The sequence below is a fragment of the Pelecanus crispus genome, chromosome 6, assembly GCF_030463565.1.
Source record: "Pelecanus crispus isolate bPelCri1 chromosome 6, bPelCri1.pri, whole genome shotgun sequence".
NCBI classification, from domain to species: domain Eukaryota; kingdom Metazoa; phylum Chordata; class Aves; order Pelecaniformes; family Pelecanidae; genus Pelecanus; species Pelecanus crispus.
This window is the reverse complement of record NC_134648.1, coordinates 16182015-16467841: the sequence shown is the minus strand read 5'-3', so window position 1 is coordinate 16467841 and position 285827 is coordinate 16182015. Positions and strand designations below refer to the sequence as shown.

The window sequence follows — 285827 nt, the reverse complement described above, 5'->3', positions numbered from 1 at the left end:
ATACTTGCTGCACTGTGGCAAATTAGGTATGGTATCACAGGCAGAATTAGCCAATGACACTATATAATAAAGTGCCATTCCCTTATCTGTATCCTCTTCCATATCCTTTAGCTACTCTTGAGTATATTTCTCAAGCAAAGGGCCATTGCTATTTAAAACTTAATATTATATATATATTTGGAAAACAAGTCATTGTCTTAACATTAATACTGGGTTTGCAAATGCTTCAATACTGCCTGAGCGCTGCTCTTAATTAAGATGAGCACTGTATTTCTCCATGGCCTGGTGTGTCACCGCTTCATTGCGGAAGGATGACTGTGGGACCTGAAAAGGTTTGCTGACAGGTGATTTCTCTGACACCTTGGAAGATGAGAAGTGACATTCCTTACCTGTTCTGCACACCCACACTTGGGTGCATAAGCCTGGTCCTGACAGAGTTCCTGATACATTTGGTAGAATTACTCTGATGGGTGAGTGAGGAGTATCCATAAAGACAGGGTTTGTAATGAGGCCAGAACTGTGCGGTACGCTGATTAGCTGTGCTCCTCCTTGAAGTTTCTCAGTGAACAGTGCATACACGAACACACACTATGTTTTTTTTCTCCCATGCACACAAGCTCTGCGTCAAGTTGTTCAAGTGAGTTGTGACACGTATTAATACTGTTGGCTTCTTTCTGCTGGCGGCTGATTACTGCAGTCCTATCTGAAAAATTTTCCACCAAACTTGGAGATCATTTTTGTTAAAACAATATCCATTTTTGTCTTTCTACTCATGAATTATAAACAGCAAAGGCAAGCAATAAATCTCTTTGAATAATGTGCCAGTATTCTACTCTTACATAACTGTCATTCCTAAGTAGAAGATGCTTATTTACCAATTAAAGCATCTTGGCAAGGATTTCAGGCATTTTAAATTAATTCTGCTGCTTCCAAAACATCCATTAGATAAAATCTGCTGAATTTGAATCATTGACCCTTAACCTGAAAACCAGTTTTATAAATGTCCTCCAGGAAACACGTTGTGCACTTCCCCTATGAAAACTACAAAAAAGTGTATACCAAAATACAAGGATTAAGGGCCAGAGCCATCACACAAATAGACTTGGACAGGGATCTGGAAACTACCTCACTGAATGTACTTGACAGGATAATTTTTTCTCAGCATTATACACTGTGTGACTACAAATAAATGTATGACATAAGGAATTGTTCCATTTTTTTTAATAGTAGAATATTTCTGTTGACTTGCAATGCTTAGAGAAGAACTGTGAAGTTGTGTTACTGATGAACATAGGGTTACTACAAGAAGCTTCAGGCAATGAGCTCATACCAGAAAGGATTTATCAGATTTTGCTGGTGAGGGCTTGGATCTTCCTTGGAACTGCAGGAATTTGGGCAGCTGGGAGAAGATCCTATAGCCTCTTTCTTAGCAGCCTGCCAAAGAAGTCACTGTGGAAGTCTCTCGCTCTAGGATTCCTACTGGTAGTGCTGGTTTTGTTTGTTCGTTTTAATTCTTCGATGCGATTCAAGTGAGTAGTCAATATGAAGTTTTATCATCCTCTGTCTGAGGATGTCTGATTAAGCATGACTTTCTGTGATTGGGATTTTAAATACCAGATGTCTTCCCAATTACCTCAATTACCTTTACCCAAGGAATGATTGCTATTTCCAGGTACGCATCCTGTTGCCCACAGTTTCTCCCTCAGGTTTTTCTGGCATCGTTCTTACATTAATAGCCCTTACCAAAGCATACTGTAGACTAACAACTATCCCACGGTACCTCCTGAGTATATTGCAGCACTGCCACAGTTTCTGCGTGCATTTTCTAACTCTTCCACTTCCACTCCATTTTAGGAATGTCAGAAGCTTCATTTTATTTTAAAGCCTTCAAATGACAGAGATTGTGCATAGCACATAGAACACATCCTATCCAAAAAACATTTCTTATTTCTTCTCTGATTATATAAACCATCTGTAAAAGGAAGTTATATGAAAAAATGGGTAAAAAGTTGTCAGAAATTATTTACAGTAAAACAAGTAGTGAAATGTGTTAAATTATTTCTGTTCTTTAGTTCTGTGTTCTAATAGCTCTCTGGATATAATTTATTTGAAAAAAAAAAAGGGGGTAAATATGAAAAATCTTTTATGACTTTCAAATGTATGCCCTGTCATGTCATTTTGTAGACAATGTTGCCTAAATTGTGTGGGACATACCTAAGTTTCTGTGCCAAGATCTGTAGTAGTATTTTGGCTTCTAGTGCCTAAATTCCCATTTACTGAAACAGGACCTGGGTCCTAAGAAATTAACCCAAGAGAAGATTTTACTTGCACTTGAAACTATTGTCAGTCTTTTTTGATTGCAGAGCAGAATTTTCTTCTTATGTTTGAATGTTAGATATGTAACTTGTATATATAGTCGTCTGAAGTTATGGTATAGATTTTGAGAGCCATATGCAGACCTTCCACATGCTGAAAACACATGCAAGCTGTTGCATAACAGTGAAACAATGAAAACATAACCATGGCTTATTTTTCTCTTTACTCTCATTACTAACACTGATATCCCTTTTCTCCCTGAAAGAAATCCACAATGAAATATTAATAGCAACGTACTCTTGAATAAACGTCTGCAGATGTAAGCAATAGCTATTCAAGCTTGAATAAACACTCAAAACAAGAAGAGTGAGTATTAATAATAAAGTTCAAAATTACCAAGAAAAGGCATTGTGAGACTAATCTAGGAAATTATACTGAAATTTCAGAAGGTATATTTTTGAGGAGGTAATACAATATTTTGCTTTTTTTAGGAGTAAAAAAAGAACCTGTCTCCCTCTGCTGGTTTTCAGAGGAAAAAAAAAGTTTATAGAGAAAAAAATCACAGCTGAAAATTTGATACAAATTACCAGATGTTCCAGAGTTAGGACTTAAACTTGTTGCCTTTAAAAACATAGTAGTCACCTTGAGGACATTAGAACAACCTGTCTTGATTAGCTGAGGATTGGTAGATTTCTGTAGTAGTTACTCTGTTTAAGCTAATAGTTTCTCAGTGTATTTTAACATGATTTCTTTATATGGACATCTCTAAGAAAATACAACGTAAGATGAATTTAAACTGTTTAGCCTGTAATTCAAACATCACCAAATCTTGTAGCTATCCTGAAGAGCAGCCTAATATTGGAGTTGTAAATGTAGATGCGTAATTTTCCTTTCCTGTATAGTCTGAGTTAGTGTACTTTATAATTCAAATGAAGCCTTTTTCTGTCAAATAGGAGTTTCTAAACTGCTCCATAAATACAAGTCACAAGCCGTAAGGCTTTTGAAGGCCACACAGCACTGAGCATAGCTCACCAGTTATGACAACTGGCTGCACCAGGGGAGGTTTAGGTTGGAAATTAGGAAAAATTTCTTTACGGAAAGGGTGGTCAAGAATTGGAACAGGCTGCCCAGAGAGGTGGTGGAGTCACCATCCCTGGAAGTGTTCAAAAAACGGGTAGATGTGGCACTTTGGGACATGGTTTAGTCTAGTCTACCCTTAATTGGTTTAGTGTGGACTTGGTAGTGTGGGTTAATGGTTGGACTGGATGATCTTAAAGGTCTTTTCCAACCTAAACGATTCTATGATTCTATGACAACTGCATGAGGTTTCTTTGAATTGGGCTTGGGACTGCGCTGTTGAGGCTGGCTGCTCCGGGATGGGTGCCTGCACCTGGGCAAAACCAGCGTTACCTGCCCTGCCGAGCCGTGAGCCCCCGCAGTGCCGTTCCCCCAGACCGCTCCATGAAGCTGTGAGACGCCCACACGTGGTCTGTGCCAAGGAGAGCCTATCAGCGGGACGGGAACTTTGTGTTGCAGTCCCCACCCTGATGAACAAATGTTTGGGAATTTCCATGGAACAGACGTGCTACACAAAGTAGATATCATGTTCTGGTACATGTGTCGTGGTATCTGCAAAGAGGTTTTTGTCCGTGGTACGATATGCTCCATCTTCCTATTTCCAGAGGAAACACGTTTGGCCTTTAATAGTCCATGTGCTTCTACTAACAATTTCTCATTCACAAAAGGGGGTACTCTGACAATAGACATCAAGTTCATTCCTTCCAAGTAGTTAAAGGCAAGTAGCAATTCCAGCAGTTAAATTAAAAGTGTTCATCTGTTAAATTTGGAGAGCTTACATAAATGCATTTTAGGCTGCGAGGAAAATTTTGGTTTTAAAGTGATTTGCAGGGGGGGAAGGGTGTTGGTTTTTTTTTTTTTTCATGTGTTATCTTCACCAAAACACATTTGTTATGCTTTGTTACGTGTAGCCGTCCTTTTGATCTGGGTATACATCAAGCTTCCTTGTATCCTAAGTATTGTTTCAAAAGGCGTCTGTCAGCTACAGTTTGTCATATTTCCAGTTAATACCAGTGTCAGTATAATTAATTACACAAGTTGATTTGATTTTTGCATGTGTTGTGTTGGAACTCTTTTGTGAAGTTTGAGTATCGGGGTAGTGAGCACAGCACACGCTTTCTCCAAACATTTGACCAAATTCTCTCATGTTTATTCTGCCTTGTAGTATACAATTTCAGTTTTAATAAAAATGTTACTTAATGGAATTGTATGGATTTTTACTGCTTGTCTGTCTGCAACACACCTTTTTTTTTTTTTTTTTTTTTAAACAAGACATAGCTTTACCAAGTGTCTCCTGCAAACTCTCAGGGCAACTGCGGCATTTGGCAAATGTATCAGACAACATATATAGTAGCAAGGTAGCGAGACTGCTGAGACACACACCTTGTGCAGTGTATTTACATGGACATATTAATAACTTCCTGTATAAGAAATACTTTAAAACTGACGTAATGTTTTCATGTGGGAATGTGTAACTTGTAATTATCCATACATAAGCCAGTCTGCAGGCTATGTCATTGTTCCCTTCATTGACTCACCTATCTAAGGGATCGTGTCATTTTACCTAGAAGCTGGGCTTCCAATGCCAAGCAGTTACTGCTCTTGAGGCAGAACTATTTTGGCTGCCAAGCTATGGAGACTGCTACATGGCATCTGATATACAAATACCATTTCTAAACCTGGCTGCCACTGCTTCTAGAGCGAACCTGATAATTGGTATATATTTAATGTGAATGTAGCTGAGAAACTGTGAAAGCAGAGGCAAAAGTACCGGTGTTGGAGTTGCTCTTCAGTGTAAGGGTTGAAAGCCAAGGAAGGGCTACCATATACAGTTTGTAATTTAGTGTGATAAAAGTAAATCAGTACCTATTTAACATAAAGTGGAATTTGGGTTTTATGCAGTCCTTCGTAACCTAGAATATTTTGCAAAAATGAGATACTGCTAAAATGCATTATTATCGATTCAAATAATAAATTTAAATAAATTTAAATAACATTTACAGCTATTAAAATACATGCAAAATAGCAGGAAAATTTCCTGACAAGAAGGAAATAATTTCTAAGGAAAGTCACAGGAGGTTCTTACAGTTATCATGGGACTGGTAGACAGGCTTGATAGTCTAAAATTCTGCACTAATCCCTAGAATGAACCAAGTCATCTTTCCTATCTCAGCTTTTATGATTCATATTTGACCTGGTCATATTGTCATATATTATGTAACGTGATGGAGGTTAGTCAGTCAAATAGTCATTGGTCTTGTTGAAATTGTTGGATTGGTAGCCTAAGCAGATTAATGCTCTTTTGGTTAGTGATGGATGAAACATAGAAAAATGGTTGTCCCAGGACTAAACCCTGCGGCTGGTGACTCGGGGGTGTAATCCCGAGCAGTTTAATGTGACCCGTGTGTGAGGGAGAAAGCAGCACAGCACAAACACTGTGGGAACTGGTTTGCACCAGGAGGTGCTGGTCTGGTAGGATCCCAGTAAGAAAGGCATTTCGACTCTACGTGTAAAGTATCGTTTAAACTGCTGCTTATTAGAGCCAGCACTATAAAGAAAGAGATGATACCATAGATAATCCTACACCCCTATAGATGCTGGGAATCTGCAGTTGTGCAGCATGGAACGGGCACAGCATGCTCTGCAGACCCCATCTGTAGAAAAGGGTTTCCCATTTCAGTCATTATGGGATTTTCTTACAAGCAAACAATTCTATCCATCATTTCTACTGCCAAACAGAAAGGATGTTCACATGGGAACCTCTTGCTGCACTTTTAGATAAAGGCAAGGATGCCGCAGGTGGTGTAATCGCTGGTACCAAGTGGGAGCTGCCTGCAGACTCCTGTTAGAAGGAGCCGCAAAGTTCAGCCTGCGGCCAGGGGATACGCACAGCACAACACAGGTCTGAAGGCCAGGCTGTACAGGCAGCACAGCACAGGCCTCCGTCTAATTGTTATGTGGGTCACTAACTCCTCCACATACAGTGGTCTCATGGCCAGGATCACTACAGGAGCCCAGCAGCAGAGGTGGCCAGGAGACATGACTGTCAGGACAAAGAAATCTAAAATACAATCCAAAAAGGTGTATTTGGACAGACCACTGTCAGAAAGAAACCTGGACCCTGAGAGCAAAGTAGATGTATTCTACTGATGCTCTGTGCTGTGCTCCAGAATTGGAACAGAATTGGCTTACTGATTGTAAATACTGGAACGGTGTTAGGAAGGATCGATTTCTCCTCTTAATAACCGACAACCTGAAACATTCTTGATGGCTTTCGATCACAAGGGTACTAAGAACTCTGGTAATTTTCTAAATCCATGTAATTAAAGCGCCACACCTATGATGCTTGTACAGGAACATGCTTTGTGTCAGCCTTCCAAGTCTCTGTTTTGCTCTTGTTGAAGTCACCTGCAAGGGCTTTCATTGACCTTAATGGTGCTAGGTCAAGATTTATCCGATAGAAAATGCTTAGATTCTAAAATGGTGGGGGTTATATATAATCATACAGAAAATGTCACTGCTGGCAATATATTTATGACTTATTAATTTATTATCGTAGCTTCTAAACTGACACTTTTTCATGTGTCTTCCATGCTTCATTAAGCGTTTTGTGTTTTTTGGAACTTCAGTGCGCTAAAAGGGCTGAATAAAATACCAACAGGCATAAACTGAGTTCTTTGATTATTTTAAGTAGTATGCCCTGAATGGACGGAATATAAAAGTACTCTCTCTGGAATTCTTTCGCATCTACATTAAAAATCGTATTGTTACTTTTAAATTCTCTGATGATTCTATGAAATGCCCGTTAGAACTTCTAATTTGATCTTATGAAAGGCCCATTGTCTGAACTTTGTATAAAATCCCACATGCAATACTTTTGAGCATACTCAAAGCATTATATTCTTTTGAAGCTATTGTGAAGGTCAAACCAAAATACTGTCTTTTTGAGGCGTGTTGGTACGTCAGGAAGGCTGAAGTTGAGAACCAGGGATCTGCCGGGGCCAACGAAGTTGGCTTCTGAAGTTAAATTAAGCAAAAAAAAATTCCGTTTAGTGGAACACGTTGTTCCAAACCGCTGGAGCCGTCAGCTGGCAAGTGACGAAAGAAGTTCTTTCTACAACGAAAGGCCGTGTGCTGCGGAGCAGCCTCGCTTCACGAGCGTCACTTCTCGACCTCTTCCTGCGATGCGTTTTCTGCTCCCGGCGGGCGCGGGCAGCGCAGAGGAAGTTCGTTCCGGCTGCGGCTCAGCTCCGGCCTCCCCGAGGGACGTTTTCGGGGCGTTGTGCAAGTTTCCAGTCAAGCCGAGGGTTCTTCGGAAGATCGGCCGATAAGGGCAGGAAATGACGGAGAGTCACCTCAGAGCCTCCCAGCCCCCGCGGCCGCAGGGGCCCGGCTGCCACAGCGGCGACGGCCACAGCCGGGCCCCCGCCGGCCGCTAACGGCCCGTTTCCCCGGCGGGGGTGGGCCGCCGCTGCCGGCCGGGCTCCGCAGCGTGCCGTGCCGTGCCGTGCCGTGCCGTGCCGTGCCCGAGCGGAGCAGGCGCGGGGGCCAGGTGAGGCGGCGGCCAGGCGGGCGCCCGGGGCAGGGTCCGGTGAGGCGGCCGGCGCCGCGCCGCGCCCCGCCCCGCCCCTCCCTCCATCTCCTCAGGGCTGGGCCCCGCCCCCTGCCGCGCGCCAGCGCTGCGGGCCGGGGCCGGAAGTGAGCGCACGGCGGCGGCGGTTAAGCGGCGGGAGGGGGCTGCCTGCAGCCTGGCGCGCGCGGTCCCGGCGGCGGGAGGGAAGAAGGGAAATGGCCGCGGGGCGGCGGCGCTGCGAGGTAGGCGCGGGGAGCCCGCCGCTGGACGTCGGGACGGGGATGCGGCTCTGCTCCCTCCCCCCGGTCCCGTCCCGTCCCTCCCCGCCGCTGTCCTTTTGCTCCCCACCCGCCCCCCCCTTCCGCCGCTTCGCCCTCTCCTCCCTCAGGGGTCGCGGCGCCGCGCCGCCTCCCGCGGCCTCCGGGCGCTCCGCGCTGCCGGCTCGGCCTCGGCGCGGCCCCGGGCCCGGGCCCGGGGGCGGGCGGTGCTCCCCGCGCTGCCGGGGCGGCACCTGCGAGCGGCGGGGCCCGGGCTCGGGCCGCGGTGGCCGGTGGGCAGCGGGGCCGGGGTCAGCGTCCCCGCCGCTTCGTGTCTGCCCGGGCTCCTGCGAGCCGGGAGGCGGCGGCGAAGGCGCTGCCTGCTGAAAGTACTTCGTTGGCTGGCTGCCTTCTCCGAAGCGCTGGAGCGGTGCTGCTTCTGACACGAAACGGTAACTCCGAGACGTGCGGAGGAGCTGCCTGCGCTTCCTAGCGCTCCGGCTTTGAGGTGCTGCTTGTACCTGAGGGTAAAGTCTCCGGGCTGGCAGGTAGCTGTCACCTGGCGCTGAGCAGGAGGCGCTTGGGAAGGCTTCAGGCAGCGGGAGCGCTCGCCCTGGTTTTGGGGGGACACCTTGGCTGTCGCTGCAGAGACCCACCGGGTTTACATTCCCTTGTTACTCATCTTCTTGTTGGCTCTTTGAGTGGGTTAACTAACTTCGGGTTGGTGCGTTACCGTGGTTCCAGAGAAGTTTGCTGCAGTTTACAAAGCTGATCCTTAAACAGCTCTGCTGTTTCCTACGGGAGCTTTTCAGATAGTAATACATGGAAGCATATAACTGGCTTACTGTTCACAACTTGATCAAGTTTTTTATTGCGCTGATGCAGAATAATAAAAGTCTGTCTATGCTGTAGAATGTTATAAAACTATTTGGAAGGTGTTTGGGCATCTCTACTCGGGTAGTTAAAGCAGATAGCGCTAATGTTCCTTTCCTCTCTTCTCTGTCCTCCCCACCATCTAGACACTCTCTATATTTTTGATTGAATTGGATATGTAGTTTAAATCTTTGTTAGCACAAATAACCTCCCACTAACAGCTATGCTGTTGTTGGAGAAAGGGAACACGGTGGTAAGATGCACTCAAAAAAAAAAAGAGCTTGGAAGAAAACATTCTGATGCTCTTCCTCGTCATTGTATTACTTATTGCAGATGTGGTCCTAGAGCATAGTGCAGTTAAGCTGATTTGGGGCAGGGGGGAGATGCAGTGGTTTTAAACAACAACCTTGCATGCTTAATGCAAATATGTTTCTGAAGGGAACTGAAAAGTCAAGAAAAGAAGTGTAATGTTTGTGAAAGATATTGTGCAATACATACTTAGAATATAAACTGTGTTCAAGAGTAGTAGTGGTGCATGATTTATGAAGAATCCAAAGGGGAAGCAGAAATGGGGCAGGGGAATGAAGTCTGACAGATGAAAGTATTTTGTTAGTTGGTTTTGTTAGCTTTGAAGGCAGTTGCGTCCCCCAACACTGAGAGTGGGCTTCGAAAAAACTTTCTTGATGTATCTGGGAGGAAGAGAATTTGTTTAAATTGGGCTCGCTTACTGCAATTGGGGGGGGGGGGGGGGGACAGTGGTGTGAAAGTGACTATAATGCCCACCAAGTTAATTTTTTTTTAAACTGAAAGGAAGTTGAAACAAAATTAATAAGAATAAATGGACAGTGAAAGAAAGTTGCATAAAAGATAAAGGCAGTGGGAGAAACAAACCAAACAGTAATACACTGTTTAGTCCCATCTTCTTAAATGTTGTGCTGTATTTGAACAGTCTTTTACATAAAGATGCTTGTTCATAAAAAATACATTAGAGGTCTCAAGAAAGATTTAAAATTCTGATTGACTTAATAAAATAGATTTGTCCTACTTAATTACAATGTGATAGTAATCCTGACTTAGAAATTTGAGGTTTCTCTTTCCTTTTTGGAGTATTGTTGTCATCATTAAGAACTCGAACATAAAGGTTCATCGGTACAGATAATCAGTGTATATAAAGATAAATTGATGATTTAGTTATTTTTATCTCTTTTTGAGTAGCTCTCTGTGTAGCAACAAATAAAATTGAATGCCTTAAATGGGAAATGATGCATTTCAAAATGTCAAGCAAAAAAAAAAATCTTTTCTGAATTTGTGTTCCTCTGTTTCTTACTTCTCAAACTAGGTTAACTTGAAACTGCAGATACTTCTTATCCAGTGCTGCTATTATATCTGCTATCTAGCTGAAGAAACTTGAATTAAAATGTTGCTTAACAAATCAAAGTGCTGAGGTGATGTTGTTTGGATTTTTTGTTGTTGTTGTTGTGTTAGGCTTTGATGTGGGACCAAAACCAGACCAGTACAGGGCTATCTAGAAAAATGAATGCTAGATTTGAATTTGATTAGAGCAAGTTTGCATGTTGTTTGTCTTTAAACTCTTGAACAATCTTAAGGCTGTCTTATGGAAGCTTTAAAAATTGCAATAAATTAACATTGATAGATAGGACAGCATAAGCATAATGCTAACATGAGTAGAATTCATAAAATACAGTATGTGTTTTAAGGTCTGCCTTAACGACATTTGGATAATGATCTTCCTTTTTTTATTTTAGAAGTATTGCCACTTAGTATCTGCAGTTAGTGCAGAAATTACTCTGGTATTTATTTATTTTTAGACTAGTACAACAGACTAAAAAATGAGAGTATAGCACAATTATAAATTGTTTGCTTTGTGGAAGTGTAACTGTAAACATATTCCTCTATTTTAAGTAGAAGGCGTGGATGTGTAATTACTTACGAGAACCAGTGTTCAGTTTTTATCAGCAGTCATCAATAACATCAGTCATCTAATATATGATTCATCCAGGCCCTTTGTACACGACAAGGTTGCTGTGATGTCATTTTTTTTCAGAAGAATGCAGAAGTTGTTTCCAGACTGGACAAGTAAATGAAGGATGAAATGTTTCAAAGCATGCCAGTAATGACAAACCTCACAATCTATTAAAGATTTAGAATAAAATGTTTTCCTCAAAGCTCACATTAAAAAAAGTTATGAGAAATATTACTTTGATCTATATGTTAGTAGAAATGCAACCTGAAATTATTTACTTGGAGTAAGTTTAGTTTGTTCCAAGTGGTGGTCACTTCAGAGTGCTTCATTGAAGAAATTGAAGTAGAGACGGTATGTCTGCATATTTCATGTAACTTGTAATTTTCAGGTGTGTGGCATTAAAGCTGTAAACAAAACATCACTTACAAATAACCAACCATAACTGGAAACTTGCAGTAGGTAGTGTATGAGGACCTCATGGTATTTGTGTTAAGAGTATGTCACTAGTTCAGATCTAGACATTGGTTACTGTGTGATGACCTAGATGAAATAATTTGGTCCATATAGAGTTTGTGGCTTGTAGTTTTCAATATTGTAGTTGATGTTAGTAGTTATAGGAGACATATCAAGAACAGGTTGTTGGTAACTGATATGGTCTTCTACTTAGATTGTAGGCACAGCAGAAAAGCGGAGCGTGGTGACAGTGCTGAGTTATAAGGTGAGTGCTGAAAGTTTACAGGAGTTCAGCACGCAGATGGACAAATTCTTGGATGGAAAAAATCCATTGGGGTCTTAGTATTAGAGAATTTACCTCAGGATTCAGGAAGTCCTTGAGTGGCAAATTAGTGGAGACTACAAGACTATTTTGAGGAAGTGTCATTACATGCTTGCTTTGGTTTAGCTTTTTTCCATTTGCATTTCTGCAGCCACCTTCTGAGACAAGTTAAGGATGAGATGAACCTTTGGTCTGACTGAGTATAGCAATCCTGTTCAGTTTTCTACCAGTGTACTGTTTAAAAAAAAAAAAGGTACATGTGACCAGTGCATTTGTTCTGTCAATTAATAATCAACAATTCTGCTTAATACTTTCATAAATATTAGGTTTGTGACTAAGAAGCATCTGCTAGTTATAACTGAAACTGTGCAAGTTTCCTGCCTGAGGGGAAGCTCATCTGCTGAAGCATGTAGTAGAAGTAATTTGGCTACTGAAGCAGAATTGTATTTGGTTAGACTGGCAGGTTGATACTAATGTGGTGATATAGAGTTAAATCTGGGGCGGAGCTCTGGTGACATGGTTTTCTCTCCCTACACTACTAATGTTTTTGATTATGTTTTGTTGAAGGTGTATGCTGTGCACTGCTGCACAGGAAATGGAATAGGATCTTTGTGGGGGAGGGCTGTTTTCATCTCCCTGTGTTAATAGCCACTGTACATTGCATCATGAACTTCCTGCATTTTGCTGTGTTTTGAATGCTTTGTGACATTAGGAGGATATTTGCAGGGCTTACTTCAGGCATATAACTTAAGAAAATTTGGGGTTTTACTGTGGTCCTCTGTCTATGCTGTAGAATGTTGTAAAACTATTTGGAAGGTGTTTGGGCATCTCTACTCAGGTAGTTAAAGCAGACAGCACTAATGTTCCTTTCCTCTCTTCTCTGTCCTCCCCACCATCTAGACACTCTCTATATTTTTGATTGAATTGGATATGTAGTTCAAAATGTTGTCTATCTTCTGCTTAGTACCACTGGTATTTGGATTGGTGGAAATACTAGTATAGATAGGTGCTCTGGGTAATTTGTGATGCTCTACTGTGATCGGGCCTGCACTGCATGAAAAACTAAAACTTTGCCTGCAATATTGCTGTCTGGATGAAGCCCTGAGAACCCTTGTCACCTTCTTATAGCTGATCCTGCTTTGAGCAGGTAATGGAACTAGAGACCCCCTGAAGCCCCTTCCAGTCTTAATTGTTCCAGGAAAGTGGTATGCCAGAGTAAAATTGTTATGCAAACCATGGATTACTGAGCAAATTATTCAGCTGGGGAATCAAAATATTTGGGGCAATGGCATTACTTAAAAAAACCCAAACCCTAAAACAGTAGCTACTGTTGATTCTGTGTGGAATGTTTTGTATTGCACAAGTGTTTTCAAGTACCCTTTGAAAAGAGGGATTGGTCGAAAAGGGTGTGAATCATCAGGGTGATGTGGAGAAAAGCAAAACTTTAGAGGTGGTTGAAAAGCAAGAGAACCAGTAACAAGTTTTTAAAAGCAGACCTCTGAAACAGAAGGAGTGGATATGAAAGCATTAAGGAGAAACATTGCAACAGAACTAAAATTCTTAGCCTTTGTCAAACAATGCTGGTAATAGGCTTGGCTGTAAGGCATGGAAAAAAAAATCTTGGCCAAGTGCATCAGAATGTAATAGCCTGGGATGCCATTAGTTTCATGATTTCTTTTTGCGGTATCTGCATCCAGAAAATACTGGGCAGGAACAGAATTGCAGGTATGCTGTTAGAGATCTGCGAACAAAATAGGGAGAAATATGGAGATGCAGAAGTTGGTGAGTACTTCTACAGCTGATGAAACTGATGTCAAGTTTCCTGTTGATTTGTCTCTTTGGCTGATTGGCTTTAAGGACTTCTTGCCGTGATTTGAGCATTTATAAAGCCTATCCTGGTAATAAATCTGTGGTGTCCAATAATATGAGCTCGTGCTCCTGTTTTCTTCTAGCTGTGACACTTCTTGGTGGTGTCGGGTTGCTTGTTTTTATGGAAGTTGTGGAATTTCATTATCTTTAAGACCCCTATCTTTTCAACAGACTTAAATGAAGTGGTGATTGGGTTCAAAATTTGAGGGGAGGAGTATAATAGCACAAATATGCTGAAGAAGCTTGTACATACTGTACATACTTGTACATACTGTACCAAATCTGCGTGTATCCACATATACCAGTGGAGTGCCTTGCAGTTCCTAACGGTGCAAACCACTGCTTGTTCAAGAAGGGGAAGAGTACTTTGTGACAGTGAAAAACATATGAACTGTAGGTAGCTGTAGTTGCCTACGCTAAGGTTTGGCTGGAACATCACGACGGATGCTTCCACCCTTTGTCTCTCTTGGAACACTGATCAAAAAAATCAAGGTTCTACAGTTAACACTGATCAAAAAAATCAAGGTTCTACGGTTACAAAGTATGCCATATCTAGTAACAGTCTTCTGCACAGTGTCATGGATGAAAATTGATTTAAGTAGAAGAGTTCATAAGTGGTTTTATAATCACTGAAACAGCCGAGGCTGGATTTTTGAAGGGAGTTGTTGCCAATATTGAAAGACCTTGAAGCATTCCTGGAGACTTCCTGTTCTAGTACTGGAAACACCCTATTCTTTCCTAGCTCTCAAGATCAGAGGTGTTGTGATGAAATTGTACTTTTTAGATGTAAATGCATTTTCAAAATGAAAGTTAAGAGATGCAGTTGCTGGTCTCAGTACAGCTGCTTTAGGTATTTACAAGCTGAATGATTTGAGCAAAACAGAAATGAGTTTGTGCCCAATTAAAAAGTGTACCTGTATTTAAGCTAGTGAAATTGTCTGTGAAGATTCTGTAGATGTCACCGGCAAGGAAATGGATTCAATCTTTTGGTTAACTGTGTTATTGTCATCGGTAAGGGGGTGCTTTCTAATTTTGCTAAGATGGCTGGATTAAATAAACTAGTAAATTTTTAGTGGAAGGACAGATAGAACTATATATCTGAAACACTAGCCTTTCAGGACTACTTATGTACACATTATTGAAAAACTTCTAATTTAAATCTAACAGTATTTTAAAAAAATATTGGACTTGAAGTCATGTCGTGAGTATCTGTTCTGTTGTTTCTCAGTTTGTAGCAATCTGAATGCATCTGGCAGAGAGGGCTTTTGAACATCAAAGTTCTTGTGTTTTTTCTTGCTAAGGAGTTTTCCTGCTGTGGCAAATGTCTTGCTATGAATTCCTTTCCACATGATCAGTACTTTCCATAGTATATTACTGCTGTCTTATTTTGCTAAGTTTTCCTTGTTATGCCATAAAACTGCTACCGTCTCTGGTATGCAGGCAAGATTTGTTAATTCTTAAGTTAGCTGTCATTCAATGTTAGGGAAATAGCTCAAATCCTTTTTTTAATCAATAGCAAAATAACCATGGAGTTACTGTGAAAATTACACTTGTTTTGAGGAAGCACTGGCTACTGTATGTCAGGGCATTACTTTATAAGGAATGCAGGAAATGGTCTGACTTGTTATCATTGCTTCTGTATTTAGTGCTTGGACTCTAGGGAATTTATGTCCACTGATCTGTGATAACTATAAAGTATTTCTTAAGAATGAACTGCCAAATAATATGTTCTGTGCTTGTTTAGTACTAGAACCAATTATAAATAGAATGTTAAAAGCCTTGGGTTTTTTGAAAAGAAAACTGTTTTGCAACTCTTAAGTAGAGAAGAATGTTAACATGTACATGAGCAGATGGTGAGATTACCTCTGCTTAAGGTAACAGGATTTATCTTTAATAAAGTAATCCTGTACTCATTTAAGATAGGAAACTAATTTAGATTTTGGGAGTCTTTGTCTTGGTAGAGATGTAATATCCTGTACTGATTCTCCTGAAGTTTCTCACCAGAAACCTATAAATTCCTCATTAGAAAAAAACTTTATGGCTCAGTTTTCTGTATTTGCTAGAGTAGTGCATATGTAAATAGACTTTGTTTTTTATGTAAGCCTCTGTAAGTGAAAACCTGATTTGAAATTAATTTCCTTTCCATGTAGAGGTTTTGATCTGAAGGAGATGGTCAGACATCTTCCTGTTTCTTGCTTCTTGATATTAATGAAGTTTTGTTGCTGCATATTTTTTTTAAGACCATTTTACTGCTTTGAAATAATGAATAATGAGCAATACTCAATTAAATAAAATTACACAGCAATACACAGCTACTTGACTGAGCAAATGAACTTTCAACTCTAAACACATTTACTCAAAATTGGCACCAAGGAAGCATTGCTCTTAGGGAAACTCTGCTAGACTGGAGCCAGAGAAAGGGTCTGCAGACTCGTATCTGGTCGAATATTTAAAGAAAATATTGCTTAAAGTTAACGAAGTCTCACTGCAAGAGACAGGTTACCTTTCATCAAGGCTGTAGATAAATCGGGTGTTTGAGATTTTTAGACCTGCTCTTTATCGAAGCAGACAGTATTGGTGAGTTACTGCTAGGGCAGTGTAAGTATGGTGACTTTGTGTAAAGTATGAATGTGTCCTTTTAATTTCGAATTTAGGGGAGAAATAAGTGGTGTAGGGGACTGTTTTATCACTTCCAAATTTCTGTTATAATCTAGTCAGTTGATTCTAGTTTTCCTTTTTTTTTTTTTTTTAAAAAAAAAAAACAAGCACATTTGATCCATTCTTTAAGTGTTTGGAAAGAGAGTTGTACTTTTGAAGGTGGACAGATTGACAGTTGAAAACTGATTATTACTGTTACTTAAAATACTGTGCAGCAGTTGAGATGAGAACAGTCCTGACTCTTTAAGGTTTACTTCTAGGTCTTCTGATGACTTCTGGTTGTTGCAAAGCTCTTGTGAATTCGTTTGGTATGGTCAGTAATGGTTCAGGTATCTGTGTTTTCTGTTTCTGGGATTTGAATTGAAACACATTCTTCTGAGCATTTGGGAGGAGTTCCCTGCCGATAGATGGTCCAAATGGAATTTGCCCTTCTCTTTGCAAATGTTGGAGAAGTTTAAATTCTGCTTGCTCTCTGCCTTTGAACTTAGATGGCTACAAAGTCAGAAGTTCAAAGTGAAGCTAAACTTCCATGAAAATGTTGCTTGATGCGGTGTGGTTAGCATTTAAAAGAGGGTCTGTCTTTATTTTAATCATCCTTATGCCTAGGGAGCTTTTCTGATGTGTTATCATGTGAATTTACTGCTTATAACTGGCATGCAGGATACAGTTTTGCTAAAACTATTGCAATTTTATCAGATTTTTTAGTTGTTTTTTTACTTCAAACTGTCTGAAAACTGCAGTCTGCTTACAAAACTTGACAAATTTATACACCGATTTGGTTTTAGAAGCTTCCCAAGGATAGGACTTAAATACAGTGATCAAATGAAGTGTATGTATGCTGATGAGACTGTCTTATAAAAAATAAAATTCAACTTTTCAGATAATCACTAATAATTTTCTTCTGTCTTGAATACTAGAAGTCACTGGATTTGTCAGTGCAAGTGTGCAGTCATACACTGACAGAAATGCAGCACTGTAATGTGAAATTGTAAAATAAACAAGCAATTACTGAGTGATTGGGGTTCACTAGATGTTACGAATGAATGTACCGCAGTAGCTGTGCACCATGTTTCTGAGTGCTAAGGAATGTATGTTTATCTGCAGTCGTGACTTGGTGGAACAGTGACTTCTTGTGAGTAGGAGACTGCTTGGCGAGTATGGAGATCAAAGCTGTCAATTGCAGCAGAAAAATAAAGCTTCATACTTTTTTAAGGAGCCAGAGCTGTTATATGTAGCTACTTTGAAGGCCATGTAATCTTGATATTTTTTCCTTAAGAAAAATCACTTGCTGCTCTAAATATCAAGCAGCACCAGAATGCATTGATAATCTTCAAAGTTGTAGCCCAAACAGTTCTGAATAGTCTCAGAAAATATGATCAAGTTTTAGTTTTTCTAATAAAATTCAGGAAGAAAAATCCTGCTGCTATTTAAAATCCTTAGTCAGCAGCAAGACTGTGAAAGCTGCACTTAGCTCATGCTGCTGCTGCTTCTTGGAAAAGCCAAGTAGGAATTATTGAGAGGATTTAATAAGTCAGGGTGTTCTTGCATCTGAAAATTTGACATGGCAATTTTAACCAGCTGTAAGTTAATAAAGAGATTAATGCCTGCTTGGGTATCTAGGCAGTTTGAGCAGATGGTGTAAAGTATACTGGACTTCTTGTTAGGATTTTATCTGTGGCTAGTAGTCTTGGACCACGTACAAAATATTCAGTATATCTTTAGGAGAAGGTTTAGAATGACTGTCCTGCTAACAGGAGGGTAGTAACCAAAAGGCACTGAAGGCTACAGCTGTGCTGTAAATGGGACCAGAGAACTGCACTTGCTATAAAGGAACCCAGCAGAAAAGTTTGGGGTTTGTTTTTGGTTTTTTTTATCAATTCTCCGATTGGGTTCAATGCACAGCTGTACAAATAGGCAGTAGATAGGACAGGACTTCTTTCTAATGGCAATAGTAGTGGCTTTAATGAATGTCAAACTCTGCAGCTTAATATATTGTGTGGAAAAGGATCTGGTGTCGTCTTTTTCCTGTAGACTTCATCTGTGTTGCATATCATTGTCTCGTGGAATGGATACATACTAGTAACTGCCAAAGCTCCCCCTTAAGACTTTATTCCCCAGGACTTTAGTTGTGTGGCTTTCAGGGTTTTATAACTTTGTTAGTCTGTCACTGTTTCAGTCTTTCTGAAGACACCCTCTTTCATTTAAATCTTGTCTTGGTACCTGTAACATCAGTTCTGGTTTAATTTTGCTTTGTGAGGGGTTTCACCTGAACGTGTTTTCAGACTTAGCTGAAATGTAGAGTCTCTTATAAAGATGTCTGTCCTTTACAATATAAGCCACTGAAATGAAGTAGATAAAACAAAAGCTTGGCCAGAGTCTTAAAGAATTTAAAGAATCTGTTAGAAATCTGTTAAGAATCTTGCTGTCTCTGTGGCGAGTCCACAGAAGTACAGTCAGTTTGTTTAAAGCACATATCTCTGGTCTGATTCAAGGAAGAAAAAAATCTAATGGGTATGAATAGCAAGGGAACATAAAGACAGACTTTTTGAGTTATATGTGTTATTTGCTGCAGAGAACTCTCTTAGTTTGTAATTGTTGCATGACTTAAACCCATGATGATTTACATCTAAAGGCTCATCTAGTTCTGTGAAACTGTGTTTTAATGAGGATTGCTGTTTATGTAACTCTCCTAGCAGAAACTCGTTATTCATGATTTTTATCTTGCTACTTGATATGCATACTAGCTGTTGCTGGAAGACATCTTATCTCCTGGACTCAACTCTAACCTGTCTGTGTATAAAAGCTGTAGAATAAAGTAGAAAGAATATTGAAAAAGTACATAGTTCTTGTGGTAATCTCCTGTACGATGATTTTAAGAAAGTGTCATAGATACTGTGGTGAATATGGCAAGTTGTATAATAGTACTGAACACAAGATCGGAACTGGAGAAATGTAAGATGTCGTTTTCCTGGTAGTGGCCTTAAGCAAAAGTGACCTTTCAGAGTTTCTTCCCTTACATAGTAGTGAGTGACGTTTCCTTTAAGGGGCTGTTAAAGGGATTACTTAATGAGAAGCTGTACTTAAATAGCTTATTTTGCTTGTCCAAGAAATAGCATTTCATAAGCGTTATTTCTCTTGTGAAGAGGGTGAAGTACAATGATATTTTTCCAAAGGAAGGGAAGGTCCTTCAGCATCGTTACGATGATCATAATTATGGTACAGCAGTTTGACTGACCTGTATTTTTTTTAATATATTGAAGTAAACTGGAAGTCCTCTTGATAATGTGCTTTATCAATGCTGATATTTGTGTAGTCTTTAGAACGATTTCTGCTTCTGAGATTGAACCTGGCTAAGTGTGCAGAATTGTTCAAATCTGAAAACAGTTAGATACTTGAAGGTACCTTTTCTGTGTCTTAGGTTTAATAATGCAAAAAGAAACCAAGTACTTACTCTACCTACTGGTAAGTACTAGTAAGAAAAATAAATGGATCTCACATAATTGAAAGACTATGAATTTAATTGTGTGGCTTCGCTTTTTAAGTTTGACTCAAAAAAAAAAAAAATTGGTTTCTTATGATTTTAATGTCCTGGGTTTCTGAAGGACATGTGCAGCCTTGTCAGTTGGTGATGTATGACTTAGTAGTTCTCCACATATGATTTCTTTTATGCATTTAATGTTTCATTTCCTTTTCAGATCTGCTAAATCTATTCCAAAGCCAAGGGCGGACAACCAGTGCAAAGGAAGTGTTGCTTCTTTTTAAATGGACATCTGCTCTTGCGGGATGGCCCAGATATCCAGTAGCAATGGATTTAAACAGCGCTCCTCACCTTCTTTGGCAGCCGCCAGGTCAAAAGATGTGGACAAAGAAGAGGCGTTGCAGATGGAAGCTGAGGCATTAGCTAAGATGCAGAAAGAAAGAGGTGTGGCTGGTAATAAACAAACTTTTAATTCTTTAAGCAGCACCAGACAAAAAGCACAGGCTCATAGCAAACAGGACCATGATCTCATGGTGTTTCCAGAGTCTGATGCCAAGAGCATGGAAGATAAACTAAGTACCATTGACATAGAGAAGCTTACTCATGCTGAACTAGAGAAACTGCTGCTAGATGACAGTTTTGAATCTAGTAAAGTACGTACGTTACCAGTGAGTCCTATTTTGAGCCCATCTGTGTCTTCGCAATTTTACCTTGGACCTATGGGTCAGAGAAGACAGTGGATGTCTGGGATACCAGCACCTGTGACATGCCCTTTACCTCCTATTTACCCCTCAGCTTCTTACACGAAACAGACTGGTGTATTTCAAAATGGATTCCATCCAAACATGTCCTCCTGTTACTCTAGAGAACCTATTTATCTTGGTCTTCCAAGGCAGTCGCAATACATTTCATACCCATTGGCAGCTACTACACCTTTCCATCCACAAGGAAGCCTACCTATATATCCTCCAGTACTTACACCAGAAATGGCGAAAGTATTTGACAAAATTGCAAGCACTTCAGAATTTCTGAAAAATGGGAAGTCAAGCACGGATTTAGAAGTGACTGCTATAAAGTCTGCAGTTTCTGACTTACCAGCCTCAGAAAGCTGCAGTGATGTTAGTAAATTTGATTGGTTAGATTTGGATCCCCTAAGTAAACCAAAAGTGGATAGTGTGGAGACTTTAAATAAGGCAGAGAATGATGGAGAGAGGGCTTCAGGTATGACTGCTGAAGATCCATGGGATGCTGTGCTGTTAGAAGAAAAGCTGTTAGTAACTTGTCATCTGGAAAGAAAAGTTAATGGGAAATCTGGAGCAACAGTTACAAGGAGCCAGTCCTTAAACATGCGAACAACTCAACTTGCAAAGTTACAGGGCCAAACATCACAGGTATGTAATCAGTATTTTTAAAATGCAGTATAATAGTAAAGATTAGTCGCAGTATTTAAAGGCACTTTAAGGTCTGGATTTGTTTGTTAAATATTACTTGGCTTGAGCGGTGTCCAAATGATGTGATGTTACTGGCGTATGTATGTATTGTATTGGTGATATTCAGAAAATCGAACAGTACTACTAAACTAAATCCCGAAGTAACTCTGGCCTTGTGTAATCTTTCCACATTTACTGAGGAAATTGTTGTTTTTCAACACACTTCAAAAAGAAATGGAAATAATCTTTAGAACAAGTATTTAAATCATATTGATAACTATTTAAATTAATGAGCAATTCACATGATACTACAAAATAAAAAGATGGTGAGTTAGGCACTGAAAGCTTTATTTGAGCACACTTATCTCAGACTTTGAAAATACAATTTTTTTGCCTTCTATATGAACATGTCAGCTTTTTAAAAAAAAAAAAAAATCGGGTAGAATAGAAAGGTGGCATATTCAAAACTCTTCTCTGCTCTCCCAGTATTGCTTGCAGTCTTTCACAGGACCACTATAATTCCCTTTTGTAGGTGGAAATCTTTTCTTCCGTGCAGGAATGCTAGAGAGATTGTAACCAAACCTTTTGTTTATACTGTCCTGGAAGGTGGGATGCCCATTGGGTCAGAAACCCTGTACTTCTGTTCTGGAAGGAGGAAAACCATCTTTGTGTGATGTTACTTTTATCAGGCAGGGCAAAAGGGTGATTTCTGCTCTGGGATCAGGATCACTTTCATCAAAATTTCAAGACAAGGATGGCAACAGAGGCTTTAGTTATGACAGTCATCTTCTTGGACACAGAGCACATGCAGTTTGTATCAAAACTAAACAGTACAGCAGATGATCAATACTGTAGCAATCTCATCTGGTTAATTATGCCCCCATAAGTGCATTCTACCCTTTTCCAAGTCCAGTAAATGACTGTAGATTATTTAACTTTTCCTATCTTTTAAAATTCGTTCTGTGATAATCCCATCTTAAAACAAGACATTATGTTTTAAAATATTAGTCACCTCACTAGAAAGGGAATATGAATACTATTGTATCTTAATTTTTTGGGAGAGAGAGTACAGAGGCTGAAGGAGAGGTCTTCAGGGGAGAAGTCAACACCCTGGCAAGGGTGATAATGGCAGGAAAAATCATACTTGTAGAAACTGGTTAGAGGCAGGGGAGTAAAAGATTTGTTTGCCTTGGAGACTTTGGGTTGCAGCTGTTTTGAATCTTATGTATTGTCTTTCTAGGTGTTTTTAATCGGCTAGGGACATGCCATGAAAAACAACTGTTATCAGTCAAGGCTATTTTCCAAATTGCTCCTTAATTCTTCTCTCTCCCCTGCAAACCCTGGGAGGTTTTTTCCTCAGAAAAAGGAATAGACTTTGGCTTAAAGGGCTAGATTTCCACTGAAGTGAAATTTTTGGCCCCCCATTTGAAGGATTTCCTGTTTTTTGTGGGCTAGTTGTTAGTATTCTGGCAAAAGTTTAATAGAAGGCCAATGGAGAAGGACCAAAAAAAACCCCTAAACAAAAAAAAAAAAAAACCCTTTACCTCTTCTTAAGGGATTGCATTTTTAACATTACATGTGTGAAGATCTTGGGTCTAACTTAATTTTATTTTTTCCACTTGCTGTTGAGCTGTGATGTGTGAGCTCAGTTATTTCCTAGTATTTGAAGAGGCATGTAAATTTGGGGTCTACAGCAGTTTGCTTCTTCAGTTTGTCATGTTATCTAGTGATGTGTTTGTCGGTTTTCTGGTGATGTTTGGTTGGTTGTAATGTAACTGTTGACTGGAATAGCTAGGCTATATTGGATCAGTGCTTCTGAGGTGTTGTCTGGAGGAAGTAATATTTGACTGTTGCTGAATGAAATCAGTTTTTATAAATCCCAGAGGTTTTTTCAAGAATGCAGTATTTAAAAGGGTCTTTCCTGTTCATTAGGTCTGATCCCATGCTGTTTGCAGATCACGTGTTAACTGATTCATGAAATGCTCAAGCTCTGCCTTCATATGTGACATTTTCCTCCTACTACTTTTGATTTAAAGGCTGTTCTAGACCCTCACTGTCCTCATCAGTCATCTGATTTTCAGCAGAAATGCATTCATAACTAGCTCTTAGCAAATGTTCTTAACAGGATGGAACAGCAGGTATTTAAGATAAAGAACCTTTCTGATATTCACCTCAGCATGTTATAAAGAGACAGTGACTTTCTGTCAGCTTTCATTGCAAGCTCTGTGTGATAGCTTCTCTTTCCTGTCACTTAATTTTGAAGATGGCTTATGAGAATTTGTGTTCTCTGAGAGCACAGTGTATCATGTGCCTTGTACAGTGGCATGAATAAACCCTCATGACAGCTAGGGGCATCCTGCTTGATTCATTTTTATTGCATTTGCTTTTTTTATGATGGCATCACAACAACACATACTGATCCTGTAGTCAATTAATATATCTGATTTTCTTAAGCCACCATCTTTTTCAAACAAATTCTTAGTCTACTATAGACTTCTGCAGTGAATGCCCAATTGAAGGTTTGAGATTTACATTCCACTTGTGTTCTTCCAGTCTGTGGTTAACTAGTTTTGGCATAATACTCCAGTTCTAAAATGTATTATAAAGTTAGCTGATGATACAAGACTGTAAATTATCAGCAGGTGTGTTTCTGCTGCTTGTGCTAAGTTGCTAAAGAAGATAATAAATAAATCTAAAAATGAGTCTCCCAAACGGATATCTTTTCAATGTAACCTGTGGCTTTTGCTTTATCTTTTGCCCATCCCATGCTGCTACTTTATTTTCTAGTTTAAATAATTTTCCATCTAGTATAGTAGGAAGCAGAGTTATTTAGCCTCAAATATTTTTGGCAGCTCTCTTGTATTTTATCCCATTTACGTCCAGGTATGTATTTCCTTCAAAGTACATTCTGAAGTCTTGCATCCTAACCAGTCTGGATCATTTTTTCCCCTGATTAACTCATCGTCTCACTGCTCCTTAAAGCTATTAGTAAAAATTTCTAGTCATATATTTTGATTCTATCACATTTAATCCCTTGAATCAATAGATTGCTTTGAGTTTTGCTTCATATTTGATGAATATCTATATATTCAGTATTCCACTTTTAAATACTTCAGTGTTGGTTGCTCTCCTTTCTGAAAGCAGAGGAAAAATCATCATTTTGTCCTATTTTAAGTGTTGTCTTCTCCACGAGCTGAAGTCTTGTGGCTTTATATACTCATGGGATTTAATTTAACTTGACTTTTGGTAATTTACTGGGTTTTGGGTTTGTTTTTTATTGTTAAGAGTAATTGTATTTGCAGACCACTTCTATTTTTGCCGGCTGTGCTGATATGAACCATTTATCTACTTTGGCCTGAAGTTCTTTCTTACAAGTTATTTCCTGTTTGACTGACAGCTTTTGCACCTCCTGGATTTGCTCATCTGGAAGTCAAAGAAATTCAAATCCTTCTTGTTACTCAAAACCTTCATCATCTGAGTCCAGTGGATTTTAAGTAGATTTCTTAGTTTATCAGAGCTTGTCCTCCTGAAGTTATCTTCTACATGTGATCAAAACTTAATATTGAAATTCAACTAAAAAAGCAAGGAGGTATTCAGTGTGCTTAATTTTCTGCCAGCAGGTAATTTCCAGCAATACATTATTTGAATTAACATTAGGTTTCTCTGCTTAGCCAAACGTGACCCTGAGGTCAACTATGGGTAACCAAAGAAACTTTTTTTCTTTGCTCATTACATTAGAATTTATTGTTTACCCTCTTTAAGCTTATATGTGTAGAAATGCCTTGTTCCCTTAACTTCTTTGAATTTAACAGTGGAATAACCTGCAAATTTTGCTGTAAATAACTAAAAAATGTCACATAGTGGCATGAAGTGGCAATGGTGCATCACTGGTGTGACTTTATTTTAAGTAATCCCCATGTGTATTGCTTTTATACTCTGGTTAGAGTTGCAAAGTGCTTTCAGTGCTTATTTGTAGTATTACTTAACTTCTTTCAAAAGAGTTCTTAATTGGAGAAAATTTAATGTTTGTACAGCTAGCTTCTTGATTTGAAATGATTGAGTATTGTGTTGCGTGTAGACTAGCTGTTAGTTGAGTCTTTATCAAAGGTGTTTACCTTTCACTTGGTATGTTAACTTCCTGGTTCCTTGTATGATTTTGTTTGTTTTGTTACTGTGTAATTGCTTGAATACATGTACTAGATACAATTGTACAGGTTTGTCAGCAGGTCTTGCGCAGTGGCCTGGAAGTATTTTTATGTGATAGAACTTGTCTGGGATGTTAGAATGGAAGTACCTTTTTAAACTTAAGGTATTACACATACTCCTGAATCTCATTCCAGGTTTTGTGACTTTACAGCTTCCTGCTCTAATTGCTTCCCATGGTATGGCTAATCCCCAATTATATAGAATTTATCCTTCTGAACTGATCGATGTTCATGAAACCAATATTTTAGCTGAAATAACTAGGTTTAAATGCAATTCAAGTGGCAATTACGGGTTGCATATATTATCCCTTCTAAGTTTGTTATACTGCTTAAACAAGTTAATTTGAGCAAAAAAAGTTCTAAAAGGAAAAGACCTCACAGTCCCTAGCTTTGCATGTTACAGATTTGACCCCTTTTCTGAGACAGTCTAATTTGACTATATTGTCTGACATGCTCTAATGAAATTAGATGCTCAGCTAACTTTGTCAGCTAATAATAAATAACCTACATACTAGTCAAGTAGTTACTCACTATTCCAAGTATGAATAAATTGTGATGATTTTCAGAAAAACTGTAGTGCAGTCTGGTCTTTTGGTCGTGTCCCGTCCGTGTCCTGTCCCCGTCCCCCCATGTCCCCACCCCCACCCCCCCACCCCATCCCGGACTTCTCAGTGGATTAAATGTTTCTATAAGCGTTGTAAAAGCTCTGGATGTAAAATGTAACTGGTCAGAAGGCTTTACCCTCTGTGTGCAATGAGCCTAGGTTAGACATGAGCAAACTCTTCAAGATCAATTTATTCCAGGGAGTATCTGGCTGGAGTTTCATGAGTGCTGCAGGCTGGTGGTGGCTGTGAGACCACAGGTGACTGAGTTCCACCTCTTGTTCCAGCTGCTCTCTGCTGTTTGCTTACACTAACGTTTGTACGGCTGTATTGTGAATTAGATCAGAAACAGATATGGATTAAAAACTGCTGCAGTTTTGTTTGGATTTTTTTTTTTAAAGTTTATTAGATTTTTGTTGTTTGAAATTGCAGTTCTCTTCTTAGCAATTGTTTTTTAGAATGGATACTTCAAAGATTGTGGTTTACATTTTTGGGAGCTGGCAGGTGCATATGGCATAAGGGATTAAAATAGCAGTAATGTGATACCATGAGATTAGTTTTGAGTTTAATGTTCTGAATGCTACTTCCTTCCAGTGCACAATTTATCTTTTCCTGCTTTGTAGGACAAGGTAGCCATGGGCAGAACTGATTTGTAATGGTTCTTTCTGGGACTGTACTGAAGGCTGAATTGCAGAAGTGGAGGACAAAAACATTTGTCTGTCTTCCTCCTCTGGTTCAGCAAAATCTAGCCAAATTCTAATGCAGCAGCTCACTGCTGAGAGCTCAGGAACTGTTATGCTTACAACTTCATCTTAACTGAGAATGATGCTGTCAACTGAATTGCCTTCTGTAAAGGAGACACTGGTCCAGTGATCTTTACTTTTCAACTTAGTAATGATATACATTTTATAGAAGTGACATAAAACTAATAGTAAACCTTAGATTCCTGAAAATCTATCATCTACACATGGCTTTGGCTATAGGAATATGTTTGCAGCTATTTAAATATTGTATTATCTTTGAGTTGCAGAAAGACAATGGGACCACTGGCATGCTGACAGAAAATGTGCTTCTCCAAGAAATTGAAGGGCAGAATCAAGAACTGTCAGCTTTTTCTCAAGCAGTTACGAAGTAAGAAATTACTGAACACAAATTAGCTTTCAGAAGGAAAAAAAAAAGCTAAATAACTCATTTTCAGTTAGGTTGACAGGGCCAGTCCTATGTTTTTTGCTTGATGGGTAGATTTCAATATGTGTCCTTTTTCCCTTTACTTATCCCAGTTTTTCCTGGTTTTGTCTTGTTTTTTCAAGAATGCAACAGAATTGTTAAGGTGTTCATTAGTAAGGTTTTTGAATTATCATATCTCCTCTTTATTCTTTTGGTCCTATGACTTTCTTCTCACTCTTTTTTTTTATAATACTTTTTTAATCTTCAAACTATTTTTCTGTATTTCCATATATCTGTATCTCCTGTATATTTTTAATACAATTTCTTTTGAAAGAATTTGAAGACTTTTTTTCTTAGTTGGTGCACCTCACTAAATCCTGTCACTCAGCGGCTTTCTAACCGTTTTCTAATGGCTTGCTTTGCTCTCATTTTTATTGCTTCCACAACTGGAAATCCATAACAAATAAAACCTTCAAACTTGTTCCTGCTTTGATCAGGTGGTGAAGTTTCTTAAAGGGCATACCAAAGAAGATGGGACTTGATAATCCAGAATGCTCCTTCTATATTTTTTTCATTTGTTTACTGCCACAATTAATGAGATTATTCTCTTTTTTTGCTTTCTTCCTAGAGAAGACAAACTAGGAGTCTTGCTTTTTTTTCCTCTCAAGATCAAAATCCAAGAACTAATGGGGGAAATAGAGATCTTTATCTGAGGGATAACAGCTGCTTCTTAAAACAGGAATGTTTATGAAATGAAAAGCAAACTCCGTAAAACCAGTGAGAAGTCCTATACTGGTGAAGCTTACTGCTGAATAAGAAAAAACTCACATAAAATAGGCTTATTGCAACAGTTACTAGTTAAATCTAATTGTTGCACTTTCTTTCAAGACCCAGTGCTTAAAATGCTGATGGAGTTTTGACTGGACAACTCTTTCTAGAGGGGTTCCTTCCCCCCTATCCCATTCATGCTATTGTCAGAAATCAAGATGATTAAATAGATGACCATTATAGATGAGTCCTGTTCTTAATCTCCTATAATATTACTTTAATGTTGGCAGAAGGTTAAGGTTAAATTATTTTATCTATGTTAAATAGCGGAAGATACAAAGCAGCTATCAAAGTACTGTCTATACATTACTAGGTGAATGTTTTATGCCATTTGTGTCTTAAAGAAAAGCCTTTCCCTTAATTTAGGCCTCTTAACTTCTACAACTTGGAATAACTACCTTCTGCATAATACCTAAGTTCAGATTAGACTTCCAGAAATTAAAACATGTAACATTTTGTGATGTTTTGTACATAAAAGAAATTACCCTTTTTTTAAACAAAGGCATTTAGTAAATGCCATGGATTAGCTGTTTTAAAACTGTTGTAGAGCTTTGCTTCTACAGAAGCTGGATATGTCCTATAAGTATTGAGGTATTAAATATTTTAAGCTATATGGAAAACCTGCCTAATTATAAGCTAGGGTTTTTTTTTCCCTTCTGACTACTACTTGTATAATGATTGTGGGCAGTGTCTGTTGAGAGTAGAAAAATTAAATGGTGTTTTGTATATACAATTTAGGTAACGAAAAAGGTAGCCTTTACTGTTCTGGCTTGTGATTATTACTGTGGTTTTTTTTCTTTACTCTTATTTATCCATTGCAATTTTTCATAAACCTTCTCTACTTTCAGATTGAGGACCAAGTTTCCTTATGGTAATCAGCAAACAAATCCAGGCTTTGTGCTGAGTCCAATCATGCTGCAAAGAAATATAAGTGGGGAGAGTGCCAGTATCAAGGTTTCTATAGAAATCGAAGAATTCCAGCAACCAGTAACTTTTACATGTGATGGTATGTTTCTGCTTTTTAAATTGGAGTTTGCTTGTAAGTCTTAGAATGGTGGGTTAAGACTGTACACTCTAAGCCAATTGCTTTCAGTTTTTGTAATCACTGGGTCTCGGGTGCATGCATTGCTTGTGGGAAATGTGGAAAAGATAACTGAAGAAAGAACCTAATTCTGGGTCAGTACCTCCATCGGAAAATATTTAGAAGCTGAAAAAGTGAAACTTTTTTTTTCTAAAGGGAAAGCCAAGCAAACCAGAAGCACTACTCTATCTAGGGCTGGGAATGTTAAAACAGTTTTTCAAGAGTTTGACCTACTTTATGGTAATTGAGGAGATGATGACGCCAGGACTGAGATTCTTAGCTTTTAATTTAATTTTTTATTTTGACACTCTAACATGTGTTTAGATAGCCTGCAAGAGTTTATTTAAAAATTCAGATAAATTGCTTTTGGGAAATAAGAATAAACACTGAAATTATCTATTATTTGACTTCAGTATATGCTTATGAACCCAAACGTTAAAATAATAGTGTCATGATGTGCCACAACTGTCTGGTCCAGTTTTATGGATAACCAGGAATATTAGTTTGGGGTGGAACTCTTAGGTTTGCCTTGTTCTTGTACATAAATTCATATTCTCTGTGCGGTCAAGACCGTACAACGTGTTTGTATTAAAGGCTGTAACTCTGGGTGCTGTCAACTTCTGGCAGTTCTTGGTGATAAAATAACTGATAATAAATTACCTCAGGAGCAACTTAGTTTTTTAGCCTCTATACTGCTGTAGTCTCTTAGCCCTTGTGAGGGTTCCCATTCGCAGACCGTGTCACCTGGTAGTGGATCTATGCTGCGGTGTTTTTTTTATCGTCTGGTTCTCTGTGACAGTGTAGATGCTTTAGAGTTGGTTGCTCTCAAAAGATATGAAGTTGCTCTATTACTCACTGAAATTAGCTGCTCTATTGGAAAACAAGCTCTCAGTGCATAAGTGTTTTCATTCTATATTAATTTGCTGGGCCTTATAGTTATTCTGCTGTGATCTAATACTCTTTTGTTAAGAAATGGGGTGGACTGTAAGCGTAGCCTAGGAAGGGTTTCTGCTCTTAATCCTTAAAATTACAGTTTCCTAATATTATAGGCTTAATTCTTCCTATAAAAGGCCTTGGTAGCGTAACTAAGATGTTACAGCTTCAGCCCTTTATTTCTAGAAGTTTTGTGAATACCTTGGAATGTTTTGCATTCTAGTCCCACATATCTTATTCTTTGTGCTTTCTGCTCTCTTCCTGATGCTGAAACTAATCGCAGTTAAACTACTTGTCTTCCACAGTTAGTGAAAGATGGGTATCTGTAGCTCATATGTGGCTAGTAATAGGTGTATTTATTCTCTTCCTTTAATTCCTTCTGTTCTTGGTCAAAATTGTTGCATACTTCAGCATCCTAATGCTAGAACTACTTTAATATGGCTCTGCTCAGAAGGAATTGCAGCCTTCCAGTGGTCTGACAACACAATGTGCAGAAAGGACCCAGGAGGGAAAGATTAACTTTAGAGCTTATTTGGGTATATCTATTTATTTTGCATTTGTTTATTGGACTTTACATGGAAGTACAAGTCTACCTGAGCAATCATTGCTTGTCAGCAAGAAATTAATGTTTTTCAATAAGATGAAGGGCAGGAAAAAGATGGTAACATTATCTTTGCATTACTCCACTAGGCTTTGCAGGACTGGCAGACCTTTGCCAATGCAGCCTGTGACTATAGCCTATAAACTATTACTACATCTTTTTTCTCTATCAGCCACCACATTCTCTGCTGAAGGTAGTACAGCAGTTTCATTCTAGGTAAATAAGTCTTAATAATGAGTTAAATAGTGTTTCTGGATTCATACTTGTTACCATTCTTTGTTCTTGAATTCCACATACTCATTCTTCTTATGCTATCAAATACCTCTGTGTCTGTAATAATGACTTATCTGTTAATGAGATGAAGCACTTGTGTTATCTTGTGGAAAATAACGTTGTGGCATTAACTCTCTGTATCCACCATAGCAATAACATTTCTTTCTTTAAAAAAAAAAAAAAGGGGGGGGGGGGGGGGAAATTAGGAAAGTCCCTGGAGGCGGGGGAAAACCACTTTGAAGGTACTGATGAAAAAAATAAATTCTCATACAGTGGGTTTTTTACAGAATTGAGGCACTTAGTGACATTGTTTGCAGCTGATTTAAAGGAGAAGATCAGAAACTAGGTAGGGGAGGGGTAGAGAGCATTTTGTACTTAAAACATTTGTGGTGTTAAAATGTATCTATGTATTTTTTTGTCAGTAACAGCTGGTGGCTGTGGGGGAATGGATTTTGGGTTTGACTGGGATTATTTTGCTCTGTAGTTGCTGGATGGAAGAGTAAGACTGTTTTCAAAAAAAAAAAAAAAGGCATTTGGAGCCTGATGTGAAAGTACTGGTAGTTAAGAGTTGCTTTTTGCAAAGGCTTGGTGATGCTTCCGAGATCTGATCTGTACAATGTGGAAACTGCCCTAGACAAATGGAAAGGAAAAAGGACTTTCAGTAGGATTTGCCTCTGCTACAGCTGATACTCACTTCCTCAAAAGCAGAACAAATAGGGAAGTTCCATCTCCAACGCTTCAGATAATGATTTTTAAACTTTAAGCAGCTCTGGGATCACTTGCCTATTTGAAGTCCTTGCTAAATAAGACAAATTTATAATAAAAAAAAATGCTATCCTTATATAAAAGCACCTGGAAAACAGACTGCAGACTGGTTTTGTACTTTTGGTCAAGTGACTACACTGTATCCTAATTTAAAAAGGATTTATTGATTTCTTAAACTACAGGCAGGTTTTATAAGATGCCTTTCTTTGCAGGGGAAAAAAAGTGAAGATCTCAAACTATGAAATTTAGGAGATTATAGAAGCATAAGAGTCTTTCCTACAAGTATAAAAATAAATTTTATTAAATAACTACAATTTGTGAGTGAACAATGCTTAATATCACTTGCTATAGATTTATATTTAACTTTCAGATGTAATTTCTTTAAACAGTGAGTTCCCCTGTTGAGCTTATAATAATGCAGGCACTTTGCTGGGTGCATGATGATTTGAATGAAGTGGACATTGGCAGCTATATCCTGAAAGTCTGTGGCCAAGAAGAAGTTTTACAGAAGTAAGCAAACTCTTTTTAATTAATATTTAACTTCACTCTTTTTTTTTATGGTACACTTACTGGAAAGTATGTCTTTAACGATTAAATGTGTGAAAGCAGAAATCTTAAACGTAGAAAAACACTTTGCACAAAGATCAGAAGTCTTTAGAATTGCTCTGGGACACAGCAAAGTAAGGTTCTCAACAGCTTCCTAGAAATCCGTTCTAATCTGCCATCAGTTGTGTTGAACACAAACAGTTTTTTTAGATGCAGGTTTCTAGAGCATTTCTGTAGATGTATATTGTAGTTTTCAGCTGTTCTTCAAATCCCAGCAGCCACGAAAAAAAATCTGCTGATGATTTCTAATAATCTGAAATAATCTATGGGGTGGTTTGTTTGGGTTTTTTCTTCAAAACTCATGGTTTACAAATCCCCGTTAGTTTTCTGGGTTAGAATATTTGGTTTCATTGTTGGCCACAGTAGTTAAGAGCTTTAGCAAAAGTATAGGTATCTGTAATAGTATCCTAAAATTTCTGCAGAAGTAAAAATCAGATCAAGAAGTATGGTGTGGAGGTTGATTCACAATTTCCTTATGAGCTAACAGGTTGCCTTAAATATTCTATGTGAGTTTTTTTTTTGAAAAGCACTGCGTATTTTTGGTGTAACTATAGCTTTCTTTTGTTTAACAGTAAACACTGCGTAGGAAGTCATGAATATATTCAGAACTGTCGGAAGTGGGATACAGAAATCAAACTGCAGCTCTTGACCCATAGTGTAATATGTAAAGATCTGGCACGAACAGTAAGTACCTCCTAAACTGCAGCAGCAATATAAATCGTCAAGAGGTTGGGAGTTTGCATCAGAGTTGATGGATCTGAGATGTAACCTTTTTGTGTGATTAACAAATTAGTATGTCTCCTTGGTGTTGGGAATTATATTCTGTTATACTAAGAGGAAATGAAATACATACTGAACTTTTGCAAGGCAAATAAAATAAATATGGATAATCTCTCTTACTAGACCAAGTACTATAGCTGGAAAAAGTATGCAAGCATTTGGACTACACTTGAGGCCTGAAAGAGAAGCAACAAATTTCAGAGTTAAATAAAAGTTGAGAACAGTTTTTAAGTTTAACTAGACATGTATCAGACTATCAAAGAGGAAGGGAGGAATATTTGATATCTGCATAGTTAGGCACTTGATTGCTGCTTCTTCCTTCTTCCCCCTGTCCCAATGTATGCATGTTTCATAGGCTAATAATTAGTTATTTCTTTTCCCCTTTGAAGAGATCACCTTATCTTTCCCCTTCTACTCCACAGGTATTAGTAATAAAACTTCTAAAACAGTATTACAAATTATAGAAAGGTGAAAAATGGACTTAATATCTAATATTTTATTGCAGGAAGATGATGACAGAACGCCCATACATCTAACCAAACACCTCTATAAAGTAGAAAAGCCTTTCAGAGAACCTGTTGTAAGGTAATGTTGTGTGGTTATTGTAGTAATCAAGCCCACTGCTGAATTTCTGACCAAGGTTATGTTATGTTGTGTTCAATAATTACTATTTCTTGCAGGTCTTCTATTGAAGAGCTTCTTGATGTGTATCACAAGCAAGTTAATATCGCTCTTAAAAATGAGGTAAGGGCATAGCAAATTATTGCTGAACAGAAGTAGCATGAGAAAGTTTACTAATGAGATAGTTGGAAGAAAGACTTGCGGGTGTTCTTGGGGAAACTGAAATCTGAATAATCTGTCAAAGGTAAATTTGGAATGATGGATTTTTAGATTGCTTTTCCTCTTTTTCCTAGCTTTTCTTGCAAACTAATTATTACCCAATTGTCACAACTAGAAATTTATCTTACAAATCCTGGGGTGCAAAATAACCTTCTCCTCAAAAATGATGGAAGAGATTAATTTAGGGGAATAGGGAAAAAGTCTGAATTCTGAGTATGTCAGTTGTTGTCAGCCATGAATGATATATCGGTAACGGATAAAAACCTTCACAAAAGTGAGCAGTAATAGTTGTGTACAATGGGAGTTATAACTGAAGCATGTTTGGAATGTACAAGTAAGTTCTATGCAAAGTGTAGCAACATCTTATTCTGCAGTATTGGATTAATTCAAAATACTGTCAAAACCATTGTCTATTCCTGTGTATGATAGGTAGCTTAAAACAGCTTGCATGTGGAGTAGTTTGGAGTAATTTCCCAAATGCAAAAGCTAGCTGAAGATAACCTGTTTTACTAATTTCTTAGAGGAGAAGCTTAGTTTAACTCCTGAGAGTAATGTAACTTGGAGACTTAAATTCTTAAACGTTAGATAACTGTGTTTCTTAAACAGTTTTGATAAGAACAGTCTTGAAATGAATTACTTACAGTACTTCTCATTTCCACTATGTTTGCCTCTCCAGGAATGCAGGTCTGAACAAGCTGACATCCACTGTTTATATATTCCCTCAATGTTGTTTAGTTCTCTTGAATTTCATGTTCTCAAGGGTAGCTTTGAACACAGTCTTTTTGTAGAAGAGTGAGATGTTACTGCTCCTTGATATGGTGGTGGTTTTGTTGCTTTGTTCTTGCAGCTGCTTTAGCTTGCTTATTTAACTGTGGTTTCACAGGCTGAGGTGAGGAATGCAAAACATCTTAATTCAGACTTACGTTCTACTCTTTCTACAGTCTTTTTGAGGATGGGAGATGTAGCTTGTAGGTGATGATGATTAGGTCCAAATATCAGCAGTTGTTGCATTTGAAATTTTTTACTTCCTGAAGTGAATTTGTGTACATATTCCATAGCTGAAGCTTGCTAATCAAAGTGAAACAGAGTAAAGTAATCCATAAATAACTTGTTTGTAGCCTTTGATTTCACATCAGGGGACACTTTAAAAGTTAGCTATTGTCTTTTTATTTAGATTAATTTGAGAGCCTGTAAGGAAAATAGCAGTGGAAATTTTGCTTTTCATGTGCCAGAACACATCTTCAGAGTGTTAGCTTTGAAAGTATGGCTTAAATATTTACAATGTCTTCTGACTTCTATGGTTATTTTCTTACCAGGACAAAGTTAATTGTTGCCAGATAACTCCCAATCCCCAAACTTCTTGATTCAAATGGCTTCTTTGCCAACCATTTGTAGGAAGGTCATGAGAATATGTCAAGGGTTGGGGGGGTTAGGAATCAGTTTACATCTTACCAAGAGGATATTACACTAATCTCTGTTATTTAGTGCTCATAAGTGATTGTGAAAGAAACCTATACATTAAGCCTTTAAAAAGTAAACAGTTATTTTGAAACAAATTCTACAAAGCAAACTTGCCCTCTACAGCTACCTGAAAGGAGGTTGTAGTGAGGTGGATATTGGTCTCTTCTCCTAAGTAGTTAGCGATAGAACAAGAGGAACTGGGCTCAAGCTGTGCCAGGGGAGGTTTAGATTGGATATTAGGGAAAAATTTCTTCACGGAAAGGGTAGTCAAGCATTGGAACAGGCTGCCCAGAGAGGTGGTGGAGTCACCATCCCTGGAAGCGTTCAAAAAAACGGGTAGATGTGGCACTTTGGGACATGGTTTAGTCTAGTCTGCCCTTGATTGGTTTAGTGTGGACTTGGTAGTGTAGGTTAATGGTTGGACTGGATGATCTTAAAGGTCTTTTCCAACCTAAATGATTCTATGATTCTGTGAAATGTTTTCACTTCATACATGTGTTCTTTAAAATTGGATGAAGACTTTGCTTATATTAAAAAACAAAACCCAAGAAACCTAGGATTATTTAGATTTAAATTAAGTGACTTTTCTTCTATTTGAAGAGACGAAAGGGAATATTAGGAGCATCTCAACTTTGTCTTAAGCAGCCTACCAGCATTTTCATTCTCTGATAAGAAGCTGATCTGTTCCTTTCAAAAAAGATTCCTGTTAAGTATACAATCCTCCTTCCTTTCCTTCTCCAAGATGACAGTTTCCAATTGCTTCATCTGGAAGAACCTTTTAAGTTAAACAATACGTAAGGCAAAAATTGCAGCAAACTGTTTTCAGAAGTGCATTAAAGAGAAGTAAAAAAGATAAAGTTCCATTATGGAAGCTATACTGAGGCTTTTGTTTAATCAAATTTTTACACTGCAGTTTAATGTAATTGAGATATGTATCTCATAATCAAATTTTCTTGGCAATTCATTCTTTAAAAAAAAAATTAAAGCAATACTGGTTTTCACAATTGTGATCAGATCAATCTGTTCTTTCATACATTCCTTATTAGAACCAGCATAAAGCAGTAGATCACGTAATTAAGATTGTCAGAAAAATCTGTTATACATTGGATTGTGTGGAGACTCCCGCAATAACAGAATCGGTAAAGAAGCTAAGGAGAGCTGTTAATCTTCCAAGGACTAAAAATGCCGAGGTAAACTTTCACACTATAAATTGCATTCTGAGGTATGCTTTTTAACACTGATAAATACTATTTCATAAGTTTTGGTAGTTGCAAATACCAGCAACAATTCAGTCAGGGTTATGGGTTTTTTAATTATTTTACCTGATATCTTCCATTTATTTTGCTGTTAATGCATTAGTCGCTTGCTCTTGGAAGCCTTTCCTGTTCTAAGTAGTGACTCTTTTAAAACTAGTTTTAGAATACTGTTTTCTGGTTCTGTAACTATGGACTTGTGTCACAGTAGATGCTACTAAATCTGACTGAAGGGAAGCTGACAGCTAGCTTATGCAGTCTAAAATCAATGCAATTATGCTAAAAGGAGGAATTCACATCATGCATTTTCTGTGTAGTATTTATGTGAAAAGCAATAGCATCTTAAAACTCTAACAGTTTGTGCTCCCGCATTCCTGAGCATATGGACAAAAATAAAAATCTCTTAAATAGCACAGATTTTGATGATAAAACTGCCTTACAATGAACAGGTTACTTGAGCAGAGTTGGTCTCAAGTCATGTTGTCAAAAACAGCCATTAAATGTAGAAGCATGCAAATAAAAAAGCTAAATAGTCTTGTAATGCCGTTTCTGTTGTCCTGCTGCCTTATTAGAGTGGCGATTCATGTGCTGTTCTATTTCCTTTTGGCTTCATCAATTCAATGATATATTTGTAATACTGAGCAGAAGTCTTGCAAAATGCATGGACCAAATATAGTTGTCACAACAACTAAAATTCTTGCAGGGAAATGCAGAAGACATATTAAGAAAACTTAGTGAAATACAGGGTGTCAAATATTTCTTCAGTGTTTGCTTTTTGATAGGAGAAAGATGTAGAAATAATTAGATTACAGTGTTAAAATAACTTCTAAAAATAATGCTATCCCAGTACAATTTGAAACAGGTACCTTTTTTAATCGGTAAACCCCTGCAATTCTCTTGTGATGAACATTACTGTTTAAGCCAATGTGTGTGAAGGCGTATAGGATTGCTTTCAGAAACAAAATATCTGTAAAGATTGGAGCCAGTGGCATCTAAACCTTATGTAAGATATTGGGGTTTTTAATTTTTTTTTTAAAGTAGTTAAAACAGTAGATTGTCAAGTAGAAAATCACATGTATAGTGGTGTTTCAAGTTTGGCATGCTGTCATCCAAAAGTACTTGGACTACTTGACAAGTATGATGGAAACATACAGCAGTTTTTCTGAAAGGGGAAAATGATGTGATTTTTATATCCCCTTCCCCCCCCCCCCCCCCCCCCCCCCAAGTTTCTACATGTTTTTTTATAAGAATGTGAAGGTTTTTGGTAGCTAAAACTTCATGTTGACAAGATGGTCCATTAATACACTAAAAGTATAAGGAGAGCTTTCATTCTTCTGCAGCAGTTGTAGCAAGCTTCTTAGACTTCGAAGTATTAGGAATTCACTGGGTTTTGTTTTTAAATAACAACTTAGTTTTCATTAAAAGTTTTAGTTTTATTAGAAGTTGAATTTGGCATGGAAACCCTTCCTTATTAGAAGGGAGTAAATTGCCATGATTTGTTTGTTACCTTCTGGCTTCAACAGTGTCCTTGTTGAGACTAGACATTGCTGTAATACTGTATCATGTTTAGACTTCCAGTTTAGCAGACCCAGAAGCAAACACAGCAGATACTATGAAGTGATAGTACTTGCTGTTCAGTTTTCTCAGTTATTTAATGTTTTTTTTATTCAGTAAACTTATAGTAACTCTGCCTGCAAAAGATACCGTAACAAATGCCACAAACAAAACAGCTGTTCAGACTTAAATTACTGGGTAATAGAGCTAACAGCTTCTGCTTTCATCCATAACAGCCCTGACTGAATCTTAACTCTACTCAAGAGAAGTTAGAGTATCCTGAGCAATAATCCAATGTACTGTGTCTTTTAAGAGTTCATAAGGGTGTAAAAGTAGTTGTGACTTGACAAAACATGAGCTTTTGAACTTGATGAATTGTTGCTGCATGATATGGAAATTGTGATGCTGTCAGTTAACTCTTGAGGAACTTGTAAAAAGATGTGTTAAATAAACCCAAATATGCACCTAATTCAGATGTTTCATAATTTCTGTATAAGATACTTAAAAGCAATTGAAAATTAATATGGGTTTCTTGGTATTGAAATTTGCTCTAACTTTACTGTGTAGGTATCCTTAAAATGCGGTGATGATGCTAGCAAGAGCTCATGTGGTGAGTAAAGTTCTTCGGTTTTATTAAAAACTGCATTCAGGTGGCTGTTTTAGGAAGATATGCATTAAAGGTGAATTATAATTTAGGTTCACTGCAGCCTGAAAACCCTCTGAAAATGAGTATAGACCAGTTAACAAGAGCAGTTGAGGCTCTCCTGCGACTCCACATGAATTCATGTAGCAGTTCTGCACCACTTTCTCCAAAAGATAGTAAGAGTACTAAGGAAGCATGGACTGCCACAGAACATCTCCAGTTCACAATATTTGCTGCACATGGAATTTCTCCTAGTTGGGTATCAAAGTGAGTAATTTATTAACTGTAAAATTCATCTGTGTATAGATTTTTGTTGTTGTTGTTTAATTTACTTTCTTTTCCTTGTCCAGTTATGAAAAATACTACTTGATTTGTTCTCTGACCCATAATGGAAAAGATCTATTTAAACCTGTTCAGTCCAAGAAGGTTGGCACATACAAGAACTTCTTCTACTTGATTAAATGGGATGAACTGTAAGTGACTTTAGCATGTTAAAACTCAATAAATATATTTTAGCTAGCTGCGGAATACAGTCATTCAAGGAACTCTTGCTTCTGACTCCATGTGAAGTGTTGAAAGAACAATGTGTGAGACTTACTGACCAAAATCAGAAATATTTTTCCAAATGGTATTTCACGATTCATTTTAAAAGTGGGAATGGAAATGCTGGACAAGTGTCCTGTGCTAATGTGTTTGTAGCATACAATTATAAGGAGTTGAAAGGTCATAGCATTCCTTGTAGTGGGGAAAGCTTGTGCTGCTTAAAGAAGGATGAATAAAGCTTGCTTATAAGCAGTACTCAAATTATGTAAATGGAGATGAAAAGGAACTCACTTGCATTAATGCTGAATCATTTTTTGTTCCAAATACATTGTCACAACAACTTTGTATCTGAATTTAAACATCTAATTTAGGATTATTTCTATAAGGAGAGCAGCTGCATAAGTGCTTAAGAGTATCTGTCTATAGCTGATGAGAATGTCTGGTTTGAACTACTAAACTTCAGTTTTTCTTTATGGGGCAGGGGAAGAATGTAGAAAGGAAGAAGGAAGGGCATGCAGAGAAGAAATAAGGAGAAATAAGGCAGGTGATACCTGATAACTGACAGGGGAAAATATTTTTTTCATTATCCATGCACAGCTTACTCTTTTTCCACTTAATAGTTATCAGGCAGCCTGTCATAACTGGAGCTTCAGCTGAGCTCCATGTTCCCCTTAAAAGGTCAGAGATTGACCCTGAGGAATATCCTGAAAGTCTACAGTGACAGATTGTATCAGACCAGGTATGAGAGCTTCAGGTTCTAGAATACCTGCCTTCAGAGAGTACTCCAACTACCTTTTCTCCCTGATGATGCAAGGGATTAATTGTCAATCATTTGCTAACAAGTACTAGTGTATTACAGTGAAACATGTGTTAGATTGCTTATAAGCTGCTTAATATTGTTGTAGAGTTTTATAGTATAACTGGCTTAGTAACACACTGTGATAACTTTTATAATGATATTCTGGCATGTTACAGAAAATAAAACTTAAAGAACATTTTAAGCAATAAAAACAGTGTAAACAAAAGCCTGAGTTTGAATTACTCAGTGAGGTGTATACTCCTCATCTGCTTTCTTTATGGGTGCTGATTTCGTACCATTTGAATTTAGCTTTCAGTAGTTCTTAATAAATTCTTTCATTTGGATGGGAAACTGTTGACAGCTGACTCTAAATCTGAGAGATTAGGAGGTGGCTAACATGGAATTGCGTGTGTCCTTGTAGTGAGCGCAGTGGGAAGACTGGTTATGCTGGACAGTGTGGTTCTTTGTAAAGAATGTGATTTAATAGACAAAGATTAAAAAGGGTTGTCCCAAATCCAGCTACAGTGCAGAAGTGTAATGTAGCAGGTTTTGCAAACTATTGGTATGGGAGATAAAGTGGAGTGAAATATAATTGTACGGAAATGTAACGCTTGTTCTTCAATGTTAATTAACTTTTTGAAAGCAAGAGGCATCAACGGGTTATATGGATAAGCCTGTAACTAATAACTCTGTCCTGACTGACTTATTTTTCATACTTTTATTTTACAGAATAATTTTCCCCATCCAGATTTCACAGCTGCCTTTGGAATCAGTCTTATGTCTGACTTTGTTTGGAATCCTAAATCAAAGTAGTGGGAGTTCTCCTGACTCAAACAAGCAGAGAAAGGGCCCAGAAATTTTGGGTCAGGTTTCTCTACCTCTTTTTGATTTTAGGCGGTAAGTATTCAAAATATGGGTAAGATTATGAATATGACTTACTCTATATAAAGCTTACTCCACTCCCATAACTAGAGAAACTGCTTCTCTGCCACTGAATGTAGTAGGCCATGATGAAGGTAAGAATCATAAACTATATTGTTATGGAAATAATACCTTCAATTAAATAGAGTACAAAACATGGTCCTGTGTTTTATTTCTATCTAACTGGCTGAAAAAACTTAACCTGCTGGAGAAAGTTGAATCTTGTTTGGATGAAAGCGCTTTTATTTGCAGGAAATCTTCATAGTAATGTGGGTCAAAAGAAGTCACGTTAGTACCAACTGTTTGTAAGTATGCAGCAGTTGAGTGTGTAAGCATAACTCAAGCTGTCCTTTGAGGAATCCACTGACATTCAAGTGTTGCCCTGTAAGTCCTATGCAGTTAAAGTATCTGCAGGTGTTGCTGTCTACTGAATTGCTAGCCTCCTTCTACTGAAGGAGTATGGTCTTGGTAGGTGCATTTCATGAGTTCTAATATCTGATTAGAAGATCTGAAAATACATTATATGGACTAGAGACAGTTCAGTCAGTATTCACATATATTTTAGCAGATGAAGTCTAAACAGCCCGTTCTCAGCTGATTCATGAGCCATGGTGATAGAGGTTGCAACTTGTAAAACAAAGTGTTTGCAGGAAGCCTTGGATTCAGCGGGAGTAGTGTCTAGTGCAATACAAAACATAATCCTGACAGCAGATAAACAATGTGCTATGCTTCCGTCATCTTACTGGGAAAGAACCACTTTTTGCCTTAAAACTGTCTCAAGATAGGAAAGAATAGCTCTTATCTTCACCCAGTCCTGTTTGTAGAGCAAAATATGGTGATGGCTTAAATTTTTAGAAATAAAAGACCTTTAATTTAAGGTCTGAAGAATTTCTAAGTACTGTTATTCTTTAGAGGCATCTTTGCCTTGGCTGCAAAATATTCAGTGATGCATGTTTCATAAGTTTACATATGCAAGAGCCAAACTGGAGAATTTGGGATATATTGATTTTTTTTTTCTTTAATCGTTTTAAAAATTCCTAAATCTGATTATAGGGTGGTAATATATAAGCCAGCAAGATAATCAAAATACTGTTTTAAAATTTAGATAGATTTTAAAATACAGGTGTATTTTCATAGGTAGGAAAAAAGCCATTTTTTCTGTCAACCTGTTGCTGAGTAACAGAAATCCCAGGATATTCTGAAATTATTCCTTTTGTTTTGGAGCTGGATTTATTTTAAAAAATTAAAATAAAGGGATAATTACCAACTGTGTTAAACTTACGACATATTTCTACTTTGAACTGGCCTTCCTTCAAGTACAGCTGATGGATCCTGTTATATCTTTTTCACTAAGAATGAAAAGCCTGCTGTAACTTTCCTCAGTTAAGTGTTCCTGGATTTGTTCAAGCTGACTTGTCCTTGAAACTTTCATTACGAAGTGTATTCCAAAACTCTTATCACTTTGGGAGCTATTCAGTGAAACATTAACCAATAGACTTGAATCACGGATGCCAGAATTAGGCATGATGTTGCAGAAGTGATCACACCATTGCAAAATAGCTTCATGATTTACGCTTAAGCCTTCCTATTTATATGTGCTTCTGACTTCTAGGTTTTACTGGAAGCTTAAGTTGTTTACTTGTCAACTAAGGCTGCAGAAAGACAACCAACTCTTTCCTGGACCATTACTTCTATGTATTGCTTATGTCTGTTCAATGTGGCTTGCATCCTCTTGTTCTAGATACAGCTCTACTTGTTCCACTTGACCTTTTGTATGGTGACAATTCCAACAGCTTGGGGGTGCTTAAGAGTTTAGGCTTTTCTGCATTGCAAAGATGGCCCACAGCTGCTTTCAGTCACCACTGAAACTTCAATTTCTTTTCATAAATGATGCTTATTTCAGCCTTTTGTTTAAATGCTGCATTTCAGTCTCCTATCTAAATGCCACATTTCACAGTATTTGATTGAAAGCACAGCTTTTTTTATTTGAATTGCAAATTTATGTTGTCTTTATGCTGCATGGTGTTCTTATAGTACATAGTTTGGGGAGAAAACTATTTTCTGTTTATGCAGAGCACTATAACAGGATGTGTTAGCACCAGGGTTTACTGAATGGTTTGTATATGGCAGCTGTAGAGATGCTAGTGGTCTAATCTACTTGCAGTCTACATAAATTAAATCCAGACCTAGGTAACTAAAGATACTAGCCAAATATTCCGGTTACAGTTGAGAATTGCATCAATAGCAGGCGGGAGTTAAAACTTGTAGCTAACTAAAATATAAGAAGAATAAAAGGTCATATATATGTTTTAGAAGAATCCATAGTCGAGTTAAAATCCCTTCAGATGAAGTGCGTGTGGAGTGCCTTAAAATATCTTTACTTGTGAATGAGACAGAAGGCTGTGGCAAGTATATTAAACTAGAGAATTATTAAAAAGAACAAGCTGTTCATTTATGCTTTAGTGGCATGATTTAGTAATTTTAATTGGTGTCATAAGCTCCCAGTTAATGAATATTTACATATAAAGAACTGTTCTTTCTTTGAAACACATATAAACCCCGAAACATCTTTCAAAATATACTGAAGGCTTGGCCTGCAAGCAGTCTTTTGAGACTATTTTGATTTTTAAAGACTGATAGCCGTTTTCTGTGCCTAACACTCAGCACTTAACTGATTTATGAAGTATCCTCAGTTATGCCTTACGACACTTGGAAACAGTATTAATATTGGGAATAAACTGGCAAATACAAATGTTATCTGATACGCGCTTGCAGAATCTAGTAATGTGGAAAGTCCAGGCAACTGGCAATGTCTGTAATATTCATATGCCTATGGGTTTTTGCTGAGAGGGTAAGGAGGTGCATGTGTTCAGTTTATTCCTCAGATGCAAAAGTATTTTCTCCCTTAAGAAATAGGGAGCACTTAAATTAACTGGGTCAGCTGTGTCAGCACTGAACTTTTTCCTCTGCCTTTTCTACCCAGAAGTTGTGTGCAGCGTTTTCAAGGACTTAAAATGCAGAAGACATCCAGTGAAAGAAATAAATTCATATGACACTTGATGATCATAATTCCCTGTTTTAAGCTCTGAACTGTATTGGCTAGTACAGTTTGATTTCCTGGGTTCTTTTCTGAACATCAATGTTGAAATACTCATCGTAAGATATTTTATCTCCGCAGTAGAAACACATACTCAGTTGAACTATTCTCCTATACCACACTAATACTTTGGAATTGTTTCCTTGTAGTGACCATGGGTCTTCTCCAGATAGTATTTTAATAACTAATATCTTGTTGAAGTAAACAGACTGTGACACTAATACCTGTACATGCTTTTTTCCTCAGATTGTTAACTTGTGGGACAAAGCTCTTGCAACTCTGGACCTCATCACATCCACATCATGCATCAGGGATGGCCAGTAAGAAAGGAAATACGGAAAGAATAGTATTCCAGGTTATACATAATTCTGACTTGATCTGACTATGTTTTGTTTTAATACTGTGACTTGTAACTCTTACATGAGTGGTAGTAGATCAATTAATGTTTTGGGGAGAGTGTAAATATTGCTAAGTCATATTTGAAAGCCAATATAGAATAGTGATTACTAAACATTAAGGGCAAAGAATGGAAAGCTGCTGTAAGTGTATACAAGTCAATTACTGAATTGCTGTCTTGAAGTAAGAAATGGGAGATGCCTTGGTGGTACATGCTATCAGTACTGGGAGAGAACATCTTTGAAAAGCAATCTGTAGAAATGTATGCTGACACGTGAACTGTCTAGACCCAAACAACAGCAATTCCAGTTTCTTTACAGAACATAAGCACCTCTCATTCAGAGTCCAAATTTGTCTTGGAAGAGAAGGCACCTTATTAGGCATGGCTTAGCAGTCCCAAAACATGGTTGGTACTGTTCTTAAGGACTTGCATCATCCCCCCACCCCCCCTTTTTTTTTTTTTGTTTAGATTGACTTCCCATCCCATGCTTTTGATATTGAATATAAAATTCCTCAAGCTGCAAAGACTACTGTGTATCATTCCATAGAAACATTAGAAAAACCATTGAGAGAACGTCTCCTTGCCATTCTCTCGAAGGATAATGCTATTGGGTATGTTCATCTTTTTCTAGCTGTGGTCTCTTTGTATGTGACAATTTGTGGCTAGGGTATCGAATGCTTATTTACTCTTAAATTTCTTTAACGAGGTTCTAGTATATTTTGAAGACCTGTGGAGACTTAAACAAGAGATTGAATTAAACTTGCGAAATAATGGTGCTGACTTAATGAACTTACTTGTGCTTTCCATGGCTGGTGTCATAATATTCTACTGTTACAAGATTGCCACCCTTTTGGCTGCCTGTTATGTATGCCTATTCCTGCCTGGCAGCTGTTCATTTACAGGGAGCAGTGGCAGTTTCAGCAGTGGCTGTCTGTATGCCATGGAAGCTTCTCTGGCAGGCTTTCCTACTCATCTGCATCAAACTAATGTTAACATTTTGGTTTATTTCAGATTATACTAAAACTTATTTTTGTCCTGGCCAAATTATAACTTTGAACAACTGTTTCTGTAATGTTTGAGGCTTTATTTTGCTTCTCATTTTGACTTTTGTGGAGGAAATAGCTGTTTTAATTTCATTCCATTTTATGTGTTAAATTATCTGTATGTGTACAATGACCAGTAGCATTGGGGTTATTCAAGTGGTGGTCTGTAATGCGCATTATAAACTGAAATGCTTTTGTCTGCAGGCTATCAAAAGAAGACAAAGAATTTTTGTGGGACAAGAGACACTATTGTCATAGTCATACTAGTAGCCTACCAAAAATATTGTTTAGTGCCCCTCACTGGGACTGGGCAAGTCTTCCAGAAATATATTCATTACTTCAGCAGTGGCCTCCTTTATCACCCTTAGCTGCACTGGAACTACTTGATTCAAAGTAAGAAAAACAACGTAGATAAGTTCTCTGTGTTGTGCATTAAATAACTTTTCTTCAGCAGAAGATTCTGAATGGCATTCTTGTGGAAAATATTGCTGAATTTCTTGTAGCAAAAGCTAGATGTTTTTAAAATTTTGAAGAACACGTGCTTGCTTTTTATTCATGTAGGCTTAACCAAGTCATGTAGTGAAAGACTAGCAATAGCAGTTAGGATTCTGGAATCTAATTTGCAACCGGAGAGCAAGCTATACAGCCAAGCTATCAAGACTGAAGTTTTGAGGGATTAGTATGCTTGTCCTAAATATACATTTGTGTTTGCATTTTAGGTAATGAAGGGCCTCAAACTTGCAGGTCCTTTATTGAGCTATTAAAGACAAGACTTTATATATTTATATAGGTTCTTTTTTATCTAGCTGGTCTCAAAAAAAAAAAAAATCCTACATGAACAGAATAAACTTAATGTGGACTTGTGGTGACTTTCTAGGTTTGCCGATCAGGAAGTACGAAATACAGCTGTGAACTGGATAGAGACATTAAGTGATGATGAGTTAACAGATTTCCTCCCTCAATTTGTGCAGGTAAGACTTTCTGTCTACACTGAAGTTTGAATTTATTTGCTCTTGAAAATCCAAAGGAATTGCTGGTTACTCGTAGCAGAAGTGCAGTTGCATACCTCTATACTTAATAACCTTAATGCATGGTATGGAAAACAATTTGAGTAAGTAATTGCTCTGTGACTGTCCTATGGATTTGTGGTGATTCTGTCTGTGCATTAGTCAGAAAATATTAGTCATCATCTAGAATTAAATCCAGACCTGATTTATTTCGTTTCCTTTGTGTTTAGGCATTGAAGTATGAAACCTACCTTGACAGTGCTCTTGTGAAATTTCTTTTGGCTCGGGCACTGGGAAGCATTCGAATAGCGCACTACCTGTATTGGTAAGATGTGCTTTGTTCCATTGTTCACATAATGTTTACTATTAGATTAATACTTCTAGGAAAAAAAATTCTTTCTTAATATCGTAGTTCATAACAATGAATGTTATGAATGGAGAGTATACAAAATGCAGATCCTGATTTTTTCATGAAAAAACAGACAGTGCCTCTATGAGGCACAGACTTACTGCCTTTTTTATCCTGTATATCAGTAACTTTGCATATATACAGAACTGATTCATTAAAATATTTTAATGTCGTAGTATTGCATTGTTTGCAGTATTTTCCTTAGGAAAATTTAACTTAAATCCTTTTATTTCAGGCTTCTTAAGGATACACTGTATGATACAAAGTTTGGTGTAAGGTATGAACAAATTCTTGGAGCTTTTCTTTCAGTCTGTGGAAAAAGGCTGAGGGAAGAGCTGGAGAAGCAGACCAGACTAGTGCAGCTTTTTGGAATGGTAGCAGAAAGAGTAAAGCAAACAAGTGGATCTGCTCGGCAGGTGTGTATATATTTTTAATATTCTTTAGGAATATTAGACTGTGTATATCCTCAGAACTATCCACTCAGTTGCCTTTTTAATCTAAGTTCAATAAAATGTTATATATAATGTATAGGAAGATCTAGGAATCTATTCCTCTGCATTTAACAAGTTAATGGCTTAATGAAGTTGACGTTTTTGTCAAATTTGTTGTCATCTGGCATAGATTGTGTGAGGTGATAGGGTAAGAAAGTAGGATGGTTTCTGTGTACAATAAACTGGAATTGGATTTAAACCTATTACTGCTGAAGAATGATCCCATTATGCAAAAGAGTGGAATACCTGTTTATATGCTAATAATATGAACTTACAGTTTGATAGTGAGATTCCATCATCTGGTTCAGTCAGAAAAAAAAAAAAAAAAAAAACTAACCCACAAAAAAACGCCAAAACTACAAACAACCCCCGCCCCCAAACTTGTATGATATTAGTGTTGTACTGCTAGGCTTATGTATTTTTAATAGCTAAAACAGCAGTTATAATTTCTAGCATTCCTTTGACACTGAGGAGTTAAAACATTGGCTTCAGGATAACTTTGTGCAGATGTTTTCTGTAGATGCTCCAGTTAGGAAAATGCCAGCTGAATTTTTTTATTTTGTCTGCAGGCTGCCTTGCAAAATGGTATGGAACGTGTGCAGTTATTTTTCTTGAAGAACAAATGCCGTTTGCCTCTGAATCCCAGTCTTGTGGCAAAAGAGTTAAATATTAAGGTACTGCACATTCAGAGTTTCAAAACCTTTTTGTAAAAATTACATATAGGCAAAGCTTTTACAAATAGAAAAAAAATGAGGTGCTTGAAAGCTCTTTACACTGGGGGGGAGGGTTTTAATTAAAAATTCTGATTGAACAAGGCAGTGAGATTAGCTGAGCAAAGATAAAATTTTTGCAAATACTTGTGTAAAACCGATGGAGGTACTTGTATTTAAAAAAAAAAACAAACAAACCAAACAAACCCACAAACTTGCTATTTCTTCAGAGCCTGTCTTTTGAGACCAGCAATCCTGGTTATAGTAAAGCAGGGGACTATTCAAAGTTCATGGAAAAAGTCCTGTTTGCAGTAGTAATCAAAAGAGAAAATTGAGTAAGGCTATAAAGTTAAAACAATGAGTAGATGCTGTGAAATAGGTGAAACTACCTGTTACTGGTTGTGTCCGAGTGGCACTGAATCCAGGGAGGCAGACAGTAGCTTTATTTTACTGTGAAGGTCCAGCAAGTAATAATGTAGGAGAAGTAGGTAAATTACTTTTCCAGAACTCTGCAAGGTTTGACAATATCTGCTCAACCGCAGTCTTGGTTAGGTTCTCAGTCATGCATGATGATATAAAGGTCTGTGAACACTGGGTTTAATCCTGTGTGGAGAGACACTTCGTCTTGCTTTCCTTCTCTACTGTAACTATTAAATCCTGAGTGTGTACTTGAAAGCAGATAAATGAGAAAATACTGTGAAATGTACAAATCCCCATTTTTTTATAGTATCTTCTACGTTTCAAAAAAAGCTGCTGATAAAATATTTGTCCATGTTTTATTCACTCTTCCCTTCAAAATGTATAAAACATCGCTGTGCAGCACTACTGGCTTTTGTACAAGAATTCAACAAATAACAGCCAAAGGGCTCTTTATTCAAAGGAAGCACGTATTTGCCACAGTCGCAATGTTAAATGTCTGAATAGACACATTGTTTGTCAAACCTGCTTGTTGTTGGAATATCTTGTTTTCTGCGCTAGCAGGAATACTTCTTTTTGAGTATTGACACTAAATCTACTTGTAGGCCTGTTCTTTCTTCAGCTCCAATGCAGTACCACTGAAAGTTGCACTGATAAATGCAGACCCTCTGGGAGAAGAAATTAACGTGATGTTTAAGGTAGGCCTTAAATGTGTAGTGGAGAAAAAAAGTTGAATGATAATTACTATTTGACTTGTATCAATTAACTTTAGCATAGGCCAATAAGCTTATTTTGTGAGTTTGCTCCTATGTATCTAGAAACCAACATCTGTAACAGTTGTAAAATGTGAAAGTAAGTCCATGTGAAAGCTTAAATGTAGCCTATTTCTCTTTTTAAGAGCATAGCTGTAAGAAAGTAGCATAATGCATCGCTTCCTAGAAATGTAAAGCAATTAAAATCTGTGAAGTTTAGTTTTGCTGAAAGCATATTATGTCTCTAGTTAACTTTTTATTTTTCCATTTAAGGTTGGAGAAGATCTGAGACAAGATATGTTGGCTTTACAAATGATTAAGATTATGGATAAGATCTGGCTGCAGGAGGGACTGGATCTACGGATGGTTATCTTCAAGTGTCTCTCAACTGGAAAAGACCGAGGTGCAAAACTAGATGCTGCCTATAGTCTTTTGCTCCCCCACTTCAACTTCTTGCCACACTGACAGCGAAAAATTTACGTACAGAAGCAGGCCCAAGAAACAGTGGAAGGCCAGAAGCCTTCCATGCAAGGAACTTCAGTGATCAAGAGTATAGCAAGTTAAATTGTTCTGAATTTCTTGATGGCTGAGTTGCATTTAAATGTGTTTCTTCTCTTGAGTCCTTCTGTGTTCTGTTGTCAATGAACAGTGGTGCAAACAAGTAAATATTAATAATGATAAAAGCTAAGGCTTCTTTTGATGCCCTTACTGCAACACAAGAAAATAACGGTGCCATAGCAATTGTGATTCTGAAAGTTTAGTTATGGTTAAAGAAAGTACTCAAGTCAAAACTGAAATTCTAAAGTATTAGCAGTCTGTTGCAGTTGAGTCAGGGAGTATCATTCATGTACTGAAACGTGCAAAAAGAAGAAAAATTTTAAACCTACGCACTATCCCCCAGAATCAGTGTCATATGCTGGTAAAAGTTGCTTGGGAATATGAGGCTGTCTTTTAGGTTTGAAACTAGGTCACAGAACTTGTAAGTTTGAGTGTAAATACTGCCCTGCACCTTGAACATGCTTTTTGCTAGTTTTCGCTAATTCTCTAGAGCTAGCCAATGGGAACCACAAGATCTTAAGAGGATAAACAATAACTTAAATATTTCTTCCATCAGATGCTAGAACAGCATGATGAAAACGCTTAATACATGAAAACATTGGAAATTTAGGTTGGCAAAACTAAGCAAAAAGCTTCTATTTATGTAAGACTTGTTTTTTAGAGAAACAGATGGCTTTTCTTCCTACTTTGAATGATGTATACTATGAACATTGCATAGTGTGTTACATTTTTTTGTTGCTACTAACATTAGTATTCCTAAAGTACTTGTAAAGTACTTTTTCCTAAAGTGAAAAAGAAAAATGGATGTAAATTACAGATTTGCCTTTAGTAGCTCTTGCCAAGATAGAATTACAATTCTGTTAATCAAATAAATGTTTTCCTTTTATGATCTAGCTGTACAAATATTTTTAATAAATGCTATCTCTAAAATAAGGCCACATGTAAAGCCTACTGCCTTATTTCTGGAGCAAGTCTGGTCTGTTTCAACACTTGATGGCAATTAAAGTTACTAGACTACTTAAGTGTCAGTGTATGAGGAATGTCAGCATCAAAATATTTTGCTGTTATTGCTTATAGACCAATACTAGTTTACATAATAGAGAATAATAATTCAAAGTATAATTTATATGTGCAGTCTAGCAACCGTAACTAATGGTAGTAAAGTAAGCCTAACTTGGATTGCTACATGTGTGTCATGGTATGCTTTGTAATATAGTCTGCAGAAATGCTTAGTAGACTAATAGGACTATTTTTACACCTAACTGGGTTTGAAAGAAGCTAGTCTAAGGTTATAAAATCTATCGTTGTCAAAGTTTCTACTGAATAATGAAAATACAGTATAACTTAACGAGACGGTTAAATACACTTTATTATATTTTTATATAAAGGCATGGTAGAGCTTGTTCCCGCTTCAGATACACTTAGGAAAATTCAAGTGGAATATGGAGTGACAGGTTCTTTTAAAGACAAGCCTCTGGCAGAATGGTTGCGAAAGTATAATCCTACAGAGGAGGAATATGAAAAGGTAACTTTTTTCAGTGTTGTTCCTTTTTTCAAGATGTTTTAAAAGGGATAAATACCATCTTATGAAAGAATGAAATTCTTACTCCAGATCTTCCATTGAAACTTTTGGTTTCTATCTTTGGGAAACTTAATTTATTTCCTATAGTTGAAAAAGAGCAAATGAACATCCCTTATATAACTAAGGAGCCAGATGGATTCTCAGGATTCACATCAGGAGTTTTTATTGGATATTTTAAAAAAATGTACTTCAAATTTAAGATTGGGAGGGATGGTGGCTGCTCTTAATTGTAGTTTAGGAGCAGTGGCCTCTTCTCATACAAGCACATGGGATTCAAAAAAAATGTTTTCTTTTGGCTACAATGCTGTTACAACACATTAGAGAAGTAAGTCTTGTACCCTTTTCTCTGCTAACATACTTATTTCTCTTTGTGATTTGTCTTCAACTCTTCTCTTCCATTTACTTCAAAACAACTGTTTTTGCTGGCAAGTGTGATATCTAAAGATTTTTGCAAAGCTATCTGTTTAAAGAACACTATTTTCCAAAACAGCAAATTTTAGGGCCTGTCTTGTCTGACTTGGATTTTACCCTTTTCAAGATTAACTGTTGAATGCATGAATGCTGTTTTTCCACTGATATTTGATCTCAATTCACTTTTTTTCTCTCCCTCCCAGGCTTCAGAAAACTTCATTTACTCTTGTGCAGGATGCTGTGTAGCTACTTACGTATTGGGAATTTGTGACCGCCACAATGATAACATAATGCTCCGAAACACAGGGCATATGTTTCACATTGACTTTGGAAAATTTTTGGGTCATGCGCAAATGTTTGGTAGCTTTAAAAGGTATTTTCTGTAGTTAAGCAATGTAGAGAATGAGGTGATTTTTAATGTATTTTTATAAGCATTACAATCCTGTTATCTGCTGTTCTCATTACGAAGCCAGTATCTTCCAATTTAACCACGGAGTTTCCAGAATGCATTCAGACCTACCTGTATAGGATTGATTTTGAAAAGGCTTCAGCTTCCTATTTTCATATTCTGATTTCTGGAACTGTTTTAAGTCAAAGCACATAGGCATAGCTTTCAAATAAAATTACTGTTCTAGCTACTGTTAGATTGAAATAAATTATGTTTAGGAGACCAGATTCCTTAACTTCAGTGCTTCCAAAGTGCATTCGTTCCTTAAGAACTCTGTGCTACACACACTTGGCAAATCTCAATGGGAATTTGTTTGCAATAGTTAATGAAAGCTAAGTATTTTTGTACAGGAGAAGATTAATATAACTTGATATTTGGGAGCCTTGCATCTAACACAAATCTTGGTGTCATACTTTTCCAGGAATATTTTATAAAACTGTAGTATAGTTTCACCTTTTTAGCTATATTCATGCAATTATGTATTGTGTGCTTGTTAGGTAAACTTTATCAACGAATGAGAAATTGAGTGCAAAAACCTTTGTCATCTGAATATCTGAGTGTGAAACAAATGAGAACAGACTCTGGCTCAAAAAAACAGTAGTGAATGTCAGCATTATAGAAAAGAGTTAACAGCAAGTTTGTATTTACTACTTCTCTGTGTAGGGGAAAATAGTCTATATCCAGCATAGAGGAGTTATGTTTTAGTCAGGTGATAATATAGTCATTACATTTGTTTTAGTGCGTTATGGCTTCCCGAAATGAGGGATGGAAGGCATTGTAAGGTGACCTGGCCTCCAAGTGTTGCTCCAGGAGATCTGCTGTAGGACTAGTACCATGTGAATGTGCTGGGAATTTAAGATAGCACTAAACAGCTGAACCCAACCCAAAAAAGTAAAATGGCATTAATGAATTATTTAATATCATTACCTCAGGGTGGGGATGGAGGGGAGGAGGAAGCACATGACAAAGTGGATAGACCTTATAATTAACTTGCGAATTCTGTGCTTTTTGAACAGGGATCGAGCTCCTTTTGTGCTAACATCGGATATGGCTTATGTCATTAATGGTGGTGAAAAACCCACTATCCGCTTTCAGTTGTTTGTGGATCTCTGTTGTCAAGCTTACAATTTGATAAGAAAACATGCAAACCTCTTCCTTAACCTGCTTTCATTGGTAATGATTTTATTAAATTAAATTGAAACTTGATAGATCTCTCATGTTGGATTGTATTAAATGCTATGCTTTTATGCTGCAGAAACTCTTAATGCATGCTTTTAAAAGCCAGAAACATCAGAAGTACTTTTCAGGAAGGTTTTATTCAGATTTTTCTTTTAAGCTTTTTTTACTACCTACCCATTTCCTGAGAATTTAAAACTAAGATGATACCATAAATTACACTGTACAGTGTTATAACTACTTTTAACTCAGCAGAAATGGTGAAGGGAATAACTACGGATTGTAAGTAATTGTTGGCTATCGCTGTTAGCATTTAGCAAGTTAGTGCAGCTTCAAATGAATTTGATGGTCTAAGAGTTTTAATCACTTCAACGTAAAATTGTATTGGTTTAATTGCATTAATATTGTAAATTCCCACAGATGCTTTCCTCTGGGTTACCAGAACTAAGTGGTGTTCAGGACTTGAAGTATGTCCAGGATGCTCTCCAGCCCCAAACAACAGATGCAGAAGCTACCATTTTCTTTACAAGGTACTGGATAAGTGAAAACTAAAATAGCTACCAGCATCACCCTCTTAATGGGAGCTTTCTGCTATGAAAAAATATACTAAGGATGTTCACAAACATGTCTGTAGAAGTTGAATAGTTACACTGTACAATCATAAAATGTCAATTAATCAGTGAACTACATAAATTAGATCAGTTTCTTGTAGGATTAATGCTTGGGCTAAAATACTTTGCCTTTAAGAGTAGCCTCGTGCAAACATTTTTTTGAAATGCTCAGAGCAGATAATTCTGTTCGGCTGTTTGAGACTTGCATTTTGAATGCATCCTGAATTGCTTAATAGCAGTGTATATGATGGAACCTTGAAATGCATGTAAAAAGTTCTTTCTTTCAAGAACTGCTTTTGCACACTGGGGAGGGAAGGATGCACTCCAGTGTAGCAAGTAGGGGGAGTGTATATAGTGTAACTGAGTTGTTGCTATGGGTTACAAAATGTCTTATTGTACTTCATTTTAAATATATGAGGGAAACTGCAGTAGTATGCATGTAACTTTTTTTACCAACTCTGGAAAGGCTTCACTTCTTGCATAACGACCTATTCCAAAGTTTGGGTACTGAATCTTCTATTAAATGCTGATATGATGCTATTTATGTAGCCCATTGATCACTTTTAGTTTAAAAACTGTTTCTCTGTAAGAAACTGGTTTTTTTCTTAGACTTAAGCATGATTTATTGACAGAACTACTTTTGTGCATTCTGTCATGTGCTCTAGTATTTGACATTATTTTTTCTTTTCTAGGTTGATAGAATCCAGTCTGGGAAGTGTTGCCACAAAGTTTAATTTCTTCATTCACAATTTGGCTCAGCTGCGTTTCTCAGGTCTACCTTCTAATGATGAACCCATCCTCTCATTTTCTGCTAAAACATATTCTCTTAAACAAGATGGCCGAATCAAACAAGTGTCTGTATTTACATATCAGAAGAGATACAACCCAGATAAGCATTATGTAAGTATGTGGAATCTGTTTCCACTCAGTGAAGATACTGTGCATTTTCTTCCAACAAGGTTCATTCTCCTTCTTGCCATAAGTTCAGTACTTAATCACAGAGAATTAGTCCAGGGGAAGCTTGCCTTTTTTAGCCTTAAGTAGCTAGCTTTGAGGTAGACAACTAGGTTCTCTTTATTGACAGAGATTTAATAAATACAGCTATAGATACTTACTCAGTTGAGCAATAATGTCAGATTTGGGACGAGCTGTAGAGTTTTCTGTAGTCTGACTGCATTGACTATAATGAGAGCCTAGAAACCCACACCAATGTTGACACACAAAACTAAGCCTCACTGTGGATGACTTGAAAGAAAAACAAAATCCATAATTGAAATCTAGATGGGAATGGGTCTGCTTGCTTGCTTCCTGGAGAACAACAGAGTTGTATTGGCTCTGGCTGGGATGGAGTTATCTTTCTTCATAGCAGCCCATACGGTGCTGTGTTTTAGATGTTTAATTAAAACTGTTGATAACACACCATTGGTTTGGCTGTTGCTGAACAGTGCTTGTGCAGCATCAAGGCTTTCTCTTTTTCTTCCACTTTGCCCCTGCCTGCCTGCAGTGAGTAGGCTGTGGGTGGGCAAGGAGCTGGGAAGGGACACAGGAGGGACAGCTGACCCAAACCGGCCAAAGAGATACTCCATAGCATATAATGTCAGGTTCAGCAATAAAAACTGGGGGTAGGGGAAGAAAGCGGGGGTAGGAGGGTGTTGTCTTCAAAGGTGGCCGTTGCTTGGGGACTGGCTGGGCATGCTTGTGGGGGGTGGTGAGAGATTGTCTTTGCATCACCTCCCCTCCTAAGGACTGTGTTTATCTCAACCCACGGGTCATTTTCGCTTGTGCTCTTATTCTCTCCCCTGTCCCATTGGTGTGGGGGTGGGAGTGAGCAAGCATCTGTGTGGGTGCTTAGCTGCTGGTCAGGGTAAACCAACCATAGGAGTGCTGGAGTACAGACTGGTAATTTTAGCATCCAATAATATTCTTCAAAATGAAGACACTTCTTGAAAAGGATCTAGAAGGAAGCAGAAAGGACAGAAGCAGTGTTGGTGGAGATGATTTTAAAAAAATGGGGATTTGAGTCATGTTTATGTGCTTATGTAGCTGCCTTCTGTGAAATGGCTCCTTCCTGAATAGGAGTCGTTAAGTCAAAGACTTCTGGGTTTTGTTCTGACCTTCCATTAAAGTTGTATTTGTTCCTCCTAAGTAAAAGCATCGTTTCCTGTATTAACGCACCTACACTCCTAGTCAATCTTACTAGAGGCAGCAAGCATTACAATTTGCCCTCAGGATTTTGATAGATCTGGGTTACACTTTAAGACTTGTGTTAATATTTGTATTGCTATGCAGATGTGCCACCATCTTCAATTTTTTTTTTTACTTCTGTACTGCTGTTTATTGACCTAGAACAGTCAGCTCAAGTTACGCTTTCCTCAAGTTGTTTAAAAAGTGAGCTATATTAATTTATGCAAATGTACATCTCTTTCCAAGTTGCATTTGCTGTAAATGTCTTAATCTGGTAAGACACCAGCTAGGGAAGCTAGAACAAAGCTGAATAACGCTAGAGGTGAAGAGCTTTGGACTGAATTGCTATATTATAAACGTATTTGAGCACTCCTATCTAAGCCAAAACAGCCTCTTATCTTCCAGGAAACTGTTAAGATGATGTAGTTTCCTTCTGTCTAGATTTTTAAACCTCTTCCTAGTTGCACATTTTATTTAAATACACATTTAACTCATCTGCCCATAAAATGAGTCCACTGAATTGAAACTTCTGTGCAGTTTCTCAACCTTCATTTCCCTTCCATAATAATGTGAATAACTGCATCCTGGGACTGTACCCCCAGTATTTTTAAAAATTCCTTTTGTATAATGCAGTACACTTACTTCTGCCCACCAAATTATTACTTTAAAAGTGCAGTCCTTTAGAATCTGGAAAGAATGAGAACAAAAAAAATTAGGCATTTGTTTCCTCCATAGTCTGTACCTGAAAAGTTTTGTGGTAGTTCTGGTCCCCCATATACATCTCTAGATGTAATCCTGCACTGATGTGTTAAAAGTTCATACACCTGCTATATGGTATGAACTTACAATGAGGCTCAAAAGGGAGAATGTGGACAGCTTAGCCTTAACTACTTTTATCCCACTGTCAGATGTGGGTCTATGTTATGGGAAGATCATGTGACGTTACTTTGCATTACGGTAGGGGTATTACAACTCCAGTGTAAAATGCAAATGCTGTTACTGGGATATGTATGCAGGAGAAGGATTACCATAGTGGAAAGAGTTAAGAAAATTATATTGTTAAGTCAGTTCTATAATATTGTTACTACTTTTATCTTTTGGTTTTTTGTGTTTTGGGCAGATCTATGTAGTGAGAGTTTTGAGAGAAGGGCAAGTTGAGCCAACATTCGTCTTCCGAACATTTGATGAGTTCCAGGAGCTCCACAACAAACTTGGCATTCTCTTTCCTCTTTGGAAGTTACCAGGGTATGTTCCTAACTCACTCATCACTATTGTAACAGAAGCAACAAAACTGCTCCCAGCTGAGTGGAGGAAGAAATAGCTTGAAATGGAGACAAAACTGCTGAGGGGCAAACTAGACTTCAAAGTTGGCATAAGGGAGAACACTGTCTTGAAGTTTTAAGGAGGAGAGCAAGAGGAGCAACTCAGTGTCTTTAGTCTGTGTGTCGTATCACTTAACAACTACCTATAAATGTTTCCTTGCCTTTCTATAATGTCATTACCTATTAGTGTGCTGTGTTTCCACCCATGATTGACATCAAAAAAGGATGTCAGTGCTTAAGGATGCAAATGACAATGAAATCTAACTGTACTTCAGAGAAATTAACTGAAAACTCTATCTTGTTCTTCCCTTGTAGCTTTCCTAATAAGATGGTTTTGGGAAGAACACATATAAAAGATGTAGCAGCTAAAAGAAAAGTGGAGCTCAACAGCTACATACAGAGTCTGATGAACAGTTCTTCAGAGGTGGCAGAAGTGAGTTCAAATAACTTAAGCAAATCCAATGCAAGTTTTCAGATTTTGGTGCTTGTTAACACTTAAACTAATACGTAATGTTTCTTCCAAATTTAGTGTGATCTTGTTTATACTTTTTTCCATCCATTACTTCGTGATGATAAAGTGGAAGGAATAGATGGAATAGCCAGACCTACAGGTAGGTAATGTTTTTGGGGAGTGTTTATAAATTGGGTGACTATAGTATGATACCTTTACAATGTGATTTTTTTTTGTTTAAATCTCTTTTAATTAACTGTAGTTTTCCCTCATTGAAAACTTTGCATTACTGTCTTTCCAAATGTGCCTGCATACAGTTTCAAGGAAATAAAAACATATCAAAAATTGCAACAATACATGTGATGACTGGGGCTTGCTTATGGCTTGACTAAACTATTCAAGTTTTTACTCTAAACCTCCAAGTTGGTTCTTACAGGAGAATGCAAAAAATCTTTAAAACCTATGGCCTTGCCCTCTTATTAGAGAACTAGAAATAAAATCAGAAACTGAACTTGGTCTAAGGCTTGTACTTTTCTCCTATATACAGTTAGTGTAGTACTGATGGAAAATGTAAAAATATTAGAGGAAATAATTGTATATTTTTTCAGATGCCAGTCCATCAAGTCCTACCTCAGGCAAAGTGGGAGGAGAAGTGAAGCTATCCATATCATATAGAAATAGCACTCTATTTATCATGGTGATGCACATTAAAGACCTGGTAAGTAGGGATACTGAGCTATCTGCCAAAAACTGTTTAAATTTTGTTAATTACCTTCTTGACTTAGGTTGATGCAGGAATGGTGGAACTATCTCTCTACCTCCAAATTTTCCAACTGCCAACTTAACTGCTGCTTTTGGCTAGCTTGATTGCAAAGTCTAGATACTTGAAAATAAGTATTCAAATAGGTGTGCACTAACTAGTTTTGTAACTTGTCTTGGTTTTGGATTGTAGGTTACAGAAGACGGTGCAGACCCAAATCCCTATGTAAAAACATACTTACTTCCAGATACACACAAAACATCCAAACGTAAAACCAAAATCTCCCGGAAGACAAGAAATCCAACTTTCAATGAAATGGCAAGTTAAAATTTATGTAGTAACTCCCTATGGTTTGCTATTGTCTCTTTTTCTAAGCAGTAATTAAAATACTGTCTAAAAAAATCTGTGAAGATATATAAATGGAAAAGGAACTTGTTTGAAAAACTTTGTGCCCTGGTTGGTGTGGTTTGTTTTTTTTTTTAAAAAAAAAAAAAACAAACCCAAAAAAACCAAAGCAACTGAGTAGGTAAATGTACTATTTTAAGTAAGCAGAAATTTCTCAGACTGACTCTGAGAAGTTAGTTGATGGTGAGAAGGAAAGGAATCTTAAAGCTAGAGATCCCCCTGCCCTGGATTCACTGATTCATAATGCAGAGAAGAATGAATTCAGAAGTGTTGGCATGTAAACAGTACTTCATCTAAAAACACTGGTCCTTTTAAACACTTAGGATTGGGAGCACAAAATAAAATACGGTCGTACCTTGGCCCATCCTCTGAGAAACAGACATAATGAATGGTCATAAATGTGCAGTTAAGACATCCATCCACTGATGGCTAGGCAGTCAGAAGAAAGGGCAATCTGTGCAACTTCATTTGAATAACCAAAAAATTCTTTCTTCTTCCCTTCTAGCTTGTGTACAGTGGATATAGCATGGAGACTCTGAAACAGAGAGAACTTCAGTTAAGTGTGCTCAGTGCAGAATCGTTACGCGAGAACTTTTTCTTGGGTGGAGTTACACTCTCACTAAAGGACTTCAACTTGAGCAAGGAGACTGTAAACTGGTATCGCCTAACTGCTGTACCCTATCTGTGAAATTATTTCTACACCTGAGTAAGACCAGAACAATTGTTTTCACTTGTGCTTTGTGCATCTTCCTACTTGAAGATAACTTGTACATCTTAAAATAAGAGACTCTGCATTCCAACAGATATGTTGGACCAACATTCATGTAGCCTAATTTGGAGCATTTCTAGAAAACCTGGTTTATCTTTGTGATGTTATCAAAGCATCACTGTAAATGTTTGAGTTGCGGGTAAAAGAAGGGTTTTTCAAACCATCCATGGAAGTGAGATGAACAGTTTGACCATGCTGGTTGGTTAAACCATAACTTAATCATGAGGCCTGTGGATATAGTGCATTTTTGCTTTTAATTTTTGTTACCTGTGTTGTCATCCATGGCACAATGCTGGAGAACATCAAAGAAATGACACATTTTGAGGATTACATTCCCACTACTAACTAGATATCACAGAAGCAGCGACAGGTAAAATTTTGGTAGCTTCCATATGCCTGTAGAAATGAAGGTTGAAGGGCTGGAAAAATTTCTTAGCGTTGCATTTAATCCCAGATTCATGCTTGTCTAATACTTATTGGAGTGAGTGCCAATAATGGAAGTTGTAAATAATGGTGCCTTATAATTCAAATGCTTCTCTTTTACCTCATTTCTGGTATTGAAATATGTATACCTGTTAACTTTCAGCTCCTGAAAAAGGGGAAACGTTCATGTATTCGATAACTTGCAGGTCCTATTGGAAGTCTTTTCCTAAGATGTGTTCTGTATAAATAACTTCACTTATACTGATCTTCATGGTTAGTGCAACTTATAATTTTTTTTTTCTACCCATCTTCTACCTATGATCTCCAAAAAAAATGATCAAAGACTGGCTGAATGTGGTGCCGCAGGAAATGTGCCCAGCTTTTCAGTGTTTTGAAATATCTTAATTTCTAGCACTTTTAAATACTGCAGTGCATAAATGTGGAACAGATACAAACACTAAATCCAAAGTGACATTTGCACCTAACTCACCTGTACCTTCAGGTAAAGGATGGCCTCTAGTTAAGAAGCACAACTGCTGGATGCATTGCAGGCCAGATATGAGTTGCATTAACAGAGCTGTGAGAGAGGAACTTGGTCACTTTTTTTTAACAGTTCACAGCAATACTGTTTCTTACTCCCAGTAAGAATTAATTCCACTGAAAATACTTCATTCCAAGGAATGTTGGATTTCAACTATGTTGTGACAGTGGAATACAAATGTGACTTACTGTTTCCTGTTAATACCCCTGGTTACTTAATTAGGTGTTTCTGCACTACAGGTGTAGCCTTTTTACTCACCTTACTCGGTACTTAGGATGGTCAAGTTCTGCCTAAACAAAGCTATAGGGTTAAGTTGGACACTTTAGTACTAAATCTTGAAGCAAGACAGACTATCACCACTGACTATGACTAGAGAGAAATTTTAAAGTAAAAATGCAACTATGAACAAAGTTATAATATGGGGAAAGCCTTCTATATACCTAACACTAAAAAGCTATTTCATAACCTGATTTTCCTTCCCCTGCTACTGACCAATCTCCCTTCAGTACAGAAGAGAGAAGTAAACTTGAATCTCCTGGTGCCTAAAATATTCAAGGTCCAATTTTGTAGGAATTCTTATAATTAAAAAGCTAAGAATATCTTGAATGTTAGAAACTGGGTTGCTACTAATAGGCGCTAACAAATCCCAGTTTTATTAGGCATCTTCTGTGTATTTTTCATTTAGTATATAGCCTGTAAATAATAAACTATATAACTAACTAGATATATTTCCTGCTCACTTGATGCTTTTGAGACTTACTCCATTCCATCATTAGAATTGCAAGTCACTTAAACACAGGAAAGTAGACTACTGTTTTTGTGAAACGTTCCATTGTGAAATAAAATGAAAGCAATATGTACTGCCTTTTTTGCAGTTTGCTAATAAAGCACAGTGTCTTACAGCACAAAATACAAATAAACTAAAATCATTTAAAAAATGATTTGCAGTTTTAACAGTTGTCTGGACTCTGAAAAAAATGTATAGTACTGTATTACTGTTAGCACTCGTCCTGACTTCTGATTTAATCTTCTTCATGGCTTAACTCATTTTGTGCCTTTACCTTCCTTTTCAAAATAGTCACTGGTTGAAGCTTTTTATGGTCATGGGTTTTGTCTATGGGATCTGGCCTTGGCCTCTGCTCACATGTAGAGGAACACCACCAAACTTGCACCCCTTTGCACTATTCTCAATTAAGAAAAAAGCCATTGTTGCAATAAGACTTTAATGTATTAATAAAAAAAAGTGGAAGAGGAAAATACTAAATTGGGGTGGAATTTACCAGTATGCTAAGTAGCTTGAAAACATTGTTTTAACAGCTTTTTATATCTTGTTTAATGAAAAAATCTTTTATGCAACGTATGACCTACAGCCAGAAACATAATTGTCTATACAGACCTTGTTTTGGTATTTCAGAGTAACAGCTTGTGCTAAAACCTCTTCCTTTTCTCTACTAACCTAGAACTTTGCACTGAAATTTTTATTACTGCCTTTTTACGATCTCCAGCTCCCCGTCTCTGGAAGCACGTGCGGTCTTTGGTAGAAGTTCTTTTCTCTATTTTTTACAACTAGGGTTGTGCAGAAACAGGCGAGGGCTCTTCGCTCAGGCAGCCTTCCCTCCCCTGCGCTCCTTACCCGGACACTGTGACTGAGGTAGTGCTAAAGGTGATGAAAGCCAGCGAGAGCAATTAGTTTGCCTCCCTTTGTCTATATATCTGTAAGAACCAAATACTTTAAACGAGCTCGTTAATAAAGATGTACGATATTGCCCTCCGTCGTGCCCCTACTCGACGGGTTAAATGTGACTCTGTAACCCTCCTGTAAGTACATTAAACACTATTCTGGGGAAAAAAAAAAAAATAAGCCTGCTGGTCTCCGTTGGGGCCTGGGGGAGGGGGGGGGTGGGGGTCGCGGCCCGCCGCCGGTAACCGCCCTCACGGCGGGGCGGGGCCTCCGCTGGCGGCATGCGCAGCCCCGGCGCCACTGATTGGCTGGCGTGCCGGGCGCGGGGCGGGGCCGAGCGCGGGGCGGCCGTTTCCTGCGGAAGTGGGGCGGGAAGGGCCGCTGCCTCGCGCCGCTCCTTCTTTTCTGCCGCCGCCATCATGGGTCGCATGCACGCTCCCGGGTAAGCGGCCGGGGCGGGGGTGTGGGGCCGGCTTGGGGCTGCTGCGGGTGCTAAAAGGGCGCCGCGGACGGGTGGGGGAGCGGAAAGGCTGCTAGGGGAGCGAAGCGGCGTGCGTGGGGATGGGCGGCGGAGGGCAGGCTAGTGGCTGTGAGGTATGGCGGCAGGGTGGGGAGGGGCTCGGGCCGGTGCTGAGGTGCGGGTTCCCTTGGCCGGCCCCGGGCAGGGGCGTGCTTGTCGTGCCCGGGCTCCTGTTCCCCGTCTCGTCCCGGCGCGGCCTGTACCGGTGGCGCCGCTGTCTGCAGGCGAGGAGGGAGGCCGCAGGCCTCGGCCCTGCAGGCTGCCTACGGCCCTGCAGGAAGCGCTTGTAGTTGGCCGCCTTGTCGTGGGTTTAGGGCGGCAGACTAGCTTGCCCGGCTCCGCACAGCGTGTGATCTGCTTCTTCCCCACAGAAAGGGCTTGTCCCAGTCAGCCTTGCCCTACAGACGCAGCGTGCCCACGGTAAGTAACTCCCCCGCCCCGTGCGCACTCGGGCAGGCCCGGGCGGCTGCCTTGCGGTGGTCAGCGCGGGGTCCGGTGCCCGGAGTGCGGCCTAGCGGTGCCCAGGAAGCGAAACAAAACGAAGAGACCTGTAATATTTTGTGTCATCGCTTTTAAATTATGGCCTGATAAAACGGTACCTTAGCCTATGGCGTTCCTCTTTGTACCTTCCTTTATTTAAGTGTTACTTCCATTGGTTTTAGGCTGTATGCTGATAATTCCTTGAGATTAAATTGCTCTCTTCATGCTCGAGTTTGGCCTTTGCCATTGTGGAATAAACCGACTGTTTTCTAAGCTATTTACAGCAGTAATGTGCAGGTCAGAGCAGTAACTTAAATAACGTCAGTGTGCCTTTAGTTCATTTAGAGTACTTCCACTCAAAAGGCTTACCTGTCAGCTAAAGGAGCAGCTGCTTAATCTGTGTTGCTTTGCAACACCATGTCTTGGAGGATCTATTTGTTGACAGAAAGATCCATTTGTGGTACATATGGAAAAGCATGTACTGAAAAATAGTTGAACAGAAACATGGAATTAAAGCACAAAACATGAAAATAAAGAGATACAATTTAAAGTAAGATAATGTGAAGCTGCTTGATATACTGCTGGTGGTTAAACGGTTTAATAATGATTAGGATGCTTAAATGCTATACTTGTTTTAAAAAATCTTGTGGGTTTTTTGCTTAGTCTTATTTGTATTCAGTTTTGAATTGTAATCTATGGAGCACTTCCAAATATTTTTGTTGTGCTTTTCTATTTCATAATGTTACAATATTAAAAAGAAAAAAAAAATCAGCTTGTTGAAAGAGCGAGGATTACCTACCTTGTTGGTGTCTTCCCCTTACTAATCACAGAAGCAATGGCTCTATCAGCACAGTTTAACATAGAAGTAATAGAAAAGGTACAGTCCTATCTGAGTAGATCTATTTGTTTCATTTTTTTAATTAATTTGTGTACTTAAAGTCTGATTTTCCACTAATCTCTGTAGGTGCTTTATTAAGGGATGGCTAAATGATTCTTAATTCTGTGTTTTTGTCAAAGGCCCAATTAAGGAGTTCCTTCCCAACAGCAGTGATTTTTTTTTTTCCTCTGTAAATTTGTATTCATGCTTCCGGTGTGGCAGTTAAAGTAAACTGAGGATAAAGCAGCTGCTTGGAGGCTACATGGGGCGTTTTAAACAGAGACTTTCTTCCTTCACCTCTGCCTTCCCCCATATTTCACTAGCGCTATAGGTTCATAATATGTAAAAAAGTTTCTATATAATTAGAAGTACAATTTCAGTTCTGGATTGTTTTTTCAAGCATTGCAAAGCATCTATTTCTACCATTTGTAGAAAACTTTAATATAGCTAGCCTATGCTTCTTTATTAAGCAGTGTTCATGAGTTGTTTTTTTTCCCTAATTTTCTTTAGTGGCTGAAACTTACTTCTGATGATGTAAAGGAACAGATCTACAAGCTGGCTAAAAAAGGCCTGACTCCCTCACAAATTGGTAAGGTTTATTAGTAACTCCTGAATGGAGACAAAAACATTTTTGTGCCTGTAATAGTGTAATTGTTCCTTCAACCTATGTTAAATAACATGCTAAGGAAATACAGGTTTTCTGATGTACCTATGTATTCACTATGTGGATATCATTATAAAATGTAATATCTCTCATTCTTGCAGGAACTATATTTGGTGAGGTAGTTGACAGTTTGGTTTTCTTTTTTTTCCCCTAAGCAGAAAATGTGAAGTATCTACTTAATCTTCTAACCTGTCCTTAGGAATGGCCACTAACAGATGGTATAGGGAAGTTTAGTCTACCCACTTTCTTGGAGAAAAACTTGGCATCTCATCTCAAGTATCTGCAGCCCTATGTTTAGGAGCTTACTGAGCCAGGCACTGTAGCTGCACTAGTTCTCAGTAGTTTGGACCCCTCTAGAGCTCTTCTTAAGTGTATGCATGCTACAACTTCATATGGTCATGAGCTGTGCAGTGTAGTTATGTGAATGATTTGTGGTTTGGGTTTTTTTGGTATTCCGTTTCTTATTTTTAATCCTGAGAGTATTAATGATCTCTATGGTACAGTACATTTTTTTTTTTTTTTTTAGAGTAAAAGATGTCTATGACATCTTTGTTAACCATAGAGAAAAGGGTGATTGAATACCTGGCTTTAATGAGTCCTGTTGAAAAATTCCCAATAATATTGTAGCACTTAATGTGTTACCTGCCTGAATGTGATGGGTGGGTTAGTTGTCTGTTAAGTGCTATCTGCTAAAGTGTTTCAGCTTCTGTAAGTTGTATTTTGCTCACTCATTGCCTACCATTTGTTCACAGTTTCTACCAGAAAGGTTTTTAATTTAGGGAAGACCTTTTTTGGATATCTTGTAACTGTAAGGTTGGTTTCACAAGATTTGTTTGTGTAAGGTTTTCCTTTTCAGTGTGAGATGTAAATGTTTGTTTCAGGTGTGATCCTGAGGGATTCCCATGGTGTTGCCCAGGTTCGCTTTGTTACTGGCAACAAAATTTTGAGAATCCTTAAATCGAAGGGACTGGCCCCAGACCTTCCAGAGGATCTTTATCACTTGATTAAGAAAGCTGTTGCTGTTCGCAAACATCTTGAGAGAAACAGAAAGGTGAGTGCTAATTCTTGAGAGAAACAGAAAGGTGAGTGCTAATTTAAGTAGATGACTCTGTTTTTTTCAAATAATACAGTAGTTTGTTTACAGCTTGACAAAGCAAAGACTCTTAGTGTACTTCCCGTTAGCCACCCCCTTTGAGTAAATGCAGGAGTTTGGGGAAGCATTTTGACAAAGGAGAATGGCCTTTGCCTGTGAAAAGGATCTTAAAAGCATTGCTTAAACAATATATTTCTGGTCCTGTTCTGATTTTGCTCGATTCTTCAGACTTTGGTAATGGGAATGTGGAGTTTGTAGCAGTAGCTGTGGATTTTTTCCTTTATTAAAGCTCATCGGAATTGTACGTCACTGAGAAGTCAAAGCAGTGCTTGGTTGTCATGTAACTTTCTTTTCAAGGATAAAGATGCCAAGTTCCGCCTGATTCTGATTGAAAGCAGAATCCATAGGTTGGCTCGCTACTACAAAACTAAGAGAGTGCTGCCGCCCAATTGGAAGTAGTAAGTCTTCTCTTATGTTTCTATTTTCACTGAGGTCTTGCAGGTTCTGTAAACAATATGCTGGGGCTGTTATTCAGTGTGCATTGTGATCAGGCATATAGATAAACCAGGCAGCAAAGAATAGGTATATTCATAAATATTAACTGATAAATTAATGGAACTTATTGCTGGGTAAAATGACTATCACAACACGTGGAAAAAACAATTGTCTTAATGAGTGAAGTCATTACTGCTATAAAAAATTTTAAACGGGTAGTGATTAAACTCACAACTGGTGGTTAAAGCTTTGAACTGAAGCAGTATTTTTGGCAAATAGTTTGAAAAACTGCATTTGCATTTAATATTTCTCTCTCTTTCTCTTTTCTCTCTTTTTAGTGAATCATCGACAGCTTCTGCCCTGGTCGCATAAGAGCTGGCTATGACTTGCTGAAAGAATAAATTTTCATTAACTAAGTTCGTGTTGTCTCTAAGTGGTGGTGTCTTACAAACTTTTGCGCCTTTCAGGAAGCTGCATGTAAATGGGCAGTTTTGAAGGTGAAGCAGACATGTGGCCATGTTTCCATACTGCTATCTTACAGTGTCAAATCTGGGTAGCAGTTGTTGCTGTTCTAGACTAGCTGTACGGTTTGTGTCTGCTTAAACTGGATTTTTGATCTGATAGCCTCAAGTTAGAAAAGCGACCTAGTCATTCACAGCAAATGTATTTTATTCATGTGGGGCTGTGCCTCTGTGTGTCCTGCAGGAAGAACTGGGGAAGGAAACAATGACAGAAGGAAGAATTGGAAATTTAGAAAATGCAGAGAGGATTAAGCAGGTGGGAGGGGGGAGGGAAGGGAAACAAAATGGGAGAGGTTGATGGAATCATTGCAGGTAATGTGGATCTGCTTCTTGTGCAGAAAGCTTAAGCAGACCTCAGCCAGTTCCTGAATGTAACTAACTGTTGCTGTCATTTGTAAGTAATTTTAAGAATAATCTTTGAGATTTGGGTAAGTGCAGACAACAGTTTAGCTCTCAGATGTTACGTGTTTACTGAAGTAGTTTTCCCTAAACCCAAAGGGCAGTGGCTGTTGCGTAGTCACTGTTGCTGAGGTTGGCCTCCAGGTTCTAAATTGCTTTGACCTTAGGAGTCATGTTTCTGCTGGAGAAATGTAGAGAACAGACTGACAGCTTTTTCCTTTTTTTGGAGAAAATTATAAATGGAGTTATTCTGAGATGTTGTGACTTGCTTCTAAGTCTTGGTGCATTACTTAACTTTTGCAATATTAAAAAGTTAAGTAAATTTAAACAGGCCTTAACATTTTTGTAAAGTGTAGTAGCTACTTGCTGGATCCAGCTAGTGGATCTAGCTGCCAGTGGAACCTGGTAACTTCTGGATTTAATTTTGCAGAAAGACAGGATTTGTCTGCCCTGATTATGAAGCTAAATATAGACTTGTGATTAAGACAGTTTTAAAAGAAAAGCGCTGCACTCCAGTTGAACTTTAAAGTGCTACTGTCTGGTCCATCTTAAAAGTTAAATTACCAGCCTCCATAGCTGTCAAAATACTCGCTTTCGTTTCTGAAAAGCTTCTGGTGATTACTTGCCAGGCTCTCACAATGATAATTTAATGCTGTGGGATATAGACGCAATAAACCATTTTCATGATATATGTAAAAAAAAAAAAAAAAAAAAAAAAATGGTTGCTGTGAGTCTTTGGGGTCAGAGGTATATTGCCAATTGAAAAGCACACTGACACTTCCACTACTTGTTGTTCTGAAATAGCTATATGTATATAATGAAAGTACCAGCAGATGGCACTTTGAAACATTAGTGTTTTTTAAAAAGTTATATATTGCAAATAGTGCCACCTAGAGATGAAGTGTCAAGGCTGATGGTCCAAGCCAGTGAACAGATGATGTATTTGGAATTGTAATACTGCTATATACGTGGTGCCAACTGGTACAATGGTTTTAAGCACAGTCGTGTTGAAGCTTACACAGTTCTTGTATTTCTTGCTGCTGGGATGTTTCAGTGTGAACACGAGCTGTACCGTGTCTTTTCCGGCGCTGGTTTGCTCGAGGGGCTGGAAGCAGTCTGTGCTGTACTCTGTGGCGTTTCGCCCATCCAGTGGCGCCGAAAGCGGCTGACCTTGCCAGGAGAAGAGGGAAGGGCGGGGGTGGTTGCAGCGATGGGGTCTGTCCCACAGGAATGGAGGAGCGGGGGAGCGGCATGTCAATACTTGCCTTGCGGTGTACTGTCGGGAACTAAATTACTCGGGGGCAGATCCTGGGCTTGCAGAAAGGTGGGATCCAGCTGTTGAAGGTACTCCTGAGAATAGGGAAGGGGAGTGGTACGCCGTATTTACTGCCTGTAGATCTTGGCAATCTCTTGTCAAAGAACGGTAATAGTACTGTGATTGTACTGTTATGCACGTATATTTCTACTACTTACATTGCTAAAGATTCTGTATTTCCAGTAAATCATACAGGCTAGGTTAAGTAAGCTGTCCGTTTGCATTGAGGTTGTCGGTCCCGTACGTCTCCGATGACCAGAAGAGGTACACCAGCAGTGGAACTCGCCTGCCCCGGGGCGTGCAGGTTGTCTGGCTCAGCAGCTGGTGTGCCGCGGGGCAGCGGGTGCCTGGCCCGCTGTGGGAGCGGCGAGCCAAGGCCCCGGCAAGGGGTAAGTCCTCCCGGGGGAGAAGCACGGTACCGAGCGCGCATTTGGAGGATGCGGTCCCACGGCGTGCATCTGAAGAGAGGAGCGTGGGACCAGGAGGAACGTGGTCCTGCGGAAGCATCGGCAAGTTTACTGTTTGGGGCTGTGGTAAAGGACTGTGCCTGGGTGAGAGTGAAACTCTCTCAGACGGTCTCCGAAGTCTCCTACCGCATTGCCGAGCTCCAGGACTGCTCCAGGCAGCTCAGGATTTGTTATCCAGCTGCCCAGCTACAACGCAGGTCGTGGCTGCCCGGGACAGTGGAGTCTTTCCTGCTGCTCTGGGTAAAGGTACCAACTTCCCTTTGGAGAGATGCGATAATGGGAATAAATCGAGATACGCAAATAGTTGCCCAAAGTTAATTCTTTATAAGAACCAGCACAAACCGTCTCTGCCCCGTGGTTGCCTCCAGGCTCCACCCTGGCTTCCCTCTCCCCCACAGCCTGGGCTGTGCTGCAGGCTTTGGGCCCCACTGCCCCCTTGATTTTTCCCGTCGCAATGTCTCATCTCTTTTGGGTTTCTTTTGCCCTGGCTTAACCTTCAGAAGCCACGTTCCTGGTTTTCCCTCATTCCCAGCAGCCTTTTCTGAATGTCCAGTATTGCTCTTCTCCTCTTGCAGTATTTTTTGTTCTCCCAGCAGGTACAAATCTGTGGGATGATTATTTTTTTTTCCCCCCACCCCCATCTCAGTGTGAGCTTTTTCCTGTGTCGTGCCAGGGCACGCATCAGAAAGGAGCTCACAGCCGCCCCCGCTTCCAGCGCTCGGCCCCTCTGGTGCGGTGGAGCCCTCCCTTCCTTCAGAGAGGTGCAGCCACGGGGCCTCCGGCGAGCCGCGGTACGCGGGGGGCCCCTCAGCAGCCTCGCGGTGCTTCGCTGCTCCGTACCGGGCTTGTTGGCGTGGCGAGTTTGGTTCCCAAAAGCCTCCTGCTAGGCGTCAGCCCCTGCCAGCTCTGCAAGCTCTTCCAGGGCTGTGGGGTGTACGGCAGGGGCTGCCGCCCTTTGGTGGATAAACGACCGCTTTTGAGGCTGGCTGCCGAGGCCCCTCTCCTCTTGCCGAGGCCCCGGTGGCCGGGGCTGGCCGCCATTTCCTGGGAAGGCTTGGCGTCGCGCTGTTTTGGGAAGAGCGGTGACGCTTGCAGTCACTGCTGGCTCGCTGAAGGTGCTAAGGAGGGAACGGGTTTCCTTCAGGTCTGAAGCACCAAGCTCGCCATCGGACGCGGCGCAGGAAGGAGGCACAAGGGCCTTCTCTGGGCTGCAGGGTTTCTTCCTAATCCGCCTGTTTTCTCGGGAGCATGAAGCTCTTCCCTCTCTTGCCTCCCTTTTGCCTTGGCCTGCACCTTTCTTTCTCCCCTCCCCCTGCTGAGTTTCTGTGCCTTAAGTGTTGACCCTGACACTTCTGGCTGTGTGAGTTCCTGCTAAGGAAATTAATTTTCTTTTTTTCCCCCCTTCCTCCTTTTCCCCCCTCCTTCCTCCTTTTCCCCCCCCCTCTCCCCCCCCTCTCCCCCCCCTTTCCCCCCCCTTTTCCCCCCCCTTTTCCCCCCCCTTTCCCCCCCCTTTTCCCCCCCTTTTTCCCCCCCTTTTTCCCTCCCTTTTTCCCTCCTTTTTTCCCTCCTTTTTTTTGCAAATCAGTCAAGCCAATTTTCTTTCTTTCTTTAGGTGACATGAGTTTAGCTTACCCTGATTTGAGTCAGCTGGTGCAGCATTCAAATGTATGAATGTGACTTCGTGTTTTCTTCACTTCTGCAGTTCATCCTGGAATGGTGAGTTCAGAAAGGTGAGTCTTTATTCTTATGGTTATATCAATAGGTGATTGATGCTATGCACAGTTTTCTACCTTTGTTTTTAGGAAAGAGTTTGAGAGGTGACTGTTAAATATGGGAAAGATTAACCCTGACAGGGATTTAAGGGAAAGCTTTGATTTAGGCATGTCCAGAGGGCACTTTGAGCGCCAGGTAGCCCTTCATTCTGAAGGATTTTGTGGTGTGTGACTGGTTCCTTCATGGAGGCAAATAAACCATCTTTTTACCTCTGTGAATTTTTCTAATCGACAGTTCCTGTTTGCAAGTACTTCTGTGAAAAATAAGAAACTTCTGGTAATTTATTTCAAGTAAGGAAACTTAAATACCAATTATTCTGCTGGTAAGTCATTACCACTGCTGAAAACCATGAATTTCTCTAGCTGAAAGAGTCAGCCAAAAAGAGTCAACCAAGCCATAACAATCAGAAAAGGCAGGAAATTATTTGGGTTTATAAATGTACGGCTGCAAGTATAAGCTCTTCTGCTTTTTCTGGAAAACAGCTTCTAAAGCGTGTCTTCAGTTGTATTTTTCTGCCGGTAAGCTTTTTACGGTTTTCAACTCAAAATCATTGCACGCAAGTTAATCTCAAATAGCAAAATGTGAATGAAACACGTACTCTGATTTTTCGGAGCAAAGGTTTGAGCGTCACTTTCTTCCACTGTTTTCAGTGTCACTTACAGATCGTGAAAAACAACGTAGTTAAAAAGCACTGCACGTGTTTCTCCGGACTCAAGGGCCGGTTCCTTTCCCCATTCCCATTTAAATGAAGAGCAGCAGGGCCTGCTGAATTCACCACGGGCAGGTTTGGTATTCCCGTAGCTCCGGGATAGCTGGTGCTTCTGGCTTAGGCCAATGCTGCTTCACGTCCACGCAGTCGTTTTGTTTCCTTTTCAATGCTGGGATCAAACCAGCGAAAAAATGTGCGCTGTTGCTGGGCAGGCCCTTCAATAACTCTGCCCGATTTGCATGACAAGGCGGCGGCGTGCCCTGGTAACCTCCCTGCGCCCGCACATACCCTGGCAACACGAAACGGCTCGGCAAGCCTCGCCGCGCAAACGCGGTGCCTGCGAATGTCCTCTTCTTGCTTCCCAAGGGTTTCTGGACATGCTTGCGGTTGGATAAATGAAGGCTTCCCTCTTTCCTCTCCACCCCCTCCTGCTTTTGGGGTCAATTTTACTTCTGGTTAGAAATCTATAACCCTCGTAATGAACGGCGTTGCTGACTAGTGTGAGTTCTTTCCTGTCACCGCAGGATTTATTAAAGACATTAACCACCGCAGATGCAGTAACTTGAGCTGAATCAATATAAAAGGTTAATGTTAATGGCATAGCAATATGGATTGGCTGTAAGGATAAACGGTAGGGTTGTCCTACAGGGCTTGGTCACTGGAGAAGTGCTGGCAGTAGTTTCTGGAGGCCAGCTCGGCGCTTAGGACAAAAGGCAGCGAAGCACAGCCTGTTACATCAACCCCCGAGCCTGAGATACTGTGTGGCAAGTAATTACGTTTTCTGTGCCTGAGGCAAGAGGTGTACCTACATTAAAACACCACCTGAGTTTTTTAGGGAGTGCTGGTTTTACAGGCTAATATTTTATTCCCTTTGAGGCTGCTCACTCAAGACCCCTTTTCAGGTCAGAATTCTCCTTCTTCAGAGCCAGGAAGGGGCTTTCAAGTTTAGTGCAGCTGTCAGGGATCAATCTCTTTTACAGCTCCTTCAAGTTCTTTATGATGCAGATGAATAATTTCCGTAGATCCTGAGCCCTGTGTTATGCCAGAGTGGGAAGAGGGTGGCTGGCGTTTTGAACTGTAGAAGCTGTTGACTGACTGGGTGAAATAACCAGTGACAGGCATTAAAAATTAACCAGGTTAAACGAACCTGGGAAGGATCCAAATCTCAGAGGATCGGTTCTGATGGCGAAGGCGTTTGAGATTTCCAAGAAAGGGGGTGGAAACACCTCACAGTATAGTGTATGATAATGGACACTGGGGCACACCAAAAGCTGTTGTCAAATACAGGCTGTAGAAGACCTTGTTTCTTTGTGAGTTTTTTTCTGTTGGTTTTTTTGTTGTTGTTATTGTCGGTTTTATGGAAAAACCATAACATCTTCCTTTTCCTTAAAATAAAATCCATCCCATCTTGCTCAGCTCTGCTGGCCTTGGCAAAACTGGGACTATAAATTGATAAATTTCACAAACTGCTGATATAGTAATACCTATCTTTTGTGCTGGGTGTTCCATTTACAGCTCAAACTCATGCTGCAGATACCTCCTTAGACTTCAGTAGTTATTCCTGATAACTTTCTTCAGCAGTAGAATCAGGTCTGGATTCTCTTTTGGTTTAGTAGTCTGCAATTAAGCCATACTATCTGGAAAGCAATACAAGAATAATATTAAAAAACAGTATTTAGCTCATTTCAATTAAGCTAGGATCTTACAAACATCCATAGTTAACAAATAAAGCCCTCACTAACGAATAACATTCCTGTGATGTGCAGGGAGGTGACTCACTGTGTCAGTGGCCCCAGATTCCAAGTACTATTACACTTGTGAGTGTTGTGTAATGACCTGGGAATAGGCAGTTGCTGGAGAAATTGTTTAGTTTTTTGGAATTCACCAAACGTGAGCGTTGCAACTTTGATGCTACAGGAACACTGTTTCACTGATGCCTAGCTCTCACATAGTACTTTTGACCCATAAATCTCAGTGGTTTGTGTGAGACTAGAGTAGGCTATCCCCCACCCTTTCCCAGGAGACAGAGGCATAAAGCAGTGAAATAGCTTGCCTGGGGCAGTAGGAGAGCTAGGCATGGAGCTCTGATGTCCTAAATCCCAGCCCCATGTCCTACCTGTGAGCCTGTAATACAGTTACACTTTAAACAAAGATGGATGTTTATATGTAAATGGCATACATGGGGAGTGGTGTCAAGCTGAGCATGGAGGCATTTGAGGACGCAGACCATGGCACTTACTCCTGGCACAGGATACCATAGCGTGACTTTAGAGGACAACGGTGGGCAGTTACGATAATCCCTTTTTGCGCTGATGTACGTGCAAGATTGAGAGTGGAGGGAACAATTCCCCAGCCTCCTCCTGTCCAGAGTGGGGACTGGGCTGGACCTTTCTTCCTTCCTCGATAGAGCACCAGGGAAGCAGAGCCAGACTTTACCTTGGAGCTTTGTCTACCTGACTGTGCTCTTGTGCAGCACGTAACTCTATACTCCTACCAGCTCGGAGCAGATCATGATGTGGTTTATCTTGTCTTTCTGTGTATGGCAACTTTGGATATAGCAAAGGAGGATATAAAAAGCAGGAAAAGTTAGGAGCTTGGCCATGTACAGTTGAGATGCTGCCACTTCTCAGTTTTGAAACTTCTTGACATACAAGTTCTGTGGTAAAATACTGTGCAATAATCTTCTCGATTTAGCTGCCTAACATACAGGATTCCCCTTAAAGCATAGGTAAAGCCTAGGTTTCAGTGATCTCTGGAAATTGTGTCTTCCCCTCTTAGCAAACATCGGTACCTTCTGCAGCTGTGTAATAAAATTCTGAGGGTCACAAATTGGTCTAGTAAGAAATTCTATTTCAGATAAGGATTCCTGTCAGCTTGCTTCTGGTCTGATCCAAAGATGAAACTAATAGGGTCGAATCCCAGCAGTTTAATGAAACAATGTTATTTAAGCAAAGCAATCACGTCCTGCTGCAGTGTTGTTTGGTATTAAACAGCAATTACATTTGTCTCCCCAACAAAATTGAAAAGCTCATCTGAAAGCAACTGTAATCGGAAATGTCATACTGCAGATACCGATGATAGATAGGGTTTAACAAAACACAGGCTTTGGCTTCAGTTCATCACAATGATGGATTATCCCATGGCACAGAGCAGTTTAGTACTGTTTATGTAGTTTGCAGTTTAGGTTGGGAGTATTGCTTTCACTGTCACATACATGCTCATATTTTTCTTTTTTGCTCTAGTGTGCCATGTGATCAACAACCATGTTAAACTTAGTCTGTAGCGAAGGTCAAGTGAAATGGCATTTGGGATGATGAACCTGAGGTTTACCCGATGGTACTTGCTGTAACAGCACGAATATTGAACTCCAGTCTGAGCTTTTTGCAATGTCTCACTCTGTGGAAGCACAAGAAACTAAGCAGCAGTTTCAGAAAGCTGCAGTGGTAGTGGTGAGGGTCGTGCAAGACTCAACACTGACCATAAAGCAGATGTGCTGAAGTACTGATTGGGGGGGTGTTTACATGGACTTTAGAGGTGCACGGCTGGATTTGGTTCAGCTGCCTGCACGGGAGCTTTTGCAGGAGATACTTTGTGGATTGCGCTAAGCTCCATCTCCTGGACTCACGCAAATTTGCAAGAATTTTTGCATGTGCGTCAGCCTGTCTTAAAATGCAGAACGTTTATTAGTCAGAATACCCCAAGTCATAAGCCTTCCTCAATGCATCCTGACTTTTAATCCTTAAACATTTGAGTTAAAAAGATGTTAGCAGTGAAAGAACGCAAGCCCTGTTAGCATCAGACTACAGAGTAGGTACAAGGACCTGATGTGTATAAAAGTCTTAAATATTAGTCTTAATATTTCTTCTCATATGAGCTGGGAGGTAGTAGGAAATTCCCTCTTGCTATGTATGTATTAATTTTATATTTTCAAAGATGGGAAGATACGGCCACTGTGAAGAAGTGTTAGGTGTACTGTTGTCCTGGAGGTCTTCAGCGTTAGCATCACTCCACATTTTTATGTCCACAAAAAAAGTGACAGACTGTGGGTTAGATTGTGCTGAGTATTTCAAGCAGTGGCTTTTTTTCTGCTCCCTAGTCCCTGAGTACTCCTGCACTTATTTAAAGTGCAGAGACTCATCAGGGAGTACGTTAAAAGCACCTGGAGTCCTGATGTGCATTATTTGGAGCTTTCTCTGATCTGTGCCAGATAGATAGCTGGCGTAGCCTGAGTGCCGTCTCTTCCATCACTTCCCTTCCAAGCCAACGTATCCTGGTGATCTGCTAAAGACACCACATGCCCAGGCTAAAAGTCTTTGTCAGAAGTAGTGGTGCCTGGCTCCATATTACCTCTCCCCAGAGGACACAAAAGGTGGCCCATCTGATTACTGCACTTCCCATGTCTGGTGGGCACACACTGACCCCTGCACCATTCCTACACGCAGCATCCTCTTTAAATGCAGTTTCACTTGCTGGAGTCTCTTCAAGATGCAACTTAAGAGCCTGCTTAAACAGAAACCTTCCACCCATTCAAGTTGCAGGCATTTATACTTCTCATTGCCAGAAGTTTGCTCTCCTTTCGAACAAGAAACTGCTACCATTTTGATGCAGGACGCAGCGAATTGCAGCCATCTCTCTCTATGGAGGAGGAAGGGGAACAGATTTGCCACCTAGTTTTTTTGCCTCAGTTTCCCAAGCAGGGGAACGGGCTGCCTTCCAGCTATCTGCATTCAGGCTGGCTCCTGGTGATGGGAACCTTCCCCAGCTCCATGGCTTGAGAAGAGCCAGACTTCATACGTGTTGATGTAGGCTTCAACTTGCTCTAGGGGTGAAGATCATGTGAAGAAGAATGTCTCTGTATCTGTGCACTTTGGGTACGTTCCCTGTCCATCAGGTGGAGGGCTGTTTTCTGTTGACCGAGCCTCTTCCCCCCTCCTGCCGCTGACATCTTTGACACCCTCATTTGTTATCACCCTGCGAGTAGGACGCAAAGTTCTCTCATTAGCTATGTAGGATGCAGTTTACTATTTGAGCAGTGTTGGTGTATTAGCCTGCTACTGCTGCAAGTGCAATCCAGTCCATGGTTACTCTTGCAGCTCAGTCTGCAGACGCTAGATCTGACGTAAGGAAAGAGGCAGTGAAGGAGTGGGAGGCAGAAGAGGATCCCTTTTGGTGCACAGCTATCTGTTAAATGCTCTTTACTGTCATGCTGACTGCAGAGTTCAGCTTTGCCTGACAGCTGGCTCGAGGCAGCACAGGAGTGGGTGGGTGTGTAGGTCACACACCTTGCTCTGTGCTGGAGGCGGCTTGACACGTCAGCAGGCTTTCACTCCACGCTCAGCTGGTGTCATCAACCCAACAAATCTGGGTAACTATGTGTCACATGAATTCTTGTGGTCCTAGTAGCAGGAGGCTGCTGCCACCAATGCCTTTTCTGGGAGACTCTCTTCCCATCCCTGCTATGTGACCCACACAGGTCTGTGATAAAAAGGGGAAAAACCAACAGAAAGGAGCTGTGGTCCAGAGACATTGCCCTAGTGTGCCCTGTGTGGCATGCGGGCCACAGCCCAGCCAGCCCTGTGAGGGGCAAGTCAATACCCAGAAAATGAGGATAATTAGTTTTATATGTAGCAGTGTCATATTTCCTCTCAGAGGGACCCCAAAGCAGTTTGGGGTTTTCTCAGTAGAGTGGTTTTTTGCCTTTATGACTGTTCAAATGTTTCCTCCCTCAGTCTTGATTTACTCCAAGTGCTTTTCTTGTGTTAGAGGTAGCTCTGCCTCTTTACCCTTCAGGGTAATTGAGCAGTCATTGGTTTTGCTCTTATTTTTGCCCTCCTCTTTGTCTTTCAAATGTCTACCAAGCCACTGTCATCTTTAAAATTAATTTTAAAAAAAACCCATAGTTGTTTTATAGTTCAAACTTGCTACAAAAGCACAATCCAAATTGCACTGTACTCTATGGAGAATTATGAGTGTGTTAGGTAGGGATGCAGTTTCTGTTCTTAATAAAATAACTCTAGTAACAAAGACATCTTTCTTTGAAGTAGCTTCCTTCAATTACTCCCTTTTTTTTTTTTCCTTCGTTGATGTTAATAATTCAGTACGTGGAAGCGAAGCCTTGAAAGGGAAATAAATGCTCTGTGTCCTCACCAATAAGATGGACGTTTTTGAGTTTAAATTCCCTTGATAAAATGCAGTCCATGGTTTGTTGTTGGGCTGTGGTGCGGCCTCAATAACTCTGGAGCATTAAGTGCAGCTAGATCATGCTGCCTTAGGAAACCCACGGGGAGGACAGTGCTGTGTCAAGTGCCAGAGCTTTGAGCAGTTTGTCTTAACTGTTTAGATTCATTTATCCAATCCCCTGGAAAAGCCTTTTACTGCTGCACTGTATATTATATTGCCTGCTTTTCCTGTTAAGTAAAGAGTACTTAGGCAAGGCAACGGGAGCAGTAGGTTTTGCACAACAGTAATTACTTCAGGCTTCAATGCCAGGGACCTTTTGACCTGACTGCCACTCAGGCTGAATCTGTCGTGTTTAATCCCTCATGCCCCACCCATCCCTGGGAGGCTGCAGAGGTGTCCTGTTCTTTGGCCTGAGCCAAAGAGCTTCTGGATACTTACACATAAACAAGGTCTAAAAGGGAAAATCCTTGTGTTCTTTCATCTTGAATTATGCATTGAACCCGTTCAGGACTTACCTTCGCGCTTCGAGGAAAAATCATGCATTTGTTGGGAGGTTGCGATGGCCAGTGGTTAAAATGAAGGGCTGAGATTTGGTATTGTTTTTGTTCTGCCACTACCCCTGCCTTGCAGGTTTGCCCGGAGTTGGTTGTTAATTGCTGAGCCTTTGAAAACAATTTTGTATTTTGGCTACATGTTTCTGTTTCCTCAAGGCCAGCTCTGCCAAACTAGCCCTATTTAATCATTGTTTAGTTTTCAGACTGAATGATCAATACAGGTGTGTGTAGCCAGTGGCTTCATTTCTGGTTGTTGAAATCAAGCTGTTTGGTTAGCCACGATTCTTGATTTCTTCATAAATTCTGGGTGTAGAAGTACAGGCACAAAAATGTGAAGTATTAATTAAGATTCTTTTGGCCCTATTATTTAGTTTGTCCTTGGGTTGGCCCACTCTTAATTACTACCCAGTTACTATTGCTATTATTCTTGTTTAATGAGATAATCCAAATAATCTCATTTCAGTTTCACAGATCATTAGATCCAACACGCTTATTAATAAGGCATTTGTGAGCTCTTTATGTCCACTCAGCTGTTTTCAGTCCTTCTCTTATCCTCTACGACGGAGGGAAGAGATGTGCTGAACATTTGGTAGTCGGATACGTTTCTTCAAAGTATTAGCACTTGTCACTATATATTGTTTAAACAGCTGCTTCTTTTTGTTCATTCCGGTAATAAAAATGTTGTACATCTTGGACAGAGGTGTTGACCGTGCTAGTGAAGAGTGGCTCTCACAAAGAGGGAGCTGCTGCAGTCTCTCTCCTGCCAAAAAGGGTCACCTTTCCCACGCAGGCAGTAATGCGCAGCAGATGCAGGGCTACTTCGCTCCACTGACAGTAGGATGAGAGCGAGCAGGGACGTTCTCATGGCGACTTCCCAATGACAGTCAAAGGCAAGGAAGCACTAGGGGGACCATCTCGTTCATTGCTTCCCGATCTTTTTAGCCGGCGTATTTACCCATGCAGCCATACGTGTTCTTCGCAGGTCTCCCCAGAGTGTGGCAGCCGCAGACGCGTGCCCCATGCCTCATTGGCTGTTTTTAAGTTCCTCGCCGGTGAGGTGTGCCTCTGAAGCAGGGAGTGCAGATCAGGTACATCTGGCGGGATGGCAGGGAGCATAGGTGTACCCTTGGTTGGAGTATTTGCAGTGCCCTGTTACCCCACACGTCCCCCGTCGATACTGATACCTACATGTGCTCCCTAATGCCGTGGTTTGGATTTTGCTTTTGCTTAGAGCTAGTAGAAGGGTGCTTGGATATCTGTATGTTTGCTGGGACAGTGTTATTTGAAACAATGAAAATTCTCTAAAGAATTGAAATAAACAGCTGTGTGTGGCTGTGCTTTTGTGCCAACAATGAAAAAAGGCTCCAGTTTTTACATACACTTATAGAATTAAATGCAGAGTAACAAATGCTTCGCTACTTTTGTTAGAGTGAACCTATAACTCTATCTAAGGATAACTCTAAGGATGTGCACTCTTCTAGTCCTGTCAGTTGGCTGCAAAGTGTGACAGCCCTGGCGCTGAAACTGTCACACTTTGTCACTGTGGTTCGAAGATGGGCGTACGTTTCTGATTCTGAACAGCAATCAAATGGCGAAATGACAAAAGGAAAAGGGTTAGAAAAATAAACCCTGCTTCATCGTTAGACAAACTGGCACGGGCTGTCCGAGCAGCTGAGGTTGCCATCTATTCTCTGACCTGCTGCGTCACTCATGCGTGTCTCTGATGTAAATGGAAAGAGAGCTGCTAGAAACGACTGTGGGCTGGAGGCTTTGCCCTGGCAAACCATGTGCGGCACGCAGGCCACGGCCCATAGTTCTTTTAGAGCTGCAACTTGCTATAAAGGCAAGATCCAAACCACGCTGTACTGAACAGCTGATGAATTGTCAGCGTCCAGTGAAGCTATTCTTCATGGGGCAACAACTCCATCTGCTCCACTCATGATCCCTGTGGGCTTGCCTTCACTGCTACAACACTTTGAAGTTCAGCTCAAAGCCTGGCCTCTAATGTAGCCTGCATTCACATGCAAAAGTCTTTAGCCTGATTAAGTGTTAGCTCTTTGTAAGGAAATGTGCCTTGAGGCTTGCTTAATGCTGCAGTGGGGACAGCACAGGCTGTGGATTTCTCATTTGATACCAGCCCTGCTTAAGCAGGATTTAGCAGTCTCCTCCTCAGGCCCTTCTTCCTACCCTTCCACTCCCTTTTCTGTTGTGTTGGCAAGGTTACTGAGGCAGCAGGGTGGTAAGCTGGAGTGAGAGTCAATATAGTTTGAGAGAAAAAGAAAATAATCATAAAACGAGTTGGGGGTTTATTTGGTTGATTTAAAAAAAAATTAAAAATGAAGTCTTTTCTCTGATCTGGTTTACTGTGCCCCTGCACAAACAGCTATGTCAGAGAGTGGAGCAAAAGTAGGAGCAGATCTCTGCCTGAAAGGCAACAGGGATTGCATAAGGTTTGTTTTCGTCTTTGGTGGCAGGGCCAGCAACAATGGTGAGCTAATGCCATCTGCATGTACGTTACAGTGCTGTCACCCCAGTTATGCCAGCGCAGCTGGCTGCAGGGCTGCCCTCGGGGTCACTTGGAGCAGCTTCCCGGCACAACACTCATGGTTGCCAGCGCTGCTAAAACCTCCACGTGAACCGCCCCACTGCACGGTGCAGCCTGAGCAGGGTTTCTAACTCTCCTTACGCACTCACTTGAAGAGCAGGGAATGAGCTTAAGGGTGGATAATCCAAGCTAACATTGCAGTGAAAACAAGTCCCTTACCTCAAATATCACTAAAGACTCTTCTGCCCTCCCAAACCTCTGACTTCACTGTCCTTTAACAGCAGCCAATATTCTCCTGGCACAGACTACAGCGGGGAAAATTAATTGCTCTGTAATGACAAGCCTCCTCTCAGAAACTGGCCTTCTGTTCTGTGTAAATGGATGGCAATCTGTAGCCTATCAACAGACCGTTTCCTTTGGGGAAACAACCTTGCAGTTCTCAAATTCCCCTTTACGCTACTGACTATTGGCATCTCTTCCTACCTCAAGATCTGCTACGTTGCTGCACATTTTTTTCTCTTTAATTAATTTCTTTCATCTCTGTCAGGATACAGGGTAATTAAATGCTTCAGTATCTTGTCATAAAAATGCCACTTTTCAGAGGAATTGTCTTAATGAGCCTGTTTTTCAGTATAGCAGAGGCTCGTCTATTAGTCCAGTGTATATTTTTAGAGCATGGCATTAGTCAGAAAAGCCCATTAGATGGTTATACAAGTGGCTGAATCAGCAAACTGTATCTGCTGCTATCCTGTCAAAGCAATAACATTAACATTATCAAAGTGATTAAAAGCCGTTCATTCATTTTGCATCTGAGTTGACAAGTTCATTCCTGTAGAGGCACACAGTATGAAGATGTAAGAAAGGAAATCTAAAAGCTCATCATACCGCTCAACCTAAAGATCTACCAGCGTGTGACAGATGCAATCAAAACATGACAGCTGAGTGAAGTATCGGACGCCTGTGTTCTGTCATATGGCAGGTTGTCACTGGCAAAGCAAAATCAGTCTTAGCCTGGGACCCTTTTTTAAGGATGCGCATCTCTATGCAGTGAGTTTAAGAAGTTGTGTGTGCTTGAACAGGACAGGGTTTCCACAAGAGACGTTGTCCTTCAACGCTGGGTCACGCTCCTGGACCTTCAGAGCAATAGTGCTGCTGGTCTTTCCTTGCAGGGGGTTACGGGGTGTGTTTGGCCAGCGGGTTCCCCGGCTCTTCAGTCCTCCACGGCAGCTGTTGGGGGCTCGGTACTTTAGTTGCAGTTCTTGGCCTTGGCAGGGGGATGTTGTTTCTCCAGCATTATACACATACAGAGCAGAAGTTACAGGAAGGATAAATAAGCGTGGACATCGCTGTCATGACTTTCAGAAAAAGCTGAGTGGACAGAAAGGTTCAATTCCTAGGGGCTGCCCTGGGGAAACTGCTCAATTAACTTGCTTGCAGCATATGCAAATCCTTTCTATGGATAGGGCGCGATTGGAAAATGTGTGAAAGTTGGAAGAGCAGCGTGATTGTAAAATGCATGAAAGTTGGAAGAGCGGTCCATGTGTCTGAGACTGGACTGACAAAATACCTGTTGGCTAGAGCGGGAGATTTGCATGTAGAGGGCTCTGTTTTCCACTAACAAATGTAAAGCAGCTTTGAGTTCTGCAAGTCAAATTGCGCATCAAGGAAGGAAAAGGCAGAGGATGGGAAGGGCAAGCCATTATCTGGTAAAAATCCAACACCTGCTTTACTAGTGAAGTGATCCCACCAACTCAGTTCTGATTAGTACATGAATGTATTGAATTGCATTAAAAAAACCCACCAAAACAATAATGATCCAATGAATTATCACACTGGAGTACATATGTTCAGCTGACTTTTCTTTCCCCCATTGTGGATTGTCTTAATTCTGCTGATGTCGGTGTGGCCTTTTATTATTGGTTCATTTTAGTGCCACGAGTCTACTGTGGTTAAGTGTCACTAACACTATATTTCTATTTTAAATAAATGTTTTGTGATTTCATCTATAGGGATGTGAGTGTCAGACTGTAATGCTGCGTGTGCTTGTGCATGTCTGTTCAAGGGATATTTGCCCTTTTAATGGTTGTTGTGCATGCTATGCACAATTTATTCTTTTCCTACCATGATGAAAAACAACTTTTTTTTTTCTTTTTTTTTTTTTGGCATTTTGAATATGCAAAGAAAAAAAGTAGCAAATTGATGTTTATCCAGGGAAGAATTGCTCCAGCAGGGTATCAGTGGTATTCTCGGAGCCCGTGAAGATAAAAATCCATACAAACTGAGGGCAATTAGACACTTTAGATATCTATAAACTGCAACCTGGGAATCTCTTTCCCATTGGTAGGCATGTACTTTCTAGTCACTCGGCCACAGAGTCGTCCTGCTCATTGAATTCGTGTCCTCATCGGCACTCTTCAAATCAAGAAAATTAATACTTGAAGTTGTTTACTTAATGGTTTTCACTAGCTTGCTAATATGAATCATGCCTGGGAAACAATAATTTTTACTGATTTTGAGGAAAAAATGAGGAAGTGGCTGACTTACAAATAAACAGCAAATTCAGATCATCAGATAACTGTGAGGATTAAAAAATAGAAACAATGATGTTTCATTTGAGAAGTGAATTTTGAATTTCTGCAAGGCATTTGAAAATGCACAGAATGGTTGTTAGGTTTGGTCTGATAAATGTATGTCAGTAGAACAGGCTGGAAAAGAGAATTGCAGTAGCAGTGCTTTCTGTGCAAAATCTTGGCGTTGATATAGGCATGAGGATGAACACCTGAATATTTTATAACTGGGAAGGCAAATCTAATGATCTGTTGTTGCTTTTTGTCTCTTGTATCTATCAAAAATCTGAGCATCCATTTTTATTGGTGATTTGCTTTGAATATACCCTTTGCCAACTGGACTGTATTATAGTGAAGTTGTGGTACGTAGAGCACAGGAGATCAATATTTCACTTTAAGTGTCTGCCACAAGAGAGCAGTGTTGGTGTAATAAGCTAGGAGAGTGTGCCTCTGGTACCTTAATTCTTCCATCAAAATGTACACTGAAGTACTGCAAGAGAAATTCAAATTCAGTACAACAAATCTGGGAGCTTGGCAGGGTTAAGGGATAAAAATAATGAATGGTGCCTAATTTCAGGTATTGAGTTTCAAGTTTCTTAGATACATTAATTGCGGAATCTTTGCGAAATTTCAAGGAGTTTACATAAATTTCATCACACTACTGATAACCTAACAATGTTCGTTCCCATATTTGCCAGTATAAGCTCCACAGAGTTGCAGACTGGGAGTTCTCTGTGGATAAGTTGTATGCTGGATCGGGCTCATTAGCACCCAGAGTTTGCTTCATTTTTAAACACGTAACTCAGTCTGCTGAACTGCGTGCTGTTGGAAAAGCTCAAAGCTACTGCTCTGCTGCAGATGCCCAAATCCCAATTATACTAAACAATTAGGACTGTGCCAGTAGATTCACTGCTCCCTACGCTTTCCTGGCTGGAGATCAGACCTACAGCGGTACTTGAAACATATTACTGCCAATTTCTCCTCAAAAAAAAAAAGAAAAAAGAAAAAGAGAAAAAAATTAAACTTTTATTTGGAGAAATTTGTATGGAATAGTTTGGAATTAATTAACCTTAATTTGTGTGTGGTTTCTTAATGAAAATCTGTCTCAATAGTACAAAAATTAACTGCATTCAGATCTTGATCAAAATGACTCATTTTCACTGAAATATATTAAAAATCTCTTTCTATCAAGAAAACTTGATACTGCTTTTTTTTAAAGCATGTGCCTGATAGTTCCTGACTTGAAAGCCCAGAGTCTGATTTTAAAACTGCCACTTCACTTGGTGCTGTCAATGATCCGTTTCCATGTGATGGAAAACTTGCTATCTAAAAATGACAAGGTAAGTATGTGTCAAAACGAGATCCAACAGAAGCCAGGCTTAGGCCTAAGAAAGCAGGATGGATTACTTTGAAGACAAGATGTGTTTAAAGGAGGAAGGATGTAAATGGAGAGAAGTTGCTAGGAAAAAAAAAGATGAAAAATGATCCGGTCACGGAGTAACATTTTAAGCTCAAAGTAAGTGGAAGAGATACAGTAGGCTGCATTATCTCTTGGTACAAAAAAATGCTGAACTTAGCAGAAATAGCTCAGCAGATAATTTGATCCATTTGGAGGAGACCAACACAAGCAGTTGGGTGAGAGAAGAGAAAATTATGGGAGAGCATGGCTGTACTATGTCAGGGTATAGTGGACTAGAACAGGTCACTGGCCTATCTCCAGACATCTGCTACTGGATGCCTAGGAAGGGGTAGCAGAAATGCTATGTGAAAAGTTTATGATTACTTTTCTCCTGCTTTACCTGTTAGTTTTCAGAAGAGAAACAGGGAGAAGGGGTCACAGTATGCAGTATCTTGTAGGTGAGAATGAGAGCTGGAATAAAGTGTATCTGAACTGATTAGCCACATTAGTGCACTTGCTAAAGTAGCCAGGAACGAGCTTCGTTTTGACTAAAAATAGTTGCCTTATCTAAATATGTCATGTATCTACTATGCCTTCCACTTCCGAAATGTTATCGCAGCTGCAGTGTCCTGCATCCTAAATTTAGAACCATTCACCCTACTGAATTTTCCAGTACAGTAGATGGCTGCAGCAGCTTTTTTAGAAACTGAAAAATAGAAAAGGTTAAGAATAACACAATGCCAAGCCGCCATACTGAAATACCTGTGCTTAATCTTTGGTAGCTATTACTGTCTTTGGCTCAGTTCTTATTTTAAGTAATGATTATACAAAACATGTAGGGATTTTACAGTGTCTGAATTATCAGTGATGGTTCTGCTTTTTTCCTAGCATACTGAAAAGTGTCCTTGACACCCCTTTTGTAAAACACTGTATTTGACTATAGTCTGTGAGTCACACAGGACATGAGCTGTACTGTCTAACTTTACCTCGGTATAAGAGGTCAGGCTGCTTACTGCTGTGAATCAAATCTGAATGTGAAATATGTGCCTAATATGCAGCAAGATGAGACCAAGGATTTCCAGAGCTTTATAGATCTATGGCTTTTCATGAGCCCTCACAAGTAGAGATTGTTTGGGATTTGGTTGGTGGGTTTTTTTCCACAGGTACATGCAGAAACAAGGTCACAAAATCTTTTTTCTTCTACTCACATACAGTTGTCAGCACAACAGCCCCTATAATATCTAATAGCCAATATATTTTCATACTTTAGGACTTCCCAGAATACCTTTTACTACGTCCAGGTTTAAATTAAAAGTGTATGCCCTTTCATTAGTTTCTGTTATTAAATGGTTGTAAACTCCTCTTGTATTCTGTCTAGTCAAGATTTAAGAGATTAAAAAACAAAATCTGTTGACAGAATAGGTGAGTAAGCCTTTATGTTTAGATTAGTTAGAAGGCTGCTTATCGGCTGATAAACTGAGCAGAGTTCTTGATACATCCTGAATTGCTGTTAGATCTAGTGAAATCATAGAATCGTTTAGGCTGGAAAAGACCTTTAAGATCATCGAGTCCAACCATTAGCCTAGCACTGCCAAGTCCACCACTAAACCATGGCCCTAAGCACCACATCTACACGTCTTTTAAATATCAACAGGGATGGTGACTCCACCACTTCCCTGGGCAGCCTCTTACGTCTTGTTTTTATTTTGATGTTGTTGCTTCTTTCTAAAATCATGGAGTCTCCCTGTAAAAAACTGTGAAGCCACACATATGTATATGCACATATACACATATATGTATACATACACACATACATATACACACATACGAAATGTTAAGTTTGTCCTAATGTTTTGCCAGTTCTTTCCTGATTATCACCTTAAAAATTTGGTAGTGTTATGTATGAGTGTAAGGTATGAGTTTATAGAAGAAAGTTGCTTTTTTGTATCTGACCAAGTACGCAGAAGTCTTGAGGGACTTGTAGATTAACAGTAATGCTACTGATTTCCCATACTCTTTACAGTTGTTTCCCTTTTGGAAACTCTATAAATTCTGTTAATAGTGAGAATCAAGTTCTTCAGCTGGATTCCTAAGGTGACTTAGAACATAAAAATCCTATGAAGGGGGGGTAGTATTTTCTGACAGTTTGAACATCAAAATGCAGCTCCTCATGGTGGCCAAGCCAAAGCAGTCTTTAGACTCCGCTATGTGGAGTGCACAGTGCTCAAAGTGGATTTCATGCTCACACATCCTCCTTTGTGTTGGTGAAAAGAGAGGCTCCTGCCCAATGCGGGGCAGCGGGACGCGGATGCCATTCCCAAAGCGGGCTGGCTGCGAGACTGCCGCTCTCCCCACGCTGCCTGCTCTCAGAGAGAGACAATTTTGTTGTCATCTGCAATTTCAGTGCTTTTCAGAGAGCTGCAAATCCCTTGTAGAAAAGTCGTCATAAAAGTCAATTTTACAGGGAACGGTTGTAAGAGCTCGCAGGCGGGTTGCTATTTTAGTCAGCCGGGATCGTGTGGGGCTCCTGCAACAGCTGGTTTGTTTGTGGAGTCTTTTTAAAATTCAGACTTTGATATAATTTTTTAAATATTTCTTCTTATTTTTCAGTTAGGATAAGAAGAAACAAAGGAAGAGCTGGGCTGATCATCTTCCCTAGGAAGTGATGTATTTTGCGTCTCAAGCCCAGTTGTTCTCATCAAAACTGGATTGAATGATGATTTGCTTTCTGAGGGCCCAGATGGGTTTGATGCCTATCTGAACTTTGTCATTATCTTCTGAATCTCCAGGTGTAACCTCTGACCCTTCTCCTAGGCACCTCTTTGCCGACAAACCTGAAATCCCAGTTGTTAGCTACCTCACTCAGGTTGTTTTCAATTCCAATTCCTTAGCTTTCGGGTGAGCCAGTAAAAGCTAGGTCCATTTGGCTGTTTTCTGTTGAGAAGGGCACGCTGCCATTTTCCAACAGTTTGGCATTCTCAGCAAGTTCTGTTTTGTAATCACCCAAGCTAACACCCTGGAAAACAGATTTGGTCATTTCTTTCTTAAAAAGCAACTCGGTTTCTTACCACAATTACCTCGAGCGGTTCTGTGGCAGCTTCACAGTTACAGCAATCATTAGAATGTTCATTATTTCATTCTTTATCGCACTTGCGTTTAGTCAGACATTAAATACACGTTGCTGTCTGAAACTCTGCAGCTGTCTTTGTGCATTGTGTGACCCCATACCTGGACCTTTAATCAGGCTGTGGGAGTGCTCTTGTATCGCACTTCCTGAGATGAAGAATGGGGCTCTGTACGACAAAGTGACTCAGGATCAAAGACTAATAATCACCCTTTCATTGTTGCTTTTGCCATTTGTCCGTTTCAGAATAAAAGGCACAGGATTCGAGGGGAGGGAAGGTAGAATTTGGGGCAGCATGATTAATTCCTTACTGTATTTCTGGATTTCTTTAAGTATTTTAGTCAAAAAGCTAGAGGTTGCTAGAATAAGAACCATGGGATGCCTGCTCACAACTGGCTCAGAGGTAGAAGTCCCCATTTACATGTTCCTGCTCCTAAAGGCAGATCCAGATGCGAACTTTTGCAAAGGTTTGAGGTGGGCTTTGGTTCAGATTTCTTGCCAGTTGTTATTTGCTACTACAGCAGCTATGGGCCCCTGCTGAGATCAGAGCTTCCTTTTGCTAAGTAGTTCATATAAATTAAGAGACAGATTCACAGTATGAAGAAAAAGGACAGAACAAGAGGGCAAGAAAGGAAACATTATTTTCCTTTGTGTATTTGTAAGATGACAACTGAGTCTGAAAGTTTATGAAGTATTTGGGAACTGAACTCAGATGTCCCCAAGCCAGTGTTCAATCATAAGATATCCTTCCTCTGTTTTTTTGTATTTACTGTATGGTTGGGATGAGAGTAGAGCAAAATAAACTTGAAGCTACTTTGGGTGTGTTTGGAAGCTCTTTAATGAGCTTCCATCTGTATGCATTTCTCTTTGCCCTTGGTCCCCTGAAATTTCATTGCTAAAAAATTTCAGTGCTTCAGTAACAAAGAAAGTTGTTCTGAAAAATGACAAGTGACAGATAAAGTAAAGGTCTCTGCCTGGCCTTTCACCCTGCCAGAATTTGTCATTTTTGTCTGCAAGTAAAATGTAAACCTGAGGGATTTTATTAAACTTCATGTTCTGCTGTGTTAGAATAGTTCTTAGAATAATTTTGGCTGTTAGCTTTGTGGAATATAATCCTGAACTGGATATTGCTAGTTTCCATGCTTTATTATGTATTTAATAGTCCTCCTTTCCACCCCCCCCCCCCCCCCTTTTTTTTTTTCTTAGCAGCCTCGAGTCATGTGATTAGGCCAGACTGCCAGATTTTGTCTGAAAATGAAATGCTTCCAGTTCTCACTAGGGCGATTAGGATCTCCAGAGTGTGAACCTAGGGCTTGGAAAACAGAAAGCCTAGGGGAAAAAAAAGAATCTCAGATTTATTTATTTTCTTTCAATAAAAAGTTTTCTAACCTATTATTGTTGTTTTTTAGAGACCGACTCAAGTTTGAACACGCAGGGTTGGTAATACTGTGTCGTACGTCCCGTCTCAAACAATGCCCGAAATACAGTGATGTGCGCTGGGCTGTGACCCCTTTATTTCACAATAACGCTGGGGGCATGAAGCAGGCGTTGGGCTTCGCTGGCAAATGCCCTTGACACAGAGTGCTCCACCACAGGGCGCTGAACCTGTTTTAGCAGCTTGTCCTTTGCGCAGCAAGCCCAGGTGGGGTGGGAGAAGGAGTAGGAGAGATGTTGGGAGCAGGGAGCAGCCTAGCTGTGGTATCTTTACTTTCCTGTGCGCAACTGATAAAGCCAAACTGCAAATTACATCAGCCGTAGGGGGTGAAACTTTTGGCTAGAGTAGACCATAGCGTTTCTGTAAAAATGAGGGAAAGCTGTGAATGAGTGTGTTCAGGGAGCGAATACAGGCTGTGTGTCTTGCCAAGGCAGTGGAAATACCTTTTTTTTTCCTAGATGTCTTCTTAGTTGAGTAATAAAGGCAACCTCAGGCAAATGGTTTCTGTTTCCATTCGTCTAACACACATATTTTAAGACTTACTCTTGCAGGAAGTTTTACCTGCTTTAATAATGTCTATTCTATTGTTGTCTTTGTCCTCTGTGTCCCCTGTCACTGAGAGCAGTGTGCCAGGATAATTGGAATTGGGGCATGGATCACATCACAGTTATCAGTGGGAATTATGTTCACGCATCAGAGGGAAAACTTCAAAATCTTAGAAACAGAGATACTCTTGATCTCCAATACAGAAAAGGTGCATTGTATTTAATTTACGTGGTCATCTCGCACTGTCCTCACATCCTCACAGTATCCGTGAGGGATTAACGCTTCTTTCGAATTTACCAGACTAAACGTGCAGTAGCTGTGCTGAAAGTGTATGAAATCTGACCTAGAATATCTGCTAGTGTTGCGTCTCCATTCGCACAGGAGATGATCTGAATGCTGTGTATGACAGGAGCTATAGGGTGACAGCCTTGCAACAGGGGAACTTTGCTTAGAAAAGCTGTAGAAAGTACTAGCCTTTTCTCCTGCTGTTTAAGACTTTCCTAGGGGCTAGTGTCATGGATCATTAGAGATTACACTGAATGCATCTCACGTAGGCCAGCAGGTAAAATGATGTAATTTCAATAAATAGGCTTGGATAAGCAAGAACAGCAGGCAGTATCCTTTGCTAACCTTGGAGCTGATTAGTATGGAAACTATGTATTCATCTCAGAAGGTGGCTGACAACCCAAAATGAATTCACACCATCGCCATTAAGTAGAAAGTGAGATCTTGGAGAGACGTTTTGGGATAGTGTAATCCCAAATCCTACCCAAACAGGTAGGATTACTCAGACATACCATTGATTGTCCCTCTAGTTTTATATACCAAAACCAGGTTTCGTATTGCCTCTTCCTGACTTGGTGACACAGTCTCTTCAGTTAGAGAACATGACAATGACATCTTCTGAACAGGACACTTTGGCAAGCCCTGTTCCCTTGGCAGGGATTTCAAGGAGATGCAGTCTCCTTGCCTGCCTTCCGCAGCATTTGCTGGAAGAGCCAGTGACACTCCAGTCCTGCGAGTGTCTTTTTAAATGTGATGCACTAAGCTTTGTGAGGGGTGCACGTGCCGGTAGAAAACTCAGCACTGCACAGGTGGAAGACTTCAGCAGAGGGAGAGCTGGGGTCTTTATACCCGGTGGCATCAGGGCAGCTACCCCAGAGCAGTCTCCACCCCAAACCCAGGTGCCAGGACTCCTTGACTTCTCATAGATGCAGACAAGTCAGACCTACATAATGAGCTTGGATGGTGCGTTCATGCTGTGTCGTGTTAGGAAGAGGGATGAACTTTAGTGGGCTCCTAAAGTGATGGCAGAGGTCCACGTGTGAAGCAGGTACACTGGCAACTTGAGCTGTTATCTAGTCAGCTTGTTTCACTGAGAGGGAGGGTGGTTTTCTGATGACAACACGAAGTCTGTTTTGCCAGTAGATCTGCATGTACACTAAAAGTGTTTTGCTGTGACAGTTTCCTGGATGAGTGAAGTGGTTCTGTTGTACAGAAAACCTCGAATTTCCTTGTCTAACAGCATGCAACATCTTATTTTTCCAGGAACTTTTTTATTAGTATGTCTGCGCAGCAGCTATCAGCCACCTGCCTCTGATCTCACCTCTCTCTTTCTCAGTCAGAGGAGGTGCTAGGAGTCTCCTATCCGTGTCAAATCTGCTTCATGAAGGCAAAATTACTGGTGGTCATGGCAAGCAGTTTGCAGAGCGTGGCTGAGAACAGTCTTGTGACTTTAACTAGGACACTAGCTCCTGGGTTGCTGCTTAAAGCCCATGATAAAAAGCTGTTGGCCAGTGTTGATACGTATTAGTGAGGCTGGCCCATAAGCTTTAGCTTCACTGCATACCGCTCCTTTCTATTATTCTGCCTCCATAAGGCCCAGTGGTGCACTAAATCGACAGTCTTTAGTCATCTGATTTGCACGGCAAGTTTTTTAACATAGAGGACATTTTCCATCAGCTCGTTAGAAGCCACACTTCAAAACCTACTTGTTACAGGGAAAGAGGATGTAAAAATAAAACTAGTAGCAAATCAGACTTTCTGGGCTCTACTCTATAAGGGTCAGTGTGTTCCTTTAAAACCAGATATTGTGAACTTCAGGCATAGGAAACTGGGAAAAATGCCAGTACAGGATAGAATGAAGATTAATGCAGGCAGGTCCTAGGCAAGTTTTCCACATTTCCTTTACAGGATGTCAATACACTAAGATTATTTATTAATTAATATAGGATATTATTGTAACGTCTGCCAATAAAGACTCTCCTTCTTAACCTAAACTGTAGCAGTTCTAATGTTTCAGTGTGAGGCTTTTGCACAGAGCTGCTACTGTGCTGAGCAGTGTTCATGTGAAGAGAATACATTTCTGAAGGGATTATGCTCAAATTGCTCAACTTGTTTCTGTTTAGGCTTAAGCTAGATTTAAATTTTGGCTTGTGGGTGTGAAACACACATTTGCTGAATTGCTTCCCGTTCCCAGGAAACACTTTCAAATAAAGATGAAATTCTTTTAACCGTCTTTTGCTCACACCCCTAAATATAAGGGTGAGCTCCTATGGAGAGAGACAAATCTGCCACATTAGGGTAAATATTAGCACCTCACAGGTACCATGTCCCAGTTTTCTACGGATGCTCCAGTTTTTCCATTGTAGGCAATTATGTTTGAAACTAGAGGTTTGTCCCAGTTTCACTAAAATAACATATTACATTTATAAAGTGCCTATTATCTCAAGTTCTTCCAGCATTTTATAAATGACAAAAATATCACTTAATACCTGTACAAGCTGGTGGGAGATGGAAGTGGCAATTGGAAATGGAATTGCAAAGACAATAATACCGATAAGAAAAAAACAAAGTATGGTACTTTGAATTGTTAGAATTAACAAATAAGTTTGAATCTACTTGCGTTTTACAGTGTCTGAGATCAAATACTGAGTCAAAGTCTGGAAGAGCAGAAAATGTTAAGATTCTTTCTCCACATTTAATCAGAAATACCTTTGATTTCAGGACAAAAAGCCTAATGAGTGTTGCCAGGATTCCCTGTGGATTTCTATTACGTCTCCTAGTAAAAATCCATTGTTCTAATGCTTTTTAACTATGGGATTTCTTCACTTTTGGTCAATTTTATCAGCTTAATAAGAAAGCTACTGTTCTGTCTTTATTTGGCAGAGTGTGTCTGCCAAATGAAAGTTCCTCACAAATTAATTAAAGATTATTTCCTGCTTTGCCTGGCATTCCTCAGTAATAATGCCATTTTTTTCAGAATTCATGCATGACCTTCTCAGTGAAGCTCTGTGGAGCAAAAAACCCAAAAACCTTGTCATAAGTGTGTCTTTGACTCAGTGCTATTCAACACAACACCGTTCCATTTCTTATTTTCTTTATTCATTGGTGAGACAGGATTATGCTTAATCCTCTCAACAGCCTCATATTTGTGATGTGCTGGCATCTTTTCTGTGTATTGTGCTCTGTCAATTATTACAGAGGCTATTAGAGAGATGTGTATAGGACATTTCAAGTTGTTGAGCTGGCAAATGTTTACTCCAAGTGGCTTTTGTTTCCTAAGGAAATTCCAAGGGGATTTGAATTTGTCCTTTGCTGTTTGCCTTGCATGTTAATTTTCTGTCATGTTTTTTTTGGCAGGGGTGTACTAAATATTTATGTCAATGAAACTGTTAGATGAAAAATGCCACCAAATGTAAATCAGAGTGTTTTGCAAAGCAACTTTAGTAAAGTACAAACTCCATAGATAGTCCACAGTGTAACCATTCTTTTATAGCTAAATTTCTCTCCTACCCACACAGCAATAGTGGCACCCCACTTCAGAGATACTAGCAATTGTAGGTGGCCTTAATGCATCTATAAAAGTTGCATCTAATTCTTTTGAACTTGAGATTTGAAATGTTGTTCAGCAGAAATGATATGGCAAGTTGCAAAAGGCCGACAAGGAGGTAGGTTTCCTTTTCAGTGGAAACAGCAGAACTATTGCTTGTTTCACAGTGGGAAACTTCTCCCCACTTTGCAGAATTTCCCAAATCTCAAAGCAGGTTTCCAGGATGTGGGAAACTGTTGCTTCTCAGAATGAATCCATTATTCTCTTCCCGCTTCCACCTCCAGGCCTGTGGAATACAGTTAGAGCCCAGCAAATATCGTGCAACTTTTTCCTGGGAATCTGTCAGATCCCCCTTCCTACAAAGGTTGGGTTGATGTTATACCCTCTGCAGAACAATCCGCGTATTGCTCCTTGGTTCAGAAGTTCTGCATTGTTCTGTATCTACGCCTGGGTCCTCATACCCACCAAAATCTGGTTGAAGTGAACTTCCACTGAATGGGTTTTGGTTTGAAGAATTGGACCTAGGAGGAAGGGAAGAGTGAGACAAAAGAGTGAGTTAGTAGACAGGACACTGGCCTTACATATATCCAGGAGGCTGCATTTGCCTCTGTATGGTAACTCACCCTTTGGATACATTAATTTCCGTCTCTTTTCTTGCTTTTTGTCTATCTTGTCTTTTTAAAGGCATATACTCTTCCAAATAGGAATGACCACAGCACATGTTTTCATGGCACGTTGTCAGTAGCACCTTGATTGCAACTAAGATCTCTAGCCACTGTAGTACTGCGAGTAATAGCCTACTCCATCTCCCTGCTGCTAGGAACTGTAGATGCATTGACATCCCTGAAAATATTATCTCACTTTTCCTTTTTTTTCCAAGATTGCTATGTGGCTGGGAAATGGAGTAGGGATGGAGAAGGGTTGCTTTTTTAATCTTTTTAATTTTTTCTTTCTTGCTTTGTAATATTTTCTTATTCTGTGTGGCAAAGGAGACATTACATGGCAGTGACTGCCCCAGCCCTGCTGGATTATGCTCTTCTCTCTGTGAGCTTCAGTAATCCAGCAACGGAAGCCATGTAGGAGCACGTGTGTTGGCTAATGCATAACTAGCTTCTTTCTGCTGTTGTTCTTTCTGAGGCTCAGTTCTTTTTTTTGCAGGACTTCAGCGCTTTCATTTTCTTTTTAACTTTGAAATATAGGACCTCTTGGATCATTGCATCCAGCCTACTGCTACCACAGGTACAACAGCATTTGGTCTCTTTCCTAAACCCACCAAGTTCTGTCTTAAAACGGGTTACAATTACTCCCACTGGATGCTGTTATAAAACCTGCATATCTCACACTTGCATTATTGGTTTGTCTGCGCCGGTGCAGCCAGAATAGTAGAGGGCCATACTGAATATTGCAGCATGTGATAGAGCGAAGTTTTTCTGCTGAGCTTATTTCTCCATTTTCCCAAAAGCTATAAAGTAAACCAACAAAATACTCTGTAATTTCGCCAACGTAGCCATATAAATTACGGTGTGGATTTTTTTTTAGTTCTTAGCTGACGTACTGTATCATCAAAGCTTTGTAGAATAGACTGAGCCTTATCTGCAGGTAACGACTGTACCATCTTGCAACTGCATTGTTTTTGGAAGCTGCTTCAAGGTATGGGTCGAGTCTGAATGCAGGATTTACTTCAGGTCAGTTGTGAGAAGGAAAGGAATAAGGTAGGAGACAATTTAGGTCACTGGCCGGTGGAAAGAGAGAGAAATGTTTGAGTGCCTCAGGTCACCTGCGAGGACTGAGAAATGCCTCACAAGGGGCCTGGGGAAAAAACCAGCAGGTTTTTTCACTTGCAGGTAAAGTGGAGATGCTTTTTAGCCCCCCCGATCTTTTCTCCATTGCTATGCTGTTGGCATGGGCACATTGACCAAATGGGACTGGTAACAAGCTGTAACTGTGCCCTTGGCTTGCCTCAGCTGTAGATTGCATTGCTGTCACAACCGGATCCTCCTCAGCCGTGTGCCTTTGCTCTTGGTAAAAACAATACCTCTGGTTTTTCAGACTGTCTTAAATAATCTGACATGCCCCCACAGGAGGAGGATAGCACTTCACCGAATAAGTTGCTAAATGAATTTAGTTACATTGATATTTCTTTATGTGAACAAAGCCTTAGTAGATGCTTAAGCTTAAAATTTTCTGGAAAACATTGACTGTGACCTTTGGTATGCATCTCATTTTTCTTGTTCCTTGAAGAAGCCTTTCAGAGCTCATTGCTTCAGGGAATAGGAAAGCAGGAAGTTGATCAACAACAGTTTTCTGACATTGATTTGCTGCCTCTTTAGACAACAGCTACTTTCACTGAGAGACTTTCCTGCAGAAGCTTAAAAGCAGGTCCTAGGAATGACATTCCTGCTTAGGCAAATGTCAAAACAAGAGGACGGTCAAATTGTAGAACAAATTCAGGACATGTAAAACTAGCAAAATTCAAAGAATGTTGAAAATCTGCCTGAATCCTCCTTGTGTCATGGAGGTGCTGCATTTCTTGTTCTGCTGCCCCTTACCTGTCTGAAAGCACTCTCCTCGCTTTTCACTATGTACCTGCTCTTTGCCCTCAGGTCATGAGGCACCCCTTGTGAAACATGAGTACAAATATTTGCACTTGTTGTACCAACATATATTGTATTGATTGCTAGGGACAGCTAAGCTTGTGTCTGAATTTGAGGAGGCTGCATCTTTAAAAGCACCCACAAGAACGAACCCTGGACACAGAGCCACAGTGCATGCTGGTACCACAAGATGCTTTCAATCACCATAGGTGCTATGGGTGCCCAAAATACGCAGAGGAATTTAACCGAGTAATCTTTAAGGTGTGCAAAATACGTGTGAAGTTCCAAAGTTCCTCCCCCATGCACCTGATACCTCCGCCAGCCATGGCCAAATGTTTTGGAAGATGCATAGAACTGATTTTCTTTTAGGAGAATGGAAATAAGTCATAGAGTCCTCTTATATGTCGGGGGAGAACTGAGACTGTGAGACCCTGATGCTATAGGCATCTGCATTGCATACCTTGTGTTACCAGGGTGAACATCCTCACTGACTTCAAAGGCTGAATGTACGTAAAGTTAAGCATGCACTTTAGTGTCTCCAGGGCTGGATGTAACTTTGGTTGTCCTAACTAAATTTAGAAAGCCTAATCATGCTGTCTATACAGCAGATGAGATAAACTACACATCAACTTGTTTGTCAGGATGAAAAGAATTTCAGGCAAACTTGGGCTTTTTTTTTGGCTTTTTTTTTTTTTTTTTTTTTTTCCCCCCCCAGCACTCACTACTTGTGTTTAATTGGTTAACTCCTTTTGGCTCGATCGCCCTGTGAACTCAGGTCAGTAATGTGATTAATTAATATTACTTAGAAGGGTTTGAGACATATTAATATTACTTAGAAGGTTGGAATGTGCTGTGTGTTATGTGGTACTGCTACTAGTAATAGACACAGACGTATTCTGAACAGATTCATGACAAACCATTGCCTTTTATTTAAATGGATAAATTGCTCGCATGTCTTTGTGTCTCTGCCTATCCACCTAACCACTTTGATGTTCTCTGCAGGGTTTCTGCATCCTTCCAAAATATTTTAAAAGATGAGATTTTAATACACTTTCTCAACAGTGGTCAGGATGTTCCCACCCCCCGAGGAATTAAAGTGAAGGTGGTGGTTATTTTTTAATTCACATCTCATTCATCTAGAATACATTGAATATGTGATTTTCTGTAAAATGTCATACATACTTGAACATGCATTTACAGTGTGATTCAACATTAAGTATTGACAAGGAATTGTATGTTTGTCACATCTGTAGTAAAGCGGCAATGGTGCCATTGAGAACAGTATTGGGCTGTTACAGTAATTTTTCCTGGGTATTTGGAATGCTGGAGTATACTGGTTATCTGGATGCATGGCTTTTATTCTGGACTGATGCAAAATTAATTGCAATTCCTGATGTTTTATGTGCAGCTGTTTTCCCTTGAGAAAAAGAGAATCCCATTGGGGCAAAAACTTAAAAAGAACACTGAAAGATCAGGGAATTGGCACTCATGTTTGCAAGAATCTGAGTATCTTCACAAGTACAACAAGAATCAAAATCTTTAATGGTCCAATTGCAAAAAACGGTAACTCCAAGAGGAAATCATTAGGCATGACCTTCTTGCAAACAGGAATTAATAAAATGTAATCTTAGGCTACAACACATTTTAATTAACTTAATGCCTCTTTCTGATAGATGCTAGTTTCTATAAATATTATCTGCATATACAGTACTGCTAAGGAAATTGGTATAATCTTGAATTCCAGTCACGTTTCTGCTGGGCAATTTTTTTGCTATTTTTTATTTTTCCTTCCCAACAGAATGCAGTCTCCACACTGACCCCTGGTTATTAGATTATCTTTTAGCCAAACTAGTTACTATGCCTGGCTAATGAGGAAAAACAACACTTAACTTCAAAGTTGGCTACTTAATAAAAAGAATGTAGCAATAATTTGAATCCTCCTCTGTCCATGAGGCTGCTGTGAACCACTGACAGCTTTATTTGTTGTTGGTACATTGGCATTGATGCATATAATATAAACTGCACCCTCTCTTGTGTCCCAAGATGCAGTAGAAGCCATGTATGAGGAAAGTAAGAGCCTCTGTAGAAATAGCTACCATTTACAGGTGTGGGAAAGATGAACTAATGGGCAGAAAGATGCAAGATGTTAAAAGCCAAGGTTTTGCCTTTCCTGACTTCTCATTTATTGTGCACAGCAAGATGTAGAAATAAAGTGTTTGGGCAACAGTTAGTTAACATGGGAAGAAGGACTACTTAATTCCACAGTCTTTATTGTGCCTGATGTTTCTCTTTTCATACTAAAATCTGGTCTTATAAAGTCTTGGATTTCATCTAGAATTAGTGGAACTGTTCTTCACCATCACTAGTGTTTTATCAGTTTTTATCATTAGTGATAATGCAACTATCGTAGTGTAAAAAGAATGAAAAAAATTTGGTGTTTGAGAAAATTACCATTTTGGAAATCTCATTTTTTTTAAGTAGACATTTAATTAGTTAAAAAGGCATACAGCATCTTCAACAGATGCAATGGTTTTGCAACAATGGGCAAGAGAATCACATTATCAAGCAGATAGCACATGGAAAAATGAGATAATCTTTTTTTTGCCACTTCTGCTGATAGCAGAAGTCTGTTGTATCTTGTACACTTTCAGAAAGCTATTATTTCAGAAAGTTGATCTTCCATTGAGAAACACGGCCATGCAAGGAACACAGCTGACTTCAGTAGGGTGCCAAGGTGGTAGAGACGGGCTGAAAGAGCTCAACTCTCCTGGTGTTCCAGCACTCCCTTGATGTTAGTGATAGCAATAAAAGTGCTTGAACTCGTAGGACATAGAGAAGAGATTTGGACCATGTCAGTAAGACAGCTATCATTTTTCAGAAATGAAGACAAGCTCTTTCCAAAAGGAGCGCTATTGCTACTTAATCTTATTTTTCCTCTGAGAAGTTCTTTGAGACGTGATACAGGATTGCCCCATATGGGGAAAACAAAGTTACACAACTTTTCCTTTCTCTCTGCACTTCAGAGTGGATTCAGGGGGAAGGAAGCCTTTCAACTGGATAGGACGTTAACAGGGGGCTTTCCTAGCTAGTGAAGTAATACACCCTTCAAATGCACATGTTGATGAACTTTAGTGGCTTTTTTGAACCAGTAATCTACACTACTTCATTCATTGTAAATGGTATAATGTTTTGCATTTAGAGAGTGCATTTCAGCCAGAGCTTTACAAATACTCGTTAAGCCCCGAAACACTGCGCTGGAATAGATGAATAAATTATATGGGGAAAGTAATCACTAGAAACCGTGTTGTTTTGTCGAATGGTGTACAGTTTTCATGTAACCAAGGACTTAAGTGCAGCAAGTCCTTGACACCTATTTTCACTTTCCTATATTCATTTGGCTTAAGTTAACATTTCATCCCCACATCTTATCAGAATGAAAATGCATCCTCCTCTAATGGAAACTCTGCTGTTTCACTGCTACAGACAATGGTTGGCATCAAATAAAATTGTTCTTTGTTCCAAAACTACGGTTAGAATTCAGTGGTTAATCAGGTGCTGACAGCAAACACTCACGGTTTCCTCTACATCCATGTGACAATACAAAAGACAATTGATATGTTGCTAGTATAAGATTTACTCTTGGCATTCCTGGCACATTGAGATTTGTCAATATACCAATATACAGCTTGTCATTATATGTCGCCTTACTTTGAGTTGTGTTTCTTTCCCCTAGTGCAAAACAGTTGTGCACTGAATTCTGTTATAGACATAGCTTAAATATATATATCTTACATACATCTATATATCTTACACTTGGCTAGTGCTACATTTTGTTCTTAAAATCCCTCTAGAATATTAAAACCAAAAGAAAGGATGCTTCCAGGGACATATGGTGGGTTATTAATTGGTTTCTTCAAAAAATCCAGCCTGAATCTGGTCCACTTTGTTAATCTCCAGATGTTTCTTATTACATTAGGTTCAGCTTAATTGAAACAAGTTTAGTCAGGGTGCCCATATTAAGAAAAAAATAGTCATAATGGTATCATCTTTGCTAATTTTCTTAGTGAAGCTAATATTTGAATGGCTGGAGTTGTAAGTGCACTTGATCCTGCCATCAGGTCTTATTACATCAGAACTTAGATGTTCACAGAGGCCAGGGTAAAAGCCTGCAATATCCTAACTCATCTTGTAACTGCATGCACAATACCTGTTCATCTTCATCTTGATACACAAGCAACAAAATAATCTTAGAAAAGTAAATATTCTCAAAATAGCTACAACTGAAAATTGCAAAGCTGATTTCCCATGTACCAAACTAATTCTTTTCCAGAGTTTATATGACAGTATCATCATCAATACCATCAGCTGTTTTTTCAGCACTCCAGAAGGACGTAATGCTGATAAAAGGTGGAATTTTTAACGTGATTTTTTCTGATTTGCTTTAGCAGCAACAACCCCAAAGGCAGGGTTAATTGGAATAATGACCTTTGGTTGAGGCATTTCTTGGGAAATTCACCAGAATGTGGAGAGAATGGCCTGAAGTGAAAATGCTGGCTTGTTATCAATCTCTGGAAATGCCTCAGGCCACCACTGCTACTACTACAGCAAAGCTGCACCCTCCACTCGGGAATTAGCACATTCTCTACAGATTTACATATAATGAAAGCAGTTGTGATAGTTTCTCAAAAAAGTCTTTGTTTTCACCATGCCTTTGCCAAACCTGAGCCAGAAATGTGCCATCTAAGGAGCCATTTATGTATTTAAGAAATGAGTACTGCTTTTACACTGTTGCCATGGGACAGCTATAGCAGGAAATGAGCAAAACACCCACATAATTATTGTTGACAGAATACAGTTCCAATTTTATCAAGTGTAACCCCTACGTGATATGTTGTTAAGGCAGCCATCAACATCTCAGTCAATGAAATACTGATTTGAGAAGTATGCGGTGCCCAAAAGAAACGCACAATTGTTATGCTTGAAAAACAGAGCACGTGAAAGACATCTCCTTGACTGAGATGATGTGGGAGTAATTATTGCTAAGTCTCTGAAGAACAATTAGAGTTGTTTTTTATTAAATTTCACATTACGATTGACATTGAAACTGAACGAATCAATATGTAAATCTAGATTAGAGTGCTCTAATAAGATATTGAGAAAGATGATACTTTACAAAACAGTCTGTGGACAAACTATACAGTACTGAGAAAAAAACATAAATTTATAATTTTGCAAACTGCCTTGCTTTTGTTCTTTTTTTTTATTTAATCTGCTTAGCTACTATTTAAATTAGATTTCAGAGGACTGTAATTAAGAAGTGGGATATAGTTCATCATTTGTAGACATCACATCCATTAGGTATCTAAATAATAAAATTTATTTATAACAGTGTTTTATAACAACCTTGGAGAAATTTAACCATTAATCAGTAACAATGGAGACATGTCAATGTATAAAACTGAATCAGCTATAACAATATTCCAGTTTGATAAATATCAGGATATAACTTGCTGAAATACATAATTCTCTCTCCTTAATTGTATGGTGACTTACTTCACTGACTAAAAGGAAATCTATTCCAGGTGGGCTTTACTGTGAATAGTAACAAATTTGTATATATTTAAAAGATATATGGAATAGTCCTACTCCCTCAAGAAAGGAAGTCTCAAGCAAGAAAGAAAGATTTTCGGAAAGGTAATACTGCAGTAAATGAAGAAGGTTTCCTTTATTTTCATTTATATAAAATAATGATGCTCACTAGACATCTTTTTTTGTAAGAATCGAGTCTGTATTGTTTATCTATTTCAACACGCATATTTTAAAAAGTGGGAATGAAAAGGTGTGACACATATAAGTGCATATATGTGCACCCATACTGAACAGTGTTTTGCACCCTGCTGACCTTTTTAGTGGTGAAGTAAGCTGAGGCACTACGTCTATTTTGGTCTTCTCTGTGGAAGTCCACCTACACAGGCTCTAGAGGAATGAAGAATATATGAGGGTTAAAAAAAGGATCTTTTCTTTAATACCTTGACTCAGTCCAGTCTGATTCAAGAGCTCTTCTCAAGAACTTGAAGAAGGCTCCTCTTTTGTATCTGTGTTTTAAAAGTTACCTATGCTATTTTGAATTATTAGAAATTGCTTCCCAGGCTTGTGCAACAGTGAGCTGGGTTGCAAGCATCAGCACGTGGCCTTACCGCTTTGGGATCTGAACAGATGTCTTTAGAGAGCCCAGCACTGCACTGGGGAAAATGTCCTCTCTCAAATCCTTGCTAGCCTCCCAAACTGCTCCTGGGACTCCCTGGGGATCTGCACCCCGGTAGTTCCCACAGAGCAGCCTGAGGCGGGGAGCTGCGTTACAGGAGCTGGCCACGTGCGTGCCCAGCGAGGCAGGGAGGCTCAGCGGTAATTCTCATCCCCAGGGCTGGCTCCCGTGCTGGGTGCCATGCCCCTGTGCAGCCAGGCAATGATGCCAGCCTCAGTCCTGGCGATGCTGCCCTGAAGACCAATTTGTAACCCAAAAGTAATAGCCACACATCCACATCCCATCGTCTTTTTGAGGAATAAGAGTAACTATTCAGCCCTGCTACATCTGAGATTGAACTGACTTGCAAACTGACAGGCATTGGTCATGCTGATGGTTTATTGCAGGAAGGGAAGATTACTAAGAGAACAAGACAATAAAAAGGCAACAGTGGAAATTAATTTCACAGCCCACAAGGGTCCTATGGCTGAACGTGTATCAGAAGTTAAGGCAGAACTGGGATAGTGACAACTTTGCCTATCCTGGATTTGCAACTTCCAGATTTATTTTTTCTTTTTCTGGGAAAGAGACGATCGTTTCTTTCTAGTTTTGTTGTGTGTGATTATTTATTTATTTTCCTCTTTAAACCAGGTAAAAGAAAGTTTTATTTCTATCTCACCCTGTTTTGGGCTAGAGGGAGATACAATTAGGTGAAGATATGTAGGAGGACGTTTATGGAACCCTGCAATATTTGAGGATGGGGGAAAAGATGAGAGGTATTGCTCAGATTTTTTTTGTTGTTGTTTTTGTTTAAAATATGCTTTTCTGTTACTATAGCTACTAGCTGTGTCACGCTCACATACAAATGCTTTATCACATTGTCTTTAGAAACTGACTGATCACCGTTGCAAACCATTGAAGCCTGGAGTGAAGGGGATACAGATGCGTAGCAGGAGACTGGAAAACCACAGAAGGACCCGAGTCCAGCATAGGAAGAGGCAAAAACAGATGTGGAGGATTGACAAGAAGGCACACTTGCTAGGATTGTAACAGAAAGCAGGAAGAAACAGGAAAGAAGTAGGATATTGCAAAACCTGCGATGAGGTATTGTATACTTCATGTTACCAGAAAAATCAAGGAGCCTGGTTAACCCTCAGTTATCTCCTTCTGGATATTCTGCACATAACCAAAATCTTAGATTCTCCTGCAAAGGAGTCTTTGAAAGAGGAACACAGTGGGAAGAGATCGCTCTGCCTGGCAAAAGCTTATTTAGGAAGAGGGCTGACCTTGGTGAGTTATAAGCCTGCTGAGAAAATAACATCTCTGGAAAGACAGGGCAGAAGACGCTAAAATTGAATCTTGTCTGGAGTTTGGTGTGAGGATTGTTATTAAGGGGAGGCCAGGGTGAAGTTTTGGGTTTTGAGAAGCAAACAAGTAACAAACTTCAGGAGGAGCCTGGATAGTGAATTCAGGGGTCTTTAACTTCTTTAGAAAAAAAAGTCTTAGTGAAGATTACTGGGAATATGTGACATTCTGCTTGCCCTGAGTGTGGTAAGTAGTTGCAAAAAAAAAAGGTAAATATGGTAACGGCAGTTGCCAGAGGTGCTGGAAAAGGGTAATACCAGTCGTGGGCTATTACACAGGATAGTGGACTCAAAGCTGGGGGAAAAAAGCTTTGAATGGGAATACAGAAGTGAGGTATCTCATGTTGGGGAAAGGAGTGAAGCGCATAATCCGTGAGGAAACCTCAGAGAATTCAACAGTTTGATTTAAAATTGTAAAGCTTTTGTTCTTAAAGATCAGAGGTGTCCATCTTTCCATTTGTCCTGTTTCTTACAAAAGGATGTCCCCTTCATACTCAGGTGTCCGTGGCTATGGGATGTCAGTGAGCCTATTTGTGTTCATAACCATGGAACTGACCTCAAGTGTCTGCTTTAAAATAAACCAAATGTTGGTAGTCACAGGTACATAAATGTTGAAGAACTGAGGGTTTCTCAGTACTGCCAGGCCTACAGTGTCCTTTGCCAAAAAAAGTAAGAAAAAGACCCTCCCTGTTCATTATAAAAATCTTAGTTAAATTTCTGGAAACGATCCTGTAAGTGACTTTGGCACGTAATTGTTCTTTTGTATTTCTCTCTTCTACAAATAACGTGAACACTGTACATCCATTTAACTATTGCCACTTGTGTTTAGAATGATGTGTCATGACAAAATCATGACTATTTGTTAATTAGTTTAATAACTGATTACCAAATATATCTTAGTACTAGGATTCTAGGTGTTAGGTATGTAAATTATTGGGACTTTGTGAAATGCAAGAGAAAATGAGGAGAGGTAGTGATAGGACTGTTAAATATAGTAATCGTAAAAGCTTGTATGACAGAAAATTGTAAATTGACATAGTCATTTAGGAAATGTATTCATTCATTTTTGCTTTTGCATGCATTTTTGTGCATTTCAGGGGACAAGCTTACCTCGATTCCTGAAATATAAATCTTTTGGGCAATAGGATATTCAGGTGAGAGAGGTAATTGGATATATTCAGATATTAGCATCTAAAAGGTAAATCAGTAGGATGTCTTTAAAAATGAAGGAGATTTATAAGGAAAATAGAATTGTTTTGAAGATATCTTCTGAATTCCACAAAAGGTACTTTCAGCATGAACACACTTTTAAATACTGCCAGTGGTTTGGAAAAGAAAACCTTTCAACTAAAGATAATTAGCATTTTTCTTACTCCTAGGAGAGTTCAGCATGTTTTGGAAGGAGAAGTTTGGATTTGTTATGCAGCACAAGCATTGCCTTCGCAGTGTCATTTTCCCATCTGTCTCGCTCAGCAGTGTTACAGTCTCGGCTGATCCATGTGTGCAGTCATCAGTCAGATCATACTGCATAGTGATACAGTGAGCATGAAAACTGTTCTTGTACAATGTCTGCCACGCTCCATGTCTTCCTCAAAGGAACTGCGGATACAATTTGAACTTGTTTATACACTTTCCAGTGGCCAGGAAAATGAATAATTCCTTCTTCTGTATTTGGAATTCCCTCAACAATAGATTTACCGTTATTTAATTCTTCTTACTTTATGAGCTATATTTATCTTCTGGTACTCATAGAATTCTATTGCCTGACACTAGTCCCATGGAAATTTAGGGAAATATCTCAATCTATTGCAAGGGAAACAGGCTCTAAAAGTCTTACTTTGTCTAAAATTTGCCATCACTTCCCCCACAGCATAAATTGCCCAGTGCACAAAATGCAAAAGATGTTTCATTTAATGTCAATGCTTATAAAAAGATAAAACACAATCTATTGGTGACAATACCTTTCCTTTTCTATTCAAGATTTATTTGGCATTGCAAGCAATATGTATTAATCCTGTCATGCAAAGTACTTAGGCTGGAAATGGGTGATATCTTGCAGATGATTTGCCTAACTTTTGTACGTATCTTGTGATTCTTGCCACCCTGCCTTGTGCCTTGTGCCTAGCTCTTCTGACTTCTGTGGATTGTGTGGTTCAACTGAAAACACTCCAGACTAGAAATGTGCATGTGCTCTATATTTAGTCATGTCATCAGTAGCACCATTGTGCAAGTTGCTTATCTTTCTTAACTACATCAGGGGTGTCCTTCCTCTTCTTGTAAATCACAGAGATCTTCAAATTCAAATGGTTGCCATGTATTCTTTCTGTGAGCTAGATAGCCGCTCAATAATGGTGCTTTTTAGTAGATATCAGGTGATGACAATTTCTGATGTTCACCTATTTCTAAAAACCTTAACATTTTGAATCAGCTTCTGTTTTCATAGAAATCTAGGCTAAAAGGGATCTTGTGAGATCATCTGTTCGTAGCTCCTGATCTGAGACAAAATAAGTATACTTAGAATCTCCCTGACAGAAGTTTTGTCTGGACCAGCTTTTAGAAATTGGTGATGAAGGGAATACCATGACATTCCTACTTAGTCTGGTTTACTGCTAATTACATTTGGGAAAATTTTTATGTAGTATCTTATCTTCAAATTTGTCTTGGCATAAATCAAGCCAATTTCTACTTGCCCTGAAAGGAATGAACATGGAATAAAATTGATTGGTATGTATTAAAAACCATCAACTATATTTTCATTTGGAAAGAATACAGTAACTATCTTCTTGTTATCTCGTTTGCTTTCCCTACCCAGTAAGGTAATATTTGGTCTTTCTTTGACTTGAATATTTTTCATTTGTCCTCTTCTTGTTGTAAACAATTTTTGGACCTCAGACTTAAAAAAAAACCCCAAGCATTTTTTTGCATGTTTGATCTACTTCTTTATAGTGTTCCTTTGTCCTACAGTATGACACTGGCTATAGCTGTTCATGGCCATTTTTTGTTTTTCAGGTAATTGAAGAGTCCTGTTGATATCACTAATATTTTTATTCTGCACTAAGATACTGACATTAGGTAATCAATTACATATATTATCTTTTTTTCTTTATAATTCCTTTCAAAGAGAAGCTACCCATAAGTGTTCGAAGTGTCTGAAGTCACCATTTTTGTGGGTTCAAACTTGCAGCAACTGGGGACCTCAGCATGTCTCTTTGAGTTACCCAGGGACAAAGGAATCTATTATTCTTATTGTGCTATTTTTGGAATCACTAATACTGTTCTCTTGAGATGGCTTTTTCCCATGCTGTTTTGAGAGTTCAACAGTAAATTTTTTTCCCCTGATTTGAACAAATATACCACAGCTATTCCTTAGTGAAGTTCCTCCATCATCTGAAAAAGTGTTGCAGTTTTGGAGAAATGGCATCAGAAATTTTCCTGGAGTATGGATTTGCCTAATTTCTCCAAGTTCTCTTCCATATTTCCCCTATTGTCTGATTAACATATCATTCTACCTATAAGAATCAGTGTTTGGATTTCTGGTCTCTTACGCACTTGCCACTGCTAGATGGGAATCTCACTGCATGATCTTGAAGAACAATTTGGTTGCACAACCTATATTTGAATGTAATCAGAAAAAGAATCGGGCAAACCGCTCCAAAATTGTCTTGCAAATTAATCTGTCTCACCGTGAAACCTTTTGTGATTTTAATTCTCAGTTGTTCCAAGCACAGCTGGTAAATCATGCTAAAAGGCATACTACATGTTTCGCATTATGGCTTATGAGCTTGCTTAACAAGGATTTAATAATTCAGATTCATTGCTCCTCAAACACTCTGCCTCTGTCTCACACTGGCCTCACACCTTTTATAGGCTGTGCTTGTCCTTTAAAAAATGTACAGGCCATGATGAAAAAGTCATAACTAGCAGGCTTTTCTATGCATTGTATCTCACTTCAGTTCAGTTTCCCGAAACAGCAGCAGCTTTTGACCTCTAAGACCATCAAATTCAATTATATTCAATTCTGAGAAAAATAGGAAATACATCATTAGAGTACACAGCAGCCTGAAATCCAGCTGTGATTCTGTAACCTCTTAGACACTGGATCTAATTGTGACTTATTGAAATTATACTTTAATTTTTTTTGGTTGGAGATTCTTTTATAGTGTCTCCAGTATTATTTCCAGATTCCTACTCCATGTTCTATTGAAAAGTTATAGCATATGAAGGGTTGAAAAAGTGCTGGGCACCATGCAGACCTGAATGGGGCAGGGGGTGGTGGTATGTGTATGAAAAGTGGAAAAAAGGAAATGAGAAGATTTGGATGTTGGCACTGACAGGGTGAAGCTGGGTTGTAAGGGCAGGGGCTGAAAAGAAAGGAAAGGGATGAGGTAGAAAGGATGTTCATATTCAGTTGTTTGATTTTATTATTTATTATTATTTTATCTGGAAATAGCCAAGTGTAGATACAGATTTTGACACACTTTAAAACATAACACTGTTCTCACACAGCAGAAGAAACTTAACAAAGTCATCCGAAAAAGTGCTCCCAGGGGATGCAGACAGAGCGAGTAACACTGGTAATGCATTCATATAAAGCTGCCAAATGTGGGTTCAAACTTGCAGTATTCAGGGACCTCAGCATGTCTCCTTGAATTACCCAGTTATCAACACAGGGAGCCTCGAATCTCCTAGCTTTTATCAGACCCTTAATCTTCTTGAATAGCATATTTCACTTCCTTTAGCTGGGTTCCTGATATTGTGGCCTTAAACTCCTAATTTAACCCCAAATAACTTCTTCCAGATAGTGCCTCTAGAGAGCAATGAATTATATGTAATAGAAAATGCGAACTTTTATGAACTTAACAGTAAGTTTTCATCTTGACCTTAACTTTAGAATAGAGCTCTGCAAGTTACTGCAATAAAATATGCTTTTTCAGTAATGCATTTATCTGAAATTACAGGTGTATGTGATAATGTGCTAATGCTGCAGGCACCATTATGCATCAACTCACTCAAGATTTGGTCATATGACAAGGGTGATAAATTGAAACAGGGAGCTTCTAACTTGATGTAATGAAAGTATTTTCACCACAAGAACATGGGAACGAGTTGCTAAGAGAGGCTGTGGAACCTTGGAGGTTTTTCAGATCCTTACCTGGACAAAGGCCTGAGCCACCTGGTCTAAATTCAATGCTGACACTGCAGGAGGTTGCACTAGATGACAACTGTTTCTTTCATTGCAAGAACTGAGGAGAATCAATGAAATAGGAGCTGGGTTCAAAACAAACAAAAGGAGGTGATTCTTCATACATAGTTCAGGTAAGATCAGCATTAGGAACACTTTGCTACTGGCTGTTTTGGGTCATAGAAGTTATGTGGGCTGTAGTCTAGACAGGTTCACGGAAGAGAGCCATTAGGAGTTACATATGGAAATAACATCTTGCTCAAGAGCCTTCTGAGCTCACAGCTTCCGAAGGCAAGCGCTAGGTGTAGATACTAGAGTTAAGGGAAGAAGGGAAGAAGCTGGGGAGTTGCATACGATTGTCTGGCTCTTGCACTCTTTCCTGGCACCTGCTCTTGTTGAGATCTGAGATGGGCTACTAGGCTAAACAGACATTCAGTCGGACCCAGTACAGATGCTTTTAGGACCTGAAATCCACAACACAACAATGTTTATTCAATTAAGTTATTATTCACTCTAAGTGGAGAAACCTATCTTGTCACGGTGGTCTAGTGGCCGAAGCGTGGTGGAGTTACAAGCCAGCTTCAATGAGTTCATGCAGCTGATAGAACGTGAAAGACTTGCTTCATAGCATCAAGGTAAAGTAATCTCTCTAGAGCAAGAGTTTATCTCTTCTGCACATATCTAAACATGCAATGACACTGAGCAACTTGTATTTGATTTACTTTGTAATTGCATGAGAACTGACCTTACTGTGGGTTCTGTGATAACTCACATCTAATCACAACATTACCAGAATGACTCAAAATTGTTAGGGTTTCAAAGAAAAGCAGCACAGAAGTTTCAGTTTTAGAAGTTTTAATCAAAATTCTGATGTAGGATAAAGGCCGAGAAGATGCTCTCTCCTGCTTTTTGTGGATAAATTAAAATTCTGTGAATTGTTGGAAGATGACAATATCAAGGAAGAATTTTTCATGGTGTAATGTCAGGGCAATTAGTCTATAGGAGTTAGCAATAGTTCTGCAGGTGTAAGACTCTGCTAGACTTTCACAAAACCCCTGCCAAACTCCTGATTTCAAGCCCATGCTTTCTCAAGTGCAACTGAAATGAAACCACTTTCCAACATTTAGCTTGTAATGTGTCCCACAGTAATGATCATTTTTGATCTAGTATAGTGTCATCTTCTCCAATAGTGACCGAAAAGGGAGCCCCACACAATGCCATCCTGATACACCATACCTGCATGTTGCCTGAAACTCCTGTGAAATAGAGCAAAGTCCTCTCTCTTGCCATTGCTGCTGCTTTTCTCCCCTCTTACTTTGTTCTGATGATGTCTTTTCGTTATTTAGAAGAAGAAAAAGCATACATGTATGATTTTCCCTGCACTGCAGCTCTCCCCCCTCTTACATCCTCCCTACTGCATGGGTGCTCCCTCTCCCGCACAGCCATGCCCTCAGTTGTCCTCTGTTTTTCTTTACTCACCTACCCTTTCCCACCCCTCTTTGCAGCCTGTCTTTCCCCTGCTTAACACTCTCCTTCTATCCTGAGCTAGCAAACATCCCATTTCATGGCTTTTTGATCCTTCTCTCTCCCCGGTATCAGAACAGCAAAAACCCCACAGAGCCATGCTTGGCTTTTTGGCTGCTGCCCTTGTTGTGAGAGGCAGGTGCAGATTTCCTCACCTTGACCCCCCCTTGGCTTTCTCAGTCCCACTCTTCTGCTGCAATTACCACTACTGCCAAGCCACAGCACAGGCTGGGACTCCTCACCCAGGACCCATCACAGCTCTGCTGGCTGGCACAGAGGACCAGAGGAAGAAGCGTGAGGGCTCTACTGTGTGGCAGCCCAGCCGCAGCACCCCTTTGCCTGTCCTACCCGCTCTGTCCTGGAACCATGTCCTCAAGCAACTGCAGATTTGCCTGGAGCACTTAACGCTGTCCTTAGCTGTAGGTTCCCTGTGCACGAGCACCGGTAGAGACCTTAATGTCACAGGTCTGAGCTGGGAGTGAGTAATGCGTAACTTAAATTCAACCTGGCAGGCTCTCTCGTGTTACCACTCCTTTTCCAGGTCATTGATGAATATAGGGACTAGGCACAGGTCCCTTGCGATACTGGCAACAGCTCTACTTTGTCCGCTGACCGGTACTGCCTCTCTGCTACCTTTTCACCTTGCAGGGATCGTCCCCTTTGCCTCCCCGCTTTCCACCGTTGGTGAGAATGCGTCCCGGGACACGGTGGAAATCAGGTGCTGTCACACCCGTACTTATCCTCCCTTTCGACACCTTCTGGGCGGTAGCCAGGACTCCGAGCCTGGAGCGGGAGATTCATCCGGCCTCATTACCGAGCGAAGAGCGTCTTTAAGCGATGCGCACCCTCCCTCTCAGACCCCGCGGCCGCTCCCGCCCGCGCCGTTCGCTGCTTGCTTCCGAGGCGGCGCCCTGCGGCTCGGGGCTGACCGCGGGGGCCGCCGCGCCTCCGCCGGGGCCTGAGGGGACGAGGCCGCGGGGCAGCGGCGGAGCATCCGGCCGGCGCCACCTCGGGGCTCCCGGCGCCTTCCCCGGGGCGGGCGGCCGCCTCCTGCGGGCGGGAGGTGTCGCCCCGCGCCGGGGCGCCGCGCCTCCGGCGGCCGCGGTGGCGCTGCCGAGCAGAGCCGGGCGCCGGGCGCCGAGCGCCGGCCGCCCGCCCGCCCGCACCCCCTCCCCGGCCGGCTGCGCGCACGGCGAACATGGCGGCGGCGGTGGGGCGGGACACTCTACCTGAGCACTGGTCCTACGGCGTCTGCAAGGACGGGCGAGTCTTCTTCATCGAGTAAGGGGGCGCCGGGGGAAGGGGTGCGGGGGTGGAGGGTGGCCCCGCTCCCGCCGCTGCCCGCCCGCCTCCTTCCTTCCCTCCCTCCCGGGCGGGCGGCCGCCCGCAGCCACTAACAGGTGCATGTTTTCCGCTTCTCCCTCCCAGCGACCTGAGCCGCACCACCACTTGGCTGCATCCGCGCACCGGGGAGCCCGTCAACTCCGGCCACATGATCCGCTCAGGTGGGTGCGCGGGGGCCCCCGCGCCGCGCACCGTTAACGGCCGCGCCGCTCCCGCGCCGCGCACCGTTAACGGCCGCTCCGCGCCCTCCCCCCGGCCAGCGAGGCGCCGCGGCGGCGCGGGCAAAGTTCTCACCCCTTCTTCCCTGCTTTCTGTCTCTCCCTGTGCCCCCCCCCCTTGCAGACCTGCCCCGCGGATGGGAGGAGGGCTTCTCGGAGGAGGGCGCCAGCTACTTCATCGAGTGAGTACTCGCTCCCCTGCCCCGCGGGGACCTCTGGGGGGGGGGGGGGGCCCGGCCGCCTCCCCCCCCCCCCCCGCCCCCCCCCGCCGATTTAATTAACGATTAACGCGAGGGAAAGTGACTAGGAGATGTGCGGTTTCGGTGGCGGATGGGGAAAGTTGGCCGCCGGGCGCGGCGGGATGCGGGGATCCCCCCGCCTGCCGCGCTCTCTCGGTGGCTGGCAACAGGTTTCCCTGGAGGCGGCTCTTCAGTTTTTGTTGGGGTTTTTGTGGTGTTGCTCCCTCCCTGCGCCCCCCCCCCCCCCCCCGCTATTTAAAATTGCTGTTTGTGGCAGGTGGAGCGTTGCATTGCTGAGCGCCGGTCATGGTTGAAGGTGGATGGTTGTTTTTCTTTTTTTTTTTTTTTTTTTAATTTTAAATGGTTCGTGGCTGTGGATGCAGCACTGGGAAGTTTTGCAAGTGAAAGGGTTTCGGTGTTTCTTCCCAGAGACGGGAAGAACGGGTGAGCTTGCCTCGCCCGGGCTGGCGGTGGCTGTCGTATCTTTCATGTAGCATATCTTACTCAGAATAGTTCAAAACTTGGGATGTGCTGCCTGCTAAGGCTCTTTTATTCTATGAGATGCAAGCACGTTGCGGTGAAAGAGAATAATTACGAGAGCTTCTTTCAAACGTTACATATATAAGGCTTTTACAAGTGTAAACACTGTTGTAAAAGTAGAGTTTTAATCAAATCAGTGAAACTGTGATACGCACTGGATATAGAGTTGTGTGTCACGATGTCTTTGCATTGTCCTTCGGAAATGTGAATGTGTGACAAACTCAAACTAACAGAAAAAGATTGGAAAACACTCGTTGCTTCAGTGCAGGACTGGGATGGTTAACCCAGTAAGTACAGTCCCCTGTACTGTGGCTGTGTGACAGGTGTCTAGTTTTCAAATGCCTGCAGAGCATACCCCAAAATCTTTGACAAACTTGAGGTTTTTGGTAGAGATCAAAATTCTGAACGATAGTGGGCCAGGTGAAGGAGGGATTGACTACCTCACATGGTAGGATGTTTGTTAAATAAAATTCCAGATGATCCAAAAATGTCCTTTTTTCCCTACAAAGCAGGAAAAACCCCATCAGTCCCTGTTTGCCTGAGACGGAGAATTAATTACGGTGCTGGACTGGGCAGTTAGTTGAGCCCTCAACTAGTGAACAGGAGATAGCAGCAAGACCTTGGAGGACAGTTGAATACCGCTTATAGCAGCCACCCTTTAACTGTGGGCAGTGTGTTGAAAAAAAGGAGTAAAAGTTCTTCTGGTTACATTGGTGGCTGGTGGAACTCTGAAACACGATAACTGTACAGTCTGTAAATGTAGTGTAAACAGGTCATTTACACAGATACATCAACACAAACGTCTTCCCTCTTTGTAGGAATACAGCTATTTGTTTTTCTGTCCTTTCCAGAAGCTCACTGGTGCAATTTTAGAACAGCTTAGATTCCTTTTCCCAGCTGCTCTATTTGGAAGACCATTTTCGTATCTTGTTTGTTAGGCAATTACAAAACTTTTAATTTCTGGTATGTTAAATTATAGTTGGCGTGCAGTGCATTGTTATAACTTGTGCTAATAGCATTATTTAGCTTGAACTGGAATTGCTGCAGGAAATGAAATACGGAATGGAGTGTGTATTTTACAGAGCAACTGGATAAACTCAACCATCTTTAGCCAAGCAAAGTTTTCCAAGGAGCAACAGTAATTTTTTGACGTAAATATGTTCAGCTGTACTGCTTCACACCAAAGATTCACCTGATATAGTATCCTCTTCAGCAGTGATAGTATAGAGGGGCTCTAACCTTGCTTTTTTCAGCTCAGAGGCTTCCTGAGCTAAGTGGAATTTCTCAGTCTTTCTTCTATGAACATATTGAGCTCCCCTTGTTCTCATGTAAGCATCAGCATCCTTAGACGAGGATTTCCATACCTCACTGCTCTGTTCGTTCCTTCTGTGTTGCTTCCACGTGATGAGTTCTCAGCTTACAGAAAAGGTTACTGGTCCCTGAACGCATGATTTCCCGTGTTGTACTATTAAATTCCATTTTCTGGCATTCCAGCTCACAAAAACCGTGAGCTCTTCTGTATAACTACCCAGTCCTCTTTGTACTGGTGATAGTTTCCAGTCTGGTGTCATCCACAGAAATGTCATGAGCATGTTCTCACTCCTTTGCTATTAATTTACTGAAGGGTGTCAGAAGGAATGCTACGAGTAACCCCTCTCTCTTGTGATAATTTCCACTACTAATACAATCTATTGTAGTTTTTCTTCTTTGGGCAATTTCTTTATGTATCTCCTAAGTCTTATTTCAATTGTAAATATTATTTAAGTATTATTTCTTTAATGAAATTAAAGTATCACTATTATTTCTATTTTAAATAATTTCACATGGGACACGGTATCAAACATTTTATTTAAATGTATATAGGCTAACTCCACTTACATAACTGATTTCTGGTACAGCAGTAATCAAAAAGTTAGATAAAACATTGGATATGAGCCATCTTTGACTTTAAAAAAAATTAATTAATCCTATATCCATTTGCTTCCTTGTCTTTACTACTTCCTTCAATACTGCGGACAACCTTGAAACATCATATAGTAAAACAAAGGTTTATAAGCTGGTCAAGCTTAGTGTCAAAACCAGGTAAACTTTTCTCCCCTTTCCACGTACTGGGAGTCTGAAAATTTCTAGGACTCCACTCCTGATGGATAGAAGCTTTCCAAATTAACATGCTCTGGTTTATAACTTTCTTTTTTTTTGTTGTTCTATAGTTAAGCAGCTGTCCTGTTGTTTAAGGGGGACTATTTTCCCTTTGGTTATTTGCTTGAGATGTTTGTATGAAATCACATCCCCTCTTAGTCTTGTTTTGCTCAACTAAATAAACTGGGTTCTTTGTCCAGCCCTTTAAAGGGCTCTCCGTCTGATTATCCTGTAGTTCTTCTCTGCACCTCTTGCAAGATGAAGTCATCTTTGTTGCATGTGAGTGAACAGAATCATGCACTGGAATGAGCTTTTGTGAGACTCTCAAAGAACAGAAGTGCTTTCTTGGCTCTAAAAATTCTTCAGCTTTCTGCATTTTAGCTTGCTTGCCTATTTGGGGAAGACACCCACACTGACAGCACATGCGAATGCTGCGAATTGACTGATACATCCAGATCCTTCCTTTCCTTTACTACTTTAAGACTATAATTTATATTAGGAAGCCATGTATGAAGTTACATCCTAGTTCTTCCCATTTATGCACATCCACATCTTCCTGAATGATTTTCTCTGTTCTGATCATTCTTCAGGTTTTCTTGATAGTGGCCAAACCTGTTAGCGCAGTCCTACCTTTTATCCTAAAATCAATAAATAAAACATTAAATAAATGATCTATAAACTGATTTTTCTGGGTCTCCATTTGGTAGTTTTGGTAGAATCTCGCTGTTTCTTTTGCAGCTTATTTGCAACTTAAATAGCTTGTCCTAAGGAGAAAATGGGATAACTTTTTATAGAATTTCATATCTTTCCACATACATAGCCTCAGCATCTTTGTTACACTTAATCAAATAAAGACATGACATACTCAATATAGATACCAATGATGAAAGGTTGCAATTTGGTCACCATTGCTTATGAACTGTTAGACTTTTTTCATCAATGTGACTTATCTCCTCTTTTCTTTGAGTGACAAAAATGTGTAAAAACAGCAATTTAACTTTTTATTTTTTTTAAACAAAAAAAATAGAGTGTTCAACTTGCTTGGTATGGCAACCTTTGATCTATTTTAAGAGGAATATTGATTTAGGCATGCTCATAGGACTGGATGTTTCTTTGTTTAAAAATATCATGAATGTTGTGTTTTCTGACTTGGAGTGCCCAGGACAGCTTGCACTACTGTTTTCCATCTCATTTGTTTATTTTGTTTTTGAAATATGTTGTGTTTGTTGGGGAACTGCTTTATGCTAGAGTCACTGCAGGAAGGTGGTTGTCGCTGAGCATATGTGGAATTGAATGAGGACCTGACAATGCTAGCTCTGGTTTGTTTCTGGTGGTTGGGTTGCTGATGTGAAGTGGTAAGTGTGGTTGGCAGACTCTCTTTTTGGGGAAGGAGGTGTGACATGCAGAGAAAATAGTGACTGATGGAAAAACAGTGCACGTATGCATTAGCTCAGGCTTTTGTTTCCATTTGCTTATTACCTTCTTCTGATCACCTGAAAGGCTTAGGGAAGTTGGAAAGCTTTGAGTCTGGAATGCTTTTTTTGTTACCTTCTTATAGCTTTGAAAGATTGAGATGAGTATGTGAAAGGTTCCATTCTTCCAGTATTGGATACCTAACTGGCTTGTATTAAAGTATGTTTAAAAAGTGTACTGCTGCTATAGAGGTTGTTTTACAATGCTGCAATAATATTGCACATCTCAAAGGTAATAGTGCATTCAAATTGTAGCCTAAAATTAAGAACAAAAAAGTGGAAATTTGCACTTAACTATCTGAAGCTAACACTATTTATTTCTTTATTTATGAAATCAGTTTTTAGTCCAGCTTGGCCTCTTCTTAGGATAACAGTGAATGTACAAGAAACAAAACTTTTTATGAAATCGCCGTTGTTCATAGCAATAGCCTGTAAGTGTTTGCAACTGTTGTTCTTTTATTTAGCTTTTACTGTATGTCGGAAATACACATGGTATGTGCTTCAAGTATTTGGAAATAGTAAAAGAGCAAAGAACACAGAAGTTGATGAACACCAGATTGAAGTCTGCCTTTGTAACTTTGATTCTGCTGTGCCAAACGTGTGCGTTAGATACCATGTCACTGAAAACCATACAAGAGCTCAGATTCACCTGGTGTGGGCTATAGATGATACCCAATTAATGATTATTTAATCACAGAAGCCCAAAGGGAAAGAGGCTGTCTGGATTATTCAGTTCAGGCCTTTTGATTATCTGAGAAGATTTGTTTTACAATCTCATTAATAAATTAAATCAACGTGTTTCTTCTGCCCTGCAGAAATTCCTGTCTTCCCCGCTCCTAGTAGGATGTTGAAGATGGTTTCTTTTTAGTGGCTGTTTAGGTGGGCTAAAGCACTATTTACTGTCTGTGTTTCATGGCCTGCTGTACATACTAATTATTCTTTTTCTTGCTTTGTTTTGGTTATTGATGTGATGGTTATTGCTGTAGAAGCAAAAGATACTGGAGCACTTAACTACTGTGAGTAAGGAGTAGTGATGTCTCTCATAATGGGATCTTCAATACAGATTATGTCCTCTGTGTTTCTTGAACCTGTGCTCAGATAAAAGGCCTCAGTTAGTGTATAAGTACATAAACCGATACAAAATCCACCTGTGAGGAGCTGGCCTGTGAAGTACTTCACTGCCATTGCTGCGCATAACCAGTTTGAGTCGCGTGGAGTTCCTGAAGTGGAATAAAAATTATGTAGCTGGAACCACGCGAGAAGTTCGCCAACCAAAAGTGAACGCGTTCACACCATCACTAGCAAATTTGAGGATAGACTCTGGCAGAATGAAAGGACTTTGCGTGCTGTCAAACGTCACGGAGAAACTTTCAGGGAAAGAAACCCGGGCTGGTTCCGCAGCAATGGGTAAAGCTCTAGTTTGGATAAATCTCGAGGGGCACCATATGCGGCAATCTGTCGGTTACGACGGGCTCCTGGAATTCGGTCGGGAGTTGCCCTTGAGGGGGCCAGACTTCGCCGAGGTGATTTGTACGGGTGGAAAAACGGGCGTGAATTTGCTGAGCGGGCGGCAGGGCCCGGGCCCGGCCCTTGCGGCGGGCGGAGGCGCTCGCGGCCGGCCGTTGGGCGGCCTCGGGCGGCCTCTGCTGGCTCGCGGGCGGGAAAGGCGGCAGCACGAGACGCGCGGCCAGCGCGCGGGCGGGGCAGCGTGGGCGCTTTTTGTTACCATTTTTTCGTTTCTCGTCAGCACTTGTTCCATTTGGGCCGCGGGAAAAAAGAACTGTATATAGTAGAAGTAGACAGTACTGCTCGTACGAGTTTCTCCGTATCTCTCCTCTTGCCCTTTGTTCTCCAGCTCTGGGCTTGATCAGCCGGCCTCTTTAATATAAATTTTGTTCTGGATTGCGCACAGAACTGAGCTGGGAATATTGGACCTGCCGGGTAGATGCCGTAGCCATGTTGCATGCAAGTTGAGGAAGCAATTAAGTGTCCTTTTTTTTCCTGACAGTTAAAATGAGAGAGCACTCTAAGAGAGAAGCAAACGCCGATAGATGTGTACTCGGCCAGAGATTGCAGCCAGCCAAAGAAGTACTTTGTAGTTCAGCTACCGGAAGGCGGGAGGAGGGTGCGTCGGTGCTGCCCGAGGCGCAGGGTGCCCTCTGGGAGAGCAGGCTCGGCCCGGGGCATGTGGAGAAGGCCGTGCGCGGCCCCGCTCGGCGGGGGAGGCGGATGCGTTCCGGGGGCGGGGAGCAGCCTGTCGGCGTTGGTGCGCGGGTGCGTTTGTTTTTCAAGCAAGGCTGTGCCAAAACGTATCGAGCCCCGTTTGTCAGTCCGTGTTTGCCTTTCCTCCAAAATACACACGTGTTGGAAAACTGAATTTTGGCTACCTGAGGAGGCCAGCAAGGACAGCATGCACTTAAAGCGTAGTTCCCATTAACTTGAGATGTTGTTTTGGGTGTTGAATGCTTCTGAAAATTTTGAAAAAGTTGTCTGGGAAACAGGGGAACGTGCTTTTGTTCCGGTTGGGGTTATACGACTTGTGTTGTAGCTCAGAAACAAGGCTATGAACTGGTTCTCCAGAGCTGCCAGCATCCACGTTTTGTTCAGGACGCATTCAACCTTCCTTAACAGGAATTTGTCAGAAAAACTCCATTTGTTCAGCCTCTTTCCTGAAGTAATGGCCACTTCTGCATTCATTGAATCTGTGTGCGGGTGAACATGGGCGTATGTTTCGGGAAGCTGCGTATTGCACTGAGGGTTTTATTATTTCTGAAAGTCTGTCTAAAATGTAATGATTAAAAATAAATACAGTTGTACCGGGCCGGTATTGCCATAGTCTTAAAAACAGTTTTAATAATCTTGTGTTACATTTCAGACTGCTTTTCGAAGTGTGCAATAGGTCTACCACATCAGATGAGGAAATAGATAATCTATTCAACACTTTTAATTGTATTTTATTTATTACCTATTATCTACCAGAAAAGAGAGATTCTCAAATATTTGGGACAGCAGAATCTTCATATTAATACTACATGTTTGGTTGAAGAAGGTTGCTTCTTCAGTCTATCACTAGCCATTAAACTCTCTAGCAACTGGACCTTGTTAAAAGGATTACATATCTGCAGGCAAATATATCATGCAAGATGTTTTTATATTTCATAACGGAGGAAACAAAAAAAGCATCTTTTCCAGGCGAGTCTGGCAATACTAAACAATCTTAGCAAGTGCTTTGGTGAAGAGAGAAGCATGTGCTGTGAAGTACGCAGGTGCAGGTTTTTCTCCCAGGTTCTATGCCCTGTATTTTCTTATCATTGCGTTTGCTGCAGGTGGATTATACTAAAATAAGTTTTAACCTCACTACTGATCAAAGTTTGCCATCATGTCAAATATTTGCATTTCTTTGGTACAGATTAAGTGTACTGCTTCAGTATTGTAGTGCTGCATCCCTGCAAAGACCAACTTGAATAATGTGGTGTCACATTTACTTAATATCACATACGATTCTATCTGGTACGACTGTACATTCTAATTTACTGTTAAATCTAATTTGTTTTGTCTTTGCCTCCTAGATGTGCTTTTTTAAAAATGGGGGGTTTTTTAATGACCTTGGCTTGGATAATGGTAAAGGATGGGGCTAAAACCTCATTTTATTTGTAGTTTAATTGTCTTTTCCTGCAACATTATGAGACAGTTTTACAAGGTCTGCTCTGATATATTGTCCTTAGAAGCAGAACTTTTAATTTAAAAGCAGATTTGTAATTAAAGATGTTAAAATCTAAGAAAAATCTGGTTAAGCGCCCAACCCTTTTCTTTTTGATTGTCTGCCACGTAGTACTTGGCAAGAACGTCACTGACTTGTCTAGACAGGTACAAAAGCTTGTTACCAATACGTAGTAGGTATGTGCTTTTCTGCCTGAAGTTTTCTGTTTAAACTCTTGTTTTCCTTATTGCTTATCTGTATGTTTAAAGGTTTTATCTTTAGTTTAATAAAAAGTACAACCAAAGCCACCGAAACTTTTAAAATGAGATTTGGATACACTACTGAAATGAAGCATTTGAGTAATACTGGATTTTCTTTACAATTCTTTGTCAAGTGAGGACTTTTATTTACTTCCTAGAGGCCAAATATCCTGAACTAAGAAAAGAGTACTGAGCATTTTGAAAATACATGTTGATTCTGCAACATGCAGGTGATTTTTTTTTTTTTTTTCCAGGAGCTCTGTATAGACTGTGATTGTCAAATATGACTAAGCAGAAAAGGTGCTGCTAACTTTCTACTTTTTCATCTGAAAAAATGTAGAATTACTGGATTTTTGCAAGCTGCATATTTGTTTCAAAATGTCATAGTTTTACAGTCATCTTCAAACTAGCAAAATGCTTGAGCAGCAACTTTCACTGAACTTTCATGTTTACTTGGTTCTTTGCAGTTATTTCTCTGTTCATTATTTAGGCAGAAGAAAGACTCATTTTGATTAACTTAGGATATTGATATTATAATGGAGAGCACTGAAAAACTAGAGGCACTGTTTGTTTATCAAGCAGTGTAAATCAGAGGGCAAAAGGCAAATGTAATTTTTTTTTTTTTAAACAGGTACCTTTCTAAGCCGATTTTTAGGTGTTTTAAATGTGTGCTCTGCAGGTTAACTTCTTAGTGCTTGAGTGCAATGCCTACTTTGGATCAAAGGGAAAGAAATGGGGCTTATCCTAATACCTAGAATAATAAATCTGTTAGATCTATTTCAGCAGAATGCTTAAACACATCTGCAGACAGAACTACGTTAATGGGTGTGATTCACTGTATGTAATTTTCACTGATTGGTAAAGCAGCATTAGTAATATTTTGTTTGTATTTTTCTAAAGATGAGGAGTTACAACATTAGCTGTTTGCATGGTGAGGTAAGACTGACAAAACCTAGATGTAGACAGGTGTTCCACAGAGGACATGGTGGATCAAAACCATGCTGAATTGCCTGGAGTAAATTAAAATTAAATTAATAAAAATTAGCTGCAAAATTATGAAAACTATTTTTCTTAGATGACAGTTGTCAGACACTTGATGTTTATTATTGCCATCTCAGGATATCAGCCCTCATTTTTTATTTAGAGAGAGTAATTTTTTAATGTGAAGTTGTTGCTTGCTTTCCAGTTAAGACAATGATCTTGTCAAGTGGTTTGAGATGATGTTTTTATTTCCTTCCTTGCAAATCATAGATTGATGGTGTTCTTTAAATGCTACTTTTGTGCTTTACTTTTTTAGCACAGAAATACTTGAATACCAATGCCTAAAACTATTTAGATAGCGATAAGATTTATTCCTTCAACACTGTGCATGTTATTACTCCCAGTATTCAATTTTAAATAGCCTGACCTCTTGCCTTTTGCTCTTCCAGTTAGCTATGTAGTGAGTTGCAGTTTGATGTCTTTTATATTTAAAAAAAAAATAAAAATCGGTGACTTACTTTTACTTGTCTCGTGCAAAATCATTATATGAAGTTCTTTTAATAAATAGCTTACAAGTATCAAGTCGGGCTTTGATATACTCATTTAACAGTGTATTTAGTCCTTTCAGTTGAAATGTGAAGTGATAAAACTTTACTTCACGAAGGTGTTAAACATCAGTGTAACAGATACTCTCCAGTCTCACTGGCTGGTTTTTATCCTCTCACTGCAAACTTGTTTGAGAGGGTGGACAGCTAAATCTCTAGGTAAAGAGTCTTTCTTGAGAGTTGCATTTCCATGCCTTTGGAGAGTATTGAATCGTCTAAGGAGATACTGAAACAACAGAACAGAGGAAGGAAGATTGAAATTACTGAGGTGTATGACACTGTCATCTGCCAAAGAAGTAAAACAGCACCCGCTTTTATGACTTCCAATGCATTTCCATGTGTGGTATGTGATTGCTGGGCATTTGGTATGTGAATTGTTAGGCATTGAAATTCAGGTTTTGCTTATGGATTTTGAATGCAGTTGAAGGATTAAAAAACCAACACAGGTAGAAACATAAATTGCAGTTATTCCTGAAATAAACATGACTAACCCAGAACATCCAGTGTCAAGGTTAAACACAAGATACGAAAATACACGATTAAGGTATTCAAACATAATACCCGGTATTTGCTATGCAGGAACTGTCATATTGATGCAGAATAGTCCTTGTTTAGAGATTTACAAATAGTATGGATTTTTAAAATCTGGTAGTTTCCCTCTCCCTTACTGAGCAATTTGAAATGCTGCAATAGTATTACTGGTTTTTGCCAGGTGATCCAGAGAATTTCAGTAGAAATGTCTTCAAGTTCTATATGAGATTTAAATACCCCTTGTACTCGATGGATTTCTGCACTGCAAGGGAATGTTCACTCCTGTTTACTGACTACGGTAATGACTCATAGAATTGTTTAGGTTGGGAAAGACCCTTAAGATCATTGAGTCCAACCGTTAACCTAGCACTGCCAAGTCCACCACTAAACCACGTCCCTAAGCACCACATCTACGTGGCTTTTAAATACCTCCAGGGATAGGGACTCAACTGCTTCCCTGTTCCAATGCTTGACAATCCTTTTGGTGAAGAAATTTTTCCTAATATCCAGTCTAAACCTCCCCTGGCGCAACCTGAGGCCATTTTCTCTTCTCCAATTGCTTGTTACCTCCTAGAAGAGACCTACACCCACCTTGCTACAACCTCCTTTCAGGTAGTTGTAGGAAGCGATAAGGTCTTCCCTGAGCCTCCTCTTCTCTAGGCTAAACAACCCCAGTTCCCTCAGCAGCTCCTCATAGGACTTGTTCTGTAGACCATTCACCGGCTTTGTTGCCCTTCTTTGGATGCAGAAGGTGGGATCTCAGCCGTGACTGTCCCTTGGGATGGCTGCAGAGTCAGGCGGCAGCTGAACTGCAGCGGCAGTGTCGGAAGCGGTGGTTCCCAGGGTGCTCGCCGTGCTCGCCGCACGCCGGTGCGGCACACCAGTCGGCAGCGGGTGGCCGAGGGGCAGGCTGTGCGATGTGCCAGGTCGGTGGGTAGCTGGCTGCTCATACTGGGCAGGCAGAATCTGCTGTCGTGGTTCCAGTTCTGATAACAATAATAATAATAATAATAAAAAAACCATGCCCCAAGCATTGGCAGTTTGCGAAAACACTGTTTAAACTGAGTTTGCGTGAATAAGATAATCAAGGTTAGCGGAAGAGAAGGGAAGATGGGATGTAATTTCGGAAACATAGGTAAGTAGCTAATTTAAAGCCTTTTGACATGGATTTTTGGATGTATTGATATGTTCACAAATTAGGAAAGAGACGAAGTGTTTTTTTGAAACGTTAGCTGTGTGGACTTGAAAAGGTCAGAAGCGCTCTTTGTGTTGGGTACTGTGGACTGTTTCAAATACAGTTTCTGGGGGATTTAAAATAGCCCCCCACAAATCTATGTCCTCTTTCTGCAACTTTTGCTGCATCAGCATTGCTTATAAGGAAGCTCACGTTTTTTTATTTTTCCCTTTGACCAGGTGCAACAGTCTGCTATCGTGCCTGAAATGCTTGTCCTTTCACTGTCAAACCTGTGGTTCCAGTGTTGTAGGCGTAGCTGAGTGATAAGGTGCTGTGAAAGCTGCAGAAAAAGACAAACAAGCAAGGCTCAAGAAGTGAACGATGGAGCTGTATTAGCAGCCATCTCTGGGGAGAATAAATTCTTGAGGGAGCGGTGGATGGGATGTAAAATTTAGTGATGTGGGAGGGTTGGAAAGCATTGATTTAAACTAGTTGCAAATAAGCTATTAAATGCTACTGATGAATAAGATGGGCTAGAGAGAGAAAATGAAGCAAATGGAACCTTCTGTGTATGGATAATGTGACTTTTCTCCTCCCTCACCAGAAATGCAGCAGCCAGAGAGAGAAGGGAGCTACAGGGGTTCAGTTTTTTACAGCTTGTCTTCCTTGATGGATCTCATAGGGGAACTAGAGTTAGCAATTTGAGGGGTGTCTCTGATTACCAGGGTACTGGTCCTATGTCACTGTGGTAGGCAGACAGCAGAAGCTCAAGTAAACTGTTGTTTTTGCAAGTCGGATTAAGTATTGCCTGGAATCTTAAATAGAAGTAGTTGTAGATTATGTTTTTAAGTAATGTGAGTAGTAAGGCTACAAGAATTTTTGAACTTTTGATGTACAGAAGAGAATTTTGTTTGTGTAGGGAGATGAGAATACTTGTAAATTTATGTTTAGGCTGTCATGCAGCTATTTGCTGAGTGGTTTCTTTAACTATGATGAGGTACATTGTAAATAGGCCTGTCAGTGGTTGTTTTTTGGGGGGGGAGGGGAGTAGGAAAAAAGTGAATTTTTATAGATAACGGCCTGTTAGTGAATATTAGGTTTGTTTCCTTTAGAAAGAAAATTTCAGGTGGTTTATTTCTGATGAATTTTTAAGATTTCTATGATTAGAAGCACAATAAGAAATTCTATTAATGAGCTGAAAAAACTGTGATAATTCCAAATGGGGTAATGCAGATGGAGTCAGTTTTTAGAAAAGTTTGGCATCAATAACTTTTGTTTTCCCCAGAATGTTAATGATAAATTAACTTCTTTTCCTTTCATCTTTCAGGAATTCCATTAATGATAATGAACATGTTTTCTACCTGTTATCAGTCTGTATAATGGTTTTGGGTGAAACTGAATTAGAAAAACGTGCTGAGAATTCTGGTCTTGGTGAATTTCAGCATTTGTAAAACACAGAGGTGAAAACATAAATTGAGCATGATTATATGTTTGATTGATTTAACAAAGTTCTTAAGTATTCTGTCACAAGGTTTCCTGGTTCTGCAGTAGTACAGAAAGCTGAGAAATTCTTGACCTCTGTAGATACATTAAAAATTCTACTGTATTATTCATTTTTGTGTTTCATTCAACTTAGCAGCTTCCATGCCAATTAACTTGACATGCCATTTATTTTGGCAACTGAAGTTTGTAGTGAAAATGCCAAATTGCAGTGTAAGACTTGTCTACCAGGGAGGTGAGTAGAAATACGAAGAAGGTATGAATGTGGAGTGCTATGGTCTGTGAAGAATTAGAGTGGAGCAGTAGTGTTAGGAAAGCCCCTGTGTTTTCAGGTGATTTGAAGGTAGTGTGCTTGTTTCTCAGTTGTGCTGTGGCTTTCTTTAGGTTGAGCTCTAGTTCAAAAGCTATGGAAAATGTTTAGGAAACATCTGAACCTGCCATGTAGGAATGGAGTATTATAAGAAAAAACAACCTTCCTGGAAGCTTTTAACTATTTGTGAGGTAGACAAAAACAATTTCTGTCTAATAACCAAAGAAACTACTTTTTGCAGGGAAGTAGAGAGTCAGTAGAAGTTAGCTTTAGTTGGAACTGCTGTCTTCATAAACAAAATGACTTCTATCTATGAAATATACCCTGCTTAACAATTGAAATAATTTTGCTTACTTGTAGTTGTTTGTGTAATGTTTTGGATTTTTCTGAATTTGTTATAAGAAATCCTTCAGTGGATATTTCATGCCGCACCAGTGTTTCCAGAAATGAATGTTTGGTGATCTGAAGTAGAGGTCACAAAGTGACTTAAATTGTGGCAGTAAATATGTGAGTCCCACTTGCATTTCACTTCTGAAGTGAGCTAAAATAAAATGTCTCCTATTAGTATGTGATAAAAATGATTTTTTTCTAAATTGCATGGTAGGCTTCTTTTTTTTTGAGTGCTTCACATAACTTTAAATAGTAAATCTTGATTTCATTTTCTATTTTCAAATACTGGTTTTAATCTAGAACCATGTAAATTTGTTCCTCCGTTCTGGTTATAAATTGCAAAAAGAAAAAGGAGCTTAAGTGTGTTCCTGGTAGTTTTTCTCAGCTTCTGACATAGCTGTCAATTGAATTAGCTGAAAAAGAGAGAATATTTTCTCTGTGCCTGCCCAGAAGCTAAAGCATTAAACAAACTTTTGAAAACAGTTTAGAGGTACAAGAGTTCCTTTATCACCATGTGTTATCGGCAAGTTAAATTAACAAGGATGATGTTAAAATGTGGAGTTTCTGATATGATAGGAATGATTTATGTGGCATTGTTGTGTTGAAATAATCATGTATGCATACATTTTGAAAAGCTCCTGATACGGTCTCACATCAAGGTCTTAAAAGCAAGCTTTAACACTTCATCTGCTACTAGGAAAAAAACAAACACAAAGCCCTGGAATTTTAAATGCTATATGTAAAAAAGAAAAAAAATTAGTATTATGTAAATTTTTTTCTTTGTGTCATTTTTCTAAGGTAGCAATTGCTTTTATAGTGGCTTCCCTTCTTTAAGAAAGCTTCAGAGATCTAATCTTGGAAGATTTGGACAGTGAAGTTATTCCTTCTACCTTAGCAGTTGGTGTCAAAATGCATTTGTGTTAAAATACATTTATAATGATGTAGCTAACAGCTTCTCCCCTCCCCCCACAAAAAGTATTCTTGAAGTTCAAGCAGGTCAAAGGCTGTCTAGTGGAAGCTTTTTTTGTATCATGCTGGATAAATAAATCTTCTGAGGTGAGCACTTGCCATCTTCATAAAACATTATAAATATGCTCCTTAGTGAGACAAATGGCTTTGATGAAATTTTTCTGTATTGGGTATTTTCTTTGATGCTAGGGAAAAAAAGTTTATCTCTTTCAAAAGTTTTGGAAAACGGTAGGAGCAATTATGTCGTTAGTCTTTCCTGGAATTTATGCCGTTTCAGCTGTAAAAAGGTCAGTCAGAGATTTGCAGTAAACTTCTTAGCTTGTAGATGTTGTTCTGTTAATTTTCCTTCTTTTTTTAAAAGTGTGGACCTTTGCCATCAATTGGGGTAAAGACTTTTCACTAACTCGATATTCAAATAGACTAGGGTAACTTACAGTGAAGCTTTTAATTTGTTTTTTTATTTTTTAAGGTGACTAATCATGAGGATGGCTACTTTCTTGTCAACAGGCCTAACAATTAGAGGAAGGAGTTTGTACTTAATCTGAAATATGACAGGAGGAGAATGTCCTTTAAGGGTTTCTAGGTCTTAGGTTGATACCTCCCCCCACCCGTGGTATTGAAAACAGTTTCTACAGGGCATGAAAAACAGGTTTATAGTTAGGTGATGCTTCTCTGGAAATAAACTGTAAGACTATAATAAAAACAGGTTTTGGAGATGTTCTATTTTGGAAAGCAGTGGTTTGATTGCTTGGAAGAAAGGCAGACCAACCCAGTCAAATGGGCTACTGCTTAGTATGTCCTTAATAATAATGTGGATTTCTTTTTTTTTTTTTTTTTTTTTTTTAAATAAGTGTAGGCTTCTCCTTAGATTGCCTGGTAAAGAAGCTTAGCTTAGATGTCACAGCTGCCTTTTTAAAGTTGACTTGTATAAGGATATCCTGTATAGTATGTTGTCTTAATTGCTCAGAGTATCTGCAAACAACTAAGAGACCTACAGTAGCCAGCCAGATACTTGCCTTCTTTACCCAATTGGTGATGGTGTAGATATTGTAACTGATGGGAAAGTGCTCCTAGTTTCGAGAAAACTGAGATACTTGTGACCTGTGTAACCAATACCATTTGTTTAAACATGCGTACACTGAAGTGAAATTGTAAATGACAGACCTTCTTAGCATTCAACTGCTCAAGGATTATGAGGAGTTATTTCCTGTAGGGGTTGGGAAATGGTGTTCTCTGCCTGAATGGGTAGGCTGGTGCTCTGGAGAGGAGACTTGCTGAGTCAAGATGGGTGGGTACAGAGATTGAGAATTTCCTTCCAGGATCAGAAGACAGAGAAGCTAAAGAGAGCTGCAGATATCGTGGGACAGCACAGGTTAGTGATCTGGGCTAAATTATGGAGAGAGGAATTTTTTTTTTTTTTTACGATATGCCTGAGGAAGGCTGGGTGAAGAGGAAGCCTTGCAAGGCTGCATACTACTGATCAGAGACTTCTCTCTTCCAGTCTTAGGTGTGGCTTAATAGCTGTTCTCAGGTAATAAGGAAACTTGGTGATTTCTTTTTCTCTTCTTCCCCAACCCAGACCACTCCTTTTATATGGGTGTGTACACACATACATGTTTTCCTTATATTCTGCAGGCGGTGGAGAACTACATACAACTGTATGAAAGACTGCAGCTTTGATAGGTTGGGATCTTGACCAGATAACTGGTTTTGTAGATCTTCCTATGCCTTGGTTTTACTCAGTGTCTGATAGTTAACTTTTCCTTTTAGGTAGCAGGACCAAGATGTAGAAAATAGACACAAGCTAGGATAACTCTGAAAGGAAGTACTGATTTATTGGTTTCAAAACTTGGTTGTACTTCAAAAGAAAAGGGCTGTTGGACTGCTGTACCTGGAAGAATGCAGCTTAATGACCCTTGATTCTCTTCTCTTTGTGAATCTTTACGGGAAATGCTGCATGAGCAAAATGGTCAAAAATATCTCAAATCCTACTGATTTCCCATGCTGTCATGCTGGGTTGGTAAAACTCTCTTTCTGTAATCCTGTGTGGTTTCTGAACTGTCTGAGTAGCTTTGCAGCATGGCTAACAGGGCTTTGTCCCAAGGAGTCTGCTCACATATTCAGTGTCAGCGATGTGTGCGTTTCCCTGACCATTGCATAAAGTGTCATCATCTGGGGGGCTGAGACTGCTACAAAGATAGGGGATACAAATAAGCCCACAGCGCGTGCATCTGACTCTTCACGGGAAGACTTGCATCTCAGCTACTTAGAAACCAAGTTTTGAGAAGAAAGCTCAGTGACGCTTGTCAAAAAGGATTTTGTTTTTTAAGTTTACATCTGTGCTCATACAGATTAAATGACAGTCATTTTGCTAATTTTAAAAGGCATTGTTTTTATAACAAGTGTTTAAAAAATTTTTCTCAGAACTTGAAACTTCAGTTGAGAACTTTGAAAATGCCTTTGTATAAACCAAACATGGATGATTTCTGTCTGAAAAGAGAAGGTTTCAGATACTCAAGTAATTAAAATGTTTTGTTATTTTCTAAGATTGTCTGAATATTCTAACTGAAATTTTGGGCTTGATTGAGGTTGTGAAATGTTGTATGGTTTTTTTTTTTTTTTCTTGTTTTTAGTTATTGCACTGAGGTAAAAATATTGGTTGAATATTTTCCTGTTTGACCCAAATGTGTGTGGTTTTTTTTTTTTTTTTTTTTTCCTCTCAAACTTAACTCTTTCAAACTTGCCTATTGGCACATCCGTTCCTCTGCGCAGTGCTGCATATGCCGCTACCAGCTTAATCCGAGTGCTTGTAATGAGCACGCATTAGTGAAATATGACCATGTGCTGGGTTGTCCCAGATTAACTGGCAGCTGAAATATGGCATTCCTGTGCTTACAAACAATTGTTTCCTACTTGAGCTGTGTTTTGAAAAAACAGAGTAACACCTTTCACAGGAGCCGGATGAGGGAAACAAGCTGCTAGTGCCTATCCTCATGAATAATCTGGCAGGCTGCCAAGCAGCCTGAATTGCCATCGTTTGGGAAAATGCAACCAAGAGAGATCTGTTAAAGAATGCGCTCTTAACTGTGCTGTGTTGTAGATGCAAGATGGGAGACTATTCCCCCGCCTCACTGGGCATCAGGATTTCAGTGCCTGTTGAGGTTTGGCTTCAGTTGAAAGGCTCTCTTGGTGATTTTTTTGGTTTGCTTGCAAATGAACTGCTAGGTTAACGTCATTTGGGCAGACCAAGAGTTAAAAAGCAGCAAAAATAAACCCTGTGTGAAAGATGCTGCTTTCAAATAAGGGAATTGAAGCCATTGCAGTCACATTTCTATTAACAGAAAAATATGTAGTGTGCTAGTTTTGCTCCGTGGGAGAGCAGATCTGCTGGGTACCTGTCTGTTGATTGCAGTTGTCTGTTGGTTGTTCCTCTTAAGTTCAGCGGTACACCTCTGCAAATCAGTATCTATGGGTATGAGAGTGAGGCAGTCCTGCAAATTGTTGGAGATGTCAAAGTGCACGGATACTTTCCCAGGGAAGTTGTTTTTACACACATTCTTTAATAAAAGATTCCAAACAGCACAAAGATTCCCCTTTCAGGAGTCTGCTGAAGTGATGGTGCTCTACCCAGAACAGCTTTCCCCGGGAATGTGATTCTGCTTAGGTTTACAGGAGGGACCAGATGTTCTCACTACTTAGACTAACACGCAAAAATAGGAAAATGAAAGAACCACATAGAAAAACTTAAGTTCAGGCATTCATTCAAACTCTGAACAATGTCTGCAGGTTTAGTTTAGTTTATTATGGGCTTTCCTATCTCATTTTAGTTTCAAAATAAGCCCTGAGTAATACAGTATTGTTTCACAGTGTAAGATGAAAAGAACTGAGAGCAGGCTCTGCAGGGTTCTGCTGTGCCACAAGAGGGCATTTTTTGTGCCAACTCTACAACTATTAAGGAATAAATGTGCTTTTAAATGTCTCGCTTTGCATGAATTCATCTTGAATAAGAGAGTTGAAAGGATGCATCTTTTCTCCAAGCTCCTTAGTTTCATAACCAGGAAAGAACAGTTTGAGATCTTTGTTTTCCTAGTTAACATGGAATTGTTGAATGATTTCTGTAATTACATAAAGCCTGAGAATTCGAAGTAAAATTGTGTTAGGTTCAGAATTTTGTGCCTGGTGAAGTTTATTTAAATGATCTGCCTAGTATTGATTACAAAGACTTAAGCTGGATGTTGAAGAAAATACGATGCTAGAACTGTTTTCCTTTTAGGACCAGTAACTTAAAATAATGTGGTTCAATGTGGAAGATTGTGATCATAAGAACAGTGTATCCTTTTGTTCTGTTGATATGCAATTCAAGACTGATAAAACTAGAGGAAATGTACTATAAATACAGCAACATAAAGTGCTTTAAATAATGCAAGATATCATCATGCTAACATTTTATAGAGTTTGGATTTTATCACCGAAGAACAGTAATATTGTAAATGGGAGAAAAAAATGTGCACAGTAAATTTGACTTGTAGTTTAATTCAGAGATGCTTACCCTTTGTAGTGGGATGAGCCACAGTTTCTTTCAGTAAGCCCTAGAAGACCCATGCCTGTTGTCTCCTCCTTGTGCGTGAGGATGTCTGCATGCGATTGCTTCATCGTGTGCCTGGGACGTGTGTGTGCCTGTTACCTGTGAGTGCATGTCCTCTTAACAACACGGAGGTGTCCTCCAGCGTCTGCTCTTCTCAGGTGAGAGGATACATTCATGCACTTCAGTTGTTTATCTTGACTCCCAAACCTGTCATGTGATAAGGGGGCTCTTTACTCATAAGAGGGTGTTGCAGGAGCAGAATGCCAGAAGAGTTTATCCAACTTGGAATATGTCTGGTTTTGAGCATTCCTCAGGATACATGGCCGCAAGGAGCAGCATATAAGCTAGATGAATTGTTCTGTCAGGTTTGGTTTGTTTTGCCAGCTCAACTAATCTTAAGGAGCTTTCCTATCTCACTGAGCACAAAATATAATTGTGGTAGGATTTAGTTTGTTTGTTTGTTTGTTTTTTAAAATGTGACAATTTAAGGCTTGCAAAACGTTGTTCATGCTCTCAGGTTGGTGGGCCAAACTTAGGATGAAGACATTAGCAAGTACTAGAAAAACAACATTGAGAATTTGGAAAGTTGACACAAAAATTCTATTTGCAGCAAAATTTGGCTAGGTTCTTTTAATGTAATTTTTGCTCTGCCAAATTCACACTTAAAAGAAAAAAACTTATTTCTTTAATAACCAACCCATACATTAGTAGCTTCAAAGGTAATAGCAGGTCTCTGTCCATAAAAACTTAAGTCATGGAAATACCTGTAGCTTTATTTACTTCAGTCACTTGGCATTCTTTGCTGTTGTATTAACATTCTAAAGTACTCCAATTCATAAATGAAAATTGTACTTTTAAAAGTCAGTGGTGCGCTCTGCATCAGAAAAACAGGCAACTATGGTTTTGTCATTTGGCTCTGCAGCATCTCTACGTGATTACTCAAAAGATGGTTGAAGCCTTCTAAATACTTGATGTGGAGGGGTATGGCGGCACCAGTAATTTTTGTACATCAATTAAATAACGTGGATGCTTATTTATAATAATGCTGTTCGGTTAGACTTGGCATGGTTCATTATGAAAAACATTCATTCTTCCGCTGATGCAGTTTTCTGTTGGGAATCTTTATTGTGTTGTATATTTTTTCTGAAATTTGTGTGCTTTTTAAATATGATATGCCTGTTTTTGTGGCTTGCATGCCAATAATCAGATTACTTCATTGCTTGGTTTGGGGTTTTTTTTTTCCTCCTTTAAAAGAAATCTACTTTATTGGCTTTTTTTTCGAAAAAAACCCCTATGTGAAAACAGTGTTGGAATGCATATGCTTTGAAAGAAGAAACAGCAAACTGAATACATGGTGAAAGAAAGGATAACTTTAACAGATTTTTTTTTTTTTTTTTTTTAACTGCATTCTGCAGTTCTCCTGTGCCTTCTGACAACTCTGTTTTGAGGCTGTTAGAGAATTTTAATCTTTTTGCAATGAGAAAGTGCATGTGCTGGTAACTTCTATTGTTTACCCTTAACGAACAGTGTTTTGTCATTAGAATTTATTAACACTAGGATGGCAATTAAAAACATTTTACCTATTTCTATTTTTAAACCCTTTTAACTTGTTTTTGCATAGAAATGCAAGAATAACTAGTTCCAAACTAAAGCTCTATTCTTTTCAGAACATTAGGGGCAACAGTCAAAAATGGAGAAAGCTGCTGGAGATTTGGGTTTATATGTGCTTTTAGAGAGACTGTGTTGAATAAAAATGAATAAAGGGTAAGTATTTGCAGTCTTTGGCTACTCCTTCTTGGATTCTTAAAGCGTGTTCATATAAGAAGTACTGTCATAATTGGCACCAAGTAATTATTATTTTGAAAGTCTTAATTGAGGCTTGGCTTGGATTACTCATGGAATCTCTGTTGTTTTCCTCTATAAATTCTGCTATAAATTGGTGTTAAACTGCAGGGGAAGCTGGTAGAAGTCCAAAGTTATACACCTATGCAACAGATGTACTTGCCTGCAGATACATACATGACTTGGAGCTCATACTGCCAATAAAACACTTTTCAAAACACCCTTCTGTTCTAAATCTAGAGTCTGGGAAGTATGACAAGTTGTGCTAGCTGTATTTAAAAACAAACATACCCTCCCTCTTCCCACACACACGTGTAGAAATGACAGGACTTAACATTTGCATCAGCATAGAACTACAGCACTTGTATCCATACACGTGAGGAAAAAAACACGCTGGATTTGTGGAAAATAAGACATTAAATGTCTTGTCAGAAGTCATGTTTTGGATGGTAAGGTTTTACAAAGACACTGCTAGTAGTAAATATTTCCAGTGGAGACCTATCCAACAAATCAAGCAGTAGATTCCAGGGAAGTTCCATTAAAACTTCATTGTTACTTCAAACTGGTAAAGCTTTTGGGTAGTACAATAAAGAGCCTGTTGTAGTGTAAAGTATTTGCAGTCAGCCTTATTCAGACAAGACAATGATTGCTTTTGTTTGTATGTGTAGTGTAAATGGCACTTTTCAAGTAATGATGTTTAACTTATGGTGCCTTCAGAATGGCTTTGGAAAATAATATCCTCAGCTAAGATGGTTGATTATTGAATAGATTGTAGTTTATAGGCTGGATATTTTTCGTAATAGTTTTCTAATTTAACACTGTAACTCCTTTAGAAAAACACTTGTTTGAAACATTTTAAATCATATGTGCTTTTTACGTTTTGGAACTATTAGAACAGTGAATGGTGTGTTTATGTGCTGCCCAAGAAATTTTTACTTTCTGCGATTCTTAATATGAGAGGTAGGTAAAGGATTAGTGGAGGGATGTATACAGAATGTGAGTGACTGTTCCTAAAGAGATAATGTTTGGACATGAGCTTTTCCAAGAAATTGTGAGGAGATTACTCAGCTGTATACTGGTCTATAAATGAGTGAACATTAATCCCCACTTTACGTCTGTGATTACTGTATCACTTGATGTGGAAAAAATACAGTAGTGATCAAAACAAACAATATAACATTACAGGATATAACTAGAGCATGTCTGCTTTGTGGTTTAAAGCCAGAGCCATATCCTGAGAATGTTAATTTGGCCATGATGTGCATGTCCTTACTTAGAGTGCTTTTGAATATGTCATGTGCTGCCATTCTATTGCAGACAAAATTGTTTGGTGTAGAGAGTACAGTAGCTCACCATAGGCATTGTACTTCTGTAAAGTCCTCTATATGTGATGTTCCAGGGTTTTGAAATGGAGAAAGAAAGGGAGAACGGTTTTATTTAACCTGGAGACAATATCTGTTTGACTGGAACTAAATATCTTTGCGTGTATTCCTTATATATGAACGGCTTGCAATTTCTGCACTTAAAGTAATAGAACAAAACCAGAAGAATTAATAACAGCATATATATTAAAGCTTTGCATGTTTATAAAGTCTCTTCTACAAATTTGTAATAAATAGGAGAACAAAGAAATTGTTAAAACCAATAACAGTTCTTTTTCCTATTACTTAGCACGTGTTTGGTTTTTTCTACTTTAACTCCACATTATATTTGGCACAAAATAAAGGTGTCTGCCACTGTCTATACACTAGCTATATACACGGATATAGATGGGGGCAGTTGCGTTTACAGTCCTGTTTCCCTTGTGGTTATTATGGGAGGGGGAATCTTGAAATAAAACAGATGATGCCCGGATTGGTTAATAAATATAAACATTATTTGGTGATGATTCAGCTGGTGACCTTGAGAGTACCTTTTTAGAAAATGAAATTTCTTTAGCAGTTAATGTTCAAACTTGTATCCATTTTAAAGCGTTTGTTTGGGCCTTTTGTTTTTAAGCTAAGCCATGAAATTAGATGATAGATTGTTCACAGTTTTGGATCATACTAGACTTGGGCTTCTGTCAATACTTAAAAAGATCAAATTTATATAGCTAAACTACTCAAACTAAGAAAATAGTTATTGCTGTTTATTTCTGAAGATTATAACAACCGTATACGTTTCTTATGTAATTAGATCCTAGTCTAAAACTTTGTAGAAAGATGGTCTGTTGGTTTTGTATACGTGCTTTTACTTTTATGTGGAAGACTTAGGTAAACCATCTTGCCATGGTTTAGATTAGTATGCCTTGCGGTAGTACTGATGTGCATGTTTGTCCTGTCTTACCTCTTTCAATGTTATTGCAGTATACTTGTTGCTTTGTGCATGAGGATCTACTAGGTCTGTGTAAGTGTTACAGTAGCTGGGATTTTGTGTGACCATAAATTCAGTTGCATCATGTGTGAATGTAATTAACTCTCATTATGTGTGCCTCATAAGTTCCATTCAGTTATTTGAGTTGTAATCAGCTGAAAAAGTAATGGAGATACTGTATTCAGCAGCCACGCAGAAGAAATGTAGGAATGTGTAAACAGTGGTCTACATTGTGATGGGAAGGGCTGGACCTCGGTGGCCAGCAATGAGCGGCCCTCCAGGACAAGAAAGCTGAGAATCTAGCAAAGGTGGAAAAGGTATCAGCAAGTCAGAACAGTATTGACTGAGCCTACACACAGAAGGAAACACACAGGAAAATGTTACAATGTAAAGGAGTAGGATGTTTTGTAGCATTTCTTCCTATTAATTCTGTAGCTATGGATGTGCCCATTGCTCTCCTAAAGTGATTGCTGAAGTGCTCATCTCTTTAACTAAAAGTCAAAGTTGGCAGTTTGAGAACCTCCTATCTTGCTTGTAACCAAGGTACTGAATTTCAAACTACGCTTTTGAGATCCCACCACCCTTCCCTCCAGTGAGTCCTCCTTGCATATGAATTTTTGCCAGAATGTGTCATCTGTTGTGATGGGTTTTCTACCAAATTACCCCTAAATAGTGAGTATTAGCAAATATATGTAAAGACAGGAGGCAAAAATTGCGTCGGAAATAGAGGAAAACTTTGAAGAATCAAATGTCTACTTGCACACTAATAAATTAGCATACTTAGGTGATCTGCTGAATGATGATTTATTCTGTCATCTTTAAATCTCATGCCTTGACTTTTTCTAGGAACTGTTTCTGTTCTCGGAGGTAAACCCCCAGTATCTGTCTCTATCTTTTCCTTTTATATGAGTTTTTAGCGATAGCCTTTCAAGTAAGCTGAGTGTGCTGCTGGTTGTGAGAAGTATTCATAAGTGAAATTTTAATGGTTGGAAAATGAGGAATGCCAAATAATGGGTCACTCAAATGAGACTACAGAAAAAGCTAATGTCTTGAAAATTAATGTAGTTACACTCTCATAAAACCCAGGCTTGTTACAGATTCATTTTTGTATGTTGCTACATTCTTGACATGCATTTCTCCTGCAGTTTAACTGTTTCTCAAGTATGCTAGGGAATATATTAAAACTGGGAAAGCTTGGCTGTCAGATTTCTGCATTTTAAACCAGGATATTTTTATAAAGGAAACATAATTTCTGTCTACATAGAAAATACCATACTTTACCATAGCCAAACATTGTGATAATGAGTTAAGGTTTCAGGCTGTGTGAAAATTGTAGCAAAGCCTGTGGTTGCCAGTATAGTTCTGGATTTTTGTAAAGGTCTGCAGTAAGTGGAATAAAGGACAGAAGGGTATTTGGGGACCTGTCTTAAAAATAATATTTTTCTATTTTTAACTAAGCTTTGGACAGTTTTTATTCATGCTTGTTATATGTTTGTATGCATCTCTGGAAAAATGAAGTGAAAGTGGGAGGTGTATAGGGTAAGTTTGATTTATCAGGCAGAGTATTTGTTATTCTCTATCTGTTTCTTGTTGGGTTCCCCCCACCCTTCAGATTCCTTTTCTCCCTCTCACCCCCAAAGTTTTTGATTAATGTTTTAAACAATGTCATTCCAAACTAGTTATGTTCCGTCATCTTTTCCTTCAGTGTAGTGACTAAAGGTTGTTTTTTCTTTTCTTTTTTTTTTTTTTTAAACTTTGAAGTTTGAACCAACTCTTTTAAATATTTGTGACAATAGCTGCTGTGAGCTTTCAAATTCCAAACAGCTAACAAAATACTGTCAGCAGGAGTATCTAAGTGAAAGACAAAGAGCTAGAGTGAGAAAATCCATGAATAAAGTATTAAGGGTACTGCAGTACCTATTTTGAAAGTTATATTATTAAAAAACTCTTCTCCATTTTTTCCTTAACTTCAATAAGTGTCTCTGTTTACCTTTTTCAGGCTATAAAATGTATGGGGAGAAGAACCAAGACTTTTGAAAACAACTTACCTTGGATAGTTTTGTACTTTTGTTTGCTGTTTGGTACCATTTCCCAAGTCCACTCCCCTCACCCCATCATAGGCGTACACATTGTGTATTCTGAGAAGTTTTAAATGGTGCCCTGAAAAGTTTCTTGTTGCTTCTTAAAACTGGGCAGGAATTTCTTTCTTAGGTTACTGTTTTTATTAGGAGGGTATTATGTGCTTGGTTGAAGTAGTTGTTGCCACCAGACAGTGGGCTACTTATATCCAGTGTGTGGGAGTGGAAGAGTCAAAGGAATTAACATATGCCTGTTTATGAGCATTTCTGTAGAAACAAAGGACAAGAAAAGTAAAGTATGTGCTTTCACCACTCTAGGTTAAAGGTCTAAACTGGAGCTTGCTGATTTTGGTGAGTTTTGGATTACCACACGGCTGAGTTAGGGGCCAATTAATTCAACTTCCTCACTTGCATTAGAAGAAAAAGGTATGAGGTCCTATCCTGATTGCTGCGGATGAGAACTCAAATTGACTAGCTAATAAGTTTCATCAGGGGCTTAAATTAATCTAAAAATGAGCTGCCAGTAAAAGGGATGCTAACATTACCACTGTATCTTTCCTTTGCAGCCCTTTTCCTGACCAGTCCTGGTCAGGCAACAAGAACACTTATTTGTCAGCCTGATGCTCCAGCTCTCTTCTTTGATCTAGCTGGATAACTTGCCCTTCACTTTGCTGCATGGCTGCACAAGCACCAGTGCTGGTGCAGAGGAAGCACTGGGAAGGCAGGAGGTGCACCTGTTACTTCCAGTAGCAATGGGATCTTAGTTGGACTTAAGCTCTTCAGAAAATTGTGCATTCAGTGGAACTGCATGGCAGATGAGAATTAAGTAGAGCACTTCTTAGAGATTTAGACCTCCCAAGAGACTAGGCATTCCTTGAGATTTGGCAGTTGTTCTTAAAGAGTTTGGTTTATACACTTCCCATCTGAAGTAATTAGTTTTACTTTACTTTTTTTTTTTACATTAATTTTCTTAAATACCTCTTACCTAACCTTTGCTTTTTACACCTGTCACATCACTGAGCAGAACTAAAATAGTTCCAGTTAAATAAAAACAATGTATAATTAAAATTAGATAGTTTTACCTGTGAAAGCTTAACCTTGGATATCATGTGAAATTTGAAATGAAGTTACTATGCCAAAAATCTTTTGACAGAGATAGGAAAAATTAATGATTTGGTAAACAACGTCTATGTTTAAGCTGTATTGGAAGAGCATTAAGCTTTTGTTTTAAAAAATGTGCACTTTACGAATGCTTATAGACAGTGAAATATCTTGTGGAGTTTTGAATACAGATATGCATGCTTTTAACATAGTTTAGGCATAAGATACCATTTATGGAGTCTGAGTGTTATATAAGGATGCGCAGACACCCAGGGTAGATCACTGGTATGTTCTGACACATATTTATGGTACATAGACTTTCCTGTAAACATGTGATAGTGCTCTGCACTTGGTTTGTTTTGCTGCTCTTAGAGATTGGGAAACTGAGTACATTTCCTTTTCAAGAACTTTGCAAAATACCAAGCCATTGTTTTGGTGCATGGAGCGTTACTTTTGTAAAAAATGGCATATTTTTGTCCTTTTTTCCAAACAAGGAACACAAATGAACATTCAAATCTCCAGCTGTGGTGGGAGGATGTGGTTTCTGCAGGGACACCACGTACATTCCACTCATGGAATGCACTTGGTATGACATTTAACAAAATGTGTTGCTTAACAGCTTTAAGAAAGACCAGCTTAATTGTATGCAATGGGAGCCCTTCCTGCAAGAAGGCATGCCTTTCCTACAGTTCAGCAGAAGACATTTATTGCCAAGGTAGAGAATGGGATTGTGCTGCAGGAGAGTGTTCTCGAAGTATTTGTGGCTTAAACCAAATTACAGGAGGCACACTTCTATGTATCCCAGAATGCAGAAGGATTACCTGATCATATATAGTTCCTGGTGAACAAGTTGAAGTGATTCATTTGAATAAGTAAGATGTATTGTTTATTGCTCTTCAAATGTTTATGTAGTCATGTTGAAAACTGCAGCTAACCTGCAATCTTCTACTGTCTGCTTTTTATGCTAATATGGTGTTATTTGCAAAGGTCTAGGAAGGAAGCCTCTTGTTGGGTTTATTGATCTTTGTGGTATTGACTAGCTGTAAAATAGTTTCCATAGATGGCAAAACAAACTCATATTTCTAACTTGAAGTGGTGAATTTGCATGTTGTCCTACTTCTGTTTCTTAATGAGGTCCAATAAAGAGCATAGGAATTGTGAGTTGGTTTTTGGTCTTTTGTTTTGTTAGGGTTTTTTTGTTTGGTTGGTTTTTGTTTTTTTTTTTAAATAACAAACCTTACCATTGTTAAGCCCTAAGAGTCATATTTGACAAAGTGTGTCTATTTTTGTGGTTTTGGGAGGGTGAGAGTTGATAACAGTAACTTTATCTCCAGAAAGAAACTATATGGGTAGAATGTGGTGATTATGGCATGTAATCAGGGAGAGATAATTGCAAATTTAAGTTCCAGTGTATCAGTTGTGACAATTTCTAAATAATAGAATACTGTCTAATGTAAAAGTAAAAATTGTTTATAGGACTGACGGATTTCCTAAAGACCTGCCTGTCATGTGCTCTGTTCTCCGCATTTCTTCCTCACTGGAAATATCAGATTGTAATTAATGCAAGATGATTATTTTAGGTGTGTCTATTTTGATGAGGGTGTAGAATTTTCATTATTAAAAAATTTCATTATTAAAAGAATGTAATAGAATTACAGAAGCAAACAAGATAATCAAATTTAGACAAAATTATCTTTAGGAATGGCAGTCAGGAAGAGTATAAAAATTGATATTTAGAAGTATGTTTTAAAGAATACAGGTTTAAGTCAAGAAAATGTCTTGATGAATCTGTAGAATACAATGATGCACGGTTATATCTAGGGTTCATGAGTATTCCTAAGGCAATGGGAGAACAGCAATATTGAAGTAAAATGTAATTTACAAAATTCTTATCCAAGCCTGTTTTAGAGGAACATCATGTATTTTAAAAGTAGAAATAACTTATCTTCAAAGAGCTCAATGTTTATACCTCTCTCAGATAGGCAATGAGTATCGTTAGTCTAATTTTACTTTTGCGTTTCTGTCTTTGCTAAAGCTTCATCTTTATTCCAAATCTGAACACTAGGCTTCTTGAAAACGGTGGAAGTGTGCTAGTCTTCTGGGGAGTGCAGCCGAAGTACCAAAGGAGCTCTGTGTGTGAGGAGAGTCTTTTTGGAGACCACAGAAGCTGAACCTTGTTGAAACTGATTTTGCCAGACCTGTTTCTGGGTGACAGGGGCCAAGGAACTTCTAGTCAGCAAAGTGTGTTGAGGCTTCTGTAACTGTTTTTGTCAGCCTGTGCTTTTCTGCAAGAGCATGTTAGTCCTTATCAGTGAGACAGCTAATTTTAATATACTAGTTTGTGTTTTTGAGACAAGGAGTATCTGTTCCTTTCCCCTGCTTTCCTGGTATTGCTTGTTCTAGAAAACTTAAAGGTGTGTAATAATCTCTTGGTGTAGATTCTGCCTTTTTTCATTTGTTTTCTGCATTTGCCTGATGTAATGTAGTGGAGAGGTCAAGATGTAGAATGAAAATTGGGTAATAAATAAATTGTGTTCAACTTCTTCACCAGGACCCATAGGTCCATTTGTACAAAGCTGTTTTCTAGCCAGCTGGCCTCCAACCTTCACTGTTGTATGGGCTTATTCCGTCCCAGGTGCATGAGCCTGCATCTGTCTTTGAACGTCATGAGGTTTCTGTCAGCACATTTCTTCAGCCTGCCAAGAGCCCTCCAAATGGCAGCTCTGCCGTCCAGTCTAGTGGTGTTTAAAACTGTCTTTTGTAGTAAATTTGTAAGGTTTATTAAGCATGGCTTTTGGTCAGCTTTTGCAGAAAGTATGTCAAATTAGCAGCCTTAAAGGCAAGTCTGAATTTTAGCATCTTACTGCACTGGTGCACCAAGTGCTCATCTATTCTGTCTCAGTTTGCTTATATAATATAGTACAAGCATGGAACTTTAGAAATTTGACAAACATAGAAGATGAGTGCTTGGTGTATAGAATTTTTTGTGTGTGTATGTGTTGGAAGAATGGTAGAGAGCTCTGTAAGAAAGATGTTTGTTGAAGTCTTTATTGTTTATTGTGCTTTTCTGTGTACAGCTAAATTATGTGTAAGTAAATATTTAAGCTTTCAAAAAGCTGGTTGCTTTTTTTTTTTTTTTTCCAATCAAACCACTGTTACTGAAGAACTATGTTACTGTCAGTGATGCTATAGCAAAACTTCAAGCCAAGTTACACTCAAGTTAGAAATGTTGGTGCAGGCATGTGATTGTCTTGCTCTAATTCTTCAAGACTTTGCTGTGCTTGGCTCAACTGGTTAGTTTTACATGTGTGCGTTTTGATCTTCATTGTGAAGGACTGCAGCAGCTTTGTGAGAAAATCACTGGGTAGCCTTTGCTTGTTCATACTACTTACATGAAACTTTTTGTATGGCAGCAACTGGATCAGATCTTTTTATAGATGTGCTGTTAAGTATCTGTTTATAAACTATATGGAACTTGACTGGAAGTTTTTGCACTGCTTATGTCTACAGTTTAGATGGCTTGCTTATTTTTATGAGGATGTATAGTAAATTAGAAGGAATGGAAATGTGGGATAGATAGGGCAGTTGAGAAACAGCGAAGCCAAAGAATTTCACTTGTTCTTATTTTATTTAAATTAATTTTGAGCTACAGTCTTTACAAGGTCAAATTTTGAATTTTTGTTGGGGGGGAAGGTAAAAACACACGAAGGAAATGGTTAGGGTTTAAGAGTTGTGAAAATCTTCTGAGTAAAATGCAAAAAAGGATTTTTAAAATAGCATATTTGTGGACCTGATTATAATTTATGTGTGGAGTACAGTAGAATGCCTGGAAATCCATACTTCTCATGTAGAATTGCTTAATGATTTCTAGATTTACTGGGCTTCTACTCTTTATACCCACATATTTATGTCTGTTTCCTGAGCCTCTTCAGGGCCTATTTTTTCTCTCTTAAATTATGAATATTAGGAACATCTTTATAAGATGAAAGCAGACATTCTTAAGTCATTACACTATTGCAGGAGCCAATGTCTTAATAAATATGCTAAATACCACCTCTGTTTACAAATGGCAGCACTTAACTGCCTGCCAAAACCTTTTAGTTGGATTAAAGGCGAGGCTGGCTCAAAATATTGGAAATGTGTATCTCCCTGACTAATGCCACTATACCTTACTCTTCCTGCTGGAGCGAGTGCCTCTTAGCCAAATTTATTCTAGTGTGATTGTTCTTGTCAGCTGTTCTAAGGCCAAGTTTGGTGCTTACGTTGGATTGGTTAAAACTGTATTAGTATTTCATTTAATATAATATTTATTTCTAGCATAGGTAAGAGCTTAGTGAATCTATCCTCTTTTCCCCCCACTTTTGACAACTCCACACATAAGAAAACCTGTGCATGTTAAGGCTGTGCATGTTAAGGATTGTGCTTAGGTGCTTTGGGGCTTGAAGGGGCTGTATAATCACTGTTGTCTACCATCCAAGTATAGCGTTCACAAGCCTTCACCATCATCCCTGATCAGCTGGGAAAGGTGATTCTTCATGGTGAGAACAATTGGAGGAGTTTGCCCAGAGAAGGGGTGGAATCTACCTTGCTGGAAGTATTCAAGACTCAGTTTGGACAACTCTGGATTATCTAATTTAAAGCCTTGCTTTCAGCAGAAGGTTGGACCAGATGATTGCCTAGAACCCCTTCCAGTCTAGGCTTTCCTATGTCTCTGTGATTCTTCACTGCGAAAGGGTGAGACGCCAAAGTCTTCCTCAGATTAATTTGGGGCACGATTTTGAGTATCGCTAGTTGTCCTTTTACGGATGAAGCAGGGATTTCTTCCTTCCTCTAGATTTAGTTTGATCATTTGAAGCTTTTAACATCCTTCTCTCAGCAGATCAGGCAACCTGGCTGTATGGGTTGAACTGCAACAAAATGGCTTTTATACTTTTGGGATAATCTAATGATTCCAGAGGAAGCTGGGATTTCTGCGTTCTGGACTTGGGATCATATCCGAAGAAGCTATATTCTTAATGAAATTGTGTATGATTGTTGAGGCCCTACTTTGCCAGCAAGAAAAAAATACCCAACTTCCGATGCCCTTGTCATTCACCTGTTTGGAGGGGAAGGAAGGAGGAGGGCTCCAGTACCATTGCTGGAACTAGCCTGATGGAGGCAGGAATTCAGGTCAGATTCCTTTGCTGGACTAAAGAGACCACAGAGGGAAGATGTTTAGCGCTTAGTGAGTTTTTACGAGATAATCCCATGTATGTTAATTTAAAAAAAAAAAAAAGTAGTTATTTCCTAACTGAGGAAGACATCCATTGCTTGTCTGAGACATCCAACTGGACAGATGTTGACCTTTCTTGATCCAAGAAACATGCATTGCCCAATTAGAGCTTTGTGGGAAGTTCGAAGTAGTGGAACAAAACCCCATGTGTGTAAATAAACTACTGTGGATATAAAGTAATTGTTTTTTGAATCTAAGCAGTTTTTAAGTACTACATAACATAATACCTTCATGACATGGGAAAACTATTTTTTCAGCAAACTAAAACATGACTTGAAGTTTTAAGAATTTGTTGACCTCTGCTCTACAATAATGCCTGTCTGCTCTTACTGGTTATTTAAAGGGCAGTTTAAGAAAAAACAAAAAAAAAAAGTAGAGTTAAGTCTTAGTTTGCATAGTAGCTTAGCATGGTAAACTTGTAACAGATTATCTTCTAGTATGCTGCAGATTGGAGACTTCTTTTGAATATTCCTGATTTGGAAGTTTTGAAGTTCACAAGTAGGTGTTTGCACAGTTGGAGAAGTTTCATGGCTTCAGAGATATAGTAGAACCCAAAATATTTATTGATATTTACAAAGAGCCATGAATTCTTTGCATGAACAGTGTTATGAAATACTAGTAAATATATGAATTAACTTTTTTTTCTAATTTTTGCAGACAGTAGGCTGGTGTCTGCAAGCAGGTATTGACGCAGTCATGTCTTCTAATTTTCACCACTTCATTTAAATTATCTCATGGACTGATTAATCTGAATATTTTTTTTATGTTTGTTTGTTTTTTGTTTTTTTTTTTCCTTCCTTTTTCCTCTACCTACCAGAGTGTGTTAAAGAAATTTTGGGAACTCTGTTTTAAGTTCTAGTGGCAATCTGGTATCTGTTGGTCTCCTGCCATTACTGTTGTTCAGCAAAGGCAACTTTCCCTCCTCTGGTATTTGTATTACTGGTTGGTTTGTTTGTTTTTAAACAGAGCAGTCCTACACCCTACAAAATAAAGGGTTGAATAAGCTACATGTTAATGCAAGTCTGCACTGTGCAGTGGATTGAACACGAGGCCCAGCTCATATACCTGTGTAGCACGATGCAAATCAGAGGCATTAATTTTCAGCCAAAAGCAGTATACTCATGTCTGCATGATGATGTGCCTGGGCTATCAGATATCTTGTAGTGTTCCATCTTCAGTCAGTCTGGTTCAGACACTGGCTTGGCTTGCTTTAGCTCAAGTTTCTCGGCCTTGTGCTACATTTTACAAAGTAAATGTACCCTAGCTTGTTGCAAATGACAGAGTACTTGATGTGTCCTGATCTCTTCCCCAGGTACAGAAAGTCCTCCTTTTTCCATGCACCTATTTCATGTTTTCTAAATCTGGATTATCTAGAATGGTGTGTGATATTCTTGATAAAGTCTTGCTGAAACACTTACAGTTAAAGACTCCTTAACATACTTCCTTGTCTCTTCTGGAAATACCTGTCATGATGTATCCTGGCATTGAATTTTGTCTTTTTCACTGCCATATTATGGTGCTAGGGTACTGCCTGCTTACCAATCAGTTTACTGTCAGACATACATTATGCATTATCTCTGCATTTCTGTAGTTTCGGTTGTTAGGTCATGCTTTGGATCTAATTTTGATTGTTCTATTTCCCTTGCTTTTTAAAACTTCTTTTTTTTTTTTTAACTTGTGTTCGACTAATTACCTCCCACATATTAAACCTTTTGTCTGATAATTGAAAAAATTTCTTCATGGTCTATTTATTAGTATTTTCTACTACTCTGCAAAAATGAGACACAAGACTAGAGGAAAAAAATAATTTGGGAATGAAAGTTTGTCTTGCCAAAATGCACCTTTTTGTTGGATATTTCTTTCTTTTTCAATTGACAGGCTGTCATACAATTCCTCTTGCTTCTTTTAAGCTGGTTGTAGGCTCTTCTGTCACAATATGGCCATGAATATTTCATTACGTTTGAAGAAGTGCTTTGCTGAAAATGGTAGTTGTGGGTTTTAATTACATCTGATTAGTTCTTTCACATAACTTGATTGTCTTTTCCAACCTAAACGATTCTATGATTACTTAAAGAAACAAAAAGCTGTAAATTCATATAGGACTCCTGTTATTACGTTGTCATTATTATATAATAATACACACAAATGGACATACCAGCAACAGAGTCTTGATTTTAGACTGTGATTTTTAAACCTAGTAACTTTTCTTTTAGATGGAGAACTTGGCTTTTTCCTCTGCTTGATCTATTCTGTTTATTGCTACTGGTAATGAGGCAATCCTCTTCTGAAGCTCCAGCTGTTCCCAATCTTTGTTGCTCATTTGAAAAATCCTATTAGCAGAGGAAATGTGGTAAAGCTCTGCTTCTGTCTTGGCCAAAATAGGTGTATTGTAAGGGTGCATGGAGAAGAAAACGGGAGGTTTCTGGAGGAATAATAATTCTGTTAGAAACCATAAATGTTTGGGAGATGGGCTTTCATTATAAAGCTACTGTTTCTTTGTGGTAAATGTCTGTTTGCTATGCAGTGTGTATATTGCTTAAAAACAAAGATGTTGCTGGTTTGTTTTAATATTCTTATTGTAAACCCTCAAATTAAGATATGGTCTGTCTTTCCAGTCAGTGTAATCTGAGTCTGATTTGAGAAAATTGGTGTTAACCACCCTCCTTACCAGAGTGGAGATAAAACTGCCGAGACATGAAAAAAGATAGTTAAGGAAAAGCTTAACTACAGCCAAAAAACCCTTCACTGCTGCTTTTGGCTGTTACATCTGTGTGCAAGCATGTTTGTTTGCTCTGTCCAGGAATGCCAAGTCACGTGAACTGCCAAGTCGTACAGGCTGTAGTATTGCAACATGTGCTGCGAGTTAAACTTCGAGAATGAATACATCCATTCTGCATTTCATGGGTTAGAAATTTTCATTTGTGTTTCTTCTGGCTTCTATTTTATCTGAAGCAGACTGTTTTTTTTTTTTTTGTCTTTTTCCTTTCCTTCTGAATGTTTGTTCTTTCAGTCTTTATTAACATCTAGAAATAGGGTGAGTGGCAGTTTATCTTCAGTTTGATGGAGTCTCAAGATTGCTTCCTTTAAGCATTTGGTCATTAAGCAGCAGAGATGGTGTAAACCTACAAATTGGTAAGGTTTTAAAGTATATTTAAGCCTGGCTAGTCAGTAATATCAAGATGAAATAAAGAAAGATGTGTTTATGATGTGTAAACTCTGTGTAGATGTTCTAAGAGAGAAATGAGTGGGGGCTTAGTGCACTTTTAAAGGCTGTAGACAGATACGAAACTTGCAACTGAGCCGGAGATTGAGGTGGTCACTCATTCTTACTTGTCTGTCTTTTCTCCTCCAGCAGTTTACTGTCCTCTTGAATCAGCCAGCGTAACTGTGTATATTGTCTCTTCCTAACCTGGTGTCTCAGTGATCTGGGTTACTTTATGCTCTGCTGCATGGTTTTCAAAAACTGAGATTATTTTCATAGAACTGGGTTAAGGAACAACTACGGGTACAGTTACAGTGGCTGATCTGAGGGGGACATTGACTGACCTTTGGAAGTGTGAGGTGGTGAGCTTTTGGAGGTAGTAGCCTCAGCAATGCCTTGTTTGCAGCATAATCTGAAAAGAGTGAATTACACTAATAATAGCCTTTAAAGAGTCTTTCCAGGCATGGTGATCTTTTTAATCTCAAACCTATTCTTAATCAACACAAACTTAATTGATATAATCTATTTATAAGCTGAAATCTATGCAGATTTTGAATTCAGTGAATTTCATACCTTATAAAAGTATGCAACTGGCTGTAAATCTTTGTAATTTATATACCGTGGAAGGTCAGTAAGATAAAATGCAAGATTTTCAGAATCCTTCTGTCTGGTTTTGAAATTACTGTTACTTCCAAGAAGATAATGGGGTCTTCAGAGTCATGGTATTGTCCTCTTTGTAATGCAGAAACATCAGAAGCAAACAGAACTTGATTGAAGTTCTTCAGAAGAACTTCATAGAACTTGATTGAAGCCTCAACTTAGTGATTCATGCAAACACATAGATTGTGCAGTTGTCATAGACTTTTCAAAATAGAATATATAAATGATGCAAAATCTAATAGAGTATGTGTGGTAGATGCATGAAATTATATATCACTTGTCAAAATACACTGTAGGGTGGTACGTCGTCTTTCTTGATAAATTATATGTGTGAAGTAGCATAATACTCCTGTGGAATTCTGGGGACTAAATAAGAAGACTGTAAAGTAGTGTAGAAATGGCAATGTGAAGAGGGAGAAAATTAAAAGTGGTGAACACTATTTCTAGAGCAGTTGAGATCTCGCTGTTTTGGATGAGTTGGAATGTGCATTGTCATTTAGCACTTAATCAGAATGGTTTATGCTGCCATCATGAGGAAATTTTATTACAAGTAGCTGCTTCTACACTGTGGTACTTGTTCATCATTTAAACAAATCTAAATTAAGACCGTTGAAGCTCCTTTTAAATTTCCTTGAGTATGCGTACAGAATTAATAACATATTTTGGATAATTAAATTAGTTTAAAAAATCTTTAAAAATCTTTCAAGCACAAGCATTTGGAAATAAGGTGAAATGTAAAAGTGAATCTAGGTAGGTCTGGTGTTCAGGTTTCTGTGCTTTTGATGATCTTTATTTTTTTAAAGAAATCCAGTGAAGCCTGCAGTATACTTACCTTCTGACATTTTGAATTAAAAACCACAGGACATCTTCTGTAGTCTTCTAGATCTTTATTATGCTGGTTTTAGCCTGCAAAGCAGAAGGAAAAATCTTCTAGAATAACACATTGTTTATGATGTGAAGTTTACGATGCATGTTTAGTCTGAACAAACACTTGGAAGCTTCTGTAATGGAATTGCAGTGCTTTTCTCTATCTTAGATGGCAAAATTAATCTATTGGAGCACAAGCAAACTGGGAATGACGTTGGCATTTTAGGATGTTAAACCAGGAATAAATCAGAATTTCAAGTATCATGTACAGTCTTAGAGGGTAGTAGTTTCACACAGTCTCTGGTATTTCAACTTTAATTTCTTTATAGTACCAAACATGTCACGCATGAGGGGAAATGTTTTCTTGGTCTAGAGAAATCCACTGGAGGTTTTTTCGTGTCTTAAAATACTTCTAGAGCCATTATAATTTTGAGCTTCTTACAAAATTACTTTTTCTGTGCCAAGAGCTTAAACCTTATGAAAGCTCTTCACACAGCTTCACATAGCTTCAAAGTATTTCTCTGTGCAGAAAAGCTGTTTAGCATATTGATACTTCCCTGGGTCTGTTCCATTTTAGATGACATACCAAAACTGTAAAACAGGTCCACAAATTGTCACAGGCATCTTATGTGTAATCATGTTCTTTTCTCTTTAAAGGACTTCAGCAACACAGATCCCATAGTTTAAGGTTCAGCTATTAACTTACTCTAGTAGCCCTTTGGAAATTTGAAAATCGTATCTCATTTTATGCTTAGTATTTCCTTTTTCATCATTAGTGTAAAGACTAATCTGTCTCCTCTTTCTCCTTTTTTAAGTGAGAAAACCGTTTAGATATAATAGAGTAACCATGAAGTAAGTTTGAGATCTTCAGCTTGTTGAGTCTAAATGCTGTGGGAAAAGAGGTGGTCCTATTTCGTGGGATTTTTTGTAGTATATTTATCAACGATTCCCTTTTAGAATTTAAAATTAGCATGTAAAAACTTGTGTACCTCTTGGTAATGAGACAGTTCTGATTTTTGAAGAGTGGTAAAGATATGAAACTTAGCATTTTCCACAAAGCCTAAACAAAACTTGAAACAGGTTGAGAAGAAATACTTCCATTAGGAATGGCCAGGATTTCTTAGTCTTGCATAAAAAAAAAATCTAGTTTACCAATGCCTGCATATGTTAAGAAGACGTTGTGTAATAGTTCCTAAATTCAGAGGGTGTCAGGGACAGAAGCAGTAGCTGAAGTATTGGGGAGATCACAAGGAGCCTTTGAAAAGGGAGCAGGAAAAAAAAGAGTGAGTCGCCAGGATGGTGAAGTTGTGATAGGACAACTCGGAGAATCAGGGAGGAGAAGTGGTTGCTTAAATATCCAAAATAATTGGATACAGCAATCTAAAAAACATTACTTAGCAGATGTGTTGATTAAAAATTTCTGTAGGCAAAAAACCTCATTGTAGCCAGGGGTTGTAAGAATCGATTTTACTGGTAGCTAAATGTGGAGAAGGCATTTATGGGTGATTGTGAAAAGTGATCAGAAGGACGGGACACTGGGATTTTGGCAATTACGTGTGGCACTGCAGGAGGAAACTAATCCCCTTCTGCACCATGTAGTTTGTGGGAATGAACAATGTGGGAACTGGTGTCAGGTTATACGAGTACATTACTGTTATATTTGTATAAAGTAGAAGAGTAAAATTTGTCAGCACCGTGCAGCTGAAATACGACAGCTGCTTTCTGATGTTGCTCTAAACCTTGTATGTGCTTGTTTCTGTTTTTAATGTACCCCTAGGAAGTACTGCCTGGGGCATGTTTGTGGATGGAACATTATGTAAATACTATTTCAAAGCAAAAATAAGTTACTGGTGACTAATTAATATTATGATTCCAGCTTAAAATATTTTGTAGTAAACAGAGATCAGTGTTATTTTTAAAACTTTGTGAGCACCTGCAATTAAATGTAATTAAGTGTTGAGTTACGATGGATTGTCACTTACTCGCTAGATCTCATCTTCTGTTACGTTTTAATAGAGGTACTTGTATAGCATTTACTCCTAGAACCACTTCTTTGCATGTGTTTTCATATCTCATTTATAAGGTAAATAAGGAGTAATTGGAATATTTCCAAACTTTGAAGGTTTTGATCCTGTGGTGATGAGTAAAATAAAAGCTTAGGGAAAAAGTTTAATTTCTCACATGTATGTTTGGTGAACTGGAAAGGAAACAGAAGGCTTGCAGTTTCACAGATTTTTATTTTATTTTATTTTATCTTATTTTTTAAATTATATCCTTTAATAAAAAGAGCATGGTACTTTTTGCCTTTTATTGTTTGCATTGTATTTTATTTCCGTTGAAACATTTTTATTTTTAAATGAGTACTGTATGTAAACATAGCTAATATATGCTTAAGCTGTGAAGACGGACCCCTTCCGATTTTGCGTCATGCCTTGCATATTGCTCTTTTAAGCACAGCCATAATACAAATACAGATAACAGCAAAGATCAGGAGAGCTGCAAAGAGCATTTCAACGATGAGAGTAAAGTCATAGAAGCTTCATGACAAATAACACCTCCCTTGAGCCCCCTTTTCCTCCCAAATATGGAAGGAATTTCAGTTGTGTAGTTGTAAATGATGGTATTTTCACAAAGACTTGTTTGTGTATCTGCAGCATAACAAAATTAATATAAAATACATCTTCTGTACTTTGATATAACTGGCAGAGAATGTGTTGAGTCTCTCAAAGACTGTGGGTTGCCTAATACATAATTTTAAATGAACAACTTTTTAGAGAAAACAAGGTAAACACTTCTCTTGCAACTAGTTTTATTAGGAAGAGCTTTGAGGCAAATCTAATAGAAACATTGTGACCTACTTAAATTAGCATAACTTGTTAGATAATTGTATTAACACAGTATATTTTTGAGACAAAATTTCATTACCAAGAACAGTTACAGTGAGTTTTCTGCTATGTTTGTGCGGAAGTTTTTTTACAGAAAAGTTTTAAACTTATTGAAGCAGTTGGACCAGAAGTCATTTTGTGATAAGCAGTATTTTGAATGCAGTTTTAAAATAAAGCATAACAATTCCTGATAATTTAGTTACTTTGAAGTAGGAGTCATGGAACACGTCAAGGCTCTCTTAATAAAGTTAATATCTCATAAAACTGCAGAGATTTTTAATTCATACCTCTAAGGAGAAATTTACAGATTTAATCCACCCATCCCAAAAGTGCTCCAATTTTATAAGAACTTCCATTAAAATCATACTTGCAATAACTGTTTCTGCTTTGCTTCGAGTAATTTATCTGGGGAGGGATACTTTCTTGAAAGATTATATTTAATTTGGCTTTATATATCAAGATGATTAACTTGTTCTAGATGGGAGGAAACCCAGAAGGTGATTGTCTGCAAACGTGATTATGCAAAGCTGCTGTCATCTCAGCCACAGAAGTTGTGTGGCCAAGGACTAATGTTGAGAGCTAATTAAAATAATGCAGCTCTATTAAAACATCAATTTCCTGGTTTTAGGAATTATCTGGGATATAATATAATTACAGTTTCTTGATATGTGGTATTTAAATTTATTGGCTTTGTTTTGAAACATATGGAAGAATGATGGCACTAAGTGAATGTGGTCATGCTAGGGCATCTCCAGGAGCGAGTGGTTTTAACATCAGCGTAAAATCAACTAATGTTAAATATTCAAACTTACACCAGTTACATAAAACAAGCTAATTATGGTTTGTTTCTCTCAAGCCAGTCTGAAGCACTGAAACCAATTTAGAGACCAGTTTTAGTCCTTTTTCTATGTGTGGGTGACCTGTTTGGGAGGAAATGATGGCAATGAGGTAGGCGGTATTCTGCTCTAATCTTCTTCCCTCCCCTTCCTTTCTTTCCCTAGGCAGAAAGAGAGGAGTGAAGGCGTTAATGATTTTTTCAGCAAATGGGGAGAGGGCAAGCGTGGTCCTTTTTAATGACTGTGCTTCACTTTTGAATGCTTATGAATGCTTCGGGCTTAATCATGAGAACAGTTAATGACTGACTGAAGCTGACAGTCTGTAAACAGTGCTGTGAAAAAGTATTATCTTAGGTATGTATCAGTGTTCAGTCCTTGCAAAAGGATTGTAATGTTTCATTTGAAACCCTGTATTTTTTCTCCCTGTGTTTCATGTACTAAATGCCTGAGATAATGTAAGGTTTTTGTACTAATCTCTTGCTAACCCTTTTGAGTTTTCCATCCTGTAACTTTAAATGCGCAATGTTTATTTAGTGCCATGTTTTTCAAAGTTTCCTTTGTGATTAGAATACCTGCCTGAAAGTTGAGTACTGTTATCTTAAATAATTAGGGCAGTGAATGTTGGATATTCCTGGCACATACTGTTAACACTGAGTCTCTCTCAGTACTTACATTCCAGGTTTGTGAAAGATCCTGATGAGAAGGGTAGGATTTTTTCTTGGTCATTGTGGACTTTGCCTTCAAATTGATGATTAATTCTTATCGAAGAGAATAAATATTTGCATTATTTCAAAAGTGTTTAAACGGATTCTATTATGAGGGATGAAGAGTGGAATTATTTGTAATGCCTTCTGAAGTAATGAAATTGCTCTAGAAATCAGCAGCTCAGTTGCGAATGAAATCATGCCTTATCTTGGAAAATATCTAGCTATTTCTGGTAATGGAAAGTCATAGGTATTACTGTCCAGGTTTGACTCTATATCCTTTGCCTTCTTATCTTTCTTGTTCTTAGGGGGGAAAAAACAAAACAAAACAAACCCAAAAACCTCTTCTCTTTTGGCAAAGCACCCGAGGTTAGTCAGGTGTTATAAACGTGAATTATTTCACAGGCTTCAGAAGATAAATAAAAATCCCTAGTTATATTCTGATGAGGGTGTGTAAGTCAGTGTATGTTTTAAAGGATGTCCTGTTTGTCTGCTCTGTTTTGCATAGAAATGCATCCTATGCCCTTGAAAAGCACGTGGCCCCTGTTACCTTGTACACTGCCATTGCTAGTGCTTTTAGGTATTTAATTTTTTTGTGTTTCCATAAATCTAATTGTTCTTTGAGACTTGTATGCAGTGTGTTTAGTTCTTAACAGAGTGACTGTGATTTAAATATGTGTTGTATATTGTATCATTTCATCCTTAAGTTTAATTTCCTCCATTTCAAGATTGAGTGTGGTAATAGCAATCGTAAGAATGTACCAGAATATAAAGGATTCCTTAGCCTTATTTTTTTCTGAGATTGAGGTGCCATACTAAAGAATATGCCAAAATTAAACAAATAAAATAAGTTTTTACACCAACACAGAATGAAGAGTTTAAACAGTCGACTGTTTAAAAAGACTAGTATGAAATGTTTACATTTTAGAGAAGAAGTTACATTTATCTCTATTGTAGTTTGTAGTGCTGAATTGTCATTTAGTGGCACATGAATTGACCTAACAAATGAAAGAGTTTTGCTATGCAAATTAGATTTCTTAAGTGCAGTGAACAAATACTAATATAATAAGTGCCATCTGTCTAATTAGCAAATCAAATATTTCTTTGGGGAAGCTGGGATGACATAAACTTGATTAAAATGATATATACAATGTTTCTGTCTTTTAACTAAAAAACACTCACCCTGCTTTTAGTAGTCCAGGTATGCCTGTGGGGACAAATAAGTAGAATTCAGTAGATGTAATCCAAGAACTGACAGATATGTTGTTTCTTTTTTTAATGCTCAGATTATAATATATTAAAGATGATAATTATAAACAAACAATTAATCTTGAACTGATTTAAGGACAGACTTCTCAAAATATTTTGTGTAGTTTTAGGGATGAATTTGTTATCTTTCCTGTGTCTGAATTTTATTTTTTTTCATCCTCATAATGACCTTCAACTGGTTTTAATATGCTGGAGCTGGTACTAAAAATATTTTATCAAGAATATTTCAGATTACTTGTAACAGTGATATTAACTGAATGCAAGCCAGCTCTGGTTTAGAAGCCTTAATTAGGAAAGCTCATTTTGGAAGCGGTTTCATTTATCACCCTGACCTCAGAAGTTTGTACCGTTTCATTTACTCTTGTTCTTTTGAGGCACATCGAATTACACAAATTGCCAACTCTAAAGTGAAATGACAGTATTTCTATTTGCCTCTAATTGTAATGCTTTTCTGTAATCTGATACGTGATTTGCACAATTTACAAGGCATTGTAGTTACAGTTTATCTGCTAGTAAGAATTTTGAATAGATTATTTTTATAGATAAGGATTTTTCAGGGCTGTTAACATAAAGTATGTCTGAGTTAAGAGGTCTGTCATACAGTGTCCTTTTTATGTAGAAGACTTTGATTTATCCTGAAGATCAAAAATAGACTCAGCCTTCCTTATTTGTAGTCCTACGAGATGTGTATTATATACTCTGGAGCTTTGGTTTGGATGCCACTAAATAGGCATCTGTTTAGCTTGTATTAATGAGTTGTGTCTGTTGGAGAGTGAAACTGAATACATTCTGGTAGCTCAAGTAAATTAAGATTTATTTGTGTTATGGTAGAGAGGAACCTGCCTTCTAAATTCAAAGTGATTTTAAAAATTGCTTATAATATCAGCATTCTGGCTTCTGTATATGTTTGTAGGGACTGTTTTTAGTAAATGACTTTAGTATAATTTACATACATCCATACTCAGTGAAATACTAGATTTCCTGTTTGGTTTTAGCAAAAGTTTATTCCTTTAAAGTTTATTTGGCTCGCTCAATTTTTTCTAGTCAATCATTTAGGTTAGTTTTCTGTTTAATATTTTTTGTCACTTGGCATTAAAAATTTGTCTCTCTCCAGTATAATTAATTTTTAAGTATGATAAAGTAGCTTAATCCCATTTCAGGCTCTGCATATTTTTATACAATAATGTCATATCTTCATGAATGATTTTTTTGTTGTTGTTCAGAAGAGTTATTTCAGATTTAAGAATATGGAATAATTTCTTACAGTGAGATGATGTAATTTGATTCTCTGATTTTCTTTGAACTGAAATGTGGAATACCTGCTGATTCTACAGCACACAAGATGTATACTCTTGTGCTTACAAATGCAATAAGCAGAAAATGGAATGATCACTCCCAAATGGTCTTTAAAGATAGTCAATACCTGGTACAGGCCTTAAAATTATCTTTGCTGTGTAGAACTGTTTGGAAAAGTCCTGTAGAGATGGGTCAAGTTGATGAACTTCCTTTTTTGAGGAACTAGGTGGGATTCTGGTTTGGTTTGGGCTTCTTTAGTTTTTTGGGGGTGTTTTGGGTTTTGCTTGATTTGTTGTGGAATTCTCTTTCTGGCCAGTGATGATGCTGGTGTGGATTCACAGCCTTGCAGCTCTGATAGCCCTGGATTTCAGGCATGCGAATCCTGTGTCCTTTCTCCACCAGACTGGTACACCCGACCTGAGCTTCCTCAGTGTATTGCAGGTGGCAGCCCTTTTGATTTGCGTACGCTGTAAAGCTGGGGAGAAGAGGTGTTTAGTCCTTTAGCCACCTCCTTCCAAAGCCAGCGTGAGAGCAGTGCCAGGCGCGCCAGACTCCAACGAGGAAATGCCGTGTCAGTGGCGCTCACTGCTGCAGCCTGTGCTGTGGCCTGTGAACCTCTTGCTTTCCAGCAACAGCAGTCTCCCTGTTCCAGTCGACTGGCAGGTGAGGGATTTCTGGTAATAAGTATGACCCTGTGACCAGGTGATATGTTTACTTTGTTTCCTGGGTAAAGGTCACGGGGATGATACAAAGTGAAGCTGGAGCTGGAGGGTAATGTTTCCTGCTAGCATTAAGGGTGAGATCATCCCCCAAAGTTTACGTAGGTTAGAATTCAGAGATGTACAGTAGAGACTGTTTAAGTGCACAGGTACAGAATAGCTAACATCTGCGTACCTCCGACTGTTGGTAGCAATCGGGTGATCTTGGAAGTTAGTTTCCAATTGCAGGCTAATTGTTTCAGCTGGAATTGCAGTTAGAGAGGAAGGCAAGGTCATAAGGAGGGTACGTCCCCCTTCCTGTCTATGTCATGGTCAATGGCTTTATATCTGTGAGGTTTCATGACTTGCAGTAGGTTAATTTACAGTCCAGGTATTCCTCTTCTGCTCCAGAAGACATCCTGATGTTTTACTGTTGACAAGAATTTTTCCTGCTCATTCTGCAAATTGGTGTAGACTAATTTAGTGAGCTGTAGGGCAGAATGGCCTGGTTGAGAACATGATACCTGGTTCCATAGCAACTTGATTGCGATTTTAGGTTTGCAGGCAGGAAGATTCACTGCTCTAGTTCAACAGGACAGGGTTATCTCTCCGACAGGCAGGATGCCAACCATGTTCAGTTGCTCATGAATCAATTGAGAACCTTTGGCCACAATAAAGAGTTGTTTAGCTTCTGCCTGAAACGCTTGCTAAACAGTAAAGAAACGTGCATTGGTTATCTGACATCTAGATTGAGATTGCAGTTTATTAATCTCAATTCTAGGACATGCTTTCTTCCCATATTTGCTGTCACACGATATTAGTGAGAGCCATTGAGAATTCATGGCTGACTGTTGAAACATCTGGTGGTAAAAGTTACCTGAGGTACAGAGTAAGTGAAATAAGTATGTCAAATAAAATTTGGCTGTGATGGCTCCAGGCTCCCCAAATGGCTTATTTTGGTCTATGAGCTTTTAGATTTTTGCATGCAATTGCTTGGTTACCTATCCCGCCTTCTACGTTCGGAATAAAACCGTAAAAAATCTGTAACTGTAATTTATCTGTCCGAGGGTAGGATGGCTGTGCAGAGGGACCTGGACAGGCTGGACTGATGGGCCGAGGCCAACTGTATGAGGTTTAACAAGGCCAAGTGCCGGGCCCTGCACTTGGGTCACAACAACCCCATGCAACACTACAGGCTTGGGGAAGAGTGGCTGGAAAGCTGCCTGGCCAAAAAGGACCTGGGGATGTTGGTTGACAGCTGGCTGAACATGAGCCAGCAGTGTGCCCAGGTGGCCAAGAAGGCCAACAGCATCCTGGCTTGTAATAGGAATAGTGTGGCCAGCAGGAGCAGGGAGGTGATTGTCCCCCTGTACTCAGTGCTGGTGAGGCCACACCTGGAATACTGTGTCCAGTTTTGGGCCCCTCAATACAAGAAAGACATTGAGGTGCTGGAGCGTGTTCAGAGGAGGGCAACAAAGCTGGTGAAGGGTCTGGAGCACAGGCCTTATGAGGAGCAGCTGAGGGAACTGGGGTTGTTCAGTCTGGAGAAGAGGAGGCTGAGGGGAGACCTTATCGTTCTCCACAACTACCTGAAAGGAGGTTGTAGTGAGGTGGATGTTGGTCTCTTCTCCCAAGTAGTTAGCGATAGGAGGAGAGGAAATGGGCTCAAGCTGCACCAGGGAAGATTTAGATTGGATATTAGGAGAAATTTCTTCACAGAAAGGGTGGTCAGGCATTGGAACAGGCTGCCCAGAGAGGTGGTGGAGTCCCCATCCCTGGAAGTGTTCAAAAAACGGGTAGACGTGGCACCTGGGGACATGGTTTAGTGGGCATGGTGGTGTTGGGTTGATGGTTGTACTGATGATCTTAGAGGTCCTTTCCAATCTTAATGATTCCTAGTTTTTACTTTCATTATAAATAATCCGGCCACCAAGTCAGGAAACATGGAATTGCTACCCTACCCTTAACGGGTTTAGTGGTGGAGTTGGTAATGTTAGGTGCATGGTTGGACTGGATGATCTTAAAGGTCTTTTCCAACCTAAACGATTCTATGATTCTGTGATTCTATTCTATGAAAATAAATGCTGTAACTGAAAAAGTGAATTCTGTTTTTTGTTCAAAGATCTCTGAAGGTGTGACGTGTGAGGAATGAGGAAGCTGCAGTGTAAAACTATTGCACAGGAGTTGCACGGGTGGTGATTGTTTCTGGACATGAGAGCTTCTGTTTTGGCTCTTCGGTGATGCAGGTTTTACACACGACAGCCTACCTCCTTTTGCTTCGAGGTACAGCAGTAAACAACATTGTTCTAGCTAACTCCCTGAACGGATACTTTGCCATAAGGCGTCCTTTTGTGAACAGGGCTATGTTGCTGCTGGTACATACCTCCATGTTGCCCTCCAGCCATTCTGTGTTGGTCATTGTTACAGAATAGTATGCTAAAACCTGGTGTCTGTAGGTGCCATGGGACATTACGGTAAGGGATGATGGCAGTATTAATATGCAAAGCCTGAAGAAGGATCCTGTCTCTTGAGCACCCAGAGGAGAGTAGAAGGAAAGGAACATTAAGCTACTTATAAATGGGGAGTGGCAACTTCCAGGAAGAGTGGAAAGGCAAGAGAGGGAGGTGTGCCACCTCCAGTTTGGGCACAAAGGCCAGGAAGATGTGCTTTTAAGTACTAATGGTGATGTGTAATTAGTACTTAAACTGTGATGGTTTTTTTTTTGGTTTTTTTTTTTTTTTGACTTGATGTAGAATTGGAATACACCAGGTCAATGAAGGCTGTGCAGGCCGCACCATAACTGCTTGTAGCCACAACGGCTTTTGGGTAATGCTGTTTAGATTGCCTTGCAAGTCAGGGCCCTGGTGTTGGAATTTTGAGCATCTTTACAGCCTGTCTAGTAGTAAGGTAGCTAAGAGCACTTTTATGTTTGGGCTACAAATAGACTTTTGTTTAGATGAGAATTTAATAACTTTTGCTTCTTTGTCCCAGATTGGAACAAAGACATTAAAAATATTATTTCTTAATCCAAGTAAGAATGTCTAGAAGGACTAATGTAGGAAGCAGACACATCAGTCCTAGTAAGTCCACTATGAATTCTCAGATATTTAGAGTACATTCTAGGCTTTGTTTCAGGTGTAGGAATTTTTAAAATCTAGCTTAAGACTCTGAAAGAAAGGCTCAATCTAGACTTACTATTTTTTTAAAGTCTACCAAATAAAGTATTCATTGTGGAATTCTTCTAAATCCAGCATCTTCTGAAGTTCCTTTCATCAAGTAGTATTTAGCTTTTTATTGTATGTTTTTAATAACTGATTCCTGGAATGGCATTCAGGACACATTGAAGCTGGTGTCTGTCTAGAGGATAACTAGTTTTAAGCCAGTGCTGCTGATGTCTCGGTGTGATTTCTGTGTCTCTGAAGAGGAGCATGGAACGAAACAGAATTGTTAGCTTTCATATGTGGCATCTTAAGATTAAGCTTCTGGATGCAGAAATGTGTCTGCACCTAAACCAAAACATACTGCTGTATCTTGCAGTTACTTTTACTTCTGTATTCCTTGAAGGACAAATCTTTAATGGAAATAAATTCCTTAAATTTCAGATACTTTACATTTCAAGGCCCTCATTGCTTTTACTTTATAGCAATCCATCACTCTTACCAGCCTGCATGGTCGCAGAGAAGAGTGCATTGGTATTTTGTCTTGCAAAAGATGCCTTTCTCAAGAATTTCACGTGGTATGCAAGTTGCTTCAAAAAAATGTTTTTGCAACTTGAGTGTTGCAGAAGCAGCTGAAAGCCAGGTCCTACATAACTCTTACATGTTTTCGTATCTGGCAAATTAGGTTTAGGAACACATTTTTCCTCTTTAAAGTGTATGCAAGCAAAAATGCGAGCGTTTTGCCACTGAGAGGCTTCCCTAAAGTGGAGGAAAGAATGACCTAGAATAGCTAGGTTTTAAATTTCTGTGCTCTGGTTTGCATCCCAGAGTGGACTCTCCTAACTGCTGTACAGTGGCTGGGCAATGGCTCTGTTCTGTGGGGGGTGCTAAGCTCCACCTCTGATGCGTGGTGGCGAAGAACAAAGACGAACTTACGGGGACAGATGATGGAGGATTGTATAGTGCTTGAAAAGTCTTAAAACCTGGATGTTGTTTCTGGTGCAAGTATTTGGTAATAGCCAGTGGAGTTCAAATCTCACACCTGGATACCAAGGAAAGAGTAAGTAGATCTCTCTTCCCCACCCCCCTGCCCCAGTACTTTTTCCTCTGACCTACCCAGCCTTTCAGTGGCTAACATGGGGCCCAATTGCAAATTCAAAGCTCCTTCCAAAGGCGATTTCACTTATTTTTGTACCATAAGAGATGCTAACTTCGTGTTCCAGTATTCAGTTTGAGAGGGTAGCTTTACACTCGCTGTTTCCTTCTAAAAATAAATGAGAAACAGACAAGCTTGAGGAACTAAGTGGAGATTCTTGCTTTTCTTGGGAATCTTGCCTTTTGAATGAGTTTTGTGTCAGCATCACTAGACATATTTCAGGATGTGAAAATGTGGGGAAACTTCAGTGTCTTTATGAAGTGTGCGACACTTAGTTGTTTAATCAGCTGTTGCTTGGGGAGTGATGTAAAGCTGATGGAGGATGAGGATGGGTAACAGGCAGCTGTCTCCAGGCTAGATAAATGGGCTATCAAGCTGAACAAGTTTGTAATAGGCCTACCTGGATAGTGCCACGTATATGGCAAGAAAGCTGCGTTAGCAGGAGGGAAAGAGGGGCTGGAGAAATTGAAAGCTACTGAAAGCCAAACAGAGCAACCAGATATTAAGAGGGCAGATAAATGGGAAATTTTAAAGACTGGAAGGTGGGGTAGGAGAGGGGGAGAAGGTAGGTGTATTTTTTCTTTGGAGAACCCAGTCTAATTGAAGTCAGAATACCAATGTCTTAATGTACTGCCTATTTTCTTTCAGAAGTTGTTCAATTTTCTTTATTTTTCATTAGGTAGCCTACCTGAAAACAACAACTAACCTGCTTATTCTGTATCTGCTTATGTGACAATGATCACTTCAGTTTTCTTTGAAAACTTGGCTGGAAAAAAAAAAAAAATCTTGGTTCAGTAGTTTGACCAGCAGGTTTAGGAGTGCAGCCGAGATTATGCACTATCGTTGAACCCACTAGTATGCCTCAGAGTAAAAGACATCCTTCGGCAGCTAGGTTAGATAATGCTTTCTTACATGGATGTTTTCTCCCAAGTTCTAGTGTTGTTTCAAGTCCTCTTTTTTTCCAGTGCTTTTCTGTTATCACTTCTGAGGGGTTTTTTGTGTTTTTCCCTATATAAATATCCAGTTAGCCTTTAACTCTGGATAAGTTTTGGGGTTTCAGTGGTAGTGTCCTTCTTCAGTTTCAAATTTGCCATTATTCTTCAGTGTTGCATATTTTCCTATTCTTGTTTTTTGTACAGAAACAAGAAAAGACTTTCCATTCTGTCTTCTAAGTACTGCTCATTATATTTAATATCTTTGTAATATTTTCTTTGTAAGTAATACTGTTATTTTCAAACTCCATGTAATGATTTTTCCTATATTTCCTGTAATATTTTTTTTTCCTTCTATTTTAGCGTCTGTAATATATTTCTTAGCAGGCAGGGAAAATATAAAATATAACACTTTGTATGGGAAGAAATTAGTGATTTATGGTATTGATGTTACAATAATTTCTGCATGTCGCTTCATTCTATTTTTATGAATACTAAACATTTTATATGCATTTTGATGTATGATCACATAACTGTCTACAAAGTGCCTGCTTCCACTTCTAGACTTGATGAAGTTGATTTAGATTCTAGTAATAAGGTTAGTTTCTATTTCTCCTTCACTCTGCCTTTTTAGTTTCAACTAATTTTCCATTAGTTTACCAAGGATGCTACTTGTTTGAAATACCCAAAGGTGGTCATGAGTTTGCTCTTCTGCAGTTTTTCAGCCTTATCCCTGCTTTTTGAAGTGCAGTTACACCTCAGTTAGGTATTGCATACCTTTTCAACTAGCAGCATTAAATGCTGTAATGGCTAACAGGTCAGTTACTTCAGTATTAAGGTCACTGTAAATTCCGGAACGCGCAGCATTTGTGCTTCAAACTTATTTTCTTTGGTTAATTTTGTTCCAGCAAAGTAATGAGAACTACAAGGCATGCTATGCCAAACAATACTACTGTGGTTATTTTTAAGTAAGTTTCTTGGCACTAGAACACGGAAGTAGAACTCAAACAAACATGACTGCAGTTGGAACGAAACCCACTTGTCTCTTTTATTGGAGGTGGTGGTTGGCAAGTAGGTCTGGATCCCAGAAGTAGTTCTATACTGTAATCAAGCGTGCATGTGGAAAGAAATAAAAGGGGCACTTGGTAGATGTTGGGTGTCATTGTGTGGAGGCTTTCTCTTTGGTCCTTACCAGATGTCCTCTTCCCCCTTTCTCCCTCTTATGCCACATGTTCCCTTCCTGTTTCCAAGTCGCTGAACTGGTATGGTGCTTACTAGTGAAGGATTCTGCTTCTGTAAAGATCATCTTAAATTCAGTTTTTGTCTGCCTATTGTCATCTTGCCTGTCCCCATCTTTAAATGCGATGTAATGCTGTCCGCCTGTTTAAAAACTGTGTAGTTTCCACGACGTTTTACAATGTAAATGGCTTTTATATTTATATTGAAATTTCAGAGCAATAATACTTCTGTTGTGTTAGAGCTAGGAGCAGGAGACAAAATAAAGCTCTATTCTGAATATTCCCACACATCTTTTCCCTCAAATGCTACAGCTGTTTTATCCCTTCATAAATCTTTAATCAGAGGATTTCAATACTTAATTACAAAAAAAATTTAACCTCACATCATTCTTTTACTGTCAGCCAATATTTTCCTTATTATGTGGATAAGCTAGGCATTAAGAGACTAAGTGATTTTTGCAAAATGGCATGGCGAGCCACTGGCAGCCTCTAAGACTCCTGGTTTATAAGCCTGTAATCTGCTGACTTGACACTAACATTCTTTTCAGCTGGCAAGTCAAATGGAAACACCCTAAATCCTGGTTGGGACTAAGAAGAATTATTCTGAGATGAGAATGACTTCATAAATGTGTTAATGCTGTGATTATTAGTGTCAAGGAGGCACCAAATAAAAAATGAGTCAATATACAGGATAGAAATACAAGTGCTGTAGGGATGTGCACACAAGACGACATCAGGTCCAACCACAGCTGTGTAGCGGAATGACTTACATGGCCCTCAGCAGCTGTGGCAGCAGGGATGAAAGCTGACAGTACTTGTCCTAGCATCCCTGAGGAGGTGGCGGGGAAAGGTGACTTGGACAGGCCTGGTAGAGTTTTCTCTCTCACGTGCACACAACTCTTTTTGCTGTTACCTCTGTGGTTTTTGAGAGTCGTGGGTTTTGGAATTAATGCTCCATGCTAGACATGAGAGAGATTATGTTTATAAAAGCTGCTTTTTCAAGTCTGTCTGTAAAAATTCAGCTGATACCACAACATCATTTGTGCTTGATTTGCCTTTTCAAGCTTTTTCTTTACAGCCAGGAGAGGTATAAAAATTTCTGCAAAATGATGTGCCCATAAGCTTGTTCGTTTTTCCAGACATATCAGTTGGGCTAATAAGAAAAAAAATTACTTCTCTGGGCAAACTCCGCTCTCTTTGTGTTATCCTGGCATTTTTATAGGACTTCAGAAATTGGTGCCGTATGCAGTGATCTGTGGTGTCTACATGTTATTCTGTGTGCAAGTGTACATTGCATTTATTGTGTAAATGGCCTGTTATTCCCCACGTTGTAGCCGGTGGGAACAGTCAGTTACTTGACTGAGCTCTATGTGTGACTGTGTGCAGAGCTAATTAATAAGCATTCCCATTTTTTGAGGACCAAGCCCTTATTCTGTAGCATGTGATTGTTTGGAGTTTTTTCCCCTACTGGTTTATCTCCGTTTGAAATGTTGTTATCATGTTTCACAAATAAACCCCCCTTTTTTGACACCTTGACAAATACTTGTTAGGCAATGTAGAGCATCACAGTGCTGTTAAAACACTATAAAAACAGTTGAGTTATATGAACAAGAAACTAAACATTTCACTGACATCAAATTTAGGTTTAAATTTAAGATACGTTTAAGGCAGAACAACAAGCTCCCATTCTTTCAAGTCTTCAAAAGGTACTTAGAATAGTGACAAAGTTTTGTACCATTTTCCTAATGACTGAGCTGTTGAATATAAACTTGTGATAAACCAAGTGAAACCGATTCAGTCTTTTTCCAAAACTGAGACACAAAATAAAATAATACAAGAGTAAATAATACGTCATGGGGTAGGGGCATTAAATTCAACATTTTAATGTTTTCCAGTGCAGCTAGCACAGATAATGAAATAATTTTAAAATCTGTTTTATTTAATATTTTCCTTAAACTAAACAAGTCTTCGTGCGAGGGCACTGCACACCTTCTTTACTCTTAAGAGTAATGTAGGTAGATAATCATTGAAGTCTATTTGACATTAGTCATGCCACTGGGCTATACTGTGGCTACTCACGTCTTCCTGCTTTCCAGTTGTCTTTTTCTCTCCTGAGGAAGGCATGCCCAAATAAACTTTCACGTAACTTACCGTTGTACTGTATATCAAAAGAAACTGCGCTTTTGATATTTCTTTGATTTAAGCTGTAGTAAAATACTACAGGAATGCATGCACATAATTTTGTTTCTATATTCAGTAGCTTAAATAATGTGGTTTAAGATTCCACCTCCTACCCTTCCCTCCTGCTTTCCCATAGCTGAGAGTGTAGCATGATAGGATTCTTCTTTGGCAGGGGAAAACTCGGTATGATTTTTCATACTACTGTAATGTGCAATGCAATCTGATGTTGCTTATAAAACAGTAGTATGCATTGTACATTTCACTGAAATTTTTAAAAGAAATTTTTGTCACTAAGTTCAAGGTCATGGATCTCATGCATTTTCAAGGAAATTCTTGTCGTGGGCTAAAATCGTGTTTCACCTGCAGTCTGGATCCTCATTAGCTGATAGGAGGGATTTGCGGCATTGGCAATAAGTTCTGCTGGTTGCTGGCTGACTGCCAAAGCAGGGCTGCTGTTGAAGACAGCAGGTCTCTCTGCCTTTCGCCAGCCTGAAAGGCACTGTGTTTCCAAGAAGAATGCAGTGCAGGATTTTACGTCAAGTCAAAACCGACGGGCTGTCCTAGCTTTACTGAAACAATTGCATGTTTCTGATTTTGTAGTATGTGATGTCATGAGGGTGTTGGCTTTTAGGAATTTCACTACTGAGGAAGCAGTTTGAAATGCAGGCAGAATATTCAAGACCCTCCGATATGCACTTGGTTTCTTTTTAGTTAGCTTTGAACAAATGTACAGATGGATACATACATACGTATTTTTTTGGTAAGGTATTAACATATGGAATATAGAAGCGATTTAAGTGGATACGATACCTGAAGGCAATGTCGAGTCAGTCTGGATTTTCAAACTCTGCTCCTCTACCGGGATATCCATTCTACCAGGTGTCATGCAGGTATATCATGTTTTAAGTTTTACCTTTTAATGCACTTGCATGTAGAGCTGTAGCACAATGCTTGCGTTAACAGATATTTGTTTGTTTGTTTGTTTCCATTTCTTTGTTCTCTGAAAAAACTTATGAAATCAGAGAATTAAGAAGCTGAAAAACATAAATGAGTTTTAGAATGCTTTGTGCCTGATTTTATAATTAGGTTTGCATTTATTTAAAGCAAGTATTTTTTATTTCAAAGCATAATAAATATTTTGAGAGTTTTTCTAACTGGAAAAATGAAGTTATATCCTGGAGATGTTCTAAGTGAGTTATGTATTCAGATATTTCAGTCATTTATTAGGAATCAGATATCTACAGTGTTGAGAAATGGAAATGATACATATTTCTAGAAACATAAATAATTTTAAGTCTTTTCATGCAGAATCGCACAAGGTAAATAAACAAAAGTGTGTATTGTCACTGTGATTTTAAGACAAGTCAAAAAAAATGTGCATGCGTGGAAAGGTGATTGGAAATGCTAGCATTGTGATAAAGCTTAATCATACAGGCTTCTTAATTGTTTCATCTTTTTGACTCAACAGTCTCTTTTATTGAAAATCCTTCCGAGAGTGCTGTGTAACAGTTTTCTAGTGAATGGGTTGGATTCTAACCATGAAATTACTGTTCCTGCTGTGGAAGACTGTAATATTGCATAATAATTAGAGGGAATGTGTTACAATACTTCTTTGGCTGAAAGGTCTCGGGTTTCTGGCACACCTTAATACAGGAATGTAATCTCTGTTTATTGTGTCTAAATCTGAAGTCCCTGCCTCTCATGCTGCAACAGTAACAGAGGGAGGGGAAAATCGGAGTTGGAACAGGAGTTTTGTGCTATTACTCATCTTTCTGTAACACATTTGAAGAGTAGGGTAAGAGAATAAGTTAATTATTAACATGTTCATATCCAGAGAATGAACCTGACAAATAATCTTCATAAACTGCAGCATACGCAGTGGTATGGGTTAGTTTTGTAAGGGTGCAGTGATAGTCATTTGTGAATAGAAACAAAAGTGTTTCTGCGTATTGTTCATTTAACCACTTTTCTGTGTGGTTTTTTTTGAAATAAATTCCTGCACTTAGCTGCATATTTGTGTCTCTGTAGGACTACCAGGCTGTCTGGTCAAAGGTACCAGTAGGGTTTTATTGAAACCAGACTTAGCCATTTAGAGGTCAACCACAATGATTGCTTATTCTTGTTGTCCTTTGGCCTAACTTTTGAGGATGTGGAAGTCTAGTAGCCTTTCTCCTTTTTTTTCTGGCCTCTTTTGTGATAATAGGCATGAATAAGCTGGAAATTAAAGATGACAGAAATTCAGTAAATGGCAGCTGATGTAAAAGCCTTCTCTTCCCAAAGGTATATTAGATGCTTAGTTAAATGCACACCTTTTCCCTCCTGCTTCTCAGGATCAAAATGACCAGAGCCTGCTACCCAGCTCCCTGCTTTCCACTGTGACCTTCTGCCCAGAACAAAGGTCTCGTGAGTGAGTTCCAAGTCCTCACCTTTCTGTTGTGGAAAGGGATAGATAGACGTTCCTGAACATTTGAATCCCTGCCGTTTAACTGCATTTTGTTTTGTAATTCTCTCCTCTCTCTTTCTTACATGTTTTTAAATAGTTATTCTGCATTTCAGTGAAGCCTATATTTAATATTTTTTAGGTAAGATAATTAGTTTCTGTAATATGCAACTGAGAGCATTAAAACCTGTTTTCTATATGTAGAATTGGGTGGACTTACTTCTTTTCATCACTAAGTCATTCCAACTTTGCGACTCTGTTTTTGTTCCGGTACCTATAAAGAGAAATTCTTTACATTGTGTACAACACTGATAACTTGACAGCTCCAACTATATAAAATTAGTATTCCTGCAGTCATTTTAGAGCTCATCCTCAGTGCAGAATTTTCCTTCAGAACAGTAACATACGTCTGTTTCTGACTGGGAGTAACATAGCTTACAGAGGACTGAATTAGGATTTTTATTCCACTCTAATTGTCATATTCTTGTGAGTGAACATTTTCCAGTAAGATAAATAGGCAGTGAGACTACTGTTTAGCATAATTGGTTTGTGATCTATACGGAGTGGGGAGATTCAGTATACATTATGCTAAGTTTGTGTGTTGGCAGAGACATTAATCTAATATGGCTTGCATCTGGGATGGCATGGAAGTCTGGAATGGAGTTCTGGAAAAGCTCTGTCTTCAAGAAACTTTGCCTTTTGTGTAGACAAGATTAATTTTCTAGAGATCGGAAACATCATTGGAATTGCATGGTGTTTGGAATGGATTGTGTTTTCTGTTACACATAGGGAGATATTTGTGTGGAAATGTGGTCTGAAGTATTGATGAATACTGGATGATGTTCTGGAAGAGTGTACAAAAAAAAATCAGTCAGCATTTTGTTCATTTATGGTTTTCTGAAGATTGCTTGGGACGTTGTTTATACTTTATCTTGGAGATGACCAAGATATGGTCTCCAAAACTAGGTCACTCAGGGTGGCATGGTCTCTTGGTTGTCCATGAATTATGGAATTGCATAAATTGGGAGTTCATCTTGGGTGCTGTGTTTTTGAGCCGTATTGTAACTCATTTTTGGTATCCATGCAATGCAGAATTGGAGTTTCTTGGGAGCACGTCCATATTTGGACAAAGTTTACAGATTAATAGAATTTATGTTGAGATTGATAACAAATTTCGTGTTATTTCTTTTATGGTACAACATAAGAGATCTGATCTAGATATTAGTTGTAGAAAATACTCCATGTGATTGAAAAACACTTCCTCAAGTAATTTATCATCTTTGGTTTTTACAGATTTGGTATTTAATACAGAAATTCAAAGAAAATATTACCATCTGTGATGATTCCTGTACTTTAAGATAAGTAGCAGCAAATGTAAAATTAGTATTGGTGGTTAAACTTTAAATGGTAGCCAAAGTATGCAAGTTATGGCACCTGCTATGTGCCATCTTACAATGGCTAGAATGGCTTAACCAGGTGGCTTGTATTTTTTCACCTGCTTAATGTTACAATGTTAGTTTTCTTTCATGTATCATATAGCATAGAAGGAAGTCTGTTCAAAAGGTAGTCTTTGAAAATATGCTTATCATGCTTTGATTTTCATAAGCTTAATCAGTAGAGATTAAGAACAAAGTTTTTGCTAGCAAAGCTTGCAAAGGCTGTCTTTTTCCCAGTTATCCTGGTATGGCAAGAGACCTTTTTTGTAAGAACATTTGCCATTTCTCATTGCTTTAGGCTGCTAGAGGAGAAGATGGTAGCCTTATGAGTTTTTCTTTGGCAGAGAGAAAAAGAAGAGATCGAGTGTCCTAGCCATGTTTGACAAGAGAAGACAGAGCTTTCAGCTCCATTGGGATATTAGCAGATTGTAGCCATTTCAGAAATTAGTGATTGTTTTTACGTTTGCCTCAAAAATACACATTCAAAACCAATTTTGAGTAGGAGGACTTTTTTTAAGTAGGAGGAGTTACATCTCTTTCCTCACACAGAAACATGAGATAATACAAAACCCAACCCTGTGTCAGCTATGGAGCAATTACTAGTGTTTCTGTAATGTAGTTGGTGTTCTGCTGGTGGACTGTGATACTCTTCATCAGAAGGTTCCTCTTTAAAAAGAATCTCTTATTTCTGACATAAATGCATAGGGGTCAAGACATGGGTGTTCTGTATAGTTCAGAGATCTTACAATTTTCAGTAGTTAAATTCAAAGTAGCAAACAGTTTTTAGGCTTTATCAGTGCTGCCATAGCCCTTTGGCCTAACCAGTATTGGAACCTTGTGCAGCCCTTTGTAATAGTGCAACTTCATGTTCTTGGGAAGTTGATGGAAACCATGTTCACAACAAAAGGCTGCTGTTCAGATCAAGACTTCCTTGGAATTGTGCATGCTGTTATCCTTTTTCTGTCTGCTAAAAAAGAAAAGGAAAATCAAAATAGGTATCCAGTGGGGGAAGGTGAAAACTTGTAATTTTGTGAATCCAAGATGAGTCGATTGCATCTGTGCGGTCTATTCCAAATACAATAGTGCAGATCCCATCCAGTTGTAGCAGTATCGTAAATAAGCTATTATAATTGAAACTAAGCAACCAACTGACAATGCTTAACTGTGGAAAGGGAAGAGATCTTGCAGTATTAAGCTGCTGCTTTTCCTTTGAGGAGGGAGCCACTGCCCACGTTCAATGTTGGGCTTTAATTAGCATCCGTTTCTTAAATTAAAAAAAAAAAAAGAAATGCCACTGTATTTTAGATAGAGGAATAAATCTTGATCACCTCCATGTTGGTAGAGTTAGGAGAAAGCGAGTGCTTTTAAAGAGAGTTTTCTTTGTATCATAATCTGACAAGTTTGTAGCATAATCCAACAAGTTTAGCTCAATTAAAATCTCTGAGAAATAATGAGGTCAGGCAAATAGCAATCAAGAATAAAAAAAAATACATTGCAATATTTGCTTGTTTGGTAGCATTAACCAAACACCTGAGTAACTATTTAATGTTGCTGTTCTGAATATTCAGCAATATACAAGTTCATGACAGCAATTTACAATTGCATTTTTCTGGGAATAACTAAAGAAGTTGAGCAAAACTTCCTGTATTTTTAGTGTTCTTTGTTGGTTCAGAGCCGTTCCCTTTCCCCTGTAGGTAGAAGAGGAGGAGAAAGAGGAGGGCAGAGTGTTTGACAAAATTGACAAAATATATGCAAGAACATGGTGTGCTAAATTCGAGCTGGCCTTAGAAGCTGTTTCCCCATAGAATTTGATTTTTATATATGCCTACAAAAAAATGTAGCTTTAATATTCGGAGAGTGAGATGAGTTTCAGCTTTTTAGATGGATAATTCCTTTTTCAGGACTTGGGAAGAACTAGTGAAGAAAGCTGGTGCTGCTATCACTAGCTATGTCCTTTATGTCTAAAAAGGAATATATTAAATTCAGATTTAAGTTAGAGAGGGAATGACCAAAATCTGAATAAGACAGTTCAGGTTTATATGTTTTGTCCTCTGCAATATTTAAAATCTAGGCAGGCTATTTTTATATTAAACTGGTTTAAACATTACATAATTGCTTTACAGGCAAATGTAAAGATTGCTTTTAAGCAAAAAAACCCCTTTTTTTTCCAAGGGGCCTCATGATTAGAATGTCAGCAGTTATTTGGGCTTGACAGAACAAACAACGCATTAAAAAGCTTCACATAATAAAAAGTAACTCATTAAGCAAGATTGAACTTGAAAAAAGAGTTTTGCTTGCAGGGAATAAATCTTATGTACAGGCTCCTCTCTGAGAAGACAAAATGATAGGAAAACTGTTAAAGACAAGGCAGATTGCAAGATCACCATCTCTAAATTTTGTCCAGAAGATACAAGCACAAAATCGTGAGTGAGAGATGTTGTTTAAGGTGTGGACTGGTATTGCGGTTCCTGCGTGACTTTCCTCAGTTGCTTCCTTGGAAAGGTGGAGCTGGCTAAGAATGCTTTTCTTACAATATGCCTCTAGTATGGGAAGTCTCTTCTCTCTGCCTTATTCCTACCTCTCCCTCCCCACCCCTTTTTTCCTCACTCTATTTTATTAACTCTCTCTTTTTCTTTCTTTCTTTCTTTTTTTTTAAAAAAAAAATCTCCCCTATTCTGTCATATCTGAACTGGAAATGGAAAGCCTCAGCTCTGTATGAGTGGCCAGTAGGTTGACACAGTCCCACACGCGGCTCCCTGGTGATCTACAGGGCCAGCTGTGAAACTGTGAATGTCTTGATGCTGTCCCAGTGTTGAACTGAGCACTTGTGAAACTGTTGGCAGTGGTATGTTGCTGGTTTCGCCTGTGTTGAGTTATATTGGGTATTGCCTTCTTTAGGCATGTGTGTCACTTCTGGCTTCCTTAACGCACCTTACCTTCTAGCTCCTCAGGTCTCTTTCCACATTCCTAGCGTGGCTTGCTGGTAAGGATGTAATCGGATGAATGTGTGGCAGATTGCAACAATTCATTATAAATCATTCTGTCAGGAAAGAGGAAACTCTGAGGAAAAATGTGAGCATTATGATAATGTTATCTATTAAGTGTCCTTAAAAGGAGACAAAAGTATAAACTGCATATGATGCAAAGCAATAGCTCTGATGTGGATTGCTTACTTTTCTAATTAATTCTGACTGAAACTTTGAATGTTTCTTTTTGTTTATTTTGTGATATCTGGTATTTCAGGCTTTTATGCACAGAAATGTAATTGTAGTTCTTCTAATGACATTGATATTAGGCCAGTAGAACCAGTTACAACAAGTTCTGTGTTACTTTTTCTTAACAGCAATTTTCTAACATATTCCTCATTATAAAAAAAGAGAAAATGTGTAGTGTAACTAGAGATTCAGATGTAAAATCTTTTGTATTTTCATTATTCTGAGGATTTCAGCATGAAAGGGCAGTATGTTTCTTTACTTTGGAAAGTTGTGCATTATTTCTGTTGGTTTAAAGGAATTTGTGCGTGCGTGTGTTCAAAATTGCTCTGTTGGTAGAAATATACACTAACTTGGTTTCCTGAATGATGACGGTTGTTCAGAATTCTGTTCAGTTCTTCTCTTCTTTCCGTTACCATTTCTGCCTCAGCAGTTGACTAATCTACTTACAGAATTAAGTTAATGAATAATTATCATAGTTCTTAGTTCAGTAGTGTGCTTCCCAAGATTTACACTGTGATTGCTTCTCTTAGAGCTGAAGCTGCCTGGATGCCTCTTGGATCCTTTTAAAATTCTTACAGGGATGTGTCTGGAGGTTTTCTGAGGTTTATTTGGTGCATTTGGGGGTCTGGGTTATGCAGCAAAATATACATCAAAGAACCATCCTACAACGCTGAGAGTTTACACTATTAATGTTGGTTTTGAAATTAAATACGGAAACTAACTTTGTGTCTTAGAAATTGAGCCTTGAGAGAAATATTGCTCTTTCTACTATACATAAAGGAAACATTGACTTGTAATAATTCCTGCAGTTTAAAGGATGGTCCTAGAAATGGTCCTTGTTTGTGCAGCATTTAGTTGATAATTTGAGAAATGTAAACTAGGAATTTGTAACACTTTGGTTGGGAGAAAAAAACATGAAGCACTGGCAGAAAATTTGTAAGGCATAAATTTGCAAGTTTCTTCTTTATACAAATTCAAAACTTATTAAATCAAAAATGAGGGCATTGCAGAAGCTTAAAAGTTATTTTTAAAACAATTAACTATTGGAAAATTATAACCAATGTAGTGATTTATGTTTGAATTTGAAGAAGTGTCAGCTAATCTATATTTAACAATTTTTTTATAATTCAAATATAGTATCTATGCAAATAAGATGTACATTATATTTAGTCTCACTTTTTATGCTGTTATTTTGGCAGGTGTATGATTTATGACATTGTTAATCCAGCTTTATGAGTCCTGCAATTCATTTGAAGGACATCTTCCTGCAGAACATGAGCATAAATTTGAGCACTTAATAAATGGATACTTATATGTTCCATTTTTAGATTTTTTTGCAAAAAATAGACTACTTCTTTCTCACATGCTGAGGAGAGCCATCTTAAATTAAAGACGCTTATTTGAAACAGACGGTCAGTCCTGTTGATGCGTAAATGCCTCTGTACACTGCTGAGATGACTGCAATGCAGATAATGCTGATGGTGCTAGCCTTTTCAAAATTTACATCAGGTTTTCAGCCCCTGCAAGAGGTTTCATTTACTCATAACTTTAGGTAAGGACTAATCATCTGCTGAAGACAAACAATTACAGTGGAGAAGATTGTAATGGCTGAGACTATGATCTCACATGGGGAGGTTGCCAGGGCACTACATAACCACGTTGTTTCCCCGGCACGTCTGTCTCGGGTACGACTCGCCCCAAGTGAAAGATCAGATGGCACAGAGCGCTTCCTCAGAAATTGAGACCTGTGTCATTTGCAGGCATTGTTGCGCGCTAGTCTCTTTCCTTGGGAACTCTTGGATGTTGTACTATTAAGTTTTGCTTGCTGTGACATTACTGATGTTAGTTGTCTTCCCTGTGGCTACTGCCTTCTCCTGAACTGGGACAACATCTCTGCCCTTTTCTTTGACTCTCCAAATTCCAACTGTGCCTGCACTTCGCTGCCCCTTTCCCTAAAATGTTGATGACCTGCCCCTTTTCCCATAGGATTTACAGAGCCTTCTGTTAGAGGCCTTGTCTCTTTGCAGGGTTATTGTAACTTCATAGAGCTCTGTGGTGCTTATCCTCCTCTTCCTATGTAAGTAATCCACATTTTACCTACTGCTTTAACTACATCATCCATTTAAAAAAATCCGTTTCTTGGCTCTCCTGTTAAACGGCATCAAGTTCAAGCTTGTCTTTTTTGCTTTAAGATGTGTCATTAGTTCTGTCCCCACTCTGGTTTCTTACCAGGTTACTCCCTCTGTTTAAGTCTCTTCAAATGTGGCTGTAGTAAAAATGGTTTGTTTTACACTTGTCTGCTGTTGACTAGGTAAGATTTCTAGATTTGAAATATGTCCTGGTTTACAGAATTTGTAACTCTTGGTGTGTAAGACTAATTACTCATTTATTACTGTTCTGAAAGCTTGTCTTGTCTTTCTCAGCCTATTTTGGCTTTTACTGATTTCCATCCCCTCCTCCTCCTGTCCCCTTTCAGGTGAAAGCTAGTGTTTCCCTTCGCTTTCCTACATCCATTCTGTCTTTTCCATTGCTCTGAAAGTTGCCTGAAGGGAAGTAAAAGACAAACTTGGAGCATTACCCATTATTTGTGGAGTCTTTTAATTGTGCCTTTGTCTTCTGTTGGCATGATGTGTGGGAAGGTGGGTTCTGGGTGATGTCAGAGATCCAGAAACATTGTTCACAAGAGTTTGTTGTAAATTGTTCACATGAATGAAAAGTCAGCATGTGTATATTGATTAGAGAAATGTATGTATATTGTCTTGCATGTCAACTGGATTTTAATTAGAATGATTTTCAGGTGTGTCCGCTAGATACTTCTGTTGTTTTAACTCCAGCTTTTGCAAACTGTTCTGTGATGTCTGAAGAACAGTAGCAAGTCTTGATACAGCTTTTGGATGGGGAAAGATGCAATCAAGTTTTTGTTCCAGTTCTGGCTATTCATGTGGAAACCTTACAGGCAGGTTTATTTTCTCCCTGCACTGTGTTACCATAAGTGGATAAAATGCAGAATATTTAGTACGTGACCTGTGTCAACTTGTAACACTAAAATCTCAGTTCACAATTCAGAATTGTTCCAACTGAGGAAAAGCAGCACTGATCTATTAATGCCTACTAAGAGTCTTTTATGTTCCTTCACTTGCAGAATGTTTTTCTTTTATGGATTTATTGCTGCTGTCTGCCAGGCCTGCCTTATTTCCATGTGCTGAAAACATTAGGCAAATCTGCAGTCGATTTGCTAATGTAAACTCTTCTATTGCTATGCACCATGGGCCTTGATTTCACTCCATTGTGCTTTCTCTCTATATTCTTTTTCTGCCCACTCTTACCCTGCTGGGTCATGATTTGCTGTATTTCAGATGCTAAAAGCTCCTAAAGATAGGCCCCTTATTTTTAAGCACAAGCTGTTCTGAAAACCTCAGTTGCTTAAATGTCATAATTTTACATGTTTTAAAACCTACATTTTCCTAACAGCTAAGCTATTGAATGTTGGTACTTAGTAAGTTTGCACAGTCTACTTATGGCGGTGATTTGAAAGAAACTTCCTGTGTAGTTTACTAATACTAACACAAAATATTCTTCTAAACTATTCTTTACTCTTTCTAGATGCAACTTAAACTTGGGTAGAGTATGGTTTATCAAAGTTCGCAAGCATACTCCCATAATCTCTGTTTTTTGTATTACGACTGTGAATTTTCAGAAGTTGGAAGCATTACAGATACGTAGTAAATTGCAGCATTTATTCTTTCCTACTTCAGTACTGGACGGGCCAGGAACTGCAGTAAGTGTTTGGGCTTAGGTTCTTTGAAGCAATAATGTTGCCTAGTTAGTTCTGTTAAGTAGTCATGTCCCAATACACGAATCCATTCCCTGCTCTGTTGTTTTTAAACTATTGCCTCTCCATTGGTTGTTTATCCAGTTGTGAATATCCTTGTGCTGTTAGTTTTTCTTGGCAGTTTATTCAGCTTCTCATTGCATCACATATAGCATATTAAGCCAGCTTGAATACTAGCCATAACTTTTTTGGTGGAGATCATTGTTAATCTGCTGATCGTTGTTAAGTGCACTGATTTAGAAGTGGAGATCTGTAAGTGTTAGGACATGTGTCTCTGATCCAAGCCGTAAATGTTTATATGCTTCATAGAAATCTGATGAAATATTGGCAGCCTTCACTGGAGCCCAGCTGGAGGCACCATGTATTGTGCAAGCTTTTGTGGTTCAAGTTTAGAAATGTAACTCAGATGGTTGAATTAGAAAGATTCCCTTTCTGGGCAGTGGAAAGAAAAACAGCTTTAGAGCAGATTCATAAACTCATATGGCATGAATTGTCCCATATGACTCTGCAGAAACTAGTTTGAATGTAAGGGTTGCTTTTACTGGGCCATTATACTACTGTCAGCCTTCTGATACATGACAACATCTATATTTAAAACTTGGAAGTCAGAGCTATGGAAACAACTGTGGGTACTCAGTACTAAGGCCATCCTTTTGAGCTTAAAACATCATCCTTTGTTTCTAATTGGCATCTGCTGCTTCCTTTCAGCTGTTGATTTATTCTGGATTCAAAGTTGTCATGACAGGGCACAGGTCATGATGCATTCATTTGTGCATATTGCTGTGTTTGTGGATGGAGAATTCTCACATACACAGAAGCTGAGGAAGTTTTCCTTGATGATAAAGAAAGGGCAGAAAATGGAAGTAGGAGATGGTTCTAGGACAGAGGTGACTTTGCAACCTTCATATCAGGCAACTGTAAAGCTGCTGCATGGACTTCAGTTAATATTTTCACGAACCCCACCATAATTCTATGACCTTGGTCAGATGTGATTGGCGAGTTGGTCTTTTGCTTAAGCAGGCATCCTCTAGCACTCTTCTGGAAACATGCTGCCGAAGTAGTGAGAGCAGAAGCAGTAACATGAACGGTGTTTGAAGAAGAAATGAAGGTTGTTTCCCTGCGTCCTGAATCTCTCTACCATCATGCTTCCCATCCAACTTGCTCTTCTATTGCTCTTTTTAGCATTTAATCTGGGTTTGGTATTTTTAATGAAAATGGTAATAATTTTTGTTACATGTAACACACTTACTTTGCAAAGCACCAGTGCCCTGCAAGTAGGTTTCAAAGAATGTGTAGTCTGTTTATTGCCTGTTTGGATTGCTGAGTTTTGGTGCTAGTTCTATTTACTACTTTGAAAGAGGTGGTTATAATTTTAACTTGGAACTTGCTTTCCCTAAAACTATAACGCATGCTGAAATTTAGCACCCTTTAAAATCTAATATTTATATTTTGCTCCTAATATGCTACTTGCCTTCTATAACATGTATCCTGATGTTTATGAATTTGGAAGTTCTTTACGTTTAAGATCTTTCAGGAAAAGGAGATAATGATTGCAATAATTTCAGTAGCCCTTGGGCTAGAAGTAGGTAGTCTGATTAATATTATTAATATTACTGATATCTGGAAGCTGTTGTTTCTGAGTCACTACTCCTTTCTACTAGTAAAACTAGTGTTCTGATACAACAGAAGTTAAATGCTTCTGTGCATAGTACAAATCGCAGCATTTATAGGATTTGATGAATTACCAAATATGAGGGCTTTATGTTTCAACAAATAAAATTGGAATTAGTTGCTGGTTTGGGGTTTTGTTTTGGTTTTTGTTTTTTTTTTAGTTTAAGATTATGAGTGCATGTTGACAGTTGATACTGGCTTCCACCACTTTATAATTTTATCAATAAACTTTAAAATACAAAGAATCCAACATAAAAGTGTTGTAGAGCACAAATGTAATTAGATATTGCTAGTAGATGAGGTCAGTTTCCCAGAATAGAGGAAAGCCAAAGACTGCAGTAATGGAATAATTCTTCTTATCCCTTTTATGTAGACGTTATATGATTAAGGTGCAAGTCAAAGTGCTAAAGATAGCCAGCAAATGTTTAGAATTGTTTAAGCTAACGATTAGGTAGTTGACAGGATGAAAGTTTATTCCTTTATTTTAGATGTGACTTTCCTGGCTTGTATCAGGAATAGTGTGGCCAGCAGGAGCAGGGAGGTGATTGTTCCCCAGTACTCGGCGCTGGTGAGGCCGCACCTGGAATACTGTGTCCAGTTTTGGGCCCCTCAGTACAAGAAAGACACTGAGGTGCTGGAGCGTGTTCAGAGAAGGGCAACAAAGCTGGTGAAGGGTCTGGAGCACAGGTCTTGTGAGGAGCAGCTGAGGGAACTGGAATTGTTTAGCCTAGAGAAGAGGAGGCTGAGGAGAGACCTTATTGCTCTCTCCAGCTACCTGAAAGGAGGTTGTAGTGAGGTGGATGTTGGTCTCTTCTCCCATGTAGTTAGCGATAGGACGAGAGGAAATGGGCTCAAGCCGCGCCAGGGGAGGTTTAGGTTGGATATTAGGAAAAATTCCTTCATGGAAAGGGTAGTCAAGCATTGGAACAGGCTGCCCAGAGAGGTGGTGGAGTCACCATCCCTGGAAGAGTTCAAAAAACAGGTAGACATAGCACTCTGGGACATGGTCTAGTCTAGTCTTCCTTTAATTGGTTTAGTGTGGACTTGGTAATGTTAGGTGCATGGTTGGACTGGATGATCTTAAAGGTCTTTTCCAACCTAAACGATCCTATGATTCTGTGATTCAGGAAAGCTTCATTTTCAGTTAGTTAAAGGAATAGTGAATCTTCATGGAGCTAAGATCACTTCTTTCTCACCTGACTTGTAATACTGGTTAAGCTTCAAATAACTTGGAAACGAATTTTAGTACCAAAGGGAAAATACAGCTGTAAGTGTGCATGTGCGTGTATAAATTGTTATTTTTATTACCATTTTAATGGTTATATCTAAAGATATAACTCTAAAACCACTGTCACAATGTGGATTGTTCATCTTGAATTCTGATTTCTCTTTTTTTTTTTTTTAAATTTTGCTGCACTAGGAAAATCTTATCCATTGTTGAAGTGAAATCCACTGCAGCTTAGCAGATTAGGTATACCATAACACGAGCAACTTGCACATCTCTGTATTTCTTCCTAATAAGCACAGCTATGAGTAATCAGCTGTAAGACAAATAGCTAGTTCTGACACTTCTTAGAAAGGCTTGGATTTCTCAAGTGATACTGGCAATTGATATCACTTGAGGCTTTTGTGATAAGGATTGATTACATTAATATTTCATAAAAACCTCTATTCAGGCACTATATCTTAGTGATTTACTGTCTTTACCAACCGTGTCTGGATTCAAGATATTGATGTAAATAATTCCATTAGTCCCCCTGAGTCATTTGGTCCATGTAGGAAATTTGATTTAAATCAGTGTGGGTGATAAAGCCTCTCCAGGTTTTGATCATTAACTTCTATAGTGTGATGGTTTAAACAAAGTAAATACAGGTTATTAATGCTGTATATTTTTATTTAGTTGAGTTTTCTAATCAATATGACTGCCAGAATTTTTTTTGTGCTGATTTAGAATATTCTGCCTGTAGAACTTGCTAAGTTGTGTGAATAGGCCTGCTGTAGTTAAATGGTGCATTTTAGAAAGGCAATCAGCACTCAGCGTTGCTTGGTCATGATTTGGAACAATATGCAGAAATAAAGGGCTTTGACTCCCTACCACTTCTTGCCCTTGCATTAATAAGTAATTCAATGCTAACTCTTTGTAGAAGGACATTCTTTTTTGTAGAAAAATATGTATGTGTTTTGTGAGAGTAGTCAGCTCTACTTTTCATCCTTTGCTACTTGCTTGGGTGCCTTAATGAATTCTGGATGACAATAGAAGTGATGCCCTTGATTTAGAAAAAAATAACAAACCAAACCATTCAGCTGTGTAGGAAATGAAATACTGAGGCGTGAAAATTTTTTATGTACTATACCTAACAGCAGTGGACATGTGCTGTTCTTTTTTCTCATCTGTGTTCTTTTAATGACTTAGCAGTGGTTTAGACCACCTTCTGCATAAAAGTTCTCCGGATGTTATCTATAGACAGATTTGAGGCTTCTGCAGTACTTGTGAAGTACTTTGCTTCAGTGGTGCGCTTTTGGTACTTTTGATCAGGCTCACTAAGCATTTGTGGTATTAGTGAAACTGTACATTTGGTTCAGACTTTAATTCCTCAAACACTCAATTTCAGGCTTCCTCCCAAAATTTGGAGTTTCCTGTCATCTTTTACTTTCCAGAAATCAATAATTAATTCACAATTCTCCATGTGACACTGCCTTCTCATTGATATGAAGATCTTACTGATCAATAAAAACTTACTCTTTCTCACTGTATTGAACACGTGTTTTTGTTCTCCCCATTGAACTTGAAACTTTTCAGTACTGATGCTTTCCAAGTGTCCTTCTTGAATATTTGTTTTAGAACTCTTTAACCAGAAGTGCTTTTCTAGATTGAATCCCTATTTCCTATTCAGGACATCCGGTAATATCAGAATAAGTAACTTTTCTTTGTTCCTTTGTGCTTTTCTTCTGTTGCTTTGTTTTGGTCTTTGTATTGCAGTTCATCATGTTGGCTGGAGTCTGTGCTTAAAATTTTCATCTAGGCTTCATGTCCTGGAGAATTTGAATTCATTCTTATTCATTGTGCCTTACTCTTCATCTTTGTTGTTGTTCCTTTTTTGTAAACAATTGTTGTTCTTTACTTGTTTTGTTTGTTCAAGCAAGGCATTGAAAATGTCATCTATTCACGTATTCTGTGAAGATTACACACATTTCTATCTCTGTAAATGTACATATCAGTGTATAATAGAACGGCTTTTTGGCATCCGTGAATATTTAATCTGTATGAATGCAACTGTTACTTCAAATAGGTATGCATGATTAAAAAAAACATGTGAGGAAGATTCCTAACACTTTGCTGATTAGGATAGCATATATTCTGTATGAATTTATTTGCATTATCTAAACTTACATGCCTAGTGGTCTTTTTTTTTTTTTTCGGGGTGGGGGGCGGTGGGGGGGGTGGGGTGTGTGTGTGTGTAAACAAATGTCCTTAATATCAAAAGAAAAAGTAATTTTTTTGCCTGGGCAATCTAACTACATTTCCAATTGATTCATATCCCTTATTTGCATACTATAAAATTTCTAAGCAAAGTGATTACTCTAAATCCTGTATAAATACTAGTTTTTCTGCCATTGTGCATTTTTATCTTCTTTTATATATTCTTGCATCATACGAGTTTCTTATTTTTACATTTCCTGATAGGACATGTCATGGTGGATTTAGGCCAAGAAGTAATTTTTTTTTCTTTGTTCCATGATCTAACCTGATGTTCCAAATGTACTTTGAATATTATTGTCTGATGATAGGCTATACTATATGAACAGCTACAAATTACGGCGCATTATGAGATTATCAGGCTGTATCCATTTGTCAGCTTGTTAGAGAAAAGCATTGCTATGTAGTTATACGAAATAACTCCTGTAGTTTGTGTTTTGTGGTAGCATGGAGAAAAATTAACAGCAAGTGGTCCTCTTTTTATCCCCTTGTGTATTTTTATCAGGGAACTGAAAATATTTTCTAATCCCCAGGATTGTTTATGCACACTGTGACTAATGAATAGCCCTGTCAAGTCAGGGATTTATATTTAAGAATCTGTAGGATCCAAAACATGATGGGTTTTAATTTTTTTTTTTTTTCCAAAACAGTATCTAGAATATTATTTAAAAAAAAAAACCCTCAAGAGCACTTAGAAGAATTGTCTTTATTTTTCCCCAAGACTAAAATCTTGCATGCTGTTGGGAACAGTTGGAAAAGACGTGAGATGCTTTGCTCACAGCTTTGCCTCCAGTCTTTTGCAGTTAACCAGTCTGTGATGATAGTGACTTAGACAAGGCAGTCTCTGACAAACATTTGAGATTTCCTACTGAGGTGACTTACAAAACTTACTCTGCATTGACATGAAAAGAATTCTGCCAGCCATCCTAAAACTCATATTCACTAAAGTATTTGGTAAATAGCAAGTGTGAAATCTAAACCTGGGGGGGAAAATATAAAGAGCAGGATGTTTAATGGGGAAAAAACCTATTATTCTTGAGATCTTAAATTGGTATTTGTATTTTTTTAGAGAGTAGAATTCTGTTTCGCTCAAACTGTCAGCAGAATGAATGGCAGTAATTAAAAATTCCCATTGTCTTCTCTAGGCATGAAAAGGTTTTTGTTGTTGTCATGGTGACAGTTGAGTGACAGCTTCAAAGTGAGTAATTGCTACTGAGAGCTCCATTATGAACATTTACAATGTTTCAGAAAGGATTTCAGGGCTTTACTGGGCTTTCAAAACATCTTTTTTTTAACCTGATGTTTTTGTATAAAGAAATAGGGTCTAGGTGACTTGGTTTCAGAAGATTCTTTTTAAAAGCTATGTGAAATATCACTGCTAATTGCTTTTTCTTGCCCTGCTCTGATGAGAAGGGCCAAATTCACAGGAACTACGAGCTGATGCATTTGGTTAGAATTCGCAGTCCCCTGCAGGTCCTGTATATTGAATTGTTCTGTTACACTCTTTCCTTTTACAGCAAGGGTGGGTATGTGTTTCATCCTGGAAGATGCATATTGTGTGCATGCGTGTGCAGTCTGTATACATAATACTGTATTTACTGCCTTTTGATGATTTTTAATGTGTTTCAGGCAATAAATTTTAATGGCTCATTTGTGAAAAGAATAGCATTGGATTGTAAAGATTTTCTGACGTGTACAAAAGTTTTATAAATTCAATTTTGGAAGACTGTATTGGAAAAGTCAGTTTAGAGTTGTACTTGCTTTTCAGAGCCTAAAAAGTTGCTGTGAATCCTGTTTCTGAATAGTGGAAATTACACACTTAGCAGGGGAAGTTCTGTATCCTTGATTTTACAGTCTCCACAGTGCTTTTACCCTTATCAATTCCATGATTTCAAGAATGCTGAAGGAAGTGAGATTTACAAGGTATAAGGGTGTTTGTAAATTGTGATTTGCATTAGGCAGTACTGCACTGAAGCGTGTTTGTCTCAAAACACTGTATGCGACAGTAATTCAGTTACACATGTCCTTGTTACCACATATCTGTTTTTCTTCAAATCTAAGATACTTTCTTAAGTTCTGAGAGTTGTTTAGGAAAAATGTTCTAAATTTAGCTTTTGCTTTATATGTATATAATATATTGACATCAGTTTAGTTCAGAATCCCTTGAAATGCTCATGGAATAAGAATTCCTTAAGATCATTACGGTGTGTTAAACTGGCTGCCTGAGTTCGTGTTCTTCTTACCACTGGTAAACGCGAATTAATTTATAGTAGCTTACTGATATATCAGCTTTCTGATAAGAAACTGAACTGAAGGTTTCTCTTGGATTTTAACGGCTTCGTTCCATCCTTTATAGTGCTTGTTAGATTTGTGTGCTTTGATACCTTTATTCTAAAAGGCACTGTAATTAATTACATGAGCACATTATAATTGAAACCTACATGCTGTTCCTAAATATGTGAAAGATCAACTTTGTGAATTTTAAGAATTTTAATCTTTGGGAAATCTGCCTAACTTGTGGTGTGCCCAGAGCCTCAAAATGAAAAAGTCAAGTGTGCACATGTGCACACACATGCACGCATTTTGTGTGTGTATATATTAAAAAAAAAAGGACAAGTAAATGTATCAGTGAACATAGATTTGTTTGTTTTATTTTTGTTCTTAGCAAAAAACAACAGCAAAAGGGAATAATTTTAATTTTTGGTTTTGGCCACATAGTAGTTCAGGAAACCTTGTTAGCCTTACCTGCTGCAGACTGTGACTGGAGCAACTGGAGAGCTGAAGGACTACTGTGTTTGTGGAGGAAAAACCCTGTTGAGACTATGCAACGAAAATTTTCTCCATAACTGTGCATTTGACCAAATTTGGTCAGATTTTTCTCAGAGGTGATGAAGGAGCTTAGATCTGAACTGTCTATGTTTTGGTAAATCCTGGCACGTTTCGGTTTCATTTGCCAAGGAATAAGTGAACTTGGGACGTTCAAAGTATTTTTCTGTTTGCTTCTGGTTCATAATTTTATGAGCTCAGTGGTTCATAACTTTACAAGCTCAGTAGTTTAGAACATATTGTTATGTGAAAAGCCCTGTTTAAAAATGAGGTTGAATACATGACATTAAGAGCACTGAAGTATTTTTTTGTAAGCTTTAAATATTGTTTTCTTTATGTTTTATAAGTAGACTTACACTTTCTAAGGTTACCTCTCTGTATTTTAACTCATCCCACAAGTATTGATTCTTGAGATGTCTTTTTACAAAAAGGTTCATAAGAATCCTTTACAGACTGACAAAAGGAGACATACTGCTTGGTGTCCATTGATCTTAATTCTGCAAACACTGACAAATGTGAGTTGTCCTATTTGAAGTGTTTGTAAATTAAGCATGTTCTTAATCAGTTTTTATATTGTAGTAGGTAAGTGACATCTGAGTTTTTCAGGTTTCATTTTTACTGATCTGTTTGTCTAGTAAGTAATTTAAATAGCGTCAGTGCTGTAACTTAGACTTTCAGGTGATACCATTGATGGGTCTCAGCTATGCAGAGGGTATTACTCCACTGTGTTGTAAAAGTCTTGCTGTTACTTGGAACTCACTGCTTCTGTCACTGCCTAAATTTTTCCTTCCTGATGAAGGTAATACATTTTCTGGTTAATCATTTAAACAGTAGGTTTTTTGTTTGTTTGTTTTAAACAATATTTGTTTTATTATCTTAATAGCAAAATTGTTTCTGGTACTATAGTTGTAGTCCCTGTTATAATTAGTTTACATTAAGAGAGTTTTTAAGTGTGATGAGTAATTTCTTCTAGGCATTTTAATTCAAATAATGTAGAGAGTACTGGTTCAGAAAATACAATGGGTGATTCTAGTCTTGGATACAGAGAAGAGGAGAATGCGCACAGAAATTTGTCATTTAAAGAAAAATAAATGGAAGTATTTCAAAACAAAGTTTCTTTTAATATGGTGAATATGTACAATATGAAGCAAAACTGGTTTGTGATCCAGTCAGCAAATTATACTCTCTTTGCCTTTTGTGTAAAGTAACCATATTTCACATTGGATAACGCTAATAAGGCCTATAACCCTTCTTCCTTTCTCAGTCCTCTGTAGGAAATCTGCTTCTTGCCAGTTAAAAGAATGTGATTAGAAATTTAACTACAAAATATTAGATGGACAAAAGCATACACAAGCCAAGAAAAATTGGCATCTTACAAGTTCTACCTTAATCTGTACTGCCTGCACTGTAGTAATTCTTAATTTATGATCAAGAAGTGTTACCTACTTTAATTCAGGTTTTTAAGGGTGTTTAAGTAAATTATACAGGTCTAGTTGCAATAAATTTCATTCATGCTTTTTAGAAGTATTAGCTGTTAAAATTTGTTCTTGGAAACTCCACAATGGAAATACTGAGATGCTGTAGTACAGTTTTCTCTCTTTGGTCATTCTGATGTTTCAGTAACAAGAAAATGTTTGTGAATGAAAACAGCTCAATATCTAAAATGGTATTCCTGATAGAGATAAAGAAAACAGAATAAGGAAGAGAAAGAGTGCCAGAGCAATGTTGTTCTCTGTCTCAAGGGCTTACATTCTGTTTCTCTCCGTACATTTTGGTGCCAGCTTGTTGCAGATGCCTGATAGTTTTCCATGAACAAAGAGTGTGGAAAGTTAGTGGAAAATATTTTAAGAAAGGTTGAGATGGATGCATCTTCAACTTCAGCTGTTTTTTTAGAAGATAAAATATGTCTCTGCAGTCTGCCTGACTGCTTCTAATTCAGGATTTCTATAGTGACCATAGCAGTATGACAGGCCGGTTGGACTAAAAGTAGTGCAAAGTGAAAATTTTGCTTGGGGGTCAATAGTTTAGAGAGATTGGGGGTGGGAGAACCTGGAGTGTGCAACTGGAATGTGCAACATTGTTATAATATTTGGAGATAGGAGTGTCTGAAACTTCTTATTTACAAAATAATACTGTACATACAGACTCTTGAGAAAATTTAAGAAGAAAAGTTTTCTAAGTCTGTTGTATTACGGAGGTTGCACTAGAAGCAGTGTTGTGAAGACTGAATTGAGAATCCCATTTTAATTATTTACCAAGAAATCTGCTAATTGATACCATTGAGATTTAATTTGTAGAAACAACTGCTACTGCTAATGCCCCACATTCAGCATTCTGAATGTCTGCATTTTAAAAAGTCTGCTTCATTTGGAATCTCATAGGTCAGTTAATACTTCGGTTTAATTCATGAATTTATGAATATATAGTGATCTTGATTGTAAAAGTTGTGTAATTATATATGGATATAACATATATGGTTATAATATGATTGTAATATGGTTACATTAGTTATTGTGTGAAGAGGAGGACAGGGTATTTCTTTGGAGAGCTGGAATTACCTGTATTTCCAGCCCCAGGGCACATTTGGGAGCTCAAGGAACAGAAGAGAACATCTCAGCTGCAGAGAATTAAGAAATAAGGCAAATCCCTGTAGTGCTTCTATAACTTTCTTTAGTTGCTGGAATTTGGTTTGCCTAAGGGAAAGTCCTGTGAAAAGCCAGTGACCTGGGCTGTGTGTATTGCAGTGCTGCTTGCCTATTGAAGGACATCAATTTCTTGCTGGTCCAGTCCCTCATAAGGTGATTTTAGGTAGTAGCTGGTTTCTGAGCTCTAATGGTAATTTTCCTGTAATAGAACCAGAAGTCTCACGAACCATTTTTTCTTCCTCAATGGCAACTGCATAGAATTCATTTTGTCTTGGGCATTTGGCATTTTGCACACATCCTTCCCCTGTCTCCTTGCATGTACTGTTCCTTATTGCTTCTGCATCCTCACTTGCTTCTTTACTCAACTGTTCCCACTGCAAGATAGCATAACAGAAAGAGCAGATACAATTTAAAATCTCTAGCTGCCTTGAAAAGATTGTGAGAAGAATTTATGGAACACCTAGTTTATGAACTATATGTGATGCTTGGATACTTTTATCAAGTACAGGAAATCTTGAGCAATCTAGAATATAGTTGTCTTTGATAAGAATGTGTGCAGACAATCTATGTTAAATGAACACTGGTCAAAATACATTTTAAATGAACTTTGTGAAATTTCAATGGGCAAAGCGTGGTCAGCAGGTCGAGGGAGGTGATTCTCCCCTTCTGCTCCACTCTGGTGAGATCGCACCTGGAGTACTGTGTCCAGCTCTGGGACTGCCAGCGTAAGACAGGCATGGACCTGTTGGAGCAGGTCCAGCGGAGGGCCACAAAAATGATCCGAGGGCTGGAGCACCTCTCCTACGAGGAGAGGCTGAGAGAGTTGGGGTTGTTCAGCCTAGAAGAGAGAAGGCTCCAGGGAGACCTTATTGCAGCCTTCCAGTACTTAAAGGGGGCCTACAGGAAAGATGGGGAGGAGCTCTTTTTCAGGGCGTCTAGTGATAGGACAAGGAGTAACAGTTTTAAACTGAAAGAGGGTAGATTTAGATTAGCTATTGGGATGAAATTCTTTACTGTGAGGGTGGTGAGGCACTGGGAACAGGTTGCCCAGAGAAATTGTGGATGCTCCCTCCCTGGAAGTGTTCAAGGCCAGGTTGGATGGGGCTTTGAGCAACCTGGTCTAGTGGAAGGTGTTTCTGTCTGTGGCAGGGAGGTTGGAACTAGATGATCTTTAAAGTCCCTTTCAACCGAAACCATTCTGTGATTCTGTGATAATTACATTGGAGTGACATTACTTCCGATATATGCATCCCGTTATATTGACTGAATGCAATTTTAATAGAATCCAGATGAAAAGAGGTGAAATGCATGGCCTTTACCTCATTGATACGCTGATTGTGGAGCTGCACTAGTTCTGGAATGATGTAATGCTATAATTATCTTATGGAGTGAGGTAGTTTGTGGTCTACAATAACTTTTTAATAATTATGTAAGATGACAATAGAGATAATAGATACTTCTGATACTTTAAGTGCCCTCTTTACCTATTCTACCAAATACATGGACATATTAATTCGACAAGCATGTAGCGAGGTCAGGTTGTTTAAACTATTAATGCAACTTAAAGGACAGTTCTTGAAAAAATTCAGTAATTCCCTTGTATTTTTCTCTTCTGTTGGTAAGCAGTTAGAAAACTAGCATCTTGCATGTCTTTGATACATGCCACTTGGCATTAGATGAAGGTTCCTTGCTTACACAAATGGTTGGTGTTACATGTCATGTATATGGATTCCCCCCCCCCCCCCCCACCTTCTTAAGAATCTGCTCTTAAGTGTAGCAGGAAATATTTTTAACATGGGACCACGGTCTTTACATTTGTGATTTTGTGGGTGGGGTAAGACTACTTAATAAAAGCGGTACACCTGTCTTTTTTTTCTTCCTTCAGATAAACTTGTGGGGAAGGCTGTTAAGAAACATAACATGATTCTTGGTCCTGCTGTCAAGGTTTTTTTGTTTGTTTGCTTGTTTCCTCCAATGACTCTTCAATATAAAATACAGGGAGGTGGTCTCACAATTCACAGCAAAGTACCTGACTGATCTCTGCTGTACGGGGGCTCTGCTTTTGCTGCTGGATAGTTAGGGTGTGTTCTGCCAATGCGGACTTCGGGTTCCCTCAGTTGAAGGGAAGTACTCTAACACTATTACTGATAACTAATAGTGAAATATAAATATTTAAGTCATGGAAATCCAGTTTCAGTAAAATATCTGTTAAGATTAAGTTCTGTTCAGTTGACAAGTCAAGTCAGAAATAGGAATGTGTGGTGGAGGGTTTTTTGGTTTTTTTGGTTCCTTTCCTATTTTTGTTGTCCTTCTCTGTAGGGCATGCTGACTAATCAGAAACATTAGTTTTTTTTTTTTAGATCATGTTATTTAGAACAAAAATATTTATACCTGCTGGTTTCTGTCCCTAAAATATAACTATTTCCAAGTAGAACTTTAGTGGGTTTTTTCTTCCCACAGTAACTCTCAGTTGTCATTTTCTGATATATCAATAAAATAGCTTTTGTGTCTTATTTTCTAGTTCTCATGCAGATAAAATTTACATTCATGTCAATAGAAATATTTGAGAGTGAAAACAGGTATGTAGGTATGTAAGGTATGTAGGACCAGACATTTCAAGGTGCCAAAAAGCGTGAGCTGCTTTTTCTTAATGTCTTAAGAATACAGTGTCTTACTCTGCAACCTATTCATGTCAGAAGAATGTAGAATATGCACATGGTATTTGCAGAATTTGTGAGCTGTCTGAGAATAGTTAAATTTAGAGGTATTAAAACTTAAGGTCATGGCGTATAACATGCAAGTCCTAGAATGCTGGTTATAAAACAATGTCTGCATTATACAAGATAACAATAATTGATTTATTTTATTTTTCTTAGAGAGCATCTTCTTATTCAGAAATGGGGCATTTTCCCTCCTGTTCTTCTGATTTGACAGTAATTTGCATTACAATGAAGCTGTGTCTTTCTAGTGTTGTACTTTGAGATGAATGAATATTGCCACTCATCACTCCTGGAATTTAATCTATTGTATTAGCATCAATAATTCAGATTTAGATTCTTAAATTGTTTTCAAAGAACAGTAATAAGGTGACAGTATGTGGTACCAGAAGAGCAAACATATTCTGGGGCATGTTAGGCTGAACTTCATGTTTCAGTGCAGTTATTTATAAGTTGTACCTGGGTGAATTAAGTTGATAACAACTAGGAAATAAGTAATTGAGCAGAAAGATTTTAATTAAGTAGTATAGGAAAGTTAATCTCAGAGCGAATTTAGTTTTAGAGACTTGCATTTGGAGATGCAAGTTTTCAGATGGCATTGATTGGTTCAGTTTTGAAGAACAGCACTGGCAATTTAATCTTGCCAAATAATTTTGCTAAACTTGCTTTCTGGTTATCGTAATACATTAGGCTCTGTTATGTTTGTACAGAATTGTATCCTGTTTTACAGTGTGTTAGCTCACAGCTGTGAAAAAGTACACTAGTGAAAAAGAAAACCTTCTTCCCACATCCATACACTTAGTACTTAAAGTGAAAAGAACAATTGATGCAGCTAAAACATTGTCTTCAGAATAAAGATTTTCTGTTGGATATAAATATTATAAAGAATAAACTTCCATGCATTGGAAGACATTTTCTGTAAATCTGTAAACAAACTTGGAAGTCAGCAACGTGTCTTGTTTAGCTAGATTCAGAAATTCCAGCCTGTTCTTGCCTCTCAGGTTTGCTGGAATTCTTTGGGAAGGTCAAGGTAGTCCTTTCTACTATCGATAAACAATGAACATTTTTGCTTGTGTGTACTGCAATAGCACCCTGAAAGCTGCAAATTAGATAAATTCCCCCTAAACTGGTAGGCACCTTTTCTCTCTTTTGAAAGTCTTAAATGTTAATAAAATGGTGATCTTATAAAAATAGGGTTACTCAGCAAGGTCATATGAGAAATCTGCTTCAGAGCTAAGATCTGATTCCTGATCTCCCGAATCCCAGTGTAGTAGTGCCAAAACTATTAACTTCTTTGATCTGTTAATGGTGCAGAAAAACTTAACGGCACTTAAAGTTTTACAAATTTAGCCACTTTTCTGCGGAGAACGCCATTTCTCTGTAAAGACACATTTCCAAGTCCTGATCCAGTATCTGAAATAACTGAAATATCATCACTCAATGAATTCAAATTGTCTCAACTTTATATTGCAAAGCTGATTAATTTAACCTTGAAGCAGAATCACTCTGTGAATCGGTGATGACTTATTCGGCAAAAATCAGTCACTCTGAAGTCTTACTCTTTTCTATGCTACTTACGGATTTTTTTTTTTTTTTTTTTTTAAATAGTGTAATTGCAGTGTCTGTTAAGTTACATTTTAGGAATAAGCACAACTTGTTGGTCACTTTATTGGAATCAAGTAAGTATGGGCAGCAAATGTTCAGAGTAATGTTTCGTGGCCTTGATTAGTTTCAATAGCTGATTAGGAGAAATGAAAATAGATATTAATCTGAAATTAAGTCCTCAGGAGGAAATGATACAGGGTTTGTCCAATTACGTACTGTTCTCTAAGAGGAGCTGTCTCCTATTTGGACATTTTGACTTTCTGTAATCAGATGAAGTCTCAGAGAAGGTGAATATGGCAGTCACAGCTAAGTGGCTTCCAAACAACAGGTCTGGAGCTTTTTCCTCCTTTATGGAGGTTATTGCTATAAGCTACAGCTTTTTCACAAGCACACAGAATTCATGTGGAGGAATGAGAGACCAAGTGAGTAGCTGTGCAGACAAATTATTCTACTCTTTGTAACTACTTAGGAAAACAGAGAGAACGCTTGAAAAAGAGTAGTTAACATATTTTACAGTTGTACTAAGTGAAAAGCAAATAAACTTAAGTACATTTTATGAAGTTAAAGCTAAAAATTTCTAATCTAGTGTGGCACACTATCCAAGAAGGTAGAAATAAATTATAGCTTTGGTTTCAATTGCTGTAATGTCAAATGTAGTTTTGGAGAGGAAGGGGAGATCCCAAGAGTTCTTGAGCAAATCCTTGCAATGTTGATGACTGGTGCTAATTTAGTTGTACAGGATAGTCAATATGTAAAATCAAAACAAAACAAACACACAAAAAAAACCCCAAAACAACTGAATCTTCTTTTGCAAATAATTAAATTGCTAGACTATACATTTATCTAAGTGGTTTTTAAAACATTGTGTATTTTACAACTAGTAAATGAAAAAGCAGCTGAAGCACTGACAACATGAAAAGGTACTAGGTACTGTGCTGCTTGTAATCCTCTTGATCAAATGTATATGCATACAGTATCATGTTGCACTTGGGGTTTCTTGCATTTTAAAAGTTAGCATTGAATAAAACCATTTTTACTACAGTGCTGCTCTGAACTTACCTGGAGTGTCTAGCTCTTAGTCTCTCTCTGCTCACTTGTGCTTTGGAGCACTTTATTTTTAATCTTGCTGCATCTGAAGGGGAAAAAACCTTTTAATTCCCTGAATAGTGAAAGACTATGTAATCTCTTGAAAATATAGGTATTAAAAAGTTTTCTGTAAGTGGAAGATGCACATTTTTTGGAGGCATTCTGTCATTGTGTGTATTGTTAAACAATTACCTAAAGAACAAATGTTATTTCATGCAAAGTTACTTCACCTTCATAGCTGCCAGGTTTCAGTCACATGCTCGATAGAGACTTGCTCAGCATTGAAAGGAGTTAATGCAGGATCTGAAGCAGTTTTTGGAAATACTTTCAATCTCTAATCCTGCCAGCGCTCCCCATCCTCATCCCAGGCCTCGTCAGCAACGTGAGAGCTCGCCTGCTGCCAGATTCTGTTGCTTCAGCATTGCCCTGGCCTGTGCATTTGGCTGACCGGAGGAAAGCCAGCCAAGCGGCAAGACATGCGAGCTGGAGCGCTCCCCGAGTGGTGCTTGTGCTCTGCTCTGGCCGTGTTATTTGACAGCAGCAAACAGTGGTGGTGGTTTGAGGTCAGAGAGTGAACCAGCACGGGACTGTCCTCCCAGGTTGCTGGCCAGTCTGGGGAGATGGCAGAGAGCTAGACCTTGCATTACAAAGGTGAGAGGTGGGTAATACTGTAGATCCTCTGGCTGCGATCTCATTTAAGGGCACATTTCGCTGATATTCAGCTATGTGAGCTCTGTTGTGGAGCTGTATGGGCTGTGAAAACCCTGGCGATAAAGCAGCAGCAGAGCAGCGCTGTTGCACTCTGTGTTATCTCCACCGGCTTCACGTTGGTGGGAATGGGGTGCTCTGGTCGGGGCTTCAGTGCGGTGGAGCTACAGGATGAGAACCAGACAAAGCGGCCCTAACATGCCGCTCAAGTGGCGCGGGAGGAATGTAGCTGATAGCTCCACTATATATAGTGATGTCCTAAGAGCTGTCTCTTGGCTGGATTTTGCTGCAACCTTGCTCCCTGTACCAAAGTTAAGAAGCCTGATTTCATCTGTTTTGACTGTTGATATTTTGGCTGTTATATTTGGCTGTTGACTTCCAGGCTTATTGTGAAAGGTGGTAGTTGCTTCATCCTTCCAATTACTTTGAAAAATAATAGCACTCTTTATGTGTTTAAGGAAGAAGTTTTCATCTTTCCCAGTGCGATAATGTGGTTTCACGCAGAGTCTAATTCAGAGCTGATTTTGAAGATGCATGCTGTCCCCAAATGACTGCATGCTATACAGTAATGCATATTGATGTTTCCTGATATAAATGAAACCTCTGAACCACTTCATGGAAAACCAACAAAGTAGTTTTAAAAATGTGTTTGCTAGCTAAAGCTATTTTTGAGCACTTCAGAAAGAGAGAAAACGTGTTTCTTTATACATTCCTTGTGCTATTTTCCTTAGCCACTAGATCTTCCTATTGTCACTACCTGTGTCCACTCTGGGGCTTTTCCGAGTTGGCTCTTTGGGCACTGTTAACGTGTCTACTTAGTGACATGAAGAAAATGCAAATGTTTCTTCTGTGGCTAGTGCAATGTGTTGATTCAAGAAATTGAACACAGACTGTGATTATATGAGAGTTTTCTTAAATTTGATTTATGTTTGGTTCACGTACTTAGACATGCAATACAGTAAACTCAGTGTAATTTATGCCAATAATGTAAATTGTTATTAACCCATAGGTTATATTGTGACTTGATGTGCTTTGATCACATAGTGGTGGGTTTGGGAGTTGGGGAGGAGACACTGGATGACTGAAAATGATTGCCTTCTTTCTGCAGAGTTAGTTCATTGGTTTATGTTTAGCAAAGAAAATTCTGGCATTACACACACCAAAATAGTTCATTTTAAAAATAGTTCGTTTGCATTTCTGCATTGAGTAAAATAATGAGTATTAAAAGCAGAAAAGTTTTGGAGACTGGAATTGTTTAGTACAATGTTGAAATTCTTAATATCTTAATGTTGGGGTTTTTTTGTTTGGTTGTATAAAGCATGTCTAGTAGTGTTATATGTATTTTAGCATATTTTCTGTTCTATAGATGCCAAAGAGAGTACTTGAAATTAATTCTACAACAATATTTCTGTGATTGTTTGGGAATATCATAGGAGTTTCTCTGCTTGTCTGACCTGGGGCCACTGAGTATTTCTACATCTCCATAAGGACAAGTTGGCTCTAGGTTATTCCTTTGAGCAAGTTTGACTCAAGTTTGACTCAAGTTGTCAACAACTGACATAGTAAGTTCCCCCCATCTTTTTTTTTTTTTTTTAATGCTGAAGAGCTTTTTGTTGAATTAAAAAGACATTTCTGGATAATTTATAAACTCTGCATAATCTAAAAAGGTTATCTCCCATTCTGTTTTACAGTTCCAATCCCTAAAATATTAATCTGGAATTAGTTGTAGGCTGTGAATCATAGTGGGTCTCTCACTACACAGTGGGGTAACTTTATGACGGAAACATTCAGGTAAATAACATTTTAATAAAGTTTTATCTGCTTTGTAGCTTTGGTCTCAGAACCATTTTATATGAGGTGTGAAAGAGTGTGATTAATACATGGTAACTCATAATACATACTGATTCATGTGATTTTAAAAAAAAAAATTTAAAGAGATACTAGTCTTTGACAGTGCAAATAACCCCTCTCTGTAATCTTTGAAGTTTTATTTAATGGCAGTGGCGGCTATAATATGTTGGGGTTTTTTTTTTTTGGTCTAACTGGTAGGGATCATCCCTCCGCATGTGCGGTGCACGCACATACAGTGCACTTCTCATGCGCTTGCTGCGTGGGTGTGCTGCGGGGCCAGGCTTTGTGCCTGTGGGTCCAAGCTCTGCACCACATGTAGGAGGGAAGAAAGGCTCCAAAAGAGGGGATGATGAAGTTCTGCTAGGAATGGCTCCACTGCTCCAGGGTAAGAGCTGCCCCTGGTTAATGGGCCTTCTTTGGGTTTAATTGTGGAATGTAAATTCGGCTCTGGGTTTGTATGCATTTGTGTGTGACTTACAGTAGCATTCTATGAACTGATGCTAATGTCATGGCTTTCATATGCGTCAGTATTTCAGTGCTCTAGGTGCTAGGCCTGTTTGGAAAGGAAAGTAACCAGCAGCTGTGTAACTCAAATCTCTGAAGAGTTGGTCTGATAAACTCTGTTAATTTACACTTGTTCCTCTAGGCAAGATGGTCTTGTACTGCTAGTCTTCTCTCGAGCAAAAGCTTGATGTTATGTGCCTCTCAGGAGTACTGTAGTCCACTTTATATTTAAGCTTTGATGGGAAAAAATATTTTACAAATGCATTTAAATTTGGAGGAGATGCATCATATTTTATCTAACACAGGCAGTCAAATGAGATTGGGGAAGGAGGAACTCCTTTAAAACAGTCAAGAATCACACAAACCAAAAGGAGTAACTTTGTTGCTGTAATTTTTTATTTTTGGCTTAAGCCGTACATGAATAGAGTTTGAAGTGTTTCAGAATTAACCACAAGATAGGCTGGAACAGTTTGTTACTAATGAAGGAACTTTTTATTAATATGTATGCCAGTAAACACAAACAGCCAACCCGCAAGAATAGGTGTGCACTGTGGGAATTGTGGTTTCTTCATATTAAATGGTACTTCAGTGAATGCGATGCTAATATCCGTGTTTATCCTTTAGCTTGGTGTCTGAAGGGGATGAGGTTTGTAGGATTACAGTTGTGAAGCAGTGGAGGACATGGGGGCTAGAGAGGGACTGAGACCCATCCATGTTTTGAATGTCTTTAACTACAGGAGAGGCTTTGGTTGGAACATGTGTCCTATTAGGTAAGAAGCGCACGACCACAGGAACCCAGGCTGCATAAATTCTCTTCTTTCATGGAATATTTATTAGTAGAATGTAAATGAACTTTGGATTTAATTATTTGGTGAAGAAGTTAATAAATGGTGTTATTAAAGGTTGAAGGAAGAAACCAGGTTTTAATGCCAATTTGAGTTTTTACTTCCTAAATGACGTGGAGTTTTTACATCATTCTGTTAGCAAGATCTGTTCTGTGAAACTTTTTTGGTTGGTTTGGGTTTCAGTTGCGTTTCTTTGGCTTTGTGGTAGAAACAGGAACTATACCCAACCTTATGATTGTAGGACAATTTGGTTTGGGTGAGACCTGAGGAGGTCTGTAGTACAACCTCCTGCTCAAAGCGGGGTCAGTGGTGAGGTCAGACTGGGTTGCTCAGGTCTTCTTCCACTCTGGTGTTGAAAACCTCCAAGGATGGAGACTGCACAAGTTCTCTGGGCGGCCTGTTCCAGTGCTTTACCATCCTCATGATACATCTTCGTATTCTCAAGGTGAAGAAGCTTCCCCTACATGCAGTCTGAAGCTCTCTCATTTCAATTTATGCCTGCTGTCTCTTGTCCTCCTGTCAAGCACCGTTGAAGAGCCTTCTTGATTACTTCCTTGCAGGAGGCTGCTGGTAGGTCACCCTGAAGCTGTCTCCAGGCTGAAGACGACCAGCTCCCCCAGCCTCTCCTCGCAGAGCAGGTGCTCCTGACCATCTTGGTGCCCCTCTGCTGAACTTGATTCAGTTTGTTTATGCCTTTCCGGTATGAGGAGGTCCAAAATTGGATGTAGTATTCTAGACTGTAGCCCTGAGAGAACTTGATGGATACCAGCTATAATTCTTTAATTCTGTTCTGGACACTTGTGATTTTGTAGGAAAACCGTATTTGATTAAAACTTCATTCCCATGGTATAGGTTGTAGATAAAGCATTTCCATTTTATGGAAAGGGGAAGAGGGCAATGTGTTTCCACACTAAGGGCACACATAGCAGCTCAGCAAGGTCTCAGGCTGCAGTATTGTCCTCTGATAATCACTTGTTTGTATTATGCATTCAGTTCAATAAACAATAAATCAGAAGTGTATTTGTCTTAAGTTGAAATCTGTCTTCAACATTAAAGAGCTGATGAAAATGTTTTGAGGTTATGTGTCTTACACGGCAGAGGAATAAAGTTGCTGAAAGCTGTTTTATTCAGTTTTCGTAGCTGCTGTATTAAATTGTTTCAGCTTTCTACACTGTATGGCTTGCTACTTAGATGAAAGCTGGATGCTGGAAAACTTGGATTTGTTTTCATATTTAGAACAATGTGGATTGTCATGTCTATTATTGTGTAAGTCTTTGCATCACAGTAAAATATGTTCAAATAGGACTGGTAAGGGTTTTCAGCCTCCATTTGTAAACTTAGATGCTGTGCATGTGAACATCTCTTTTATTTTAACCAGTTTTGTTATGAATTAAAAATTGAGATATATAATATTTTTGTGTAAAGCTTCCCTTAAATACTTTTTCCAAAATAGTATGCTTATATGGCAATACTTGTTGGATGGCTTCTTCACTAGACTCTTTAAATTGTGGTTGATGTTGGAGTTTAAGGGTATGCTGCTTTTACTCAGGGTGTTTTAATCATATTACTTAGTGATATCACCACTTCCTTTTTTTATTAGAGAATGCGTTTATTAATTTAATTTGTGTATCGGATCCAGAAGAAATAAATAATGTGATGTGTCACTCTCTGCATGTTGTTTTCTTGTGGCAGGATTGATTTACAGCAGCATTTCACATAAAACTATTCTGCAACTCTGCTACTGTAATATGGTTACATGAGGTCTGCATAGTTTTCTTTTGTGTGAATGGCTATATGGCAAATGCTGCTTCATGTGTAGTACAGAGTTGAGTAGTGAAAAAAGTGAAGTTGCTGCTTTCCTGCCACACCAATGACTCCCAGTGGAAAAGCAAACAAGCAAAACCCCCCACCTCCATGCTTCCCAAAATCTTTGATTAAAACAAGTACTTGCTTTCTATGTGAGTGTCTGTCTTTGGAGTTTCTGCATCTAGTAGGGCTGTGGGGACCATTTGTCCCAACCATTTCATCCTATAGGAACCAGAGTTATTTACATCATTGCAGAAATATCTGTGCCAGCACTGGAGATGAGAAGGGTGTGTGTATATACATCCTAGATATACATATATATTTGTATACATGTATATATGTATGCATACAAATATATGTATGTCTGTATCACCAATTCATATATTTAGCTATTGGACCTACTCCTGTTTCCATTTCAAACTTTCAAGATTTGGCTTAGATGTTCACATGATATTTGTAAGAAATGTGCAATTGATTGAGTCTGCTGTTCACATTGTGACATTAGTGATGTTTCGTTGTCACTAAAAGTCAAGATTATTTTTATTAGGTAGCAAAGTTCCAAATGAATTGAAATAAATGGTTTTGAAGGTACTACATTTTATTTTGGAGGTTTATGGAGAATCACCTATCTTCAAATACTTTGGTGGGAAAGAAAGGAACAGTCTTAAGTGAGTTCCAAGCCTGAATTAAGATGATTCAACAATGTGATCTTTTACCTTTCTAATTTTATTTTGCTGTGATCAGAGAATTTTTTAATTTAATTTTCAGTTTTGAAGGCAGGGACTGTAATTTTTCTAAGGTTGCAAAAGTAAGGAAATAGAATCAAATTTCACTTTTCAGGAATGTCCTTTTTTCTAAGGATTTCTGTGTCTTCAGAAGTTTATCATGCTTTTTTTCCTTAATTTCAAGTTACTTGAATGTGTTTTTGTGAGTTAAGAAAATCCGGATGGTGTCTTATGGTATGCATCAAAAGGGTTTGTGAATCAACAGACGACTTTACTCTGTATTACTCATGGAAATCTGTGATGATCCTGTGTCATGGTTTAACCCCAGCCGGTGACTGAGCACCACACAGCTGCTCACTCACTCCCCACTGCTGGGATGGGGGAGAGAATTGAAAGAGTAACAGTGAGAGAACTCATGGGTTAAGATAAGAACAGTTGAATAATTGAAATAAAATAATGACAACAATAAGGAATATACAAAGCAAGCGAAGCACAGTGCACTTGCTCACCACCTGCCGACCAATACTCAGCCAGTCCCTGAGCAGCAGCCCCCTGGCCGGCTTTCCCCCACTTTATATGCTGGCCACTCCCTTTGGCCAGTTTGGATCAATTATCTTGGCTGTGCCCACTCCCAGCTTCTTGTGCATCTCCAGCCTTGTCAGTCAGTAGAGCATGGGAAGCTGAAAAGTCCTTGACTAGTGTAAGCAGTACTTAGCAACAACTAAAACATCTGTGTGTTATCAGGATTATTCTCCTACTAAATCCAAAACACAGCCCTATACCATCTACTAGGAAGAAAATTAACTCTATCCTAGCCGAAACCAGGACATCCTGTAATGACAGTATAGTCATCCTTTTATCTGTTCTTTTAATGACTGAAAATATCTGTAGTGATTCTGTGGCATTTTCCATATTAGCTTACCATTGATTTATTAGATCTATTCTTAAAAGGATGTTCATTAACAACAAAGTCTTTCCTGCCAATATTACTATTGGATAGTGTAAATTATCTTTGGGAGTTCATTAAGACTGGAAAAAAAAAATACTGACTCAGTTCCAGAGAAACTTGCATTTCCTTTTTAACCCCATCATTAGTGAGCTAGGTAGGAGGAAGGGCACTACGTGAGAGCATGTCTGTTGGTTTACTGACTGTTTAACTGTTGGTTGCAAACTTTTCTTGTCTGCAAGCTTTTACAAGGAAAAGTGGAAATATGATATAATCTGATGTCATGCCAGCTGTCCCCTTAGCTGTCTCTAAGCACAGGCTCTCGTGTTGACTGACTGTAGTCACAGACATAGCTGCTCAAGAGAGTTACTGAATTATATTCTGACTGAAGAACTAAATGCTTGTGAATTCTCAGGGCAATCAGTGGTCTAAGGAGGATATGGGATTTGAGAGTATCACTTTTACTTTGTGATTCCTATGTAATAGTTCATAGGTTAAGATGCTAATTAAACTGTGTGAGAGGGTGAACTTTTGACCTTATGAAAGTCTCCCTGGCACTGATTACAGTGGAGCAAGGATTTTACCACTATGAGGAGGCACCTAACTTTTTAAACTGTGGGTAATGTTCAGTATCTTGAAAAGATGGGTTTTTATGCGCGTCCAGCTTGTAGTGGGTGCTATTGCTCGTGTAATAGAATTAGTTGGTATTGTTCCAAAGTCTTCCAAATTATGTCTGTACTACACCACATTTTTCTTCCAATAATAGTCTTTGCAGAACTTTGATGGCACCTATTTTCTTGGACTATTCATTGGTACTCTTTCCAACCAATTCCAAAAGCTAATATCTAAAAAATACTCAGAAGGCAATGCTGAAACTATTTTGAAGCTATTGATATATTTCAGAAATATGTTATGAAATAAAGCAAATTATGCCTGGCTGTTTGCCTGGTTGGATACAAGCACTTTCTCCTGTTTGGAGTGACAACTTGCTGGCTGAACAGCAGTTCTTCACTACATGAGTTCTTGTCAGCTGCACCCACGCCAGTAACTCCCATAGAAGCGTGGGTGCTCTCCCTTAACTATCGCCACCATTTGGGGGTTTTCAACAGAAAGATGTTCATGCTTATCTAGTCTTGCAGGTAAGCATAAAGGAGTCAGTGTACATGGAAAATAAATACTGTAGAAATGGCTCGTAATAATTTATAGGACAGTCTGTCCAATGACAACATGTATTTTTCTTGCAACTTGTAAATTCGTTGTTAATGTGATGTAGACTCAATCAGTAGTTGATTCACACATTTCAAGATTCATCTGTCTGGGCATTTAGATTACTCTAGAGGCAATCTATAAATTTGCTTGATTTCAACTGAAAGGTCATCAGCATCAGTCATGTCCGAAAGTTAATTATTAAAACTTGTTTTTAACTCGAATACAAAATGAACTGGAAAGAAAAAAAAAAAAAAATAGGTGAAGTCATGTTAATTATGAGTTCTGCAAAAGGATCCATGCAGGCAAAAGTGCCTGCCTGTGTCGATTATACTATAGGATTATAGACTGGATTGTAATTGTGTGGTTTTCCTCTGTTTAGAGCAGTTAAATTTCATCATACTGTAGGTTAGGTTAGTGCAAACAAATGATAGGCAATGTTAAATTTGCAGACTTGCTTAATCAGTACCCAAGAAATGTTTTAGGCTGCATTCTGATGGCGAGCAGTAAGGCGGTACCAAAGGATATAAGGTGTCTGTCTGTCTGTCTGCAGTCCCACCCACCCAGTAGGATGATAGACATCCAATTGTAAAGTTATCGGGTTCCAGCCCCCCACCCCTGAACCCAGGGCCAACTTAGAAGTTACATTAGAAGCTCAAGCAGCATGCTTTCACATGTGGCTAATATTAGCCAGGTGGATTAACATTGTTTACATCTTGAAGGTCTTGAGTCTTTCTAAACTGCTGTAGTACATCGGCCTTAAAACAGTGGGTGACTGTCAATTCTTAGGTTTGCAAATGTTGTGTGAGCATGCTAGGAAATGGTAGAATTTGTTGCGGTATCTAATTTCAAAGAACTGGTGTTTGAACTGTGATTCTGTTATGAAAAGTCTGAGTCTTAACTATTACAAACCAACAGCAAGCCTTGGAAAATGGTGTTCTGTAACTCTGAAATTCAGAATTACTTTTAGCAGTCTGTAGTGTAGTTTAATAATGATGGTAGTGGTAGGTGCTAATGAATGGAAGTTTGGTGTGGATTTTTCATGTTTTCATACTTGCTTTGGTTTGCTGGTTCTGTTGATTAGTAATTATATAAAATTAGAATAATTCAAAATGTGGAAATTAAAAGACAATTGCTAGGAAAAATGCCGTAATTTATGACTCAGAAAATTCTTAATGTTAATACAAAAGTTAGCTTGGCATTTCAAATGTGTAGTGTTATACTAATACAAGTTACATGGTGTTCAGAATTCATGTGGTGAAGCACCATAAGCCTTTCCCAGTTTTGTTGGGGGTATTAAGTCTTTCTCTAGTGAAAAAAAGAATAAAAGGGACATGAAGAGCGGAACAGTGTATCGTGTCCTTTTATTAATGTTCATTTATCATGCTTGTTATACATGGTAGAATTCTGGACAATAGAAACTTATTCAGTGGTTGCTATTTGTTGGAAATACAGGTGACTAACTACCGGGAGGCCTGGTTAGCTGATGTGTCTTGGAGAACTGTGCCAGGTCTTTTCTTAGTCTGTGCTTGGAAAGGAAGGAGAATTTTCATTGCAACAAGTTTACTAGGTCACTCTTACTGGAGATGTTACTGTTAAACAGTATAAACAGATACTACTGTTAAGCAAATTTTTAAAGGACATGAAAACAATAACAACAAAAAATGGTGATCTAAATCTAAAAATCTAATGTTACAATTTCTCTCGTTCTAATCAAAACAAGGTACTGCTAATATTCTTGGAATATGTCTGTGGGAAAGCTTCAAAGGGATTGTAAGAATTAAATGATATTTGCAGAGAAAAATGGAGGGAGCAGCAGAGAATGACAGAACAGAGTAATTTAGGTTGGAAGGAACCTCTGGACGCCCCTGTCAGATCCAGCCCCTTTTGGTGAGAGCCAGGCCAGCTTCAAAGTTGGAACCAACTCTAAAAGTTCAGTTCAGTTGCTAAAGGTCTTACCCGGCCACATTTTGGATGTTTCCAAGGATAGAGATTCCACAGCCTTGCTAGGCAACCTTTCCACTGTTTGACTGCTCTCATTGTGGACAAAAATCTCCCTGCTATCTAACTCCTTGTTGCAAGGCATTAGCCATCTGTTGTATGCGTTGTTTTGAATGGTATTGCTTATTCTTAATGAGTCCTATGAGGCAAAACACTTAAACTCTCACTTTTCAAATTAAAATAAACCACTATGTTCTGCAAAACGAATTGTTAGTGGCAGTGGTTTCATTTCTCTCTTCCCAGTCAAGTCCTAAGGGTTGAAGCTGCAGATTTGCAGAAAGTTTTGGGTTTGTATGTCTTCTCATTGTCTGTGAAATTACCATCTCCATTTCATGTAGTAACAGAACTAACCTTCCATTTCTCTGCTCTTACTATTCAAAATGCAAAACTTGTCCCAAAATGCAATTGCTCTGATATTTAAGAAGTGTTTACTTTCCAGCTGCAACTTTTATTATTAGCAAGTAATATTTAGCCTATTAGTAATGGATTTGCTCTTTGATTTCAGCACAGGGACTAATTCATCTTCTGAAGGCCTGGTGAATTTATTTCATGGGAAATAATAAAAAGTTTGTAAAAGTGCTAGTGTGGTATAACGGGTAGCTTCATTACCTAAATAACTTTAGAGTACTTCTGGAATAGAATCCTTTTTTCTTAGTCTTAATTGTAGAGTGAGTTATTAATGACTAAAAGCCTGCAGATGAGAGCTTGCTGGCAGAATAAAGCTGACAATGTACTTTCATTTTTAAAGCTAACCATGTATTTGCATTTTTGCTAGTAGTTCTAGCCTAAGTATCAAAGGTTAAACAGATTGCTTCACTCCTGATTTAAAAGAAAAGACTTTTAGCTTAAAACTGTTTGAACTGTGTGATGGAGTTTAATTGTTACTGTTACAATTTATTTATTATTTTCTTTGACATCTGCAAGTTCCTTTCTTCGGATGTATACTCAGAGTATAAAGTCACGTAAAACTGCTTCTTCAGAAAACAATACTCAGTCCTTTTGTGAGGAAAAAAAATCTTGGTTGCTTTGTAGATGTTAGCATTGCAGGCTTACTGGAAATGCTTTCTCCTGATCTCTGATTTCATGGGAAAACTGAAGAGTTAGAAACTGCAGAGGTCCTTCATTAACCCAGCTCTGTAGCAGAGGTCAGTTCTCACCACTGTAGGAAATGAATGCTGTCGCTGGTGCTGTGGGGTAGTTGATGGCCTAGTATGTTGTTCACAGTTTTTAGTGCCTGTAGGGCTAGAATTTTTGTAATAGGCAAGGCTGGAAAAAGTCCTTTTGGTGTAACATAAGTTGTCATAACTTTCAGCTTATCACTGAAAATGTTCATTATGTTGGTCCCTTATATATGACATCCTGTAGTTCATAACACAGAAAACATCCTCTGCATGTTCATGGCCCAAGTGGGATGTAGCGTGGCAGTTTGTGGTTCTGGTTGCGGGTTTTTAACTTCTTGTTGTTGGGGTCTTTTGTTGTTGTTGTTTTTGGGTTTTTTGTGGTGTTTTTTGTTTGGTTTTGTTTTGCTTTTTAAACCAAGACATGTCCTGAGCTATTTGCATTTGCATGTTATGGGTGCATGAGCTGTTTGGTTTTTAACTGTCCTTTACAGAAAGTCTGTTATGTCTTTGGTATTTCATTACTTTGAAACCCCAAAATATTTGTTTATGCATTATTCTGTTGCTGGGGGGACATCCTGCTATGCTAGGCAATTGGGTCGAATCTGTAAGACCTGAAATCACTGGGCATTGCAGAAGGAAAAGCCCCAAATCTTCTTTAAAACAAAAAAATGGATGAAGTGTTCATTTTTGGCTCTTTGATGTATAATTCATTTAACGGTCTTACTGGTGGTTTTTTTTTCCTGAATATACTCAGAGTACATTAACATTTTGCTGCATTTGATGGGAATTCTAGTTTTGGATATTGTTTACCTAAATATCATTAACTAAACCCATAAAAATTCAAAACCTTAAATAAGTGAGCTCTTGGTTCATTACCCTCTCTAATTCTAAGGCTCTGTAACAGCAGCTCAGCCATGACCTTTGTAATTCTGGAATAAGATCTTCAGTTTCTTATTTCTTTAAGATTTGTGATTTTTATAGATTGCTTCTTTGGACAGGGCTGCAGAATAATGGGCTTAGTAGGTATGAGACTCTCTAGAAATTGTCTTGTGTTTTCTATACAATTAATTCAAATTATCTACTTTGGTGAGGAGGGAAGACCAGCAGTTTATCTTGAATTAAGCTTTCTTCACTCCATATTTTTGCATTGTATGAGTACAGATACATAGATAAAATAATTGTCTTTAATGGATAGCAATATTTCACAGAGGGTAGCAAAATATCTAGGCAGTGCTCTAGGGGGAAAGTTGATAGAAAATATCAATTTTAATTCAACTCAGTTGAAATACTAAATTATGTTGATTTATATAGGCCATGCAACTGAACAACTAAGGTTATATATGATCCTCTGCGTGGAGGTATAAAGAAAAATCATGGAAGAAATACCACACTAGAGGGGGAAAAAAAGCACGCACAAATGGTTTCCACAAAATCTCTCTCTGTGATCTCATTAAATATTGCAAATTGTGTAAAATGTTGCTGGACAACATTGTAAATTATTTTACTGGTTCTGTTCTATGAAATTTATGGAAATAAAAATCAGCAATTTATGTTGTGTAATTTCTATGTTATGTTTAAATAATCTGGTAACAATCAGGTGTAAATAATCATAAATTCAAGTGCATCTCCCTAACTAAGGATTGCAACTAGTTTACTTTTAAAACATTAACCTGGTTAATAATTAAATGGTACAGTGTGCCATTGGCAAAGTCAACAAGAATGCAGGAAGGAGCTGAAAACATTTCTGGCTTCAGAAATACCTAGGAAATATGTTTCATTTCTGGAGTAGCAGCAGCAAAGCATCAATATAAATAGTTCTGCCTTTTAGAGATAATAGATGTATTTTACTGAGTTTAGCAATATTAATTTTTTTTCTTTTTTCTTTTTTTTTTTTTTCCTTTCAGCCATAATCAGCAGACCACGTCATTTAGACATCCTGTGACAGGACAGGTTTCTCCAGAAAATATTGAATTTATTTTGCGAGAAGAGTAAGTAGTTTTATACCCGTGTTAAGAGATATAAAATAGTAACACATTTACCTACAGTAGTGGAGCAGTTTGACAGTTCTTCTGGTATTATAGCAAAAATGTCATAGAGGTGGTTTATGCTTAAAAATTTACTTCTCATTGTGATAGTATGTTTTTGATTCTAGCACTGTTCCATGTTAGGGCTTGAGAGAAAATCTTTACCAAATCTTTAAAAAGCAAACAGATTCCCCCCCGCCCCCCCCCCCCCCCCCCCCCCCCCCCCAAAAAAAAAAAAACCCAAACCCAAACCAAAAATGGCAATATGGGTAGGGTACTTAAATAATAATGCTTTAGCCTTATATAAATATCAAATATACAGAACATAAGTGTAAAATGTCTTTAGAGTGAACTGGAAGGTTTGTACTGGAATTGAAATACACAAAATATTACTAGTTTACATTGTAATTCCTTGGTTTTCTTATGTTTTAGATTTTCTACATTGCCTGTCTTGGCCTGGTATTTATTAAAAAATTTTTGATTAGGCATTCTTCAATTTATTCTAGAGAATAATTTCTATTTATATTAACCATATATATTACTTGCCAGCATATTTTATCTTGATCATTTGATTTAAAAAAAAAAAAAAAAAGAAATGCATTTGTTCAAACTGGTGTATCTGGGCATATCGTCGGTGTTGGTTTGGATCACTCCCTGTTTCACTGTAGCGTTTAACTACTCCTGTTGTCCTTGCTGTGTGCTAGATTGCTCCTGCAACCCATTCTGTAATGGGAAGACTGGGTATCTTCCCCAAATGGATTCTAGGAGAAAGTTCTACATCACTTCTAAAACCACTCCTAAGCGCAAGAAGAACGGGACAACAACAGATAGCTTTTCCTTTTTCAGCCTAGTCTTTCAACACTGTTTAAGCAGCTTCTAGCCCTTCAGGCACCACAGAGGATGGGCATCATGCTGTGGTGGCCTACATGCGGTGGTTTGGCTGCCCCCATGATTCTCAACACTTTATGTTTCAAATTATGTGCAATTTAATTTGCTTTACATTTAATTTGAAGCAGTATAGCATTAAGAAAAATGAGGCCCGGAGAAGGGCCATGCGAGACTCACAGGAAACTGGGGCTTTTCTGGCAATGTCTTCTACTGTGAACTTGGAGAGGAAAGAAGTAGAGCATGACTATACAGCCCTCTGCTCAGAGCTTCTGGTACAGCCCTGAGAAGTGCTTCTCATATGGTTTAAAAAAACAACCAAACAAACAAAAACAACAATAACAACAAAACCCCAACAAAAAACAACTAAACAGTTACTCTCCTCCAAGCCCAAAGCAAATCCAAGGGCCAATCCTATGCTAAGGTCTATGCTGAGAACCAGTATGAAGTAGAAGGCTGAACATATTTTGCGATGTGTGTGCGAGGTGTGTGATTAGATACAAAGACTGTGGTATAGCTACTGAGCTGGAGGTCACCCCAGCTGTTATGTGGTATGCAGGTGGCTTGCTGCTCGGGAGGGGTTCAGCTCGATATGAGTATGCAAACAAACTGCTCAAAGTCATTTACTGTGGAGAACAGGTGTCTTGCAATGGAGCAAATCTCCAAGACAGTATAGACAACAGCCAGTGTGCATCTGTGTTCCAACTTCCATCTGTTAATTGATTTTTATTTAATCTATTGTAAAGGTTCAATCAAATTTAGTATAAAGGGAAAATTGGTGTTAGGATGGAACTCCTTGGAGTGCCTCCCTGGGTTAGTCACACTTCCCTGGGCTGTTTCTGGTCTTGTAATCGTGGTAGCAGATAAAATATTAAAAGCAGAATTGAAAGAACAACTTGCTGGTGGCACATTGTTTTAGTGATCTTTTGTGTATGTTAGAAACTGTTTTGGAAGAGAAATGAAGGTGTTTATTTGGAGGGCAATGAGATGAACGGGCATAACTTGTCATCTCTAAACTTCAGTTACACTGAGATGGTATCAAAAGCAGGAAAAAGATTTTACAATGTAGTAGAATTAATAGAGACAGGTGGGGTTTATTCTAAAAGAAGGGGGAATGGGTGGAGGGATATAGAGAGGAGTATGTGTTTGTAGTGACTACTCAGCAAGCAGTCTTTGCGAGAACTTTTTCTCTAAGTTTTATTATTGGCCTGAAGTACATGGTGTTTTTAAAATTAGATGGTTTTAATAGATCAGTTCAAATTACTTTAAAGATGGCATTGTCAAGTGCTTGGGATGCTCTGGTTTCCTTAGTTTTGTACCACTTCTATGCAACAGGGTCGGTTTTACACAGATGCTGTTCATCATGGTCATATCTGAGTTCCTGTCAAATGACACTGTTGACATATGTGGATATGTCTGCTGAAATCAGAGGAGCTGTTAGCACCTCCCTGTCTTTAGGCCTAGGAATCGTAATGGAGCTATGCTCTGTTTTCAGTTCTTTTCCCTCAGGCATCAGGGATTTGTATGGAATTGGTGTTGTTGGTCGTATATTAGTTTGCAGTCAGTGTTGTAGATCATATCTTGTGATGAAATGACTTTCACGAACAGGACGCAGTCAGAAAGATAGTCTCTGGATTTGCATGGTCTGTGGAAACTTTCCATCATGGGATCTTTTTGACCAAGAGTACTTTTTTCTATAGCTGAAGAATCCTGTCTGAAGTAGTAGCACTCTTAAGGGTTTCATAAACAGCAATTTGCGCTGTTGTGATGTTATTTGTTACTTACAGGTTGATTTTAATTTAAGATTAGGGCCAAAGCCAGGAGTTGTCACCAGATGTTTGCTGGGAGCCAGTGGGGAGACATAAGCACAACTGGTCCCGGCTGCAGCAAACGTAACTATTAAAAGGACACCTGTAACATCAGAAAAGTAATTTACAGTAATCTGGAAATGATGAATGTATGGACTGCTTTGGCCATTTCTCATCCAGGAAGCAATGTTCTGGCAAGAAGATTTGAAAAGAAGTCTTGGAAAATGATGTCACTAAATGATGTAATCCTGACTTGATTATGAGTCAGTTATGAACTAGACACCCTTGCATCACTTGATCAAATGAGAATTGGATACTTTCAGTAGAAGGCTGAGACTGTATTTCACTAGTCTTTTCCCAAGGCGTTTCCCCTTTTAAACAATATCACATCAGTCTTGCTTTTTAAGCCAAAATGTGGTTTCCTCAACTCCATTGTAACTGGAGGATAAAAACAGAGTATTGCCTGGAATACATACCTTTTAAATTACATTATCTTTTGATCCTTACGCTATTCATTCTTCTTAAAGGTGTTCTTATTTAGATTTTTTTTGAGAAGTAGTGATAATAATTCCTTATTTCCTAACCCATTCTTAGCTGAGGCCACTGTCAAATCCCCACCTCTCATTCAGTTTCCAAGCTTAGAAGCTTTGGTCACTTAGCGTGTGGGATGTGTGTTCTATAACTTTCACTAGCCCTGCTTGAGTGCTAGCTTTTTGGCATGAGGCTTTTAGATTTGTCTTTTATCTGATGGAGTGATTGATTATAGGTGAATGCAGTATTCAATGTATGAGTCCATTGTTTTTAATAATAATTTAATTATACTTTTTCTTCCCTATTCGTTTCCTAATAATTCTTAACATACTTTGACTGCTGCTAGTCATTCTGCTAAGATTAAAAAATATCCTTTTCTCAGATTGCTACTGTTGTTTTGAGTGATAAAAGCTGCAGAGATGTTTTAATCGCTCCCTTCTTGGTATTAGTTTTCTGTTGTTGACACTGAATTCAGCTTGGCATCTTATCACATGGTTACTCATATTCAAAGATTATTTTTCTATCTGTTCCTGTCAGCATTTCAGTTTTTGTCCAGATTAATTTTTGTCCTCTATTGACTTGGTCACCTCACAGTTTTCAGGATCACCTCTAATTAATTTAAACACCTTGGCTGTATGGGAAGTGCCTCTGGTAGCCTCCCTCCATTTAATAACTGTATCTTAATTTCTGTGCTTTACTTTCATGTTTTTAATGAACCCTTAATCTACAAGGGGACCTTTCCTATACAACCAATGGAATAATGAGTGTTAAGGACAAGGCTGCTGGACAGATCTAGTTAGATCTAGTTTAACTATATTGTTATACGCATATTTCTCTGAAAAATCTTATGATAGAATTACTTAGGATAGATGTACATAATGTTTAGATTTTTTCTGTGTTATCTTTCTTTAAATAACAGTTCTTCAACTAACTGACAGCCGTGTATCTATTTGTATCTGTTGCTAAACACTAGTAGTTGTGTATTAGAAGTTTTACAATATATTTGGTGATTTGTATTGTGTTTGCAAATGAGAAGATAGTACTTCAAAGTTAAAAAAGATGAGACTTCAACATAATGAAGAATGCAATGGCAAGGACCAGCAGGAGGAAGAGACTTCCCCTGATGCCTGAGGTGCCCTTGCAGAACTGCTTCATCGCTCTGCAGACTGAAGAAGAAAGACCCATCGCGCCAGGAGAGACGCTGGAGCTGAGTAAGGCAGCCTGATCTGCTCTCCATAACAATCAGCACAACTAAGAAAAGGCGACAGGTGATAGTAGTAGGCGACTCTCTTCTGAGAGGTACAGAGACACCCATTTGCTGACGTGACACACTGTCTAGAGAGGTGCGCTGCTTACTGGGGACTCATATCAGGGATGTCACTGAGAGACTACCAAGCCTCATATAGTCCACTGACTATTATCTGTTGCTGTTGTTTCACGTGGGCACCAATGTTACAGCCAGGAGCAGTCTGAGGAGTATCAAGAAGGATTACACAGCCCTGGGAGCAGCGGTAAGGGACTCTGGAGCACAGGTAATTGGTTTTTTTTATCAGTCCTCCCAGTCAAAGGGAAGGGGTTTGAAAGGGCCAGTTGAATCTGGTGAATCAACAAATGGTTACAGGACAGTGCCACAGCCTGGCATTTGGCTACTTAGACTATGGGACTCGCTTTGAGAAACCTGGTCTACTAGGGGCTGATGGAATCCATCTGTCAGGGAAGGGGAAGAGCATCTTTGGTCATAGGCTGGCCAAGCTGGTGAAGAGGGCTTTAAACTAAAGTTGCTGGGGGAGGGGATCCTCAATCCATCCCACTCTTACCAGTTTGATGCCAGTGCCAGCAATAGATGCCCAGAGCCTGGAGAAGGATCACAGGTCAGCAGGAGAGCACCTGAAGAGCAGCACAAAGGAATTCCAGCCACTCCGGCCAGCCACCTTCATTGGGGGTCCAGCTTAAATGCCTCTGTGCAACGTGTGGGCAATAAACAAGAGGAGTTAGAGACATGCACACACCTGCAGGGCTATGATCTTACTGGCATCACGGAGATGTGGTGGGATGGCTTCTATGACTGGAGTGTTGGAATGGAAGGATACAGTCTCTTTAGCAAGGACAGGTAGGGGAGATGACGAGGGGGTGTTGCCTTCTATGTCAATGACCAGCTGGAGTGCATGGAGCTCTGCCTGGAGATGAATGAGGAGCCAACCAAGAGCTTATGGGTCAGGACTAAAAGGAGGGCAGGGACAGGTGACATTATAGTGGGGGTTGGCTACAGGCCACCCAACCAGGAAGACCAAGAGGATGAGGCCCTCTGTAGACAGATAGGAGCAGCCTCATATTCACAAGACCTGGTCCTCATGGGGAACTTCAAACACGCTGATGTCTGTTGGAGGGACAACACATTAGGGCATAAGCAGTCCGGGAGGTTCCTGACAGAGGAGCCAATGAGGAGCAGTGCTATGCTGGACCTTTTTCTTACCAGCAAGGAGGGGTTAATGGGGAACATGAAGCTTAAGGGCAGCCTTGGCTGCAGTGACCGTGAAATAGTGGAGTTCTAGATCCTTGGGGCACCGAGGAGGGTGCACAGCAAGCTCACTACCCTGGACTTCAGGAGCACAGACTTTGGCCTCTTCAGGGATCTACTTAGTAGAGTACCATGGGATAAAGCCCTGGAGGAAAGAGGGGCCCAAGAAAGCTGGTTTATATTCAAGGATCACCTTCTCCAAGCTCAGGAGTGGTGAGTCCCAACAAAGAGGAGGTCGGGCAAAAACACCCACCAGGAGGCCTGCATGGATGAACAAGCTGCTCCTGGACAAACTCAAAACAAAGAAAGGAAGCCTACGGAGGGTGGAAGCAAGGACAGGTAGCCTGGGAAGAATACAGAGAATTGTCTGAGCTGCCAGGGATCAGGTTAGGAAAGCTAAAGCCCTGATAGAATTAAATCTGGCCAGGGATGTCAAGGGCAACAAGAAAAGTTTCTGTGTAGGTATGTTGGTGATAAAAGGAAGACTAGGGAAAATGTGGACCCTCTCTGGAAGGAAATGGGAGACCTGGCTACCTGGGATATGGAGAAGGCTGAGATACTCAATGACTTTTTTGCCTCAGTCTTCACCAGCAAGTGCTCAAGCCACACTGCCCAAGTCACAGAAGGCAAAGGCAGGGACTGGGAGAATGAAGAATCACTTGCTGTAGGAGAAGATCAGGTTCGAGACCATCTGAGGAACCTGAAGGTTCACAAGTCCATGGGCCTGGTGAGGTGCATCCACAGGTCCTGAGGGAACTGGTGGATGAAGTTGCTAAGGCACTGCCCATCATATTTGAGAAGTTGTGGCAGTCCAGTGAAGTTCCCACTGACTGGAAAAGGGGAAACATAACCCCCACTTTTAAAAAGGGAAAAAAGGAAATCCTGGGGAACTACAGGCCAGTCAGTCTCAGTTCTGTCCCCAGCAAGATCCATGAAGCAGATCCTCCTGGAAACTATGGTAAGGCACAGGGAAAATAAGGGGCTGACTGGTGACAGCCAACATGGCTTCCCTAGGGGCAAATCATGCCTGACAAATTTGGTGGCCTTCTGTGACAGGGTTACAGCATTGGTATATAAGGTAGGAGCAACTGACACCATCTGCTGGACTTGTGCAAAGCATTTGACACTGTCCCACACAACGTCCTTGTCTCTAAATTGGAGAGACATGGATGTGATGGATGGACCACTCAGTGGATAAGGAATTGGCTGGATGGTCGCACTCAAAGAGTTGTGATCAATGGCTTGATGTCCAAGTGGAGACCAGCGATGAGTGGCATTCCTCAGGGGTTGGTATCGGGACCAGCGCTGTTTAACATCTGTGTCAGTGACATGGACAGTGGGATTGAGTGCACCCTCAGCAAGTTTGCTGACAGCACCAAGCTGTGTGATGCAATCGACACGCTGGAGGGGAGGGATGCCATCCACAGGGACCTTGACAGGCTCGAGAGGTGGGCCTCTGTGAACCTCATGAAGTTCAAAAAGGCCAAGTGCAAGGTTCTGCACATGGATCGGGGCAATCCCAAGCACAAATACAGACTGGGCGGAGAATGGGTTGAGAGCAGCCCTGAGGAGAAGGGGTTGGGTGTGTTGGTTGATGAGAAGCTCAACATGACCCAGCAATGTGCACTTGCAGCCAGGAAAGCCAATTGTATCTTGGGCTGTATCAAAAGAAGCGTGACAGCAGGTCAAGGGAGGTGATTCTGCCCCTCTACTCTGCTTTCATGAGACCCCACCTGGAGTACTGCATTCAGCTCTGGGGCTCCCAACATAAGACAGACATGGACCTGCTCGAGCGGGTCCAGAGGAGGGTTACGAAGATGATCAGAGGGCTGGAGCACCTCTCCTGTGAAGACAGGCTGGGAGAGTTGGGGTTGTTTAGCCTGGAGAAGACGAGGCTCCGGGGAGACCTTATAGCAGCCTTCCAGTGCCTAAAGGGGGCCTACAGGAAAGATGGAGAGGGACTGTTTACAAGTCCATGTAGTGATAGGACAAGGGGTAATAGTTTTAGACTGAAAGATTTAGATTAGATATAAGGAAGAAATTGTTTACTACGAGGGTGGTGAGACTGGGAACAGGTTGCCCAGAGAAGTTGTGGATGCCCCTTCCCTGGCGGTGTTTAAGGCCAGGTTGGATGGGGCTTTGAGCAACCTGGTCTAGTGGAAGGTGTCCCGGCCCATGACAGGGAGGTTGGAACTAGATGATCTTTTAAAGTCCCTTTCAACCCCAAATATTCTATGATTCTATAAATGTGGAAATATAGAAAATATGTATCTATATATTGGGACCTTAATCCAATGAGTGTTACACTCTTTTTTGCCTTTTTTTTGTGCAACTGATAAAGCCTGTGTATCACCTCTGGGGAGAGAGCCATCTTATTTTGTCTATTGCATTTGGTTACTATAGCAGCAAAAATACTAGGTGGAGAGAAAGGAGGAAACCCAAACAGCCCCAAAATAATAATCTGCCATGTTTACATGTATAGAAATACTAGCACAGTCAATTTTTTTTCTAGCTGAATAGAAGATTTATTAGTATTACAGCTAGATTGACATGATGTTACTGTGTCGTATTTGGTTTCAACAAAATAAACTTTTTAAGTTGCTGGTATGAATGTGGATCTTCTAAGTCGACTAATCTTTATGATCCTGTAGAGAAAGGAATGTGTTCTCTCGTGAGTATTGCATTTTCAATACGGGCTACTGGTGTAATCATTTTTTGGTGTTGTTCAGTGTTTTTTTTTTTTTAATAAGCCAAATATTAGTCATGTAATTCTTTTAGCTGGTAAATGTGATTTCTGTAGACATACTAGCACTGTTTAAGTAGAGCAGGGAGTTGCTTGACAGGAGATACTATATAGAGTGTTATTTTCAAGTATTTTAAAAAGATTTACAAGGCACTGGAGCTCCCAATGTACACACTGCAATTCTGCTTGTGTGTGCACACACCTAGGGGAGGCAGTAAGAAAACTATCCTGAAAATAGACAAGAAACAGCACTATGAAGACAGAATGGGATGTCTTGAATAACAGATATTATCAAACATCTTTGGTAATTGTGATTCTGAACTGATGTTTCTGAATGCATAGAGTTAATGCTATGGTCACTTATTTTTAAAGATTAATCTGTAAACACTATTATGACAGTGTTAACTCCATTAACATGCTGGGATATTTCAGGTAATTCTGCATATTCTGCATATTTTTGCTTTTAAAAACAGACTGAGAATATTAATTAGCTGTTAAGAGACTTGAATACTTGAGTTTCGTTGTGTTCTGATTTCATGCAAATCTATTTTATCCTTGAAATACTACATAGGAGTACTTAAATTAATTTTCAGTATTGTTTGGTGGTTTCTGTTACATCTCATGTACAGAAAGTTTGAATCACCAGTGTTTGTTGCCAAAGGCTTTTTTTAGGAGAATAAGAATGTATTTTCTCTTTCAGTGTATTTACTGTCTCTTTTGCTGGCTATGTGAGTTCTTCCACATGGCAACAACCTCATGGTTTTAAAAAAAACATTTTTCTCATTGTGAATTTGTTCTTTTCCCAGTTAAGTTCATCATTAATCTTGGTACTACTAGAAAAGGAAAGCTTGATTTATTGGCAGCGATCATTTTCAGTAGCAAATGGAAGGGGAATTGTTAAATGGCCAAATTATAAATGCTTAGAAATTATGCATTTATTGTTCTGTATTGGATTATGATTTTCTGATAGTGATGGTCTTGTTAAACGTATAAAGCTTATCTTCTTCTGTAGTTCTTCTAAATATATTTTTTTTAAAACTGCAGTATGTTTAACCTACTGTGAAACAGTATTGTGTGGAATAGTGAAAATCTGTTCAATCTGAGTTTGCCTGCCCTGATTGGTAGACTAAAGCCATTCCTTTGGGGTTATTTCTCTTTCCATATGAATGTTTTCGTTGGAAAAATTAATTCCAACTTGTTGAAACTTAAATTTTATTTTTCATTTTTGTCTTTCCTGAGAAAGCAAGCTCTCTGTGAAATAGCTACTCTATAAAATGAATAAATGTAATCTAATCAGATTATCTATAGTCTGGAAAGCCTACAGATTTTCTGAATATGTATGTTACGGGCTCTATCCTCCTACCTCCACCTCCTCCTTTCCCCCTTCTTGTCCCAGTGAGTATCTGGAAGATAACATATATTGTGTGACTGTCCTACAGTATAAAAACTTAATAGTTTGTGGTGTGGACATTGTAAAGAATCTAAAACTCAAGGGAAGAAGAGAAAGTAAGTTTGTGTCTTCTGAGGCCAAACATTTTCCTTGGATGTGTTTTGTTTTCATACTTCTGCAACTCATTTCTAGTGGCCCTCTTAATGATATAAAATTTAATACTTCAGATTCATTTTGAGGAGGCAATGTAGAAGACTGTCATATCTCTGTTAGCTTTCCTCCCTCCTTGAAATACCTGCTTTCTGTTTAGTTGCCTCGAGCAGGGAAATAGAACCTTTTTGATACGTAAATACTAGGAAAAGGCAAGTAAGATGGTTTTGCAAGTAAAATGGAGGTACATTGTCAGTCTGCATTTTCTACCTGTTTTGAAAGTTTTTATAGGGTGGAAAGGGAACAAGTGAGAACAGAATCAAAAGCAAGTTAATAAGACTGGCTGATCAACAGAAATAGCTTAGTCCAGTAGCATTATATACAGGAAGTGTCTTAATCTGCTCTTTGCTGAAACTGGATATTCCTAAAGCTGATTAAATGCTGAAGTAGGATACCTGGTCCATAAGAAGTAAGGCGAATTGACTCAAACCGATGTGATGAAGCTCTCGTGCATTAAAGGCTGGCCAGGGATTTTAGGATCTTGCTGTAGTTTGTTCTCATATCTTGGACCTGAACTTATATATAAAAGCTAGAAAGAAGGGATTTATGCCAGATAAGCAAGGCATAAAGGAAATGGGATCAAAGTCATGTTACTTCCTTGCAAGCTTAATTGAAACTGTGTGGTCACAAATGGAAAAATGTGCTTTCCCTGACACCAAATCAACTAGAAAAGCTTTTGGACAGGTAATTGTTCAGGTTGTAACTGAGGAAGAGCAGTTGTGGCAAACAGCTTGTCCTCAGTTAAACCCTACAATCATAACTCTCCTACTCTGCTGACTGATAACTGCTCAGAATTACTCTGTTCTCTGTTGTGTTCAGAATTGGATTGAATTTCAGTGGTAGCAACAGTAATGTTTGGCATGGCTTGTGTGTCTTTTTTTTTTTTTTTTTATTTAAATAAATGGCTTTGATGACTTATTGAGATGGGAAAAGGAAAATCATCAGTTGTTAATGGTTTGTTTTGGTTTTTTCTGATGTGACTGTATTGCTAATTGTTCCTAAAATATAATTTGCTAAACTGTTGTTAATGATTTTTGAAAATACCACCTGTGGGTTTAATTCACAAGTTGGCGTTGAGCTTGGCTGCTGAGGCTTCTCTTCAGAACCTGCATATGGGATTCCACAAGATTTGTACTTCTGTTTATCCTCTAATTTCTTCATCTGGGCAGCTATACTGAATTCTTACTTGTTGAACAGGTTCTTATGGTAGGATTGATCTCACCTACGCTTTAAATGGGTATCTGCATTTGAGCTAGTTATCAAGATTTTTTGAGTCTTAGTATGACTCAGAAGTTATTTATTTCTAACAATATCTGCCATGAATTGCACCATTTCACTTAAAAGGTATTTTAATAATTCATATTGTAGTATGAATCATATTTTGGGCAGATTCAAGATCTAACATTAAGTTAGTGAAAGATCTAACAGTAGGCTAGTCTCACTTTGATTTTAAATAAGCAGCCTATTATTGCAAAGTGCTGACTCCTGTCCTTCCCTCCCCAGTGCTGGCTCTTCCACATGTTGGCAGGCAAGCCTCTAAACTGGGCACAATTTAGTTTCTCTGCATTAGCCTTATCTTCTCTGAGTGCTCTTTGTTATATCTTGATTCTCTGTTGGATTTGCAGACAATTTGGCAGGTTTCTTCCTCCTGATACATTGACAAATACCAATCATCAGATGCCACTGGCAGCATCTGCTTGAGAAATACCTGAAATCAAAATAAGTGGGGTGGTGCAAAGAAAGTTGCAGATGCATGGGAAATGTTTGCCTCGCCTGTCATTCATTTGCTCACTGTGAATCTTAAATATAAAAAGGCAAAGCTGACTGTTTGAAACAATGTGCTTTAGATTATCTGTTTTTCTTTGTTTTCTAGACAGAATTCATCTATGTCCAAGCAACAATTAAACCAAAGACCTTCAAGCATGGTCAGTGAAACGTCCACTGCAGTAACTACATCTGCTGTTGATACAAAACCTGGCCCTAAGGTAAAGGAAAAAAAGCTATTGTTTCAGCTTGATGATTGGAACTTCACTCACTTTAAATGCAATACTCTTTTAATGCTGATTTTAATAGGGCCACAGGTTTAGCCTAGAAGTCTAATAACTTACCTCAAATAAGAGGTAATATCTTCTACCCAAGCAAAAACCTTTTCACAGCATAGGAGCAGTGTGTAACCCACATGACAGTGTTGAATGATGATTTGAAAAACAGTGATTATTGTGACATGCAAAGTTTGAGAGGCTTCATAAGAATGGAAGTAAGCATATGTAATACTAGTATTCCAGCAAGTCTTTTGATAGTCCAGTGTATATGGCAAAGTGCTGCAGAATACCAGGAGTTGTAATTTGCAGTTCTTACTTTTCCATGAAACCTTACTGCTGTTCTTCTCTCAGTAACAACTTAGATCCTTTTCTGCCATCACTGTGGTGCACAAATAGTGCAGACACCAAGTTTACACACACAGTGTTTAATGGTACAAAAATCCATTATTTGGCATTGACAAAGGGCCTGTGTTTATTATCGCTCAAAATATAATAAAGCACTGTACTTGAAGTGTCACCAGCTATTTTAATGCTTCTTTGACCTTACAATTAATTACAGTACAGTGAGAATGGGAGGGGGTGGATAAAAAGAAGCAAAAAAACCACTGGAAGAATTAGCAGAGATAAGACAGATTTCTTAACTTTGCCTGCAGTTTTTAAACTTCAGAGGGTTTTTTTTTTTTTAAATGCAAAAGTGTGAAGCCTGTTAAGTAATTGAGTTGAAGAAAGGACTTTGCCAAATTGGTTGCAAAGATATTTTTGTTGAGTGGGAATCACTTAAATATTTTTCTAATGTTTTGAATTGCTTGGGTGAATATTGGAGAAGATGATAACAATTTCTTGAAAAGCTAAAAAAAAGAAAAAAAATTTAAAATTGTTTTTTTAGATCCAAAGCGTATAGGTTATTGGACCAACACAAAGATTGTCATGTGTCAGATCTAAGAACACATTTATCTTTAAAGTGCTAGACAAAGTTATCACTGAAAACAGTAAACTTAGTAGGTTAACTGAACAACTTGATACATTTCTTTTTGATACTGTAACAGTTGAACTTACCAAAGTATTTGGGCATTTGTGTTTACTGTATCTATCCTCCTTATTCTGATTTTTTTAAGCCAGCATTAGAGGGAGAAGCCTCATTTTTTCACACTTAAAACCAGCAAACCTAATAGGGACCTGATTCTCTGCTTTGAGCTGGGGATTTCTCCAGTGACACAGTTGACTTTAACTTACCCAGGATCACACTTCTTCCAAAAAGCGTGCATCCTCTGTCACCTGCTCCTGCTGCTTCCCGTTGGCACGTGTTTGCGTTGATCGAATCAGGCTTTGCAAAACAGTGAGGTCAAAAATGGTGACTGGATCCAACTTACAGGGCCACCCACATGGTAGAGGCTAGTTCACTGGGGACATCAGAACCACACAGCTACAAGTGAGGGTAATGCTCTTTCCATCACAGCTTGGAGAATATCCAGAATCACCTCCCAAAACTTCAGTTGGTCTGGTTTTGGTCTCTGTTTCTATTTTGTTTGTAGTCCAGTACAAGTGTGGCCACGCATGCTTCTGGCAGGCTCCCACGTGGGGCATTTTTTTTAATACATGGCAGCTTTAGACTTTGAATAGTGCTCTCATAGAGGGCTTGCCTGTACTTTTCTTCTCCACCAAGTTTGTTTATATAAGATCCATCCTGCTGTGGGCCCTCAATAAATACTTTACTGGAGTTTTGATTAAGACAGAGAACCAACGTCTGTCTTAGATATGCTTTGTTTCATCATTGCATGTGTGTCCAGGCTTGAAATTGCTCCTCTTGTTCTGTAGAGTCAGAAGGAGATCTGTTAAATTCCTTCACAGCCTAACACAAAATTAATTCAAGTGAACTAGCCGTGAGAACAAATGCTGTAAAGTGTGTCCTCCATTTTGAGGCTGACTTTTGGCACATCGAGAGTAGATTTTAAGATCCTTTCATCTATTTCTAAATGTTTTCTTCCATGAATTCCTTAATCATGCTTTCGAAGAGTGAGTTCCCAGACGCAGACTTGAGACACAGTCATGAAGCCAGAGACACGCTCTGTTTGTCATGGCAAAGACCTCTAGCTACCCATAGCTAATTATTATCTTTTATGAAATGCTTTCATAATTTTGTCCTGCAAACACAATCGCAGAACTGTGCAGGTATAGTGTTGGAATCCTGGCCAAATTCAAACCGATTTTTATATAGAGCTACCTGCATTGAAGTAGTACCGAATCAGAAAGTGCAGGAGCAAGTACGTGGCTTTCCGCTTGATTCTTCTGCAGAAAGTTGACAGCTAAGAATTGCTACATTTAGGGCGGAGGGGGAGGGTAAGCTGCCAACTGTACAGCAGATTTGTCATTCTCAGTTCAAGATGAAAGAGATGAAGACTTCTGGCTTGCTTGTTGCAGTGTTCAAGTCTGAACTTGGATTGAATAAAACTTCTGAAATAAAAAGTAATTGTTTGAAAGAGAATTTCACGTGTTCTGTCCAACAATGTCGATTGCACAGTGTACAACAAGAGGAGCATGTTGGAAAGAAGAAAAAGAAAAAAGCCAAAATGAGGCTTATACTTATCAAAATGTCATTATGTTTTATTGATGTGCATATAAATATATAAGGCTTCATTTTGTAAGGCACCTGAGATGGGCAGTTTTGCAGAAATGCACATAGATTCTTGGGGTGGGCCCCACTGTTTTGATGCTGGCACTGTCTGAATAAGTCATCTGAAGACTTTAGACCAATGCAGTCCACCCTTCCTTTTGGAATTTGAGGGGTATGGAGTTGAGAGAATAAAAAGCAGAAGGGCATGCCGACAAACAACAGTCGTTCTCTGTCCCAAGGATCTGCTTGTTCGTAGCCAATTCAATTACGTTATTAACCATATTAAAAGCCATTTATATTGATTACAAATGAAGGATATGGAGGAATGAAGGTCTGTTTCAGTTTGAGAGTAAGGTGCATTTGGAATTTAGTCTGTTCTGTTAAAGCATCTGATGGTGTGAATGGAAGCTTGTAAATGTTACTGTGCTACACAGTACATTGGCCAAGTCGAAAGCATAAAGGATAGTAATGTAATGTATTTATTATTGCCTACGTTTTGAGAGTGTGTTTTGGATGGATTCTGAGCAAGAGAAGTAATTGAATTGTTGATGACGCTGATAGTTGCTCATATTTTTCCAGGATGAACTGGTGAGGATTACAAGTAAATAAAGGACATGTCCAGCAGTTGAGAGAAACAGGCAGCGGTGACAGATATGCAATGGTACCAGCTCTGTAGGACTCTGTGGGGCTGGAGTGGAGAGCACAGGGATTAGTTCAGGGCCACTGTAGATGAATACTCAAGAGCAGGAATTTCTGAGAGTTTCAGTTTTTTCCTATCTGAAAAATAAGGATTTTGTCTAATTTACTTAGAGAAACTGAAAGGCTTCATGAGTTCATTTGTTAGTGAAACATTGAGAAATTTTGAATGGAAGAGTTTATGACTTAAATGGGGAAGGGGGGGTGGTTGTGGGCTGTTTGGTTTTTGGTTTTTTTTTTAATTCCCTGCAGATTGACAGTTAAGTTATATGTTCTTTTATGTGTGTGTGTGTGTATATATGCATATTTTTATCAAGATGCAGTCTTCCTTTTGCTATTTAGAAAATCTGTTCCAAATGAAAGGCTGTTTACATTTTTTTTGACTGTCCAGTTTTAGGAAAAAAAATAAATTACATTTTATAATTAAGTTAGCAACATTGTCCTGAGCTAGAGGCTACTGTAAGGAAGAAGATAACACAGTGATGAAAAGGGATTTGAAAATTTTGGCTCTTGACATTTTGGTTTTTTTTCAAAAACTTATGAGTCATTCACAAACAAGCCAACATAACAAATGTACTGAAGTCAAAAGTGACTGCTTTGTCTTCAGTGACACAGGCAGCTGCTCTGACCTGCATTTTTCAACACATGACAACGACATCAGAGTATTTTAAGTTAGGAAAAAAATACTGCACTACAGACAAATAATTTTAAAAATATACCTTTTCCTTTAAACTAACTTTTTATTCTAGCCAGTGGAAGCAAAGCCTGACATTCAGTATCTTTTATGCTTTGTTTTATTCCATAGCAGAATGAGATGATTAATACTACAGGTGATATGAAAATTTTAATTGCATAAAGCACCATAAAATGACGTTTTGCTTTTATTATGGGTATTGTATTGATACAGAATACACGGTCCTAGGAAAACTTTTCCTCCTCCCATGTAATAGAAATTGTTTGGTCTTTTGACCAAGTCCAAGGATGGCTTTTCTACATTGTGGTCTGCATTTTTTTAAAATTAAATAAGGTCAGAGAATCAAAGTGCTTGATCACTGACAGGGTATCTGATGAAAAAATCAAATTTAAACCCTGCTGTCAGGCTAGATCAGCTCTAACTGTTCCTCTGTTCATCCACCCTTCCTAAGATAAATATGAGAAAGAAAAATTAGGAATCTAAATTCTGTACATTTTGTAAATTGATTTCTGTTCAGGTGCAAAGCATAGATTTTTGACTGTCAGAGGCTTAAACAGTTTGGGCCTCGTTATTTTTCATCATCCTTGTAATGTAGCTGTTGCATCTAATATTTGACAACAGTTTTTTAAAATCTTGACTGAACTGATTACTTCTCATTTTTCTTGAGAGAAACTATATATGGCTTGGCCTGGTGATCATACGGTCATCCAGAGCTTGGCTGTCCTCATGGTACAGCTTTGTGTGTTCATTTAAAGTGATATTTGGACACCGGTTCATAGAATCATAGAATGCTTTGGGTTGGAAGGGACCTTTAGAGGTTCACAAGCTATCTTTTGAAAAAGTTTCAATAGCAAACCCAAAATGCCTAACTTCTTATTTCTTCCTTCCTTTAGTCTCAGAGTTGCTGCTTGTAGGTCTGTGAGTGAGTACCGAGAGAGATTCTGTGGCTGTAATGGGCACGCTGTGTTTGCACAAAGCTAGCGCTCCGCAGCCCCTTAGCTGAGTGCCTTAGCACAGCCATGGCAGAGACATGGGCTGGGAGATCTCCGTGACACCATCCTCACCTGGTTTTACTGTGAACTGGTTATTGCCAGCTGAATGGCAGGGGCACCTGCTCAGAAAACTGTTGCTGTTTACAACCTGGCCTGCTAGGTTTGTGCTAGCCCTAAACAGTTGGGCTGCTCCGGTGGTCTCTTGTGCTGCCCTGGGCTGCGGGTCGATCTTGTGCAGACTCTCACTGAAGTGTCACACCTAGGGAAAAGCCCGTATTTGGCATTCTTCCCGTCTCTTAAGTGTCAGGGTGTTTCACAGAAGTGATCGTGGCGTGCAGCCTACCTGACGTGCTGAAAGCAGCATGCTGCTTCCTGGTAAACAGACCTCAGGGAAACTACCTAGTGAAATCTGCCCTTTGATATCTCCTTATGAGTGTTAAATCTACATTGCTATTTTACACGCTATAGCACCAAAGAAAAAATGGATTTTTTTCCCTTACTGATTATTGCTGTTATCTTAATCCTGCATTAAGATGTGTGCTTATGTCTACTGAAATGTGTGAAGTTTTGTGCAGGTTGGTAAAGCCTGGCCTCAAAATTAACAGAATCCATTTAATGTTATCAAATAGTGCTAGAATATTTTATTTTTATGTATTCTGTCTCCTAGTTCAGATATTGCCTGACTGCCAGAAGCAGTACTGAGATATTTTGATGATATCATCCCTTGCGTATGAGAAATTGTGTTCATTTCCAGAGCTGCTGTTTGTCTGCAGCTGACGGAGCATCAATACCCTGGCTAGCTGAGAGGAGAGGTTCAAACAAAGGAGACATTGTAGGAAAGAGGCAGAGAGTGAATCTGGACAGCTCTTTCCTTGGAGAAGTCAGGAGCAACTGTAAGGGTGGTTTGTGCACCTCAGGTTCCTAAAGCAACTGCAGCAGCAAACTGTGCTGAGATTGGAAAAGAACAGGCAGATTATTCATCCAGAGATTCTCACTGTCTCTTTCACAGACTGATAGGCTTTCCTTGTTTGTTTTTGAAACAGTTTTGTCCATTTCAAGCAAAACTGAGGTTGCAGTAAAACACAAACCATTACCTAGGTCTTGTGATTTCCACTTCCTGCCCTCTAGGTCTCTTCCTTAGCAGTGTCACTCTATGTCTTCTCCTTTTGTTTGCAGGGTCAAAGTCCAAGCATTTTATTAAGCTATCAATGTTGTTGGAATTTAAACAGGAAAGAAAACTAAAAACAACAACAAAAAAAGAATCCCCCAGGCAACAAACAGCGGCAGGAGGATTCACGTGCATAAAGTCCTGTGCATGCAAGAGACTTGTACCATGTTGCAGAGAGAGACTTGCATGCAGCTCTTGTAGTACACTCAGAAATACTTCCCAAGCACAATAAAACTTCAGCAGTTCTGCCTTTCAGACTTCAGTCACCAGTGCTGCTGCTGTTCAGCTGGGAGTTGGCAGACTGTCCTGGCACTGATATGTTGATGAAAGTGGAAGATTGACTTTGCTATGTTGTAAATGTCATTATCTATTTACTTGCCCTTGAAAATGCTATAAATTGTTACTGTGTAATGAAGCATGAATTATTGCAGTGAAGTTATTTGTAATATGAAATGAGTCTTAGTACAGTTTAAAAACCACTGCTACATTATACTTCTTTACAGGTTGTAAAGGCTGGAAACAAAGTTCATAGTTTTGGAAAGAGGGAACAAGCTATCAGGAGGAATCCCAATGTTCCTGTCATAGTAAGGGGCTGGCTACACAAACAGGTATGCACGTAATCATCTGTTCCTGTTTGTATACTTCAGTACAATCATCAAATAAAAGTAAGTGCCTTCCAAGTAACTGAGAAAACAGAAGCTGGAACGTGGGTGATGCAGGGCAATGCTGGGTACTCCCACAAGCTTCCGTAATGAGGGGCTTGTGCTCAGCAAGTGTGAAAAACAAGTTTTACGTAAAGGTTTGATTCAGAAGTGGAAACAATGATAAATGGACATCACCATCGTGGTTACATGTTGAGGCTATAACTTTATTGTCTAAATCTGGTTATTTTCCCTGTTTTATCGTGCTGGCTTGCTGCCATGCTGATCTCAGTCTCCCTCAGAACACACTATAAACCCAGGTTGGCTGTGAAGGCCTTATTCCATCTGCTTGCTTATGCCCTTATACCCTGATCAAAGGCTTAATTGCAGCCCATATGCCTTCTGTTCTCCAGAAGCAGGAGGGAGAAAATGAAGGGAGACAGAGACCCATTCACTACACATGGCCGTCACCAAGACCAGTGTCCAAGCAAAAGCTGGATTATAGGATTTCATCCAACAAACAGAATTTTACAGCTGCTGCATCTTGAACTCTTAAGCTGACAGAAGCACATCCTTGAGTGCAAAAAGTAAAGCTGTTCGTTGGATGAGAATACTTCCCTGCTTCTAATTTGGCAGTCAGCGACCATCAGATTATCACCAAAGATCCAGCAGCTAGGTTTAGAGATGAGCAGAAGGCTGAAATCTAAGGCTTACAGTTATGACTCTACATACACAGCAAGGTGAAATTGCTGACAGCCATCCGCATCCTCCTGCATGGAGAGCTGTATTCTGCTATCAGCTCTGTTGACATTCACTACCCAAGTCCATTAGTTTTCAGGACAGAATCAGAACTCAGACACAGTATGTGTTGACAGCATTGTAGCATGAAAAAGGAAAGGCAAGAAAGTACTTGCATGCTTAATATGACTGCAGAAAGAAGAAGGGAAATAGTATATACAACATTCCTCTAGTTATTTCCTTCTGTCCCCTTTCGTCTACTTGCAGGCACTTAAAGCCTGGAGATGCTTTCTGTGCTGCTGGTCTCATCAAAGCGTACCTCAGCTGAATAAATTGTACTTGCTTAGGTTACAGTCTGGCAATTTTACAAGCTTCTAAAATTAATTTCAATGTAAATATTAATCATTTTGACAAGGTGATACGTTTTTTTTTTTATATATATATATATGTATACCTTCATAGGCATATTGTATTATATTTCATTAAAATTTGCACGTTATGCACCCTGTTTTATTTCCTAAGGAATATTTGATGAAATTACATTTTAGGCATGGGTAGCATATGGGAGATTGACTGAGAATTACAGGGGATCATTGTCTGAAATGTGAGGTCATACTTCACAGCTGTGTAGTGATTTTCATCTTGGTCTACAGGCAATCCTTGTTGGCTTTCGTGCCATCCAAATGTGTACTTTGCTTCTTTATTGCAGGATAAATCTGTCTAGATAAATATGCATCGGTTGTTATAAGGTTAATCTGAATGCTGTTTGGGATGCGAGTTTAATTATTAATGAAAATTAGCAGTTTGAATATTCTACCCTGATTATTTTCTAGCTGGATGTTTTGCCTCTTATCTTTCATACTACAAAATATTTTGCTGAAATATAAACCACTTGTTTTTGCAATCAGTACCATATTTAGGTAAACTTCTGGTAAACTACCCACTGGTACAGCATTGCATGATAAGCTGTTAACCTTCCTTAAATGAAAAGTGTATCACATTTCTTGCATTTTAGGATAGCTCTGGAATGCGATTATGGAAAAGACGATGGTTTGTGCTTGCTGATTATTGTTTGTTTTACTACAAAGGTGAGTAAATACTAGCTTTTTTGAGTTAGTCTGTAACAGTTCACCTGTTCAAATCATATTGCAAGCATAAACTAATTGAACTCTTCAGATATAGTTAGGTATTCTGAGAAGATGCATCGTGAAACAGTTACTTATCTGTATGCCTTTAACATGCAGCAAATTTCAGGCCAGAGTTGGGGAACAAGAGGGTGCTGTATGATCTTTTGTCACATACCTTATCTTTGATATATGCTAAGGTTTACGTTGCAAAACATCTGGCAGCGATACCAGATTAAGATTTATCCCATCTCTGGTCTGTGTTATGTTTCCTACTTGCTTGCGCTTGGACAGCTGATTTTTTGAGAATGCACTATGGCCAGATCAGGGCATTGATTCAGCTTTAATCCAAGGGGCAATGTAGGAGTGCGAACTTCTGAATCCAGTGTTTCTACCAAAAAAGGTTAGATGTGATCTTAGCCTGAACTAGCAATAATGGTATTACATAAGGTTATTTTGAAGTTTTTAATATTGTGTAGTGTGTTACAATTTTTGGAAAGCCTTACAGAATATAAACTCAAATTCATATTTCTAGGTGCTGCATTTCTGCTGCTGATCACTTTAGAGCCAGCAGTAATAGAGGTTTCCTAATTATAGCAATCAGCCTAGATGTAGAGTGCTAAATGGAAGGTCTGTCATGTTATCCAGCCTGTCAGAGTTAATTTGTCACAATAAGCTTTATTCTCAAAGTGTATTCTTCTGTCTGAACCTAAAAAATAACAACCCCCCCCCCCCAAAAAAAAACCTTAACAAAACCACAGACTGATCTTTTTAAAAAATTCAGTCTTGTTTCTTTAAAAATAAAACATTGTTCTCCATCTATTATTGGTGTTGAGTCATAAGAAAATTCAGGTCAGAAGGGACTTCAGGAACTGTCTAGTCCAGCTGCCTGGTGAAAGCAGGGTCAGGAAAGAAGTCAGCCCAGGTTGCTCAGGGCTTAGGTTAGTCAGGTGTTGAAAACCTCCAAGGATGGAGATGGCACAACCTCCCTGGCTGGCCTGTTCTGCTGCTGCTCTGTCCTCGTGGGGAAAATTCTTTTCCTTATATCCAGCCTGAACTGCTCTTCTTTCTACTTAATGCTTGTTGTCTGTGTGTCCATAAAGGAGAATGTATTGTTACCCCACTGAAAAGTGCAGTGAACTAGATTCTAATTTTTTTATTCAACAGACAGCAGAGAAGAATCTGTTTTGGGTAGCATACCATTGCCTAGTTACGTAATATCTCCAGTTGGACCTGAAGATCGCATAAATCGCAAATTTTCTTTTAAGGTACAGTTACAAAGCTTATTAGCTAATAATATTTTAAAATGTTTATTTGCATTAGAGAAGATGCTGTTGCAAACAGAAACATCATCTGCTTTCCTATTTTTTTTTTTAAAGTAGATGGGTTTATTGATTGCCTCTTCAAATGTGACTTAGCACTTTTTTGTTGCTTATGAATTGACATTCATATGTCTGTTACTATTTAAGTGTCTTTAGAGCTTAATAACGTGTCTGTGAGTAAAGATCCTGTTTCTAAAATTAGAAATGAGTATTGATAAGTTGTTCCAGTGCTGTTTACAAACTGAAAGAAAAGTTGTCATTTTTTCTTTTCAGAGTACTTGATCTCATAGTGGACTGATGGTCTTTCTGTTTTGTTGTGTTCTTTTTTTAAATAAAATAATCAGCTCAGTTCTCGGAGTTAGAAGATGACAACACTGTAGCTTTTGATGTATAATTTCCTCATTTCAAGGGGAAAAAGAGTAACCAGTTTTTTTCTCCTTTTTTGGGGGGGAGCAATAGTCATCCTAAGTGACATGGAGTTTTTTGAAGAAAAAATACTCTTGTTTTGATATAGTTTGAGGCTGGGTTTGTGGGTTTTTTTCTTTTTAAAAGAAATTTAATTTATAATTTACGGTTCTATTCTTTGTTCTAAAAACCTACGAAAATGAAATAAACCATGCATTCCTTCTTGACAGTGGAGAAACCTGACTTCAGTTGGTTGTCTGAGCTGCAGCACTAAGGCAAAGTTTAGAAACTTCAGTGTATGTTGCACTCCTACTGATACTTGGAGCAGAACCTGGTTTTTTATCAAGCAAACGAGCTATGTACTTTGAAGAAAATAAATTTAGAAATCAGGTTTTGATCAGGTATACTTCAGGAGATCTAGAAGGAAACTTTCTGTTTAAATCTTTTCTGTGATGAAATGATGAAGAACGTGTGCTCAGCTTAGACTTTCTCTTGCATTTTGATTTTTGGGTTGTTTTAAAATTGTAGACTGCCTTTTGTTGCTTTGGGTTCTATTTTCAAGTGGATAATGGTTTGAAATTTATTAAACAAATATTAACTTGGGAAATGTGTTTAAAAAAAGACCCAGTGCACTTTGTGGAAGTGTTTATTGTACTTTTTCAAATGCATTGAACACGAGATAGCAGGACAAGCTACAAAGGAATCTTTGTTTAAGAAAAACATTCCACTCCAGTATTTAATGAGTGTAATTCATCAAGCCTTCCTCTTCTAGAGCCTTTTCTTAGGAAGAAACACATATTGAAAGAGGAGGACCCAATGTACTTCTAGGCTTCTACTTCTCTTTAATAACTATTAGTGCAGACTGGGGAAGGGGATAAAGAAAGTAGCGATAGTATCTAGTTGCTTTAGAGTTTAAAAAAAAACAAACTGCTTTTGTTTTATTGAAAGGATGTTTGTAAATGTTAATTGAATGTATATTAAGATTATTAACCTGTTTAACACTATCAGTGATAAGGGGGGACACCACACCACCACCACCACCCCCTGCCCCGTGTGTGTATAATACTACACATACACATGTAGTTTCCAAGCAGTATGTTCTACAGGCAAGCTCTCAAGTCACTACTGCCAAGTTGTGCCTCTCCCTTCCTGTGGAGTAGAATCCATGGTTGTGATCATGGTTAAGCATTTTCAGAAGCAATTGCAGACTTCCCCTGCTCCTTTTAGGGTATCATACCTATATGAGCTCTACCAAGTCTTTAATCTGAGTCTTTTTCTGAAAATCAGCATGAGCCAGTAACCTGAGACTTTCAACATAGGGTCATTACTAAAAAGTTGATCTAGAAATAGGGATTTGAGAGCACAAGAAACTGTATGCTAGAAATCTACATAAAAAATCCACAACATATATTTCATGCATTAGTTTGTTGGGCCGATCTTAACTCTGCCTTAGGTGTTTGATGATTGAGTGCAGACTTGCTGCTGCAGTTTCATTTTATTTAGAACCAACTCCTAGTAGGAGCATTTTGTAAGATTCCTGTCGCATGGACCCCATCCAGTGCTGACGTTCAGTGGTCACGGAGTTGGCTGTGGGCACGCAGTGGCAGGAGCATGGCCGTGCTGGCATTCCATCACTCACCGGCCATTACCTTTATCTAATCTCTTCAGTACACTTCAATATCCAGAGTGTAGACAGACATTCCGTCTCATGACGTAGTGCAGCCAGAAATAGAAAACACAAGCAGATTAAGCCCAAAATAAAGATAGGACTTTTTCACATTTAAGTCCTGAATGAGTGGGAGAATGTGCCATGTCACTTTTTATATTTGGCCTGTCATTTTTTCAGATTGTTGTAAATCCTCTGTTACAATAGAGGTATTTGCTCTCATTTTAAATGGCTGTTTTACATAACAATGAGTTTTTGAAGCCAGGGAAGCAGTCAAAATGTGAAAAATGTCAACATTTTGGTTTGTAAATCTAAAGGAAGGAAATTTACATAGCAAATACGTGGATGCTTTTTGCATATGATTCAGTTAGCAGAAGGTTTCTAAAATGCATACATGGTCACTAGGATATACGTTAAACCCTGCTAACTTTAAAATTTACACCGTAGGAGTTCTCAAAATTCTTTTCCTTTCATAATCTCCTAAGGCCCAGCTTTAAGCTTTTGTGTCTCTTTGGGTGTTTAACAATTACAGGTCTGCACAACTGTGTACGTGCTGTTCAAATGCAATCAAAAACCTACTTTGAAGTGTAGCAGTATGTATGTTAAATTGTTTTGTTTAGACACTCTGCTTTTAAGTATTTATCTCGACAAATTTTTCACATCGTTTATTTGTCCCAGGCAAAGTGCTGTGACTAGCTGTAAGCTACTGTCATTGAGCTGTGTGACAGCCTTTTAGAACTCAGGATCCTTACTGCATATTTAGTTCAGTAGTTAACATCTTAAAGGTATTTAATCAGTCTAATCGCTAATTTTTTTAATACAGTAATTTTTTGCTAATACAAACATGAGGAGGCACAAATCCAATGTATAGATTTTAATGTGAAAAAGTTTGCACAACATTAATATATAGCCAGAAATAGTCCCTGTGATTAATAGGGAATTGACTGTACTTTTTAGTACTACAACAATTTTAAACATGAATAGTATCAATTTCTGAAGACTAATGTTATTGCAATCTCTTTAGAAGCCTCACTGTCCTTAATCATGAGAACTATTTTTAATTGGTCTTATATGTGTTAAAATATATGAGAGAATACTGAATGTAAACTCATTTATATGAATCTGACAGTAGTACAAACTGAGAAACTTGGAAGGCCTACCAACATTTGCTGTAAAGAAAACCACAAAACTTCATGCAAAGACAATATATGCAAGTATATGTTTGTATTTAGGTGCATATCTTGCTACCAAATAAAGTCAATGAAGGATGCCCTGATGTTCCTGTAAGAGGTAGGAAGTAGTGTTGGAGATACAAATTACTCCTTTTTATTTTGATACTACCTTTTACATTTTTTTCAGAGATAACACCCTTTCAGTGTGAGGGTATTCAGAGCCTAGGAAGCAGGGCCAAATCATTACTTCCAGGAGATGCTACTGCAGCTTGGTTTTAAACATCTTTTCATTATTCACACTCTAAGACTTACTAATGGAAGTATCTGTTCATTGCTTAGACCTCCTGGGAGAAGGGCAAACTTCTTACGTGTTTCTTTGATCTCTCTCATTTTCTAAAAAAATTTGACGTAGTTTGTTCTTATGTTCTCTGGATCATTGTTGCTTCTTTAGGCTCCTGTATTGCTTTTAAAGCTTCTCTGGGTGTCAGGAGTCAGGTGAAGAAATGCCAAGGGCTATAAATTTGAGAGGTGCCATTTTAGAATTTGGAAAAGGGAAAGGTCTAGCTTCTAGAAGTCCTGAAAAAGCTCAATATTTGAGGGTGAAAGATGAGTTAGGTTGTAGTGTGCTGCTCTTGTGTTTATAGTGAAGGCTCAGTATTATTTCAACTTTTGCTCATAAATGTTTCCTAAATATTGAACTTAAGGAGAAGGGAGAATTTCCTGTATTTTATAGCTTATTGAGAGGACTAACTTTGAAAGATTACAGTTATTAGAAAACTGTTTCCCTTCCCATCCCTTTGTCCTGCAAACTGTGGCTTTTTCTCTCCTAGGAATTTTGAATTATTGGAGGTGAACATAACAGCTCTAGGCATTAGTTACTTTTAGTATAGTCTTTTGTTAAGTATTTTCTTTGGAAACATGAATCTTTTCATGATTTTAACTTGTTTAACTTTTTGTCCTTGTCTTGTCCTATTGATATGCACTTGGGGTTTACTCTCCATTTCTCCTTCTGTGCATTATGGGAGAGAGACTGCTTTTCTTCTCAATCTGTCTACATTAAGGCATCTGAATGCATGAATAGGTACCAATATTATTTTTTCCCTGTTGTGTGTATGGTGTACGTGTGCGCATGTGCTGTGTTTTAGGCTTTTTAGTATGCTGTAGTTGTCCTAATAGCTATTGCTTTAAAAAGAAAAAAAAAAGGGGGGGGGAAGAAAAGAACTGCTAGTTTCTGTGTCTGCTAGCAGTGACAGCTACAGAACATTGGCACAAAGCACCTTTCTTGCATATTAAACACACTACTAATAAATAACTGAAATAAATCTGAATTTTCCTTTAACCAGTTTTATATATTATGAACTTCAGAATGTCATGTTTGTTGATAATAACACACCATTCCCATTATCCCTTCTGAAGCTATGAATGTTTATGGCTGTGATAGCTTCAGTCTCTCAAGGGAGAATGGTATAACATACTTTGTGTTTTTATACTGTTTTCACCTACAGCCTCTTAGGCAATGCTTTCAGCTGTGTTCATCATGCACTGCTGAAAGAGAACCTGAGAGGCAAATGGGTTATGTTGCTCAGGACATACAGGTCAGTTAAGACAGACAGCTGTTAAATCCATTTGTTGATGTGGTACGCAGTCTCCGCAGTTAGTTACCCAAGGTTCTGGTTTTGTTCAGCAAGTATATAACCATGGATGGTAGGGTCCATGGATGGTAGGGTCCTACTGTGTCATCTGCAGCGGGGCATATGTAGTCTGCTTTTCTGCAGGAGTCACTTCACTTCTGAATTCTAGCATCATCTTCGGTGGGCTCAGCATGGTCTGTGAAGGAACCCCGTAGTCATAAGGTCTAGTGTTAAAATCACTGGTTTCCTTTACATCTGGAGCTGCCAATTTTTGGGCTTTTCTTACACTGGATGCTAACCGTAAATTGCAGTAAATTAAATGCTTCTAAATCATGTTTGTTTTGACTGTTTGTAACGGTCTCAAAATGGCAAAAAAAAAAAAAAAAAAAACCAACCCAATAACAACAAAGAAAACCCAAACCCAAAGAACTCAACCAGACAAACATGAAAAAAATCCTTTCATTCCTAAATACCCAGTTGATCAGAGCTACTGTTTCATGTAAGTAAGTCCTATTTTCCAGTGTTAAGGTAGGCAGCTAATGGTGGGGAGGGAGAAATCTACTTGTATTCCCTTATCAGCCAACACTGTTGGGAAGCAGAGACTCTTCCTAGCAGGAGAGCCTTGGACTTCTCTATGCCACCTTTTCCTCCTCTTCCTTCTCCTCCTCCTTTTTCTAGCTGTCTGCAGTCTCATCCTTTCCACCACGGGCGTGATGGCAGGCCAGGCACTGACCCCCACGGAGACTGTATTACCACAGTTTTCAAAACAAACTGAGGCTTCCTTGCTTGAGGTGCATAAGGGAAAGGCCACTTTTCACACATTTGTAATAGAAAGGGAGCAAATTTTCCACAAAACTTAAAGTACTGTAATAACAAGAAAATATTTTGTTCTTTGGAGCTGTTGATACGAGTCTCTACAATTATGGTAATTTGGGAAATTCAGGGTAAACAACTGAAATGATAACATTTAGGGAGGGCTGCACTGGATTAGGTAGCCTGGGTTTTGTGAAAACTATTGCCGTGTTTCTGAAGCCAGCTGTGATTGTAGAGTGTTCTTTTTTAAATTTGGAATAATGAGAGGAAGAGGATTTCATCAAAATAAAAAGACCAGTCATTTAGGGATGATTTGTGAAATATGTCTAAACCTTTAAAAGATGTAGCCAAATTAAAAAGTTGAGATAATTTTTTTCCTTTTGAAAAAACCCCCTCTCAGCAGTGTTTCATGCGATTAGCTTTTGTGTGTGTTAGCAGATTTAGTTTTATAAAAAGCAATTTAAATTACTAATTTTGTTTTAATAACATTACAAGAGCTTTCAAGCCGACTATACTAATTTTTTTGGAAGGTAAGGAGACAAATCTCTCCCTACTAATCTGAAGCACATCTGTAAAGTAACTTTGAGGAAATACAGTCAAGTGTTTCAGAACTGATATGACTTAGTAATATCTATGCTATCGCTTATACAAATGGGGATGAGATTTGATTAAATTCAACTAGCCTAGAGTTACAAAGACATTCCTATTGAAGACATTTGAATATTGAATATATTTATAGAGGAATTGCCAAATACCTCTAGTTTGAGGTGGAATTTCATGGAGTATTTTGGTGTGCAGAGATACTTGTCAATATTTTATGTGCTGTGATAATTCTATCAGTATTACTAACTTTATCAGTAAGTCTTGTGATTTTGCAGCTAATATCGAGGTTCAAGTGCACGCTTTAACCAAAAGATCTTAACATGCATTGTAATCAGTTCTTAAATAAGCAGTTTAATTGCTTGAATTGTAAGATTTTTGTCTGTGTTATGTCTGAATAAATTGCTTTATTAAATGAGCTGGGAAAATTGGCTTGCTTACGCATGTCTCAGTGAGAATTTCTTTAATATGTTTTGTATGGTATCTATGGCAAATGAAATGTATCCGTTAAGAGAAAATGAAAACCTGAAATTTCCTACTATGAAAAACAGAAGTGCTGCACTTCTAGCTAATAGTGCAAGAAAGAGGTAGAGGAATTTCAGTAAAAATCAGAGTGCTATTTGAGTTTGCTGCACTACAGACTGTTTTGGCAGTATAATAATTTTACCCCAAATTCCAGAAAAAGTCAAAGAATCTGGAAAGTTATTTAAAGATATCGGAAAAAGTTAGAGTAAATTTGCTGGGGGGGGAACAAAAGGGCTGTCTGACTTTAACTTCTTTTCTTTTTTCTTCTTGCAGGCTGTTCATACAGGTATGCGGGCATATATTTATAATAAGAATTCTGTTACTGGCTCTCAGGCAGAGCATTCAGGGATGCGGACATACTACTTCAGTGCAGATACCCAAGAGGATATGAATGGCTGGATCCGGGCTATGAATCAAGCTGCTCTTATGCAAACACACTCTTCACTGAAGAGGCAAGTTCAATACACAAACTGTTAGCTTTTAAAAATTTGTTTAATGTGTTTTTATATATATGTTAAAAAAATGGTGATTTCTGAACATGATATTTGTAAATGTGTGCATGAAACTCATTCCTATTTAAAAGAAATAATTATTTTTAATTTACATTCTGTTGCAAATCAGTTAACTAACATTAATTAAGAAAACCTGGTGTTCACTATTTGAGTGTACACACAGATTGCGTGCCCATATTTAGTGACATGGATTAATTTCGGTATATATAATTTTTTAGGGAATTTCAGTTAAAAAGTTACAGGTTTTGTGAGTGAATTCATACACCTGCAACAGGCAGTTGACAGCCTTGAGCAGAGATAAGTAAAAGGGAAAAGAGAGAAGAGTAACAAGTTGTTTCAAATGAGTGTTTAGAACTAGGATTAAAATGCTGTTAAGAGGGAAAAGAATGTTAAAGATAAAGGGTAAATCATAAGCGCATAGTTATGGATATTAACTAATTTATACAAGTATTAACTGCTTATTTTTTTACTTACGTTGGTGGCCTTTAGTACTTGTAAGAGCTTTTTATGTTTTTCTCAGTGTAGAAAAAAAAGCACCGTGACAAAAGGAGGATGTCCTTTGTCACATTGTTCTTAATTAGTGCTAGAGGCAAGTGAATTCAGCTGTGCCTTCCTGTGCTTCCAGTTTTTCTCTTTTCTTAAAATTGGTGTAGCCTTCTTGATGTTTTGACTTTGGGAATGTGATTCTTTCCCTACAGCTCCTTGTGAAAGAAGACTCTGTACTGTGAGACAGCCCCGTTTTTAGCCCTTGGGGCTGTGAGGATTAAAATGTCATAGTGCCATTTCTCACTGCTGCTTGCTTTTGGCAAATCAAACATAAGCAAAGGATTAACAGCTCTTCCAGACCTTTGCCTCCTATATGATTTTGTGTTAAGATTTTCTGTATTTAATTTAAATTTCAAATAACATGGGGGAGAGAATCGGAAGAGCAAAAGTAAGAAACCTTGTGGGTTGAGTTAAGAACAGTGTAATAATTGAAATAATAATAATAAATTGTAACGAAAAGGAAAACGAGAGAGAAAAGCCAGGAAAAACAAGCGATGCAACTGCTTTCCACCTGCCGACAGAAGCCAAGCCAGTCCCCAGGCAGTGATTGCTGCCCCCCAGACAACTCCCCCCAGTTTATATACTGAGCATGGCATTGTATGGTATGGAATACCGCTTTCGCCAGTTTGGATCAGCTGCCTTGGCTGTGCCCCCTCCCAGCTTCTTGTGCAGAGCATGGGAAGCTGAAAAAGTCCTTGACTAGTGTAAGCACTACTTAGCAACAACTAAAACATCAGTGTGTTATCAGCATTATTCTCATACTAAGTCCAAAACACAGCACTGTACCAGCTACTAGGAAGAAAATTAACTCCATCCCAGCTGAAACCAGGACAACATGTAACCTGTTACCTCTTTTTTTCTTTCTAAGGGTAGGTAGGAGTAATTGAAAGAAAAATTGGGGAAGTCTGGCATGTTAGAAGTATTGATCCAGCATCCTTCCTCCTAGTAGACTGTGTGTTTTGAGACATTAAGTAAACTGAAGTGGAAACAATTGTTTCATGGCACTGACTCAGAATTCACCTTCCGTAAAGCTTTAAAGAAGCTGAACTTAGTTTCAGAGAAGATGAGGTGCTACTCCAAGATACTCCACTGAATTATAAGAGAAAAAAACGCTATTGAGAAGCTTATCACTATGAGATGAAGAAAATTGCAAATTAAGTATGTTATGTGTCAAAAGCAACATAAAACTTTTAGGTTCCTTAGACATTTTATAGTGTGTCTACGTTTAATATCAAGATTTCTGGTATGGAATTTTTGAAATACTTAGACAGTAAGTTAAATAAGTAAACTAGTGCACATTGCAGCATGTATTAGGAGCAATGGAGGGTTGGTTGTTTTGGGGTTTTTTTTTAATTTTATGCAGGAATAGCTCCCAGGTTAAGAATGCCCTGGACAATGATAGTACTGACTCAAATGCAGATACTGTTCTGTCCTCTTGGTCAGAAATGACTAAGCCCTAAGGCATCTGCAAAGATATGAAGTACTTTTTTTGACTTTGAAATGAGCAGTTGGCAGTTTGGTTTTGGTTTTTTGGCTTTCAGTGTTTCCCAGGATAGGAAGACTTTCTTTTTTACAGTTGTTTGTACATAATATTACACAAGTTGAACACTTCTTTCATACAAAATCAGTATTTTCAGTCATTTTTACAGATGCATATAAATGATTTTGCTTTCTTGATAGCACTGTAAAGGTAACTTCTGTCTAACTGGGATAACAACTGAGTTCTGCTGCACAGATCTATCTTAACATACTTCTGTCAAATTTATCACAGCCTGGAGAAGGTGCTTTTGTGGGTATCCTTTCTAAAATAGTGACAAGACCACATCAACTTTTCACAATTAAGCAGTGTTCATTACTGACATGTATTTTATTTTCAGAGAAACTGAAAAAGTGGATCAGCAAGCTGTTCCCCAAGTCAATCATGTGGATGCCTGTAAAGAGTGTGTGAAAGCAGAGGTTACAGATACAAAAGAAAGTTATCAAAAATCAGCTGAAATGCTTGGATATGATAAGCATGAAGAGATAAGAAGAGAAAAAGAGGAGGAGGAGCGTTATATCCACAGAAAAGAAACTCTGGAAACTAAAAAGGGAAAGGCTAAGCATGCGTTAACAGAAGCTGATTCATTATTTCCAGACTTAACGAATGCATCCCGATCCCAAGTAGCTCAGCCTCAGCCAGCTGAGAAGAATGGAACGCTTCCTAGTTCATTAAGTATGAGTGCTGGCCTAGTGGAGCAGAATGGTACCAGCTCCTATAAAAGAGGGTTTGTTCCCAGAACAAATCCAGATAAACAGAGTCAAAGAAAAAGTAACATGGCTCAAGTGGAGCACTGGGTAAAAGTCCAAAAAGGAGATACAAAAAGGTTAGTAATAGGCCCATCTTTAAATAGACTGCCAAATGGTGTTTTCTTAAATTAAAGGAAAATATGTAATAGTAATATGTTTAGTGCAAATCAGAATATTTTACATAGAGATATATATATAAAAAATATGGTATATAACAAAACTTACTTTCTCCTCTAGTGTAGAATGTTATTTTTCAGGTGTTTATCTCATGGGAAAGTCAATATGGGATTGGCTAATCAAATCCCTTTAATGTTGTCCCTATATTGCAAATAGAAAAAGTGAGATTAGAGTGCTTGCTTTTTTTACTGTTTTTGATCACTGTGAATGCTTAAAACTTCTTAAAATTTGCTACAGTTGAAGAGCCAGAAAGTGAAGTGCAGCCCTCAGTTACCTCTTATTCATAAACAACTACACAATATACATCATAGCTAATCATTTGTTTTCCACTTAAAAGTAAAGAATGCTGATTTTTCTTTTCTCCCTTCTGTTCCTGTTCCAAACATCCATTCACTCCTCTATATCAGATCACTGCACTCAAAGTCACAGTGTGTGCGTCACATATTGAAAGGTCTCCGTATATTAATTTAGTTAATGAAGAGGTCCTAGGATGTTCCCATGGTCTCCAGGATTCTCTTTTCCCTTTTCAGTCCCTGAAAATTACAAAAATCCTACTAAGAGGCATAATGCACGCTGGAATGCTTTTGTAATTTGAAAATCTCTTAATTGCTTTACTTTCACAGTGTGCAGTCAGATTAGGGACCAGTTCTAAAAATGAAGTGATGTATATATGCATCTGTTCAGAATGCTACCTTGTGTCAAGTGGCAGGAAAGACAGTTGGGCTCTGTGCTGCATGTGAGGATTTTTCAAATATGGGTAACCTACTGAATTAGTACCTTATAAATTTGCTAAAATCTAATTATAATACAGAACAATAGGAGACATTAGCATGTGGCTCTTAGGAGGGGGAAAACATTTTGGGCATTTTTTAACGCTTATTGAAGCTAACATTTGTCATTTTGGATCCAGTAAGAAATTTAAGGCTTGCTAATTCTGTTTAGAAGTCCATTCTTCTACTCTCTTATATTTGGAATTACCCTTAAAGAAGCTTTCATACTTTTTGATTTTATTTAATGTTCTTCTAGACTGCTAGAGTCAATGTGCTTGCATGTTTTTTGCTTGGATATTAATCAGTGCTTCCCAAGAGAATATGACTTTAATAAAAAAAAAGTACTTGGTATGTTAGTTCTTCTTACACGCACAGATATATTATTCTAAAACAATACAGAAAACTATGGAACTAATTAGCCAGTGCTTAAGAAAACTTCTGTTGATGTTTTTCACAGCAGAAGTATAGGCAATGAACAGGCTTGACTGATAGCTAAATAAGTACTGTCTTTTTCCTAATTACTCTTTCCAGTAAATCAGCTTTAGGTATCTGTCAGGTGTAGTGTTAAGATAGTGCTGTTGCAGGTGCCAGCTTCTGTTCTAGATAAAATCAGCTACCTCAGCTGGAGCTGTTAAGTATTCAGTGAAACTGTGCAAGGGTTAACTGCAGTGATGTAACCAATCTAACTTTTATATATATATATATTTTTATATATATTATATATAAAATTATATAAACTTCTTACCTTAAGAACTTCCTTTATGTTCTATTATAGCTCAGTTGACCTTGTTTCCTTTGTCTTTCCCTGACAAATGCTGTTATATTCTCTGCCTTCAGAATAAATTCTGTGTTACCTTCCCAAAGATTAATGGATTGATTTTTCAAATGGCACCTTCTCTCAACCTGTTGAGGTTGTTGCAGTGCACTTAACTGATGGATAAAAGTAGCATGTTAGTTGTCAAATGTTTCTTGATTTCAGGGTATAGAAATTTAAGATAGAGATGGTAATTTGACTGACATTCCATTTTGGTTTTAGTAAGTATGAGTGGACCACTTAATTTCATAATGCTCCATGTTTACTGTTATTCCACCTGAAATGTTACAAATAAGGAACCTCGGAGGATTTAGAAGCCTTTATAATTTTTTTACACAGAATGAGTGCAGTTTTATTTGTTTCCTGGCTCAGGTGTATAAACCTGCAATGCTTGCCAGCAAGTTGATTACGACAAGAAAGAACTCTTTCAGCTAGAGGCTTCACACAAATACATCAGTTGTTTGTATAATTATTGGCAGGGATTGCAGCTTTTATATAGATATTTAGATCTTTCAAGTAGATATTTTAATTTCCCTTTTTATAAAGCACTCAGAACTGTTTGCTAACTAGTAAATGTTAGTTCTGTCCTGGACAATGGACTGTTAGCTGCACTACAGTTAGTGCAATGTTACCATCTAACCCCACTCTGTTCTCAGCAAAGGGGAATACCTGCTTTGGTAATGTTCAGGCCAGTCTTTGAGAGAGATCTAGAGAATTGGAGGGAGGTTTGAAAGGAGGCTTTCAGGACATTTTGGTTTTAGGTAATGAAAGGTCAAGACCATCAGACAGCAGCTGTCCAGAAGTTACTAGTCTTTGATCTGATTCCAGTGCCTGGATAGACATAGTGAATGCGTAATTGTAAAGAATTTGGTATTTCTAACAGTCAGTTTGCACTTCTAAAAAAACCAGTAAATCTGATGAATATAAGCTTAATATTTCCCAACTAAATGCAGTCAAATTGAGGAATTTCCTTCCTTGCAAATACAGGGTTAAACATTTCTTGTTATGCAGAACTTTCCATTTCTTCCTGATTTGCTTAAGGAAGAAACATTACATGTCTTAACTTCTGTGCATTCCCATGAATGGGCATCATGTTTCCAATAATTGTTTTCTTTTGAACATATATCTTCTATTTGTACAATATCTTCTGTGTGGTTGCTTCCCATTGCAGACCTTGAATGGTTTTAATGGGAAATAATCATATAATATGGCATCAGGTCATTTTTTCACTCTTCAATGTCTGCTTTCCTTTTTGTATTCTCTATACCTCATCATTCAAGCCAGAGAGATTCTCAAGAACATCTGCTTTTGCTCATTTTTACTCTTGATCCCTGAGAAAGCAATTGTCTAGAGTCCACAGTGCACTAATTTGAGTCATTTGGGACATTGTTGTAGAAATTTGTGTGTCATCTTAGTGCCTATTTTTGTATTATGCAAATTATTTTAAGGGTCTGAAACCTTGTGTGGTAGAGATGCCACCTGCTTAAAGCCTGTCGTCTTAGCCGAAGGTTTCTCCCTACTTCGTATACTGAGAAATTACAACCTGTCTGTATGCAGTTGCCTCTGAAGTTCAGCTTTGAATATGACTTTCCCTGTGCAATGTAATGCACATGCAACTTTCTTCTTTTTTTCTAACAGGCTGAAGTATTGCATGAAGCTGACACTTCCCAGCTGCTCAAAGTACTGCTTTCATCCAAACAATTTTTAGTTCCTCTCAGACAAATGCATCCTTTTCTAGAAGAAAGGTGTGATTCCCGCCCCCCCCCCCCCCCCCCCCGTTCATACTACCTGCCCGCTTTAACTTTTATTGTGAAGTTTGAGGATAACATCAAGGTTCTGTGGTATGAGAGAGCAGAGCTTTTATGCATTTGTAATCCTCCATGCAGTGCAGGGCAGTTATTCTGCTTTTTGACGTGAGGAAACATGTATCCTCTCAAGAGTATCCATATTTCAAGACAGCCCAACAGTGCCAAATCCCACAAGTAGACATGGATGGAGGCAACTACTGAGCAGCAGTTACTGGTAGCAATTCTTTTCCCCCTGCTTCTGTTACTCTTGGATGCTGAACAAAGTTGTTCTTTTCCATACTGCCCTTTCTTTCATGTGGAATTCCTGCAGTTTGCACACATCAGATCTCCCTCTTATGCAGAGAGTGGAGCCTACCAAGTGGAGTGATGAACATGCTCTGAGTTGCTTCATTTGTGGGGTTTTTTTTTGTTGTTGTTACTTATTTTTTGTGTTGTTGCTCTGTGGCAAGTCTAGCAGAATGGTTTTCTGTTTGGAAATCCTGAATCAATGGGCGAGTGACTGCAACTACAAAACCCCCAGATGTTTAACTGGATCAGAAATTAGAGCCTAAGGAAAGAGTGTGAGGCTATGGAAAGGTTCTGACTTCAAAGTAGGAGAGGAAGCTAACTACACTTTGTCAAAGCTTTTGCCAGTTCTGTCTTAACTCTGTCTACTAAAATATTTAATTTCTACAGTATAAGTGCATTATGAATGCAGTACTAAAGCCAGGATGTAATGCCTCTTTGTATATTCTGCTTTGTCAATGAGTTTTGTTGCGAAAAGCCTTGTATTGCTTCAAACAGTAGAACCAGTAGCATTAGGTGAGATGATAGTAAATCATACAGGCTTGGGGACTTTGAGCAATTTCTTACCTCTTATTTTTTTTTTTTTTTTTCCTTCATTCACATGAACAAAAATTATCTGAGATACTCATTCTGTGATTGGTGAGATTTTTTTTCTTGCACTTCAAGGGGTTTTTTAATAATGAGCATACATTTGTTGTTCGTAAACTGCACCACCTAGTGGTGAACAGGCTTTCATTGAAAAGAAATAATTTATGGATTTGCTCTTTAAACATAATAATTTGTTTCTTCATGTTCTTGATAACCTTTTTGGTCTAAGTACCTAATGCAGCTGTCCCTTAAGTTTATTTCTAGCAGGTCATCCTAGGTTAGACATTAAGTTAAAAGCCTGTATTTATACTGTTTGCATCTTTGCATTAATATCGTGTAAAGTCTTTGTGCAGGGTAGATTTCATTAATATTACTTTGTTAATATTTCTGTAAATTCTTTTTAAATTACTCTTGTGTCTTGTAGCTCCTATGTTAATGTCATTAGAGATTTATTTTTTAATCCATCACTCTCACTCATCAATGTATGCTAAAATTTACCCTTTTTTTCCACCCCCTCCCCCCCCCCCCCCCCCCTTTACAGTCTCACTTCTGATCAGACTCTTACACGTCAGGGTCCCAATCCACCTTTTCCTGAAAACTATCACACTTTGCCAAAGAATACCAGGCAGCCTTCAGGGAGCTCGCCACCACTAACAAACCGCAATTTGCCGAGTGACTACAAATATGCGCAAGACCGTGTTAGCCACTTGAAGATGTCCCAGGAGGAAAGGAAAGCAAATAAGGATGGAACTGTTTGGCAGCTATATGAGTGGCAGCAGAGACAGCAATTTAAACATGGCAGCCCCACTGCCCCACTTTATGTAGGTTCTTCAGACTTTATGGATCGTGGTAAGTCAAAAAGTTCATTAGATGTTCCACGATCAATATCCGTTCCGCCCTCTCCATCTGATATTCCTCCACCTGGACCTCCAAAAAGCTTTCCCCCGAGGAGACCACATACTCCTGCAGAAAGGCTTACAGTTAAACCATCTGACGACAGACAGACCGTAGATGTTCCTTTTGCTGGATCACCCAGGAAGATACGAAATCATGCTGTAAAGGTTTGTATACAGTGTAACTGATTTCAAACTATTCTATGTGTGGTGTCATACACTGATAATTTAATTTAGTCATTTTCATTGCATCCTTCCTTGTGTATGAAAGATCATGCAAGTTGTAAAAGTTAATACAATTAATAATTTTCTCCTAAAACTCTTATCTTTCTGATCATTTCAGATTTATTAATTTTTATTGGTTAGGAAAGGAAAATTGGTGGCACATCACATTAGTTTGGAATATATTCAAAAACTGGAAGGCATATGTTTATATGTATAAAATATACAAATTGTAGTATTTTAATGTATCGAGAAGGTAGGCAAGAATATAAAACTCAGCAGGATGAACTCTTCCTGGATTATTTACTTATGCTTGTAGTCTTCAGTGTTTGCTGTGTCTGCTTTCTCTACGTGTTTTGCTAGCATAGTTAGTCCTACAGCTGATTAATTTTTTAGTTATGGCTAAAAACATAATAATTTTTCAGGCATTTGATAGTTCAAGTCCACTGCAGAGTTGTTAGCATTGGGCTAACCAAAATCAAATAGTGTTAGTCTGAAATTTTAACCTTCTGCAGAATTTCAGTGTGGTTTTTTTGTAGGCACTGTTGTACCCTCTTATCCAGGTGTGACAGAGGTTTCCCTATTCAGTACTCCACATGGCTCTCCTTGCCTAAGGAAATTAGGGAAATTCAGAAATTCAGGATTGAATCAATGTAGAATTTATTTGTCTTGGTAGCTCTTACACTGGAATAAGTGGCAGTGAAAGCCTCTGTATTCACCTAATTCTTTGACCTCAACCATGGGCTCCGATGGGGAAAGTATTTGCAAAGAAAGAGACTTGTAAATTCAGATACCCAGTGTGGGTTCAGGACCATGACTTTAGGTTGCATGCCAGCTTCATGCACCGTTTAGATTTTTTTCCTAGTGTATATGTGGTGTAGCTGTTGGATGTCTTTCAGCATTTATAGATTTATAATATTCTGTCAGAGGATGAAATAGTCTAGTGATGTGCAGCACTGGAAATTAATACTTTTTTAACTCCTCATTATATTATACCAAACATTGGTTTCTCCTTGTGTAAATTGAAGGAGTATTACATCCCTTATGAAGGAATGTACAGCAGTCTTTTCCCTTCCTGTGCAACGTAGCTGCATAAATTTTACTCATAAAATAAAACTCTTTTTATATCATATTGGTTTTACCAATATAGGGAAACACAGTTTTCCTCATCTGTAAAACTTTTCTGTGAAACTTCTGTAAAAGTTTCTAGAGAAAAATGCTAATGTTTCTATATGTAAGCACACAGCATCATTTTACATTTTAATCTATATCTCTACAGAAATCTGTGATACTTCCCCCTTCCCTGGAATGCTTTATTAAATTCCATCCAGTTACGCTGTTAAAAAAAAAAAAAAAAGAAAAAGGCAGAACAAAACAGCATTCAGTGAAATTCAGAGACACGAATAAAAATGTATCACGAGACATTTAGTCTGCCTTGAAGAAAGCCATGAAAGGCATTAAGAGCAAGATGAAAGAATGTTCCTTTTGCTGGATCATCCAGGGAGGTTTTCATACTATAAGCAGAAAGGGGCAGATCATATGAGATTATTTAATAAAATCTGGTATTAATGGAACCCATTGCCACAAGGTGTCACTCATGTCAGTAGCTTAGTGTTCCCTGGCTAAAAGAGGGCTTTCACAGTTGTTACTCTATGGAGAACAAGCCTGCTGTTGGAGGGCATGAGCCAACCAGCCTTTCTCTGGGAGACATTGCGGGGGGGAACTTTATTAATATTTTTTTTATTTGCTGGAAGCCACTTTGCATGTTCTGCTGAAGCATCTTGTGCTGCCAGAATCTGCTGATCTGCCCAGCATCACACGTGCTAAATTTGCGTTTGTTCATTCATAAGTTTTACTTAATCATCAAAGGATCTGGCTGGCCCATGAATGTTACCCTGATCTAAGCATGCCATGAATTCAAATACAGGATTTGTGTCAGAGGTGCACATCTTCTGAATTTTCCATCAAATACAACATACCTCTCACTTGAGACAATCCTTACAGTTCTGGTTGTGGCTTCTTACAGAGCTCAACTCACATTGATCGACGCTCTATGCCTGCTATGGGTTACATGACGCATACTGTGAGCGCACCCAGTTTGCATGGCAAGTCGGTAAGTTGAGAGAGCAGTTACTTCTCCTTTTGTGTCATCATAGTATTGTAGTTAAGTTTTAAAATCCCGCTCATTCCACAGTAGTTGTATTTTTATTAGTTAAAACATAAATAACTTGAATGAGAACTTAATCTGAACAAGCTCCCAGTAAAGCCTGTAGGAATTTTGCTGTTACGTGCAACGTGAAGAGGGGTGAGCTGTCTATTATTACAAGATTCAACTTCCATTATGTTTATTTGACCAAATGCAGAGTTAATGAAATAATTGCTTCATCATGTCAAGTAACTGCTTTCTGGGCACTGAGGTGAAAAATGTAATTACAGTTGCTCTCCCTGAAGACTGCTAATTTCCTCTTTACAATGTGTCTAAATACCTGCAGCCTGAAGAGCTAACATTGCTTCTCATTCGATTAAGGAGACATCAGGCTAAGTTGGCTAGTATACGAAATTACACAATCGCACAATTACTGCAGCACTTGCCAACTAATTCCACCTATCAGGTCAGCTGCTGCTTGGCTCATCTGTGCCGTATGACATTTTGTGACTCTGCAAATGCTTCATTAGTGGCGTGCTTGAGTCTGTGCTTTCTTGCCCGTTCTTTGGTATTCTGTAATTCCCAGGTCGTTTGCGGTTTTTCTTTGCTGCTGTATTTACTATAAAAGATGAGCGTTTTAAGTTATAGGGCACCAGTGCATACGTTTCAAAGTGTTATGTATACTTTTCTTTTTATACTATTTCTGAAAATGCTGCATCTTCAGAAATGTGACTTAAAATATTAGATAAGTTCATTCTAAAGCAAAACCATTTCTTTGTGCTGCTTTCATGATGGGATTGGCTCCCTGTGCCACATGCTGCGTCATCTGCAAATTGAAATGCATCAGCCAGTTTGCACATTCATGAGAGCTTGTAACTGTGTCAGTTCTGCAGGTGAACGTTGGTTCATAAAAGCTCGTGGGCGTCTTGGATCATCAACAGTGCTCTTGATTGCACTGATGTATGAAACTTGTGAATGTGATATCAAACAGAAATGTACTTAGAGAGCTCTTTGGTCCATATTAGAGCCTCAAAAATGGAGCTGTCCGGGAATAAAATGTGGTGACTCTTCTTAGAATTGGTGGAGGCTTTATATTGGCCCAAAACTAAAGGAATTTTTTTTTAATTTGGAAAAGTTTCATTTCCCAACTTACCTCACCTACAGAACAATTGCACTAAGATGGGCGATAGTAACAGGGATTTCTCCAAAAATGGGCAGACTTTCTAGTCAAGTCCTCAGCCAGACTTACAAGCTGATTGGACAAGAATTGTAAGTGAACACCTCTAAAGAAATGCAAATGTTGATCTATTGATTTTGTGGCATAAAGCGTTTTTTGTTTTTTTTTTTTAACCACACATTCTCATTGGCTCAAAACTTGAGAAAAGGTATAGTTGTGTTTTTCTTCCATTCTGAAGTTTAATGTACCTAGGATATAAAATACTGTCAAAATAGCAATAAAATTCTAGGAATTTTGGGGCATTTTGGCTGATTACAAAGCACTTTTGCAACAGTTAAGCTTTATTTTGTTGCGTATTGCAAATACCCCTTGTGAAAAAGGGAGAAATAACTTTTTTATGACTTCTGTGCATGCTTTTCCTGAAACGACTGTAATGAAGATGTTGGTAGATGAATGTAACTGTAAAATTCAGCTGATAGGAATTACAGGTGAGCCAATGAAAAATTCAGCTGATAGCAATTACAGGTGAGCCAATGAAAAGTAAGGATCAAGTTGAATGCTGTTACTTAAAAGACAAAATGGATTCTCTAATCACATAAGTGAGGTCTTTTTCAGTATTTTATTCACAAAGCTTATTTCATACTTTCCCTGAATAAAGGAATTCATATCTTAATATGTGATCATTCTAATGATTTGTTATATAATCGCTTCTAGTTACATTTGACATTCAGTTAGGTACAAGTCTTCTCTTCTTCTCCCAAAGAGATGTATTGTACTGGAGGACACCACCATAACTTTTTCACTGAAAGGATGGTCAGTAGAAATTGATCTTAAAAAAATAACTTTTGAAAATCTATTATTTCAGGTAGTTACTTGTCTCATTAGAGGTGGAAAACTCAAAATATATGTTTGGAGGGTGGGCATGAAGTAGTAATATTCTTGAGAAATATTTTGCCCATTTTTCAGCTGTAAATAGCAATATGCTGGTGGAGCAAACGTGCTTTTTCATGTACTTCCTACTCTGTTATTTTGTTTCCTTTTTCATCCATTTTCTCATATATAACCAATCCAAGTATTTTGAAATTGTTTCAAACATTCAAATGCATTGCATTTTCTTTTCCCTATGTACTTACCTGAAGGCGGATGACACTTATATCCAGTTGAAAAAGGATTTGGAGTATTTGGATCTAAAGGTAAGATTTTATAGGAGTCTACTTCCATTATCTTTTTTCTTTAACCCAGTGGTCTTTTGTGTATCATCTTTGTACGTGCAGGTTTTCAAATCACCTGTTCAGAGATAGAAACTCAGGTGTCTCTTGCCATCACTGTTGTGCTTAGAATATTGAGTGTCTTTACAGTAGTGACTATACAATTAAAGTGCAAACTCAGAAAATGTAATTGCTTCAGTTTGTATGAAAAGCTTGTGGTACTGCTACTCCAGATGAAGGATATGATATTATGTGAGTTTAGAGAAATTAGGTAAAAAACTGATTCAAAATGTTCGTCTGCTGTAGCATTAGAACCAATATGAAGTCAACTCCTCTAAGTTAAAATAGGGTGTTCTTTTAATCCATCTTTTTCCCTTTAAATCTTCTTGAGCTGACTTTTTCCTTGTTTTTATAATATGCCATATTTATAATGTCTTGCTTTCTTGTGAAAATGTGGTGATTAATTAGCACCTGTCATTGTTTTCATATTATTACAACTAAGAGATTTCAAATGCACCCATTCATCCATCCATCCATAGATATAATCTGCCCAAATAATGTTACATGATATTTCCTTTAAAAAAAAAAATTAAAAATATGATATTGAGCATGAAAGCATCCGTCTAAACTAAATGACTTCTGCATCTGGTACACCTGATAGTTGGCAATTTGAAAGCAAATCTAGACTTACTAATATCAGGTTTTGAAGAAAAAAAAAAAACCAAAAATGTATAATCATTTTGCTTAGCAAAGTAGTCTACCACTTTCTATGGTGTGTAGGGTTTCTCACTATATATAAATCATATGGTGTTTCTGAAAATCAAGGTGGAGTGGAATTTGACACCTTGTTATCCTTACTGTTTGGATGTATGTAGTTCTCTCTGATGCCATGGGGCATTGTATAAGTGCAACTAATGAGCTGACTGGACCTATTAGTATGTGTATTTCAATTTTATCTGATGTTTTAATGGCTGAATACATAACTAAATATGTCAATGGAAAATACTACTAATACACATTACACATATGTATAGTGTCATATATACATAAAGATGGAATATTTATCACATAATATATGCGGTATATATAGTCTGAATGATCAAATATGTACACTATTGTAATCATTAATATACAAATTTAAAATTGGTTGGACACATTTCACTTTAGGCCTTGTTCTTGGTTTGTTCATGGCTTTGCCAATTGTAACTACATCCCAAGCCATCAGCTGAATTTTATGACAAATTTCAATTTAAAAGGTCCTACAATTTGAGAAATTTTTAATAAACACAGTGTTTTGTCCATTATAAAACACAACAATTTTCACAGTTAAAAGTGGCCACAGTTTAAGCCTCTTAAAATGTTATGTGCTTAGCCAAATTATTAGGATGGGTTTTTAACTTTTTAGTGGATTCTATCCGGATTGATTTGTTGCCATCCAGGACATGAAGAGCTATTTGGTCTCCTAGGAGCTCCCTTGTGCCTTCCTGCAGTCTGTGTAGCACCTGACGAAAGGAGCCAGGAAGAGAAATGTATGGGAGTTCCTGATCTTTCTGTGAAAAGAAACAATCATAGAATCATAGAGTGGTTTGAGTTGGAAGGGACCTTTAAAGGTCATCTAGCCCAACCCCCCTGCAGTGAGCAGGGACAGCTTTAACCAGATCAGGTTGCTCAGAGCCCCATCCAACCTGACCTTGAATGTTGCCAGGGATGGGGCCTCCACTGCCTCTCTGGGCAACCTGTTCCAGTGCTTGACCACCCTCATTGTAAAAAATTTCTTCCTTATATCTAGTCTGAATCTACGCTCTTTCAGTTTAAAACCATTACGCCTTGTCCTGTCGCAACAGGCCCTGCTATAAAGTCTGTCCCCATCTTTCTTGTAAAGCCCCCTTTAAGTATTGGAAGGTTGCAATTAGGTCTCCCTGCAGCCTTCTCTTCCTCAGGCTGAACAACCCCAACTCTCTCAGCCTGGCCTCATAGGAGAGGTGTTCCAGCCCTTGGATCATTTTTGTGGCCCTCCTCTGGACCCACCCCAACAGGTCCATGTCCTTGTGCTGAGGGCCCCAGAGCTGGATGCAGTACTCCAGGTGAGGTCTCACCAGAGCAGAGCAGAGGGGCAGAATCACCTCCCCCAACCTGCTGGCCACGCTTCTTTTGATGTAGCCCAGGATTCGGTTGGCTTTCTGGGCTGCAAGCGCCCATTGTTGGCTCATGTCCAGCTTTTCATCCACCAGTGCCTCCAAGTCCTTCTCAGCAGGGCTGCTCTCAATCCCTTCATCCCCCAGCATTAGCATGAATGTTAATGTTAGTGTTAGTTCTCTTTTGACAGTCAAAATGTCAAGTGTGTTTCCATAAGAATGATGTAGTTTTTCAAAATGGGCATTTCTTAATAACCTCCTTTCAGTAGTGGTCCGGAAATGTAAAAATTCACGTCAGGTTGCTGAGAGATTAAAAAGACCATGTGAAACTTGAGAAGGTGTCTTTGTATTGGTTAAATTTGTGTTTTGCCACTAAATATAAATTACTGAAGAGAAGCTTTGTTTTGCGGTATGAGGAAAAAAGAGTAGTGCTGGATGAAACTAAGCATATTGCATATTGATTTGGTAATGGTGGAATATGGCAAATTCATAGTTAATATACATGGTACCTTTCATTTAAGACACTGAAGGCTTAGATAGGAAGCCTTTTAATTCAAGTCTCTCTTGATTTCATTGGGCTTTGAGTTAGACCCACTCTGATTAAACAGTTTCAAATAGGACTGAAGGTTTTAGAACTGCAGTTAAACTTTTTTCTTTTCACTAAATCCATTATTTCTGAAGACCTTTCTTCCTAGAGGTTGTGAAATGTAACTTTTCAACATGGAATAGTAATTAAGCAATTAATTGCATAATGCATGCCATAGTGCTAAAACTGATTACAGTAACTGGTTACACAGCATTTAGTAATTTGTCATTACTCACATGCTTTGTCCTCCCATTGCCTTTACACTTTTATATGAGCGTATTTTTTATTATTTAAGAGTTTTAAAATATTATCCAAGAAAAAATGGTTATGTTAATACCAAGATGATACTGTTCAACATTATAGTGTATTGTCTTAAGTATAAATGAAATAAAAATGCTCTAGAGATATTAATCCATTCCAGTAGTTTTCTTCTGCATGCAAGCTAGTTCTGACATTAAAAAAAAGTCTAAAGGCTGTTTGCTCACACTATGATGGACAATTATTGATAATTTTGAACTTGTCAAATACCATGCATTGTAGAGGTTTCCTTTAACAATATTGCCCTTAGATTGTTAACTTTTTTTCCCTGGAATTGTTGCAATGACTCTGTATTCTTTTTTCACTCGTGAAACAGAGGTATGTGGAGCATGAAAGAAATGGTGTAACTGTATGCTATAGCATAACCATGCCTCTTCTGCAAACAAATTTCCACAGTTGTGTTTCCACAGTTGTTGTTTTTTAATCTCTGAAGAGGGTAGACTCTGTATTAGAAAAGCAGAAGGGAAGAGCAAGGGAAAGAAAAACTCAGTTTTCCCCACAAGCTTCTAAGATGACTTTGCAAATAAAGTGAAACACAAGTGGTGAAGGAAGCTTCCCTTTTCAGGACTGTGAAATCAAATTCAAGCAGGCTACAGAAGGGATGGATGGGCAGCCTCACTTCAGAATAGTTTACAAACATTCCTGAGCAGGTTATATAAAATACGGATGGGAAAGTGTAGGAGAGATTGTGTCACTAAGTATAAATTGTGGAACCAGTTGAAGCAAATCTGGGGCCCTCTCAGTGGTCCGGCTGTGGTCCTGCTTCATTCTTCTGCAGTCATACTGTAATATCTGAAGCTGTTTAGTTTCTGCTGCAGTTGAAAGAGGTTGCTTGTGCAAGCTTGTGTCACATAGATAATGCAGGAAAAAGTGCATGGCAGGTATTTGTTATGGGAGGAAGGGTAAGTGTGATTGAAATAACTTTTTTTGCTGAGGTTTTAACTAGGTTGCTCAAATTATCAGTATAGAGCTCTTGGTGCAAGCGTTACTACGTATTATGTGACAGAAAATAATCTTCCTGTAATTCCCAACACTCTTGAAACTGCAATTGGGCAAGTCTGAGCAAACCCTATTTTGTGTTGTGCTGTTTGTATGTGTGTTTTGCAAAAGTAAAAAAGCCTTATGGTTGGACGACCAATCTACCCACAATATAACAAGATGGGGACATATCCAGTTATAGCTTCTGTAATGGCAGATTATATAGACTATAAACGTCAAGGAGCGGTGTGACATAAGAGCATGTGATTACTGCTGCTCATGGAGTTTTGAGTTGTAAGGTTTGGTGGTTTTAATTTTTACATCTATAACAAGCTATTACTAAACTTCTGTTTGAAACAGATAGAAAATAATGGACCTCTGATCAACATGATATACAAAGTGCTAAAGAACTCAGCACAAGGGTTACTATCCAGTATACATGTAAGACTGCTTGCATCTGAAATGTGCTCATCCCATTGCTTTTTAAAATAGCAGTCAATGTTTACATATTCTGGCTTTTACAGGTGTCTTATGGTAAACAGTAAAGCTTTCTGTAAAATTTTTTTTTCCTTTCCTTTTTTTTTTTCCTCCTCCCCCCCCTTTTGGAGTCTGTATGCAAAATTGTGGCTGACCTCAGTGTTTGGTTTCATTTTATCATGTTTTGAAAATGATTGTGTCAAGTAGTGACTCCTATGTGTAATTCTGAAAATGTGAAAGCATGCTAAATCTTCACCATGTTCTCATGTTCACTGCTTTGATAATTAATAAATTCTTTACAGTTCTGATTATGTAATTTAAAATATCCCCAAAATCTGTAGACTCTGGTTTTTATGTTAATTCCATTGCTTTGAAAAAGGCTTTTGCATTCTCTTAGCTTGCAAGAAATTAAATATACAAAATTATTACTTTGACATGCTAGTATTGATGCTTATATTTAATTATTTGTTACTATTATACATAGGATTTAGCGTTTAAATAATTCCATTAATACTTTTGAAAGAAAGGGTTTTTCTTACATAAAATACGTCATTGTTGAAAATGAAAATATCCAGAAATTGAAAGTTTTGAGAGGCAGTAAATGCTTTTGATTTTCGTGGTGGGGAAGTAACGTTTCACCACATGAAAACACATGATAAGTCTTTGAATGGAGTTTGTCATTGGAGAAGACAGTAAACGAATGATGACCATACTCTTCTGTCTTAAACCTAATTTGTTATTTGAAAACACTATGTGTAGATGGCTAACTTCACATAACATGTTAAATGAGAAACTGAGGTTGTATCAAAGATTTGCCTACACTTGCAGTAAAATCTAATTACTTCAAGAAAGCTAGCATGATCCAGTAGGTGCCTGTTAGGTTAATAAGTAACCTACGTAGCTTCAAGTCTGGAGATTGCCAGTCAGTCAGTAAAAAAGCAAACTACCCCTTCTACCCCACAAAAAAAGCCAACAACTGCTGCTCTTATGTTAAAACTGCTGCTCTTATATTATTAAAGACAATATTTAGGTGAACTTTTCTTCATTAACTCTTGGCTGTATATGAATAGAAACATCCTGTATATGAGTACTGTACTTCCAAACACCAGGTGTTTCTTTGGTAAGATAGTATTTGCTTTAATGAATCTTTAAAAGTGTTACAATCTAGTAATATTAAGCCATTAGATTTTAAGGCTTTTAAAACCTTCATGATTAATGAGCTGCAATATATCGCCATTTTCTTAACCTCATTTATTCACAAAAAGGGTCCCACATAGGCAGTGGAAATAATGAACTTTTCTACAGAGATAAATGTGCCTTCATTTTAAGATTGCTGTGAAGGTTGGAAGTATAATATAGTATAGTTTCTGTATTGATTTAAAAACTGCGTTATGTGAGAAGATAATCTCCTCACCAGAAATTGAATATGAAACAAGTGATTTATGGAATGAGAGATTTGTTATATTATAAATACATCAAAATAGATTAATTACATTTAATTCCACTGTAGTGCTTCTATAGCAGTCTGTTTTTAATAAAATTCACCCTGTACTATGGAAGAGACTATCCTTTGTAGAATGAAATAGTTGCCAAAAAGTTGTATTTTTAGTTCTTAATGAATGCTGTTATTCTTGCAACCATGCATTTAAAGGAACTATTCGAGTCCTTTGGCTTCAAGAAAGCTATTAAAGCCAAACTGTTAAAACTATTAGGTTTTGCAGGAGCAGGACCTTTGTAACCGTAGACAAGTGGGATTATGCCATTTTATGCAGAATTTTAAGCTACTGTAAGAGTTATTAAATAGCCTAATATAACCAGTAATCCTTTCTGATAACATTTTTTTAAAAACTAAAGCCATATTTGAAAAGACTTGTATCCAAAATTTTATTGATCTTTGTTAATAACTGTGAATATTTAACAAAACTTTTCTTTTCATTGATGAAGCATAATTAGGTTTTAGTTTGCAAAAAATTTCTCAGATCTTTAAAACCTATTCCTCTTAGGTGACAGGGCGTGACACATTAAAAGAACGAAGTACAAAACCTGTCAAGATTGCAGAAAGTGATATTGATGTAAGTATCAAATACCACTTCAGAACCTCTTGCATTGTTTTGGCTATTTCTGTGGTACTGTTACGTGTTCACATTATTATGGTCTTTGGGGTAAAATATTGCTAGTGGAGGCTTTTCCGCTTGGTTTTTAAAATCTAACATTATGTATTTATATGATTTCATTTTCAGGTCAAGCTAAGCATTTTCTGTGAGCAAGACAGAATTCTGCAGGACTTGGAGGACAAAATAAGAGCCCTTAAGGAAAATAAAGTAAGTAGATTAAAAAGGGGTTTATAAAATAAAATAACAACTTTCATCTAATCAAAAAATACGGAATTAGAAACAAAAAATCGAATTACTGGATGCTGCTTGCATTGTAGTTTTCTTTGGGCATGTGTATAAACTTATATAAGGAAAAGAATTGGGTTTTATGTTAGGACAAGTACCCACTTTTACGAAACATGTTTTTGAAAATGAATATTTTAAAACCACATACATTTAATTTTCTGGCATTTATTACAAATTGGAGTACATACACTTTTCTGTGTAGTTTTGCTTTATGTCTTAATATGTATATGGTGTGAGCCGGAGTCGTGTTTCATTTGCGGTTCTTCCCACCTGCACAAACATTGTTTGCATAAATAGCAGCGTGCTACCACATTGAGCTCTCGCTTTAACTTGTGTGGTGGTTTATTGGCTTTTTTGTTGTGGGTTTTTTGGTGGTTTGGTTTTTGTTTTTTAAAAAAGGAGTGAGAGAAGGGAGAGAGATTCAAATGCATAGTAATTTCAGAAGCCTGTGGTGGTTTATATATAGTACTGTGAACTTAGGTCTGAGGGTTATGACTGAAATGCTGGAATATCTGCTGTGACGAGGTTGTAGTTGTAACCCACCTCCTTTCCTCTGTGGCCATTCAAGTCAGAGTTCGAATAGTAAACAGCAACAAGGTGGTTTGCCTTTCCTTGTGTTTCCTTGCCTGGATGTATCTTTATCTGCATCACTGCCTGTGAGCTATAGCTGTCAATAAATCGAGGTGGTTCAGAAAAAAATCTATTCTAAAATGAAAGTACTGTCCAGATGGATCCTTCGGGAGAGCTACTGTGCAAAAATGATTCAGTGTTATTTACTCCTGACTGAATGAATTGGGCCTACTTAGTGTTTTAGACGATGTTTTAATCCCTCACATGGCTAATTTAACTATGGCAGAGAATGAGAACCTGTCCTTAAATAAACATCTAATGCTGGGCTGTGGTAGGGCTGTTACAGTTCTATACTGCTTAGTGGGAATTTTTCTGAAACTGTACATTACAGTTTTGTACAGACTGTAAATAGAAAAATTCCCCCCTCACTGCTTTGTGTTTTCCACAGTTTTGGCTACTTAATGGAAAGAGTTAATGGAAAGAACCAGATATTTTTGGTTATAATAATTAATTAAGACTCTTGCACTTTTTCATTTACATCTTAGTCTCCGCAACAGGAGGCCAATCCTAACCTCTAGTGGCTTACAGGAAAGACTGGGGAGATGGAAAACAACTTTTATTTACCTGAAGGTAAATCCATAAAATTCCATGTAAATGTTGTAAGCTTACTGCTATCTTCTCCTTTGTTAGGATCAGCTGGAGTCTGTTTTGGAGGTTTTACACAGGCAGATGGAACAGTACAAAGACCAACCACGACACACAGAAAAAATTTCGTACCAGCAGAGGCTTTTGCAAGAGGATCTCATACAGATTCGGGCTGAAATATCCAAAGTTTCAACGGTACGTGGTTTTCATTGTTTCAAGAAAACCAGAACTAAAATACCACTTAGAGTAAAACTCTATAGTTCATTCGATAGGGGAGTTAAGTCCTGTTCTGAACTGATTTGGTTAAGGTACAGGACACTAAACCAGAACAAAAAAATTTAAACAATCTCTCCGGCTTTCCTTTTCAATGCCCCCTTCCCACCCCCCACCCCCCAAAGCTCAAAAAACTTCTTTATACCTTTTTCATTTCTGTACGGGGCTTATGTTGCAAATCTTTCAGCTAGTCCTTTGAAAATATAAATGTGATTCCATGGTATTTTTCCAGGGGAAAAGGAACTGGGAAAGTCTGCTGCTATTTCAGTCAAAATTTACTGTTGATACTATGACTTGATAAAATTGAAATGCAATTTAATGTTGCATTTTTATGAATAAAAATATTTCTAAGAATTTGCCATGAAAAAGATTATATTAAACCTGGGTGTTGTGTACTCGGTATTACTATTCCCATCTCTTAATGAATATGGGACCAGCTCTTCATAAGATTGTTTCTAGAATTGCATGAACACCTTTCCTATAGTAAGAGCTGATCATTAAAATGCCAGTATTATTTACATATATATATATTCAGTGTTTTGTGCCTGTAGAAATTGTATGGCTTTCACAGACAGCATTTAAAATTTAATCAGGGGCATAAATAACAACTAATTGTAAGAATGGCTGTACTGGTCCAGTCCAAGGCTCCTTCTAGCCAGGGTTCTGGCTTCAGCAGTGGGCATGAGCAGATGCTTAGGGAAGAGTAAGGATATGAGAAGTGGGTAGTATTTCCTGTCATAACCAATCCAGCTTCTAACTCATTTCCAAGAACCTGAACAGTCTCCTATTAAATCTTGTGAACCTTTTGCATCCAAAACATCATTTGGCAAGGTATTGCCTAGATCTTTTCCCCCCTGCATGGACAGCCACTTTCTTTTATTTGTTTTGAGCCTGACTTGTACGTGTTTCATGTGGTATACCCTTGTTCTTGTATAAGAAAGGATGGGGAACGGTCAGTGGTTACCACTCTCTCCATGCCACTTATGGTTTCATAGACCTCCAGTATTTCTTCCCCTCAACTCCCAAGTGATCTCTTTTCTACACTTCAGAGAAAAAGCCTCCTTCATTATTCCTTACATAAAAATGCTCCAGACACTTGATTTTTGTCAGTTCTGGGTCAGAAGACAGACTGTGGTGCCATGGATGCTGGAAATAATCTAAGTAAAAGTAAGGGTGATTGGACAGCCTTGTTCTCCAGGTGTCTGCTTGTTTATTCACTTCTAATGACATTACAACGCAGTCTGTAGAACTTTTAAAGAATAACCTGCTTTGTGTTTCAAAACATGAGTTCTGGTTTAGGTGACTGTTTGGATTTTAATTATAAACTTGTTTTAAATAGAGGAGTAAGGTAAAAGGAAATGGAACCGGACTAGAATTGATTCCTTCAGAGCATGTTAGTCATAGTTCAAATTCTATTAAATGCCAGTTCTATGCTTAAGAAGTGATTTTGTGTGAGGAAGCTGGACAGAATTTTTTAACTAGGGATTCTTGACTTGATCCTGCAAGCTATAAAGCATTTAGAAGTTTATCATCAACTCTAAGCAAAAATGTAGGCTACAAAATGGAATTTTTGCTTCTTTTTGTAATAGAACTACACCATCTTAAAAACACTTTGGTGCTCAATTAGAGAATGGATAGAGTGATTTCAAAGTTTATTGTAACATTGTATTAGAGTATTCCCTCTGTTAATAGGAAATGGAAAACGCCTGGAATGAATATCTGAAATTAGAAAAGGATGTGAGCCAGCTGAAAAAAGCCTTACAGGAACAGATGAATAGTTCATTGGTATCTCAGGTGAGTCCATTTCCAGCCACTGGTTTACCTATGACGTGATTTTGTCTGAACTTGAAAGCTATCATCTCATAAGAGAAATTCTCCACAATTTTTGCACTGTATTCAGGTGTCATATAGCTTAGCTTGCAAAGTTCAGATGTAACAGCATAGCTGTGCAGTAAGTAGCTATCTTGCAGCCTGTGTAATAGTTTCTCATAAGTTGTCTATGCAAATTTGTCATTATTTTATTATGTTTTTATTACATGCTGACATCTTGACATTGATAACAGATTTAATTTATAAGACTGTGCAGGTCTTCTTAGTCTTCCATTTATTTGATCTGACATTGTTGGCTTCTTTATCCATTTTTAACAACATCAGTCACTAGCTTGTTATTGTCATTACTTGTTCTTTGTCATGTTCTTCTATTTATGGAAGATTTATCTCTGCAGATTGTTTTGTGAAGTGGAATAAGTGTTTAACAGCCATCGGTAATTGAAAGGCATCTCAGTTTTAAATCAATTATTCAGTTTTGAATCTTACAAAGAAGCTTTGTTTGAAGCTAAGTTATTCTGTTTGCTGAACTGGATGTGGCATACCAGATTATTTCTACATACCTGCTTACAACTGGTGATTTTATTCCTAGAGCAAGAAATACAGTCTGGATTATTTTTCCTGTGTTTAAGCAGAATAGTTTTATTTAAAGGACAAAACACAAGGAACAGAGCTAATGTATACATTTTGCTCAAATCTTAGCCTACTTTTCCAAATATCCTGGACCAAAAGAGCTCACTAGTTAAATTTTTAGATTTATTTATTTGCAACAAATACCTGATCAGATATGAATTGAAGTCTATTTATTTTCACTATTAATGGATAAATGGTTTGTATCAAAGCAAGAGTTGTAAATTTTAGATTACATCAATCTTTGAAGTCCATTTTCATTTAATTTTGGGGGATGAGGGAGTGATTCAGTTTCTAGAGCCAGAATATTATGTAATTGAGGTCAGCTGTAGAATACATGCCTCCAAAAAAGCCCAGGGGTACTTTAGAATAAAATTGTCCCTGTAGTAAGTTATTTTGTTTAACAAAGGGAAATTACAGGTTTAAACAAAATATACTTTGTTAAAGTACTTTAACAAACAACTTCCAGTTGTGCATTGGGCATGCTTAAAATACTGGATGTGTGCCATGTGATTTAGCAAAACATATAGAAGGGAATGTGGTTTGCACAGAAGAAAATGTTAACTCAGTTTTATTACCCTCTCATAGCACATACATGCATAATTATTAAAAAAATACACGTGCATGCACACAAACATACGCACATTATACGTTTTGTGTGTGTATACTTACATATATGTATGTATGCATAGATATGTTTGGCTAAGATTTTATAAAATGATTCTGAATACCTATTTTGGAAATACTAAGGGGAGCTGATTTTTTCAGAAAGTACTGTATGTTCTTAAAACTATACTCCTTCAAAGAAGTCTCACTTGAAGTACCCATAATACTTAGAGGTTTTTTGATCTCTGCCCAAGGGTATGTAGACTCAAGAATGTTTATCTAGTATTTTCCAATAACACTAAATTAATACACATGATATTTTAAAAAATGCTGTCTTTGTGGAATATTATTAAAAATTCAATAAATTTGCAGACTCAAGTTTCTGTAGGAAACAGCTAATGTTGTTTCTATATAGCATTAATTAAGAGGCTAAAAACTATAAACGTTTCAAGGTGCTCAGTCAGAGTAAATCTTACTTTTAAGAGTGTAGCTTCATTGTCTTTTGCTTAAGGGTTGGGGGGATCTGGGCATGCTGAAGTTAACTGAGATGTGGTATTTTGTAAGTGAGAACTTTTTAGTTGTTAAGTGTTTCTCTTTTGGTTTTATAAATCATTCTAAATTATGTTTCTGTGTGAAGGAAGTTAGGGAAATTGATTTATCTCTCCAAGTTACCTTTTCATGCCTGGCCATAAAGTATATTGATACACTTTCGTGAACAGCAGTCTTGGCTTTCATAATTTAAAAATAAATTCATCTGTTTATCTTTTAGATCCAGTCCATTTTTGCTCTAAAATATTCTCTTCACATCAATATTTAAGTAATGGGAAGAAATTATATTAAAAGATCTCCTGGCTTTTGTACATTACTGATGAAACATTTTCTGAGTGGTTTCAGAAGCAGGATTTTTTGTACGTGTGGGGTTTTTTTAACCAGTTCTGAGGCTTGATTATTGTAAATCCATCATTTAGTTCCTTGTAGTATGATTAATCTCAGAAAAATGAAATGAAACGTGCAAATTTAGAGTTTGTATCCTGACAATCTTTGAAGATATGTCCCATCTATCGAGTGAGTTTACTACAGGCAAATAACGTCCTCCATCATTTAAATGTTTGTGTTCTTGGCACCCTGTTTGCTGATCTATAACCTGGCTGAACATATTTTCTGATCTAAGACAGAAAGTGAAAAGCAATTTATATGCCTGCCTTAGCTCTATGAGGCGTAAGAGCTTTTACTAAAGTTTTTCTCTTTCAGGCTTATAGGATTAATTAGCGGTTATGTTGCAGCTCATGGCAAGTGATGGATTTCTAGAGTTCTTGAGCAGTTTCTGAGCAATTCTTAACTACAGTGTTTCACTGCCGCCTTCTTTCTTTAGTAAAACCAAGAGGAAAACAATATTATTAAGCTTATTCTTAATGCCAATTTTTGAAGGCAGAATTACCAGGCTTTGATTAAGTAGATGAGAATAGCTATTTATGATGATTGCAATGAACATCTGACTGAAGTGGTGGCTTCAGTAGCCAAGGCCTCTGGCTGCAAGATGCCATCAAAAGCAGAGTCCCGGCTGTAGACAAAGCTTCCCTTTCTTTCCTCCTGGAAAGCCTTGGTAAAGCAAATAGGATGCAAGATGAGACCAAATCCTGGAACAGCAGCAATATATTTTTTCAACCTATAATACATCATGTCCAGTAGGCCTAACAACCCAAATATAAGCAGAAATTAAATTTGTCAGCCCTTCTGAGTTAGTTTTGGTTTTATATTTCATCCATTAAAAGCCATTAGGAAGTTCACAGCAGCAGTCAGGGAGACTATACTAATTTTTTGGTTTTTTAATATTGGACATTTCCCCTAAACATATTAAGATGAGTTCCGTAAGGCTGTCTTAGCAGTCTTAAGTGTGTTAGTATGGGATTTAAGAACAAAGTTCGAATGAAAAGGTTCTGTAAGCTCATTTTATGTAGAAATTAAACTAGGATTTTATAGCCTGTATAATACTGTAGAGAAAAATGTAGAGGTGTCTCTTTCCCCCAGTCTTCTATAGGAAGTCTTCCAAGACTCAGAAAATGCTCTAACAAATTTTATAGGCAAGATATGTTGATTTGTGTTCGTGGGGTTTTTTAAAGTTTTAAAATAATTATTTAACTCATTTCTAGACTCCTAAGTTTTCATGTAAGTTCTGAAACATTAGTTTGGTTTTGGTGTGAAAAGAAGGATAAGCCCATAATAAATAAAAGATGAGATATAATTGATTTTTCTTTTTTCTTTTTCTACAAACATCAGGAGAAAACACAAATACAAAAAGACTTGTGGAGAATTGAAGATGTTACAGCTGGCTTGAGTGCAAATAAAACGAACTACAAAACCATGGTAGACTCTATCAAGAATCCAGGTAAGAAGAGCATAATAAAAACATAAAAAATACACAAATGCAGCTGAATCTTTGGGTCTGTGCAAATAGTCTAGAAGTTTGTTCTACTGCAGAAAATCCAGTTAATTCTGCTATGGGTTGCATCAGAAAACTCTTGTTGATTGAGCACATTAACTGGGCGTTTCTTTGGTTGAGGTGGCAAAAAGGATTTTTGTTGTTTGTTTTCACATACTGGTAACGCTAAAATGTAACAAGCCATAGAAAAGGGAACAGTAATAATAATGGGCTAAGTTCTTCAAGTTGCAGTTGTCTCATGCCAGCGTAGTATCTATTCTGCGTTCCGTCCAGAAGCTCCTCTCTGTGTTCTTCTCTGCCTTCCCCCCGCTCCCCGCCTTGGATACTGCCCAACTGCCCCTGCTGCAGTTGCCTTCCCCCTGCCTCTTCAGGCAGGTGGTTGGTGGGCAGAACAGCAACATCAGCTATGGAAAAGATGAAGGGAAAGTCTGTGTGGTCTGTATTTCAGTTGCTTTATTCTGTTTCAAAAGAAAAGACCTAACACGTTGGGATGGCAAGAGACTGTTAACGCCTACTGTAAATTCACTTTAAAGTATCTTTGCTTACATTTTACATACAGAGATAAAATAATTCTGAGATGGTGAGATCTTGTTTTATTTAAGGTATAGCTATGAGTGCTTTGCCTTGTCTAGATCTGTAGGTACCTTAAGGACTCTGTGGCACAGGGCCAGATACAGCCTATGAACTGATTTCTTATGATTCTTGGGCTTTTCCTTCCTTCCCTCCCACTGCCTTCTCCAAGGAATTTTACTGGATGATATTAAAGTGTGTGTTTTTATTTTTGGCCTGAAAGGCTTGCTTGATCCTCATCAAGAAAATGTTTTCCACCCCTGCTATAATGTAACAAACATTTTTATGTCCAAAAAACCCCTTGTTTGTGCTCAAAACAACGTGCAGAGTATTAGGGCTGGTTTATGAAGTCTAAGGATGTTAATTGCTGTTCTTATGAACGTTATTGATAAGAAACAACATTTGCATATTTCTCCCCTAGAGAGAAAAATAGTGCCTTCATTTTCTCAGTCCTCAGTGCCTTCCTTACCAGCTTCCCTCGCAACTGCAGAGAGCAAACTTTCAGTCCCGCAAAGCCCTCCACCCAGTCCAGTTAAATCCTCTCTGGAGGTTAGGCTGTATCCACAGCCTTATTTCCAGGCCAGAACGCAGCACCAAGCACAGCAGCTGAAAAAAATCGAGCCGCCTCTTCAGTCACCAATTAAGCTAAAGCCAAAGGTTGTAAGTATTGCTCTTGTGAGATTCATTCACCAATGTTTCCATGTACTTCAGGCAGAAACAGTGAAAGTGTCATGGTTACAAAGTGCACACAGTGTGGAAGCGCAACAGGGAGACACTTAAGGTGTTGGTATTGAAACAGAGCAATAGCACTTACAGGAGAATATATGTGTGTAACCTGGAGCTTTATGTACAGTAGGCATATACTGGTTTAGAACATACCAATGCAGAGCCTTCCTTGCTAATGCCTTGTGGTTGATGAGTTGTTTGCTTTCTTGAGTCTTTGGTTTTTAAAGCCTCAAGCTCCTGGTGTGAACAGAGTAGAGCATGCTAAAGCAGCCACAAATAACTCATATAATGTAATGAACTTTCAGTTAGTTTATGCCAGAGTGTTTTCAGACTGTTTGCCAAGTACCTGTGCTTTCCTGTTACCAGGAAGATGAAGCACCGCCCAGACCTCCTCTCCCTCAGTTGTACAGTCCTGACGATCAGCCACCAGCTGTTCCACCTCTCCCGAGAGAAGCCACTGTCATCAGACACACATCAGTGCGGGGCCTGAAACGTCAGTCAGATGAAAGAAAGAGAGACAGAGAACTCGGACAGTATGTTAATGGAGATTATAGGGTGAGCACTCATACACCTGTACACCTGAACTTTAAAGATATGTGAACCTGTAATAAAAGATATTGCCTGTAGGTCTTGTAATAAGGCGGGGGGGGGGGGGGGGGGGAATGATGGCAGAGAGATAGTAATAGCAAGGAGAGATCTAACGCCATATAATACTGCCAAAGAGAGATTTAGTAATCCAGAAACAAAGCTTTAGGATTTGTTTTAAGATTATTAAGACTTGCTGTCTGTGATTTTATTTGAGCTGATGAGTATTTTTCAATATAGGTGGAACTGCGTTCATACGTGAGTGAACCAGAACTAGCAACGATAGGTGGTGACCTTGGCCAACCTCCCAGTGGTTTAATAAGCTCTGACAGTGGATACCAGACATTACCTACCCGTGGTAAGCCAGGAATTTATGTAGTTGATTTTTAACAGTACTGTCCGTATACGAGCTTTTCTCTCCTAGGATTTTCTGGAGATGGTCTTTATCATCAGATCATTTTTTTTAGATTAACTGTACAATGCTGTGAAAGTCTAGAGATTTGATGCATTTTAATGGTGCTGTTACAGACAACCAGCCTTTTGCAAAGCAACTTAATAGATCATGCTTAAAAAAAACATAGCAAAACATGAAATGAGCTGTTAGAATGTCTCCTATATTCAGAGTTATTTTTCCTCATAATTTCTGTGTGATCTTTTACAAACTCAAGTATTTTTTTAAAACGCTTTTATTGCTATTGAAATGAAAGTGATAAAAAAAAGGAATATAATGCCCCCAGACATTACATGTGACTTGACATTCCATCCCCACTGTGCTGCAGTCCTGTAACTGTTTCACAAATGAGGATAGAGAGGATATTTGGGGAAGAGCAATTAATTTCTTAGCCATTCTTTTCTTACTTCTTTTCTTTCTAACTGTGAATGTTAAGGTTCGATTTTCTTCATAGATGTGATTATTTGTACAGCTTATCTACTGTTGTACAGCTGAGTTCACCCCATACCTTATTTAATATAAGCTTCTAAATTATTATAGATATTTCTGAATTTTGATCAATAGTGACCTGAAACACATTACTTTTGGCTGAAATGACTTTTCATGCCTCTCATGATCTCCTGAACTGCAAAATGTGAAATGTGAGCTAAAATGGTAACCAGAATGTCATAGAAAAAGCATGATAATTTAAAAAAATGTCTGACACTTGTCTTCCTTTTGTCTGTCATTTGGTTTTAAGGCATTCTCTTTTTCCTTATCAAGGTTTATCTGGATCAACTTCCAGATTGCACCAGTCATCTACCATTTCATCATATGCAACACTTCGAAGGGATAGGTCCAAGGTATGTTTTAAATCAATATCTGAAGGCAAATGTCTGAACTGTTCAAAATAGTTAAGCCCAGAATATATTTTGCAGAGCAGGATGTGGGATTGTAGTAGCATGGGAGAGGACCCAACACCTGTGATCTAATAAAATCTCCAATTTTTCACTTTCTTAAATTAATTGGGAAGCAGACAGATAACTTAATGCTTTTGAAATAGACTTATAAAACAAGGTTTAGAACCAAATATCAGCCGTACTAATAGAAAATATAGCACTGAAATATGCCAATTAATGCAAAAATAATATATGAAAATCATCTTAATTTAGTAATAAGGTAGGAGAAAGAGTTAATTTTTGTGTACTACTTATAAAGTATTAATTACAACATGTGTTTTGTGTGCCTTGTGACTTCGACAGGAGAGACCAAAGAGTGCCTTGGAACGTTTATACTCTGGAGACCACCAAAGAGGCAAGATGAGTGCAGAGGAACAACTAGAAAGAATGAAGCGACATCAGAAGGCATTAGTTCGTGAACGCAAGAGAACTCTTAGCCAAGGAGAAAGGCAGTCTGTTTCATCTCGGTCTTTCATCAGGCCCATTTCTGCAGACATAGGCTCAGTATGTTAGATATGCCTTAAAAGGACTAAACTAAAAATATATTTGGATTTTTTTTTCTAGCAAGCACTTTCACTTGAGTGTGTGTGATGCTTCTAGTCCAATTAAATTAGTGTTATACAGTATAAAATGAGTTCAGAGAGTGTGAGTAACAGATTTTTTTTAAACTTTTTTTACTAGTAGTTACAGTATATGTAGCAGGTTCAGCAGGTAAGTTGGTCAGAGGTTAGTGTGCTGAGTGGAGATGTGAGTATATCGGAGTGATTTCAGACACATGATTGATTTTTACTGGAATTGTATTTAGAAAGTGTAAGAAGCTTGTACAGTTTTAAAACTGCTTCATAATGGAATGGGCCTTTTAGAATGTTCTTATTCACCATGGATATTTTTCTTTTTAATTCATAAATTAGGCTGCAAGGTAGTCGTGGTAATACAGACCAAGGTGGTGTTTGTTTTTTTAAAGACATAATAAATGGAAATCAGTTTTAAAGTCTAATCATGCTGATTAGAAATTTATGTAAGAGCTAATGGGTTTTAATTGATAGAAATTCTTCTTTAAAGCTCAAAATGTAGAATATTCTAATAAGGCTCAAATTTAAGCTGCTGAAGAAAAGGATTTTTGTTGCGTTCTGAGATTAAATGCTGTACAGATGATAAGTTTGTAACGATACATTTTGGATACTAACCAAAGCAGTTCTAATTGGCAAAGTTACCCAGTCGCTCACTTGGTGCTAAACCAAGATTGTACTGTAATTGCACTTATGCTGCGGTCTTTTAATTTATTCTTTTATTTGGTCCACTAGAGCTTTAGAATGATCACCTTGTTTTACCTAATTCATTGCACAAGATCTCTTGCTTTTAGATTCGTCACTCATCATACCTAATGCCTCTTTTTTTGTTTGCTTGTTTTTAATTTGCAGAATTTTGTAGTTATTTTAAAATTTCTAACTGGACTACTCAATTTTTACCAGGCTTAATTGCATTTAGTACATGTGTGTCAATTGCTAGCATTAAAAAAACCCTATAATATTCAGCCTTTCGTTCCCACAGCTCAGTAGCACTAATTTACAGCTAGTTATTTGTATTTACTTTCCCAGTAAATACGAGTGCACTACTTGGAGGCATTCATCTATTTTGTCTTCTGTTTTGCAATCACAGATTTATTAAAGACAGTGCATAATATTTGGGAACTGTAGAACTATAGTATCACTGTTATTTTCATATTTAGGTAGAAGAACTAAATCTGAGCTCGTTTCCTGACTCACGTAACATACACAAGTCAAATTTAAACATTTTTGTAACACTCCCTATTAACATTTGTGGCAAACACTTTATCTATAAATTTGGGTGCCATCTTGGTCTTTTTCTTGCTGTAAAGAATTAAAATAGAATCTTTCAGCCCTAGCAAAGTTTTGTAGAGGTCATCTCTTGTACCTTAAGGGCTTCAATATGCAAAAAGCATGTTTGATAGCACAATTACTCAAACCATTACAATTATTTAGCAGCCAAAATGGCAAACAGTTAAATGTATAATTGAAGTGCTGCTCAGTATGTAACATCTGCTTTAAACATACGTTGTATGTGTAACTAATTTTTAATCGGTCAGCTCTCAAGTGTAGTATGACATTTTAAGGATTGATCACAATACATTAATTCATTTGTTATATACAATGCCTTTTTAATGTAAGAGTTGCAACATCAAAGCCAATAAAAATACTGCTTCGTAATAATGGTTTGATGTTTTTCTTACCTATATATAATAACTTGAAAATGATACTGTGTATTTAAAATATACTATGTCAATCAGGCCTGGTTCGAATATGAGTAGAAGAATGAGTTTGGAGTACTCATATGAGAAAACATCTTTTTCTCTTTTGAATTCTGTAAAGAAACATCTTAATTTTTGAGAGATAATTGCCTTTTAGGTATTTGACTTTTTTAATATACGTGGAAGATACGTATCTTCTGAGTGAATATTGAGAGCTTGTGCATGAATAGGTTTCAATTAGGTTTATTAATGCAAGTAGCATAATGAAGTCTAAAGACTTCATACGAAGTTCAAACTTCAACCAAAACAATACAAAGATTTGTAACAGAAATACTGGAGATGCTTTTAAGAAACACATTAGTGGCTTCTGTTGATACCCTCAAACACTTGAGGAGATAATTTTTTTGTTGTCCTTTTTGTCCCTTCTCTTTCCCACTGCTTTTAATCCCATGTTTCAATTCTGTATAGTAAAGTTGTTGAGATCTGCTGGATGGAATGATGCTGCAACTGAACTTAACTTTTGGAACAAAAAAGTGTTGGTAGTGTCCTTAAGCGTGAGCTTATATGCAGCTGTATTGTGTGTAGCTGTGAAGGAGCTACTATGCAATGATTTGGGAACTCTAAAATTATGCTGCTCAATTTAAATAGGTTCTGAATTCATTATTGCTAAATATTTACCTTGTAAAGACAGAATGTGAAAGATTTTTTTATCTTTGCAGGTAGCTAGATACTTTAGTAAAGACATAAGAGCTTAGAAGTTCCTAATTATTATTTTTGAATTCAAGACAAGTCAATGCTAGTACGTAAAATATTACCAGCTTTAATCACCAGGTATTATTCTAGACAGATACATAAAATTTTCAAGCTGCAATTCTCAACCTGCAATATAAACACCCTTTCTGTGTAGTGATTCAAAATCACACAGCACTGCCTGGTTAAAATGCCAAGGACTAGTCTGTCAGTCCGTAGACTCACTTGTATTGACACCTGTGCTTCCAAAGACGTTCATGTGTAGCTAGTTCCATTTTAATCTGCATATGTGAAATTGTGATTAATACATTTGTTAGAATTTAATACTGCTGAACATTACCTGTAAAATTAAACAATACTCCCAAATCCATGCAGCACAGCTAGAGATCAAATCTCCCAGCCATATGTTCCAAGAAATAGAGTTGCATTTTCTTTTTCTTGTCAGTTAAGGGGTTTGCTCTGTGGATTCTTTCAGCAATAGAGCATTTGCAGCAGTAGTAATGTACATTGCTAAGTGATGAATCTGGCAGTATGGTTGAATGCTGTTAATTGTTTTGTATCTATTACCAGTGGAAACGAGAGCAAGAATTTGATTTGCAGTTACTTGAGAGGGCAATACGTGGAGAAGACAAGGATGAAAATGAATGGTTAAAAGTTCAGCCAGTAGCAGTGACAGAGACAGACCTGGAGCCTCAAGACTATGATTTAGATATCAGCAGAGAGGTAACACTGATAATTTTTTGCCTCCTATTCTCTGCCCCAAAATATTAACCTTTCTAAGTTTTAGATAGTGAATTCTCATCTTTTCTTTTAAAAGTTAGCTGGAAGTTTGAACTCAAAGGAGTCTTTTGGGTATTGAAAATTTATGGCCTGGCACTTAGAATCTCTGTAAGGTTCTTGTTCATACTGTGTTTTAGTGGAGAGAAGAAATTCAAAGGTTGGCTCTACTTTGTGAAATATACATCTCGGGCTCTATAGAGGAAAAAGTGATTAAGTTAGGCAATGTTATATAAATTGGAAAAAAAAGATGAGAAGACAACATTGAGAGTATTTGAAAATAAGAAACACCAGTGAAGTGAATGTTAGCTCCCCAGAGCTACCTTACTCTTCACTTTAACTGGCAAAACATGGTAGAGAAGAGGGAGCACTGCTTTATCCTGGTCAGAACAGAAAACACCTTTCTGTTGGCTTTTCAAGTGACTGGGTTGGTGTTCCGGGCACTAGATCTCTTTTCAGCTCTGGTAACCCAGTAAAGTATTTGTTTGAAATGCGATTGAGCCATCTGGTGGAAAAGAAAGAATACAGCAAGTGGAAAGATTCAGTAGGTACTATGCATTGTGTAAAATGCCGTGGTAGATGGAAAATCAGTAAAATTATTAATGATAGTTAGACTAGTAAGCACCTCTACTCTTCTGAAAGCTGTTGGCAATGTATCATTTTACATAGAAACCTTTGTAAGAGGTTGAATCTGTGAGCCATTATCTGTTGATCTCTGTGAATGAATGTATCTTTCAATTATTCTTTGTATATTTTCTACAGAAAATGCAGTGGTCCTGTAAACTTCAGAAACAGAAAAAATACTTCCGCTTTATTGCCTTTCCTTGTTGCACTCTGCTATTAAATTCTTTTCCAGAAGGCCTCCAGGGCTACGTGAACCACTTCGTACATCCAAATTAGTGCCTTAAGCCTAGGATAGGAAACATTTTTACTTCTAGGCATTTCTGTCCTACTTCAGAGGAACTGAAGCTCTGAATGTAAAGTTTCTTTCTCAAGTTACCCAGGTTGTCCTTTTCCATTTCATGTACCCATCCTCTTCACCTGGCAGGCACTTCTGTACCTGAGGTACTTCTGTGCCTCATAAGGAAATGTACTCAGTTGTGTCTTTAAGGCCAATAAATCTGTTGTTCACATAACTCAGTTTGTTATTCTGGAAGTGGCAGGATGAGCTGATCTATGTTAGTTATAGTATGGAGATAGGTATTTAAATTAAAAAAAAAAAAAGATGTAGAGAGAGTGCAAGCGCTCCAGAGAAGAATTGGATTTGAAGGTAAGAAAGTGTAGTGGAAAACTAGGATTTTTCAGGAAGCATTGGCCTTGGGTTTACTGAGAAGGAAGAATGAAAATTTGAGGTTATGAGTGCCAACGACTGTATTGTATGCTTTGGACCTATGACTGCTTGCGAATTACTGAGCCTAATCACTGGGGCTTAGGTCAGGCCACTTTACATACGCCACTGAGTTAGTGTGGACTAAGTTAAGCAATGAAAAATTTAGGATTATCTTTCTTTAAAACTTGGAATTTTGAAAACTGATCACCTCATGAGTGTTTTAACAAAAATCCAAAGAGGAGAAGAAAAAATGGTTCCCCACCACTTATTTTTATTTATTCACACGTCCTCTATTTGTGCTTTTCAAAAGCAGTCTGTCCTGTGTAATAAGCATTGGTTTTCAAAGTCCATTTGTAAACTGAATTTTCAGTAGGTGATTTAGATCTCTTATATTGAGCAAAAATTTCCCACAAAGAAACTGATCCTAACAAAACTTGTTGATACCTTTTGTGTAATCATGTTAAAATTTTAAATCTACAGAATTATGTGTATGTAATGTGTTGTTACAATTGCACAATGTTAGCGTATTTCTGGGTCAGTTCCCTAGACAACTTTTGAACACCCAGATTTTATAATCCAAGAATTTCCTAGAGATGATTGCAAACTGCTGTTTTTCTTCTCCCCACCCCCACCCCGCTCACAGAAGAAGATTATGCAGTCTCAAAAGAATGATACTCTAGATTAAAACTTTAGGTGATACTTCCTTTCAGTTGTTGGAAGTCTTCACTGGCACGACATACATATCACGACATTAAAATCGCAGGTTCAGTCAGTCTTGTAGTGGATGCTTTCTACTGTAACAACTTCAGTCAATGTCCTACTTTGGGCTCTAAGCCTGAGCTGAAGAAAGGTTCCCTGTTGATTCTGATTTCTTTCGTAATCCACTTTAACATTTTTTCAATCTATCTTCTAAAGTAAAATTAATTGGAGGGAAAAGACACTGTTAAAAGGGCATCAGCTCATATCCAGAGGGAGTGTTTAGCATCAGGTACATGTATCGACTGTGAAAACCTGTGCTTTATTCTTTCCACTGAGTTTTCCCATTGAGGAGAATTTATCTCAATTTTCTTTCAGTCTTTGTTATTAAAAACTCGATGCTTGCTTTCTTTCCACAGTTGTCAAAACCTGAGAAGGTTGCAATTCCAGAACGCTATGTTGAACTGGAGCCGGAAGAGCCTCTTTCTACAGAAGAACTGGCAGCAAGGCAGCGTAAAGCAGAAAAGATAAAGAATATTCTTACTAAATCAAGGTCAGTTTTTTTTTTTTCAAATCTTATATAGGGGCTGGTGTTAAACATTCAGAACTAACTTCATACAACAGTCTAATTCCTATTGAATTATCTAGATGTGACTTGTGGCTTTTAGAAAATGCACACAGAATTTATGTAGTATACTTAAAGCTCCTTTTTAAAACAGGGTAGAAGAGAGAATGACGAATTTTGTATATGTCCATTTTCTTGTTCAGACCATCCTACAATAGTAGTAAATCCTTACCAAGCAACTTGTAGATGAGAGTGAGGAGGAAGGAAGGGCACAGATCTGGCCAAACGCAGAAGAAAAGTCAGTGTGAGAGCAAGTTTCTGTTTTCTCCAGAGAGCTGGAGTTCTGAAACAACACTTCTGGCTACTTACAGCTAATGCAGAGTCAGCTGAAACATTCCGTTTCAAGAATTTGATTTCTTCAAGTATCTGCTGTCTCTTTGGAAGACAATTAAAGAGGCTGTGCCTGAGGATGACCAGGTTATACCTTTTCCTCTGGGCACTAACAAGAAACATTACTAACAGCTTCAAATAAATAGCACTTTTGGTCGTGCTTTCATGTAAACAGTGTATTTAGAACACAGGCCTTTCAGATGTACTTAATGCTATGCAGAAATAGTGACCGAATGTGTAATGGCTGCATTATTTGTCTTTGTGTGCTGTAGTCATTTACATACAATATCTAACTCTAAAGAACTTCAATAAAATACGGAGCTCGATAGATGAGATTTGAAAACTGCTGTATGAATTCAAGCTTGTTCTCATGTGCGTGGTGGATTCTTCTTTATGTTTGTAAACCTTAATGTTGTTTTGCACTTTCCCACTAGTATGCACAATCTACAGCCTACTGTTGCCCAGGACAAGCACAACTCAGTTGATTTAGATTCACAGCTGCAAGAGCAGGAGCGCATCATTACCATATCATACGCTTTGGCTTCTGAAGCCTCTCAGAGGAGCAAGGAGGTAGCAGGTAATACTTAGTTATTTGCAAAATAACAGCTATTTCTTGCCAGTTTCTAAAGTTGTGTGGGGTTTTTGCTGAACTCCTGGCATGAGAGAGAGCTTTAGGCATTCATATTGAAAATATTGAAAATAGTGAAAAGTGTGTACAGATAACAAATTTAGAGAGACTAAAGATTTACGTTGAGTATTTGGCCTCTAATGGACAGGGTGAAGGGGACAAAATAGTATGATCAGTAAGTTCAGAGCTTGGAAACTTGCTCTTACTAATAGTACTAAAAAATTAACATTTTCAATTAATTCCCTATAATTGTATTAAATGATGTATTTCTATATTCATTTTTAAAAAGTAAATTGGTCTGTGACAAAAAAGTCAAGACAAAGGGATTTTAATTTTTTTTTAACTGAAGGATTCCCTGGTCTGGTGATTGAGATTACAGTATGATCATTTGCAGCTTGAGCTATGTATACAACAGGCTGAAAAAGACATTGTACAATGGATATTGGCCTGTTACTGTCTGGTGACCAAGCTTAGAGTTCAGAGCAAGACAGCCGTGCATGAATTCTGCTTGATGCCTGGAAATTAATAGATCCTTTGCAATACGTTACTAAAAGTGATAATTTCACTCTTGATTGCTTTATAGTTGAATATAAGAAAGAAATGTCAAGAGATTTGTATCACACAGTAATACATGCAGCAGTTATTCTAGCAAGTACCTGACTGGCCATTTATAACTGGCACAGTTCACTGTTCCAGTGGAGAATGGAAATAATGGAAACTTCAGCTATGATGGAGACAAAATATGCACATTTCTCACCTGAAGTTGCTAGTTTAAACTTATGGCACTTGCCACAGAAGCCCTTGAGATCTTCCCATTAAAGACAGATTATTCCAATATCTAGATGTGTAACATGCATCTGTATTAACAGACTGTTGATTGAGTGTGGCTGTATACTCACAGATGCAGTGGCAGCTAAACCTAAGGGGAATGTGATTTTAAGGGGATGGAATACATTTTCAAGATATGAATCTTGAGACTTCAGAAAGGTTCTGTGGGTAATTTAGCTGACTGGAAAGGATAAAATGATTCACTGAGGAGGCTAGATGTTATAAAAACCAAAACAATAAAAAAAACCCAGAATTGTAAAATCTTTGGAGCATTTCAGGAATAACCTTTTGGACCTTCAGGCATCTGTGCATCAAAATGGCTTCTCCGCAGGCAGTCTGGTCCCAGTTCTAGTAACCAGGTCCCTGTTACAAGGACTTGCACACTTTGGTTATGGAGTGGGACTCTGTGGAGGTATGAACCAATGCAGCATTTTGCCACGTGAGTTCTAGCTGCTTCTGGCAAAAGGTAACACTGAAGCTAAGATCAACCAAGATGAACGCAGCCCATACTTGAAATTGTTCCTCTGTGTCAGAACAAGAGCAGAATGCCTGCTATACTGAACAGTCTTCATGTGGCTAGTTAACTTACTTCTGGGTGCGCATGAAGTTGCAGTAACTGTACAGTACTGCAATATCATAGAATCATAAAATGCTTTGGGTTGGAAGGGACCTTTAGAGGTCACCTAGCCCAACCCCCCCTGCAGTGAGCAGGGACAGCTTTAACCAGAGCAGGTTGCTCGGAGCCCCGTCCAACCTGACCTGGAATGTTTCTAGGGATGGGGCCTCCACTACCTCTCTGGGCAACTTGTTCCAGTGCTTCACCACCCTCATTGTAAAAAATTTTTTCCTTATATCCAGTCTAAATCTATTCTTCTTTAGTTTAAAACTATTACTCCACTATTACTCCTTGTCCTGTCACAACAGGCCTTGCTAAAAAGATTGCCCTCATCCTTCTTATAGGTCCCCTTTAAGTACTGAAAGGCTGCAATAGGTCTCCCTGCAGCCTTCTCTTCTCCTGACTGAACAACCCCAGCTCTCTCAGCCTGGCCTCATAGGAGAGGTGCTCCAGCCCTCGGATCATTTTTGTGGCCCTCCTCTGGACCCGCTCCAACAACTCCATTTCCTTCTTGTGCTGAGGGCCCCAGAGCTGGATGCAGTACTCCAGGTGAGGTCTCACCAGAGCAGAGCAGAGGGGCAGAATCACCTCCCCCAACCTGCTGGCTACGCTTCTTTTGATGCAGCCCAGGATTCGGTTGGCTTTCTGGGCTGCAAGCGCCCATTGTTGGCTCATGTCCAGCTTTTCATCCACCAGTACCTCCGAGTCCTTCTCCGCAGGGCTGCTCTCAATCCCTTCATCCTGCAGCCTGTATTGATATCAGGGGTTGCCCCATCCCAGGTGCAGGACCTTGCACTTGGCCTTGTTGAACCTCATGAGGTTCACACAGGCCCACCTCTCCAGCTTGTCCATGTCCCTTTGGATGACATCTCGTCCTTCTGGTGTGTTAACTCAGCCTGGTGTCATCTGCAAACTTGCTGAGGGTGCACTCAGTCCCACTGTCTGTGTCATTGATGAAGATATTAAACAGCACTGGTCCCAGTATGGACCCCTGAGGGACTCCACTTGTCTCCTTTCTTCCCTTTTTAAAAATGGGCACAATGATTCCCTTCTTCCAGTCACCAGGGACTTCCCCTGACTGCCATGACTTTTCAAATATGATGGAGAGTGGGTTGGCAACTACGTTAGCCAATTGCCTCAGGACTCTGGGATGCATCTCATCAGGTCCCATAGACTTGTGTACATTCAGGTTCCTCAGGTGGTCTCGAACCTGATCTTCCCTTACAGTGGGAGGGGCTTTATCCCCTGGTCTGCAACTTGCGGTCCATCGACTCAGGAGGGATGAGGAGAGAGGTTGCTGGTGAAGACTGAGGCAAAGAAGTTGTTGAGTACCTCAGCCTTCTCCTTGTCTGTTGATACTAGGTTGCCATTCTTGTTCATCAGGGGGTACGCTTTCTTTAACCTTCCTTTTCTGGTTGGCATACCTGTAGAAGCCCTTCTTGTTATTCTTTACATCCCTTGCCAAATTCAGCTCCAGCTGTGCCTTGGCCTTCCTGACCCCATTCCTACACAACTGGGCAGCTTCCCTGTACTTTTCCCAGGACACCTGTCCCTGCTTCCACTGCCTGTGCAGTTCCCTCTTACTCTTTAGTTTGGCCAGCATGTCTTGACTCAGCCATGCTGGTCTCTTCCCTTCCTTGCCTGATCTCTTACACTTGGGGACTGAGAGCTCTTGTGCTCTATGGAAGGTGTCCTTAAAGCTCTGCCAGCTCTGTTCCATTCCCCTGTCCCTGAGGACCGTTTCCCAGGGGGTCCTTCTGCCTAACTCCTTGAAGAGCTGGAAGTTTGCTTTTCTAAAATTTCGGGTCCTGACTGTACTCCTTGCTTTTCCCATATCCCTCAGGAGTGTGAACTCCACCAATGCGTGATCACTGCAGCCCAGGCTGCCTCCAGTCTTGACGTCACCGATGAGCTCTCTTGCACTGGTGACCATCAGGTCCAGTTTGCATCCCCTCGGGTAGGGGTGTCTATTACGTGGCTTAGGAAGTTATCCTCAGTGCATTCTAGGAATCTCCTGGGTTGCCTACAGCTCGCCATGTTGCTTTTCCAGCAGATGTTGGGTGGATCTTTTTATGTTGTATAGTGAATGTAGTAGCTATGTTTTCATTACTACAGTTTTTTGGTTTATATTTTAATTTTTTTGTTGTAATTATTTCAAAAATGTGATCACCACATATTCTTAGGTATACATAGCCACAGAAATCTTCTTAATTCTTTAGTTCTCCCCAATGAGAGAATTAAAATGTGTATTGGCACTGAAAAGTTTAAATGCTGCCTGAAAAAAATTTGCCGTCAGTTGCAAGATGATTTTTAATTTAATTTTCTTTGTGAAGTATAGCAGTTAGCTCTTTTGTCTTTCAGACACTTAAAAAACCCTAACATAGTAGCTAAGGACTTGATTATTTAAGGAAGCCCAAACCTTTATGTCCATGCACAGTTTTCTGTGCTACATTTGTATCTCAAGTACTCACTTGTAACATGTCTTGCTTTGATTTCAATTATTACTTATTACTTACTCCTTTAAAAACCTTTCAAGCAATTCTGAAAAAAAAGCCAGAGTGGTTTGGTTTTGACAGAAAATATACAAACCATAAAAAGAGTTCAGTTTTTTTAGTTAGAGCCTATTTTCTGATGATCTAAAGTGATTAAAAAGAAGAGCATTTGATGCTTTGCACAGCTGATTGTACATTCTCATTTATTCTAATTTTACAGATTCCTTCACATTCTCATTTTTGTAGTTTGAGTTTTACAGTATGGGTTGTCATTTGCTCCTTGTTGATGAAGCAGACCATATCTGAAAATCCAAACCTAAATATCTAGATTTTTTTACAAAGATTTGCTTATGAAAAAGACCATGAAGCTTAACTTCTCCCATTTTTCAGGTGAAAGCAGTTATGTTAAAATGCTATGATAATATAAATCCCTTTTAAAATAAATTGTACATTTAGCTAATCTTTGTAAAGCAGCGTTTTAGAGTCCCTCTGTTCCTAGTAAGATATCAACCTTCTAAATGGAAATCATGCCAAGAACCTGAAAGATTAAAATCAAATGCATGAGTATGAAGAAGTCATTTTGTAAATTGTGTCGTTTGGAATTAGGTCTACCTTTGGCCCTCCAAAATGTAAAAGCAGAATTTAAGACTGAGTTTCAATCTCTTTAGAAGACAATAATCATAAAACTAATACTATACCATTACTCTGGTTTATAAACAAGGATAGTTTTAATCATTGTATTCTTTATCCTGAAGTTTCAAGCTGAGATCTGAAAATGTTTACTGTATCATGCAAAATGATACAGTACTAAGCAAAATGTTACGTGCATCTGTAATTTTTTTTGGTGATTTTTCTATATATTATCTTTGTTTCTGCTCATTGGCGTGTAACAAAGGAAATGCTGAAAACCTGTACAACCTCAGTGAAATCTTGAAATCAAATTAGCAAATATAGGTGCTATTCCAGAACTGCAGTTTTAAAAGCAGGGCTTGATTAGGGTGTATCAGTGTTGTGTGCCTTCAGATGTTCCAGTGAAACGTCATCTTAAGATCGATTGCCCTGAACATTCAAAACAGGAATGTTTATTTGCATAATTTGTACAGCTAATAGGAAAAAAACAGTGGGTAGAAACGTTGTTGTTCAAATTGTGTTCCACGTAACTAAAATAGTGTAACACCTCATTGCATTACTAATCAGGTTTCCTATTCACATGGTAGAAAATTAAGGTGGCTCTGTTATAATATGAATGTTTGATTGTGCAGCCTAATTCCTGTATGTGATCCCTTCTAGCTCAGCAGTTGACCTATCCATCTAAAGCACCCTCACCTTCTGTACCACAGCCACCTCACTCCCCCCTAAGCAATGGATTTCACTACACATTTGTTTAAACACCTTAAAAGTAAGAACTAACTGCTCTCAGCATGTCTGATTTGCCATTGTACCTTTGCTGTGGCTTGCTGAATTTTAACATTTTTACTAAACCGGAATTAGATCCAAATGAACGCATGCATCTGTTTTTCAGAAACCTTTTATTCTTGTAAATAGTGCTTCTAATGAGCTAACGTGGGCTAATACTCTTCAAATAACTGCTGTCACTCCACCGATAAGATGCTTCCGTAATCTTACTGTGGTGAAGAAGAGAGACACCTGTACTCTCGGGAGCATGGGGCCAGATTTTCAGCTGCCGTTTTTACTCCGGTGGCTAGTGTTGTGTACTCCTATGGCTACAGTAGGGGTGCACAGGTATTTTTGCCTGTGCGTGGCACATGCAGTTGCTGCACAAGAGCATCCAAAGTGCCAACAAAGTTGTATAAGCGGGGGGTTCGTTTATGGGCTGGTATCTTACGCATGAACAAACATCGGAGTCTTAATTGAGGTGAGCTGAAAATTTGGCCCTTTGTCACTAATTCTACAATATCATGTTTGGCTTTTTCATGCCTTTGATGTGTTTTTCATCGAATTGTGTTAACAGAAGGCTTGATTTTTGTCTCCCAATTAGGTTATTTTGCCATTTCAAGTATTAAAATTATGACAGTTTCATTGTCCTTCTAAAGAAATGTGTGTCATCTCTTCCCAGTAGTATTGTCAGTTTTCTCTATTTGAAATAGGAAAACCTGTAAATATTGTGATACTTAACTGCTAAGTGTGTCCCTAGTTAAGACATTCCCCATGCTTCTATAGTGTCCTTTGAAATTATTCTCACCTTTCTGATTTCCTTTGGCCTAATTTTATTGCCTGATGTAGGACAAAAAGATAAAACATAGATGAAGTAGTAAAGAGGGTTGATTGAGTGACTACCTCAAATAGCATTAATCTTTAGATACCTTTGTTTTCATTGCCACTAATCTGAGTCAGATACCAGTGCAAAAAATAAAAATCCAAATTAAAATGAGCATGTTCCAGAAAGGCCCAAACGGGCAGTGACCTGCCTTCAACAAGGCCTGTGAAAAATGACAAAGTTGCATCAACAGAGGCGTATAGATATTAAAGAGTCTCTACAGAGCTTGATGGAAATAGCTGTTTGCTTTTCTGGTTCAGTTTATCTTTCCGAGAACCAGATTCTACCATCTTTGCTGTGTCTGAATAACACTGGACTCTACTGCTGTATCCAGGGATATGCTAGTTGATTATCACTATCACGTGAGATCTTTGCATGTGAATAGCGTACCCATGTGTGGCCTCAAGAACCCAGAAAAATAACCGTACGGTCCCAGGGTATTAGACATGAGCAGGGGGCTTGGACCAGATGACCTTCAGAGGTCCCTTCCTACCCCAACTCTTCTGTGATTCCAGACTGACTTAAAAACATGTGTATCACATGTCTATATAAATATACATACATACATACATGTGTATGTATAGATATATATTTACATATATATATATGTAAATAACTACATTATCTTCAGGAAAATTATCAAGAAAATAATTGGAAGAACCAGCAATGTGCAGGGGACACAGGAGTTTGAACATCAGTGGCATCGTGAGATAATTGTTCACTTAATGTGTCTATACGAATTATTTGTTCTGTCAAACTGCAGAAGGCTGTAATAAAAAAAATGTTTCCTGAAAGTGCTTACTGCTTGGCATTTGTGTACTCATACTAATAGTTAACTATGTTTTATTTTACTTCATGCTAGCCAAAGCAGTAAGTGAACACTGACATAAGACTCAAAGCAAATCCCACCTAGTGATGCCGCGTGGAAGAAAGAGGAGATTTGTTACCAGCTTTCTGTGAAGATACTCATCAGCTGATGGCATGTTCTTCTGGAAATATATTCAGAGAGTAATAGGGGGAGTTTCTATGAAAATGAAGAGAATTGCAAGTCATTTTCTTTTTACTTCAGTTTAGTTCAGACTTTTTATATGAATAAATGGCACTTTTAATAAACTCTGTAAAATACTGACAATGTATTTTTAGGACAATGTATTTTAGAATTTTTTTAAATCAAGGGCTGAATTCATTTTAAGAGAAACTGCTTGCATAGATGTTAAAAGATGCTGTTACTTCCCCCTCAGGCTCAGATGCACAATGTAAAGTTTCATGAAAAAAATGTAAATTTGAACAAACCTAGAAGCACATTCATATGGTATGGGTAGAGCCAACGCAAGTGAGAGGTTTGCCGAAAGGGTGTTTTGGATTGAATATGTTTGTAGAGTTAATCACCCACCCTTTTGCCCATTAAATAATACATTGCAAGGAACTTTTAGCTTGAATTTCTAAATATCAGTAACCACTGTATCGCTGAAATTTTCCACGAAAGCCATAATGAAAACCAGTTTTAACTCCCATTTCCTTTTTTTTGATTCCATGTGATTAACTTGCTGGTATCAATACAGAGTATGCTAGGTTGCTCTTGACAGTAGTGCTGTCCCCTCAGTAACAAACAGCTAACAAATTATATTTTTTGAAAGTTGAGGTGTGGAAGAAGAGAACTTTAATTAAAATATGTTAACTAAGCAATAAAAAAGTATAATAGGATATGTCATTTTACTAGTAAATACATATTTTTCTTGGTTTGTTTTTTTTTTTTCAATAAACATTACAATATGATGTATTGACTAGTATTTATCCTGGAAACAGCAAAACTAATGTAATGTGGCACCTGCTAATTTTGTATGTATGTTCACCTGGTGCTTAACTTTGCCAAACTTTGAAATTCAGTGTTTTACTTACGTATAGGGCAAAGGGTGAGGTAGTTAGCTAAGGAGAAAATAAGATTAAATGAATTGCTGCAACTACTTTACTTGAAAAAAAACCACATACACATTGAATGCAAGACGTACAAAAATTTCCCATTCTGTAATTATTAGTTGAGTTCAGCTCTGGATGAGAAATGACTGAGAAATATTCTGCAGTATTTTGTGAAACCACTAACTCGTTCATTTGCTGTATTCAAGTAATAGCTACAAAACCCTTGAAATTGACCTTCAAGTTTCAGACTTTAAGACAAATCATACTATATTAACACTATACTCAGAAATATTCTTAGACATATATATTTAGCTAATGCAATCTATTTTACCTCAGTACTGCCAGTATCAACTTCAAAACCTTTTGCCAAAATAACGATTTATTTTTGCCTTTATAAAAAGTTTTGAAAGCATAAATGAATATTTTGCAATAAAACATTAATTTAAATAAAATGTAACGGTTTGGAAAATGGTATATGTACAGATTAAAATATTAACATAACTGCCTCCTATTGCCTCTGTCTTGTCTGCTCTCTTATCAGCGTCCATGTGGTTGAAAATCCAGTCGCTTGTGCTGTTCCCACATTTTGCTTTTCTGTGGTTCAAATCCCATTGAAGTTCCCCAGTTTTGCACTTATTTCACTGGGATTTGGATCAGGTTCCCTCTATAGCAAAGCTTCGTTTTTCTTTTTGCAGTGTTTCTTAGCATTTGATTAAGTCTGTCTTTACTCTTGAATAGAAAGATTTTTCAGGGTTGTCCCCTCTACACAATGACTACGCTGCTGTCCTTTGTCTCATAGATACCTGTGTTTGTCCGACGCATTCTTAGCCCTTTAGCTTCTGGTGAAATGAAGTATTGAAAGTAACTTCAATTTAAAAACAAACAAACAAAAACCCTGGAGGCATCACATAGTAACGTGCACCCTATGCGAGTAGGGTATTGACCAGAGAGGGTTGGTGGGCAGCTGGCAAAGCAGGTTGCAGTAGTGGCTACCCAGCAGCGATTTGCACTGTAACGGTTCCCTCAGGTGATACCAGTTTGATGGATGCCAGTGGAAATGCTTAATTCTTCTGAAACTTAATCTCTAGAACAAAATGTAAAGCAGCAGTTAGAAGTATTTCTGTGGCTTAAGTGTTGACTGCGAACTTGAGAGCGAGTATTTGAGAATGCGAGTACTTGACCTTCAGATGCATGCGGCAGAAATTCAGAGCTGAGCTGCTTATGACATGCTCCTCCTGTTTCTCAGGCACACAAAGGAGCCTTTGACCGCATGTTTCCTGGTTCAGTGAAACTGCATTCTTTTTCCAGAAGCTTTGTTATGCAGGAGGGAAGAGTATGTGGCCGTAATCGGTGGGTGAAGAGCGCAGCCCATGGGTTCCTGAACTGCAGCAGCTGTTGACTCCCAATTCCGTCTGCTGCCCTAGCAAAGAAGGGGAAGGGGTGCAGGCACTTTTGCTCTGCAGGTTGTGGGAGATGTTAATTTTCTTTCCTTTGATCACACACACAAAATCTGCTTATTCAAGCTTGCATGAAAGAGAAGGATTTTGCCCTAAATAGTTATACCATTAATGTTTTTAACAAAACTAGTCTTTCTAAAGATTTTGGTCTGCGTCCATAGTTAATCCCGTATTTGGGGAAAAATTATCGAGATAATTGTTCTTCCAAAACTTTTTATTGAATATGTGAAATGCTGTTCTTCAGTGACCATCTCTTTTGCAGGGATGGGGTGTAGTTTTAAATAACTAGGGCTAATTTTCATATGCATATAGTGTTTGGTTTTGGTTGATTTTCAGTTCTGTTTCTTTTAATCAAAATGCTGTTTTGTAGTTGTTAGACACTACTCTCTAGTACTAAGACTAGAAAAAAATGATGGCTACTCACAGATCAGTATCATTTTGGTCAGAAAGTGGATTTTTTTTCCCTCTGCCTATTAAGCAGCTTAAATGTTTGGGACTAATTATAATTAAAGAAACAGAAACTCATTAGAAAGCAGTATCAGTTCTTCTTTTGAAGGCACTGTTTTCTAATTAGTGTTTTTTAATGTTATACCAAGCAAAAATTATGCAGACTGACTTCTCTTCCCTTATACATCTGTTTTCAATTTCTTCAGCTAAAGTTAATTAAAATTTTATTGCACAGCTGAATTTATAAAACTGCAGCCTGATACTCATAAGTAGCACTGCTTTTACCTTTTTGAACTTGCATGACACCCCCCCACTTTTTTTTCCACTGCTGTTATATTGAGTTTGTAGGTATTGCTGGGCTGTTGGGAAATCCTGTTGAGCTACAGAGTTGTTGCTTGTCTTTGTACATCTATATGAAGCTTTTTATTTTAAAGGATGGGATAGCAGCAGTAGAGGCATCCAGACTGTTTTGGAACAGTTGGATAAAAACCCTAGATAGAAAGGGTTTTCAGGAAGCAACTGTATGAAGAGATTCTATTCTGGAAAGTTATGTGTGGAACTAAAAGCTACTGAAAGATACTACCAAACTCATGTGCTGCTGTTTCAAAAAAATTGTTAAAGGTCAAGCAAGGTGGTCTCAGGTAGCCCGTATCCTTTGGAGGGAGGGGTTGGTGTTTTGAGAAAGCAGAGTACTCCCGACATGTTCTGATACTGCTTACGCTGTTATTTTTCCACCTGCACCATCTACTCTCTGATTTCCAGATCTTCAAATATATGTGTATGTATTTTATATCAACGTCTGTTCCCCTCTGTAAAACCACGCATTTCCCATGTGTCTTAGCAATTAACTTCTGGATGTTATATGAAGGAAAGACCAGATTTACTTAGTGTCAAAACTTAGAAGATGTAGAAGGCATGGTCTGATGTTACCCTTCTGATTTATGTCTGTCTGCGGGTATTTTAAAGTGTTTGCTTGTGCCGCGGGGGTGTGCGTGTGTCTATGTATTGCGTAGTTATAAAAAGAACAAAGCCGTGCACAAGAAAAACATGAAAAATTGCTATATTTTCCACACCTAGTAAACATTCCCATTGGTTATTTGGCTGTATTCAAAAGGCTAAGACTTTTATTGCTCTACTAGCAAAAGCAACCTTTCTTCATAGTAGAGCAGTACAAAGAAAGAGCACAAAAAATACACACATCACAGTACCTGAAATTCTGTTTGAACAACTGTATTGATTGGGTCTGACCCCTTTACATTTTTTTCCATTATTTCAAAAGGTGCATCTAACTGCAGCTGAATTGAACCAACCGAGATGAACTTTCCATGAAAACTTCTTGAGATATTTCTTTAGTTCAAAGCTTGGGAATTTTAAAGAGCATTTTTAATACAAGTCTGTTGAGGTATTCTGCGCAACAACCATACTTTTAGGTTTACCTGTAGTTTAACATTCAGAGGAAGGTAAAATTATAAAGCCTACCGTGAAATTACTGGGAGATGGCAGAATAGCTTTGAGCACTAATTAGAAAAGTAAATAAAACCAGAAGGTATTGCATATGTGCACATTTGTGCACTGTTTACTTGTTATTTACTTGCCAGTGCTCCTGGTTGCCTTACAGAGAGTGCAAAACAGCCTCCAAAGAAAACACTAACAGAATTAGACAGCTTTTTTGGAGCAGTCATTGATGAAATCGTGTTATAAGATGTAAGCTTAATGGACAATGCTGTTTTCTTGTTGCCCACTAGAAGAAGCCTTTTACCAGGAGCTATAGCATAGGAAAGCACTAAAGGAAGGAAGAGATTAAGAAAACAAAGGTGAGTAGTGAGTTTGTAGGAAATAATGGCAGAGATGTATCTGTAAACAAGACTAAGTAAGAGGCTGAAGGTGAGAGTGGAGAACAGCCTAGTGGTTTGAAGTGAGAGGTAGTAAAAAAACTGAAGGAGCTGGAATATGTGGACTCAAGACAGAAGCAAAATGCTTTAACGAAGGGACTCAGCCTAAATTGTAGAGGGGGAGGTAAGAAGAAGGAATAGCTGACAAGTGAGATTATAAATCTAGTTCTTAGTACAAAAAAATACCTTGCGAATGGGATAAACGAGAGAAGAGTGTTGATGGTGGCAGTGGGTGAAGGAGAGAATCACTGATGACTTTAAAACAGTGTTTTGGTAACAGGACAACTGTCTTTTCTATTGGCAGCTTCTCTGCTCTCTTCTTTTAAGCCAAACTGCAGCGAAGAATGGTTAGTAGGAGTGAAGCTCTCCTTTTCCCTGTAGAAACAGCTTGCCCCAGAGCCGGGGGTGGAAAAGGTTGG

The 285827-nt window shown here is 38.6% G+C and overlaps 3 protein-coding genes across 6 annotated transcripts; all 3 read left to right on the top strand.

Annotated features, from left to right (window-relative positions):
- Positions 1 to 20113: 20113 nt before the first annotated feature.
- PIK3C2A (phosphatidylinositol-4-phosphate 3-kinase catalytic subunit type 2 alpha) lies at positions 20114 to 60227 on the top strand. Of its 4 annotated transcripts, XM_075713362.1 has the most exons (33): positions 20114 to 21229; positions 22091 to 22100; positions 27122 to 27228; positions 28941 to 29098; positions 32135 to 32255; positions 32924 to 33035; positions 33637 to 33716; positions 33812 to 33875; positions 36479 to 36622; positions 38807 to 38849; positions 38936 to 39149; positions 39233 to 39355; positions 40954 to 41121; positions 44489 to 44597; positions 45108 to 45250; positions 45887 to 46075; positions 46560 to 46653; positions 46920 to 47014; positions 47334 to 47514; positions 48159 to 48263; positions 49322 to 49414; positions 49742 to 49871; positions 51415 to 51551; positions 52223 to 52392; positions 53484 to 53640; positions 54064 to 54173; positions 54947 to 55154; positions 57559 to 57683; positions 58076 to 58193; positions 58290 to 58371; positions 58820 to 58929; positions 59164 to 59289; positions 59882 to 60227. In XM_075713362.1, exons 1-33 carry the CDS (start codon positions 20145 to 20147, stop codon positions 60062 to 60064), a joined length of 5094 nt encoding a protein of 1697 aa, XP_075569477.1. In that variant the 5' UTR covers positions 20114 to 20144; the 3' UTR covers positions 60065 to 60227. The 4 variants fall into 4 exon arrangements, with proteins under 4 accessions (XP_075569477.1, XP_075569475.1, XP_075569476.1 ...); XM_075713360.1 differs by lacking the exon at positions 22091 to 22100 and having other exon boundaries at positions 20114 to 21251; positions 27128 to 27228; XM_075713361.1 differs by lacking the exon at positions 22091 to 22100 and having other exon boundaries at positions 20114 to 21251.
- A 2925-nt stretch (positions 60228 to 63152) lies between these two features.
- Positions 63153 to 67336, top strand: RPS13 (ribosomal protein S13). The gene is made up of 6 exons (XM_075712404.1): positions 63153 to 63232; positions 63682 to 63730; positions 65178 to 65256; positions 66213 to 66382; positions 66782 to 66882; positions 67258 to 67336. The coding sequence occupies exons 1-6, from the start codon at positions 63210 to 63212 to the stop codon at positions 67289 to 67291; spliced, it is 456 nt and encodes a 151-aa protein (XP_075568519.1). The 5' UTR covers positions 63153 to 63209; the 3' UTR covers positions 67292 to 67336.
- A 45055-nt stretch (positions 67337 to 112391) lies between these two features.
- PLEKHA7 (pleckstrin homology domain containing A7) lies at positions 112392 to 266589 on the top strand. The gene is made up of 23 exons (XM_075712426.1): positions 112392 to 112474; positions 112622 to 112698; positions 112880 to 112937; positions 206446 to 206529; positions 218524 to 218635; positions 225357 to 225461; positions 227248 to 227320; positions 228524 to 228624; positions 235764 to 235942; positions 238426 to 238911; positions 243818 to 244337; positions 246418 to 246504; positions 248854 to 248907; positions 255420 to 255488; positions 255657 to 255737; positions 257076 to 257225; positions 258996 to 259097; positions 262644 to 262752; positions 263798 to 264036; positions 264469 to 264657; positions 264928 to 265045; positions 265901 to 265980; positions 266380 to 266589. The coding sequence occupies exons 1-23, from the start codon at positions 112392 to 112394 to the stop codon at positions 266587 to 266589; spliced, it is 3366 nt and encodes a 1121-aa protein (XP_075568541.1).
- Positions 266590 to 285827: the final 19238 nt, after the last annotated feature.

Excerpts from the sequence above, each read along its gene's own strand:
- RPS13 (XM_075712404.1), top strand. The coding sequence starts at position 63,210 with ATGGGTCGCATGCACGCTCCCGG. Across the intron at positions 63,233-63,681 it reads GGTCGCATGCACGCTCCCGG|AAAGGGCTTGTCCCAGTCAG; the intron begins GTAAGCGGCCGG and ends TCTTCCCCACAG. Across the intron at positions 66,883-67,257 it reads CTGCCGCCCAATTGGAAGTA|TGAATCATCGACAGCTTCTG; the intron begins GTAAGTCTTCTC and ends CTCTCTTTTTAG.
- PIK3C2A (XM_075713361.1), top strand. The coding sequence starts at position 20,145 with ATGGACATCTGCTCTTGCGGGATGGCCCAGATATCCAGTAGCAATGGA. Across the intron at positions 47,015-47,333 it reads ATAGCGCACTACCTGTATTG|GCTTCTTAAGGATACACTGT; the intron begins GTAAGATGTGCT and ends CTTTTATTTCAG. Across the intron at positions 48,264-49,321 it reads CAAAAGAGTTAAATATTAAG|GCCTGTTCTTTCTTCAGCTC; the intron begins GTACTGCACATT and ends ATCTACTTGTAG.
- PLEKHA7 (XM_075712426.1), top strand. The coding sequence starts at position 112,392 with ATGGCGGCGGCGGTGGGGCGGGACACTCTACCTGAGCACTGGTCCTAC. Across the intron at positions 225,462-227,247 it reads GGGGCTGGCTACACAAACAG|GATAGCTCTGGAATGCGATT; the intron begins GTATGCACGTAA and ends CTTGCATTTTAG. Across the intron at positions 265,981-266,379 it reads TTCGAAGGGATAGGTCCAAG|GAGAGACCAAAGAGTGCCTT; the intron begins GTATGTTTTAAA and ends TGACTTCGACAG.